The sequence below is a fragment of the Carcharhinus amblyrhynchos genome, chromosome 29, assembly GCF_965287045.1.
Source record: "Carcharhinus amblyrhynchos chromosome 29, sCarAmb.v2.hapA, whole genome shotgun sequence".
Classification (NCBI taxonomy): Eukaryota; Metazoa; Chordata; class Chondrichthyes; order Carcharhiniformes; family Carcharhinidae; genus Carcharhinus; species Carcharhinus amblyrhynchos.
The window spans coordinates 5,363,606-5,626,034 of record NC_137352.1 but is presented as its reverse complement, the minus strand read 5'-3'; the positions used below and the strand labels follow the sequence as shown (position 1 = coordinate 5,626,034).

The window sequence follows — 262,429 nt, the reverse complement described above, 5'->3', positions numbered from 1 at the left end:
CCCGGCTTGGGTCACTGTCCGTGTGGAGTCTGCATGTTCTCCCCGTGTCTGCGTGGGTTTCCTCCGGGTGCTCCAGTTTCCTCCCACATTCCGAAAAGACATGCCGGTGAGATGCATCCACTTACCCTCTTTCCCACAATAACTTATATTTAAATGTACTTAGAAGTCTTAGGATTTGTACCAACCGTCTCAAGAACAGCTTCTTCTCTGCTGCCATCAGATTTTTGAATGGGCCCCCTACCATATAGAGTTGATCTTTCTCTGCACTCTAACTGTGACAGTAACGCTCTATTCTGCACCCTCTCCTTCCCTTCTCCCCTATCTACTCTATGAATGGTATGCTTTGTATAGTTCCCAAGAAACAATCCTTTTCACTGTTTACTAAAACATGTGACAATAATAAATCGAAATAATGCCTTGTGTCCCAAAGTGTTTCACTGGGACACAGTACGATACTAAGTCACACTGGGAAATCTCAGGTCAATGACTAAGAGCGATATCAAAGGGCTACATTTCAAAGGGGTGTCTTAAAGGAGGAAAACAAGTTGGATAAGACAAGGGGCAGAATTCAAGAGCATGGTTCTGAAGACATGGACTCCAGTGGGTTGAGCAACCGTAATCGAGGGGTCAGAATGAAAGGGCTGCAGATATCTCAGAGGTTTGTGGGGCTGGGAGAGAGCACAGAGAAAGGGAAGGATGAGTCCACACAGGGATTTGAAAGACAAGGACAAGAATTTTTAAATCCAGGTGTCACTTGGCCAGGAGTCGATATAGATCAGCGAGTACAGGGCTGACAGGGGAATGGGACATGCACTGAGGGGAAGATGCAGGCAGCAGAGTTTAGGGTGGTCTCAGGTTTATGGCGGGTGGAAAGCAGGAGGCCGGTCGGGGGGATGGGGGGGGCGTCCCATCGGGATTGTCAAGTCTGGAGGTAACAGAGGCACAATGAGGGTGTCAGCAGCAGGTGGGACAAAGGTGAAGTCACTTCATCTACTATCAAATCCTCCTGTTGTCCCCCATCCACCCTCCACCCCCTTCCCATTCCTCCTCTCTCAATCTTGATGCAGATCCAGGTTTCGGAGTGAGCGTGGTTGCAAAATCCCACCCACGGGCTATACCTTGGGCTACATATAGTTATAACTACCCCTCGCCGCAACAGTGCTGTGTTTGAGGTGTTTTGCGGTATCCTAATGGCGATCAAGGGAATAAGGAGATAGTATTTTCAGTGGCTGAATGGGCGAATTAAGGTGATTGGCAAAAGAACCAAGTGTGACAGGAGGGAAAACCTCTTTTTTTAATGCATTAAATGGTTAGGATTTGGAATGTAACAATAGCTTGGCAGATATTCATTCAACAGCAAGCTTCAAAATAGAATTGGATCAATAACTTGTAGAAAAGAAAAATTGCAGGGAAATTGGGAAAGATCAGGGAGAGTGGGACAACTGGTTTGCTCTTTGAAAGAGCCAGCACAGACTTGATGGGCAAATGGCCTCCTTCAGGGCTTTTCTATTCTAATGATTCTGATCTTTCAACCTCCAACTCTTTGTTTTTTTGGGCTGTGGTACATTCGCCAACCTTTGTCTATTTGTGGCCTTGTGGCCTCTCCAGCTCTGACAGAATACTGTGGTATGTGATATCTTCACGAGTGTCTTTATTATCTCGGTGTCTGACCTTCACAGTTCAGCTTATCTACAGTCAGAAAAGCTTCCTCTTTGCTCCACATTCAACTTGATCGCTTAAGCCACTGTAAAATATTCTAACGTGAATCACTGTTAAGTAGGAAACTAACCCAAGGCACTTACAGGAGTTCAGGCAGACATCACTTGACTTCCAGCCAGATTTCAGGAAAGGGGACCAAGATGTTGGTCGGAAAGTAGCCAGGCTCTGTCAACATTGAAAACTTGACCATCGTGAACCAAAACCAAAACTTCAACCAAGACGGACAAAGGAAAATCAAAAAAGTTTGGTTCAATGAAAAGCAGCAAAACAAAATCTGAAAACCAAGTGCCTTTGTTCAAACTAATTTTTGTCCATGTTCATCTTATGAAAGGACATCATTTTGAGCTGTTTGCCTTACCTAACTCACCCATCGCAAATTAAGAGTCCGTTCCTTTCATATATCCTACAGTGCAGAAAGAGACCATTCAGCCCATCCAGTCTGCACTGACCACAATCCCACCCAGGCTCTTTCCCATAACCCCATGTATATACCCTAGCTAGTCCCCCTGACAGTTAGGGACAATTTACCATGGCCAATCTTCCTAATCAGCACATCTTTGAACAGTGGGAGGAAGCCGAGCACCCGGAGGAAACCCACGCAGACCCAGGGAGAATGTGCAAACTCCACACAGATAGTGACCCAAGCCAGGAATCGAACCTGGGTCCCTGGCGCTTTGAGGCAGCATAGCTAACCACTGCCACCATTGCGCCAAAGGAAAATCAAAGAAGTTTAGAGATCATCAGTTTTGTTATTTTACTCTATTTTCAAATTCATCACAAACCCTCCCTTACTTTATAACCTGCTCCAACCCAGATCTCAGAGCACAAACACCAGCCTCTATCACTCCCCAATCTCCATCGCTCGATCACTGACTTGCTGCATCTCCAGCTATCGAGGTACCAAGCTGTAGAATTTCCTCCCCAGCTGCCTTCGCCTTTAAGAGGGCACAGGTTTAAGGTGAGAGGGGCTAAGTTTAGGGGTGACACGTGGAGAAAGTTTTTCACACAGAGGGTGATGGGTGCCGGGAACATGCTGCCAGGGCAGGTGGTGAAAGCAGGCATGATAGCAACGTTCAATGAGTATCTCAGCAGGCATGTGAATAGGAGGCGAACAGAGAGATAGAAGCCATGTATTGGCGCAGGGATGGATGGGCCGAGGGGCCTGTTTGTTCTTTGTAAAATACTCCTTAAATCCACCTCTTTAACCAGGTTTTTTTATCCTCCTTTGGCTTGCTGTCGCAATCTGTCTGCTTGTTCACTATTGTCAAGCACATTGGGATACTCTAGTGCATTAAAGGCGCTATATAAATGCAAATTATTGTTTTGACATTAAATTGTTGGTGTAGTTTCACCCCTTTGCCATAAGAGCATGACTTCACTTCCAAGTCAAGCAGTTAGTTGCACCATCTAGTGGCCTGGTTGACTAATAACAAAAATAATTATTTTATTGCAAACTCATTTTCATAGAATAGAATCCCTAAAGTGCAGAAGGAGGCCATTCAGCCCATCGAGTCTACACCAACCTCAATCCCACCCAGGTCCTTTCCCCATAATCCCATTCATTTACCCTAGCTAGACCCCCTGACATTGAGGGACAATTCACCACGGCCAATCCACCTAACCCAAGCATCTTTGGACTGTGGGAGGAAGCCGGAGCCCCCAGAGGAAACCCATGCAGATACAGGGAGAACATGAAAACTCTATACAGACAGTCACCCAAGTCAGGAATCGAACCCAGGTCCCTGGCGCCGTGAGGCAGCTGTGCTAACCCACTGTGCCACCTTTTCTGCCCAAATTGGAACCAAACTGATATTGAACTCTCATTGCTCCTGCAGTTTTCTTTTATCAGTACCTTCAACGTGCATTGGCATGGAAGATTTTGGGACTGGTACGTTAGCCATGGTGTGTTAGGGCAACACAGTGGTTAGCACCGCTGCTTCCCAGTGCCAGGGACCCGGGTCTGATTCCTGTCTTGGGTGACTGTCTCTGTGGAGTTTGCATGTTCTCCCCGTGTGTGCACGGGTTTCCTCTGGGTGCTCTGGTTTCCTCCCACAGTCCGAAAGTGGTGCTGGTTAGGCTACTTGTGGCCATACTAAATTCTCCCTCAGTGTATCTGAACAGAGTGTGGGGACTAGGGGATTTTCACAGTAACTTCATTACAGTGTTAATGTAAGCCTGCTTGTGACACTAATAAATAAATAATGATACAGTTGCTAGCATTCTCACCTCCAATCAGGAGGTTATGGATTCAAGGGTCACTACAGTTGAGACAAAATGCTGACACTTACAGTGCTGAGGGAATGCGGAACTGTCTTTTGGTTGAGATATTAAACCAAGGCCCCGGGAGGATATGAAAGTTCAACAGCATTATTTCAAAGTTCAGCAGTAGTGTTCCCCTCAGTGTCCCGGGCAATGTGAATCTCTCAATAAATCTCATCATTAAAAATGTGCGGAGTTTACATGTTCTCTCTGTGTCAGCGTGGGTTTCCTCCAGATGCTCCGGTTTCCTCCCACAGTCCAAAGATTTACAGGTTGGGTGCATTGGCTGTGCTAAATTCTCCCTCAGTGTACCCGAACAGATGCCAGAATGTGGCAACTAGGGGATTTTCAGAGTAACTTCATTGCAGTGTTAATGTAAGCCAATTTGTAACTAATAAATAAACTTTAAAAAACTTTAAATAAACTGGTCATTATCACAATGCTGTTTGTGGGAGCTTGCTGTGCATAAATTGGTTGCCACATTTTCCACATCATGACAATAGATACACTTCAAAAGTACTGAGTTGATTGCAAAATGCTTTGAGACATCCCAATGTCACAAAAGGTGTGATAGAAATATAAATGCTTCCTTATCTTTCTATTCCCTCCATCAGTGGGACATTTGAAAGTTAGGTGAGAATGCTGAATGTTGATCAAGTTTATCATCTTTGTGACGGTAAAGAAATTAAGCCAAAAATGCACTCAAGCAGAAGATCATTTTACAACAGTTGACTTTAATGGACAGGTTTGATGGTGGGTTAGTTATGTTACAACTTACGGATCTGCATGTTCTCCATTATTCAACCTCCCTGGTCCCAGCGATGAGCAGACTCTGCTTTCCCTAGGATCTGGAATAGACGGCACGGAGTGGCGGCACGGTAGCAGACTGGTTGGCACCGCTGCTTCACAGCTCCAGGGACCTGGGTTGGATTCCTGGCTTGGGTCACTGTCTGTGTGGAGTTTGCACATTCTCCTCATGTCTGCATGAGTTTCTTCCGGGTGCTCCAGTTTCCTCCCACAGTCTAAAGATGTGCAGGTTAAGTTTGTTTGGCCATGCTAAATTGCCCCTTAGTGCCCTAAGATGTGTGGATTAGTGGGTAAAATATGTTGGGATATGGGGGTAGGGCCTGGGTGGGGTTGTGGTCAGTGCAGACTCAATGGGCTGAATGGCCTCTTTCTGTAGGGTTTCTATGATCTCTTTTTATGATTCTATGACCCTTTCTGCTTCGCTATCTAGTCCTGTGATTGGGTGATCCAGGGCAGAACCACCAAATCCTTTGTTCTCCAAACTCAATAATGGTCACTGATTAAGGCTGAGATAGACAGACTTCCTGTTCCGTCAGGAAGTTGAGGGATATGGGGAATGGGGAGGGACGTGTGGAGTTGAAGCAGACTATTATCCCGTGATGGTATCCAGTTGCAGGTCAGGCTCAGTGGGCTGGCTGGTCCACTCCTGTCCTTCCTAATTCTTATGTTGACCCACTTACAAAATTTCCCAAAATTACAACAGGGAGGCAGATTCATAGTTTAATGAGATGAAATTAATAAATAATAAAATCATATAGAATCCCTACAGTGCAGAAGGAGGCCATTTAGCCCATCAGATCTGCACTGACTCTCTGATAGAGTATCTTACCCAGGCCCTCTCTCCAATTCTAACCCTGTAGGGGCAGCACAGTGGCACAGTGGTTAGCACTGATGCCTCCCAGTGCTAGGGACCTGAGTTCGATTCCCAGCTTGGGTCAATGTCTGGGTGGAGTTTGTACATTTTCCCTGTGTCTGCGTGGGTTTCCTCCAGAGGAAAGACGGGCTAGTTAGCTACATTGACCCAAACAGGCACCATCATGTGGCAACTAGGGGAATTTCACAGTAACTTCATTGCAGTGTTAATGTAAGCCTTACTTGTGACCAATAAACAAACATTAAGTTCTTAAATGTAACCCCACACATTTACTGTGGCCAATCCACCTGACCTGCACATTCACGGACTGGACAATTTGTCCAGTTGGTTTATTTTACAGATAATAAGTGAGCAATTAGAGCAATATTTTGAGTAAAACCACCTTATTCAACTTGAAGAACCAGAACCTAACCCTGTTCCTGTGCAAAAGGTGAAAACACTCGATGAGTAAGCCTTGTGACCAGCTCATGTGAAATAAGGGAGTGATTGTGGGGAAGCTGGTGGCTGGAACAGCCACAGTGTGCACACTCATACAGAAAGTAAAGATGCTCCATCTCCAACAGGCTGATTAGAAATACGGTTCAAAAGGGAAACAGGACAAGTAGTTAAAAAACGGGACAACCCCTGAAAGTACAGGAGAGTTGGCACCCATTCTTGAAGCTGGCCAGCTTCAGGTTTTGCTCTGAGCAGTTTAATTTGGGCTGTTTCAGGACCTGAGCTACTTCCTGTTAGAGCTGGAACACCGTTGCTAACATACATTAATATTGATCGTAGCCATCAGTGGGCTCAGAAAGGCAACTAGTAAACAGAAATTTTGAAAAAAAGATCATCCATGGAGGTTATTTAAAAACAAAGTAATTATGAATGACTGAAGAGAAAGATCAATAATGTAACTCTTGTACCAGCACAGCCCATCACCCTTCAGACAGAGGGTGAGGCGGGTGTCCTGGATTCCTGATGCTGGCCACCATCTTGGCCAGCATGCGATTGCAAAGAGCTGCGTAGGGATTCATGAGGACGACCTGGCTCTTGGCAAACCCATTGCCCAGATCTGCCGCCTGCTTGAAGTCCTGCAGAGCCTCCTGGTCGTGCCCGTGGAGTCGGTGGAGGAGCCCTCGCTGGACCATTGCCAGGCTAGCCGTCCGTCCTGTCCCTCTGCTCAGCTCCACTGCCTTGTTCAGGTCACTCATCGCCCCTGAAATGATCAAGATTAGTGATTGATGAGCCAAGTGTCCCCTGATACATCAGTATTCAGAACGTCAACCATAATAGGAATCATTAGAACATGGAGCACCCAAAGGCATTAGGGTTTGGGTTTTGTCCTTCAAGCCTGCTCCACCATTCATCAAGATTCTTGTAGACCTTCTATCTCAATTCTACCTTCCCTCACATCCTTAATTCCTTCAATGACAAAAGTCGTGCAGATTCTCAACAAAGAAGCATTAACTGACTAAAAAAATTTCTCTTTATCTCAGTCCTAAATGGCTAACCCCTTATTCTGACACGTGAACCTGTGTCTAGATTCCCCAGCCAGGGGAATCTATCCTGTGAAGCCCCTTATATGACCTTCCTTAAGGAAGGAGACCAAAACTGCACACAAGCACTGCAACTGAACAGTACTTACATTGAGGTCTCACCAATGCCTTGTACAATTATAGTACTTCTTTACTCTTATTGTCCAATTGTTTTGTAACAAGTGCTGACGTATCTTTTGCCCACTGTGACGTTAGTGTACCTTTAAGAGATTTTTTTAAAATCATGATCTCTGCAGGTCTTGCAGTCAGTGTTTCTCAACTCACAGCCTTAGGTGATGGCAGTATAGCACCAGTTTGACTGGAGATATCTTTTTTGCTGTTTACACAGGGATTTGTTTATTTTTACTGGGACGGTTATGACTCTGCATTGTTAGGGAAAATCTGGTTGGTAGGTCAGGTGATAGGAGTTTTTCCATTTAGAGCCGCAGTTTGAGTTTTGGAAGGAGCATCAATTTGAAAATAAGTCTCTCTCTCTCCTTGGTTTTGAAAATTCTGCTGGTTAGCTGAAAGCAAGGTCTTGCCTTTCTGAAGGGGGGAAATCAGCTGTTGGTGAATTACCCAGAGTCCCTGGTGTTTTAGGAAGCTGTTCTGATTTCAAACTGTTCTAAGTCTATCCAGAGAACGATAGACTTCATCCAAAGGTCGCAAGTCCAATAACCCGTGAGCTGTGTTCAACCTGTAAAAAGGGCCCTTTGTCTATGGGATTGGTTTGATTGGAACACATAAGATATATTTGTTAAGGCTTATACATTACAAGTGGTTATTTTGTTTCTTGTTTGTAATTGACAAATGTTCTTGCTAATTTTCTTATAAAAATTGTAATTATATTCTTAAATAGCTTTTAGCTCCCTAGTGGATCGTTTGAATCACACCTGAAGTGAAACCTATCAGGCTTATCCCAGCCAAATTCAAGAGGCAAACCTTATGATCCAGGCAGGCTCCATAAAACACCTCGGAATTTCTGACCTGAACCATAACACCATCTAACTGCTGGAAGAATATCGCTGCTTCTTGAAGAAAATCATTCCCTGACTGGGAGCAAACGCAGCGTCCATCAGTGAAAGTGTAAAACCCAACCAAAGAGCCACCAGGGAAGCTGCATAACAGATTTGTACTCATTATATACTGCACTAGCAGGATAATAGAATGAGAAGTCACATTTGGGATTGGTTGCTAACAACAGCACAGGTTTATTGAATAGTTGTTTACTCTACAGAGGCTTAATTTAGACTAAGGCAAAAGCCCACAAAGCAGCTGATGATGTTAAAAACTAATGTTAAAGACTAAACTTCCAAGTCACAGTGCAACAACACAACACCAATCCCAAACATATAATACATTGGGCGGCACAGTGGCATGTGGTCAGCACTGCTACCTCATAGTGCCAGGGACCTGGGTTCGATTCCCGGCTTGGGTCACTGTCTGTGCAGAGTTTGCAAATTCTCCCCGTGTCTGCATGGGTTTCCTCCGGCTGTTCTGGTTTCCTCTCACAGTCTGAAAGATGTGCTGGTTAGATGCACTGACCTGAACAGGTGCCGGAGTGGTGTGACTAGGAGAATTTCACAGTAACTTAATTGCAGTGTTAATGTAAGCCTTACATGTGACTAATAAATAAACCTTAAATATACTTTATAAAATCCCTTGCCCTTAACCCCTTTACTTCTAAGGTCACATAACAAACAACCATTGCATTTTTACATAGTCATCTAAACACACACACACACACACACACGCACACAAAGACAGGGAATGCATTATTACACAGTACTAATAAAGTTGTCATAATCCCTATTGACCACTGACTGTGATTGGAGATGATTTAACCTGAGGATCACCACACCCCAGGCGAGGGGCAAGGTTGAGAAGGCAGAGCCTTCATTAATAACCTCAGCTGGTCCGAGTGTTGAACTTGTTCTGTTGGCGTCTCTCTGCATCACTAACCAGCACCCCCCCACAGCCAGCTCAGCTCACCAAAAGCAGGAATAAAGTCAATAGGAAAGATAATCAGTTGGGCATCTATTCCGCACTGGTTACCCGCACACTTCAGGTTGTTCTTAGCCTTACAGGTATTCTCCGGCTCTTCAGGAGATGTTTCTACTCTGGAAGGCACAACAGTCTGTTTTGCAAAGGAAAGACTTGTAGCTGCAAAGGATTCTTCATCAATCCCAGTTTCTGCTGATTTATCCGGTCACAATATTTGGTGAAACGGATGACAGTTTATCCAGAGGCAGTTACAACCAAAGAGACTTTTATAGTGCAGGAGGAGGCCATTCAGCCCATTGAGTCTACACCAACATTCCGAAAGAGCATCTTACCCAGGCCCACTCCAATCCACCCCTCCGCCTTACCCCCATAAGCCCACACAGTTACTATGACTGATCCACTTAACCTACACATCCTTGCACACTAAGGGCCAATCTAGCATGGCCAATCAACCCAACCCACACATCTTTGGACTGTGGGAGGAAATCGGAGCACCCGGAGGAAACCCACACAGGCATGGGGAGAACATTAAAACTCCACACAGTGACCCAAGGCCAGAATTGAACCCAAGACCTTGGTGCTGTGAGGCAACAGTGCTAACCACTGTGCCGCTCCTGACATACGTGGTATTGGCACATTGATGCATGTGTTGACTTCACACTAACTCATCATCAGTCTATAGGAGATGGGGCCAGTTGCAGGAACCCACTTTTTGCTGATGGTATAGCTGCACGCCAAAACTTGCCATTCATGGAGGAGTGGTATGATGCTGATTTTAAATGTTGGATATCACTCATCTTTAGATATTTATCAAATTCTGGAGCTATGAATTGTGGTCCATTATCACTCACAACTTGCTCCGGTTTCCCAAATCTGGCGAAAATCCCATTCAGCTTTTTGACGCTTTGTTCTGCAGTTGTTGACTTCATTCAGCCAATATCAGGCCATTTGGAGTGTGTATCTATGACAACCATGTACATGTGTCCTTGTAGGGACCTGCAAAGTCTATGTGCAGATGTTGCCAAGGTACTTTAGGCCACTCCTATGGACGTAACGAGGAGAAGAGTGATGCATTCCTTGTCCGCACACATGACTGGCACAGTCCTCCTTTTTCCTTGATCTGGCCATCGAGGCCTGGCCACCAGGAGTAGCTCCTCACAAGTGCTTTCATTCAACCCATCCCAGGATGTCCTTCGTGTAATTGTTCCAATTCTCTTTTGTCACAAGTTTGGAGGAATTCTTACCCTCATTCCTCACAATATCCACCCTGTACCATCGTCAGCTGGAGTTTTCTGGAAATAAATTGCCTTAATTTGGGATGTATTTCCACTGTCCTCCCATTTAACACCAGGTGGGATTTTACTGCCTCGTTCAATCCAAGACTGGAAAATCCCACCCAAGGTCAATGGACATTTCCATGATCCATTCCTCACCCCTTCTGATTCCGTGGCAGGCAGGGCGGTAGAATTCTGGCTACTATTTCCAGCACCTTCCCCATCATGGGGTCATTTTTAGTCTGTCTTTGAACATGAACTGCAGTCACTGGGATGCATTCTATCAGCGAAAAATAGAAGATATTGGAAACACTGTTGGATGGTACATGACCAGCAGACAAAGTTAACTGTAACATTGCACCACCATTGGCTTGTCTTTCTGACTCACAGTACTTGACATCGTAGGAATATACCGATAATATTAAAGATCATCATTGAAGTCTGTTTGTGGCAAGCAATAAATTACCCTTATGTGGCCCTAGAGTTGTTAAGGGACAGTGATCCATCAGCAATGTGAAGCCACAACCATAAAGATATTGGTGAAATTCCTGCATTCCAAAGATAACACTCAATCCCCCTTTTCCAGCTGGGTGTAATTTGATTCAGCACCTGTTAAGGTACACAATGCGAAAGCTATTGGTCTTTCTCGCCCTGATGGCAGTATGTGTGACACCAGCACTTCGACTCTGTGCGGCGAGACATCACGGGTATGTTGCAGTTGGAACTTCAGGTTGAAATGTGCCAACACTTGTGACTGCTTCTTTAACTAACATATTCTTTTCTGCACTCTCGTGTCAATTGTCATGTCCGTTTTGTACATAAGTTATGCAACAGTTTAAGTAGGGTTACTAAGTTTGTAACAAATTTGTAATAATTAGTTAACCCTAAGAATGATCTGAACTGTGTTACACTCGATGGTGAAGCCTCTATCTTTTTAGCTGCCTTGTGTAAGCCCTTGCTATTGATCACATGGCCTAAGTATTGTGCTGATGTTTGAAAGAAGTCACACCCATCTCTCCTGACATGAAGACCATGAAGATGTTTCAATGTGGCTTCTGTGTTAGGCAAGCGCTCCTGTTCATTGGTATCAGAGATTAGTATGTTGTCAAGTTAACATTGTACCCCCTGTAAATCGTGTACGATCTGGTCCATGGACCATTGAAACAGTTAGTGCTGATGTTATCCCGAAATGTAATTTATCATAGTGCAATAGACCTTTATGAGTGATGATGGTAAGCAGGTATTAAGATTCAGCTGCAACATTCATTTACAGGTAGGCCTGCAGTAAATCAATTTTGCTGAACTTCTATCCTCCTGCTGATCCAGCAAGCAAGAGTAATGAGTATTGGTCCGCTGGCCTGATGCCAGCTGGAATTGGCTGACATGCTGTTGATTCTGCTCCAACTTTATAAAGTATCAAAGTTTTTAGTTGGTAATTGCAACTCCGATTTTCTTTCTTTTCCTTCGTTCATAAAGAATGTACCCCCATTCTCGTCGCCAGTATTCTTTTTATCCAGTTATATACTGCACTTGTCGGATAAAAGAACATGAAATAGTAGCACATGGGTTGGGTGCAAATAACAATGCAGATTTATTGAATAGCTGTTAACTCCACAAAGGCTTGATCTGGACTGAGGCAAAGCCCATGAAACAGCTACAAACTAGGCATGTGACCAGACTCAACAAGTGACAGAGCAACCACATAACATCTCCGATTATATAACAGTATAATCCACATATTTCCCTCCCTTTCTCTTTTGGTAGATAACATCTGCTGAGTTGAAGCTGTAGCCCTGAAGGTATCACCTTAAAGCTGGTGGACAAATTTAAGAAAGTTTGCACATTATGACTGGCCTTAAACATTCCTGGGCTAAGGAAGGGAAAGTCATCTCGGGTTCCCTCCTCCAAACTGCCAATGATTCCTGCTGCAATGTAAGTGTGAGTGTAAGGGAAGAATCAGCCTCGGTCGTGGGGTGTCCTCGGTCTGCAGGTTTGGCTGTGATATTGTTCCCCTGTACGTTATTGTAATTACTCATTAAATGAACAGAAATTACCTGTCAGCATCCCTATTTGACAATGTTGATTTCTGTAACTTTGAGATGTAAGCATGGAGCAGATGGAACCATCACTCCATCCCATCTAGATCCAATCATCATACCCATCACTCTTTGACTGGTCTGCCTGTAACTGCACCCATCTATAAGTTTCTCATCAATACCCCTTTCACATTATTAGCTATCCATCACCAAAAGTGTCACCCCATACATTAATTATCACATCCATCCATAAATCCATCACTGTATTTCTATCCATCACTGTACTATTAACCATCCCCACCATCTCTCATATTTGTTGCCTATTTAAGCCATGTTATTCACTGACCCATCCAAAGAGCCACCTATCTGTCACACAACACATCCATGCATTTTTCCCACTATCCCAACTGTTGCCTCAATCAGTAATTTCCCCACTCATCCATCATCCAATAAGACAAGCGCTGTACCCGAGTCAAAGCTATCAGAGGTAATTTGCTACTTTACTAATATGTTTCAGGCCACATTGTGGTTAGCACTGCTGCTTCACAGCGCCAGGTACCCAGGTTCAATTCTTGGCTTGGGTCGGTGTGCAGTGTTTGCACGTTCTCCCCGTGTCTGCGTGGGTTTCCTCCAGGTGCTCTGGTTTCCTCCCACAGTCTGAAAGATGTGCTGGTTAGGTGCACTGATCTGAACAGGCGCCGGAGTGTGGCGACTAGGAGGAATTTCACAGAAAATTCATTGCAGTGTTAATGTAAGCCTTGTGACTAATAAATAAAGTTTACTTTCTCCTCTTGTACCTTACTGGTTACTGACCCTATCCTCCACCTTACCTGTCGTGTCTCCTTTCAGTCGCAGAGTTTGTGCCCGGTTGTTGTAGCCAGATGCTCGTTCAGGAATGATTGCTATGGCCTGAGTGAAAGTTTCCACAGCTGCATCCATGTTCCCAGACTCTGCAAGGGAAATTCCCTGAAGTTCCAAGTCTTTAGCCTTTTTCACTAGAACTGGATCAAACTTGCTATCTAAATATAACAAATTGAGATGGGTTACACAGGCAGAGGTAATATAGCCAATGTTCCAAAATAGTCCCATTTCTCCATTGTTTTACTCTGGCCTGAAACCCTCCATATAAGGAGAACAACGTGTGTGTAAGATATTGAATGAGATTCCTCAGATGTTAACTTATTGGGATGTTGATTCCCTAGACAATGAAACTTGCTGCAGTTCGAATCCCTAGGCATCATCTTACTCCTGGACTTCCATCTCTACAGCCCTCAGAGCTTACTGCACCTCTCCAGTTCTGGCTTCCTGAGCATCTCTGAATCAATCACCCTACCACTGGCAGCCATGACTTCAGCTGCCTAAACCCTGCGGCACAGTGATTAGCAGTGCTGCCTCACAGCACCAGGGAGTCAGGTTCGATTCCAGGCTTGGGTCACTGCCTGTGCGGAGTTGGCATGTTCTCCCGTGTCTGTTTCCTCTGGGTGCTCTGGTTTCCTCCCACAGTCCAAAAGGTGTGCTGATTAAGTGCATTGGCCACACTAAATTCACCCTCGGTGTCCCAAAAGGCGCCAGATTGTAACTTCATTGCAATTAAATGTAAGCTTATATGCGACAGTAATAAATAAATTTGAACTTCAAAACTCCACTTCTCTTTCATGATTTAAGGTGTTCCTTAAAACCTAGTTATCTGATCTAGCTTTTGGTCTGCTACCTAATGCCTTAGTATCTGGTTTGGGTGTCAAATTTTGAATCATCAAATAGAATGCCCGAAGTGCAGAAGGAGGCCATTCAGCCCATCGAGCCTGCATCAACAACAATCCCACCCAGGCCTTAGCCCCGTAACCCCACATATGTACCCTGCTAATTCCCCTGACACTAAGCGTCAATTTAGCATGGACAATCAACCTAACCTGCACCTCTTTGGAGTGTGGGAGGAAACCAGAGCACCTGGAGGAAACCCACATAGACACAGGGAGAACGTGCAAACTGCACACACTCACCCTAGGCTGGAACTGAACACTAAGGAACACATTGTGCCACCATGCCCACACAGATTCTCTGTGAACAGGCTTGGGTTATTTGACTACATTAATGATACAATACACTCTGGTTTCTCTTGATCCTATACCAAGTAGTTTTTGGGTGCTGACTTGCTGAGGTAGAGATCTCCTGGGCACAGAATTTTGCTGGGGTTCCCTGCATGCTGCAAATAACTGTGGTACAGGGTCACCAGATATTGTTTCTCACTGGGACATACATCCCCAAAGTGTTGACTCTTGCTAGGATGGAGGTTCCTTGGCTTTAATGGTCTGTGAGAAATGGGAGCCACAAACATTAACTCTCACTTGGCTATGAGCGCCCCCGGAGTTAGGCCTGACTATATTAATGTTCCACGGTTAGACATCAATTACTGCACTTAAGTGCAAAGTATGTACGATTCCAACAAGAGTCTCAAGCAAACAGAGAACATGTGTCAGTGCCAAACTTGATATTGTCCTCTTCCTAACACACAAACCTGATTTTGTGAAGGGCAACGTGAAGACTCTGAATGAAAATAATTAAATTGAACCGTCACATACCATCATCAGTTAACTCCACCTCCGCTTCTAGCCCAAGGTTGCCAAAGGGATCGTTAGGACTGAAGATAGCCTGGAGCACAGCCTGGTCACTGAGGGTAGCCATATCCCAGGTTACAGTGAGAACTACTCACCGAGGTACAGCCTAGTTGAAATAGCTTCCTCGTCAGACCTGGTGCAGTGGACTTCAGACTGAACAGGCTGTCTCCACATTTAACTCCAACCAATGGGAGTGTGGGGCGGAGGCCAAGGCTCAGAGCACTGACCTGCATTCTCTGATAAACAGCAATGAAGTCAAACACAGAATATCTGGTAACACAAGCTTTGCAGAAACAAAGCATAAACTCTTGAGGCACCAACAAGCAGGAGACTGAAGCAGACATGGTTATGAGGTCCCACATTAGATCCCTGATGTCAATCCATTTCCTCATTACATGACCACCCCTCCCCACCCACCAAAACAGCACTTTTGTGCACAAATCAAATGAAACCAGGACTATAAGTAGTCTAATATGCTAGCTGACACATGTTGGGCAAGTGAACTATGACTACTTGGAAAAGTATTGAAACACCCATCAAACTTTAACAAAAGACATCATAAGGATACAAGAGAAATCTTTTAGGGTAATACAAGTTATATTTAAATCAAATTGACTTTATATTAACATTGGCCACATTTGTAAGTGATGTATAAGCCTCAGCTTCCTTTACCTGGTAGTATTCTCTGCCTTGACCCCAGGGTGGAGCCCAATCTAAGATGACACTCCAGTGTGGTACAGTGAGTGTTTCATTGTCAGAAATACTGTCTTTCAGATGTGACCTCGCCCAGTGTCCTGGCCAACATTTCTCCCTGACCCCACACCACCTAAAACAGTTTAACTTGTCATTAATCGCATCAGATTATGGAATTTTGCTGTGTGCTGGGATTTCCTACATAATAAGTGATTACCTGAAAAAATAAAATTTGTGTAAACTATGTCCATTTCTCAGAGAGAATAGAGCCAACTGGGCCTGTGATAAAGGGCCATCCAGGCTCGAAACATTGGCTCTATTCTCTTTCCACAGATGCCATCAGACCTGCTGAGACTTTCCAGCAATTTCTGTTTTTGTTTCCGATTCCAGCAGCTGCAGTATTTTGCATTTATCCATTTGTCAGAGTTGGGACAATAAAGGTGTAACTTTTTAAAGCAGCAAATTATGAATTGAAATGCACCGCCTGAAAAGGCAATGGAAGCAAATTCAGTAGCAATTTCAAAAGGGAATTGAATATTTGAAGGTTAGAAAATTGCAGAACTCTGGCCAATGGAAAGGGTATTGGGACTAACTGAATACAGACAACAAATGCCATATGGACCGAGTGGGCCCTGTTTCATTCTGATTCTAGTGTAACTTAGATTTACTTCCCGACAAACCAATAGTGATCTTTATAAATGTGCAGTAATCATACTACAACCTGTCAGTATAATTACTAACATTCAGCTCCCGGTGTTCTCAAGTGACAAAGAACAGGTTCCCCAAAGAATGAAGTTTCATCAGACTTTAGGGAATATATTACTGGTAAATGACAAATATCAGGAATATCACAGCAGGCTTCAGTAATCTGAAGATTGTAGAGAAGACTGAAGAACTTTGGATGTTTAAGTCCTTGGAAAGGCTGAGGAGAAACTAGAGAATTTCAGACAGCCAAGAAATAAATTAGCTTCTCTAATATTTTTCACCACATATAGACCCTCTATTAAGCGTCCAACTGGCTGAACAAACCTTGGGAAGGGATATCTCGTCATAATTTTATTCATTTCTGGGACATGGGCATCGCCAGCATTTATTGCCCACCCCTGCTTGCCCGAGGGCAGTTGAGAATCAGTCACATTGTTGTGGGTCGAGGGTCACACGTAGGCCAGACCAGGTAAGGATGGAGGATTTCCTTAAGTACATTAGTGGACTAAATGGGCTTTTTCTGACAATGGTTTCATATTCCAGATATTTTTATTGAATTCAAATCTCACCATCTGCCATGGCTGGATTCGAACCCAGGTCCCCAGAACATTAGCTGAGTTTCTGGATTAATACCATGCGATAATACCACGAGGCCATCACCTACCCTGTCTTACAATGGTGATGAGTTGGTACACCAACACAAAGGGAGAGGTGCAGACCCAATCCCTATCTGATGGTTGAGAATGTTGTACATTCAAAGCATAGAAATAGAGTAACCAGACTTTAAACTATTGAGAACAGAAAGAGAACACATTAAAATAAACCTACAAATTGATAGCCACTACCTGTGATATCACGAGTGAATCAACTCCATCAGCTGGTGAACAGAAAGCATTGCTGCGTGCACTGTTCTTCATTCAACATGGAGCATGTTAGTTACCGCAATTCAATGTAGCTCATGTAAAAAGTAAATTCCACCTTATTGGGAAAATGTACCAAGATGGGTCTCAACATATTCAAGTCTATTAAATATTCACTGCAATCTTGAACGAATGCTCCTTTGTCACAAATTATCTTGCATTTCTGGAACGTCAAAGTTAGATTGCAGAAATGTAGGTAGCGAAGGTTTGTTGCTGAAATGTGAATTACATTACATTTTATAGTGAAGGTCAATCCATCTGGACCCATTCAACTCTTGGCAGGAAAAAAAACCCCATTAATTTGGGCATGTTAAAACCCAATGTTACACAGAACCAACCGTTGTTGCTGTGAGGTTTTTCTTGGTGTTTAATTGCCAGATGAGAGGGACATGATATACTGCATCAACATTAATGCAGGTCATCTCATCAATATTTGCATTTCATTTCCATTGTGTCTTTTGTAGACAAGAAAACACCTTACTCCTCAAACTCAACTTGAACTAGTCACGAACAAGGAATGAGAGTAATTCAGAATGTCTGCTTCTTTCCAGTGAAGGCATGGTTGAGATTAAACATGTTTTTAAAAATGTATCTGTATCTTACCACTCATATCTACCCTACACTTTTATATACATATCTGGAGTATAACTGTTTTCTGACCTATACACACGACCCAGAATCTTCATTGTTTGGATGCGAATTTTGGAGGCATGCTTAATAAGTTTGCAGATGACACCAAAATTGGTGGCATAGTAGACAGTGAAGAATGTTATCTAGGATCACAATGGTATCTTAATCAATTGGCCAGTGGGCTGATGAATGGCAGATGTAGTTCTATTTAGATGAATGCGAGGTGATGTGTTTTGGTAGGATCAAACCAGGGCAGGACTTACTCAGTTAATGGTAGGGTGCTGGGGAGGGTTACAGAACAAAAATATCTAGGGGTACAAGTTCATAACTCCTTGAACGTGGAGTCACAGGTGGACATGGTGGTGAAGATGGCATTTGGTGTGTTTGGTTTCACTGGTCAGAACATTGAATACAGGATTTGTGATGTCTTGTTGAAGTTGTACAAAACATTGGTAAGGCCACACTTGGAATACTGTGCACAGTTCTGGTCACCCTATTATAGAAAGGATATTACTAAACTAGAAAGAGTACAGAAAAGATTTACTAGGATGCTACCGGGACTTGATGGTTTGAGTTATAAGGAGAGGCTGGATAGAATTAGATGCATTTTCCTGGAGCGAAGAGGCTGAGGGGTGATCTTATACAGGGCTATAAAATAATGTGGGGCATAGATAAGGTAGATGGTTAATATCTTTTCCCAAAGGTAGGGGAGTCTAGAACTAGAAGACACAGGTTTAAGGTGAGAGGGGAGAGATACAAAAGGATCCAGAGGGGTATTTTTTCAAGGGTGGTGAGTGTCTGGAACAAGCTGCCAGAGGGAGTAGAAGCGCGTATAATTTTGTCCTTTAAAAGGCACTTAGGCAGTTACATGGGTAAGATTGGGTATAGAGGAATATGGGCCAAACGTGGGCATTTGTGACCAGTTTAGTGGTAAAAAAGTGATAATGATATATTGGACCCAAGAACCTGTTTCCATGCTGGAAACCTCTACCACTCATATTTACCCCAAATTTTTACACATAACATACATAACTGGAGTGTAACTCTTTACTGACCTATGCACACAACCCAGAATCTTCACTGACTCACATGTAGCAAAACCAGATAGGTCAAAGATCTGAGTTCCCCAAAGGTGCTGGTTGCCTGCTCCTATCACAGGCATGGGCACGAGCTATTGCAATTCAACTCAATTCAGCTCCAATGGGGATAATATAGCAACACCAGACTTCATCAGTATGTCTCCATAACAACAGTATCAACAAAGTACCAATGCTCTCCGTGAATGCTCTCATGTGAAAACCAGACATTTCAGTGAGGACATGGGGACCGTCAGCACCAAAGGAACCATGCTATAGTGTAGATGTGAGAAGATGTTTAAAGAAAATGCAAACCCACATGAAATACACAAAATATATTTAAAGTATCTCCAAGGATAAAATGGACATGTTTATTAATTAAACTATCACTTAAATAAAAAAGTGCATAGAAAATGACGCTTAGAAACATTTTTTACAACTATGTACATTTTTTTTACATTCATTCTTTAGCATAGCTTTCAGTTTTTCTTAATTAAAATTTCCTTCATTACCATGATATGGTTTAACACTGATGCACTAATCAATCAGATTGTTAATAATGTTTTTGTAAGAGCAATGTAAAAAATAACAATTTACAGGAACACAAAAAAAGACTGAAAAAATAATTAAAAAAAGGTTTACAATTTGCCTCATCATGAATAAAAATAAAACAAATTTCTCACGCAAGGTTTCTCTGAACCGGAACATTTTACATCTACTACTTCTTCGTGTATTCATCTCAAAGAGACATAAAAATATATTCACATTAACGGAAAAACACACATATAAATATAATTCCGTTCCGGTGGGGTACGGGAGAGAAAAGGCAAGCCTCCTAGTCACAGAGAACAGGGATGTATAGACACAATGTGTACCCGAACTTTTAAAAAATAATTTAAAAAGTATATTCCCCTCCCGCCCCATCTAGTAGTTATATAGTCAGCCGTCCATTCTTGAGACAATAAAAAGAAATTGCAATAGTGTTTAAATATTTAAAAAATTTTGGGAAAGTATCACTAAAGCCTTACGGTCACGGAAAACAATTCAGAAATTGCAGATTCTGCATCTCCCCTCACTGCTATTTCTTTCTGAACTAGGACCCAAAATTATGTACTTTTAAACTAACAAGACATGATGGTTTTACATGATCGCTACAGATTTACCGTAAACATCGTATTGCTTTGAAATGGATGCTAAATAGACGAGAACCAGCCCTTCAAATTAACCCGCTTTTTTTTTTCCAGATGGGATTTTGTATCTCATTGAACAAACTTTATGGTGTATCATTCATTTAAAAAAAAACTTTTCTAGTAAGAAGTTCAGTCATTAGAAAAAGATACATTCATTGTAAAATCACTGTGTCCTACTCTGTTGGGTTGCAAAGGGAACAATGTTAAACCGTTTTAAAAAATACTAAAGTCCCTCCTTGCCACACCTTTGGGTGTTGGAGACTGAATTATTCCATGTGGCTGGCTTGTAATCTTCCACTATGGTAGGGCAGGCTTTTCATCAGTTCCAATCCTGTTGCAGGACAGGACAATGAAGTGCTCCAGTAAAAGGATAAAAAAAAACACACAACAGCATTCCTACAAAGGATAAAATACCAGCCACCCTCTGTAAGTGCATCTCTTGTCACGAATTGCTAATGACAGTCATGGAGTTATCTTGAGCTGCAATCCAAGAGAACAAGCTAGCACTCACTCACTTGTGCAGAGGTGGCACACCAGCTTTGAGGCAAAATGGAGGCGAGACAAAATTTCAACCGTTCCACAAAAACACTTAACAGTATAGAATGAATCTTATGAAATGGTGCAAAAGGACAGCAGCAGCGTAAAAATAGTTTTTTTTTAACTTTGGTGTTTAAAATGAAAATCAAGCCTCGTAGATGCCACCCAGAAGAATGCCCTCGATGTTACTGCAGCTAGTTCTGTCAGATGACACTGGGCTGCAGCAGTACAGCATCACACCTCATGAGAAAGGAATATGAACAACATGTTACTGCAGACATACTTTTGCCAAAGCTAATTTTTCAAATGGCACTGATGTCCTAGAAATAAGCACACCCACTACTGCATAACCACCGCCTCCCTTTCCCTCCCACAGAAACAAACAATGGAGGTGTAGATCACAATGTAGATCATTGCGTAGACCAAAGTGGCTCTTCCACTCATTTGGGTGCAACTGTCCATTAGAAGGTTGCAAGACCTAATACCAAATGTCCTTATTGAACTCTGTCCAGCACTTGGAGTGAGCTATGTGAATATTTCAATTAATTGAGCAACAACCCCAAACTATAGATAGCTGCACAGAGTATACAGTCAACAAAAAGACCCCAAATTAAATAAATAAATTGTAATAAAAAAATATATATATGCACAATGGCAGTATTTTCAATTGTTAATTGGCAGGTCTTTAAACTTCAGGTAAGTTGTCTATAAATCTCAACTTAAAAAACAATAACCTGGCACTTAATTATATACACTGTATGGCGTGGGTTATAATGGTTTAAAAAAGTTTAACTGCCTGTGAAAACCAACACAAAGGAATGCATGGCAGCTTCATACTCAAGGTTCAAACAGCGACATACACAAAAAAAGCGACACCTGTAAACAAAAGCGAACTAGCAACTAGCCGTTTCTTCTGACTTGCCACGCTTCTCTACCCCATATCGCACGCTCAACAAAACCTGCACAGTGGCTTGACTGCTGCAAAAAAAGCATAAAGGATTTCATCGATGGTGCAGAAACAAATGGAGTCAAGTTCCTATCAGCAAGACACCCACTTCCTCTTCTTTCACACCTTCTTGGGGGCCATGTGAGATGGCAAAGCAGACATTACCAGTTCTCAGCACATGAAATCCCACATTACCCGCTGACTAAAGCCTGCGGTTAGTGCCACTAACATCAAACTCTATATTTTGGGGAGTAAGAGTATGGAAAGTTAAAAAAACCCACAAAATGTCTAACAATGGGTGTCAAAAGATGCTGAAGTCCTCCGTTCATATGCCCCAGCTGCCTGACTTGTTGGGTATATACATCTATTCTGTGTCTTGGCTCTGAATTATGAGGATAGTTGGCTAGGAAGGAGGTACAACCTGCAAGAAATTAACTAGAACTCCAATGATTCATTTATTCCTATGAATCAAGACTTTGGTACACATACTCAGGCTGTCACCATCTGGCTCTGCTGTGCTATCATAGTTAGCTATGTTTTAGATTATTTCCTACCTATTCCCAAAAGAACTTCACTCCTTTTTCCATTCTATTTTAAATACAATTATATTCAAGTTTCCTATATGTCCAAATGGATTTCAAACAAATACAAATGATACGTTTTTTTAAAAATTTTTGTTGGAGTTATAGATAGTGAGAGTTAGGGAGAACATTTATAATAACCTTTGTACAGTGTTATAACTCATTAACCACAGTCACTGTGAAATCCCACTCTGGATAAAAAACTACTATTTAAAATCTCTGCAAATTCCTATTGAGTTAAAGACACTTATTACTTATTTCCTTTCAGTGGGAACTTGAGCCTTGGTAAAATCAGACAAGCCCACACCCGTTTCTGAATGTACACAGTACAGCATTATTTTATTTAGCGGCACATGGATGGGGTTTCGGTATAAGTTTGATGAGGGACAAGCCAGTGTTGACTCCTGGGACTCCATCACATTAAGAACTACACTAGATAAATAATGCATTCTAAAAGCATGCCAAAGCCCCCTTGCATCAAAAACCAAATAAACCTTGTACCTCAAAATTGTAGTGCTTAATTTCGGTTTTGGGTCCCTCACAAATCAAAGGTTTATAATTGCAATCAGGGAATCATATGGTTCTGCTCGTGGTTTGTGCATTTTGTTCCACCTGTTTAAATTCTGTAGCCTTTTCAGCAACTTAATTAAGTTTTTTTATATCCTTTCATTGGATGTGGGTGTTGCTGGCAATGCATTTGTTGCCCACTGCTAATTGCTTTAAGGAGGTGGTTGTGAGCCACCTTCTTGAACTGCTGAAGTCCAAATGGTGCAAGTATACCCACAGTGCTGTTCAAGTGGGAATCTGGGGAAGGGAACCAAAAGAATATTAACTCCATACAAATGGGTATCTCAACAATCCATTCAATCCTTTGAATGGAAAACTAGATTTTTTGGGTAGAAGTACGGGCATTGAAGGCAACCTCTTAAGCCCCAATTATATAACATAGCTAAAGGCTATTAATCATCAACAATACTGCTTTAAAAACCTCCTCCTCACTCACATAATTAAAAATGACTTAGCAGCAACTGCTAGTCATTGTACTTATTTAAATTCTTACTGGGACTGCAAACTGATGTTTCATATATTCCTTCAATTATTTAAGAAAATTAATAGAAATCAAAGATTTTATGAATAAAATGTCAATAAAAATTGCTAATCAAATATCTGCCCCTTTTTTTTGAAGTGCCCAGCAATGCAGTTAGAGGGGTGTGAGGAAACACATAAACCAAATTGCCCACTGTTAGTCATGGTTTCTTTTCGATCATGAACTTCACCTGCGGCTGTTTGGTAACACGCAAACTAACTAAAAACGTAATGACCAACCAAGTTCTTCATAGCTGGCTATTGTGCGTTAAACTAGCTAGCGGTCATTAGTACAGCATTTCAGATTCGGTCTTCACGACTGTCAGTGCATACAGAACTAACCCCCTCCCCACCCCACCCACCCCTCCCAATCCAAACCCCCACCCACCCACACCCACTTCCAGTAGAATCCCCATTACCTGAACATTAACACCACACTCGGAAGGTGGGTCTTCCTCGTGCTGTAAGTATGCTGCCCTGGTGATTCCACCACAAACTTGGTGAAGTGCAATGTCCTTCTCAGGTTAACACTGCCCTTTCTTGCACAACAGGTTAATACCTCTCTACGAGCGAAGGTGCCCTCAAGTAACAAGCTGATATCATAGCAGCGAGGAACGTGGTCCCAAAAGGCTGGTGGCAGATGGATGTCATTAAGCAGCAGCAACTGAGTAAAGACAAACCCCATATGAAGAAGAAAAATCCCCAACCCAACTTTTGTCCAGAGGTATGACTAAATAGCAATAATGGACAACTGGGAAACATTCATCCTGACAGTCTTCCATCCATCAGCCTGGCTTGCTGTCAATTATTGCTTAAAGGGGCACTGTCTTTTGCGAGGGGATGTACATAACGGAATGGAAGTGTGGAGAGGGTGGGTAGGCAATACTTGTTTTGTTTAAATGAAGACTGTGCCCCTTTAAATAAAACACAACTTCCCGATCAGCCAAACTGCTTTTTTCAAAAACTCAATACAGTTTGGATAACAGGAGACACATCTGTAATCTGGAGAATGGAATACACAAGATACGGCTAATAATTTGAACAACGGGAGGTATGGAAATACGACTGTAGTCTGAATTACAAGATACACGGCTGTAGTCAGTACAAACACATTAGTTTTAGCGTCAATCTAAATAGCACACAGTGCAAAAATATAAGGGATCAAGATCTTCAAACGTTAATTACTGCCGTAAACCCACTTGAGATGCATTCATTTGGTCAAAACAAACTTGCCCATGTTCCAGGAGTCAGCTATTGTAGCACTTTGTCAATTCAATAGAAATTATTTCCTGATTGATAAAATAAACACTTTCCAGAAAAAGAATTTGCTCTGCCCTTCTGATATGGTGATTAAGTTTTTTTTTTGGAGACCAGTTTTAATTTTCCCCACACTACTGTGTAGAACAGCAGTTAAGTGGTGGGAATGCAGGAAAGATATCCTAGAAGTTACCAGCAGGTGGTTGCTTGATGTGCTGGTGGGCATTCATCTGTTATTTTAGCGGAGGTATTTAACGCCTGCGTTAAAAAGGTGAATTAAGGAACGCCAAAAGGGCACATTAAGCATTTGTACATCACTATCATCCACGGTAACTTCTAGGATCGCCAGTTTTAGATTGAGGTTCATTCATGGTTGAATTCAAAAGTACTTCACTGTGGTCAAATGCCCTGAACTTCATCCCCTGACACTATACGCAGGAAAGAAACTCACAGGAAGATTAAAGCAAGGAAGCTAATACAGATTTAAGTTGAACTCTTGGCTGGATGTTCAACAATATTTGGCCATTTACTCACAAACACGAATATACTTTGAAGGCTTGCAAACAATATTTTGGAAGTGTCCTTGGGCTGGCATGGACAAGATGGGCTGAATGGCCTCCTTCTGTGCTGTAACTTTTCTATGGTTCTAAGTGCATTGCTGTTTGTGTGGATTGAAAAATTCAGATGAAAGACTAAAACTCATTGTACTGACAAAGATTGAAAAGAACAGTGATACGGTGCTGTCAAGCTTGGACTTCAGAAGACTGTGCATTGAGTGCAAGAGAAGGTTGAGACATTTTATCTTTGAGTTTTTCCATGCTCTCTTATTGTCAAGAAATATGAGTATATGGTAGCATTGACTCCCTACCCAGCCTGCTCCCAACTATTAACTAAAAATACACAGGTTTATATCGGTGAAAGGGTCAGTCTGTGATTTTCCCTCCCCATCCCTGCTGTTAGTAAACAGGCACTATTGAAAGCTTAGAGTTTCATTAACACATCATTAGTGCTTTTGCACAACTAGTGCGTTATAAACAGGTAGTGTCTTTGCCAACACCAGCTGTGTGTGTTACCAACAAGGGGTTTTCAGGGATTATTAAACCAAGCATTCATTAGCAGGCTTTCCTACTACTAGAAAGGTCAGTGTGAAGTTTCAGTGTACCCCGGTCACCAGTTCTCTGCCTCTTCCGATATGGTTCTCTTAATTTCACCTCTGAAGAGCCAGTCCACTAACAAGTGCGGTACTACTTTGAAGCAATTAAAAATAAACATTTACAAAAAGGAAATCCAAACAAGTGTCAGGCAGAATTTCTACCCAGTTAGTGTTAATTCTACATTCTGCCATTGTAAATGAGGCTCTTAAGTTTAAAAAGAAATCAAATAGCTTTAAACATAAAATAAAACACGCGATAACTGCCTCCTGGAAAGGGAAGGGAACTTGCCAGATTGAAGTGATTTTATGGGACTACAGACTTTCCCCTACGCTGCTCGGGTACAGCCACGGTTCAGCACATCTTCACTTGAAGCTGCCCTGCTGTTGAGGAGTGGCTGTCACTCCTCAAGAGCAGGTTTGAGGAAAAAAAGGTTTTCTTCACATTTTAAATCACGATTAAAAACGAATTGCTCCCAAGTCAGAAGCCAAATAGCACGAAAGATCAAAACTGCGTGTTCTCTTTGCCTTATCCTGTACACAACTGTGGAAGATACCTGATCTTTCCCTTTCTTTTTGGCCCAGAGGGGAGAGTCTGCTCCAGTAAGTCACCTAATCCAGGCTGAGTTTCAGCTGTTGGTGCTGCCTTGGTACCACAATTGACTGGGAATTTCAGTTGTACTCATTTATTTCACTCAGAACTCCTATCTCCTATATATGCTTGGAGCGGGATGGAAATAGGGCTCTAGCCGACACACACACTGCCTTGCAGTTCTAAAAATGGTTAGCTGCCACAACTGTTAGCGATGTATTTTACCGTGTTGACAACAAAAACCAAGAGATTTATAAATTTGTTTGAATTACATTTTTTGCCATTAATCAGTTGGCATTGACACCATGGGCCAAATGACCCCTCTTCTATGCTGCAATCAGTCTTTAAAACTGCTGCAACAAGACTTTTGTATGTTGCAAACTGCAATGCAATTCCACCACCACTTCCATCCCAGTTTTTTTTTAGTAATCTCATAAAATCATGGCACAGTCACCTCAAGAGGGTTTTTTCCACCAGTTACATCTATTTTTTCCTTAGTTCAGGAACTTCCTGCATTTCTTTGCTCCGCAGTTACAAGGCAGTTTGTTGCTGGCATCTTCGATTGGGAACTTGTAATCATACGTGAGTTCTTCACCGCGGTAGATCTTCCGCACGGCAAAGATGACAATGTGTTTCTGCCCATCCACATTTATCACCCGTGAGTAGCAGTTGGGTTCGCAGGCGTGGTTGATGAAACGCGCTGCATTTCCGTGCATTGTGGCATCCACAACCTCATAATCATCAATACGGAACATGTAACAACCGATCCCCTGTTAGTACAAAAAGGAGGAAACAAAACAGAAGAAGAAAATTAACACATTCACCTAAGTGCAGGTGTTGGGCTCCCCCCCACCTTCCTAAAGACACTGGCTCCTACATGCATGAGTTCCATTGGCATAGCAACCCTCTCTTATCTTACCCAAGTGCGTACCTAGATATGAGTGCCAGAAGTTCTGACACTTGACCAAAAGAAAAATCACAGCTAAGTTTGGCACAACTCCCACACAATGTTCAAACGATGCACTCTGCATTTTGCTCAGAGTGGGATCCTCAATAGATTCTTTTCATCATAGCCCAGGGTCATGATGCCAACTGTAGCAACCCAATTGCTTCAGCCGAACACAAAACCTGCGGCTCTGTATGGCACAGTAAAAGATAAAGTGGCGTTTTAAACAAACCAGTCCACTGGAAATCAAACATATTAGATTAAAGATATAGAGACATTAGAATATATACAAGGATAATGCAAGAGCTGATATAAAAGTATCAGTCTTCAATGTCTGAGTCAACAGACAAAAACCCAAATAACCCAGTGGACAATGAATATCCCCCTCACTTTTCTCTCTAGTACTAAGCTGACAGGCTGGAATTCTTTTCTCCAAAGAAGGGTTGGCTGAGGATCATGATCTCATCGAGGTCTTTAAGAATATGATAAAATAGAGAGGTGTTTCCACTTGCGGGGAGTCCAAAACCAGGCGCCACAAACGCATGGCAGTCATTAATAAATCCAATAGGGAATTAAGGGGAAAACTCTGAGCTGTTTCGTGATTAGATTGTGGAATTTACTAACAGAAGGAGTAGTTGATATGAATTGTAGAGATACATATAATAAGTAGCTGGATATACAGGAACAAAAAGGGAGAAAGGAACAAATTTTGCTGGCAGGGGCATAAGCACCAGCATGGACCAGTTGAGCCAAATGGCCTGTTTCTGGTCTTTAAATTGTATGAAGTTCGAACAAAATAAATGCTATTGCCACTATACCTTTAACACTGCATATCACAGTTAGCTGAGGGAACAAGCCAAAGAAAAATCCAAATGTGAACCAAAAGGTATTGTAAAAGGTGAGGACCAGAACATCTCGAGTAGCTTAACTTACTCAAACGGTAATTAAACAGAGTATTTATGAAAGAAAATGAAATATACAATATAACCTGATCAAACTGACTCACTCAGTTTTGAAAATTATGTTAATCACAGTTTCGGTTCTAATCATCTGGCGTGCCAGGAATCTGTTCCTGATTATTTTACAGATACCTGATTTGATTAACAATATGCATTTCCATTCCAAAATCATAAACCCCCACCACCCCTCCTTACCCCTAGTGACATTAATCTGTTACAATAAGACATCATAAGGCAGACACAGTTTTACTTTCATCCCCATGAAGCAGGCAAAAATCACAGAAGCAAGCAAAAGCGATTCAAGCACGTTTTAAATAAAACTTTATTCAACAAATACAGAAACAAGAGTTTTTTAAAAAATGCATAGCTAGTTGATCTATGGTGTTACTCACAGGTAGTCCAGTGCTGGAGCAATGTGATGCTTAGCCTAAAAATGGTGTTGCTTAACCTAGTATTTCCCCCAAGGTATTTAATCAGCAAGGGCAAGATCTTATCTGTCGTTCATGCCACGCTCCTGCTGCAGCAAGGTCGGAGAATTTGGCAGCCAGCCAAATCTCTCTTCACTGCAGAGGAATGGCAATATACCGCTGGCGTGAATGGGAGTAAGATTCTGACCTTAATTTCAGTGAACAAGCACACTAAGCAGGCACATCTGAGGCCAAGTGGGGCTCACTGCTGGGGTTGGATTCTGTTGGAAGCTGCTTATAAATTCCAATGCTCTTAGCCTTGAGATGAGACCAAGTCATCAAAGCCAGAAAAACAAGGGCGTTGGCTATAACTTTCTTTCTATTCTTTGAAGTATCTTTATTTTGAGCATCATACAAGAAGTGGCAGTCATGCCCCAGTCACAAGGCTTTTATAGCTTCTGGTGTTTCTTACTGAGTTTATATCAACAAAGGCACTATCAGCAAGAAGTCCAGCAGAAAGGTGAACTATATATAAGACATTTTGTACATTAATAGAGGGAATGATTTTGAAGTTTACAAAAGCTCTGGCCTCAGTACACTCAATTGATTATATTTTACCAAAACTCATATGTTTTAAATTCTACGCACTCTACCTTTTACACACAGTGACACAGTGGTTAGCATTGCTGCCTCATAGCATCAGGGACCTGGGTTCGATTCTGCCCTTGGGTGACTGTCTTGTGTGGACTTTGCACGTTCTCCCATGCCTGTGTGGGTTTCCTCCGGGCGCTCTGGTTTCCTCCCACAGTGCAAAGGTATGCAGGTTAGGTGGATTGGCCATGCTAAATTGCCCCTTAGTGTCCCACGATGTATAGGTTAGGGGATTAGTAAAGTAAATGCATGGGGTTACAAGGACAGGGTGGGGGACGGGCAAGGTAGTGTCCAGGACTCAGTACAGACTTGATGGGCCAAATGGCCTCCTTCTGCACTGTATGGATTCTATGGTTCTATGAAGTTCAATCAAAGCCCCATGAATCTTGAAATTGTTATGAGAGTATTTGCAATTGACTGCACTCATGCAGTTAAAACTCTGTTGCAAGGTATTCTGACATACAACAGCCTTAATCTGATCTCTTGGCTGTTTCAGTGACAAAGAACCATATTCAGGAACAATTTGAGCTCAGGGGTAGCAGAAGCAACAAAAGGGTATTCGAAGTAATGCCCAAAACAAATTATAATAATACATTCCATTTAAACTCTTAAGAGAATTAGAAATTGTACAGCAAGTAATCCAACTGGTAAGGTAAAGGCTCTCAAGAATTGCTCAGTTTTTAAATGGGTCACCAGTTCCAAAACCAATTTGTTGATCCAGACACTGCAAATGCTAAACATACAACAAGCAAAAAAAGCACGCACACAAACCAGTTTTTAAAATGATTTGCAATGTTGCTGCAAGTTAAACAACGCAAGCAGATAAGCTGTTTTATGTCGCAAGGAAGCCGGTGTGTTGCCGATGCCATATAGATAGTGTTATTTCAGAAAGGGTTCATTAAACGGCGGAGAAATAACATCAGTGATTCCCACGATGGCTATCCCAGCACCTGTAGTTATTATCTAGCATAAACCTGCACTAGAAACTCACCTTGCTGTCATAATATTTCTCTCGTTTGTCTGTGAGGACAGATCGAATGACATTACCCGAATATTCGATGACCATCTCACCTGCATCAATGTTTCGCTTACAGAAAAGGCCCCGTCCATGGATTGGTGACCTACAGCATTTACAAAGATGGGAAGGGTGGGAAGGAAAAGAAAAAGAACAAATCATTCATTAAGAATATCAAACTCATAGCATCACATCAGTTTTATTCTCAGCTGAGTTGATATTCTACTGCTATTTTAATAAGAACCTCAACCTGCTTGAATGGCTGACAGATTAAATTTTGCAGAAATGCTTTCTCTTACATGTTACTAATACCGTACATTACAACTTCTACCCAAGGACACACTCTACTCTGCCGGCGAACCTGATTACTTCACAATCTAAGTGATATTGTATGGAGTTCAGGTGCTGATCTGATCAGTCTCTCAAGTTTTGCCATCCATAAACTTGAACTCATCCATAATCTGTCTCCATCACCCCAGTGTTCGCTGACCGTCATTGGCACCCGATTAAGTAATGCCTCAATTGTAAAGTCCTCTTATCTGTTTGCGAATTCTCCCTTGGCTATGCTACTAGCTCTGTACTCTCCTCCAGTCCTACAACCCTTTTGAGATATCTGCCCTCCTCCAAATCGGGGGGGAATTTTCCTGTCCCACCTGCCACAGGAATCGTAGCGGACAGAGGGAGGACAATGCAAAGATCTGTTGATCTCAGGTGGGATTTTCCGGTTTCGGGACAAGCACGGCCAGAAAATGCCACTCTGGTCTCTTCACCACATCTAATTTTAATCCCTCCACCACTGACCACCCTGCCTTAACTGTCTAGACCCTAAAGAAGGGAATTCTCTCCTTAAACCTCTTCTCATCACTCTTTCCCTTTAAGACACTCCTAAAAAACCTACCTCTTTGACCAAGCTTTTGCCATTTGCCCTAACACCTGTGGTTCAAAGTCAAATCTTGGAACATTTTACACATTACACATGCTATATAAATGCAAGGTGCTGTTGTTGAGGTTCAACTGTTCCACAGCGGCGACCTGTGCAGGCTGGTCTTCCTCACCTCATGGACCTTTGCTCAGAAGCAGCACGTCAGTTTGCAGGGTTGAATGTATTTATAAAGCAAGTATGGAGATTTTAAAAGGATTTCTTTCTCATGTCAGAATGATTTTGAAAAGATACAACAGTAAATAACTAGCTACAAAGCCCTCATTCAATAAATGGAGGGACTTTATAAGCATGGTGCTTCAACCTGAGGTGAAGAATTTGAATCTTATTGCTTTCCAATTTTTCCTGCCCTATATTGAAGGCAATAACTCAAACTGAAAAACTTATCTATAGGTCCTTGTATATTGAACAACTGTGCACAAGTGGCCATTCCTTGTGTATGTTAGCCTAGTGAAAAATCCCAGGCTATTCAATCATCAGTGCATTGCAGCTGGGTTGAATGCAGTCCTCAGGTGACATTCACGCAAACACTTCCAGCGAGGGTTGCTGAAGAGTAATCAACAGCGGGGACATTGCTTAGAGGCACTATCAGATGGAGGTTACAAGGCAATTACAAATGAGTAAGGCTGTTCAGCCCATTTTGCTTCATCCAATCAGAAAAACCCCATGTTTGCCCAACTGGGGCATTCAATAGTTTCTTGAGTTTCTGCCTCAGTTACTCCACTTGTACATCAGCTTCTGGTGTTTATCAGTTTGTTGTGTCAAGATGCACTTCATGATAGTTTGAACTTCTAGAACCCGTCCCATTCTCTAAATCTAACATCATTTTCCAGAAACATTTTTCCATCTGTCTGCCCCTTGCCTATACCCCTGTAGGATTACCTCAGTTTACTCCTTCCAAAGATTAAAAAGTTCAAATATCTCCAAATCTTTTCTCATACCTCTGACACTAGGGCTCAGCCTCGTAGCTCTCCTCTGAACTGCCTCCAATGTTGAATTCTTCTCTTGTGATTGCTTGACAAAAAACTGGACACAGAACTCATGGTGCAGTCTGATTCACGCACAACACAGTTTGAGTAAGACCTCCTGAGACGTATAACTACTGATTCAGTTAAATATTTCAGCATTTTATTTGCTTTGCTGATTGATGGTCTGTAACAGTTGGACATGTTGAGGGGCCAATCGACTCAGTCCTTAATAGGATAACTTAAAAACTATTTCAAACAAAATTCATGGTGTATGTGTGACAATACAGTGCTTTTATGAGATGTATATGGATTATGTTTCTGTTGTTACTGCAGCAGCATAATTGGTCCTAGTTGCTAGCATGTTTGTTTTAATTTGAGTTAATGTTGTTCTGCTGTTTTAGTGTCTTCCCCTGGGTTTGCAGTGTAGGGTTTGATTAGATTGATTGACAAGTAAGGTCATGTGACTGAGTGGAGCCAAGCTTACGCAGAAAAATCAAGTCAGTTGCTGCTTGGAAGCTGTGGAAAGAAGTCTCTCTCTGAGGTCTGGAGACTGGGAACTGCCAGAGATTATGTTTATTTCTCTGAAGTTCTGCTGCTTGACAATATTCTCTGGAAATTTCTGTCCGGGAATCAGAAGGCAGGTGTCTTTCTGTATCTATCCAGAGGGATTAACAGGCTGGAAACGTAGCAGCCACATGAGTATATCTGTTTTATGCTGATTCTGAAGAGGAATTTATGTCAATGAAGTTACTGCTTAAATTGGAACTGTCGTGATGATATATGTTAAGAATTATACTTTGTCATGTTTAAGTATTTTAATTGGTAGAAGTTATTCTCATTTTTTTTGTTATATTCTAACTGTGCTCTTAAATAAAGTTTAATGTTTTAATGAAAGCTTCCTAGTGGGTCAATCGAATTATGGAGTGAAATACCTTTTGCTTACCATATGGCCAATAAATACCATTTACCAAAGGGATCTTCATCTGACACATTTAGCCTGTCCATGGCTTCCAGCTCATTGATATTAGTCATTACTTTTTTAACTTGTACTTAGGGATAGCAGGCTATTCATGTACTTGTAAGAACGGTGGCACAGTGGTTAGCACTGGTGCTTCACAGCACCAGGGACCTGGGTTCGATTCCCGGCTTGGGTCACAGTTTGTATGGAGTCTGCACATTCTCCCCGTGTCTGCGTGGGTTTCCTCCAGGTGCTCAGGTTTCCTTCCACAGTCCGAAAGACATGTTGGTGAGATGCATTGGCCATGCTAAATTCTCCTTCAGTGTGCCTGAACTGGAGTGTGGCGACTAGCGGATTTTCACAATACCCTCACTGCAGTGTTAATGTAAGCCTACTCGTGACAAATAAATAAACTTTAAAGAAGCAATCATTCAAGATTAACAGTCTCCTGCTCACCACCTATTTCATGTCTTTTGCATCTTTTCAGACTATCTTATTTTTAAAGCTAAAATAATTTCTTATTGCTTTTTAATACATTTGCAACTATGATCTTACTTTAGGTTCCTGCTATAAAAATAAATTCTACAAGTTCCTTTTTCATCCCAATAACCCATTCATCTTTCTCTCTGCAGTTTATTTTTACATACATTTTTGGGATATCGGCATGCTAGCAAGCCCAGAAAAGTTGCAATAGCCGTTCTTCCTCTATATTTTATGGTTAATTAATTTGGTAATCCATTTGGGACCATGCTCATCTTGTCGAACCTGCTTGTCCAGACAGACTGGGGCTAGTACCTAAAAGCTTCCTTATTTAAAACACTCACATTTCCAAAGTTATCTACTGAGTGATCAGGGAAGCAGAATTCCTGTCTTCAAGAAATCAGTATTCCCTAATGTCAGAGTGAAAGGAAAACTAGTGATGGAGCTTTGGATGGAGAGGGGTTAATCAATTTAAAGTTTTTTAATGCTCCTATAACTCATCTCTTTCATGGGACCCTTTGTGTTGTATAACCCTGCCCTTTTATCTCTTGACAATCTATTCTAAATCTAGCCTGGAATCTACTGGCAACTGTTAAGATTTCAAAATTAAATTTATTCTGATAGCTTTGAGTCAGACAATCCCAACAAATATGAGCTTAAAGATCAACACAGCCAACCAGAATACAAACTGGGCTGGTTTTACTCAGGAGGCCCTCCGATAAGCACCTAAACGGATCATCACCACGTTATGCATCTGGAAAGATGATGTCAGGATATACACAGGAACTGGTAATTTATTCATAAAAACAAAATCCACAGATAGGTAACACTGTCCACACAATGATTTGCACCAGTTCAAAGTGCGGACCCAAAGCATCCTTACACAGTACTGCAGAGTTCAGCAATGCCATAAAAGTAGGCACTGATTCATGCAACTGAATTTGTTCAACCACTTTTGTTGTTATTGTGACTCTTATATTTAGCATTTAAGTAACATGTAGTTAAAGGTCATGCCCTTCCAGTGAAGTTTTCCTCCCATGCAGAACCACATCTTTGTGGTCCGTTAAGCCAAGAGTTTGAAGGTCTTATACAAAGCTTCAAAAAATTCACTCAGTATTGATTTCATCTTTCTTTCTGCGGAATATGACATATTTCAGCTTGATGCAAACCCAAAAACACAACAAAATAACTTTGTGAAAAGATGGAACTTCAGAGAGAATGGCAACGCAGGCTGAAAATTCAGAGAGGATCGGGAAACATGATTCTCTCCAGAGAGGTTGCATTCTGAGATTTCCCTTGTCCCCCATTGATGAAGCAGCACACGTCATGTCCACAAAGGATGAGAACCTCATTTAAATGTATTTTAATATATTTACAGGTAAGCCTGCCATATATTACCCCCAGCTGTATTTTCAAATCTCGCTGACGTGACACTCCCGGGGGAAGAGGGCCCTGGCCAGACAATGCCTTGGCAACACCCCCTGGCACAGGTTGGCATTGTGCCAATCTATTCCAGGGTGGGCCCTTGGGGGAGAAGAGAGGGAGAAGACAATGCCAGCGATGACTGTTAGCAGGTGGGAAGAGAGGAGAAAGTGAGAAGGTGATGCTGGTGGTGAATGCAGGAAGTGGGGGTGGGGAGGCGATGGTAGCCTCTGAGACCTCCCTGGTGGGGTGGGGTTAATCCTTTATCTGATCAGGATGCTCCTTTAAAAATGGCAGCCCAATCTCAATGCAGCCAGGCTTTGCAGGCGTGGTTCGGCTCCAAGCCTCAAAATGGTGTTTTGTTCTGACAAAGTGCCATAAGATCTAGAGAGGAAACCTGCCTGTTTCTCTGGAGAGAAACACATCAGTTTTCAGTCAGACCCTGACACTTTGCCATTTTTTTGTTAAGATTCCATCCCATGTAATGGGGGCAAATTTGTTTCCTATTCCTCTGGCAGCCACTGTAACTTATACCCTGTGTAGAAATTACTTTTCTCTTACCGGTAGACACCAACTGCTTCCTTTGAAGTCTTTTTCAAGTGCCTGAATCGCATTGCCATTGGGAGGTCCATGCTGGTTGCCCGTCTACAAGTTCAAAGAGAATAAGAAGTTATTGCAATGCTAACAGTTCACCATGAGACTTTATAGGATATTTATATTACACATAGCAGAAATGCTTTCACACATTATTAGTAGGGCAAGTGATGTGGCATGGCACATTATTATGCAAATGAGCACATATCCATGTTGCATAATAGCTACCCCAGTATCAGCATGTTGAATGCAAGATCTCCAAGGCAATGCCAATGAGTAAATGGAGGCTGCATCAAAACCCTGCCACAATAAATCATTTCTTTAGTTATTGGTTGAGTCCAACTACGAGGCTTAAATTGCGTTTCCATGGATTCTTAACAAATAATCTCATTTCTTCTGTCTTTAAAAAACCAGGGGAAGGTTTAACACTTAAAATATTAATGTTTCTCTTTTTAGGAGCTGATACACTGGCATTTTATTTTGTAATGAACACATGAATAGAAAGCCATTCAGCCCCTAAAGCCTGTCCTGCCATTCAATTTGACGCAGCAGGGCTGTACTTCAACTCATTTAACTATATTAGCTTGCATTCTCTTTATCCTTGCCATTCAAAGCTGATTAATTATGTGACTGCTTAAAAACGTACAAACCTTTGGGTAAAGCGCTACAGGTTTTTGATTGACACGATTGTATGTTTTTACATATTCACAGATTTTGCTTCACATTAACTTATAAAATCTAATATACAACACACACTGCATGTATATTTATGACTATCCAACTCCTGGAGCCCACCGTGCTGATTTAAGCTGCACCTCCTCTTCCTCCTCATCGTTGGGGCAATAGTCTGGTGGCTGCCGATGTTTTGAAGCCAAAAAATTGAACATGTCAAACGCTGACTTCCTGCGTGAATAAGAATAAAGCAATAAAACATGGATCCTTTTTGAAGCATTATCACCTTGAGGTGCTATGTAAATGCACATCCTTCTTTCTGTGTACACAGAAAGAATGCAAGCTAAGAATCACACTGATATTTCTTTCCTATTTTCTTTATCCTTGGTAGTGTCCTAGACCTTGAACCTTGCATTAACAACCTGTCCTGATTCCCCCATGCCAATTCTATAGTTAAGAAAGCACACCAACGGCTGTACTTTCTCAGAAGACTAAGGAAATTTGGCATATCCGCTACATCTCTCAGCAGCATTTACTAATGCACCATAGAAAGCATTCTTTCTGGTTGTATCACAGCTTAGTATGGCTCTTGCTCTGCCCAAGACCACAAGGAACTACAGAAGGTTGTGAACGTAACCCAATCCATCACGCAAACTAGCCCCCCATCCACTGATTCTGTCTACACTTCCCGCTGCCTCGGCAAAGCAGCCAGCACAATTAAGGATCCCGAACATACTCTATTCAATCTTCCTCTGTCGGGTAGAAGACACTGAAGTATGAGGTCATGTACCAACCAACTCAAGAAGGGCTTCTTCCCTTCTGCCATCAGGCTTTTGAACAGACCTACCTTGCATTAAGTTGATCTTTCTCTACTGTAACTGTAACACTATATTCTGCACCCTTTCCTTTCTTGTGAACGGTATGCTTTGTACAGCATGTGAGAAACAATACTTTTCACTGTATACCAACACATGACAATAATAAATCAAATCAAATCCTCACTGTTAAAATCAACATTTAAATGCTGTCCCCAACTCTCTATTGAGCTCAAAATTTCAGTTCACCTCACCTTCCCCATGGTCTCTTCCTCTAGTACACAAACGCAGAATTGACATCACCTAATCACCCCTCTCGAAGTACTTTATCTTCTTTATTTTCTTTGTGGTATCCCTACACTATAGGTTCAGCCTGTCATCTATGGCTTTTGCATTACGAGAAAAAAAATCTGCGTCAAGACTTTCTGGTTGTTGTCTATACGCAAATAAATCATGTTTGCTCTCTCGCTTTGATGAGACAGAAAAATCTAACATTCAGCATGTTACAGGGAAAATGGTAAGTTTTTTTTGTGTATTCACTCATGGGACATGGGTGTCATTGGCTGTCCAGCATTTATTGTTTTTAAAAGTTTATTTATTAGTCACAAGTAGGCTTATGTTAACACTGCAATGACATTATTGTGAAAATCCTCCAGTAGCCACATTCTGGCACCTGTTCGGGTACACTGAAGGAGAATTTAGCATGGCCAATGCACCTAACCAGCATGTCTTTTGGACTGTGGGAGGAAGCCAGAGGAAACTCACGCAGACACGGGGAGAACATGCAGGCTCTGCACAGACAGTGATCCAAGCCAGGAATCAAACTTGGGTCCCTGGCGCTGTGAGGCAGCAGTGCTAACCACTGTGTCACCATGCCATTCTTCCTATCCCTAGCTGCCCTCATTCTAGAGCTGTGGCTCTGGAATCACATGTAGGCCAGACCAGGTCAAGATGGCAAATTTACTTCCCTAAAGGTCATTAGTGAACCAGATTGGCTTCTTAAAATTCATTCATGGGACATGGGCATCTCTGACTGGCCAGCATTTATTACCCTTCCTAGTTGCCCTTGAGAAGGTGGTGGTAAGCTGCCTTCTTGAATCACTGCAGTCCATGTTCTGTAAGTTGATTCACAATCAGTCGACTCTTAAGTCCAGACATTTTTTATTGAATTCAAATTCCACCATTTGCCTTGGAACCCAAGGTATTAGCTGAATTTCTGGATTAATAGTCTAGCGATAATACCACTTGGCCATTGCTTCCCCTGGAAAGCCAGGACAAACAGGATGGGCCAAATGGTCTCCTTCTGTGATTCAGTTGGGAGGCAGGAGTAAATGAGAGGAACAAAATGTTGAGAAGGAAACTTCATTTTGAATTCCAAAAATTTCTTCAAATTAAACCATTGTTATTAACATTAGTCACAACTAAATTAATGCCTGATCACTCAACTGCAACGTGAGGTTACTTTGCTAATTGTTATCAGCTGAGTGTGACAGCTTGAATGTAAGCTTCTACCTTCATATTTTACCTTTGGTGTATTTCGGCCCTTGCTGATCCGTGTGGGTTGATAGGGAGCTCATCCACTTCCTGATGTTTGTGAAACTTGAAGCTGTAATTTTTGCAACGTTTGGCTCCATAGAGTTGTTCGATTAGGAACACCACTGCATCATGAGAAATACCCAGCATTTTCAGTCCATTGATCGCTGAAAATACCAAACAAAATTAAAAATAAACACATGCTTATAAGGTGTAGACAATACTAAATACTTGGATAACAAAAGAATCCTTTAAGCCTGACTGACTGTACTATTGTCTATCTTCATTGTACAAATTCTACTGCAAGGACAGAAAACATCAGTTAGATTATGTATGGACAAACTACATTTGTGGTCCCTCAAATTTAGGAGATTAAGGGGTGATCTAATGGAGGCATTTAAAATACTCAAACGATTTAGTAGGATAGATATTTAATAGGGTACTGCAGCAGTCTGTGCCCAATTGTAGCAAGACCTGGACAATATTCAAGCTTGGGCTGGTAAGTAGCTAGTAACATTCACAAGTATCAGCAATGACCATCTTCAACGAGACAGAATCCAACCGTTTCCCCATGACATTCAATAGCAATACAATTCTGAAATCCCACTATATGCACCCCGAGATTACCACTGACCAGAAACTGAGCTGGATCAAACGTACAAATACTGTTGGTACAAAAACAGTTCAGAAGCTGGGAATTCACACCTGACTCCTCAAAGCCTGTCCACTGTCTACATGTCAGGAATCTGAAAGATTACTTCAGCTTTAACAATACTCAAGAAGCTCAATGCCATCCAGGACAAAGCAGCCCACTTGATCGGACCCCACCCACTACTTCAATGTCCACTCCTTTCACCACCAAAGCACAGAGGCAATAGTGTGAACCATTTACTCGATGCAGCGCAGTAACATCACCAAGGCTCTTGCAATAGCATTTTGTAAATTTGCAACCTCTACTGCCTAGAAGGACAATGACAGCAGATACACGGGAACATTAACATGTACAAATGCCTCTTCAAACCACACACCATCATGGCTTGGGAATATATCACCATTCCTTCACTGTGCCTGAGTCAAAATTCTGAAACTTACTCCCTGACACCACTGTGGGTGTACCTATATCAGACGGGACTGCAGTGGATCAAGAAGGCAGTTCACCACTTCCTTTTCAAGGGCAATTAGGGATGGGCAGTAAAAATGCTAGGCCAGCTAAGAAAAAAAAATCTCCGGTATGAGAGGGTGCGGAACAAGAGGCCTAGCCATAAAATTAGATTTATGCTATTAAAGGTAATGACATAAAGCATTTCATACAGATAGTGGAAATCTGAAATTCCCTCTCCCATAAAGGTGTTGAGAAAATTTCAAATCTGAGATTGATGGTATTTTGTTAAACAAGGGTAGAAAGGGATATGGAACCATAGCAGATAAATGTAGTTAAAATGCAGATCAGCCATAATTTAACTGATTGGTGGACAGGTTCAATAGGCTGAATGGTCTCTTTCCTGTTCTTATATTTGGGAGTGGGCATACACAGCTAGCAGCTGACTCTAAGGAGGCGATTCTCCCAAAAAAGTTTGAAGTGCTGAATTTGTGGGAAAACTTACGTAAATCACAATTGTTTTCTCAGTGGGAATTCACACTCAAATCTCCCACACTTCGTGCAGTGTAAAGTTCACGATTGGGAGTAACGTTAAAAGCTTGGGCGGCGGCAGCGGGGGTGGGGGGGGAAGAGGAGGAGGAGGAGGGAAGAGGTAGGGCCTATTCGTGCCTGAGGCTGACAATTCCGTATCTATCGTCCTCCAATTGCTGGCCAGCTCAGGACTCCTGCAGTGTTGCCCCTCCAGCTCTTCCCACAGCTGATCATGGCTCCCACAAGCATTCCCGGGTCAGCCCCAAGCCCTCTCCCCTCTTGCCCGGAGCGCCCCGATCTCTAGCCAACCCACCACTCCAAGGGAGGCAGATCACAGCTGATCTGCACGGGATGGGAGAATCGCCCCCGAAGTGTGGTTTTGTATTCACGGCTGAACAACAATGAGTGGACAACTCCTGCTGAAGGACAATGAAGTCAAAATGTGAATGAGAGAAAGCAACTGAAACTTAAACAGGGAACACCAAATATATATTTTGTGTATCATGTGAAAATGTTACAATTTCAAATAAAGTACAAAGAAGGGATTGTTAAGCATTAGGAACAAACATTTACAAATACAGGTACACATTTATAGCACAGTATGTATTTAAATCCAAATTCTCACCTATTTTGCTAGTTTAATTTCTCCCAAACCATGCATGGTTTCCAGTGAAGGGATTGGAACCCTGACTCCTGGGGCTTGAATTGCTAGTTTAGATTTTCTTACTCTTTGAGATTTGCCATTTCCATGTGTAAAACCTTTGTTTCCCTACAGCCAACCAGTAGGTGAAATTCCCTTCATAGTAAACAACACTTACCAGAAAATGATATGTGTTTCAGGCGAGCGTTAGACCGAGCTTCCTGTACTTTATCAGTCAGCACCTTCCATCCTTCTATAACAAGAAGTTTACAGCAATAACAATATACTTATGTGGAAAAATTCACAGTTCTCACAATCTAGACAGTTGTGTGCTTCTATTCTAACTCTACACATCCCAAAGCCACCCAAACACCATTAACTCCTAAGGTTTGGGATTATATTTCAAACATGCCCCCATTTTAGAAGACACCATCACATTGAAACTGAAAAAAAGGATTTGGACACCTCTTGTACTTTTCACAACCCCAGGACATATCAAAGTGCTTTAGAAATAATAGATAAAAGCAAATTACTACAGATACTGGAATCTGAAACCAAAAGAGGCCTCAACACGCCGGCAAAGCCCAGCTGCACTTGTTTAAAGAGTACCCCAATCAAAACAAACAATGATTCCCCCCCTCAACTGCAGCCAGAATGCACCCAGCATCTCGAACACAGAATCCTCATTCCACCCAGACAGCACCCACACACATGACACTGCAGTCTCATTCCACACAAACGCACAAGTCAGTAAACTATCCCTACCTTCAATATTATCACACTGGATCTGAAACCCATCATCACTCGTGATCTGGAACAGCAGGCCTTTCTTTGATTTCTTCTCACTCCTGATTTCCTTCCTCTTTTCCTCTTGCTCAAGCAGAGCGAGAAGCGGAGAACTGAAGGAGTCATCATCATCTGAGCTTTTAGATTCTAACAGGAAAGTAGAACATACATGATCAATAACCCTTTACGGGCGAGCTTTGTTTGTACCTTCCAAAATGCACTGTTCTGTGAGCAGGCCCCCATTCAAAGGTTTACTCTCATAATTAGAAAAGTTTGAAGTGCCTATGAAAAATGAGCCAAATAGAACAGGAAGTTCTCGGGATCAATGCTTATGTTAGCTATCTTGATGAAGTAGCATCTGTGGTCCCATTATCCAAGAGCTATGGAGGGGATTGTGGTCAAGTGATTCCCACTAGCAAGTGTCCTGCATAGGATGATGTATTTTTTATTGGGCAAAGTTCTGATATTGTGTGAAAATGAGATCAGAATTGTGGCAGTACTGTGCCTTTTATAACGTATTTTAATCATGTTTCACTGCAGGTTTTTCAAACAGGAGCTGGTATTTTATTGTTGCCGAATTGTCTGAAAGTGGTGTCCTTTAAATGTTGCTGATGCGATATAATGAACGTGTTTATTTTAATCTGGGCTAACACAATCTCCTAAAGTGTTAATGATCCCTTGGGATTGCTGATTGGGGCTTGATTTGGGAATGATTGACAGGTTGGGTGATGCATGGGGGACAGTTTATTTCCACAGAAAAGTCCAAGGCTTTAATTTAATTTAGCTCAGAAGCTGTTTGGATTTGAGACAGAAAGCAGTGTTTCTTGTTTCCCTATCCCTGGAGTTGGAAATTCTGCTGTCTGTGAGTTGCTAGCGAGAAGCTAGTGGAAACAGGCAGGATTTCTTTCTCTCCCTCTCGAAGTGTGCTGCAAGTTCCAGGACTGGAAAGCCTCAGTTTTAATCAAACACCTCAAATGACCAATTCACAGCAGGTGTTAAAAAGCTGCAAAATTCAGCATCGCATGGGCACAACAGTCTTTCTATGTCAAGTCTAGAAGGTAGTGTATGTTTGTAGGGTGTTGTTTGATTTGGAACATCATAGTAAACTGGCTGTTAGGGTTTAACGCGCTTGAAACTTGTAATAGGTAGAAGTTATACAAAATCTTTTTATTGTAATTTAACTGTATTCTTAAATAAACTTTATTTGATAGAAGTTTCTTCATGGATCACTTGAATTATATCTGGAGTGAAACACCTTATGCTCACCCTTGCCAAAATCAAAGTGCAAAACTTGTGGTCTAGGCTAACTTCATAAAACACCTTGAATTTTCTGGCCTGGATCATAACAGAATCAACTGTAAAGTCCCCAAAATGGCTGAATCTCTGGCAAAATTCACTGCTGTTTTATAACAAAAAAAATTTTCATGGGATGTTGATGTCGCTGGTGAGACTGGCATTTATTGTCCATCCCTAATGGTCCAAGGAGATTGTGGTAGGCATTCTATTTCAACTGCTGCAGTTCTTGGGGTAGTCTGCAATTGTTCAGAACACTACCGCTTCACATTTCTGCTGTCAGCATGCGTAATACACTTGAGCAAAAATAATTTATTAACTGAAGAAGGCAAACATTTATCCATGAGACAAAGCATCAAAATATTTGCTTACTTTAGTTAATAAATTACACGGTCAGCAGAGGTCCTTTTACCTGTATTTAAAAAGACTTCATACCATCCTATGTTTTTGGTGGTTGGGCTGAGCATGTTTATGCTCCTATTCCCTAGTGCCCCAAACAATGATACTGTAAATCTAAGTTTTCTTTCTTTCATTTTCAGTCCTCTCTCCTGAAAGTGTCAATTTATTTCTAAGGTAGTTTCAGAGATGTCAGCTGCCCTATAATCCTTCACGTGAGTAAGAGAGTGGCCCTGTCCTCGCATGATGCCTACACAAATCCCACAGTGGTAGGAAGCAACATTGGATGAAGCATTCATATTGCTCCTTGGTTTAGATCAGGGACTGGACCTTACTTAGAATTACACCGAGCCTACAGCACAGAAACAGGTCATTGGCCGAAAGGGTCTAAGAAGTTGATTATGTTCAAAGCCTCACAGTATTTCCTTTCACCCTCATGTACTCAGTTTCTCCATAAATATAATCATAGGAAACACTTTCTTTCTTCCTGAACTGTCAATCTGATCTTATTCAGCTGGGTTATTCAGAGATGCTAATGAGTAATTTTGAATGAGAGTGAGATACTGATGTCACTACTATAGTAGCAATTTCAGTAAATGATTTAAGAGCATTTACAAGACTAATGCTCTGACAATTTCCCTGACATCAGAAATATTATTAATATGCCTTTCTAGTTTACAGTACAACTGTGTCTGAATAGTTTCACAATCAGTTTAATTTATTTTGAACGAGGCTTTATTTTGAGAGTATTGAAATGTACAGAAGTTATGTTTAACCTGAATCAAATAGCAGTAAGGCCACACTCACAGTCACATGTAGTTCTTGTCGCCATATAAGGATATTAAAGCACTAGAGGGTGCACAGGAGATTTACAAGGATGATACCCAAAATGCTTGGATATACATATCAGGAAAGGATTGATAGATAGGGTCTCTTTTCTCTTGCAAAAATGCGGAGATGCCGGTGTTGGATAGGAGTGGGCACAATAAGAAGTCTCACAACACCAGGTTAAATTCCAACAGGTTTTGAATTGCGAGCTTTTGAAGCACTGCTCCTCCATCAGGTGAGTGGAGAGTTCAGTTCACAAGCATGGCATATATGCAAAAAGGCTGAGGCATGACCTAATATAGGTACTTAAAGTTATGAAAGGTTTCAATAAGAGTGGGTTCAGAAAAATATTTCCTCCTGTGGGTGTGATAACTGAAAGCTACCAAAACAAGGTACTCAGCAAGAAATCCAATAGGGAATTGAATGTGGAAATGGTTGAAGCAGGTGGCATAGATATATTTAAGGGGAAGGTAGACAACTATATGAGCGAGAAAGAAATAGATGAACAAAATGGGAAGAAACTCGAATGGCACCTAAACACCAGCTTAGACTGGTTGGGTAGAATGGCTTGTTTTTCTGCCAGATATCCTATTTAACCTATGAAGGGTGATAAAAAAAAGTTTGCAAAACAACTTAAGTTTCCTCCCCAGTTTCCTTCCCTTCACAACTTATTGATTTATAAGGGAGTCCAAGTCAAAGGGAACAATCGGAAAAATGGATTTAAAGCAACAGTAAGACCAGTCATGAACTTATTGAATGGCACAATAGGCTTAAGGGGCTAAATGGTCTAAGTGTCAGCGTCGCAGCTGATACGGTCTTTGGGAACAGGCAAGGCATACTGCTGCCCCAGTGAGTGAATTGAGGTGGACTCCCAAAAACATAACATTTGGCCCCAGTCTGCGCAAGCTGTAGAACTTCCATCGAAGAGGTCAGAAACAATAGTTCCACATTTCTGCAGACTCATTTTAAAACAACGCTTGCTGCTTACCAGTGACAAAGTCATCCTGTCCCTCTGCATTTGATGTTGTTGTGTTCACGGATTCAAACGGCTGCAGCGTTGGCATATGTTCCATTTGACTAAGGAGGGAAAAAACTATTTGCTTTAACTGACAATGTATTTGATGACAATTGACTACTTCAGTAAAATAACTTGAAGTCCTAAAGTTAATTTTAACTGTTTGAGACATTTTATAAATGCACTTTAAACATTTAATAGAGCTAAGCAGCATGTTTATTTCAGTCAAGATAAGCTACATTTTATTCATCACAAGTAGGCTTACATTAACACTGCAATGAAGTTACTGTGTAAATCCCCTAGTCACCACACTCCGGCGCTTGTCCGGGTACACTGAGGGAGGATTTAGCATGGCCAATGCATCTAACCAGCATGTCTTTTGGACTGTGGTAGGAAACCGCAGCACCCGGAGGAAACCCACACAGACACGGGGGAGAACATGCAAACTCCACACAGTCAGTGACCCAAGCCGGGAATCGAACCCAGGTCCCTGGCGCTGTGAGGCAGCAATGCTTACCATTGTACCACCGTGCCACCCAAACACTCCTGGTTTTATTAAGCTGGGTGAATTTTAGCATTGAATGAAAAAGGACCACAGCAACTTGCTCACAAATACAATGCTGCTTGATTCAAGTAGTGGTTAAGCCCTCAACCACTACGTCCCTAAATGGTCGGAAAGCATATCTTAAATTTAGTTGAAATTTCATACAGAACAGAAGAGAAAACTGCAAGCAGTCATTCAAGTTTAAGTGTGAAGGTTATGATAACACGTTAGTGGAAAGACTTACACCATAACCTCTACTCACCTTGGAGACTCGGGATCCCTGTTACCGTCCTCTTGTTGGTGCTCCTCAAGTTCCACTGCGTGTTGCACTGTTGTCCTTATTCGTACTCGAATAGACCTAAAGTTATGTTACACATTATACGCATTTAGTTCAAGGTACAATGTTGTTACCGCATTTGTTTAGTGCATTGCTGATGTGTTAAACAAACATATCAAACTTGCTTCAATGTGCTACTATGCAGTGCATTACAGTCTTGTAAATCATCCGATGCTGCTCCCACTATAGCAGTAGTATCAGGATCTCACCCTCATTCAAAATACAGTCAAACCAACCTAGGCTTAGGATGATAAAATCTCATTATATTGCTTGCTTGTTTTACAGTTCAAGTGGATATTGAGCTTGACTTACCCAGTTCTGAAATCCTAAAGATAACATTAAGGTATATGTGTAAAAGATAACATTTATGAATTGCAAGCTCCATTAAGTACTGTACTACTCCTCCATTTAGAAGGCTCTAACAAAAGCTTTACCCGTTAATTCAAAATTATTTCTTGCTTTAAAAAAGAATGATCAAATAACTTGAAATATTTGTCTTAATGAAGAAAACATGTCACTGAATCGTAGAATCCCTAGTGCAGAAGGAGGCCATTCGGCCCATTGGATCTGCAGCGATAACAATTCCACCCAGGCCCTATTCCCGTAACCCCACATATTTACCCTTCAAATCCCCATGACACTAAGGGGCAATTTAGCATGGCTAATCAACTTACCCCACACATCTTCCAAGTGGAAGGAAACCAGAGCACCCAGAGGAAACCCATGCAGACATGGGGAGAGTGTGCAAACTCCATTCAGGCAGCCACGATTGGAATTAAACCTGGGTCCCTGGCGCTATGAGGCAGCAGTGCTAACCACTGTGCCGCCAAGTAGCAGACAGTAATCTACCACAAACAGCAATGCAATGACAACCAGGGAATATTTTTAAGTGTTGTTGATTGAGGGATAAGTATTAACCAAGGCAATGGAGGCAACTCCCCAGTTCTTCAAAACAGTACCATGGAATCTTTTAGACCCACCCAAGCAGAGCAGACAAAGCCTCAGTTTCATGTCTCATGTAAAAGATGAATGAGTCCAATAAATACTCCCATATGAGACTGACAGTGTGTCAGACCACAAGAAGATCTATGAAGATTTATGAATGATTTATGAAGTCACTCTTAAAGTTAGCTAAATGAGGCATCTTACACATTTGCTCTGAATACTTACTCAGTATTGGAGGACAGGGGGACGTTGGTTGAATCAGACTCCAGGGCAGCTTGATGATCTCCAAAGGATTCAGTCATAATGTGGGCCGTCTTGTGCTTTTTAATGCTTTGTTTGTCCAAAGCAGGTGATGCCCGTTTTATCCTGGGCTTGGCCCTTGGAGAGTCAGAGGACACCACGGTCATTGCACTGACTGGAGACTGGTCCATGGTGGAGGAAAACACAGAGGTCACCGGAACTGGCGAAGCCATGCTGGTGTTTGAAAAAGAAACTGTGCTGCTCACAACACTTGTTGACACTGTTAGTGTGGTGGTTGTCATTTGGCCTCCTGAACTGCAGGCAGCATCTAGTTGGGCAGTTGTTGCTACACCTTTGTTGGACAGAAGCTGAGTTATCTGTTGATGTAGCTGATAGGCCCCATCCTGGTCAGATGAGCTTGGTGCAACTGGTACACTAACTGCTGGGCTGGAAGGTAGCAAGCATATACTTTGAGGTGGTGACAAAGGCCCACTGTTAGGGCTTTGTGGTGGTGCTAGATGTTGGAACATTCCTGCTCCAGGCAATGGCACCGCCTGATCTGAAAGTCCTAAACTCTGTTGACTTGCTTTGATTAACAGATTGCTTATTGAGCCACTGATGTCTGTGCCTAGCAACATGGGAGTAGTTAAGGTTACTGAGCTTTGACCCAGAATATGTCCTGTCACCGCACCCCCAGTTGTTGCTGCTGTTGCTGCTTGCATAGATACAACGTTCAAAACTGACTGACCCGGACCCAATGCTGATACACTTCCAGCTGCCAAATGAGCGTTTTCTGAACCAATGATGTTTGTGGACCCTGTTGCCCCCAGCGTTTGCTGAAGTTGGGGCACAGGCAAAGAAGACTGTTCAAAATACATCACTGCAGATTTGGGCCTTTTGATTATATTAGGAATTGTGCGTTGGGGTCCTGTACTAGCAAGTGTTCCTAAATCCACTAAGCCTGTCTGGTTAGCTATCCCTCCAGGGACTTGCGATGGAGAGAAGTTAATTGAAGTTATATTAGGCACAATTTCTGAAGCTGAACTAGAAGTCTGTTGGTACGAAGGTGCAAGCTTTTTGCCTTTTTTGGAAGGTAGCCTGTTGATTGGTCTTTTCTTAGCTTGGGTTGATCCTGGACTAGAGGTCGTGGCAGTGATGAGCTCTGGCCTCTGACTAGACTCAGAGCTTAAAAGCTGCGGATCCTGAGGTGACTGGACCCCAATGAGGAGGCCAGAGGCAGAGCTAGCACTGTTAGGCTGAAATCCAGATGCAGTGGGTCCTGCAAAGGAATGTAACTGAGGATGTTGCGATAAAGTCAACAACCCTTTACTGCTTGCCATAGTGGCAGAAGTGCATATTGACTGAGAGGCTGGCAAACTTGAATTTAAACCTGTAGCTAATGCCAGGCTACCTCCCATGGAAACATTTTGTGCAAGGACTGTACTGTTTGTCTCTACAACTGTTTGTGCAGGACCCACTGAAGGTGCAAGATTTATCTTTTGAGTAAGACCATTGGGATGCGTCTGGAGAACATACAGTGGGTGTCCATGCTGATTGACAACGATGACATTATCTGTTCCTGGTTTAAGGAGAGGGGTTGCCGGCTGTACTGTAGTGTTGGCAATAGGAGCAGGCCCGGGGCTATCTGCTGGGCTTGTGATGTATTTCTGGCCCTGCGGTGGCACGGAAGAGGAAACAGATGCCGGAATGACAACTGGTGAGCCAGTGCCAACCCCAGTAATGTCCTGGCTGTTGTGCCCCTGCTCCACTTGACTGCAGGTCGGTGTGGTTAACTGGTCGGTGTCCATGTGACTTTGCATGAACTGATCAGATGTCATGTGACTTTCGCCAGATGGTTCCACCACTTGATGTCCTATCAAAGAAACTTCGGCATCATTCACCGTCACTGACTTTTCCCCTGTCACCGTCACCCCCTTCTCTACTGACTCAGCAGCAGGTATATTCAGTACTGACTGATCTTCCGAGGAGGCCAGCTGCGATGTTGAAATGACAGTGAGGCTGCTGTGGCTTTGGTTGGAAACAGTTGGACTGCACGTTGTTAAAACAGAGAGGTCGGACGGCAATTCCAGAGGCAGCTCAAATGGCTCCTCTGCAGGAATGGAGGCTGAGACATCACTTTCCACAGGTTCTGCGCTGGGCAGAGGTTGGGAAAACACTTCAAAGAGACTGCCCATGTCCTTCCCTCTGTTACTAACCAGACCCAGACCCTCACCCAACGTTATGAGTTCAGATGATGATGACTCTGGGCTTTCCCCTAGCGTCTGCATAGACTGAGTGTTCTTAAGGACAAAGTCCATGATATCAGAAGGAAGAATGTTGCCACAGTCGTCACTATTGTTATTGTCAGAGTCATTGGCAGACTTCAACAAGTCTGTGTTAAAACTATCCAGCAAATTCTTGTCTGAAGGTGTACTGGAGTGGCCTCGCCTGGCAGTGTCTAATGAAGTGAGAGAAACCTCCCCTAAGGAGTCTTGGCCCTGAGACTTCACTCTGCTCACTGGAAGGCAGTTATCTAACTTTGAATCATTACCTTTCAGGTCAGAAACTGTTTTGACACCATGTTCATCCTTTTCTACATCATCCACCCCACTGTTGACGGTTCCGTCAAGGTCTAGGTTTTCAGTTCCATTTTCTTTGGCTTTTATCTTGCTGACCTGTGTTGCTTTGCCCACTGTCGTGGCTACACTGGCATCACTCTCTGTGCCATCATCAACACCATCAAGCTGGCTGATTCTGGGTAGGCGACAATCCTCTTCGCCATCAAAGAAATTACATGGCTCGAGCCTTCCCTCTCGATCGGACGTGATGACGGTTCTTGTGAAATTGTAGTAGTATTCCATATCCTCATCAGATGATGTATTTGGATCATCAGCTCCATCTACCTGCCCTTGAGTTGACTGCTCCCCTCTTTTCTTGCCCGAGGGATCTCGGTAGAATGGAAAATCCTCTTCACCGTATGACTTGACACCATAAAAGGGCGTCAACCCGAAAAATGTAGTTGAACGTGCCCGGGCACTGCGGCGGGGGTAGCGCCTTTTGTTTGAATCACTATCCTGGGCTTTGTTCCCCTCACCATCCTCCTGTGAAGTCGGATTTCCACACTGCAGCACATGCTTTTGAAAAAGATTTTTCACCCTTTGCTTGTAGACTTTGTTGCACTTTGGACACCTCAGGACTTCCCGTTCATTCTCTGGACTTTCTGCCATTACAGAAGGCACAACCGAAGAGGACAAGGCCTCGTCACCTCCCTGAGAGCTGCCCGACATGGACGTGGTAACACCTTTGTCATGATCCTCCTCAACCAGGTAGTCGGGTTCTAAACATTTATGAATTCCTTGTTTTCGTGAAGCGTGCGTTTCCTTTTTGCGAATGTCAGCCTGCGCTTTTTCTAACGGGGGTTGGATCCCATCCCCGATGATTGTGGTCAGTGGGTTCTCATTGCCAGATTTGTCCCCAAACCTCTGTTTTGGCTCTTCAGCAGACGGGGCTTTTTTATCTATTTCAACCAGCAAATTGCTGGCCGCCTTAGCATTAACTGTTACATCTACAGTTGAATCAGTACCTGGGCTTCCCTCGTAATGCTTTACTGACTGTGCTTTGCTGTTTCGAGAGAGATCAGCGGAGGACACTTTAGTGCCAGGTCTCTTTTCTGTGCAGTTTGCTCGCAGATGGTCATTTCCTGTGGCTGTGGTGTAGCTGACTCCAGCAGACTGTAACCTTGTTCTGTCAGCATCCTGGCTGACATCATGAAGATTGCTTGTTTTTCCTGTTGGCACAGTGTCCTTGTTTAGCTCAACAGACCTTCTTGAATCCTTTTGATGGAAAGGTAATGCACAGGCTTTAGTTTCTCTGGAGACAGATGTTATAGAGTTGGTGTGTGACCCACTGTTATTAAATGATTCCTTCTGCGAAGGATGTGACACTGTTACTGTAGTATCTGTGTTAGATGTCTGTGCTAATGCTGACGTTGTCACTGAACTATCCGATGCATTTATAGCTGTATTGTTTTCACCTTTCAAAGTACTGCTTCGAGATTGGTTACCAGATGAAGATAGAGAATGTTCTTTTGAACTGTAATGTCCAGCGGACATCAGCATTGACCTGTTGAGTTGGGAGCCTAAAGCATGAGAAACTCCTGTAAGATGTATTGGGGCAGAGTCAATGCTGCTGATTCTTTGTCGGCTAGAAGGACCAGAGTATCCTTGGAGTGAAGTGCCTAGTTTGTCTGAATGAAATGCTTTATGAACAGTCTCACCAGATTGGCTCCCAGAATCCATGCCTGATGATAGACTGTGAGAGGACAACGGAGATGTGTTAATGTTCCCACTTGATCTTACATAAGTTATGCCCATTTGGGAAGGAGAAGCCATTCTGTGCCTGGAATGTTGCGGCGATACAGAAGATGTGCTGTGTCGTCTGGAGATGGTACTGCGCCTTCCCGACGACAGTAGGGCATCAGCAAATGTAACAATCTCGTGCATCACTGGTGTGGGGCTCCCTTAACAAAAAAACAGAAAGATTATTAAATTATGACCATTTCTGGTATCATTCCACATTTCATCACCAGAATGCCAGGCATTAGCAAAATCCAGTATTATTCTATCTATTAATGCAAAGCATCTACATTAGAGGAACAGGAATAGACCATTCAACCCCACCCTACCCCGCCTGTTCCTCCACTCAATTAGACAATGGGTGATTCATTCCATGATTTCATTGACCCAATGTTGTTTCGTATCCCTTAATACCCTGATTTAATAGAAGTTCATCAACATTAGTTTTTTTTAAATTTTCAATTGAGTCCACCTTCCACAACTTTCTTGGAACTTTCACTATCCATTGTGTAAAAGAATGTTCCCTGATTTCACTCCTAAATGGGCTAGCTTTAATTTTAACAATATACTTCTTGTTTCGGATTCTGTCACCATCCACAATAACAACCCCTTTATCATTCTGAACGTTTCAATCTTCTAACCTCAAGGGAATATAATCTGACTTTATGTAACCTATCCCCAAAACATAAGGCCCTGAGCCCCAAATCATTTAGTCAGATATAACATGCATCAAACACAATTACCAGTAAGCTCTTTCCAAATCAGATTTAAGTAATGTGTCTTCATCTCCAACCTCATAAGAGGAATCCTACTACACCACTGCGATGCTCATCTCCACCATTAGCATTGCAAGTAGCCTCTGACTAAGATTGTCAATTTAATACTAAACGCCACTGGCCTGTACACATCAAGAACAGAATGAAACTGCCCAAGTTAATTTAGTTTAGGTCTTTAGATATAACAGAAAAATAAGGCTGTTGTCCGATAAAACTGGGTCGTATCCAAATCCAAGCCAAACTATAAACCCCATAATCTTCAACCTACATTCATAGTGATGGGAAAGACGCTGAGTTATCTTTATAAATTGCTGCAGAATTCATTAAATGATTCCGAATACAGAGAGAAATTAAAACGTGAATGTTAAAAAAAAGTGTCATGCGGCCAAAAGTAGACTTCAACGAATTTCCACACCAACATCTGAAATCTGCAACAAATTCCTTTCAATAAACCCACAAGCTGACCTTTCTATAAATCGTTTGTACAAGTATCAGCAAAGTAAAAAAACAAGTTTACAATCATACTGTAGGATATCAATAAACACAATGTATTTGTATGAAATGCTTCCACTGCTAAAGTTGGTAGCTGCTTTATGATAAACTGGTTGATGCATCTGTTGTAAATGGATTCATACAACCTTGTTAAATATGAGCCATTATTCCCTCACAGCAGAATTTCATGGCCTTAAAAACACTTGAAACTGCAAACATTTATCTCTTTATTGGCCTCTTCCATCGATTACCTTAAAATGTTAATAAATAAATTATAATATCAACAGTGGGTGGAATTTTACAGCCCCTCAAACCGTGGGATCTTCCTGCCCCACTGAAGTCAATGGAGTTTTGAACAACTCAGTGCCTTAAATTCCACCCCATGTGTCAGCTCTATTACCTGGTGATGGAAGGGGTCTTGATCCAGTGCTTGGGGATCGTCGAGATGGAGAAAAATTGGATACTTGAATCCTACTTCCTGACTGCAATCGCGGGGGTATTGGCCCAGGTGTGTGACAGGATGGATGGTGGTCCGCTACTTCCGAGGTGCTTGTATTTTGACTCTCTGCTGTGTCAATTTCTATCAAAGAAAAGACAAATTTCTCATGAGCATTTCCTCAATATGAGATGTCCCATAAAATGATACAGCAAAAGGAGGACCATTTGGTCCATCATGACCATTCTGGCTCTTTGAAAGAGCTATCCAATGAGCTCTGCTCCCTTGGATGTGCAGTTTGACAGAGGAAGGGTGCTTGGGTGTTAAGGAAAGCATCAAAGTTTAAAGCTGTCTCATTACAACTTCAACCTTTTCAGATGTGCAGTAAAAAGATGCAGTTCTCCTTTGATCATATATATGCAAGATCCTGTATAGTCTTGACAAGATGGACATGGAAGGGATGTTTCCTCTTGAGGGCAAGTCCAGAAATAGGGGGTACTGTTTTTAAATTAGGAGTCATCCTTTAGGACAGAGAGGAGAATTTTTTTCTCTCAAAGAAGATTGTGTGACTTTGGGCCTCACTGCTTCAGAATGCAGTGGACACAGGATCAGTGAACATTTTTAAAGCAGAGGTAGATAGGTAAGGGAATCAAAGATTATCGGGGCTGATGGGAATGTGGAATTTGCAACACAAACATATCAGCCATGATCTTATTAAATGGCGCAGCAGACTTAAGGGGCTGAATGGCCTGCTTCTGCTCCTAATTCATAATCTTGAACATAAACAGTGGGTAGTGCACTGAAATGCCCACAGTACCAATCTACGAAAATGTTATTGCACCAGCAGGTTCTAGTTGCCATTTCCAGCAAAATTCCAAAAATTGGGCTGGTGATATGCATTCACTCTCTGGATCTCCAGCTATGATGAGCTATTCTTCGCCATGTACTAAATGATAACAGACCAAGGAGATTGCAGGCTCTGCAGAACCAAGGTGAATACATTGGGACTATCCAAACACTGGGGGAGCAATCTTACCAGCTCATCACGCCAGTCAATTGGTGTAGCGAGCTGGTAAGATTGCGTGACAGAAGAAAAATCAGGTTTGCTCCAGGTTTCTTGCCTCTCACGATCTTATTGGTCCCAGATTTCCGGTGTGATCAGCCTCGGCAATGGACTAGGTGGGGGTGACCTGACCAGACTGAGCCGGCCTCTACTGGTGGGAATCAGATCACACATCAAATCTGGACTAAGTGCCATAAGATTTTATTTGTGGCCTCGCTGAAAAAACAGGTATGAAACTCTCCCATTTTCACACTCATTCTTCAAATTTTTTTGGTAAGAGCGCCCCTTCGGAATTTTGCAGCTCAGAGTACAGAAGATGGTAAATTCTTCCCAACACCTTTACTGCCTCTGTTTTTACACCTAAAAAAAATTCTTTAAATTTAGTATACCATCTTAGGCATCATCAATGACAATGCAAGTGACAAGCTGCACTTTTTATTTACCCACACTGGTGAGCCTTGGAAGAATACACTATGATTCCTCGCTCCCTGCTTTTTAAATGTTGATGAAAGTCATACTCTTCCACAATTCTGAGGCATGCTTGAAGTACGAGAGAATTTCAACAAGAATAAACCAACTCTACATCTTTCTTTAATTATTCAAAATAAATTCAATGGATACAAAAATAGACAAGAAAGTGAACATTCTGAAAGCAGTGCATTTCAGGGGTAGCAAGCATCATTTGGCCCCTCTAACCTGCTCTGCCATTTGATAAGATATTGGCTGATCTGATTAAAGCCTCAACTCTGCTTTCATGTCTACCCCAGAACAAACAGATTTGTTGTTTCCAAAAATTTGTCTAGACTCTTAAGGCTTGGTAAAGACGATGCCCTTGTTTTCCTTAATTGCATACTGCTCCTGTCCATGCAATTTTTTTTTAAACAGATAATTAAGGAGTTCACTTAAGACATTTAGGTTTCTCCCCAGTTATTCCTCTCTAAAACAAACCGCTTAACACCTTAATTAAAAAAGCACACAAATAACCTGACATGAATATTGTACGATAATATTACACAGCATAATTTTCTAGACTTGGATCTCTTTGTGCTAACCATTACCTTTGGTGAGTCAGACATGCAATCTGATCAGTAACTACTGTGTCAAACAACCAAGCTGCATTGCAAATTAGTCTAACATGATTGCTATTTTATTCTCGTTCTTCCTCCCTCACTCTCTCCTCAGGATTTCTGTAGCTAAATCAAGAATCATAAATACAAAATACTTACGCCTACTGCTCCACAGGATAGTACATTGGATCTCACTCTTCAGTAAATTAGTTTGGAAGGTTACTGCAAGTGATATTTCACATTGTGCAATGGGTTTGCTGAGCTTTTACTACAATTGGCAACCAAGAACATGGATATCCTTCCTTCCTTCTCCCCATGTATTGCTTAAAAGCAGACACAAACAAACTGAAGCCTTTCACTTTAATCGGCAATGCTAACTTTAAGCTTGCATTAAGATTTTTGAAGTTGTTGCCATTTTCACATCCATGGTGTTAACTACTTCACAGATATAAAAAGCAAATTTAAAACATGAATTAGTTCATCACTGAGAGGAGGTTTTATGTAGTTGATAGTCTACAAAGAGCAAGCAAGCAGAAATCATTGTCAAACCCTACTGCACAATGGTGTTAGATCAACAAGTTTTTAAATTTATGACTAGCTGGGCATTCCTTGGTTTAAAAGCTCATCCAAAAAAACTAGCAGCACTTACAACAATTAATCTTTTAGTCGTCCAGGAGCAGGACTTAAGTAGCAATTTACTTATTCTCTTATGTAAGTTTAGGAATGTTTCAGGGAGAATGTCCTGCACCTGTTTGCGTACCTGCTGGACTGTTCGGACTATGTGCTATGGTCTTGTTTTCACTGTGTTCTAAAGTGCTGTTTTCTTCTGCTTCCACGGGAGGCGGTCGATGTTCCAAGATCTTGCACGTGTACACACATCGCTTCCTAGCGTCAGTTGTGCTCCAGTACACCCTTGAGCACCTGTCAATTTACATAACGTGACACACAAATTAGCAGAAATACCTGTGAAACAATGTAGTATCAGCCCAGATCAGTGTTAGCAGATCACCAAAATAGAAGCTAACAATTTTAGATTTTTACAACCAGTAGTTGAACGCATTAATTAATGCAGAAATTGAGGTGAAGGGTCAAAGCCCATCCTGCAGGACACCACATAGGTTGAAAGGGGCTGGAGGTTAAACAAGTAGTTGTGATTAATTGCAGAAAGTTTGGCTTCTACACCTCTTACTTCAAAATTTCTTAATACAAATTAGAATAATGCCAATGTCCATAAAAAGCAGGACAAATCCAATCTGTCCAATTACCACCACATCAGCTTCCTCCTAATAATCAGAAAAGTGATGGAAGGTGTTTTTGACAATGCCATCAAGCGGCACTTACACAGCAATAACCTGCTCATCAATACTCAGTGTGGGTTCCATCAGTCCATTAAGCTCCTGAGCTCATTACAGCTTTGGTTGAAACATGGAAATAAAAAGTTGAATTCCAGAGGTGAAGTGTCAATGACTGTCCTTAACATCAAGGAAGCACCTGACCGAATGTGACATCAAGGCACCTCAGGAAAACTGGAGTCAGTGGAAATTAGGGAGGGAAACTTTCCACTGGTTGGAGTCATACCTAGCACGAAGGAAGGTGGCTGTGGTTGTCAGTGATCAATCATCTCAGTCCTGAGATATTACTGCAGGAGTTCCTCAAAGTTGCGTCCTTCAGCTGCTTCATAAATGACCTTCCTTCCATCACAAGCCAAAAGTGAGGGATGTTCGATAATGATGGTCAGCATCTTTCATAAATCCTCATGTACTGAAGAAGTCCATGCCCACATGTAGCAGGATCTGGACAACATTCAAGCTTGGACTGATAAGCAGCAAGTAACATTTACACCATTTAGAGGCACACAAATGCCACCTCCAGTGAGAGAGAATCTAACCATCTCTCCATGACTTCAATGACATTACCATCGCTGATTCCCGCACTATCCATATCCTGGGGGTTACCATTATCCAGAATCTGAACCAGACCAGCGATAATAAATACAATGGCTACAAGAGACTGGAAATTTTGCAGCAGGTAATTCACCTCCTGACTCCCCAAAACCTGTCTACCATCTACAAGACACAAATTGGGGATGTGATGGAACACTCTCCACTTTGCTGGATGAGTGTAACTCCTCAAGGAGGTCAACAACAGCCAGGACAAAGCAGTCTACTTGATCAGTACCCTATCTGTCAACTTAAACTTTCAATCCCCCCACCACCAACACACAATGGCAGCAGTGTCTACTCTATATAGATGCACTGTAGCATTCACCAAGGCTCCTTCAACAATAGCTTCCAAATCTCTCTATCACCTAGAAGGACAAGATCAGCAGATGCATGGGAAAATCATCACCTGCAAGTACCTCTCTAAGCCACACACCATCCTTAATTGGAATTTTATCACTGTACCTTCATATTGCTGCATCAAAATACTTGAACTCCTTTTCTAATAGCACTATGAGTGTACCTACATACAAGGGCTGCAGCGATTTAAAAAGGCAGCTCACCACCACCTTCTCAGGGTAATTAAGGATAGGCAATAAATACCGGTCTAGACAGAAGAATAAAAAAAAACAAACTGGATTGTTAAATTTAAATTGCTACCAGACTGATACTTAGACTGCCGGAACTGCCATATGAGGAGAGAGAATTAAACTCACTGGAGTCAAAAAAATGAGAGGGGAATCTCAAAGGGAGATTCTAACAGGACTAGGCAGAATAGATGCAAGAAGAACATTCCGGATGTTGGGGGTGTCTGGACCAGGGGTCACAGTCTGAGGATAAGAGGTAGACCGTTTCAGCTTGAGATGAAGAAAAACTTCTTCACCTAGAGAGTGGGCAAGCCTGTGGAATTCACTACCACAGAAAGCAGCTGAGGCCAAAACATACATTTTTAAGGAGTCAGATATAGCTCTTGGGGCGAAGGAGGTCAAAGGATATGGGGGAAGGGAAGATCAGGCTATTGAGTTGGATGATCAGTCATGATCATAATGAATGGTGGAGCAGACTCAAAAGGCCGAATAGCCTACTCCTGCTCCTATTTTCTATGTTTCCATTCTACCGTAACTCAGATTTTATAGGGCAGACTGAACATTCCACAGGAAGAGCTAAGGCTTACAGAATTAAGCAGAGTTGAGGGTAATTTGGCAACATTGCTCAGTGGTTAAGACCCCTATTGGGACTGTGCGTCAGAGACTTGGGGATACAATGCAGTAGCACTTAGCACTGACTGTGACCCACTCTTCCAGCATGTACTGCCTCCCAATCATTGTAAGATCACCCACTTGGTAACACTGTATCCGTAGCTGGTAAATGTCCTAATTTTATGAAGAAATATAAATAATGCAAAAATGTTATGCCTCACTAATTAAAGTTTAATAGAATTAATCTCAGTTCAAATGTTTATGTCTTGTTATTGGGATGTTAAATTAGATAAAATTAAAAATCTTAAAGAGGAACAGAAAATGGTCAACATATCCACATAAAACATCAATCTGACTCCATTTTCAAATGCTGTGAACTTCTAATTTTTAATTATAATAATGAACTGATCCTGAAATCAGGAACAGGAGTATCAACAATAGCAAACAGCACAATTTCCGGTCTGCTCAATCACATGCAACCATTTTCACAGCGACAGAATGGAAACTTACTGATAGCCGATAGGAAACAACTTGGCTTCACAGTCAGAGAGATCATTGAGTATCCCCAAACAGTCTATTGTCATAGATCCTAGATTAAAAACAATATTAAAAGAAAACACCTTTATGAAGAAACATTTTAGCTGAAAACATTGTCATTACACCGTAGTGAAGGAACTCAATCCCAGATGCATTCCAGACATTACTGAATCCAATGTAAAAAAACTAAATGAGGCAGATTAAGAGTATGTAAATACCTGAAATTCCCAAGTAGTAACTATGCAGAATGTACAGAATAGGAACAGGTCGTTCAGTCCAACATGTACAAGCCACCCATGCTCATGAAGGATCAAAGCCCACAAGCAGGGTGCCATAGGTTGAGAATGTTCCAGTATGTTCCTGCAAATCCAGGCAGGATAGGGCCTAAAATATACTGCAGGAGTTCACATGTTGCAAGCAGTGGAAGGAGGCTCATGGAAGCACAAACTTTTACCCTGTTAGAATGCACCAGTCAATTAACGCTGCCCACCAATAGGAAAAGCCATGGGTAAACTTGCACAGTGGGAGATAGAGATTCATCAAAGCTGCGTGAACTTCATTTTGAAATGCAATGGGAGTGAATTGTTGTACATTTACAAATGTTATTCAATTAAGTTTAAGTATTTTAAAGTTTTTTAAAAGTTTTTTTAAGCTTTATTTACTAGTGTCACAAGTATGCTTACATTAACACTGCATAAAGTTACTGCGAAAATAGTTGCCACACTCCGGCGCCTGTTCGGGTACACTGAGGGAGAATTTAATATGGTCAATGCACCTAACCAGCTCATCTTTCAGACTGTGGGAGGAAACCAGTGCACCCAGAGGAAACCCATGCAGATTAGGGAGAATTTGTAGACTCCATACAGGCAGTGACCCAAGCTGGGAATCGAACCCAGGTCCACGGTGCTGCCCTGTGAAGAATCTAAGACCACTGCAAGGAGCTCTCTTTTCAACCTGGGCAATCTTGGAGAATAAGTAACACATGACATTGCACCATCAAGTCTCCTCATATAAACTTTTCTACCCACTTAAAAACCTACGCACTTGATCAAATTTTTGATTACCTGTCTTAATATCTCTGCATGTGGAACTGTGTAAAATTTTGTTCGATAATCACTCCTGTGAAGCATGGTTGGATTTTTTTAAACTCTACTAAAGATGTTATATAAACAAAAGCTGTTGTTGTACTCACCAATCATCATGTGGATACTCTCTGGTTCAAGGCCTGTCAGAAACTTCCTTCTTAAAGTGATGTCCTCAAAGTCGACAAAAACCCTTCGTAAAACCTCAAACCCATCCTCAGCAACAGTCTGTAAAAGAACATTACATGGTGCATCAGGACTGATTAAGAACCTGCAAACCCTTCAACATTTACTTCTCCATTTAATGAAGAGGATTTGGAAAAGTTGTACTATAAATTTTGTAACTAGAAAACTAATCACTTAACAGAGTAGCTTCCTACTGTATGTGAAGAAAAACAATATTTCAGAGACACTTTGGTCAGTTTTGTTGACAACTGTATTTTCTTCTGAATTTGTGGCACCGAGCTTTTGAACCTGAATTACCAGTGGGAACTTTAGTTGCTAGTCACAGTAATTGAGAAATAGCTCCAATCTCTTGAACCTACCTCTCCTTTGACTAAATCTTTGTGCCGCTGGCAGTACACCTTCTTGTCATCCAAGAAAACGCAGTTCTTTGCCCGAGCGCACATGAAGTGATAGTTGCTCTGACAGGATGTAAGACAGCAGCCAACTGTAGCCCCAGCCTTCTGACAACATTCACAGCGCTAGGAAAAAAATACAGGATGAATAACCATTACCTATAAAACAGGAAACTTAGATTGCATTATTTATTTCTATAAAGTCAACCCTACCTAGGTAGTTTGTTACGATAAAGTACACCAGAGTATGGTTAATTCAAATTCCGCCTATGTAACAATGTTATATTGCTTTTAACTTCTTCCCCACATCCGGGGACCTGTAGTCCCAGTACCACAACTGACACATTCCTAGTGCTGCTGGGACTGCGGGAGCTGCCAGCTTCAGGGGAAGATTTAAGTCTTCCTTACCACTCGTTAATGAGTCCCAACATGGTTTATTGCTGCAGGGTGGGTTGATATGGAGCGTGTCGGCTCCACGTCAACAGTGTTTCTTGTGGGGAAAGTTTATGTCAAGAATGATTCATATCCAAGAATGAAGTACTATCTGGAATTCAATCATGGGAACATGGATGACTTAACTGGAAGTTAACAAGTTCAGTGTTGTTACTAGCATAGTTAATAGCTATCAATTCTCATTAAGAAAGAATCTACTTGAGACAGAAATATGATACTCTTCTTTATTGCCTCACTTCAAACTGCTCCCACAGCCTGCAGTTGTAACACTAGGCGGAAGCATCAGGTCAATATCTTTCAAAACGCTCTCTCCAGAAATGAATTTTTTTCTGGAATTGAATCTAACCAAGGAGTAAAAGTGAGTTACATGCCAGAACTGGAGTATTTGGTCTGATTATATTAAATAAATACGTTTTTTACTGAATCTATAGTTCAGTAATAATTCTAAATCTATTTCCTCTTACTACTGATCATCAACTGGTGGACAGCATCTTTCGTTCTTTATCCTTCTGTAAGTTGGAATGTTGCTATTAGTACCCAGCCAAATCTCCGTTCACTGGAGCAGAATGGGAAAATCCTGCTGGCGTGAACGGTGGTAACATTTTGGCCTATAACTTTTCAGTCCTGTACTTCAGAAACATGCTTATAGATCCTTTCCTTGTCTAATATTCTTCTCGAGGGGAGGGGGTAGCTGGAACAACGCATAATATTTAAACTGTGATGTAACCAACTTAGGAATCCAACAACATTTTTTTGTTTTAAATTAAATGAATAATACCCAGAACTGAATGTCATTTTTTACAGTCTTTTAAACTGCAGCCCCATCTTTAAACATCTACATATCTGCACCCCCAAGGTTTCCCCCTGTACAGAATCCCAACAGTGCAAAAGGAGGCCATTCGGCCCTTCGAGTCCACACCGACAACAGTCCCACCCAGACCCTCTCCCTGCACCCCCACACATTTACCCTGCTAATCCCTCTAACCTATGCATCCTGGGACACTAAGGGACAATTTAGCATGGCCAATCAACCTTACCCGCACATCTTTGGACTGTACGTTCCTTTCTAAGAGCCTTCATGTGGGGCATTTGTTCTTTCACTATTCATTAACCCAGAATGCATTTCTTCACGTCTCTCTGCATTCAACCCTATCTCTCCAAACTGCTAAACTGCTGAGATCCTCCTTCATTCTTATTTATAACCTGACATGCTCCCTAATATTGTATCGTCAGCAAATTTCTGTATCATTCTTTGTGTACCAAAATCCACAGCATTTATCTGAATCAAAAGTAAGGTTCTAGTATCCACCTCTGGGACACTACACTCAACATTTTAATCTCAAAACACCCATTTAACCCATTCTCACTCCTTACTACTCTCTGTACATGTATCTATCAATGCAGCTAGGTTATTTTCAATATTCCCAAGTCTCTCATGTGGCACTTAACACATGACCTCTAAATTCCTTACACAAAACATCCATTTCATTCCCTGTAGTAATTTATACTTCACTGTACAGGTTATATTTTACAATCTTATTTTTGTTTCCTTCCATATTTCCGCCATTGATATAATAGTGATAATTATGTCAGTGTCAGATTACACAAACGATCAATACGGAAAGCTACTGAAAAATAGCAAAATAAATCATTTTAAAACAAATTTAATGCTTATTATAAGACGCAAACGTATGAAAAATATTAGCAACATAGGAACAGGAATGGGCCATTCAGCCTGTCGATTCTGCTACACCATTCAGCCAGATCATAGCTGGTCTCTGTATCCCTTGATGTCATTAGTCTCCAGAATTCTATCGATTTCAGTCTTGAATATGCCCACTGATTGAGATTCACAGTTGTCTGGGGAAGAGAAGCCCTAAGATTCACCAACCTCCATGTGAAGAAAATCCTTCTCATCTGAGTCTTAAATTACCTCCTCCTTATTCTGGTTTTTAAGTTCATTTTATTAGTGTCACAAGTAGGCTTACAATAACACTGCAATGAAGTAACTGAAAAATCCCCTAGTCACCACACTCTGGCACCTGTTCAGTACACTGAGGGAGAATTTAGCATGGTCACTGCACCTAACTAGCATATCTTTTGAACTATGGTGGGGGGGGGAAACTGAAACATGCGAAGGAAAACCACATAAACAGGGGAGTACATGCAGACTCCACAATGACCCAAGTTGAGAACTGAACTCAGGTCCCTAGCGCTGTGAAGCTAATATGCCACTCTGCCACTGTTCCGCAATACATTCACCAGGCAGGGGAAGCACCTCACCTTACCCTCATAGTATAAATCTCTATTGATTCTCTTTGCTCTCAGCTGACGAAAGGTCATCTAGACTCGAAATGTTGGCTCTATTCTCTCCCCACAGATGCTGTCAGACTTGCTGAGATTCTCCAGCATTTTCTGTTTTTGTTGCAGCTTTGGAATCCATGATACTTTGCTTTTATTTTTGCTTTCACCTTACCTACATAAACAGCACGATGGCACAGTGATTAGCACTGCTGTCTCACAGCGCCAGTGACCTGGATTCGATTCCCAGCTTGGGTCACTGTCAGTATGCAGACTGCACGTTCTCCCTGTGTCTGTGTGGTTTCTTCTGGGGGCTCCAACAGTTCCTCCCACAGTTAGGTGCATTGGCCATGCTAAGTTCTCCCTCAATGTTCCTGATCAGGCACCACATTGTTGCAACTAGGGAATTTTCACTAACTTTGCAGCAACACTGCAGTGTTGATGTAAGCCTACTTGTGACTAACAAATAAACTTTACTTTACATCCACCCTGTCACACCATGTAGGAATGTTCTAAGTTTCAATGAGGTCATCCTCATGCCTTGAAATTCTCACCAATAGAATGGGCTCCACTCATACATCACTGCCACTTATTGATCAGGTTAGACATACTGATTATTTGTATATTCTCTGTACTTCATCCAGAAACAGAGCAGACACTCCCACCCCAGTACTGAAAAAAAACCTCTTTTTCTGTTTTTTTTTTATTCATCCATGGGACATGAGCGTCGCTGGCCGGGCAGCATTTATTGCCCATCCCTAGTTGCTCCTGGAGGGCAGTTGAGAGTCAAGCACGTTGCGGTGGCTCTGGAGTCACATGTAGGCCAGACCAGGTAAGGACAGCAGATTTCCTTCTCCAAAGGACATAAGGGAGCCAGATGGGTTTTTCCAACAATCGACAATGGTTTCATGATCATCAGTAGATTCTTAATTTCAGATTTTTTTTATTGAATTCAAATTCCATCATCTACCGTGGCAGGATTTGAACCCGGCTCCCCAGCTGAGTTTCTGGATGAGTAATCTAGCAATAATACCACTAGGTCATCGCCTCCCCATAACTTTTGGTCAGTTTAGGACTGCGAACCCCAATTGCTTACCAGTTGTTTTCCTCTGATTACAGCCATGTGCACATTCTTCAACGAGCCATCGTCATCCTCAAAGACTTCTGCTGACCACAAGGCACAGTTTATGTGTGTCCACTCATTCTGACCAATGTACAGAAGTCGTCCAGCATCCTAGAAAGATCCAACAATTCTATCAATAACTGGTTTTAAGACAGATTCTATGAAATCATTCAGAAATCTACGCTAATGTCCCCATAGTTAGCAGCTAATGGGTGTACTAAAAAACTTGTTTTCTTCAGCTAGCTTTGGCAAGTCTGTAAACAGACGGTAGTCTGAACAACTTCCAGGATCCAGCAAAAAAGATTTTGCAAATATTTTGCAAAACAATTTCGTAGGTGGCACAGTGGTTAGCACTGCAGCCTCACAGCGCCAGGAATCCGGGTTCAATTCTGGCCTTGTGTCACTGCCTCTGTAGAGTTTGCACATTCTCCCCGTGTCTGCATGGGTTTCCTCTGAATGCAGTGGTTTCCTCCCACAGTCCAAAGATGTGCAAGTTATGTGGATTGGCTGTGCCAATTTGCCCCTTAGCATCCCCAGATGTGTAGGTTAGCTGGATTATCCATGGTACATGTATAGAGTTACGGGGATAGTTTCAAGTTTATATATTAGTGTCACAAGTCGACTTACATTAACACTGCAATGAAGTTACTATGCAAATCCTCTAGTCGCCACACTCCAGCGTCTGTTTGGGTGCACTGAAGGAGAATTTAGCAAGGCCAATGCACCTAACCAGCACGTCTTTCAGACTGTGGGAGGAAACCAAAGCACCCGGAGGAAACCCACACAGACACGGGGAGAACATGCAAGCTCCACACAGACAGTGACCCAAGCCAGGGATCAAACTCAGGTCCCTGGTGCTGAGAGGCAACAGTGCTAACTATTGTGGATAAAGTGTGGGGAAAGGGCCCGGGTAATGTTCTGTCAGAGCGTGTTGTTGCAGATTTGATGTGCCAAATAGCCTCCTTCTGCACTGTAGGGATTCTATGAACACACCCTGCCAACTTACTTTTATTCAAGGAGGAAAATAAATACTTTTTATTTTACCTTTCTTTTTGTTAGTTCTCCCAATTTGGGCAAGTCTGGTGATGCCACATTTATTGGCTGCACCTAGCTAATCTGAGGAGGTGGAGGTAATAGACTTCTGACCCAAATTTCCATTGTCCTCGTGGTGTTGTTAAATGAGATACTGATCCAGTGGCAATGCAGCAACATACATGCAATCAGGATAAAGGGGAATCTAGAGGTGTCATTCTTTGTAGTGGAGGTCACAAAAGAGGGAATATTGTCAATGGCGAGTGCGCAGTGCACCTTTTAGTACATACATTATGCTAGTAATATTAAATCCAGTTTCAGAAATGCCCATCAAGTAAACCGCTTTGTCTTGGAAGGTACTGAACTTCAAGTATTGTTGTGGCTTCATCCATCTAGGAGAACAGCAAGTGTTGGGTTTCACCCTCATGACTTCAGCCCTGTTAATGGTGGGGAAACTCTTGATGGTATAGGTGGTGAGCCACATGCTACAAAATGACCAGTTTCTACCCTTGTTGCCACCATTTGGACATAGCTGGTCCAGTGAGCTTCTGTTGAATGCTAGCCTAATGATGTTGATGGTGGTGGATATGACAATAGTGCTGGTCATTAGCTGGAACTTATATGCCGCAAACAAGGCTGATTGCTTTCTGGATCCAGTTGGAAGGTGCAATAATGAATGGAGCAGCAGTTAGCTGCTTTAGAACTGTGCACTTACAATCATACATACCAATTAACCAGTTTTAATTTACACTCCAAACTAAACAATAGTTTTAACAAAAAAATTGTAAGTAATTCCTGACTTTAAATTGAATGACTAGAGAATCAACTCAGAGCTCGTCCCAACAATACCTGCAAAACATGGAACCTTGCATTTAGACGTGACACTTTAGTTCGCTTCCCATAACAAAGACAGGTGAGACAACATCAAATAAATCAATCACAGTTACAAGCTCTTAAGCCTTGACTGAAAGAATGCTGCTGTTTTTTCACACACACAAAAATTAATAGCAAAACATTTACAACTAGTGTGTTTTAAGGACTGCTTTGGAGATAAATGACAAACAGATACTCACGTTTCTGTTGTCATCTCCATATTTCAGGCAAAGCACACACTGCCTGTTGTCTTCCACATCAGGAGGAGGGTCGATATCAGGACTGTCCTCTCGGCTTCTGTCAGAGCCTTATAAAAAAAGACAAATTGATGTCAATCCGTTATTTGCATTTGTAGCATTGCTCATGAGTAATAGTTACTGTTTCTGACTAACAATTCCAAGAGTTTCACATTAAGTACTGAGCAGTTCTAATTGAACAGAGCAAAACATTCGGATAAAGGGATTGCCTTACAAGAAAAGATTCAACAGGTTGGGCCTGTACCCACTGAAGTTTAGAAGAATGAGAGGCGAGCTCACTGAAACATACAAGATCCTGAATGGACCTGACAGATGCTGGAAAGATGTTTCTGATTATAGGAGACTAAGGCCGCAATGTTACAGCCATTCACACTGGAGGGATTTTCCCATCCTGCTGCACTGAATGGAGATTTTGGCTAGGCGCCAAATTCTCTGAACTTGCTGCAGCGGGATTGTGGTGTGAACAGCCAGTAAGATCGCGCTAGAATGATGGGACACAGTTTAAAGATAAGGGATCTCCCATTTAAAATTTGAGGAGAACTTTCTTCTCTCAAGGAGTCATTAGTCTGTAAAATTTCTCTTCCCCACAGAGCTGTGAAGGTAGGGTCATTTAATATTTTTAAGGCTGAGGCAGATAGATTCTTGATTGACAAGGGAACCAAAAGATATGGGGGGGGGGGGGGGGGAGCGGGAATAGAGGCCACATCCAGATAAGCCATGATCACATCAAATGGCAGAGCAGGCTTGAGGGGCTGAATGGCCTACTCCTAATTCCTATGTTTGGATGTATTGCAGTATTCTGCAGAAATTAATCATAAATGTGCTTCCATGAGGTATAACTGAACACATTTTGCTGGGAGAATAGGTGTTCGGTGTGCACGGGTGTTGGTACATTCTGTTCTGGAATGCAAAAACTGAATCCAGTTCAGTGTGGTGGGACAAAACTCATTTGGAGTGAAAGCTGCAGGGGTTTAATCCAGTTTCCATTGCTGTGGGTTCTTGGAACATGCTAGGATTAAGTTGGTGATCTCACTGAAAAAGGCTGCATGAGTGGTTAGTTTGGGGAATGATAAATCCCCGATTAGCTTCCAGCAGGAGTCAATTCTACACAACAGACTTCAGGAAGGATGTTAAGGCCAGCTCATAGGAGAACGACAATAGAACGAGCAACTCCAAAAGAACCAGGGGGCACTTGAGTTTTGTTTTACGCAGCTCATCTGAAAGGATGGTTGAAGCAGTTTCAATAATAACTTTCAAACATAATAGTAACATGTTTGCAGGGCTATAAGGAGGAACAGGCCGAGTGGGACTAATTGTATAGCTTTTTCAAAGAGCCAGCAGAGATATGATGGGCTGAATGGTCTCCTTCTGTGCTGTAAGGCTACTGGACCAACTGCCTCACCCACCACAGACATCAATTCCTGCAATAGTAAGCACAAGGATTCACAAGCAGAATTGATCAAAGCCACAAGCAAACTGCAACTTCTTGTAGGTGTTTGAGAAATAGAGAGCGAAGAGAAAGAGAATCCCATCACTGTTTTATGACTTACATGCAAAACAATGCAATTTTGTGTATTTCTATCAGAGGAAAGAAATGCTGCTGGAAGGTAGTTATTTCGGAATGAAGTTTAATATTTCCCTATGATTTGGACAGGATTAACAGGTGGGAATTTCCAAATAAAGAAATTATTTGTCTCCAAGCTGTGCTGTTTAGAAGATTTACAGTTACAGTTAAACTTCACGCATTATTCATCAATATTGATGCGCAGCCACATGATGTCAATGTGCTCAATATCCATAAACACCGTCCAAGCCGAGTGTAGAGACAAAGGTTATTCCCAGACTCAAAACAGTGCTGGTTCCAGCACTTACACTAGCTATACTTCTGCCTACAGTATATTTTCCTGCAGATGTGGAATAGAATAACCTCATACATCACAGTGTAAACTTGGAAACAAATTACAGGTGATTTTGTCATTTGAATTGGGTCAGTCATAATCTCACCAATCTACTATTAACAGATTAGTTACACTAGCATGAACAGAACAACTTATTTGCAGCTTTAAGAACATAAGAACATAAGAAATAGGAGCAGGAGTAGGCCATCTAGCCCTTCAAGCCTGCCCCGCCATTCAATAAGATCATGGCTGATCTGTCGTGGCTCAGTTCCACTTTCCCGCCCTCTCCCCATAACCCTTAATCCCCTCTCTTATCAAAAACCCATCAACCCGCGTCTTAAAAATATTTAGCGAGGCAGCCTCCACCACTTCAACGGGCAGAGAATTCCAGAGATTCACCACCCTTTGAGTGAAGAAGTTCCTCCTCAACTCCGTTCTAAACCGCCCCCCCCCCCCCCCCCCCACCCTTATCTTGAGGCTGTGCCCCCTAGTCCTACTGTCTTTTTTGAGCGGGAAGAGTCTCTCCACCTCTATCCTATCCATCCCATTCATCATCTTATACGTCTCAATGAGATCTCCCCCCATTCTTCTAAACTCCAACAAGTACAAATGGTTTTATAATCGGAAACAAACTGAGACTTGGTCATAACCTGCTTAATTTGATTCTGTCTGTAGCTAATGTTACTGACCATGTTGGCTGTTCTTTCAACATTGCTTAGGAAGTGAGTATGCTGAAGACATTAGGACTGATTTTGCAAACACATGTACCCAAATTAAGGCCTCACGGCAAATGTGCACTAGGAAATTATAGGTACAATTCACACAAACGTATGCCCATTGAAATCAACGACACAAAGCTATGAGATTGTTGCAGGATTTCTGATGTCTGCTCAAAGATCAGGCTCCACCCAGGACCTTGCGATTTGAGAAATTAGGAAATTAGTCCTATTGTGCAATCTTCAAGATCTCCATTCACAGTTCTGGCAAAACTTTATTGGACTGAAACATTAACTCTACTTTTCTTCACAGATGCTGCAGATCTGCTCAGTATTTCCAGCCTTTCCTGTTTCTATTTCTAGTTGCAGATCCATCTGAAAAATGCAATACCATATTATACCACTAGATGACTAGCATGTACTACAGATATAGCCCACAGTGTCTTAGTTACGCAACATGGGCAGTATTTAATGCAAAGTCAGTGAGAGCCCAGCGTCAGGGCAGCATCAAGTGCCACTGACACTTAACTAGACAGTGGTGAACTTCTCCAAGATCAAGGACCCAGGGGGCAACTGCCTTGTTTGCTGAGAGCTGCTGATCAGTCAGGGGCTGGCAGCTCTACTGAACGGCAACGCCACTGAGGGGGTGGGAGCTGCTGCTGGTAAGGAGCCCACTCAAAGCTCAGTATCGTCAGTGCATCCCAGGCCCCAGGTGACTGACAGTGAGCAAGTAAGTGACAGGAGAGAAGGTGGACTGGGTGGGGTCAATAGCAAGATAGCTATCAGCCTCTCCCACTCCTGAAGCTGTGTCTCTCAATCAGGTAGTGAGTACCTTTGAATGAGGGAATCCCTGGGAGTCAACAAGCACAAGTATGTTTGTCATGCATCCTACATGATGAGCACACTGTTGGGTTAATGCCAATGGGCGGCACGTTAGCACAGTGGGTGGCATGGTGGTTAGCACTGCTGCTTCATAGCGCCAGGGACCCAGGTTCAATTCCTGGTTTGGGTCACTGTCTGTGTGGAGTTTGCATATTCTCCCGACATCTGCATGGATTTCCTCCGGGTGCTCTGGTTTCCTCCCACAGTCCAAAAGACATGCTGGTTAGGTGCACTGACCAAACAGGCACCGGACTATGGTGACAAAGGGAATTTCATAGTAACTTCATTGTAGTGTTAATGTAAGCCTTACTTGTGACTGATAAAAAAAAACTTTAATGGGGGCAGAATGAGATCCTACAGTGGACGTTAATTTCCCACAGAAGGGCCTCAGTTGGCAACGTAGTGAGGAGACCATCTACATATCTTTCCTTCGTGGACTTAATTGGGGTGGAGGCACCACTCGACCATAAATGCCACTTCTTGCTACCAAACTGAAGGGGGGGGAGGTTTTAAAAATTCCTTTGTGCCTTATAAAAAAATTAGCATTGTATCTCATGAATCCAAAATCACAGCCTTTTAGTTGACAATCTAGCAAAAGATAATATAAGAACATAGAAACAGGAGTAGACTTTTCAAGCCTGTCCCAACACAGCTTATCTGTTTGAGGTCTCAGCTTCACTTCCCCGCCTGTTCCTCCTTAATTCTTGACAACCTTGCCTAACAAAAATTTATCTAACTCAGCCTTGAATAAACTCAGCTTCCACTACCTTTGAGAAATAGAGTTCCGCACACTAAGTGCTCTTTTAAACTATGTCCCCTAGTTTGTCTCCCCCTCAAGAGGAAACATCCTCTGGGTGTTCACCCTATCAAGCCCCCTCAGAATCTTATATGTTTCAATAAGATCATGTGACACAGCTCTGCCTTCAAGAAATGTATTTTTAATCATGTTCTCTTGCGGGGTTGGGGGGGGGGGTTCTTTCGGGTATCATGTTCTCTGGAGTTTGAAAGTATGCTTGTTTTTTTTTGTTTCTGGCACTGTGAGGTTGGTAGTGACATCTTTTACTGCTGCTTACAGGGTTTAAATGGGGTTTTGTTTATTTTTAATCTGGGCCTGGTGCACTCTCTGCAGCTTTATGACCTTTTCGAAGTGTTGTGGGAAGACTGATTGACAGGTCAGGTGACAGTTTTTTTTCTCTCCCAACAGTTCTTTCATTTCCAGTTTTGTTGCTGGTTAGTTAGAAGCTGTTTGGACTAGTCTTTCTTGCCCCTCACTGGAGTGAAAATTCTGCTATTGTTGATTTGCCAGCGAGTAACTAGAGGCAATCATTGCCTCTGTCTCTTAAAGTGGCTTGCTGACTAAAAGCTAAAGGCTAACAGTGACTCTATCTCGAGGTCTGCTGGAAGTTACATGGTTGGGAAGTCGGAGTTCTAATTCTCCACCCAAAGGACTAAGTTGCAGCATTACATGAGCATTCTTATTTTCTATGCTAAATCTGAGACAGGTGTTTATAAGGAGGTTTGTCGTGTTGGAACATCTTTAGTTGTTAACATTTATACAATATCATGGTGGGTTTTTCTTCTTGTTTATAATTGGTAAAGGTTTTTGCTAATTTTCTATGTGTTAACTATATTCTTAATTAAACTTTGTTTGATATAGCTCCCTAGTGAGTCATCTGAATCATACCTGAAGTGAAACATCTTATGCTTACCCACGCCAAATTCAAAGTGCAAAACTTATGGAATAGGCTGACTTCATAAAACACCTGGACATTTCTGACCTGGATTGTAACAATCACCACTCATTTTGCTAAACTCCAATGGGTGTGGGCCTAACATATTTAACGTTACTTCAAAAGGCAACCCCTGAATGGCATCCTTTTATGTTGTAAAACCTTTTGGCCCGGATTTTCTGGCCGTTCATACCCTGCTGTTGCTGTAAGCAAGGGCGGGGGATTTGATGCTCAGCCAAATCTCCGTTCACTGCTGCAGGACCAGAGAATCCTACCAGCAATAACGGCCGGAAAATTCTGGCCTCTGACCCCATATCCCAAGAATGGGTCAAATGAATTTTCTCTGAACTGCTTCTAAAGCTACTGGGGGGGATTTTATGGCCTCCCCAACAGCAGGATCTCTGGTCTCGCTGCTGTTGATGGGATTTCCCATTTACTGCACCCCATGTCACTGGGACACCGGTGGAGTAAGTGCACTGTTGGCCGGAAGAGAGGATTCTGCCAGCATGAACAGCTGGAAAATTCTGGCCATTATATCATTTTTCAAATAAGCTGCACACAACAGTACACCAGGTGCAATCTCACAAAGGGTCTGCATAGATGCAGTAAATCTTCCTTATATTCCATTCCTCTTGCAATAAACACCAACATTCCATTTGCCGTGCTAATCACCTACTGTAACCTGTATACTAACTTTGTGATTCATGTACCAGGACACCCAGATCCCTCTGTACTGCTACAGTGCTTTTCCACTTTTCCTGCCAAAGTGGACAAGTTCACATTCATCCATGTTATATTCCATCTGCCAAATTTTGCCTGCTCATTAACCTGCCAATATCCCTTTACTTCTTCTTGACAGCTTACTTTTCTACCTACCTTGGTGTCATTGACAAATTTAGCTACCACACATTCACTCCATCCGAGTCATGAACTTCGTCCAAGCAGGTAAACCACCTTTTGCCCACTAGCCAGCATCCTCTGTGCTGGGGAGGTTATGCACAGAATGGGCAAAGCTTTGCAAAACACCTTCCTTCTGCCTGAAAGTGTGGCCCTGAGTTACCTGTCACTTCAATCTTCCCCTCCAATTCCACTCTGATCTATGTCTTTATTCCAATGAGTTTGGTAAGAAGTTTGAGGAACAACATCTAAACTTTTCACTCTCACTTTGAATTTGCTTTTATTCCCAACCATTATGCCATATCCCATTTTCTGTCCGACAACTAGGTGTTGACGATTCAGGCAGAGTGCTTGGTATTTCTGGAGATGATGGTGGGGGAAGAAGCGGGTTGTAGGGAATCTCCACCAGAAAACATATCTACTTTTTAAACCTTACTAAACCCTTAGATTTACTCTGTTTCACTTTGCCTGTTTTTTATGACTTCCATTCGACTTTCCTATCCCTCATTCAATACCTCCTTTAGCTGTTCACACAATCATTTTGTTGGCTTTTTACTTCTTTCACCTGTCGGGCCTCCTTAATCTTATGTAAAACTTTTTCTGCTGTTTAGTCATCCACTATTTCCCATAAATACACTTTACAGATCTACTTCTTTGCTTATATGTGTGATTGTTGTGTTTTCGGTCCTTTTCCCTTCTTCTGTTCCTGTTTAAAATTGTAGCTTTCAGTTCCAAGGAAAGGTTTCTGCTCAAAACACTGACTTTTCTGCCCTCCACAAATATTGCCTGGCTCACTGAGTGTCTCCAAAGTTTTCAGCTTTTGCTTTAGATTTCCAGAATCTGAACTTTGCACTCTAACCTGGAAATTCCTGATGTCGACATAAGCTGCCCGAGGTATCCCACTGTCCAGAGCCAAAATCCCTGAACAACACCGAATAGCCCCCTACATGCACTTAAGTCAGAGGAACGGGATGAGGTCATTCAGCCTTTTAAGCTTGTTTCATAATTCATGCAAGATTGTGGTTAATTTATACTTCTCTTCTTTGTCCGCCTTTGTTCCATATCCCTCCATTCCCTTTTCACACAGAGATAAAACAGCACAGTTGTTTGGTTTAATACTTTGATCATACCTGCTGTTATTGCAAGGGGTGGTGGAGGCAGAGGCACTGGCGAATCAGGGTCTCCAGGTCCTTTTGGTTGTGGTGCAGGTATGATCTTCTTTGTGAGTGCTGGCTGTTCAGTGCGAGTGCTCTCCTCCCTCTCTTGCCACTGAGCATAGTTGTGATCTGATGACGGTGGCAACACAGCATTGGGCAGCATTCCACTACTGAAACACAGCAGGATACAGAGAGTAAGAAAATATGCTCCACTGAAGAATTTAACCGAATTCTTCTGTCTGCATGAAGTCATCTGGTTGGGCCATTAAGGTAAGAGTGTCCAGCTGGGAAGGTAGGACAGATAATCAGATACAGGTTGAAAAACAAAAGAAAATCTCAGGGGAGAGACTTTGTTTAAAGTTTATTTATTTGTCATGAGTAGGCCTACATTAATACTGCAAAACAGTTACTGTGAAAATCCCCTAGTCGCCACACTCCGGCACCTGTTTGGGTACACTGAGGGAGAATTCAGCCTGGCTAATACAACTAACTAGCACGTCTTTCAGACTGTGGGAGGAAACCAAAGCACTTGAAGGAAACCCACACAGACACGGGGAGAACGTGCAGACTCCGCACAGGCAGTGACCCAGCTGGGAATCGAACCCAGGTCCCTGGCGCTGTGAGGCAGCAGTGCTAACCACTGTGCCACCGTGTTGCCCCATTTTTGGGGAGAATCCATGTTTACGACCTGTGGAGGACTTATCCCATTTCCTCATTTTCCTTCACTTCATTTTCCCCGAGGTGTGGATTCACTCTGTAGTATAGCTTCACTGACAACTTTCAATACATCACTTTACTGGCCAGGTATATAGATTTCCTCATAATTGGTCCACTCATGCTTATATATGGCCAGATATAGTTCCTGCATCATATATCTGAATTAGGGGGCAAGTCATTCAAGTAGAGGCATTTTGTGGGTTAAGCTACATAATATGGTTTGATTGGCAGCTCTCCTAATCATTTTTGTACAGTGTTAAGTCTGGAAGTCTACACAGAAATAGGAAAGGAAATAGGCCCAAGACTGTGGACAACTGAAAGGCCCACCATTTAAGGTTAATAATGTGCAATAGAGTTCAATGCGTGAAACACAAGTGGCTTTGCATTATTTAAAACTACCTTGAGGGAAGGTAGTTAAGCTTCCAGCTATTGTGAGCATAGTTGCTAATGCTCACTTATCCAATTACGGTTAAATAAATCTGCCAGGCAATTAAAGCCTAAGCCACAGTTTAGTAAAGTGTTTATTCCATTGCCTTCCAAAGTCCAGGGAGATCACAGGAGGATGGGATATAACTCGTAAGCTGAAATACAGCAACAAGGGTTTTCTGTTCCATCACTCAATATGCTGTGAATTTTTTAGATATTGGACAGATAAAGATTACATGGGGCAAGAGCACAACTAAATTACGGCTGGAGATTCTGAAGGGGGATGCTGTTCTGAGAAAAATATTATTTGGCAAAACACAAAAATAGAATGCTCAAGAAATTAGGCCAACATATAAGTTGTTTTTCTCATTACTAACACAATGGAGGTTTGTTATGCTGCAAAGTATTGCTAAATATAGGGATACCCAGAGGCAAGTGTTCTAATGCTCTGATCCGCTCTTCCACTCCAACGAATCATATCCACATTTACAACAGCGATAAAGAACAGCACTGCGTTAAACAACCTTCATGCCAGTGGGTGGGAATTTCCCATCCCACCACAGTGAAAGGAGATTCAGCCGGTTGCCAAATTCCCCAACTTTGCTGCAGTGAGAGCATGGCGTGAACGGTAGATAAGACAACACCTGCAGTCCTTCTGTAAAAAGCATTTTCCATCACGAAACGGAAAGGTAAGAAAATGCTAGAAATTTAAATATTCAGAGGAACAGCAAGAAGTTCCATTTTCCTAAAACTGAGCAAAAGTTTCCAACACAGTAGTGAAATAATGTTTGAAGATTTATCACGGTATTCCACACCATCCAGCGTCTTAGACTGAAATCAGCATTCCTGAACCCAATTCAAATCTGCATTCCTGCCTGCCTCTCATGGACTAGCCAATCTCCTTTGCTGGAATTCTGGAATTCAGAAATGCATTCCTGTCTGAATGAAATTCCAACCTCCATTTCAGTCCTCAGCCTGATGCAGGACTCAGATCAGTTCACAAAATGCCCAATTATGACAACAATTTCCCAGTCTACCCCATATTAAGATACAGGCACGCATTCCTGCCCCAGACAGATTTCAAATAAAAACTGGAAACGCTGGAAAGACTCAGCAGCATCTATGGAGAGAGAAATAGTTAACATTTTGAGTCTGTGTGACTCAATCAGAGCAGACAGATTTCAATTGCCTTCTAGTACCTGGCCCAAATAAGATCCAGTTACGTCATCCCCAGTCCCTGATGTACATAGAATATACAGCACATAAACAGGCCATTCAGCCCAACTAATCAGTGTTGGAGTTAATACATCATATGGGCCTCCTCCCATTCTATCTACATCATCTTAGCCTTTCGGCATATCTTTGTGTCAATTCAGCTCTTAAGTTATTATCCAATAAAGCTTTTGGTAAGTTTACATCCCCATATGCCCAAGTTGGATTTAGATATTGATCCATATTCCGATCAAGATTCAAGTCTGTATTCTTGCCCCAACTGAGAACCCAAACTCTTTTAACAGGTCCAATTGAGATTCTTCTGTCCAGATCTCATGCTCTGTCTCCAAAGGCACAAATACTGAAAACTCCAAAATGTTCGCTAAGGATTATACCTGTAGTCTCAAATCTCTTTATAAAACCAATTCCACACATTTACAATACTCACTTTGGGGTAACCTTGTTGGGCTCCCAGAACTTGGACTCCTTCACACGAAACCATGGGAAGAATCGCTCCATTTGCTAGAGGAAATAAACACAAGTACTGTGAGATGGAAGGCTGTGCCAGAACTCAAATATAAGGCAGTGTCAGAATTATGTGAAGATACGTTATGCTCTTAATTGACACCCCCCCACCATCCCATTTTTCTCCCCTTGTGATCCTGTTTGAGCAGTGCATCATGCAAACAGATAAGAGTGTGTAAATTTCCTGCTCCAGGAACCAAAAAAAATCCAATCATAAATGATACATTTCAACTTTAAAACTTAAAACTTTGAAGGATGGCTGGATCTAATTTTTTTTTAAAGGAAGTGCTGAAATATTCTCGCCAAAAAAATTAAGTCTGAGATGGAACATTTGATTGCTCAGCAACAGAGAGCACGATTTAGTTGCTGTGATTAGCTTTCGACAGTTGTTGCCGGTTGCTAAGAGACAGGATTTTCGCAGCCTGACTGTATCTTACAATTATAATACCACAGCATTAACCTAAACGCGAGAGAAAACAAGGGACACGGCAAACTGCAGATAAACTGTCCCCTTTTTTTCACTTACCCGTATAAAGAACGCCTTGACCATGCTATTGGCTTTTTTGTTTTCAGGCTGCCCTCCATCGCAATTCATTGCTGTTTGGATGATCTTCACAATGTCATCGCTGAACTCCAGCTGAACACACAACAGTAGATAATCAGACATCAAAGCATTTGCCAACAGATAGCATACTTTAATTATATACAGAGAGGAGAGAATGACTCATGCTGCAGAGATTTCATGATGCTGAACTTACAGGTGGCCTAAGATTTTTCCTTGTGGGTTACACCGTAGTCAAAACATATTTCTAGCATATCTAGGTGGGCAAAATAAATGGCAACCTTACCACTGAGTGGTATCTCTCCTGCTCCATCTTCCTCTTTACACCTTCCAGATCAAGAGGTTGCTCATCCTGCTGGTTCACCTCTATAAGAACTGGAGGATCAGGACCTTCTGGTGAGCTGCGAGCTGAGACAGCTTCCTCCGTCTCTGGATCTAAATCAGGTGGTTTGGCTGCCTGGCAAGAGAGAAATTAGGATTCAGCTACATCACTTCTCACACCTCCCATCTGCCTCCTCAACTTTGGGTTTATGAACATTTAAAACCTAGCTAACTAATTCAGGCAATTAAAGTACTCATCCACATTAATAACTGTGAACTCCTCAGCATAATCCAAATTCATAATTCCAATCAAATGCTAGTAAATGATAATAAAAGCAGATATATGGAGTTATTCACATGTCATTCCCCATGTCACTGAATAAGGAACAGAATCGAGGTGTTAAATTCCCCTCTCGTGCTCTTACATTCCAACTCAGACTGCTGCTCTCCAATTACTCATTGCAAAGCGTGCATTTTCTGCAAATCTTCATACCATCAAAACCACCATTTTACTTAGAATCATAGAATCCCTACAGTGCAGGAGGCGGCCATTGGCCCAGTGAGTCTGTACTGACTACAATCCCACCCAGGCCCTATTTCCATAACCCCACATATTTACCCTGCTAATTCCCTTGACACTAAGGGTCAATTTAGCATGGCCAATCAATCTAACCTGCACATCTTTGGACTATGGGAGGAAACCGGAACACCCTGAGGAAACCCACACAGACACGGGGAGAACGTGCAAACTCCAGGCAGTGACCCGAGGCCGAAATTGAACCTGGGTCCCTGGCGCTGTGAGGTAGCAATATGCCATGGTGCCGCTCCAGATTTACTTTTTAGGGAAAAAGAAAGAAGTGAAATCAATTAGCCTTGCGTCACAAACAATGTAATATTTCAATTCCCATGAGGTAGGCAACATAGTTAGATGTTTGAGGAAATCAGTGATGCAGTGTTTTGTGTATATGGCCCAACATTCATAATTACATTCTGTAAACTCCTGATCACTACCAGTAAATTCTGAAACAAACTCAGTGGAGTCAAGGTAATTTCTTCGGGGACAAAGAATCAAACGTTTAATGGTACAACTCGCCTTCCATGCCCTCAGAGCATCCTAGTGACATTCATTTTTGTTGCAACATCACTGTTACAATGTAGTTAATACAAAAATAAAATTGCACAAAACCAACATCTCACAAGCAGTAGTGAGATAAATGACCAGTTAATCAAGGAAGGAATACTGGCTCTGTGCACTCTTAATCGAATTGTGCCATGAACAACTTATATTCATTCGAACAGGCAGACAAGGCCTCAGTTTAACCTTTCATCCAAAACACGACACATTCACCAGTGTAGTCTAAATCACGTGTTCAATTTCTGAAGTGGGTGTTTTGAATACACAAACTTCAACCTCACTAAGCAGGAGTACTACCAAATGACCTAAGCCAACGCTAAGACAGATCAAGAAGGACCTTGGCTTTATTCCCAATCTATGCTAACATCAGCCAGCAGGAGGCTGGGTAATTACTACAAATTGTCTTGGGCATCTCCATAACACAGGAGTAAAAAGAATTCACAGCTGGATTGCTGTCTCTGAATGATATGCAGTCATTTCTGTTGTGAAGTGCATGTGGACCCAGATGCCCTCCACATTAAATATCTACAGGGACTCAATGACTAGATCTGCACCATAAATGGATGCTTGACCTAAAGACAGCATGGTGATGATCGGTGAAATTGTGTACAGCAAATCAGTATCTTCAATGAGAAATTAACAAACTGCAAGATGGGCGGAGGGACAGGACAATCAGACTTCAGATTCTTCGATACACTTTGTTCATTACAAAATAATTTTGCCAAACATCATGAAGCTGGTGAATTGTCCACCACGTTCATTCCATGATGATGTTTTGCACAGAGAACCTCATGACACACACAAAATATGCTTTTGAAAAAATGCCTAAGTTGGGCTTCCTTTTTAAATGAATTATCAAGAAACTTTTTTTTAGCATTCACTCTATCTTGCGCTTAATTTATTCAAATGTTGCACTTTCACTCTATATAAAATATAGGATACATTATGTAATACTCGGTGGGAGAAATACAACAATTTTCTCAAAATATTCTGATGTATTCCTCAAGCAAATGAGGCTGATCTTTTGAATAGCTCACTTGATTCATTTAAGATGATACGTAATTTAGGTGTTAAAATAAAGGAGCCAGTTTTAACAATATAACTGACATTTAACATTATGAATAGCAGTCATTGCATGAAGACCACATGTTTGTATGCCCCAAAATAAATGGGTTGACATTTAACAATGTGAATATAATATAATACATGATGATGGACACATGCCTATATTTCCAACAATATAATATATACCTTCACAATGCTTTGACGCTATGATGAAGCAGCAGCTCACTCACCTGTCTGTAGCGTAACAAGTGACTTGTAGTCCTAGAGTTTAGCAGTGCAGTCAGGACTTGCTTTAAAGAGATTTGAAGTTCCTTGCCTAGTGCCAGCCGCCATTCTGCAGGATGTTGCTCTGTACAATTTATACACGTGTATGCCACACTTTCTGGAAGATTTGACAAGATCTCATACATCTCATCTGAAAGAAGGTAAAAGCAAAAGTGAACATATTATGGCTGGGAAGCCATTATTTTCTGAGTTTGATGCAATGGTCTTTATGAAAACATATTTTTCATGGTAATGATTTTAATCTCTCTCTGTACACAAGAACACAGCAGTGTGAGGGAATGGGTACAATATACTGAAGTTACCCACAGTGCTACAAAGTGGGGGCTTTGCTGCGCTAACTTGAATGGGGTGGCATGGTGGCACAATGCCAGGGAAACGGGTTCAATACCTGGCTTGGGTTATAGTCTGTGTAGAGTTTGCATGTTCTCCATGACTGTGTGGGTTTCCTCTGGGTGCTCCAGTTTCCTCCCACAGTCCAAAGATGTGCAGGTTAGGTGTGCTGGCCATGCTTAATTGCCCCTTCGTGTTGGGAGGACTAGCCAGGGTAAATGCATAGATGGGGTTGTGCGGATAGGGTCTGGGTGGGATTGTAATTGGTGCAGACTCAATGGGCCAAACGGCCTCCTTCTGCCCTGTGGAATTTTATGATCCATGATCGGGCAGTACGAAAGCACAGTGATTAGCACTGCTGCTTCACAGCTCCAGGGACCTGGGTTTGATTCCCAGCTTGGGTCTCTGTCTGTGTGGAGTCTGCACATTCTCCTTGTGTCTGCATGGGTTTCCTCTGGATGCTCCGGTTTCCTCCCACAGTCCAAGGATGTGCGGGTTAGGTTGATTGGCCGTGGTAAATCATCCCTTAGTGTCCTGAGATGTGTAGGTTAGAGGGATTAGTGGGTAAATGTGTGGGAATATGGGGTTGGGACCTGGGTGGGATTGTGGTCGGTGCAGACTCAATGGGCCAGATGCCTCTTTCTGCACTGTAGGTTTTCTATGATCTATGAAGTAGACTCTATTCAATCAGATCCATCATGTATTACAAATGCGAGGCAGGGAAAATCAGCTGGACTGTCACAATGGACAAGTCCCTGAATCTTGTTACACATGGCTTGTGCCTTGGAGGCCTAAGGAGTCGAGGGATGGGAAAGCCACTCACAAAAAAAGGGAAAGTTCTCATTAGAATAATAATGCTGCAGAGCAGAAAGGAATAGGGTGAGGTGGATCACATGCATTGCAAGTTGAATGCAAGCCCAGCATCTATTCAATTCTGACAAGTACTCACTAAACGGGTTCCTGTGCATGTACCATCCACCAATGCCACAGAATTCACTTTTTCAGGCTATAAAATGTGAATGGTCTGTTCATCCAAGGAAGGTTATACTGTCCACTACAATATTGAAATTAACAACCAAATTATTCCAATCTGTTCATCTACAATCAAGGCTGACGGGCTCACGATGAGCATCCAATGGCAAAATCGTTGATGGGTAGAACCACCCTCCCAAAACAAACAAGTGACATCTGTGAAACCTCCCCCCCCCCACCCCGTAATAATCATCATAGCTTCGTAAGCTGAGCTCTGATGAAAATTTGAAACACAACCATTATCTTCTTCGCCTTGAGAGAAAATCAGCTCTAAATATTTGAAGAAGAAATTCTATCCAGGGACAGGAGGTCATTCAGCTCCTCAAGCCTGTTCCAGCATTCACGTAGATCATTGCTGATCTGTATCATAACTCCATCGATCAGTTCTGGATCCATAGTCCTTACCCAACAAGAATAGGCAATGCATTGCACAGAATGAAGAACAGAAAAGTGGACAGAGAGAGTTAGAACCAAGAAACATGCACAAATCTACACTGGGGCATAATCCCATGCAACTAATCCTGATTAAGTATAAATTACATGACTTCTGAATTTAAAAACTTATTCCCTTTGAAAGTGTAATTTTTTTAAAGAGTAAAGAGCTGTTAGACCCCAGCAAAAGCTGACATCTTCAGGATAAGAGTAAAACAAATTGGACAGCAATGAGAAAGCAAGTACGAAATATTTATTTGAAAGATTGTTTATGTTAGAATAAAAATATTAGGGATTGTAACCTTAAACGGGCCAGATTTTAGGCAGGTTAGGGTCACATGAATAACAAGCTAAACAGGAATTCAAGAGGTTTATGATAAGTGGCAGATTATGCATTTATACTTTAGGTAATTAAGCTAGATGGCCTGTACAAACAAAATGAGAACCAAGCAACAACATGTCAGCCAGCATCTCCTTAATGGACTGTCAGATTTCAAATGCAAAACATATCCTGCATTTAAAAATACCTGACAAGCTTTCACACTTTGCATGAACCCAACGATCACATTTTCCACACTGCATCATCTTGCTCTCATAATCGTCATCATCGTAACACTTGTCACACAGCGGGCAGAAGTTACCTAAAAATAAACAACAATTTACATCAACACAGCTGGTGGCCTTTCACAGCGTTCTTGATCACCTCAGCACTGTTGACACATGTTTTGTATATAATTTTATTAAAGTGGGCTGATACTCTACTCCCCAATCTACTTTGATACATACAAATGCAGTACAGCATACATAACAGAGGCTAATCAGCCAGGTGAACAGGTTGCTGCACAAGCCACTGACTGACTGAGGCCAAACACAATAACTACAATGTGGATTTTCATGGGCAAATTTAAAATCCCTAAATAAGCTCCATGTAATTAAATCCAAATTTGATTTATTTATTATACAGGCAAGTCTGTGGACCTGTGAATAGTGCTACACAGTTTCACCATGAACAGGATAGACTTAGTGTTCTCCCGCCATACCCATTCTGCTTTTCTGCTCCTGTAATGCTCGCCACAGTTATCTCCTGATGAACAACAATTCTTATAATAGTGACATTATAATCACATAACAGTTTAACCAATGCACAACACAATAACACAAGCTGATGCCAATTTAATAGAAGTCAACAAAAGCCTCCTAATTGCTCAAATGGTTTAGACAATGAATATCTGCCTTAAGCAATTGGCCCAGGAGGGTCTCAATCCTTACTCTCTGCAGTTAGCTCATTAGACATAGTGGCACAACAAGTGGTTACAACACATCTAGACTAGCAGGGGCCTGGAGGTGTTTTATTTGCTATCCATCCCATCCTAATGTGGACTGCAGCAGTTCAAGAAGGTAGCTCATCACTACCTTCTCAAGGCCAATCAACAATGCCTGCATCCCATGAACAAATAAATAAATCCCCGCCATCCCAACACAAGACTGATTCACTGGGAAGGGTAGGATCAGACATACCCACGATTCCTCTACCCTGCAATAGTCTAGCTAGCTCACAAGGATGTACTTCAGAGGCCATATTAGGATCTGGTCAGACCCTATTTGGAGTACTGCGAGCAGTTTTGGGCCCCGTAAAGGAAGGATTTGCTGGTTTGGAAAGGGTCCAGAGGAGGTTCACAAGAAGGACCCCTGGAATGAAGATTTTGTCGTATGAGGAACGGTTTGAGAACTCTGGGTCTGTACTCGTTGGAATTTAGAAGGATGAGGGGGAATCTTATTGAAACTTATAGGGTACTGAGAGGCCTGGATAAAGTGGACATGGAGAGGATGTTTCCACTCGTAGGGAAAACCTAGAACCAGAGGGCACAACCTCAGGCTGACGGGATGATCCTTTAAAACAGAGATGAAGAGGAATTTCTTCAGCCAAAAAATGGTGAATCTGTGGAACTCTTTGCCGCAGGCTGTGGAGGCCAGGTCATTGAGTGTCTTTAAGACAGAGGTAGATATGTTCTCGATTAATAAGGGGATCAGAGGTTATGGGGAAAAGGCAGGAGAATGGGGATGAAATACACATCAGCCATGATTGAATGGCAGAGCAGACTCAATGGGCCAAGTGGCCTAATTCTGCTCCAATGTCTTATGGTCTTATTGATATCCACATATGGGCAAAGGATAGAAAAATGAACAGCACCCACTGAACCAGACCCCAGAAACGAATCAACAAGGAGGGAAGGAGAAGGGAAGAGTTCATGCCTGCATGGAATTCCATAGCCAATACTTATGCCTCCAATGGAAGACTCTCGCAAACTGCTGGATCTCTTTCTCTGGCAGGTAGAAATTTGAATGCTGAACACCGGTTATGTGAGGATATATCATGTTATGGGTACTATCTGGTATCCATTACGATGTCACCAAGTTTCTCCTGTCATCTGAAAATCAACTTCAGGACTCATATGTCTTATTACACTACTTGTCACCTGCACATTTATCTATATAGCTCATTTTTAATACGAGGTATTTCCTATCCATTTCTTGTGAAATTTTGCGACATTAAAAAAAATTAAAAAACAAAGAGGTAATGTACAGGACTATTTATTGCATTTAATTGGGTATAGCTGGTTTGCATTAACTTGGGATTCACCTGAGTCTTATAAATAGCAACAAGAAGGAAGGGGGGGTTGGAGTTTAGGAATAAATCCTTATCAAGAGTGTTAAAGTTGGATTCCCTTTCTTGCTATTTTTCACCACCAAACTTTCTACCCTGAATGATACAAGAACCAGAATGCCTGTGAACACTGCCCAACAGACTTTCTAACCATATTGTTAAAAAGACCATGATCAGCATTTTACAGTCCTTCACCCCCAGCGGGATATTATAGTTCCACTGAACTGGTGATTTAAATGGCTCACTGCACCCATCAGGAAAGACATGCCATAAAATCTGGGCCCATGGTTCTAACCTGAATGAAAATTAAAGTCAGCCTTAAATTGACAGCCTTGAAAGGGTACAGCTTCACACAGGAACAGAATTATATATTGTGCATTACAAAGTACATCATCCCTATCCTCATGAAATAACATATCATCTGACTTACTGTGAGCAATTATATATTTTTAAAATCTGCACTTCACAGTTTAAGACATTTCCTGAACCCCTTAATTGCTGCCTTGTAATCACTCCTAGGTACCAATTACGCTATGAACAAAATACATCTGTGTACTTACCTTTATCAAAGAGCTTTGCACATTCATGGCATAAAGAAAAATCATGAGACCACTGTGCATCCCAGCCCTTTCCTGGCGTTGTGGCTCCACAACTCTTGCATCGTACACACTTTGTACAGATCTACAGCACAGGAGATCTTCATTAGAATACGTTAAGGTGGCTTCAAGTTAGAACAGGAAATCAAAGACAGTCCAGCCACCACCTTAAAGTAACATAAATAGGCTGATGTTTCAGACGCTAATTTCATCAGATGTCATTCTATCCTGATGAAATATGCAAATCAAAATGTTGGTTCATCTTTCAAATCCTGATCAGCTTGTTGTGCATTTTAAACATTTTCTATTTTCAGTTCAGATTTCTAGTTTTCACATAGGCCTTGCTTCCAGGTAGAAATGCTGATTATTCATTTTTTTAGGCCCAAATTCAATCATTTTCCAGAAGTCAAATGGACAGTTTAAGTATACCCTTTTACCACCTGATAATTTTAAGACTTCTCTGGGACTTGGAGACTCAGTCTGCATCACAGCTGCCCTTGCCACTACCTGCAAGTGTGAATAGTTTGCATCTTCCTCCCTGTAAAACAATCTGGACTTTTAATCTTTAACAGCCGTCACCCAGACATGTTGTCAGGCAAACTTCAGTACAGGTCATTTGACCTCCTTCATTTTATCCAAAATTAAAGGCACAATCTCAAAATGTAACAAAAACCTCATAATTGTAATAAATATATACATATAGTTATATTCACGGTAAATGATGGATGAGGTAGCCTGTCTCTCTTCCTGTGCGCAGTCCAACAATGGAGGACTCTTTCAGAGGGATTAGGCCAATTTTAACTCATTTAAAATCCATTTACTGATTCTCAGCCTCTATCAATAAACAGGCTAGATGTAAAAGATGAAAATACCTGGTTCTTTACCTAAGAAAGACAGGCAGGCATATTCAGAATTAATAAGTTGCTTCACCCTTTTACCTCATTTCTTCAGTGAAAACATCACCTACATTTGCCCCGAATCCCCAAAGCAAATCAGGGGGCTCACCCTGAGTGCTTATTATTGAGAAGCATAGTGCATGAACCAATGTGTTGCTTCACCATGCTGGCGTTGGTGTAGATTTGGTCCTGTCCATGTATTAGGAGGAAACTTATTGACAGTTGCAAAGGAAAATTTGGCCTCAACTTGCTCCTGTATAGACAACCCCTCCAAAGCAGGAACAGCACAATGCCAAATCTGCAAACATGGGAAAAGCATAGCTGAGACCTTTTCCCCTCACAAAGGAACAGGAATGCAGAGATTTAAAGATCTCAATAAGTATTTCTCCACTAGCAGCCTATATTATTCTTACAGTACATATTCTGTAATGAAGTAGTTCAAAAATAGCTGAATTCTGAAAATCTGAAACAAAAACAGAAATACCAGAAATGATGAGCTCAGTTCTGATGAAAGGTCATCAGCTTGAAACGGTAACCATTTCTCTCTCCACAGATACTGTCAGACCGACTAAACAGTTCCTAAATGTTCTGTTTTAACAATTACACTATTATTGATATAACAATGTGTATTTGACTAACATTTTTTGTAATATTGTCCAATAGTCACTTTATTTTATTCAATATGCTGATTTTTTCCATTAGTAGTTCTCCAATGACAGGAAGAATGCTCTTAAAAGGGTGCAGGGGTGATCAACAGAGATGCTATTAGTTTTTTTATTCATTCATGGGACATGGGCGCTGCTGGCTGGCCCGCATATATAAAGGCTGGCACGACGGTTAGCATAGCTGTCTCGCAACACCAGGGACCTTGGTTTGATTCCCATTTGGGTCACTTGCTTGTGAGTTTCTATGTTTTCCCCATGTCGGCGTGGGTTTCCTCCGGACGTTCCAGTTTCCTCCCACAGTCTGAAAGACATGCTGGAAGGGTGGACTGGCCATGCTAAATTCTCCCTCAGTGTATCTGAACAGGCACCGGAGTGCAGTGACTAGGGAATTTTCACAGTAACTTCATTGCAGTGTTAATATAAGCCTACTTGTGACACTAATAAACAATAAAAAAAATTACTGCCCATCCTAGTTACCCGAGGGCAGTTGAGTCAACCACATTGCTCTGGCTCTGGAATCACATGTAGGCCAGATCAGGGAAGAACAGAAGATTCCCTTCCCAATAGGACATTACTGAACCAGATGGGCTTTTTTTGACAGTCGACAATAATTTCAAGGTCATCAGTAGATTTTTAATTCCTGATTTTTTTTATTGAATTCAAATTCAACCATTTGACGTAGCAGGATTCAAATCTGGGTCTCCTGATCATTAGTTGAATTTCTGTATTAGTAATCTACTGATAATACCACCAGGCCATTGCCTCCTTTTAATATGTGGAATTTAAGCATAAGAAAACAAAGCCTTACCCAGACTTTCTTTTTCTTGGTTGGTTTCGTTGGGTAGTTTGGTCCCAGGCACTCTGGGTGATAGCTATTTCGGCACTTGCCACACTCAAGAAGCTGCTGTGGAGAAGAAAATGTTTTAAGAAATTGCCTTTTACTGAAACTATGATGACCAGTCTTCAACAGATCACTGAGATTTTTTTCCCCTTCCTTGGGGAAATTCTCCTGAACACAATTCCAATTTCAATCCTGTCTTAACCTGTACAATGCAGAGTTCACTCTGGAGTTTATCAAAAGTAATTCAAAGAACAGAAAAAGCTTATGTTACACTAAGTCCTTCAGCCTATGAAAGAACAGACAACTAAGCTTAAAGTGCACACCTTTAATCAGAACTGACAGGGGGCAAAAGGATGAACCCTTTAGCAGACTGATCAAAACAAAAAAATGAGGAAAACAGATAAACATGAAGAATCCAACTAAATTACTGTTTTTTAAATAAAATCCATCTGGTGGTGGCAGTGTATTCATGCAGTGCATTTTGGAGCATTAGGATATAAATCATTCCATCATACGCATGTGCCATTCCTCCACACCAGCTCCGGATCCTCAACTGGGCTACAACAGAGGGACAAGGAGCAGGGCAGAAGCACCTCCCCAAGTGAACAGAAAAATCCTAGCACCTGACACCTTTAAATCTCACCTCATTAGCAGCTGCATTACTGACCCCAGCTACATAGATAATTCATTTGTTCCTTCCAAACAGTGGACATTCAAGGCCAGTAAAAAATAAACAGGTAACTTAAAAAGGAAAGAAAATGTATGAATTTTATAAAATAGCATATACTAACTTTGAAAGCCTGCTTTCCTTTCACTGTTAATCTGACAGCTTTAAACACTCCAAAATATGGAGTTGGAAAGAGATGAAAATTCATCTTTACAAAGAAATATAAGCAACAACCAGGAGCAGACAGAAATGACTGTTAGTACTCCCAGAAGTACAGTAACATCAAACTCTAGCGGGAGTTAATCCACTCTGCAGACATATAACTCCTGCTATAAAACTCTCAGGGGAGAGAGAGGAACACAGGTGAAGATCTGAGGTTGGATCTGAAGTTTATTTCTTCCTGCCTTGAGTTTATTGTTTAAATAAGAATTCTATGAAAAACTATCCCCAAGACACGTGTATTTCTCTCTTGCTATTCACTGACATGTACATGGGATTAGAAAAAGGAAAAACGTATGTGGATTACATCAGACAGCAACAAGAATCCTGCCAGCCATATACTTTAGTTGTGGTCAATTCCGCTCATATCACATTATTGTTGGATCAGGCCCAAATATAAATTTTGCACCAGTGTTGAGTGCAAACCCAACTGCCCATCTGAAATATTCATGCACAGCTTACTATCAAGTACCATTACCTTTGAAGATTTATTCTGTCGACAACAGACATGGCAGAACTTGCAGCGTCGACAACACCAGTTCTCCCACTGCTCCTCCAGGGGTCGCTCATTCTCCTCCAGGCAGAAGAGGTGGAAAGGTTCACAGCACACCTGACAGTAAACAAACTGCGAACAAAAATGCAAAGGGAAACAAATTGGCAAACTATACACTCTTGAAAGAGTAATAATTGTTCCCTTGTGTCTGTCAAATTTGTAACGGTGTCACAATCCCTAATGCACACGTGGCCAAATGTATTGTGTATACAAACTCTTATTTCTATCTTCCTATCCCTCAGGGCTACTCATAGACATGTTGGAAATGTTTTGGAGCCAGTCCATTGGCAGTAGGGAAGGTCCTGTATGTCTGATCAGCACATGTGGGGGAAAAAGTTCAAGCCTCATGATTAGTCAGCATCCAAGCAAAATTCACTTTCCACATCACAATTCAGACCATTGCAAAGTGCCCACGAATACCAAACCCTCTCCCAGACAGTAACATCACCAGAAGCTTGTGTGCAGAACTTCAACCACAGAGTTGATCATTTTGCTGCAACAGGATCAACGCAACATGCATTAGGTTTTGAGACGTCACTGATGCTTCATCACAATTTTTTCCTGGTTTTCCAATGCTCCCAGTAACTTCTAGAATCAAATTCTGCTCTTACATTCAAACATGCCTACAAGCTCAATGTGGGGCAGAGTTTAAGTTACTTTATTGAGTAAGCTTTGAACAGAATCCTCTAAATCGCAAAAGTATTGTGCTGTCCTTAAACAAAGGGATTTGTTTCCCCAAATGCAACAAGCAACTTGCTATTAAATGGAGGTCAACCTGATCTTGAGCAAGGGCAAGATCTCAAGAGCAAAACCATACCTCGACATGTCCACTGCTGGCACAGAGGAAGCAGACCACCCTGGGAGTGATGGGTACAGAGGTAAGGATGCTAAGTCCACCCATCTCCCACACATTTTCCACATCGCAGTCCTCCTGTCAAGATCAATAGAACAATATCAGAAGGCAAACAAACAGCAAAATGCAGTTTATCTCAGGGGTGAGTAGCTTCAGTTGCAGCTTGAAGGTATTAACTTATATTTGCTAACTTCAGCAGTCCCTTCTGAGTATCAAATGCACTCAACAGCTTTTTGAATCCGTTGTTTCTTATAGTATATCTACTGGGAATATCACATCATTACAAACAGCCTCTCCAACAGGAGACTATTGTTCATGCTCTGCAGCAGGTTTGATCACACACAAAGCCTAATGTGATGCCATGCGATCAGGAGGAACTAATTTGCAAGTTGAGAAGAACATCATACTTTCAAGTGGATAACATTTTGCAACAGGCAAGGCCTGCTCTTTTCCAATCAGCGAGGACTTTCTTAGAAGGAGGAATTTATCACAATGAGCTACCTTAACTTTGCCAGAAGCATCACAGGGACCTCGGGGTCCTTGTGCATGAGTCGCAAAAACCCAGCTTGCAGGTGCAGCAGGTGGTCAGGAAGGCGAATGGGATGCTGGCCTTCACAGCGAGGGGGATTGAATATAAAAGTAGGGAGGTCTTGCTGCGGCTATATAGGGCATTGGTGAGGCCGCAGCTGGAGTACTGTGTGCAGTTTTGGTCGCCGCACTTACGCAAGGATATTTTGGCCTTGGAGGGAGTGCAGAGGAGGTTTACTAGGCTGATGCTGGAGTTGAGGGGGTTGAGCTATGAGGAGAGGTTGAATAAACTAGGCTTGTACTCGTTAGAGTTTAGAAGAATGAGGGGAGATCTCATTGAGACATATAAGATGATGAATGGGATGGATAGGATAGAGGTGGAGAGACTCTTCCTGCTCAGAAAGGACAGTAGGACTAGGGGGCACAGCCTCAAGATAAAGGGGGGGCGGTTCAGAACGGAGTTGAGGAAGAACTTCTTCACTCAAAGGGTGGTGAATCTCTGGAATTCTCTGCCCGTTGAAGTGGTGGAGGCTGCCTCGCTAAATGTTTTTAAGACGCGGGTTGATGGGTTTTTGATAAGAGAGGGGGTTAAGGGTTATGGGGAGAGGGCGGGAATGTGGAACTGAGCCACGACAGATCAGCCATGGTCTTATTGAATGGCGGGGCAGGCTCGAAGGGCCAGATGGCCTACTCCTGCTCCTATTTCTTATGTTCTTATGTTTATGTTCTTATCAGATAAAATTGCTTTAATGTAAGTTCTGCCAAACGTCCACTGAAGTAACACTGGTGGCTGGTGAGAATATCCAAAAATCTGGTGATTTTATTTTATTTCTTACTTTTGGGACAAATACAGATATGAGTTCACAATGCACCTCCACATCAGCCTTCAGAGAGATAGGTTCAGTTTATGTTAAAGCCTTGGGCTTGGGTAGGCAGCACATGGATGAATAAAAAATTCCTAGAGTCAGTTTGAGAACTAACCTAGCTATGGATCAGAAGTAGTCAGGAAGGAGTGGGAACGAGAGGTAGAATAAAAAAATGAAGAGAATGTCAACTCTTTAAAGTTCCATTAACCCCCTTACAGGAATGGAATGCCAGTGCATAATTGCCTACCTGAATCTGAGAAAAGAATGGTGCTCTAAACGGATGACTAAAAATGGTTTAACTCATTTGCTTTCACTCTGTCCAGCCCTGGCAACATTCTGTGCTCTTTACCTTAGCTTCACAGCAAGGGTTTTCCAGCTTGCCCATGCCGTGTTTTCTGGCGGTGGAGGCAGCTCACCATTGGCCATCGGCGGGATCTTCCAATCACACCAATGTCTACAGCTGTTTGATTGGCGCGCCCGTACCACCGCGGTGAGGTCACCTTCAAAAATCCCACCCAGAGTGCATAAAATAGAACCAGAAGGAAAGCACGGCCTGAAAGTTCTGGCCACTCGTGTCCCGCCACCGCTGCAAGTGTGGACATTGAATTTGGCGCTCAGCCAAAACTCCCATTCACTTCAGCGGGACCAGAGAATCCCACTGATATGAACAGCCAGAAAATTCTGGCCGACATGTCTACCCATGAGGAATGAGAAGTGGTCAGCAGCGGGTGGGAGATAAGTTAAAGATACTTCAATTACAGCCTCCCTTTCTTAGGGCTCATATTTCCTGTAGTTTGTGCAACAAATCAGGAGCCCAAGCATTTATCTTTCTACCTTGAAATCCACTCTGATCCTGTGGACTCCATCTGCCAATGGTTTTTGTTTCCCACAACTGACATTTGTGAATGGGGTGAGCAGGTTCAGAGTACTGGGTTCCAACTTGCTGACAGCAATCACTTTATCCTAAAACCAAGAAACATGAAATCAATAAGGCAATTGTTGAAATGTACTTGTCAAAAATTATACAAACAGGGCCTGTTCATGCAACTCTTTTCCAAAATCAAATTTCTAAATGAGTGTGCAATATTTAGGATTAACTTCCACAAGCATACAACTTCTGTTGCAACGTTGCAACATTATGGGTCACCCTACAAGATATTTTATTGTCCAGCAAATTAAATCAGACCTCTTCATTTTTCTCCCCACTCCTGGTCAATTTTCCCTGTCCTGGCAAGAGATGTGAGACCACCCGCACAGGTTCAGCACCTCAAACCAACTAACTCAAGATGGATTAGGAATTATGCTATCGAGTTTGTCGTCTGCATAGCTCAGTTTTACAATATACAGCACATCTAAGGGAGCAACTATGACATAAACATAATTGTTGGGATGGGTGTGTGGACACTAAGCAAAGAGAACCTATATTTGTAATACTGCACTAGACCCAGGAAGAACCGTACAAAGTTTTTGTTCATAGTTCGGCAGTCAGTAGGTGATTGTTTTAGAATAAATATTGGGATAAAAACTTTCATGGTCATAAGAACAGAATATCCACCTGAATATACATCCTCTAGACAATTCAGACCTGATAACTGTCCGTGCATTATGTTCCACTTGTGCCTATTGTCTACCACAGTAGTTTAGGTGAGGTCAGGAGCTTCAGAGTTGATGAGCTATGGGTATGTAACTTCATATCCTACAAGCGACAAGCTGTTCAGTGCATTTAACCCAGTACCACTGAATGTTAAGACTGGGAACTTTCCTCAAGATTGATGGTGTGTAGCCTATGGCAATTTACTGTTCCAAGTGTCTCTGCTCTACTCACAGGCTGTTCTGCAATAGGATTTAACCAAAGTTAGTTTCAGTTCAGTTATGCGCTCTAAAAAAGGAGAGAAATCCCAGTATTATTTAAATAGATATAATTGCCATATGGTTTTATATTTCCTTTCTCTTCCAATAGATAATGCATAGTCTCCAAATGCTAAATTGTCAGAGGCATGAATTAAACGGGTATGGGGAACTGCAAGCACAAACCCACATAGCGTCAGTAGATGATGCAGTTTTTCACAATGTTCAACAGGGAAGTCGTCAAGCAAAACACTGAATGACTAGTGGCTCTCATGCAAAATAAATAATTAGTGGATCATACTGCTTTTCGAAACTGCAACAGTCTTTAGGACTGAACAGTACCCACCAACTAGGTACACTGCCACTTGTCAGCAGTGTTTATGGCCTGGCATCAGCTCACCACCATTACTTAATCTTATTAGGTAGTGTGCATCTCAGTAATCACAAATCTGTAACCAACATGGTAGAATCCACCTCCATGCATCAGACAAGGCACAAACCCAAGGATAATTGCCATGCCAATACAGAAGGGGAATGATCAGGATTTTATGCCTCAAAGTCAAACTAGCCAACAGCCAGTCGCAGAGGTGGTGGATCAGCGATAGATTTTACTGTGTAATCATTCACATTCCCTGGAAAACTAAACTTTAGACCTCTCGATACCATACCAGTGTTTCTGTACATGGGTGTCCTAATCTCAGTCTCAGTACTGGGGATGACAACAAGCAGAGACTGGGACGGGGTTGGTGAAAATCAGCGCTAGTCCCATCAACTGGTCAGAAAGCATCACTGGCAAAGAACTAGAAAAGCATCACACCTTATCATTCAAGGGATTATGGGCTGCATTAAAGTCTAAAGGGAAAAAGCATTTACTCTTTGTTTAATGAGAGAGGAAACAAAAAGGGGTCTATAAAATGAATATGAGAAATAATTCTGGTACTTACAGTAGCTTTACACCTGGCAAAAGAATAATCGCAGTTTAATAACTCATCTCTCCCTGTCTTCTAGTCTTTTTCCTGTGTCTCACTTATTTACATCCTTCTTTCTTTCTCTCTCCACTCTGCATATCTATCTCAGTTGATATTTCATCACTTCTCTGCCGTTTGTCTTTCTTATTCCTCTGATGTGTCCCTTGTTCTCATCTTTCTTCTGACTCAGTTTTCTTCTCTTAACCTCCTTGCTTTGATTCTGCTCTTTTTCAGTCCTCCCTGAATAAAAACTTCGCATGAAGCAGCCTGGCAGTCTAATGAGGTTTTGTACGAACATGCTGCACCAGTCAAGTGGTAGGACAAGTGTTCATGCCTATCATCTCACACACACACACAGTCCCTGATGTCACCTGAGCCAAGGTGGTGGAGACACTAATCCTAAGGGAAGGTTGGAAGGTCGGAGAGCAAGTCAACCTGAGCCATATTTGCTTGCAGCCTGTCACTGCGGCACTGGTAGGCATCTGTAACAAACCTGTCCTGACAGAAAGATGCATCATAAAAGGAAGAACATTATTTTAAAATTTACGTGTCAATTCTTTGGAATTACCCTGCCCCATTTTTCTTGTTAATTGATTTGTGGGTATAACAAAGAGCAGCCCAGGAATAAGTCTCTTCAACCGTACCAAACCACTGTAGGAAAAACATGTTAGTATTATGTTTACTGATTGGGAAGATGTAAAAGTATTTATAGCACCCTGTTCCTTTAATAATAAACTCAAACCTCAGGAGCTCAGGCAGGAGAGACTGTGGACATATCAGTTATCTCTTACTCATACTGTTACCTTAAATAGACGTGGATTACACAAATGTTTTGGGTGTCCCTGCCTCTGAAACTGGAATGTGCAGAAACCGGACTTGAAAAGCACAATTCAATCCAGAGCATAAATTGCATTCAGTAACTCTGTACCTGACTTCAGAACATTGAATCCCCATCAAATGAACAAGGAGTCACTGAAGGCCTTATGGCACAATCCTTTCCACCACATATATATATTTTTTTTAGGCCATCTCTGTGCCCTGCACCTGAAAAGTCTTCAGCATTTTTCCAGTAATGAAAGAAAGACAAGGTTTAACTCAACAGGAGAATCAGAAGGGCTGGCTTTTCAGTCTGCCAAAATTAATTATATTACAGAATAAATTTTATGAAACCTCTGATAGGCCACTGGGAGAGAATATTGAGAAATTCTAGGCATAGTCTCCATAGTCTCCCACCTGTTATTCAAAGAAAAACCATGATGAGAAACCCTGCAATTTTTTGTTATGCTACTCCAGTGGGCAAGCCTTGGTCCTGGGTGAGCATATTTGTAAAAATAGCCCTTACAAAGAAGTCACCTAACACTGCATTACACTCCAAAGCTGGCCTCAGCTGTCCGCATCGGTATAGGTACTTAATAGCGCAGTACTAAAACATACAGACCCAGTCAGTGCTGTGTCAACTGGCTTCAGCTAGGACATAAGTTGGGAGTGATACAACGTGCCTCACTACTGTCAAGCTACACAAGTGGAAAGAAAATCAATCAGATCTTGGCTGTGATGATCCCTATACTAAAACAGTGAACGACACTCACTGTCTGGGACTAAAATGCACATTTATTAATGTAACAAAGCCTGCCAGCCCAGTGGAACTGTACCTGCATGAGTCAGCAGAGATAATTTCCCTTTCAAAACATAGGTTTCCTACTTGAAACAAAAAAAATCACAACACTGAAACTAGACACTCTTCACTCCCAGATTCTGCAACATGAGATGGGCTAAGGAAGGCACCAGGAAGAGGCCAATGCTTTCCCTCAAGTGTCCACAGAATCACAGAAACTTAACAGCACAGAAAGAGGCCACTTGGCCCATCGAATCTGCACCCACCAAAAAACAAGCCACACAGCCGAATTCCATTTTCCAACATTTGGTCCATAGCCCTGCAGGTTACAGCACTTGACGTGCAAATCCAGACACCATTTAAATGAGTTGATGCCTTTTGCCTCTACCACCCTTTCAGGCAGTGAGTTCCATATAGTAGTTCTTCCCCCCCCCAACATCTCTTCTCTAATCTTTCTATCAATCACTTTAAATCTATCCCCAAGCCACTGACGACTCTGCTGTAGTACTGGGTGAAACTCCAAGGAGAATTAACAACTGGCTTCACATGAAATTATCTATACAGTCATCATTGAACAATACTAATATCTAAGTGTCTTCCTTAGTCAGGGACCTGAGTGTAGCAGGCCTAGAACTTAATTTTTTTAAAAATGGGGTGGAAATGAGAATTTAGAAGGGATATGGGTGGGTAGCTGAATAGGTTTTACAATTTTAGGTTCTTGAGTCAAAATTTTGCAAAACAAGGGCACACTGGAAATGCAGGTGTACAGTTTGGGCATACCTGACTTGTAGACCTGCTAGGTTACGTGTATTAACTTTAACAAACAGAAAATTGTGAGGCCACAAATATGGCACAATATACTCTCAACACATGATACTCTACACTGAAAACTTGAAATTGTGAAATCTAACCAAGGAAAGGTAGAACAGAAGAGACACTTTTAGGCTTGACACGAAGGGAAGTTCTAGGATACCTGTTGTGCAGTTAATCTGACACAGAACAGCACGATAGAAAGAATACCTGATGTCTGCAGCCTACAGAAACATCTTGGGAAAATGCAATCAGAAGATTAAAAACCGTGGCGTGATCCTTAATGTCACCAGAATGATAATTACCCAGGATAACACACATACACCAAAATGTGCTGGAGTTGTCCTTTAAGTAAGGCAGAATTAAAAAGCTAGGATGAAAGTTTAAATCTCACCTTTTCTTTCGGCTTTTTAGTTTTTAACTGAATATTGAAACGAGCAGGGGCTTTCTTCTGCTTGTTCAGCTCTAGTGCTGGGGAAACAAAGATCTTTATTAAGCGACAAACCAAGATGAACCTTTCACTGACAACAGGTTCAAATTGCATGAGGTATTTTTTTTCCCCTAAATGCTTCAAATTCAGTAACATTTGTTACCTAGCAGAAGATACAACAGCCCTTTTTTGGTCTAAAAATGGACAAGGGTTTTGTGGTACCTTTAACAAAAGACATCATGGAGCACTTTTAGTAAAGACAGTGTATAACTGAGTCATAGAGATCAGATGGTCACAGGTTCAACTCCCAGTTTGTGCTGATGTCAGCCAGTGCAGCATTTGGGACTCTACAAATGCTCTCAGTACTCCAGGAAAGGGATGGAAATCACACAATGCTCCTGGCTGTCATTCAGTTACCATCCAGATACAACATGTGATATCAGCTGAAGTCAGGCCTAAGCTGTGATGCCCCCAAGAAGTGAACAGCCTGCCATGATTATCAAATGTGGGAAAGTGCCATTTGGATAGGATGCCAAATTAGTACCTGTAGAATTGTGCACAGGAGGAGGAGAGAGAGAAGAAAACAGACATCATATGTTTCAGGTGGTAGTGTACAAGCTCACTGTACCATTGATAGGTGGTAAGTGCGTATGTACATCTATTTCCTGGTGTGGCAGATGATGGTGTTAAGAAGGTGGGGAGGTAGGAGGTGGAGGTAGAAATAAAGCTAAGAAACCCCACAGCACCATCAAAGGGGACATGAGATGAAGACTGGGAAAAGATTGCCTGCCTGCTCTCTTGGATGTTACTTAAGAACCCCCTAACAAGAGGTAAAGGAAATAAAATAAATAATTGGAAGATGCATCATATATTTCAGGTGCTAGACACTAAACTGGCTGTGAAACAATGCAAACCCAATTCTAAGTTTTACCTTGAACTCAATAAAGTTAAAGCTTAAAGTTTATTTATTAGTCACAAGTAGGCTTACATTAACACTACAATGAAGTTACTGTGAAAATCCCCTAGTCACCACACTCCTGGTGCCTGTTCAGGTACACTGAGGGAGAATTTAGCATGGCCAATGCACATAACCAGCACATCTTTGGACTGTGGGAGGAAACCGGAGCACCCGGAGGAAACCCATGCAGACACAGGGAGAATGTGCAAACTCCACACGGACAGTGACCCAAGCCAGGAATCAAACCTGGGTCTCTGGCACTGTGAGGCCATAGTGTTAACCACTGTGCCATCGTGCTGCCTCTAATAACGGGAGCAGCACAGTTATAGCAATGCAAGATAACCTGGCCCTGGTTTGAGCGAACAAAGTGCTGAAAGTCAGAAAATTTTTGTAATAACCTCAGCTGTGTCCTATAAGGCACTACGCAGTTCCTGCATGGCATGCAAACATTCCTTGAAGCTTAGCAAAAAAGGATGACCACAGGTTGGGTCACCTCATAATAGCATTATTTAAATTAACAATATGCATCACACACACACACACACACACACACCCCCCCCCCCCCCCCCCACCACCACACAGCAAATTCACTGAGTCAAAACACGAAAAGACAGAAGGCACAAAAAAAACAGAGGAAGTATCTTGCTGTCAGACAAATGATGTGGCATGGTGGGGGGATTCTTCAGAGGAAACAGCAAAGAAATGCAGTTTAAACAAATCTTCAATTACAATGCAAAACTTTTAAGGACTTTTCCAGCACTTTTACATCAGAATGGTGCTCTCCAATTCCCATCATAATAGTTCCTGTTTACCTTGTGGAGCGCCTTTATCACTGATAGCAAACCAACTACAACTACTGGAAGGGGAACAAGTGAAAGGGAAGAAAACATTTTGTTGGGATGAAAACCTTGAAATAATGTCGTGCAACATTAACAATTGCATTTATTTCAAATCAGTCCATGCCTTCTTAAAATGATGGACAGAGTAACTTTACACCAAAATGTTACTCTTACTACAGAGCTTAGGCTTACAGCAGTATTGTGTATGATATAGTGCATGTCAAATTTGATTACCTGAATCTGTTTGCGGTGGCTGTTTTTTCTTTGGATCACTCAACCCAGGTTTGACTGATTCTTTCTTTAGTTGCAGAGGTGCTGGCTGCTGAGACAGGCTGGGGTCAGATGGTTGAGGGGTTTGTTTGCTAGGTTTCCGGACAGGTGAAACTATAGCTGCCTGTTGCCGGGCTTCAGAAGGCGGTGAGGAGCTGCCTTCCTCAATCTGCTGGTCACTGTGTTGATGAGGAACCTGGTTTACTTTCTGGGTGTGCTCTTGTCCTTGTGAACCAGTCTGGGGAGAGCTTTTATGGCTGGAATCAGGATGCTGTTTTACTGCTGGCACTTCTTTCTTCTCTTGTACTTTTGTTTTCTTTTCCTTTTTCTTTACTGAGGACCAAAGTTAAAATACATCAGTCAAATAATAAACAGGATACAATCCTCATCAAACTTAATCCAGTTACCTCTTTTCTCTCTCGAAGGCAGTGAGTCCATGACAGAATTCTAAATCACCAAAACATGCCTTTGCCACTTTGCTCAAGTGGCCATTCTTCGGACTGAGTAGGCTACTATATATGGGGGACCTTCAGTCCCAATTATCAACTCTATCCTCATAGAGCTTCCATTAATTTTCAATTTCCAGGTGTGCTCTTCAGACTGTGATAAGGAAACAATGTTTTATTTACCCCAGGGAACATAAGCTGCTAAATCAACGCAGTGTGGGTTCCATATGGCTCAGTACTACAGAGCTCAACCATGAGCATTCAAATGGTCTGTGGATAGGCATATGGATAGCATTGGAATAGTTTAGGTTAGAGGGTCATTAGATTGGTTCCACTGGTTGGCACAACATCGAGGGCCGAAGGGCCTGTACTGCGCTGTAATGTTCTATGTTCTGTGAACCAACAGGGGAGGGGAGGGGGGGTTATCACAAAACTCTTATTGCTACATTCGCATTTTGTACAGGTGCATCAGAAGATCTTTCATTCAATCCAAACACACAAATATCTGTTTAATTTCAAGTGCTTCCTGCGTTAAAAAATATCCACCCCCGCCCAAAGATGCAATACTATGTACAAAGCCACATGGATTAAAATCTAATTGGCTGCAGTTTCTTTTTAAAACCAATGAAGTTTAGGACCTGACAGATATAAAATGGGAAGAATTAACTTCACAGTACCTACTTAAATATTCTTTGCACAACCTCAAACACTAAGAAATTATTTATAAGAAATATAAAATTTTATGGGTACTGGGGAAATCACTAGGTGAACATTAACAGTACCATTTAGCAGGGGACTAGGAGGATAGTGTCTATAATAAGAAGAAAATTACAAAGGAAGGCAGGTTCAGAGGAAACAAAACTGGTTTTTACCTGTCACACAAATATACTTTATCTCTCAGTAAATCTTCATTTTTATAAATCAGCAACAAATAAGATGGCTCCTACCCTATTAGTAAAAATTTCACAGGGCATATTAAACACACATAAAAATTCTGTTTGGGAAAGTTTTTGTTAAAGGCTTGAATACCATAACAACAGTCACTGCTCTTCACAGCAAAGCAGGTAAAGCACTTTGGCAAGTTCGGACAAGTGTTCTAAAAAACTACATGTGTAAGTCTGGATTTTCTATCTAGGTAGCAAGTGCAACTTTGTAAAATTTACAGATTGTGAAGTGCAGAAGCGGAACCAATTGCAAATTAACAAGCGCAGAGCAATGTTAATAGGAATACTGACAGCACTTACCTTTAACTGGTTTCGGAGGAGGTGCTTTAGAAGGCATCCATTGGAGATTCTGACATTTCCGCATCCTTCACGAGAAGATAGCAAGTTGTTACAGGTATAGTAGAAATGGGAAAATAGATTAAAAAGGAATAAAAATTACAGCATGCACATTCCAGTTTCAGGCACTGTACCTTAAACAATTTAACACAATAGTTCCAATGTTGAGATATTTAGCTCAATACAAAATGTCTTAATTGGAAAGACTTCAGAGGAGAACCACTCAGAAAATCAAGAGCACCGTAAACCACATGCACTGACTTCTATGCCCAATTCTCTCAATATCAAGGTTCATATGTAAAAATATACAAAAGACTCACGATATAACATTTTCTAGGAGGGATGACATTTCCAGTGGATCTAAATCCAGCCAGGAATTAGAATAAAAACCCCTTATCTCTACTAAATTGTTAAAGGTCTTACACAAAGTGCACTTAAGAGACTCTAATACTAAGGAGACGCTAATACTCAAGAGGGTCTCTAATATCCAAAAGGACTTGGAGTTTGAATGCCAAGCTCCTCTAGAGTTTAGACTTCATTATCTATCCACAGTTCAAGAAATATACCTGGGGAGTGAAACACAAATCTGGGTGCTTCAGCAGAATACTGCATGATGAAAGCAATGGCGTTTTTTGTGCTAACTGCCCTTCCTTTCATGAAGATATCTAACTCTTGCTGGGATATGGAACCATGGGGACCAGCTGTCCTCTTGTAATTCGTTCAACTAGCCATTCTAACAAGGCTGGACAATTGTTGCCAGAGTATTCAATTTTAAGTAAAGCCTAATCTTGTGCTAAATCAAATGTCCATGTGCATTTTTTTTAACTAAGTTCACTAAATAGAGATCAACAACAGGGATCCCTTTCAGTTCTTACTCCAACCTAGCCCAGTATATCAGCTCAAATTGTAGCATTCTATCTGTTTTCTTCAATTAGATCAGCTGTCCTAACAAACTAGTGATTAAATTTTGAACCTGGCCAGTCTTGGGGCTGCAGCATGAGCTACATTTGTAACCTATAATAAACCAAACTAAATAATTCTCTACCAGTTACTACTGAATTCCCTATCCAATACCAGCACTACATAAATCATGGGGTAAACATTAAGCATGTATGTTAAGATAAACATTAAATGTTAAGATGAACATTAATGCTTAAGATAGACATTCAAGATCCCAGGACACTCTTTGAAGGGCAAGAAATTCTTCTTGCGTTCTTGCCAATATTCATCCCAAAATCAATTCAAAACTGGTCATTCAGCTTATGTGCATTTGTGAAACATGCTGCACACAAAGCAGCTGCTATGTTCATCTACGTTAACAAATGCCTACACTTTGAGAAGTTTTCTTAATGGTGCACTTTCACATGTTGCTCTACGATATGATAAGACACTGTCATAATACAAGCAGGTCAAAAATATAAACAGATTTCTTGTTGTAAAACAGTTGATTATGAAGCTCTACTCACTTGCAGCATTGCTTCTTCACATTTCGACCACCAAACTTGGGTTTGTCCAAGCAGTTTGTACACTGGCCGCAATCATCTGGTACCTGACAGCCTGAACACTGCCCACACCGACGTGACCTCCTCCCTTTCCGAACGATAGGCTCCTGTGGGACCTTGTGCTTGGCGACTGGTTTGATTATTGGTGCGGGTGGTTCAGCATCCTCTGACCCAGCTACAGATGATTTATCTGCAATGCATAGAGAAACAATTTCATATTGGATGTTATCTTAGGTAGGAGAGATTACATTCTAACTCAGTGACATCTAGTGTAGCAAAGCCCTCCACAAATATAAACACATTCCCAGCAACACTCCCAGGAAACATGCATTCTATTTTCCAAAAAGGAATATTAACCATCTAAAGAGAAAGAGCCCCGCTACTTCATGCGACTTTTAAGTCGACAGATCAAATAATACTGAAATAATGTCAGACAAAGAATTCTTAATACATCATGTTTCTAACCCAGTATATTGAAACAAACAGACAGAATTTTGATATCATTGATGCCTTCATGGTTTTAGATTCTTTAGCCCCCATTTTAAAAGTATAATCTAAGATACCAGCTCCGTGTCAATCTAACCCACTATTACACACATGGAAAACCAAAGGTCAAATGTGAACTCCTGCGTTCTTCTTGGGCCTCTATAAGTTCTGATTTTACAAAATTTTACTCTGATATGGATAGCATACCAAAAAATTAATGGACAGAATATTGCAGGGAGCTCTACTTAAAATTCTGGTATGCTCTCCATTGGTGAGGTTCCCTACTAGGCAAGTACTTACATAAAACCAGTCAGAGGAGCAACATTCTCCAGGAAGATATGGCTCCAATAGAAGGGCCATAAATGGGTCATTCCAGTTGGCAAACTGTAAGTGTCTCAATTACTTTCGTCCTACATCAATGGCATAGATGAAAGGAATGACTGTGTTGCAATCAAACTTATTGATGGTACAAAGATAAGTAGGGAAAGCAAGTTATGAGGAAGATACAAAAAGATTCTGCAAAGGGATATAGGTAAGTTAAGTGAGAGAGCAAGAATTGACAAATGAAGTATAACGTGGGAAAATGTGAGGTTGCCCACTTAGGCAGGAATAGAAAATCTGAAGATTATTTAAATTTGAACATTAGACAAAAAGTTAGCATGCAGGTCTAGCAAGTAACTAGGAAGACAAATGCAACATTGGCCTTTATTGCAAAGAGGATGGAGTATTAAAGTAGGAAACATATCAGCATATGAATCAGAACCGGGAACAGTTTTTCAGCTCCTCAAGCCTGCTCCCCCAACTCCATGTTCTCACCTATCCCTGATATCCTTTGAAACCTTTATCAGACAAGAACCTATCTACTTCCGTCTTACACGTGCATTGGAAACAGTTTAGAAAAGCTGCACTCAGCTGACTCCTGGGAAGAAAGGGTTCATCTTTTAATGAATAGTTGAAGAAATTGGACTTACACTCAATGGATTTTAGAAAAGTGGGCAACAACATTCTTTTCTTTTTCTTTCAGGGGATTTTGGTATTATTTGCTGCCCATCCCTAGCTGCCCTCAAACTGAATAGCTTATCAGGTCATTCCAGGGGTAATTATACGTCAACCACATTGCTGTGGGTCTGGAGTCACATGTCGGCCAGACCAAGTGAAGAGGATAGATTTTCTTCCATAAAGGACAAAAGTCAATGTTAGATGTCATGGTCACCACTACAAAGACTAGCTTTATAGTCCACATTTATTATTTGAATTTAAATTTACATGCCATGGTGGGTTTTTTTAAAAATCTATTAGGGCATCAAGGGTTGTGGACAGCAGGCAGGAAAGTGAAGTTAATGCCACAATGAGATCGGCCATGATCTCACTGAGCGGTGGAGTTGATTAAAGTGCCTACATTTGTTCCTATTTCTTATGATCTCATGAACGTTGCACTGTGTAATAATCTTATCCAGTCTTTGTCACCATCACCCTTAATTTACAACATGTTCAGTGGCTGCAATGTACAGGTCAGCCTTGAAGTCTTTTGACTACCAGCCTGATTGGAGCCATCTGATTTTAAAATGCCCACTGCTCATTCCCTATTGGACGAACCTCTACTCGCCTAATAAGGGAGTTTGTATTCTATGAGGCCCACTGGTAGATCTACTGGTGATCCCTCGTGATCATTATTGTGACATTAGTGTACCTTTAAGGGATTTTTTTTAAAATCATGTTCTCTACAGCTCTGACAGCCTCAGCTTTTCTCATTGTTGCTGGGCTGTCTACTAGAAGTCCTTTTATTGCTACTTCAATGGCTTAAATGGGGTTTTGTTTATTTTTACTATGGTCCTAAGGTACTTTCGGGGATTAGTTTTATGACCCTGTTGTTAGGAGGAAAACTGGTTGGCAGATTATGTGTTTTGAACAGTTTTTTTTTCTCCTTCCTGGTGAATTTAAGGTTTCATTTCTGTTTGGCTGCTGGTTTCAGTTTAGTTTAGAAGACAGTGACCATCAGACTGGAAAACAGTGCTTCTCTCTTTCTCCTGGTATTACAGAGTATGCTGTTAGTTGGAAGTAAGGTTCCTGACCTTCCTGGAGTGGAAAATCTGCTATTGGTGATTAACTTGCCTTGAGTCTCTCTCTCCCTGGTATTTTGGAAACTGTTCTGGTTTCAAGCTATACCCAAAGGGCTGCTTGAAGTTACAAGGCTGGGAAGTCGGAGTTTCAATTCTCCGCGTAAAGGACTATGTTTCAGTATCATGTGAGCATTAGTCCTTACTGTGTTAAACCTGTGGAAAGGCTTTTACCTATGGGAAGTTTTGTTTGACTAGAACATTTGTAGATATATTTTTTAAGGATTATGCAATACCATGATTGTTTTTTGTTTGTAATTGACAAAATTTATTGCTTTTTTTTCTATATATGTTAACTGTATTCTTAAATAAACTTTGTTTGATAAAAGCTCCCTAGTGGGTCATTCGAATCAAATCTGAAGTGAACCATATCATGCTTACCCTAGTCAAATTCAAAGTGCAAAACTTATGATCCAGGCAGGTTTCATAAAACACTTTGGGGTTTCTGACCTGAATCATAACATCCCTTTCCCCTAAAGTCCATTTCTTCCCCAACACTCTCACCACAGGAGGGCCTTTTTCATTAATTAGCGATTGACCTGGGGTCAATCGAAGACAGCACTGGATCAGGAGTTGTGAACCAGTCTGGAAACCTTCGTTTCCGAAGGGAGCTTCATAAGGTCACTATCTTCCTGAGGTCTTGCTGCAGTTGGGGTGCCGGTTCCACCTCCTTCTCGGAATCCATGTTATCATCATGCAGAGCAACAGACATAGGGTCAACTTTCAGTCATGGCCTGACGCTGGCAGTGGTCATCCCGATGGCTGGCAGTGAGGCCAACTTGCACAGGTTCCCTTATAAGGCACTTGGACCTTATAAGATATGGGCCCTGTTATTTATGATCCGTTATGATCTCAGAAATCCAACTAAGTCCGTCCCCAAAGTTCCTCACATGGTCTGGATTGCCGGTTTTGAATGGTCTTTCTGTCATTGCGGAATCATAGTTCTCCTTCTGGTTCTCTTGTTGAGACTCCACCCTCCCCACCAGGTTTGGGAACAGTCAGCTTAATCTAGACTGATGCTTCCGTCCCAGTAACAATTCTGCTGGAGCAATTCCTATCTTTGTGTGAGGGATAATCCTATCGTCCAATAAAAGTCACACCAGTTTGGTCTCTATGGATGCTGTGGGTTGCTTCTTCATTCTGAGCTTAAAAGTCTGCATCACACATTTAGCCTGCCCATTCGATGACAGGTGTTAAGATGTTGTCCTAATGTGTTTGATTTCATTGCAAAGCATGAAAGTTATGAAATTCAGTGCTTATAAAGGCAGTGCCATTGTCAGAGATCAGGGCTTCATGTATCCCATGCATGCAGAAACTTTGTCACAATTAAGAACACAAAACCCAAAAAGGGCCCAGCAAAGTCCATATGCACTTGCACCCAAGGCCTATCAAGTCACTCCCATCCACTGCTGATAACAAACACGGGCTCTTAAGCAACGGCAGATGATTCAGTGCATCGAAGTTAGCTATACCAGATCCCAGCACGATACTGTAGGAGGTATTTATAAGCCGTCAGTAACAATGCCTAATGATGTATGTATCCAGGCAGAGGCAATGGTGGGGGGTATTGCCTTGTCTTCTTTAGCAACATTTTATGATCAGTTACTATGATGAGGCATCTCCTGTACAAGTGTTTTTGGACTGTCACATTGTGCCGCGTCATTCAGAGGTGGCCCAAATTCACAGTGCTTTGCTAATTTTTGTAATCTAGTCAGAAATTTGATGAGATTCCCAAGGAGTTTGCCCTTTCAGATTAAAGCAGTATCGCTAGAGTATTATGGAGGGTTTCGGGTCATAATAGCCTTTAATCAAGTGCACCAATTTATTAAAGGTTTTGGAATCAGGGGCATCTGCATAGGTCCAGCTTTTTATTACACTTAAAGTCAGGACCCCACATATCATCAACAGGCCTACTTTCTGTTTCAATATTGTTGGCCCAAAAAAAGTAATACATGCACTCTGCATATTGGGTCCAGTCTTCTTTGTTTGCATCGTCGGCTTAAAGTTTACCAAAAAGAAACAATTTTCTTACAGGGTGATTGCTTGCCTCAAATGTAACATGGTCAGAGGGAAGAAAAAAGAATCACTTTATTCCTCTTTGCAATATAATAATCTTACCAAGGCAAGTCTTCCGTCACCATCGCCCTTTATTGACAACATACTCAAAGCGCTGTTCAGCGGCTACAATGTACATACAGGTCAGCCCTGAAGTCTTTCAAGTGCCAGCCAGCTGGTTTTAAACACCCCCCCCCCCCGACTTCTCTATTGGGAGAGCCTCCACTTGCTAATAGAGGAGTTCGTATTCTACAAGGCCCACTGGGAGATCTACTGACGATCGCCCATGGCTATCGTAACGCATTGGTTCCATTACAACCCCACATATTAAACTATTTAGAAACAGCAAGCTAGGCATAGCTTTGCTTAAGCACTACTGTCTGTGCAGTTGTACGTAAAGTACATATGCAGTTTATAGGACATGCAGGAACATAAAACTCCAAACTTTACATTGTGGCTTCTGAAAAACTCCACCTTAAATTTTAAGGCATGGGTTTGGAAACTTAATTTGGAAATTCCCATCTTCATTATTAGTCAACTGACAAGACATAAGCATACAAAACATCACTACAGATTACAGTGCATTACAAGACAGACTAGATGTGTAACTTGCTTGGTCAGAACTAAACTGAAGCTGGGTTCCAACAACCTATCATCTTTATTACCACAAAGATCATATCAATTACTGAAATGACCCAGAATTTCTATACATACACTTTCTGGCTAATGGCATTTCAGTCTCTTGCATACTAACACGCTAAGCAAGTCCAGGCTTCCTTACATTACAGCTTTTAGTCACAAGAAATTAAAGTTGCCTCAGTTAGAAAATAAAGTTTCGGCATATAGACATGATTCCACAGGCAAAAGGACTTTCTAACTATACATTAAGATCACAGAATCCCTTCAGTACAGAATGAGACCATTCAGTCCATCCAAATCTGTACCAGCCACAATGCCACCCAGGCATTCCCATCACCCCATACATTAACCCTGACACTCGGGTCAATTTAGCATGGCCAATCAACCTAACCCACATATCTTTGGACTGATATGTGCAAATCATTTGTCCTACAACTTCATGTCATGCCACTGTCTATCTCATGCCTGCAATTTGGCAAAGCAACTGAACTGCAGTTGATCACTTCCCCAGGTGGTGCGAAAAACACACAATGTGGCAAACAGCAAGCACAAATTCTGAGATATATCAGGATTTCCCAAAGTTTTCCAGTCATGGAACCCTCTTGATCTCCAAGGGAACTGATGGACCCTTTGAGAAACATTCTTATTATGTTGAAGAGATCATAAAAAATTGATTGTTTTTGTGTGATAGGTACAAACATAGAATATTTTTATTTCTTATATGCATACATTTAGTATAATTAAAACATTCTCTTATTAAACAGAGTACTCAAGTCTTACCTTCTTGTCATTTTAATGGGAGGTATTTCATTATTAGAAGTGCTCCTGGAGAATTGGATTCTCAAATCAGACACACATGCATATTCACACCTCTCATACAAGACACACACACAAATACAAACACACACTCTCACCTCTATCACACATACACAATGCTCCATCTCTCTCAGACACCACCCCCACATACACACGCTCTTTCTCAACTCATACACACATAGAGAAACACACTCAGCTCTGTTATTCCTTTACTCCATGGCCGCTTCCCTTCCCACCCCGTGGCAACTATTGGTCTTGCCCCATGCCACTGTCTATCTCATGCCTCCATCTGTTCATGCCCTTGCCTGAATAATTACTCTACTTCCAGCTTATCCAATCTGAGGCTGGCTTCTCAGTGCATTGGCTGCTCAAAGCACCAATGGGTAGCCAACACAGTGTGAAAAGCACTATTGACTAAACAAGCTAAAAGGACAGTTTTTTTTCCAAATTTACGATGGCCAGAGTACCATGCAAACCATTAATTTTTCCAACAGAACCCCAGGGTTCCACAGAACCTAGTTTGGGAAACGCTGGTATAAACCAAAGATGTGCTGATTAGGTGATTGGCCATGCTAAATTGACTCTAGTGTCTGGGGGGTTAGTGAGGTAAATGTGTGAGGTTAATGTGTGAGGTTACAGGAATAGGACCTGGGTGGGATTGTGATTAGTGCAGACTCGATGGGTCAAATGGCCCTCTTCTGCACTGTAGGGATTCTAAGAAATCATACGTTGTGCTGTCCTTGGACATAGATTTTGACACATTTACGCCCAATCTTCCAGGATCAAAATAAAAGATCCTATCTCAACTTTAGAGCACATGCCTAATCTCTGGGATCAAATAATCGTTACGCTTTCTTTCAAATTCATTCCTAATTAGATAAATATCTAGTAAGGAATAGGTTAGGTGGTTGAAGGGATAGAAACAAAATGATAAATCATGAAATGTAATGGTTTCTGTGCTGTTGCCATCAGGAAATGAAGTTAAAAATGATACTGGGAAGTTGGCCTTTATCTCAAGTGGGTTAGTATATGAAAGTGAAGAGATGATGCTTCAGTGGTGCAGAGCCTTGATCAAAACCCTTTCAGGATGCTTTGTTCAATTTTGAGCACCAAACTTTAGTAAAGATATAAAAACAGAAAATACTGGAAATACCCAGCAGACCTGGCAACGTCTGTGGTGACAGAAAAAGAGTTGGCACTTCAGGTCATTGAGGTTTCATCAGTAATTACAGAACTGCAATTTTAATTCTGTTTCTCAGTTCACAGATACTGCCAAGCCTGATGAGTATTTCCAGCATTTTGTTTCTATTTCAGATTTTTAGCATCTGCAGTATTTTGCATTTCTTTCAGTGACAAGGGCCGAAAGCTTCCGTCCACTTTCATGATCGGATTTTCCAGTGCCGCTGAATGTGAATGAAGTTTTGGCTGGAATGTCAAATTTTCTGTTCTGACTTGCCACCAGAGAATCTCAGCCATGATACTGGCTTTGGAGGGGTACAGGATATATCCATCAGAATTACACCAGAACTGAAATGAGTAAATTATGAGAATAGGGTGCATAAACAAAGGAATTCAATAGTATAACTGAGAGAAACCATTACCTCTGATGGGAAGAACGCAGAAAAAGGGACATAAAAAATTACAGATAAACTATTCATGAGCGAAATTAGGAAACACCTTTTCACATAAAAAAGTTACGGAAATATAGAACTTTCCCCTCACAAGTTGTGGTCCTGGGCGTCAACTGAAACTTCAAATGCTGAAATCCATGGATTTTGTTAGTCAAGGGATATCAAGGAATTTGAAGTTGAGATTTAGATCAAAGAGCCTAAGATCAAAATACACAACAATGGTTTTCAATGTTAAACTGGAACACACTAAAATTGTGCAGCTCTTTGAGTAAATCACTTACATTTAATTCTGTTATCACCCCACGACTATGAAGTAACTTAAGGAATAATCGCCCGTGATGGGGGCAGGGATGGAGAACAGCAGGTTCTGGCTAGGAGGACACAGTAGCATGGGTGAAAATACCCTGCTAGCCCCTATTTGCTATGTGCGACTTTGTGAATACACACACACACACACGTATAGGGTGCTAGATCGGAAAGAAAGGGCTACAGGTAAATTAGAACAAAGCTGTTGCGAGAGAACAACTGTGCTACTGGATGAAGAGTGGTCATCATTAAACCCACATTTGAATAATAAGCCATCACAAAAAAATGTGGTTTGCACAGCATGCTTTTGCTTGTTTTTTGAACATTCTTACTGGTATTTCCAATTTTATTATTTGTTAAGAATATTTTTCAGTTGCCAAACTAAACAACATGAAGAAACATAGCCAACACTAGCAAAAAAGTAATCAATGACTCAGAAGTGCTTGAGCATCAACAGTACAGTAAGGCAGCTCATTTCAACTCCCTTGCTGAGGAATTCAATCCAAACAACTTCTTGCTTGAATAAAGAATTTTTTTTGGATGGATTTTGAGTTTACCAAATGAGAGAAAATTGGAACGTTTTCCGTTTCAGGCAATCAACATCAAAGCACTCTCGGATCAGGTATTGCACAGTTAGATGCAAGGTGAAGTTTCCTTTACTGTTCCAACCAATATACTAGTCACAAACTCTGAAGAATCATATTATACCAACGAGACAATATTAGCCTCACCAACCGTCCCAATGACTTAATCACATTTTACTGGCCTAAAAGAGAAAACCAACAGACACTGATGTGGAGATGCCCCAGCGTTGGACTGGGTTGGGCACTGTATGAAGTCTCACAACACCAGGTTAAAGTCCAACAGGTTTATCTGGTAATCACGAGCTTTTGGAGTGCTGCTCTTTCAACAGGCATTGTTACTGAGGTTTTATTTTTAACCAAGACATACAATTGTGGAAATGTCTCATATCAATCACTGGCATGCTATTGAGCACTTTCATGTCCCCAGTTTTGTATTGTTGAAGCTCAAGTCACTTTTCAGAGATGAGGAGTGTAAATTAGGATTCAGGATCAGATCTGATTCTGGCGTGAAACACAACATGGCAAACAGGAGCAGGAGGAGGCCATTTGACCCTTATGATCATGGCTGATCATCGAACTCAACAGCCCAATCCCACCTTCCCCCCATAACAAAATTCTTTGAATTTTGTTTTCTGCACAATCTCAGCGCTTCACAGTCATGGATTGAAAATTCTGTGCAGTATCAAAGCTGGCTTACAAAATGTTTGGGCACTCTGTAAACCCATCAAACCTCATTTTAAATATTTAGAAGAGCAGGAGTTTTCTCCTTTCCACATTTTAAATATAATCCTTAATTTCCCGGAAACAGTTGTGACATCTGCCTAACTCTCCCAGGCAAGGCTGATATAGCTCCAATCAGGTATTGTAGGCACATTTCTTCCTGGTTGAAACTGTAACAGCAAAGCAATCTCCACTTTGCATATATGCCAGAATTGTAAACAAAACTATCGGTACTTATGAGAGCGCACACTCTGACTCACTTGCCTGGTTTTAGTGTTCAGCACTCTATGCTCTTCATTCTGTACTTGGGCAGTTATTAAGATCAAGAAATAATTAATAATCAAATATAGCAATATCAGCAAATTAAACAATGGCTACCATCATCAGAAACTCACACTGCTGATCAAGCAAAGTCTCTCTCACAAGGTTATGCCACTTCTTCCCAAGTGGGAATAACCAGGGATTTTTTTAAAGCAAAACAAAGCCTTTTGACACTTCAAAAATTGCTCATAATGCAATTAGAACAAAATTTGAGACTTCCTGTAAAAGATTATTAACAATATGTGCTTTCTGTACAATAAGTATGAGCAATACTTGAACGGTTGGATGTTTTCTGGATGAATATCTTCACAGGTTCAATCTAAACCCTGCCCTGGAGATAGTGTGTGGTTAGAGGTCAGTTGGACCACATTTTAGTCACTAAATTCAAACCACAGCTTCAGTTAACATTTCACAGGTCAGATGCGTGCAAATGACACAGGCAGGACAATGAATGTTTCACTCATTGAGGTGCCCTGGATCATTATATCTCATTAACTTTATTTTTACAACTGGTCTGCCAAGTACAATTTAGTAAAAAGTCTGACAACACCAGGTTTTAGTCCAACCGATTTATTTGATAATAGACTCACAAGCTTTCGGGGTTAGTCCCTTCGTCAGGTGAATGGAGAGTTCTGGCCTCAGTCAGAGCATATAAAGCACAGACAGTTTAGAGATTACTGATTAGAATGCGAATCTTTACACCTAACCTGCTGTTCAAAACCTGAAGTGGTTGACAATGTGAGTGGAAGGAGCACTGATCACAGGTTCCACTCACATTGTCAACCACTTCAGGTCTTGAACAGCAGGTTAGGTGTAAAGATTCGCATTCTAATCAGTAATCTCTAAACTGTCTGTGCTTTATATGCTCTGTCTGAGGCCAGAACTCTCCATTCACCTGACGAAGGGGCTAACCCCGAAAGCTTGTGAGTCTATTATCAAATAAATCGGTTGGACTAAAACCTGGTGTTGTCAGACTTTTTACTGTGTTTACACCAGTCCAACGCCGGCATACCCACATCACAAGTACAATTTAGACAGGATACTATCTTACCATTTCATCCAAGCTACAATATCAGTGGTTCATAACTTGACCTTAGTGTTTCTTGGACTGATGTTCCAAGGTAAAACAATCCATCAATTTTCGGTATTGTCCAATTTTTGGACAAGTTTCAGGTCTTAGAATCTGGAGTAAAATGTGCAGTTGAACAGAGGCTTGTCAAAATCTTAAAAACTGGAACCCCCCCCCGGCAAGAAACAGATATCATAATTGCACTCCAGCAGGTAAAATCCCACTTTACCATTTCAGCAAACAGCATTTTAGGTTTGCTTTGCCTACCGTCATTTCCCATTGAAGACAGTATCTTCTCACGCTCTTCCCATGGCAAGGCACTCAGGGTGGGCATGTCATCAGGGAACACAGCCCTTTTCCGACCTAGTGCGACAGCGGCTCGTCTGCAAACGTGTTTTATACGAGGGCCTCGTATTGACGCTTCTGAAGAATCACTTTCTTGACCCTGGGGATACATCAATTTTCACATATAGAAATAAAAAGGCACTTAAATTCCTATGCACTGCATTTCCAGCTTAGTTAGATTAATTACCTATAATAAATAAATGTAGTAGTTACCTTATTCTTGAGAGTCAAACATTGTTCTCATAATGTTCTTTGAACAGCAATCAGGAAACAATAATACATCAGAATGGCAACAGAGTAATTATCCACTCTCAAGTGCAGTGTTCCCAACCTATTATGTCATGGCACACCAATTTTCTTCAACTGACATTCTCTCTAACGAGAAATATCTAAAATATCCTAAAAGCCATCACCTACAAGTTTCCATTAGTTTAAGTAGTTGACAAGGAAAACCTTATTACCAGTTGCATGTCGAATACAATATTCTTGATTGAAAAGGGTGAACAATTTTAAATATTTCCCATTAAGGATTTCAATTGTTTCAGTTTTCATTAAGTCCGTATTTCTTAATGTGAATAGTTCATAAATGAAGGAAACACTGTGAGCAGCATCTCACTGACAACCTTGCTGTAAAACTGGGCATGCCTCTGTGAGTAGGTCTCTTGATCCTGGGAGGAACTGATGACAGGGCAACTCTCAGGTCTACTGGTCCACTGATAGATGCTCCATCTTTTTGTTTCTTTACATTTCTGCAAATTTCAGTTTCCACGTGATCCATCCTGAGTTCTTCAAATTCCTCTTGTTCTTTTAATGACAATGTCTCTAACGATTCAAAAGCAAGTGAACTAAATAAATCACGTACCCAAAGTCTTCCACACTCGTAGAGGGGAAGTAGCATACGAACTTCCATTGTGGTATTTTAAGATGTGTGGAGAGGTTGAGTATGGTTTTGCCAACAGGAAATGCTGATGCCAGCTGGAACATCTCATCTGACCCACTTGCCACTTTTTCCTGCCAAAAGGCAAATTTTGATCTGAAGCTTTCAGGTTTATGTGACAGTCAGGCTGGTCTCATTTTTGCCTGGCATTTTAACATTCAGCTCATTCAGATGGTTGAATATATCCAAAAAATAGGCAAGCTAGTATGCCAAGAATCATCACATATTAAATCTCTGTGTGGCAATTCATGAAGAGCCAAAAACTCAGTGCCTTACAGAGCACGTAAACATGAGCGAGGACCTTTCCCCGAGACAGCCATCACATTTGATTTGTATGAGTAATTCCTGGAACTCAGCTCCCATCTCTTCACACAAAATAGTGAAAAAAATGTAATTTCAAAGGATTTCATCATATTCAACATTTTCACTGTTTGGTCTAATACTGCAGTTAACTTAGATGGCTTCACAACAAGGGCTTCACTGTGCAGGATACAGTGGCTGACCCAGATGGCAGGATTCTGTTCTCTCTCACCTTACTCATGAACTCTTTGATTTTTCATGGAAAGCGTTGCATCGGTGTAGATGCTACTGCACCTGGTCCAGTTAGCATTGCTTTCCTCCAGATAGAAGTCTCTCAACACCAGGTTAAAGTCCAACAGGTTTATTTGGTAGCACAAGCCACAAGCTTTCAGAGAACTGCCCCTTCATCAGGTTCGCAAACAGGGCATATACAGACACAAACTCAATTTACAAGGTAATGATTGGAATGCGAGCCTTTACAGGTAATCAAGTCTTAAATATACAGACAACATGAGTGGAGAGAGGGTTAAACACAGGTTAAAGAGATGTGTATTGCATTGGAGACAAGACACATATCCTTAATCTGTGCTTAACCCTCTCTCCACTCACATCATCTGTACTTTTAAGGCTTGATTACCTGTAAAGACTCGCATTCTAACCATTATCTTGTAAATTGAGTTTGTGTCTACATATGCCCTGTTTGCGAACACATCTCCCACTCACCTGATGAACGGGCAGTTCTCTGAAAGCTTGTGCCTTGTGCTACCAAATAAACCTGTTCGACTTTAAGCTGGTGTTGTGAGACTTCTTACTGTGCTTACCCCACATCACCACATCATTCCTCCACATAAGCAGTTATGCCATGAAAGATTTCCTCTCTGGTCTCATGACCAGCCAATCTGTGCAAAAGAGGAAATTCTCTTTGATAGAATTCCCATCAACATACCTCACACTGGCTTGAGCTGGCTGTGTCTGCTAATATCTGTGGAGTCATCAATCTGCAGGTCAAACTTTCCACTTACTACTAATTTCTCCTGAGGCACCTACTCAATACTGACTGACATTTCGTCAATACGTCAATTGATTGTATTAGCTGAAAGTGGAATTGTGCCAATTTCTTTGGTGGCATCAGCTCCCAATATTACACTCACAATACTTTCAGCAATGTTTTTTGCTTTGATTTATTACTTATTAACTTATCACTTAATGTCACTTATTAACATACACTAAAAAGTATTGTTTCTTGCGCGCTATACAGACAAAGCATACCGTTTATACCGAAGGAAACAAGACAGTACAGAATGTAGTGTTACAGTCATAGCTGTAAAGAATGATAAACTTAATAAGAGGTACGTCCATTCAAAAGTCTGATGGCAGCAGCTAAGAACCTGTTTTTGAGTCAGTTGGTATGTGACCTCAGACCTTTGTATCTTTTTCCTGACGGTAGAAGGTGAAATAGAGAATGTCCGGGGTGCGTGGGGTCCTTAATTATACTGGCTGCTTTGCCGAGACAGCAGGAAGTGTAGACAAAGTCAATGGATTGGAGACTGGTTTGCATGATGGATTGGGCTACATTCACGACCTTACGTAGTTCCTTGCAGTCTTGGGCCATACCAAGTTGTGACAGAATCGGAAATAATGCTTTCTCTGGTGCACCCATAAAAGTTACTGAGGGTCGTAGGTGACATCCAAATTTCCTATATCTTCTGAGAAAGTAGAAGTGTGCAAGACTCTTATTTCGTTACGACCTCAGCCACCAGCTAACTTGCCTCTTGCGCATTATCTGAAACCCACACACATTCCATCATATGTTGATGTTGTTTTAAATTTTGTTCTGTCAGGTGCTTGAAGTTCTGTATATTCTTGCCAGACAGTGAACAGTGTTTTATATTAAAATGGTGCTTCAATTTACTTGGTACCACTGCAGCTTGACAGAAGTTTGAAAGCGTCTCCCTGAAAATTAAGCATTCTGGCACAGGGCAAGGGGCAGCACCAGTCCATGAAAATTCCAAAAACCAATTAAGTGTTGCTGTCCTGTATGTGTATTTTTCCCCCCCAAGGTTCTATTCTTTTGGCCATATCTGAATTAGAGTGAAATTCTTCACTTCTCTTCAAGAACTTAACCATGGTACACTGTGGTCAAACACACTACACTACACAATAAATGCCCTCAAGCATCAACTTACAAGCACAATTTCAGCTCTTTGGCCATGACAAGCAGAATACTAATGTTCCAAAGGTGTACCAGTGCCCAAAGTCCCGTAGCATGGAGTTGCCAAACGTCAGGTGCCTTCTCAGATCTTTGGGGCTTCTTCTCGGGTCTCTTTGGCAACTAGGGCTTCTTCCAAACCCACTTCACTTAAGGACTGGAGCCTGTTTCATGCCTCTGTCTTCTTTCCTTACTGGAAACTTTTTTCTAAACTTCTCCTTGTCCTCTCACAGCCTCAAGATAAGGGGGGCAGTTTAGAACGGAGTTGAGGAGGAACTTCTTCACTCAAAGGGTGGTGAATCTCTGGAATTCTCTGCCCATTGAAGTGGTGGAGGCTGCCTCGCTAAACATATTTAAGACGCGGGTAGATAGGTTTTTGATAGGCAAGAGGATTAAGGGTTATGGGGAGAGGGCGGGAAAGTGGAACTGAGCCACAACAGATCAGCCATGATCTTACTGAATGGCGGGGCAGGCTTGAAGGGCTAGATGGCCTACTCCTGCTCCTATTTCTTATGTTCTTATGTTCTCACCTTTTTTTTAACCTCTCCCCATCTCCCTCATTTCTCCATTTTGATTTGATTGATTATTGTCACATGTATTAGTATACAGTGAAAAGTACTGTTCCTTGTGCACTATACAGACAAAGCATACCATACAGAGGGAAGGAAAGGAGAAAGTGCAAAATGCAGTGTTACAGTCAGAGCTAGAGTATAGAGAAAGGTCAACTTAATGCGAGGTAGGTCCACTCAAAAGTCTGATGGCAGCAAGGAGGTTTTTGAGTTGGCTGGTACGTAACCTCAGACTTTTGTATTCTTTCCCAACGGATGAAGGTGGAAGAAACTATGTCCAGGGTGCATGGGGTCCTTGATAATGCTGGCTGCTTTTCCAAGGCAGCAGAAAGTGTAGAAAGTATAAATGGATGGGAGGCTGGTTTGAGTGATACACTGGGCTTTGTTCATGACCCTTTGTAGTTTAGGGGTTTTTGGGCCCTTTGAGTTTTCACTTTTTGCGCAGATGCATGGCGCCTTCATCTTTAGCTCAATCGGCAAAATCTCCATGGTCTGGAGACCCTCAGGCCTCCTGTGCACGTGTCGGCCAGGAACAAGTTCCACATGCACAGATTTTTATGTTGATTAGGCCCAGGATTGACCAATGTAAAAAATCTAAACAATGCATTTATGGTCCATTCTCAGCTGGCGCATGTCTGGTTTGGATTAACAATGTTTTAAAAAATCCAAACTCTGCACATGCAGCCTTTTCCCAGCTCGTTGGACCACAGAGATGCCAACCACAGACCAGGAGACAAAGATTAGTTTTAGTTTATTGATATGAATTTTGAATCAGTTTGAATCTTATTTCGCAGCACATTTGAGAGTTCTTCATGGCATAACGGTTGGGAACAACTGACTTAGAGCAATAAGGAACAGGCAAGTTCACAACAGCTAGGTGAAGTGTCCATTAGCATAATTATTAAAACACAGCTACACATTTTATACAACTGACACTTGAGAACTGGGCAAATAGCATACTCTAACTGAATTTGCTAAATTCATTAATATGGTTCCCATAAAATATTAATACTTCAGGTTCATATTCAAATTATTTTAATATAAACAAGTGAAGATCTGCTTATTCTTGTATCCGAGTGGAATGACATGTGGTCAATCTCTCTTCAGCAAAGTGGCAGCAATTGGGTCATGGGTAGTTTCTACTGAGTTAATGCTGATCACCACCTAGAAGCTGACTCTGGAGTAACAGTGGCAGCTGGATGGGACTGACAGGCAACGACAGGTATGAAGATAGGAGAAGGGAGAAAGGATGATTTCAAACACACAAAATTAAAGTTACAGTTGAAATCTGCTGTTATTTTAAGGAACAGTTCACTCAAAAAATACTTTGACTATGTTTCTATCAAACCAGTCAATAAAGTAACCATACATTTAACAGAATAAAGGATTCACCCTCTATTATTATCTGGATGTGTGGACAAAGATTTTATTAAAAATCAGAAATGAACTTCATAAAATGCTGCAGTTTTGCTATGCGTCCCATCTGGGAGTAAATATGAATTAATATACTTAACATTGTGTTGAACTGTGCATTTATTCTGTTGACACTGTAAACAAATTTGTATCAACACTGTGATCATTACCAACACCTTTTTTTTATATTTTGGATTTGTCATTTGACTGCAATCAATGCTGTGGTAATAGTCATCAACTAGCTGCCAAGGAGCACATAAGATCAGCCAGGAGAGCTTAATCCTCTGTCAATCTTTCATCCATTAACACTCAGGCAGGAATAAGTTTCGAGGGAACCCCACTAGGGTACTCTGCAGTGATCAGAGTTTAGAAGATTCAATCTGAAAATCATGCTTAAAAAAAACCTACGGGAGTTATGCACACTGGAAACTTAAGAATTTTGTTTAGGAGAATCCCAGCCTATATTTTTCGTTAGTACTGGATTTTTACTGACATTCTTATTCTCCGCTAAATATTTCTGTACAATGCAGCCAAGTCAGTGGATGCCAACAACATCTGCATATATTTATACTGTATTTAACATATTAAACATAACATAGAAAACATCCCAAAGGATTTTTTTTATAATGGTAAAGTGTGAGAAATTTTACACCTAAAAGGATTGAAGAAGCTGATACTAAGTTGTGTTAGAATAGCAGAAGTGACCGAAGCTTAATCATAACACTGGGTTTGCAGGAGGTTTTCAGAAGGTGAAGACTAAAGTGTAGTGTATACTGAGGCTCAGGTAGAGAGTTCCAAGAAGCACTGCCAGAGACTATGATGAAAAATCAATGACCTGAAACATAAACTGTTTTTCTCTCCATAGATACTGCCACATCTGCTGAGCATTTCCAACACCTTTTGCTTTTTAAGCAGCTACCATACTTGTGCTCACAGCGTGCTGTAAACAAGTGGTTAGGAATGCGACATGGTGTGGATATCTTTCTGATTTTCCCCCTTAAATTGTGGAGAAAGTGACTCAATCCCAACTTTTTGCACCTCCAGAAAAGAAAGCAAAAATTTGTTGTCTGGAAAAGATAAGGCTAAACTTTCCAAAAAAGTGAAAGCAAAAGAGAAAATGCTGGAAAATCTCAACAGGGTCTGGCAGCATTTGTAAGGAGAAAAAAGAGCTGACGTTTAAAGGGTCATCTGGACTCGAAATGCGACCCGTTTTCTCTCCTTACAGATGCTACCCAACCTGCTGAGATTTTCCAGCATTTTCTCTTTTGGTTTTAGATCCAGCATCCATAGTAATTCACTTTTTTCCCAAAGGAGCGTATTTGAGCTCCAATTTAGTTCATCACACAGTTCTAACACATCTTATTAATTTTCTCTGCATTTTTATTTAAAGTCTTCTACATGATCAGACAAACTCTTAAGCTACTGTTAAAGTAGTCAACACCATTCTGTTATGAGTGCCACCAGACCAGTCAGTTTCAACTTCCTTTCTGTTCCAAGCTTATAACGGAGAGGGAAGCCATCTGATGCCTTTTCTGTGCCTAACTGTGAAATCTAATCCCATTATTCAGCTCCCAATCCCCCCAAACCCCCTCCCTCCTACTAGCAATGTAATTTTCCTCCAGTTCAAATATTTTTCCATTTTCCCCAAAAAGGCACAGAGGTCTTTGCCTCAAATAATCTGTGACAAAGCATTCCTAGCTCCAACAGTGCTATTTACCTAAATAAATCACTTTGAACTTTTTGTTCTTTTAATAATAATTTTAAGCAAAAAATTATCCCATCACTGAATCCTGAATGAGAGGAAGTAGGTGAGTCCATAGTCACATTGGATCAATCTCTGAAAAAGGAATGGGGACCAAATGGCAACCATCTACTCCTTGAATTTCTTACCTACTGTCTTCAGAAAGTAACATTTTTAATTCTAACTTTTTCAGCATGTAAGCAATGGATCTTACTCTGATTTAAACTATCACTGAATAACAACTTGTATTTATATATTGCCTGGAGTGCAGTAAAATGCACCAGCACTCCATTTTCTGAAATACTGTTACTTCAAAGACAAATAAATGTTCTTTATAAACAAAATTAAATCATAAAAATTACCTGGGATCTTGTTGGATCGGCTATTTTTAATGACTTGCTCTTTTCGATTTTGCAGAGCTGTGCTTTGGCCCTTCTCAGTAGGTTTGCAACTCTTTTATCTGTCGTTGGCATCTTGTCTGCTTGTGCAAGCATATTACTAATAGCGGGTTTAAGAGTACCAGGTGTGAGCATGGCAGTGATGGAAGAATGGGAAGCAGGCTTGTCTTTATTGCCTGTGGAAGCAGCTGAACTGTTTTCAGTGTCACCGGTCACAGGCCCTACCTCTTCAGGTACAAGTCTGCCTTTCTTTGAGTGCTTATTCTTCACATCAGACAATGTTGAGGAAGGACCATCTCCCAGTGTTACTCCGCCTTTATCTACTGAATTCAACTTTTTGGCTCTCCCTGAACCTTTCTTCACTGAAGATGAAGCAGCTACATCCTCTGTAACAGCTCTGTCTTCATCCATTGTCCTGGGAAAGAGGAATAACGACGCAGCAGACTGAACCTCTGTCCCCTTACTCTGAGACTTCTTTTCTTTCTCCTTCCTTGTTTCTCGTTTATTTTCCTTTTCTTTGTCCCTATCTCTGTCTTTCTCAGACCCTTTCTCATTATCTTTCTCTTTGGATAAATCTTCAGTTAACCTGTCTTTGTTTTTTCCTTTGTCCTTTTGGATGCTTGGTGCTAGTGATGGAAACAATGGCGATGTTGGACTGGCCGAGTCCACAGTGAAGCTGTCCCCTGGAGTTGTCTGTCTAGACCCCAGCTTTGTGCGACTTTCTTTATCTTTCACTGTTCCTTCAGTCTGCACCAAACTACCAAGAGGGGGAGTTAAGGCACCAGTTAGGATGGAACTTACAGGAGATGAGGAGGTTACAGCAGTCTGCGGAGTGATTGGCGATAAGTCTGTAGAAATCAGTCGTCCACTTCTGGTTCTCATGGAGTGTGAGGGAGATTTCGGATCAGTGCGGCTTGGAATATGCATCTCTTTCTTCTTCCTTCTGGAAGAATGAGCCTTACCTGAAGCAGAAACCGAAGATCGGCCCACAGTGTGCGACGACACAGTAACAGACTCAAAAATTCTGGAGTGAGCTTCACTAGGAGTGAATCGCGGAGCACGGAGTAGGGGACTTCTTTTATGAGTATCAAACCTAGAGGCAGGGTGAAGCTGAGAGAAAAAGCGAGGTGGTGGGGTGCTGGAGGACGCATGGAACCTAGATGGCAAGCCAACATCTTCAGGAGTCAATGGTGAAGTTATGAAGTTATCGAAGATTGGTTTGCGAATGAGTCCCTCTTTGGCATACTTTGCTGAGGAGAAGTACTGATGCGATTCCGGCCTCAGGTTTTTGAGAGATGTCCATTTAAATGTTGGCTCTCTCAAGATAGACTTCCGTTTCTCCGGAAGAGCTGTTGGTGGTGGAATGAAAGGTATTGTTGGAGGCATCAGCCATGGAGAGTGATCAGACATGTTTGAAGATTGCTGTAAAGGAGGAGGGGGAGAAAGCAAGGGTGGTGGAGGAGATGATGACGACGTTGGCTGAGGTGATGAAGTTGGCAATTTCTTGCTCGCGGTGTTGCTTCTTTCCGTCATTGAGAATCGGTGACCTTTTTTGTCCATGCCACCTGATTCATTGGACTGCGAAGCATTTAAGCAACTGTGCAAGTCTGTGGACTGGCTTGGTACTTCAGGAAGAGTGTGCAGTTCATCAGATGCCTGTGAATCAGTGGAGGTGACACTGGGACTGCTTGACCTTGAAGAATCAGAGGACATTTGTGAAGAATGCTGTGAAACAGCACTGGACTTTTCACTAGACGCGCAAGATATTGTGCTAAACCGACCAGTTGGTGTTGACTCTAGCCGTGGAACCTTGACAGGAGGAACATAACTGTCATCTTCAATGAACCTTTTTGGAGTCTTAATTATCCTTGAGGAAATGGCACTGATTACTGGCATGATGAACTGACGAATGTTTTTCAGCTGAGGTGAAGCCATCCGTTTCTGTGCTCCTTTTTTCGCTCTCTGCAGTAGCTGTTTTGCAATAGTTGCATCAGTTCTTTTTGTGACAGGAACAACTCTGACTGGTTTAGTTATCCTGCGGGGTCTCTGCCTTACATCTGTTTTCACCTCCTTGGTCACTGATGGTTTTGGTGTTGGTGTGACATCTTTTTCCTTACGAAATCGCTTTTGCTTCTTGGGTTGAGGTGAAACAAGCAGTTTTGGAACCGTTTTCAATCGCTCTGAAGACGGCGGCCTCCCTCTCCTCCGTTCAATCTTGCCCCCATTGCTGTTTACCTGTAGTTTAGCTTTCTTTAATTTGGACTGCAAAGGGGACAGTTTAACAGCCCTCAGCTTCTTGATTTTTGTTGCCTGCTGCAATAACGCAGAAGTTTTCTTTTTCACTTTCTTTTCCTTTTCACTTTTTTGTTTTTCTGTTTTCCCATTTGTTGCCTCCTTCTTGTCATGCGAAATATGAAGCTTTGGATTGCTTAACACTGGAGGGCGACCTCTCCTCCTCTCCCCACTGCTTAGTTCTTGCTTCTTTTCCTTTTCGACAGGCTTTAACTCAGGCTTATTTGGAGGGGACAATGCGGAGGATGAATCCGATAAGACATCTGAGCTCTGAGAAGAAAACGTCCTTTGTCTTCCTCGAAGCTTCCTTTGAGGTGATTCAACTAAAAAATAAAGACAAATTTTTATGTTAAAAATGATGAAAACTTAAATCACCACAATATGTTTAATATAAGGCAAATTATCTCCTCATCCACATTAATCACAATAGCACCAACTGAAAAAATGTTAAAACCAGAAAATAGTTTTTATTAAGAATCTATAACAAATCTTATTTTCTTTCTTTCCTGATCCTGATGGACCTGCTGTTTTCCTTTAAGCCGACAGCACAGGACCTTGGGTCGGGTTGAATGGGCTGTACTACTAGATGGGGAATAGTAGGAACAAGGATGAAAAATGTATTGGCTGAAATCCTTCCATCCCACCTGCCACTGGAATTTTAGAGGGCAGGAGTGAACCATGTAAATGTCCATTGAAGTCTGGTGGGAATCTCCAGTTTTCAGGCAAGCGTGGCCAGAGAATCCCACCCATTATCTTTAAAATCACCACAATGCAGAAGATATACATGTCCCTAAAATTTAAAGAATATGTGGTGAAACACCAGCCAAGATGAATAATGAATTGAAAGGACTAAAGCAATTTTAGCAAAAATACTCTTAAACATTACTCTTGGGTGATTAGGGCTCAGCTTAAGTCAACAAATGCAACTATCAGAGCAGCCAAACAGTTAGTGGAAATGATGATTAAGGATATTGGGATAGCAATGGTAAAATCCTTCTCCAGCTGGCTATGTTGAGATTAAGAGGTGGAGGGGGTCATGAGTGACCATGACAGGAGGGACACATTGGTGGCCAGGGAGGGTGTTGGCTTTCAGCTGCAATCTCCATGGTTTTAATGGGCGGCAGATACCTGCTCCTATTGGATCTATATTCAGGTTAAGCACATTTTAAGATTTTATCTTTAAAGACCATCTATTAGGCTGCACTTTGACTGCGTTTTCCTGAACACTGCCCACGCTGGCTGTCTCCAAATAGCCCAATAATGACAGACAGATGACAAGCTCCTTGGCTGCATGTGTAAAATCTTAATGTCTGTTTCTGGCACAGGCCAGGCCAATGCCTACATGTGACTGCCTGGGGATTTCGGGCTCAAATTGTGCAATCTTTTTCTACCTGTCATATTGGAGGCTTTAAGGGGCTGCCAATCAAACTTCTCAGCCTCAATATTTGAACTTCTGAAACATTATGCAAATATGCCATAACCTGGAGCTGTTCTTAGTGCAAAGAAGGTTTGAATGAGGATATTCAAGATAATTAACAGTTTAAAAGAGCAAATGAGAAACTCTTTCCAGTGACAGAGCGATGGTTAACCTATGTTTATAAGATATAGTTCTGCAGACTTGGAGCATAATTCTTGCGTTTGACAGGAAAATTTTCTTGACAAACAATCATCATTAATGGTAAACGCTCTTGTGTGGTGACTAATTACTAAGGTAGTCTTGCAGGAATCTATATTAGGTCTTCTCTTCTTCACCATTCAGATCAACAATTTGGATGAACCCTTGAGCAGGTGAAGAGATTACTATCTGATCTAGAACTAACTTCTCTTCTTCACCATTCAGATCAACAATTTGGATGAACCCTTGACCAGGTGAAAAGATTACTATCTGATCTAGAAATAGGCCCTCCTCTAGCATACAACATTTAGATAGGTACGAATAGTGACCATTATGTTTTTTTCTGTCTTCTACACTCACAAGTTCCTGCATATGTATCACAAGCTTCTATTCCATTCACTCTTCATTATCACCAGCTAGTCCAGCATTTACTGCCCATCTCTAATTGCCCTTGAGCAGGTGGTGTGCTGCTTACAACTGAGTAGCTTGCTGAGCCACTTCAGAGGATAGGTACAAGTCAACCACGTTGTGCATGTTTGGAATCACATGCAGGCCAGACCAGGTAAGGACAGCACATTTCCTCCTGCGAAAAGCATTTGTGAAACAAACAGGTTGTTCCAATAATCCAGTAGTTTCACAAATGTTATTGTTGAGGATTCTCCAGCTGTTCACCCTTCGCAGCCGCCAGGGGGAATGGTGAACTTGGCACACAGCTAAATCTCCAAACACCGCAACAGGACCGGAGAATACCAGCAGCTGCTGACATCAGACAATAGAGCCCTGGATTTTTATTCCAGGTTAATTAATTGAATTTAAATTCCTCCAGTTGCCACAGTGGGATCTGAACTCATGTCTTCAAGCCTCTGGATTACTAGTCCAGTAACACTAATACTATACTACTATCTCCCTACAAGTAGGCTTTGGCTGTAACCAAGTGCTTTACAGCTAATGATCTACTTTTAAAGTTAGGTTACTGATTTAAGGTAGGAAATGCAGCAGCTGATTTGTGCAAATCAAACTCTCATAAACAGCAATGTGATTATGACTTGTTAAATTTTGTTTTGTGTTGTTGAGGTATGAATATTGACTAAGGCACCAGGAAGATCTCGCTTGTTCTTGTGTCATGGGACTTTTTGGATTCACCTGAGGAAACAGATACGGGATCAGTTTAGCTTCTTATCTGAAAGGAGTTCTGCCCTGGATTGTTGGCCTGAATATTCATGCTTAAGTGTCTCGAGTGGGATGTAACCCCAGAAAAGACTCCAAGGCAAGGGGTGAATGGCCAAAACAAAGTCAAAACAATTGTTTTGTATTTGAAGTGGGCATCTTGGTATCATTCACATCAGATTTTTTGAAAGTTTAACATATCAGCATCGCATCACACAGCACAAGTGTAAGTAAGGTGGTAGAAGCATTCCTATTTGTTTCTTGCAAAATCAGTTAGGACTGGCAGTTTCTCCACAACCTCAAAGTGAGCCTCTGGTTTTACAAGAGAATAATAACAGTTACAATTACTGTAATGGTCACAGTATAATCTAGCTAGTTACTAACAATAAACTAAAATCAGTTGACTGCGCATCAGGAACTTAGTAACTTTAGTCAGCTTCTACATTGAACAGTGCAGAAATAAAATTTAAAAGGGTGAAGGTAGAGCTAGTGAAGAGAATTTTGTACACTTTACAGCAGGAAATATTTGTACATTGTCGCACAAGGGAGATTCAATGGTACTTTCAGTTAGTACACTGTGCATCTGAGGTATGAGATTGAATCTAGCCCAAGTAAATTGAAGTAAACCTTTTCCCTCTCTCTAAGGATCTCTTGTGAAATAACATTACACTAAAGTGTGCAAGTTTTGTGTCTTTTTCAGCTGCCTATGTGCACATGTCCCACAAATAAATCTTACAGTCAGATGCAAATCAACTGATAGCATTCTTGCCTCCGAGTCTTGGAGAGTGTCCTGGGACAACTTTGGGAGAGATAAGAACATAAGAAATAGGAGCAGGAGTAGGCCATCTAGCCCTTCGAGCCTGCCCCGCCATTCAATAAGATCATGGCTGACCTGTCGCTGCTCAGTTCCACTTTCCCTGTTGTGGTTCAGTTCCATATTCCCGCCCTCTCCCCATAACCCTTAATCCCCTCTCTTATCAAAAACCCATCAACCCGCGTCTTAAAAATATTTAGCGAGGCAGCCTCCACCACTTCAACGGGCAGAGAATTCCAGAGATTCACCACCCTTTGAGTGAAGAAGTTCCTCCTCAACTCCGTTCTAAACCGCCCCCCCTTTTATCTTGAGGCTGTGCCCCCTAGTCCTACTGTCTTTTTTGAGCGGGAAGAGTCTCTCCACCTCTATCCTATCCATCCCATTCATCATCTTATACGTCTCAATGAGATCTCCCCTCATTCTTCTAAACTCTAACGAGTACAAGCCTAGTTTATTCAGCCTCTCCTCATAGCTAACCCCCTCAACTCCGGTATCAGCCTAGTAAACCTCCTCTGCACTCCCTCCAAGGCCAAAATATCTTTGCGCAGGTGCGGCGCCCAAAACTGCACACAGTACTCCAGCTGCAGCCTCACCAATGCCCTATAAGACACCATTTGGAATTGTTAAAAGTGAACATGAATATGCACTTTTTATAGACAAACTAATTGGAAGTGTCATGCTGTAAAAGAGCTGTTCAGCTGTCAAGGAAATGGCAAAGATGTGCCCAGCTACCAGGTAAATGGTAAAGAGTTGTCCAGTTGTTAAGGAACTGTCCAGCTGTCAAGGAACTGTCCAGCTATCAAGGAATTGTGAAAGCTGCCCAGCGATCATGGAACTATAAAAGAGCTCTGCGGCTTTCATGGCAATGTTAAACATTTCATGCAAATGTTAAAGACAGTCCAACAGTTAAGGAATTGCTCATCTGTCAAGGAACAGGCCAGCTGTCAAGAAAATGTCCAACTTCAAGAACGGTAAAAAAGCTCTCCAGCTGTTAAGAAATTGTCCAGTTGTCAAGAAACTATTTTTAAAACCTGCAAAATAGCTATCCAGCTGTCAACAACCAACTACCTGCCATGGAATTGTCCAGCTGTCATGAAACTATACAGCGGCTATCCGGCTCTCAAGGAGCTGTTCAAATGTCAAGGAACTGTAGAATGCTGTCCAGCTCTCAATGCACTGCAAGAGTTGTCACACCTGTCCAGTGTCACAGCTTTTAAAACATGCCCAGGAAGTGTCAAGAACTGTCCAGGTATCTCGGTGAATTGGCATGAAGAAGGTTAACAGCAAAGCATGGATGCATGAGGTTAACATCAGGGTTTGGGGACAATGGGGATGGGTAGAAGGACATGGCTTGGCATAGGTTTTTTTACTCTTTTGTGGAACATGGGGATCGCTGGCTGGTCAGCATTTATTGCCCATCCCTAGTTGCCCAACAGCAGTTGAGAATCAACCACATTGCTGTGGCTCTGGTGTCACATGTAGACCAGACCAGGTAAGAATGGTAAATTTCCTTCCCTAAAGGGCAGTAGCGAACGAGATGGGTTTTTCCTACAATCACTAATAGTTTCATGGTCATCAGCAGATTCTTAATTCCAGACTTTTTAATACTGAATTCAAGTTCCACCATCTGCCATGGCGGGATTCGAATCCAGGTCCCCAGAACATGAGCTGAGTTTCTGGATTAATAGTCCAGCAATAATATCACTAGGCCATCGCCTCCCACAGGTTAAGGCACATGGAGTGCAAGGGGTGAAGATTGGAGAGATGTTTTTTGTTTTTTTTCATATAGTACTGGAGCACAGGGGCAGACCATGCACCCAGCCGACCTCCACACCCAACAGCCTACGCATCTACTCTGGGGTCATCTGCCCTAACTCTCTTGGCAGCCCCCACTAACACCCACCAACTAAAAATCCGACACAAAGGTGGCCATTTTTAAAGGTCGGGTTCACTGAGCTAGAAATCATCTAAGAAACACAGCCTGGTGGAGAAAATCTGGGCCAGAATTGGGTAGAGGAGCAAAATGATCTGGGGACACAATTACACAAATCACTACAAGCCTTGATGCAGGTCAATAAGGCTGTAACAAGTGAAAACATGCACCAAGATGTATTGCTAGAGACAGAACTCAAGAAAGTAGAGAAGCCAATCTAAACTTGTACTGAACCTTGGTTAGAACACACTTGGACTGCTTCGTACAGCTCTGATTGCCAAATTAAGAAACAGACATAAAGGCACTGGAAAAGGTGCAAAAATGATTTACAACAAAAATACGAGAACCGTAAGATTATACCAACTAGGAAACAATAAGCAGGGTTTGGTCTCTGGCTGGAGAGTGACCCGTGAGGCTTTTAAAATTATGAATGGTTTTGGCAAAATAGGCACAGAACGGGTTTGCACTTATGGGAATGAGCAACCTTACAGGCCATCAATTCACTGAGAAATCATGCAAGGAATCCAGTCAATTTTCACTATCCAGAGAGTTGTGGCAATGTAGAACCTTTTACCCCAGGGAGTGTTTGTGGTGGAATAGATGTAATTAAGCTATACAAGCATGTTAGGGAGAAGAGAATAGTGAGCTATGCTGAAAAGAGTTTGATGAGAAGGATAGGAGGTTATAGGGGAGCATAAAGGCTATATGTTGTAAGTCTTCCTTTCTTCATGCATCTACTAACTTGTTTGTCTAAAGCTAACTGATCTTTGTATTCTGTTGTGAGAGTAATCGAGCTACCAAGAGCACTAAGGATGCATTAGCCAAACATCCGGTTATTGAAATTCAAACACAATAACCTAGCAAATAAACAATACAAACACAAATAGAACTGAACTACACAGACTGATGAAAACTGTGAATCAAAGATTTGAAGATCAATGCACTGCAAGAGTTGTCATACCTGTCCAGTGTCATAGCTTTTAAAACATGCCCAGGAAGTGTTAAGAACTGTCCAGGTGTCTCGGTGAATTGGCATGAAGAAGGTTAACAGCAAAGGGTGGATGCATGAGGTTGACATCAGGATTTGGGGACAATGGGGATGGGTAGAAGGACATGGCTTGGCATAGTTTTTTTATTCTTTCGTGGGACATGGGCATGGTTGTAGCTAGTTGGCCCTCTAACTGTCTACAACTTGTATTTGTATGGCAACTGCAAAGTAGAAAATGACACAAGTCACTTTAGAAATGGAGGGAGAAAAATAGGGAGCTGATGCTGAGTCATGGGGAGAGGATTATGAGAGAAAGTCAATAGGCTGGTCAACAGATTTGAAAAGATTTGAAAACTACAATCTGGCATTCTGAGACTACTTACTGTGCCTACCCCAGTCCAATGCCGGCAACTCCACATAATAGATTTGAGACTGAGCTGCAGTTGGAGAAGCAAAAGGACCAAACTCTCAGTGAAAATACCTGCTATTAATGATGAAAGGAAGGGAGCATGCACCAGAATCAAAATTGAAGAACCAAAGAGCAGGGCAGACCGGCTGCAGGGAAATCTGAAGGCACAGGCCAGAATCTTAAATTCAATGCTCCAGGAAGACCAATACCGATCAGTGAGAAGCAGGGCGAAAAGTCAATGGGACTTAGGGCACAGTAGGATATGAATGGCTGTGTTTTGGACAGGTTAGACTTCATGCAGCATAAAAGACTGAAGGCTAGCAAGGACATCAAAGTTGTAGATGTGACAAAACCATCAATAAACTAACTGACTTTGTGAGCATATGTTTCAGCAGCAGTGGAAAGGCGGTGATGGGAGAGGCAGGCATTGCTGCCCAGGTAGGTGTAAGCAGTCAGGGAGATGAAGTTTGAAGTATAGTTCTGGCTCAAATGGGACACCTGCATTGTCTGCTTCACCTTAAGCAAATGGCCAAGGTGAGAGGAGTCAGTGGCAAGGAAACCAAGTTTAAGATAAAAGGACAAAAATTATAGCATTGCTGCTTCTGATTGATGTTCACTTAGAAGGGATCATGACTCATCCACAACTTAACGTTGCAAAGCCAATCTGAGAACACAAAGATTATCCTGGGAATAGGGAGAGTGACAGGGAGGTACTTGGATATCAATATTCAGAAAAAAACACAAATGCTGCCATTGTGAGGTAGTATGTAGATGAGGAGGTAATGAGATGAAGGGAAAGTTGTTGAGAAAAATGTGTTGTGCAGAAGATAAGTAATCACAGCAAAGACTCAGGCTGTGTTCAAACAAGAGGAACGGAACTACATAAGCACAGTCCCACAAAACAGGGCAACAAGGAGCGTGCATAGCTGAGAATACTAGAGAAAGGTCTCTTGCACCACAGTCATAGTATCACTCACAAAACCATGCACAATTCAGCCATGAACTAGCAATGAAAAAGCCAGAGCCATAGCTAGAATGTGACGAGTTACACAGCTCATCAAGTCTGAAAAATTATGCTTCTCTTTAGGAACACTGAGTTTAAAGCCATTCTCATACTGGGTTCTCTCACCATTCAGAAGCTAACTTTCCAAAGCAAATATATAATTAGCTCTTTAGAAGTTATTCACCTAAAAATACCAATTTAGTGGAAAAGAAAAACTGTACTGTGAACCTAACTGGTTTCAGAGACAACATGAGCACAACAGGTCAAACAGCCTGCTTTCCACAATGTTATTTTAGCACCACTGTTAATCCACTTCAGATTAACATCAACGTCAAAGCCACGCCCATTGCAAAAACTATGCTATGATCTTTGCTTGAGGCAGAGGTTCAGATCCCATTCATCCTCAGCATATAGATTTTTTCCCTAACTCCCTTTTCATTATTTTTGTGATTACCTTAAGTTTGTGCCCTCTTATTACCATTTTGCTGCCCAGTGGGAACAAGCCATCTGTTTGCATTATAAAACTCCATAATCTTATCAAGCCTTAATCTTAAAGAAAAGGAAGGAATTGTGGTTTTGGCTTTAGATGGGAAATATTACCGTTTATTCACTCTCACCACACATCCGCCTGTTCCTAGCATTCTCTGTTTTTACTTTAGCTTTCCAGCATCTACAGCATTTCACCTTTTGTCACCCCTGAATCTTCTCACCTCCAATAAAAAAAGTCCTAGCTTGTCAACTCTCTCTTGATAACTGCATAAATTTACTCTAATGCAGAAAAAGTGCCCAACCTTGATGATCCCAAAACTTCACCAAAAAACTCAACTGGTACAGAAACTGAAATCTAAACAGAAAATGCCAAAAATACTCAGCACAACTGGCAGCATCTGTGGAGAGGGAAAAAAAAGTTTCCATTTCAGGTTAATAGTCTTTTCTTAAAAAGAACAGGCTACTTCCTTTGGGCCTCATAAAAAGACCTCTGTCCTACTGCCAGTTCCTGCCTAACCAAAATTGCCATTTCCTCTCAACATGATTGTCAATTGATTCCCTATCAGAACTGGTCATTTTCTTGCACAATCAAACCAGAAAGCTCTGTAGTGAAGCTTGCCAAATCAGGGCAGAATAGCAACAATGGGCAAAGCAAAAGATTTTCGCCAGATGTTAAACTGGCCCCAGGGAATGCGTATGTAATTTATTTACGAACAATATTTTCCAAATGTCTAATGGTGAAGGGTCGAGCAGTGTTTGAAAATTGCCCACATAAGTCCTCAGGTGTTTATATTTTTATAAACCTTTTTCAATTCCTAAAGCAGAAATTCCTACTATTGTTCTGTTGAATTATCAAAATATGAGCTGGAAGAATTTGCAATTCTTAGTTATTTTTCCACTCTTATGAACAAGAGATTTGAGCACAACATCAGACACAAACATCAAATGCTAAAAACAGAATCATATGAGCTTTAGTGATGGCCTATTAGCACATTCCCCAGTGAAGCATTAAACAATGCAAACTAGAGGGAAGCAATTGAGACATAAACAGGATGTAGAAAAAAAAGTCAGCTCAAATTAGGCTCCTGATTGCTACCTAAAAACATCTGCTGAAAAGTCTGCACATCTGGAAAGCAGATGAGGACAGGTCCACGCTCAGCTTCAATGCACCTTGGTAGGCCAACAACCTATTGTCCAGCCCCCACAATATGAGTAAGCTTCCACCATCTATCAAATTAAACCCAGAGGATGTCAGGCTCTATAGCAATGGACAGAAAACTGAAAAAAACTGGGCATTTTAACTTGAAACCTAGAAATTGGACTTCTGTTTGATGAAATCCAACTTAAAATTTTAGCAAAATATAACCAGTGAAAGATATCTAATGCTGAACATTATCCAATGAATCAGAAAACTGAATAAACAACCGAAGCAACTTGTGAGGAAAGAGTTTAATTTGGAGTATTGTTTTGTATGGATGTGAGACTTGGACCTTACAGAACAAGGGACCAACTTGCTAAATGGTGTTAAAATGTGGTTTTGGAGGAGAATGGATAGAATCAGTTGAACAGAAAAAAGTAACAAAGGATGAAGTGCTGTGGAAAGTGAATAAACAAAATTTGCTGAGTATAATTTGGAACAGATAGTCTAGTAGAGATTATGTCTCAATAATAAACAGACTTGTAAGTGATGTTATAGAGGGGAGATTTCAAGGAAAAAGAGTCAAGGAAGAAAATATCACTGCTGGATGGATTTATTTTAAATTAAGGAAGTTACTGGGAAATGAAAAGGCTGCACAGGATAGAGTGACAAGGAATATAGGACAAGGACCTGTCTTTGAGCAGAGCTCACATGATGATGATGAGAATGGTGATCAATGTTTTTGCGTCTATAGATTACACAGAACAAAAAAGGCAATATTTACCTCTCTGAGGTCTGGAATGGCATCTTGTAGGGCTTCGTACACTGTTGTCATCTGAGCAGAAACCCAAAAACTGTTCATCCTGAAAGACAAATATAGTCAAAATATGAAATTAGGAAAACACACATTTGGACTTCCGAGCAGGAAGAAAGTCTATTTTAAAACAAAAACAGAAAACGCTGGAAAATCTGAGCAGGTCTGACTGCATCTGTGAAGAGAGAATAGAGCCAACATTTTGAGTCTGGATGACCTTTCCTCAGAATGGAAAATCTATTTTAACTTTTGGGCAACAGAGTGGTACAGCTTCATCCTTCCCAGCGGCAAAGAAGCCCCAACATCTTTTAAGTATAGCAAGTCAGCTGCACCAGGGCACCAAACAGGCATCCAGTTCAGTTCGTTGAACTAAACTTTCAATTTGGCTATGGTAGCCACCAGTAAGCTAATTTGCTGTGCAGAGACGGTAAAGAGCTTGCTTTTTATATTACCTTTCACATCCTCAGGACACCCCGAGCTCTTTAGTCATTAAATTGCTTTTATGTGCAGTCAATCTTTTTCTTGGCAAATGTCAAACCCAATTTGCACATAGCAAGATGCCAACTCTGGAAGTACCATGGCTCTACTTCTAAAAATTATTGTTCAAAGATTAGTATGATATAGCTGCAAAATCTTGTTCACTGGAATGACACTCAAATTTTGATTCCTGTCAGTTCTTTCACCAAGCCTGTACTCATTGGCTACCAATTACGTAACTTCTCAAATCTAAAATTATTGCTGAAAGGGGAGCCCTGTGCCAGAGCTTTTCAACTTGCACTCGTCCAGACAAACACAGGAACACCAAATTTCAAGCAGTAACAATGATTTATACTGCAGGAGAACTGGTTGGCAAGTTGACTCTGATTAGCCAAATTACTGCCATGGAGAAAGCAACAGGAAACTATAAGCTCCCCGGTAATTAAATAAGGTGTTAGGCTTGAACATATCCTGTTTGTTTGCAGAGACTGGGTCCCTGCATATGAACATAGAACAGTACAGCACAGTACAGGCCCTTCAGCCCTCGATATTGCGCCGAGCTTTGTCTGAAACCAAGATCAAGCTACTCCGCTCCTTATCATTCTGGTGTGCTCCATGTGCCTATCCATTAACCGCTTGAAAGTTCCTAAAGTGTCCGACTCCACTATCACAGCATGCAGTCCAATCCACACCTCAACAACTCTCTGTGTAAAGAATCTACCTCAGACATCCCTCCTATTTCTCTCACCATGAACTTTATAGTTATGCCCCCTAGTAACAGCTACATCCACCAGAGGAAATAGTCTCTGAATGTCCACTCTATCTATCCCCCTCATCATCTTATAAACCTCTATTAAGTCGCCTCTCATCCTCCTCCGCTCTAAAGAGAAAAGCCCCAGCTCTCTCAATCTTTCCTCAAAAGACCTACTCTCCAAACCAGACAGCATCCTGGTAAATCTCCTCTGCACTCTCTCCAATGCTTCCACATCCTTCTTATAGTGAGGTGACCAGAACTGCACACAATATTCCAAATGCGGTGTCACCAAGGTCCTGTACAGTTGTGGCGTAACACCACGGCTCTTAAACTCTTAACCCATTAATAAACGCTAACACACTAAAGGCCTTCTTCACGGTTCTATCCACTTGAGTGGCAACCTTCAGGGATCTGTGGATATGAACCATAAGATCTCTCTGTTCCTCCACATTCCTCAGAACCCTGCCGTTGACCCTGTAATCTACATTCAAGTTTGTCCTATCAAAATGAATCACCTCGCACTTATCAGGATTAAACTCCATCTGCCACTTTTCGGCCCAGCTCTGTATCCTATCAAAGTCTCTTTGCAGCCTATAACAGCCCTCCACCTCATCCACTACGCCACCAATCTTGGTGTCATCAGCAAACTTACTGACCCACCCTTCAGCCCCCTCTTCCAAGTCATTGATAAAAGTCACAAATAGCAGAAGACCCAGCACTGATCCCTGTGGTACACTGCTGGTAACTGGTCTCCAGTCTGAAAATTTTCCATCCATCACCACCCTCCATCTTCTATGAGATAGCCAGTTATCTATCCAATCAGTCAAATTTCCCTCTATCCCACATCGCCTTATTTTCTTCATGAGCCGTCCATGGGGAACCTTATCAAACGCCTTACTAAAATTCATGTATACGACATCAACTGCTCTACTTTCACCTACACGTTTAGTTACCTCTCAGAGAATTCAATCAAATTTGTGAGGCAAGACTTACCCTTCACGAATCCATGTTGACTATCCCAGATTAAGCTGCATCTTTCTAAATGGTCATAAATCCTATCCCTCAGGACCTTTTCCATTAACTTACCAACCACCGAAGTACTACTAACCGGCCTATAATTAACAGGGTCATTCCTATTTCCTTTCTTGAACACAGGAACAGCATTTCACCATTCTTCAGTCCTCTGGCACTATCCCATTGGACAGTGAGGACTCAAACATCAAAGCCAAAGGCTCTGCAATCTCCTCTCTTGCCTCCCAAAGAATCCTGGGCCCCGAAAGAACCCCCCTCCCCACCCCACCCAAAGAATCCTAGAATATATCCCATCTGGCCCAGGGGACTTCTCGACCCTCAGGTTTTTCAAAATTGCTAATACGTCTTCCCTCAGAACATCTACTTCCAGGCCTATCAGCCTGTATCACACTCTTATCCTCAAAAACATGGCCCCTCTCCTTGGTGAGCACTGAAGAAAATAAATGTCATTTCCAGCAAGTGTAAAGGAGTATGTTAAAAGTTAAACTCATTGGGCGGAACTTTCCTGTACCGCTCACCACGGGAATCACTGCGAGCAGGACACAGATCATGCAAAGATCCGCTGACCTTGGGCAGGATTTTCTGGTTTCGGGGTGAGCGTGACCTTAAATTGGTTGCTAATGTGGCTGTTACAGCACTCAGGGTTGTTCAGCAAGTGTTGTTCAAGCTCAACAACATATTTTACTTTTCAGCAACATTCAAACTTTAAAATCTTATTCATTTTTTTAAAGTCCCATGAGTTCCCAGCACAAGAGGCTGTTTTATTGTTTTTAAAAAGAAAATTGGTTACTTCTAAGCCTAATACGTGATGCTCAGCTAACTAATGTTAGGTAAACTACACAAACTGGACCTGTACATTATAAGCAGCATGCACCATCCAGGAACTGAATCATAAGAACATTGACAGGAGCAGAAGTAGGCCATTTAGCCCTTCAAGCCTTCTCCACAAATTAATAAGATCATGGCTGAATTGATAAGTCTCAACTCCACTTTGCCATCTGTTCCCCATAACCCTGGACTTCCGTGTCTATAAAATCATCTGTCTATGTCTGCCCTGAATAAATTTGATGATCCAGCACCCACTGTTTTTTGGGGAAGAGAATCCCACCACATTCTAATGATCCTTCAAGAAGAAAATACTCATCTCTGTCTTAAAAAGTAGACCACTTAAACTATCCTCTGGTTCCAGTCTCTCGTGTAAATGGAAACATCCCCATCAATACATATTTCAATAGACATGAGTTACATTGTATAAATTTAAAAGATGTGAATTACAGTCCCAGCTCACTCCTCAGCTCTGAGTCACGAGGCCCCAGGTTCCAATTCCACTCCAGACCTTGAGCTCAAAAATCACGGCTCACATTCCAATGCAGTACTGAAGCAGTGCTATATTGTCAATGCGCTGTCTTTTGGGTCAGATATTAAATCCAGGCCCCTATCTGCTTGCTCTGGTGGATGTATAAGATTCCCATTGCATTATTTCTAAGAAGAGTAGCGGAGTTACCTCATTGTCCCGCCCAATATTTACCCTTCAATAAATATCATGAAAAGAACAGATTACCAGTCATTACCATTTGTGGGAGTCTGTTGTGTGCCTATGCCATTGTGTTTCCTATGTTTCAACAATGACTACACTTTAAAAAGTATTTCTTTAGTGATATGGACTTTACAGAAACGTCCAATGGGCATGGGAAATGCTATTTAAATGCAAGTCCTTTTTCTTTTACAACTTTGCCTCTAATTTAACTATCGGTACTTTATTAGATTCTTGCATGCAGTCTTTCAAACTAATTTCAATCAGTCTGATTTTGAGTGATTGGAATGATGTTTCGTCACCTAACAATAATGAAGTCTGTAAGATTGCTAATGATCTGGGACTGTATTTTTAATTGAGGATAAAATGGAGCAAAGAAGAGAATCATGGGAGTCACACGACCTGTTCTGAATTCTGCCCGCGAACAAGCTGGAAGACTTGATTGTTTATGGAGTACAGGTTGTCTTACTGGGAAGCTGGTGGAGATATCCACACCTGTAAACTATGTTGAGAGCAGCCGTGCTGATGGTAAGAGAGACTGGTTCCTGGTGAACGAAGTGTCCACGTAAGGGTCACAGTGAATAAAGTATAACCGTGAAAGGGAATTTTTGATTGTTTAAGTTAAATGGTTGAACTTTTCCGTAGTTTAAATTATAAATCGCCTACTTAAATAATAACACTCCTTTCAAGTAAACCAGTCTTTCATTTGCACCTTCTTCAATTTGGTCTACTGTATTCACTGCTCCTGATGCGGTCTCTTCTACACTGAGGGACTAAAGGCAGACAGGGTAACCGTTTTCAGAAGCCCTTCGCTCAGCCCGCAAGCATGACCCCAACTTCCCTGTTGCTTGCCATTTTAAACCAGGAGAAGGAGTTTAGATTAGTTCAGCAGGGATAGGGGTCTTCAGGACATTGTAAAATAGGAACACAGCATATTATAGCAAAGGAACCAAGACCAAGGGAGTTCAGCCACTTTGAGTTCCAAGGGAGTAAGGCGAGAACTGTACTTTAATGCTAGAACTATTATTAGGTGGGTGGGTGGGGCACTCCCACTCGAGAGGCCAGCAGCACGGCACTGAGCGGGCCACTACACGTGCGTCAATCTGTCAGTGCCAAGACTGGCACGAGCACAGTAGCCCCGCACTACCTGTCTCTCAATCGCCAGCCTTCTCCCTCCGCCCCCTCCCCCAACAGCCTAGTGGTTGGCCCCCTGACCATTCCTGGACCCGCTCATTACATTTAAATTACACTAAATTATAATTATATTAAAATGACCATTTAAATAGTCTTGGTGCCTCCCCGCCAATTTCCAGTGCAGAGCAGTCACCGTTGGAAATCCAGCACTTGGAGATGCTTTTGGGGTGGGAACACATACGCAAATCCCATAAATCAGCCAACACAAAAATCTCCCAGCCTGCTGCACTAATGGGAGAATCGCCCTCGTGGCTGAAAGAGGTGCAGGACTGGCATCTCAACAGACCTGAGTATAAGGTCTTCAGGCAAGACAGGTGAAGGTATAAAAGAGATTAAGAAGTTTTAGGGGACCCTAGCCTTTGTGAGTTGCGGCACAGATTATAAGAGCAGGGAAGTTATGTTGGAGTTGTACAAAACTTTGGTCAAGCCGCTGGAGTACTGTGTGCAGTTCTGGTGGCCTCACTATAGGAAGGATGTGATTGTACTTGAGAGGTGCATTGAGGATTCACCACGATGTCACCTGGGATGAAACATGTGAGCTACAAAGAGAGTCTAGCCAGGCTCGGGTTGTTTTGTTTAGAGCGGAAAAAGGTAAGGGGAGAACTGGTTGAGGTTTATTAGATTATGACGGTATGGACAGGGTGAATAGGAAGTAGCTGTTCTCCTTAGTTGAAGGGTCAATAACGAGAGGCAGAATTTAAGGTGAGGGGCAGGAAGGTTAGAGCGCATTTAAGGAAATATTGTTTCATCCAGAGGGTGATGTAAGTCTGAAATGTATTGCCTGGGTCGTAGTAGAGGTGGGAGACCTCACAACCTTTAAAAATAATGTGATGAGCACTCGAGATGTCATAACAGTCAAGACTATGGGCTAGGTGCTGGAAAATGGGATTAGTGCAGATTTAATGTAGTTTTGTCAATGTAGACTCAATGGGTTGAGGGGCCTATTCTGTACTGTATGATTCTATGATACTGAACTCAATACCTTGGCATTCATGCCCACATGGACTTCCTTGGCCTGTTGCAATGCTCCAGTGAAGCACAACACAAGCTGGAGGAGCAACATCTCATTTCCTGATTAGGCACATTACAGCCCTCAGGACTCAACACTGAGTTCAACAACTTTAGACAGCGACCGTTCTCCTTCATCGTAGCTCCCTTTCTTCATATCCCATACATTTTTGTCTCGAGGCCTCCCTTTCCCCACTTTCACATGCCAGATCATCTGTCTCTACTTTTTAAGTTTGCTACATCTTTGTTACAATCTCTTCCAGCTGCAGTACAATATCAAACATATTTTCCCTCTCCTTTAATTCTGATGAGTGGTTAGATGGACTTGAAAAAATAATTCTGTTTCATCTCCCTACAGATGTTGCCAGACTGCAGAGTTTTTCCAGTATTGTTTTTGTTTCAGATCCCAGCATCTGCAGTATTTTGCTTATTTTAGTGTTTAGTCAATGTTCCTTTTAATTTGCTTAATAATCTTAAAACTTGAAATGTTGCCTGATCCTCCCATTCAGTCACTTGAAGTTCAAATAGCTTCTAAGGCAATAATAGTCTCTAAGAGGATCATAACAATTAAAAAAGATTGGCATTTTTAGTGCTTTCTACAGGATCTCCCAAAGCACTTTGCAATAAATGAGCATGTTTGAAACATAGCCACTATTGTAATATAGGAAACACAGCAGTCAGTTTGACAGTAACTTCTACAAACAACAACGTGACCATGATCAAATAATCTGCTTTAGTGGTACTGGTTGAGGGATAAATATTGAGCACAACACTGGGAAGAACTCCCCTGCTCTTTTTTTTCCACAACAAACAGTGCCAAGGCATCTTTTGCACTCACCTGAGGAACAATGGAACCTCGGATTAATCTCTCATCCAAAAGACTGTCAAGAGTTGCAGCAAGGCTGGGCTACCATCCAAAAGGTTGATGACCCTGTCCAAAATGCTGAGAATTGTGTGTTTGCTAATCAGGCAGAGGATATGCAAAGAATGAGAACACTGGCAAGAATGAAACTGGGGGAAGGAAGATTGAATAGTTAAGAGCTAGGTCAAAAAATTAAGCTGGAGTAGCAGTCAATAAATGACTCATTATTTCAATAAAAATGAGTGGAAATGTGTGGAGGAGAAACAGCATGTCAGGTGTCTTATTGAAACATATAAAAAACATCTCAGTGGAACAATAACAGAATAGTAACACTGAATAAAGAATTTGGATCCTGAAAGAGCATGAAAGGTCATTTATTAAGCAACCACGATTCTTGCATCTTGAGTAAGGGATGCTAGAAGATGCTCCTCAAATAAGCTGGCCGACTCAGAGTTTGTACTCCAGTAGCCCAACCTGATTGAAGTCATGACAGGGGGAGGAGAGAGAAACCTAGGCAATGCAGAGACATGAGAGCTCCTGGTGGAGAGTCCCACCCGCTTCCTGCTGTCTCATTCACCAGCTGAGAATAAAGCTGGTCTATTCCAAGGCCTCTGCTAACATTGTTTTATTGTGCAGTGCAATGAGGTGAGTTTACAGAGTGAAATTATGTCCACTGTACCATTACTGAGATTGCAATCTCTGTGCGAGGAAGTGTGGGCACGAGGCATCCTGTCACTCTATGTTATGCCACCCACTCTACTTTCACCCTTTTTATTTTTGTCTTTATTCTATCACCTCCTTTTCATTAATACTCCATTTGAAGCATCTGCTCTGCTTTCCTAATCAATTTTTATTTGATAAAGAAATTCTTCCCCTTGTTGCCAAAGATGAGAATATTAAGAACGTCCCAGTCAAACATGAAAGATTCCCAGAAAAGATAGCTGTTTCAGGGTCTATTTAAACTGGAGATGCACCTGCAACACAAGAGAATTAACAATGAAAGGAGTACTAAAAGCTCCATTTATTTTCAGGTGAGTTTGTCTTTAAAATAGAGAATTAACAGGTGGGTAAATAAAAGGGAAGCCATAGACAGAATAGTCCCAAATGGAATAAAAACAGAAAATTTGGAAATTCTCAGCAGGCCAGGCAATTTCTGTGCAGCAGTAATGAATGGATGTTGAATGGCACAGTTTTGATGAATGACATGTTTTCCTTCTAGGCCTTTTTCTTATGAGTGAACTCAAAGATCAGGAAGCAATGTATTTGTGGGTAGCAGAATTTTAGTGGATATAGGATTAATAATGTTGACTGGCATCTTACTACAGGTTAGTTTGTGTTTTTAACTACAGTTTTCAGGGTTTGTCTTAGATTTAATATGTAAATAATGTACCACCATTATTTTTGCTACTGATCCGGTTTTCAAGTGTACTCAACAGCTTGTGTGGGACTGGAAGCAAACAGATCTCTTTTTGAAACATGCATCTCCCGTGGGAAATACCCTATTCATTTTGCAAATGTGCAGCAACTTGGGTGAAAAGTAGTCATATTTTCCTTCACCTACTCAAATTCACCCTGTTGTTTTAAATGCTTTTTGTACCAATGATTGTTCTGTATCTATTCCCATTTATGCAACCTCCTGTGAGGGCACTATTTTCTGTTGCTAGCATAATGTACTGATATAGCATACTGCAGTCTGGGAGGTGATGGTGCTATAAATATACAATATAGTTATTAAAATATCATGAGGTTCTCATAGCTTTGTGGGTAAATGGGCACACAGTGGACATAACTGCACTACATGGACTGCAGCAATTCAAGGAAACTCATGGCCACCTTCTCAAGGTCAATGAGAGATGGGCAATAATGAGTGGCCTTGCCAGCAATGCTCACAGCGCATGAGTGAATTAAAAAAAAACTCAGGTTCAATCCAGCCAAGTAAGTTTACAATAATTCATCTTAGCACCTAGTGTAATTGATTAGCCAGTGCTCCATCTCCTAGTTGCTAACCAGTGAGCCTGGCTCAACAGTGAAAGTGTGGATACCGGATTTTACAGCAATGCTAACCAGTATCAAATAATCACTGAATGAGAAGGTTCACATATGAAGACTGCCCTGTCAGCTCTATGTATTAAACATCAGTGGAGTGCTATTCTATCAAACATTTTCAGGAGAAATGAGGTGAAAAATAATGCTTTACAATGAAAAGTCTAACATTGGGTCCGATTTTACCATTTTCATTCTAAGTGCTTAATCTAGGGTCAATCCAGATCCGACTCGGAAATCTGTTCTCAGGTACTCCCAATCGCACTTAGCCTGGAAAAAAATTGAGAGTCTGAATTGTGCTGTGGACAGGGTTCATAGTGCCCGAAACACGGCTGCCCCGATCGACACTTTGAACTGTGCATGCGCACTGAGGAAAAAAATTTGAAAAAAAATGCGTCCCTGTTACATCACTCCCGGGCCACAGAGTAGATAAAGTTACCCGGGAGAGAAAAGTGGGAGCAATAGCCCTCACAGACATCACCCCACCCCCACAACATAAGTATCCCCTTTATTTACCCACTCCCCCGCTATTCAGTCCGATCGCAACCCTCTGCGCTCCCATCTCCCCCCACCGATTACCTGCAGAATGGCAGAGGTCCCCCCCGCCACTTTTTTGTTTAAATTTAATACCGGAAGCAGTTGCTAAGGCACTCGGGTAGAGTTTTTTTTAACCTTTAAAAGTTTACTCACCTCGGGGATTCGACCTCATTGTTCCATGGGAGCACTGAAGAGAGGCAGCGATTTGCGAGTGAACAGCTTGTGGGTGAGTACAGCGATTTTTTAAAGCTAACTTTTTACTTTTTTTTTGTTTAAATTTAATACCAGAAGCAGTTGCTAAGGCACTCGGGCAGAGTTTATTTTACCTTACTACAAATTAGACCGGTCAGGAATCCCGATATTCTACATCGGTAGAGTATCCCAGCCCTCCCCCCTCCTCTAGCCTAAAAAAGAGAACATAAGAACATCAGAAATAGGAGCAGGAGTAGGCCATCTAGCCCTTCGAGCCTGCCCCGCCATTCAATAAGATCATGGCTGATCTGTCGTGGCTCAGTTCCACATTCCCGCCCTCTCCCCATAACCCTTAATCCCCTCGCTTATCAAAAACCTATCCACCCGCGTCTTAAGAATATTTAGCGAGGCAGCCTCCACCACTTCAACGGGCAGAGAATTCCAGAGATTCACCACCCTTTGAGTGAAGAAGTTCCTCCTCAACTCCGTTCTAAACCGCCCCCCCTTTATCTTGAGGCTGTGCCCCCTAGTCCTACTGTCCTTTCTGAGCGGGAAGAGTCTCTCCTCCTCTATCCTATCCATCCCATTCATCATCTTATACATCTCAATGAGATCTCCCCTCATTCTTCTAAACTCTAACGAGTACAAGCCTAGTTTATTCAGCCTCTCCTCATAGCTCAACCCCCTCAACTCCGGCATCAGCCTAGTAAACCTCCTCTGCACTCCCTCCAAGGCCAAAATATCCTTGCGTAAGTGCGGCGACCAAAACTGCACACAGTACTCCAGCTGCGGCCTCACCAATGCCCTATACAGCTGCAGCAAGACCTCTCTACTTCTATATTCAATCCCCCTCGCTATGAAGGCCAGCATCCCATTAGCCTTCTTGACCACCTGCTGCACCTGTAGGCTGGGATTTTGCGACTCATGCACAAGGACCCCGAGGTCCCTCTGCACCGTCGCCTGCTGCAGTTTTTCGCCACGTAAGTAATAGTCCTTCCTACCATTCTTCCTACCAAAGTGGACCACCTCGCACTTGCCAACATTAAATTCCATTTGCCAGTTCCTGGCCCATTCGCCCAGCCTATCTAGATCCTTCTGCAGACTCTCCACACCCTCCCCGCAACTTGCCGTTCTACCAATCTTGGTGTCATCAGCAAATTTCGACACCATACACTCGGTTCCCTCCTCCAGATCATCTATATAAATGGTAAATAGCTGAGGCCCCAGCACCGACCCCTGGGGCGCTCCACTAGTCACCAACTGCCAATCCGAATAGCACCCATTAACCCCCATTCTCTGCCTCCTATTTGACAACCAATCCTCTATCCACACTAACACCCTACCCCCAACTCCATGCCCCCTGACCTTCTGCAATAACCTCTTGTGAGGTACCTTGTCAAACGCCTTCTGAAAATCAAGAAAGACCACATCCACTGGCTCTCCTCTATCCACCGCCCTAGACACATCCTCATAGAACTCCAATAAATTTGTCAGACACGACTTCCCCTTAACGAAACCGTGCTGCGTCTGCTCTATCAAGCAATTCCCCTCAAGATGCCTCGCTATTTCCTCCTTGATGACGGATTCTAACATTTTACCTACAACAGACGTTAAACTAACCGGCCTATAATTCCCTGCCTTTTGCCTGCCACCCTTCTTAAACAACGGCGTAACATTAGCCGTTTTCCAATCTTCCGGCACTTCCCCGGAATCCAGCGACGTCTGGAAAATAACCACCAAGGCATCCACTATAACCTCTGCCATTTCTTTCAGAACCCTCGGATGCATTCCATCCAGTCCTGGGGACTTGTCCACAATCAGTCCCTCCAGTCTGTCGAGCACCACCTCTCTAGTAACAATAATGTCATTCAGGCCCTCCAGTCCTACCACCTTTCCATCGCTAACACCCGGCAAATTATTCACGACCTCCTCCGTGAAGACAGAAACAAAAAAGTTATTCAAGACCTCAGCCACATCCCCATCCCCTACCACCAAGTCCCCCCTCTCATCCTCTAAGGGTCCAACGTTCACCCTAGCCAGCCTCTTCCTTTTTATATATTTATAAAAACTCTTGCTATCCTTTTTTATATTAAGCGCTAGCCCAGCTTCATAGTTTCTCCTACCCTTCTTTATCAACTTCGTCAATCTTTGTTGACATTTAAACCTCTCCCAATCCTCTTCTCGCCCACTACTCTTAGCTACTCTAAACGCCTCTGCTTTTAATTTAACACTTTCCTTCACCTCCTTCGTTATCCACGGCTTATTACCTCTCCTCCTACGGTCCTTTTCAACCATCGGAATAAATTTCTGCTGAGCACCAAGAAAGATCTCCTTAAAGATCCTCCACTGCTCCTCAGCAGACCTACCTCCCAACACGCTCCCCCAGTCAACATTCGCCAATTCTTCTCTCATCCTACCGTACTCCCCTCTGTTCAAACAAAGGACACGTGACCGGGAACCCACTTTCTCCTCCTCCATCTGCACCAGAAACTCCACCATACAATGATCACTCTCCCCAAGAGGATGCTTCACCACAAGGTCCCTAATTCTTCCCACCTCATTACATAACACCAGATCCAAGATAGCTCGCTCCCTCGTCGGCTCCAACACACACTGTTCAAGGAAACTATCCCGGCAGCATTCCAAGAACTCCTCCTCGAGCCACCACGTCCAACATGGGTCGACCAATCAATATGTAGATTGAAATCCCCCATAATTATCGCCGTTCCATTCCTGCACGCCGCACTTATTTGCGTGTTAACAGCCCGCCCCACCTCCAGATCATTATTCGGGGGCCTATAGACAACACCCACCAGCGTCTTCCTCCCTTTGCTGTTCCTAATCTCCACCCACAACGATTCCACATTCTGCTCTTTGGTTCCTATATCATCCCTTGCTACCGCCCTGATGCTATCCTTAATCAGCAGAGCTACGCCTCCCCCTTTTTCCTCCCGCCTATCCTTCCTAAACACTTGATACCCCTGGACATTCAGCTCCCAGTCCCTGTCACCTTGCAGCCACGTCTCTGTAATGGCCACCAGATCATATCCATTTGTGCTGATCTGCGCCACCAGCTCATCCACTTTATTCCGAATGCTTCGTGCATTCAGATAAAGTGCCTTCATCCCAGCCTTCACCTGGACCCTATTTGCCAGAACGCCACCAACCATACTCACGCCCCCTACTCCCTTTATTATGGGGACATCCTCGGCCTCTTCCCTTACCTGGACCCTCTCCTTAACTTTAGCCCCCGTAATGTCACCTACCCTCGCACCACCCCGCCCAATCAGTTTAAAGCCCTGTCTACAGTCCTATTTACACGATTCGCCAGGACTCTGGTCCCAGCACGGTTCAGACCAACCTCATCCCACCCGAACAGGTCCCACCTACCCCAATACTGATGCCAATGCCCCATAAATTCAAACCCATTCCTCCCACACCAATCCCTGAGCCACCCATTCACTTCCTTAATCTTATCAACCTTATGCCTGCCTGCACTCGGTTCAGGCAGTAGCCCAGAGAAAACCACCTTGTCGGTTCTACTTTTTAATTCCATTCCCAGCTTTTCATACTCCCTCCCCAGATCCTCAGTTCACATTTTGCCCACGTCGTTGGCAAGAGAGAGAGAGAGAGGGGCTCTGACAGAGCTGGTAAGTTTGTTTTTGTTTTTGAGTGTGCTGTAAGGGCTTTGGCTCACAGGGCCAAAGAGATAAGGGTGAGGCAAGGTAAGTTATAAGTTTTTTTTTACTTTTTCCTCTGGGTTACTAAAAAGGGGCAAGTATGGGTGTGAGGCCAGTATGTTGTTGCCAGTGCAACACGTGGGAGGTCTTGGAGGCTCCTGGTCTACCAGACATCCACGCCTGTGCTCGGTGTGTGGAGCTGCAGTCCCTACGGAACCAGGTTAAGGAGCTGCAAATGCAGCTCGAGGACCTTCAGCTCATTAGAGAGAGTGAGGAGATAATTGACAGGAGCTATCAGCAAGTAGTCACACCAGGGCAACGGAAAGAAGGCATGTGGGTAACTATTAGGAAGGGGAAACCTCAGGTGATGGAGAGCACGCCAGTGGATGTCCCCCTTCAAAATAAGTACTCCTGCCTGAGTACTACTGGGGGGGACAGCTCATCCGAGGGAGGCAGCAGTGGCCAGGTCTCTGGAGCTGAGCCAGTATGTCAAAAAATTAAAAAAGAGAGCAGAAAGGTAGTATTAATAGGAGACTCCACAGCGAGGGGGGCGGACAGGCGTTTTTGTGGACGTAGACCTGAGTCGCGGATGGTGGTTTGTCTCCCTGGAGCTGGGATCCGGGATGTCTCTGGGCGTGTCCCAGACATCCTGAAAGGGGAGGGTGAGGAACCAGAGGTTGTAGTGCATATAGGTACTGCTGACGTAGGCAAGAAGAGGGAGGCAGTCATGAAAAGGGACTATAGGGAACTGGGTAGGCAGCTGAGAAAGAGGAAAGCGAAGGTAGTAATCTCAGGATTGCTGCCTGTGCCACAGGAGAACGAGGGCAGGAATGGAATGAGGTGGAAGCTGAATGCGTGGCTAAGGGACTGGAGCAGGGGGCAGGGATTTCGGTTCCTAGATCATTGGGACCTCTTTAGGGGCAGGTGTGACCTGTACAGTAAAGACGGGTGGCACTTGAATCCCAGGGGGACTAATATCTTGGTGGGAAGACTGGCTAGGGCTACTGGGGGGACTTTAAACTAGAAAGGATGGGGGGAGGGAATTGTGATCAGGAGACTGGGACCAAGGAGGTTAGCTCTCAGGTAGGGAAGGACTGCAGGCAGTATGAGAGGGAGGTTAGACAGGGGGTGGAGAAGGGAAATGTCCAGACTGAGGGGCTGAAGTGTATCTATTTTAACGCCAGGAGTGTAGTAAATAAGGTAGATGAGCTTAGGGCATGGAATGCTGCTTGGGAATGTGATGTGGTGGCCATTACGGAGACTTGGATGTCTCAGGGACAGGACTGGGTACTTCAGGTGCCAGGATTCAGGTGCTTCAGGAAGGACAGGGAGGGAGGCAAGAGAGGTGGTGGAGTGACACTGTTGATCAGGGACAGTGTCATGGCTGCAGAGGAGGAGGATGCTGTGGAAGGACTATCTACAGAGTCTCTGTGGGTGGAAGTTAGGAACAGCAAAGGGTCGAAAACTTTGCTAGGTGTATTCTATAGGCCGCCCAATAGTGACAGGGAAGTTGAGGTGCAGATAGAGAAACAGATTCTAGAGAGTTGTCGTGATGGGGGACTTCAATTTCCCAAACATCGATTGGAATATCCCAAGGGTAAGGGGTTTGGATGAGGAGGAGTTTGTTAGGTGTGTTCAGGAAGGTTTCCTGACACAGTACGTGGATAAGCCTACGAGATGAGAGGCTGTACTTGATCTGGTACTGGCGAATGAACCAGGACAGGTGACGGATCTCTCGGTAGGAGAGCATCTTGGGAATGGTGATCATAATTCTATCTCCTTCACAATTGCATTGGAACGAGATAGGATCAGGCAGGCTAGGAAGGTGTTTGTCTGGAGTAAGGGGAAATACGAAGACGTCAGGAAGTTAAATGGACAAATAAACTGGAAGGAGACATTCTTGGGGAAAAGTACAGAAGGAAGATGGCGGATATTCCAGGAATGTTTGTCTGGAGCTCTGCACGACAACGCTCCGATGAGACAAGGAGGTTTTGGTAGGTTGCGGGAACCGTGGTGCACGAAGGCTGTGGTGAACCTAGTCAGGAGGAAAAGGAAGGTGTACAAAAGGTTCAGGGAGCTAGGAGATGTTAAGAATCTAGAGGAGTATAAGGATTGCAGAAAGGAGCTTAAAAGGGAAGTTAGGAGAGCCAGAAGGGGTCATGAGAAGGCCTTGGTGGGTAAGATTAAGGAGAATCCCAAGGCCTTCTATAAATATGTGAAAAGTAAAAGGATGAGAAGAGAAGGGATAGGACCTATAAAAGGTGAAGGGGGAAAGGTCTGTGTGGAACCAGAAGAAATAGCAGAGGTGCTTAATGAGTACTTTGCCTCAGTATTCATGGTGGAAACTGATCTGGGAGATTTTGCTACAGGTTTGCAGCAAATGCAAAAGATTGAGTATGTGGATATTAAGGAAGAGGATGTGTTAGAACTTTTGAATTCTATCAAGATAGATAAGTCGCCGGGACCAGATAGGATGTACCCCAGGTTACTGTGGGAGGTGAGGGAGGTGATTGCAGAGCCCCTGGCGATGATCTTTGCGTCGTCAATGGAGACGGGAGAGGTTCCGGAGGATTGCGGATGTGGTTCCTACTTTCAAGAAAGGGAACAGAGATAGCCCGGGAAATTACCGACCGGTGAGTCTGACCTCAGTGGTTGGTAAGCTGATGGAAAGGCTTCTGAGGGACAAGATTTATGAGCATTTGGAGAGGTTTAGCATGATCAGAAATAGTCAGCATGGTTTTGTCAAGGGCAGGTCGTGCCTTACGAGCCTAGATGAGTTCTTCGAAAATGTGACTGAACACATTGATGAAGGAAGAGCAGTGGACGTGGTGTACATGGACTTCAGCAAGGCATTTGATAAGGTCCCCCGTGCAAGACTTCTTGAGAAGGTGAGAGGGCATGGGATCCAAGGGACTTTGGCCTTGTGGATCCAGAACTGGCTTGCCTACAGAAGGCAGAGAGTGGTTGTGGATGGGTCTTTTTCTGCATGGAGGTCAGTCACCAGTGGAGTGCCCCAGGGATCTGTTCTAGGACCCTTGCTGTTTGTCATTTTCATAAATGACCTAGATGAGGAAGTGGAGGGATGGGTTAGTAAGTTTGCCGATGACATGAAGGTCAGTGGTGTTGTGGATGGTCTGGAAGGATGTCAGAAGTTGCAGCAGGACATAAATAGGATGCAAGACTGGGCGGAGAAGTGGCAGATGGACTTCAACGCGGATAAATGTGTAGTGGTCCATTTTGGCAGGACCAATGGGATGAACGAGTACACTATCAAGGGCAGGAGTCTCAGCAGTGTTGAAGAGCAGAAGGATCTCGGGGTCTGGGTCCACAGGACTCTTAAATCAGCCTCGCAGGTGGAGGATGTGGTCAAGAAGGTGTATGGTGTACTGGCCTTCATTAATCGAGGGATTGAGTTTAGGAGTCAGGAGGTAATGCTGCAACTTTATAAGTCCCTTATCAGGCCCCGCTTGGAGTACTGTGCGCAGTTCTGGTCGCCTCACTATAGGAAGGACGTAGAAGCTATTGAAAGGGTACAGAGGAGATTTACAAGGATGTTGCCTGGATTGGGAGGCATGCCTTATGAAGATAGGTTGAGGGAGCTGGGACTCTTCTCCCTGGAGAGACGAAGGTTGAGAGGCGACCTGATAGAGGTTTATAAAATGTTGAGAGGAATAGATAGGGTGGATTCTCAGAGGCTATTTCCCCAGGTTGAAATGGTCGCTACGACAGGACACAGATTTAAGGTGCAGGGAAGCAAGTACAGAGGTGATGTTAAGGGTAAGTTTTTCACTCAGAGGGTGGTGAGTGAACGGAATCAGCTGCCGTCAGTGGTGGTGGAGGCGAACTCGCTGGGGTCTTTTAAAAGACTTCTGGATGAGTATATGGGATTTAATGGGATTGGGGGTTATAGATAGGTCTATGGATTGGTAGGTATTGGTGTGATTGGCGCAACTTGTGGGCCGAAGGGCCTGTTTGTGCTGTAGTGTTCTATGTTCCACACTCCCCTCAAATCCCTCGCCAGAGATTCATCTGCCCCCATGCCAGAGAACGATCAGGCCTCTCACCTCTACCCCCTGCCCCACAACCTAAGAGAGCAATCAGGCCTCCCTCCGTCGTCCTCCCACCAGAGAATGATCAGGCCTCCTCCTCCACCAGAGGTACATCTGACTGCCTCCTCCTCCCTCCCCCCACCTCACCAGAGAATGATCCGGCAGACCTCCCTCCCCCCTCAACCACCAATCTGAGTTAGAGAGCCTTCAGAAGCTCTGAACTTACCTCTTCAGAAGCTGGAGCACCGAAACAGATCTTTGCCGAATATGGACGAGCCAAATTTGGATGCGCAAACACAATGGTAAAGGGAAAAATGCTAGTAAAATTGGGCGGGCAACCAATTAATTCAACTTAAATACATTTAAGTCGCCATTGTGCCCGTTTTGGGCCTTGGTAAAGTGGACATCTGCCTGGACGTGGGGGCAGATCACGTTAATGGCCTCATGCCCGACTTTACAAAGTTTTTGTGCCTCAAAACGGGCACAATGCAATGGTAAAATCAGGCCCATCATCTCCAATTATGAGGCCAAAATTGAATAGATATGTGAATTCTGTTACAATGCTCAGGTGCAAAAAATCTGCATCTCTTTGCCCTGTATTACTTTCTCCATTTCACAGAATCCCTACAGTGCAGATGGAGGCCGTTCAGCCATTCGGCCCATCAAGCCTGTACTGACAACAATTCCTCACATCTCTAGAACTCCATGTATGACATTAAGGGGCAATTTAGCACAGCTAACCAACTTAACCTGCACATCTTTGGAGTGGAGGAAACCCGTGTAGACACAAGGAGAAGGGCAAACTCCACACAATCACCCAAGGCCAGGACTGAACCAGGGTCTCTGGCACTGAGACAGCAGTGCTAACCACTGTACCACCACACCACCTCACTTGCTTTCTACTCACTAATTCGCTCTTTCACTTTGTTTTTCACTCTTAACATTTTCCCCTTTATAGCTGACCCAAGTTTTTGTTAGGCTAGGGTATTAGGTTACAGAATCAAGATGGGTCAGACTGAGTTCAGATCCGCCACAGCCTAACTGAAGAGCATAACAGGATGGAGGGACAGAATGGCCTTCTGTTCTAGCCACGTTTGCAGGTATTGGGTCCTGGTAACCATGTGATTGATAACGCATGAACTGGTAGATGGTTGGCATAGAACTCAGAGTGCTGCATGCAACTGTTTTATATGCAAGAAGCGGACATGTTCACCTTGCTGAATAGATGCTTGATATTCTTTGCCTAGAAAAACATACGGTTAAAAGTCAAGCTTCTGGGATCTTGTTTTACATGGCCTATCCAACATCACAGAAACTTGGTCAAAATAACTTTATTTTGTATTCTGAATATCCAATATTCCATCTCTGAGTCACATATTTGTTTGTGTTTAAGCAGGAAAAGATCCACTCTTGTTGCAAATCAGATATACAATTCCTCTCCTCAATGAAAATGCTTTATTTTTTTTCATGGAATGTGGGCATTGCTGGCAAGTCCAGCATTTGTCGTGCTTTGCTAATATGTTTTTTGTAAAAATATACTTTATTAATATAAAATCTGAAAGACACATTACAAAACATTTCAAATAACAGTAAAATGCAAGATATTTACATTTTCTACAGAGATCAAGATGCATTCTGAGGTGCTTCAGTTCACTAATGAGAACATTACAAACATTTCAAAGTTTTCATTACAGGGAATCGGTCATGTTTCACTCTGAGGTGCTTCGATAAAGTTGCACGCAGTTAGGATTAAGTACACATTGCCCTTCCACAGGGTGGCTTGCCAGGCCGTTTCAAAGGGCAGTTAAGACTCAACCACATTGCTGTGGATCTGGAGTCACATGCAGGCCAGACTGGGTAAGGATTGTAGATTTCCCTCCCTTAAGGACATTATTGAACCAGATGGGTTTTTATGACAATCAATAATAGTTTTGTAGTCTCCATTACTGAAACTAGTTTTTACTAACTACAGATTTAATAACGGAATTTAAATTCCACCAGTTTGAACCCATGTCCTGACAGAATTAGCCTGGATTACAAGTTCAGTGACATTATCACTACACCACCATCGCCCCAAGTGACAAAAGCTGTATTCAACAGAATGTGTTTTTATTTGTAGCAATCTTGTACACAGACACACTGAAAACTGTAATTACACACAAAATATTATGGTCAAGAAGTGCAGAATTATAACAGAAGTGAATTAAGAGATACGTATGAGTTGCAACCACAAATTCAACCCTGAGATTCCATTACAACCAAAGACACTACTGCCTGTATTTGTTTTAAAACACGTTGCATTGCAAATGGATTTCTTCCCCCACCCCCAACTTTCTGTTCTGCAAATATAGAGAGGGTAGTATAATACCATGGCACTGACTAAAAGGTATAGCTGAATTGCAGATGAATATTCTGTTGTTCTTTACAAGAAAAAACAGTAGTCCTAAAATGCCACGTTTCCAGTTTCCCTACTTACAAATGCAAGAAGCTCATGAATTTCTTCCTGTAGCCACATCATCTAAAAAGGTTCCACCTGTCCTAGCCCTGAAACCACAGGTGGGATTTCCCCATCCTGCCCATCACAGGAATCATAGCGGGAAGGACATGGACCATGCAATGGTCTGTAGACCTAGTCTACCAAGATTTTCCAGTCTTGGGCTGAGACACGCATCTTTCTTCAGTTTCTCTATCATCCCTCAAACACTCTCCAAAGGTATTGTGTCCTTGAAACCCATCTTTTGTTACCCTGACCCTATTCCAACCAAACTACTGACCGCCCATTTCTCTTTCAGATGTCCACTTTAGTTAATATTATTAATAGCTCGCTCACTCTTCCAGGTGTCAAAAAACCCTCCTCCACCCCTCTGTTTTTGCAGAGAACCACCTGTTCCTACCTTCCCATGCTTCCTAAAGTCCTTGAACTTGCCTCCCAAATCCACTCCATCTGTCTGGAAAGTTCATGTCTGAACCCCTCAAATCAGGTTTCCATCCGAGCTCAATACTCTAGTGGCCTCCTAAGTCCCAAATGGCATCTTAATAACTGAAACTATAGTAAACTATCCTTCTCAACCTGTTTTCATCCTTTGACATGACTGACATAATCGTCCTCTAAAACCTCGCTCCATATTCCAGCTTGGTGGTACACGCCTGCTTCCATTCCTAACTACTCAACTGTAGCCAGATAATTATGTGCAAGAACTTCTCACTTGCATACCATTACCTCTGCAACGTCTCAATGACCTGTCTACGCCTTCTCGTGTTTCTCAAAAAATTTCCTTTAACAACATAACGCAAAAAATATCAGCTTCCACAAGTATGATGGTGATGCCCAGCTTTACCTTACCAATACGTCTTACCAATACATCTGTAATGGTTTTATTACCTGTCTTAGATCTTACAAGTTGAAGGGCACAAAAAAAACCTCCAATTCGTGGGATTCTCCATTTAACAAAATATGGGCAATACATTTAATGTACTTCTTCCTTTTACAGTGGGTAGCCTCTCCATCAAAACTACTGCCATCTCCTTAAAATCATCCATTCCTACCACTGCCTCAGTTCATCTGTTGATGAAGCCTAATCTATACCTTTGTTTTCTGTAAATAACTATTCAAATGATCTTATGGCCAAACTCCCATTTTCCCTGTAACCTCCTACAATACTTACCTCTCCAGTGTCCTCCATTTTCTAGCCTCTTACACATTTCAGTTTTCAGCACTCCACCACTGACAACAATGCCATCAGCAGCCTAGTACCAACACTCTGGAGTTTCCTCCCAAAACTCTCCACCTCTCGCTCTTCTTTTAAGATGCTCCTTAAAAATTACTTTCAGTAAACCTAATATTTTATTGAGACTTGGTGATAGACATGGACTGATAACACTCCTGTTGGAATGTGTCTTCAGACTTTTTATTACATTAAGGACACTACAGAACATAAATGAAACTGTAGTGGTTTTATTACCTGTCTTAGGATTGTCTTAGTTATGTGTCCGCTATAGAGAGGATCAATAAACAGAGTACGTTTTAGAAACATGGTGGTGAGTTTTATGTGGCATTCAACTTTAAGGTCTTGCTGATTAAAAAAAAATAAACAAATTAAAATGCAAGGTTGGAGGCATATTTTGTAGAACAAGAAAAAATATAACACAGGCATAGCTTTCTAGGCATAAATCCTAAATGTTTCATAGTAACAGGTGCAAGACTCATTGACGAGGCAGATTTGGTTATATGTACACTCTTTAAAAACAGCTGCCTTCATTAATTTGATGAGATGCAAATTCTACTTCTATTCATTTTTCTATCACAATCACTTCACTCCATCCGTTTTTCTTTGCATTTGCAGGATACACTGGCCCTTTGCTGAATGCAGCTTTTTTTGGACGGCATATGTTATCCAATTTGTTTATTTATAAATATTGGAGTTTTAAAATTTTACTGGCAAAACCATCTCTGGCAGAACAAGGCCTCATTCTGCATTGTAGGGATTCTACGATTTATAAGCAAAGGATATATTTTCACTCCTCTTTTGAGGGCACCAACTCATGCTTGGTGGATTTTTTCATCCAATTATTATCTCTGCAGCATGCTAATCCAGTCCCAAAAAGCAATGCATCCAAGCTGGATTCTACTCTTCACCAGATACCCATACTTCCCTGCCACACCTAACATTAACTTGCATTCAGATAGGGCCTTTAACGCAGTAAAGTAACCAAGGCATGTCAATGAAGCATTAGCTGAATATTAACAATACTAAAACATCAGAATAGTAGAAGTAGCTTTTTAAGGAGCATCTTAAAAGGAGCAGAGGTGAAAAGATAAACTCATTGGATTGTTGGAAAAAATCCACCTGGCTCACTAATGTTCTTTAGGAAAGGAAATCTACTGTTCTTACTTTGTCTGGCTACATGTGACTCCAGAGCCACAGCAACATGACTGACTCTCAACTGCTCTTGAAGTTCAACTAGGGATGGGCAATAAATGTTGGCCAGCCCATGACGCCCATGACCCAGAAATGAATTTTTAAAAATGATCGTTACAGGAGTGCTAGATGATTCTTCCCACCACCACCCGCCATCTCCACAAGATTTCTGAAGCCGCCAGTGCTGTACCCAAGACAAACTAATTTAGCACATCCAAATCTATAGGAGTCCGTTGGTACTACTTTAATCTACCAGATGGACGGCATGGTGGCAGAGTGGTTAGCACTGCTGCCTCACAGCGCCAGGGACCCAGGTTAAATCCCGGCTTAGGGTCACTGTGTGGAGTTTGCATGTTCTCCCCATGTCTGACTGGGTTTTCTCCATGTGCTCCAGTTTCCTCCCACAGTCCAAAGATGTGCAAGTTAGGTGGATTGGCCATACTAAATTGACCCTTAGTGTTGGGGGACTAGCTAGGATAAATGTGTAGGAATATGGGGATAGAACCTGAGTGGGATTGTAGTCAGTGCAGACTCAATGGGCCAAATGGTCTTCTTCTGCACTGCAGGATTCTAGGATGACTTGAGGCAAAAAAGCAATGTTCCACAGATACTAGAATTCTGAAATAAAACAGAAAATGCTGAAGGCACTCAGCAGCTCAGGCAGAATCTGCACGGAGAAATATGGTTAAGCTTTCAGGTCTGTAATCTTAGATGGCCAGGAAGGTCCACTCAGGTTATGAACAGTAACTGGCACAAAACAAATTAATTATATAGTATCTGTCCTGCACTGACAGAGCTTATGACTACAGAGACTGATCTTTATCTCTCATATTAAATATTAACATAATGTATTGATTAGAAATATTTGCACACCATCAGTGGTGCAGTTGTAAATGTCTCAAATACTTTGTTGCAGCAGAATCCAGACTAATAGGAGGTGGCATTGTGGCACAGTGGTTAGCACACTACCAGGGCCCTGGGGCTGCAGCGGCAAGCCAAATCTCCGTTCACTGCAGCAGGATGGGAAAATCCCAGTGTCATGAACGATCAGCAAATTCTGGCTTTAGTATCCAAAGATGTGTATATTAGGATTATCGATGGTAAACACACAGGGTTATGTGAACAGGCCTGGGCAAGATGCTCTTTTGGAGACAGTCAATGCAGACTCGATGGGCCGACTGGCCTCCTTCTGCACTGTAGGCCTCACATTATGTACCAGTGGAGCAGAAATAAATTTAAAATTGATATCAGGGTAAAAATACTATAATATTCTGTTTGTTACATTGCTCCCCACTCAAGGTCAGCTGATGGCATTAGGAGACTATTCCCAGTTTCAATCACGAGAAAAGAACACTCACGTTATCCATGGCAAGTTCATGTATGAATTTGCAATATTTTACCAAATAAATAGCAGCTCACTGATGTTGAGCACTGCAGTTCATCACCAGTATTTTATTTCCAACCCTTTAATTTTATTTGCATTAACCATGACATGGTTAAACCATGTTGAAGTAACTGATGACAACTAATTAAGTTCACGTCAGTTACATTTATTTCTTGAATAATGTTTCTTTGGATTTGCTGTGTCTTCTATTTTTGTGAATTTTCTCCTATAGTTCCATAGGTGCCTTGCCCAAATGACCATTCATTGTGACTCAGACCAGATACCATAAGGAGTCTACTTTAGCTCTGGGACAAACAACATCATAACCAAGCTCAGGCTGGATCCCTCCCAACAGCTACAAGCATGCATTTCCTCACTGCAGAAACTTGCTAAAAAGCAAGAGTGTCATTCTGGTTCTGCTCCATCTGACCCAGGACTGTTTAAGCTTAACTTAAAAGCCTCTACTGTTGCACTAGCAGAGAGCAGTTATTACACTGCAGGGTGAGAACTAAACTGGGATTTTAGCAAACTGGTTTCATTAAGAGGACAATCTATTCATGAACAGAATCAAAACTGTGCAATCTACAAAACTGCAGCCAAAAACTGTGATCCTAAAAAACTGCAGTACAGTATTACAATCTCTAATGCGTAATGGGCTAACAGAGGTCCTGTTGATATGAAACAACAGGGGAGTCTTGTACTGTGTAGACTGAACCACTTTGATCTAGTTCTGTGCATGTTTGTTTACATCCTTCAGGAGCTATGTAGTTTGAGTGTACTTAAGCTGAGGAGGGGGTCTGACATATTAGCACTGTTAAGGCAAATAAGATAGAAAACTTCTGGGTAATCAAAGTGATAGTATAGTCCAAGGATACTTTAGGAACTGTATTATTTTTATGATCGTAATTACAAAAATAAAACAACAATAAAAAGGTTCACTTTACCAACAGAACTTGCCAAAAGACTTTACACACCAATGAAGAATTGAGAAACTGATTTTTAGAAATAATACTCTGTTCCTAACCTATAGCTCTCAATTCAAATATTTTAAAAAATGAGCACATCATCATAAGCCATATGTTAGGCTACGAACAGGAAACTTTATGTTTAAAATGGGATCTATTACATGTCAAAGTGCAACCCTCAGAGCAGTAACATACACCTTCAAATTTACCACAGAACATATACTGATCCCCACAGGTTATATAAATTGAAGCTAACCATGCTTCTTGGATTATCTGATCCAATAGCAACATCCTCCAATAAAGCAGTCTTTATCAAGTACATATGTGACATTGGCTGCAGAATGACGTTTTCCCAGGTCACACTAGGTTCAATTGCCTATCAGATGACAAGTACACTCAGCTGACAATATTCACCAACGAGTGATGATTTCTCTCATACCTATAGCTGTGATATGGCACACCCACACATAATTGTGGTAGATGTTGACTGAACAGTTAACGGAGAAGCATATCACGTTTTCACAGGAAAAAAAGCTCAAATATATGCAAATTATTCACTGAATTTTTATTACCCAAGAACATGCATGAAACTTGTGATTTTTCAGGAGCCGACACCAGATGAATTGGTAAAACACCGGATCCAAGCATTCAATTCCCAGTGGCACTCCGGCACTTTAACAAAAAATATCAAGAGTCTAATGATTCAAACACTGAATGATTAATGTTGACACCACCAGCTATCCCAAGCTTTGTTTACTCCGTTTGCTACAGGTTTACTACTGAGGGAAAAAAAACCGATGACCAGTAAATTTAATTTAGAACACACACTATTTTATGCCTTCAATTCAATAAAAACAACATACACCAAATGTGATTAAAAGGCAGGAAATCCAGGTTCAGAGTGTGTCATGAAAAGCAAGATCAAACTCTCTGTACTTTGCAACCACCATTAACAAAGCTTGCAGCTTTGAAATTGTTCCACAGCCTTTAAAAATAACTAATGGATCACACATTCAATTTTTTTTGTGCTAAGTCACTGATGGTGAAATCAGACATTTAAATACTTGGTAGCTCTGCTGCTTTGCGAGTTTAAAGATTGTCACCTATATTTGACTCAAGATTTCTACCCAGCAAAAAAAAAAGCATTATTCAGCCAAAATATCTTTAAAAGCAAGTAAAATATACCCAAGTTCTCATTTCCCCATGATTTATACAGAAAACAAAGCTGTGAAATAACTGGATAATAAATTGTGAACGTTATTGCAGTGATATATGTAAGCAACAAAACTTTCCAGATACCATTAGTGCATAAAAGTGAAATTAATTTTTTTGGCCAAGTTCAGTTTTATGCTTCTCTTCTCCCTCATCCCAGCCAGTTAACTATTGCTCAGAATCAATTTATTATGCCAGGCAGACCCATTTCATCTTTAGACTGTTGCACTTTCACTGCAACATCTCCATAAATACAATTCATCCAGATTTCTGTTCATCCGTAAATCAAGGTTCCTGGCTTTCAAGTTTAACTGATAATGTCCCACTGGGACAAAAGGAAAAAAAGATCAGCCAACATTTATTTTATACCCATAAAACCCAGTAAACCAAAACCATGTGGCTTGTTTTTTTGCATGAAGCATGGAGCAAAGGTAACTAATTAATGGGAATGACGCCTCCTTTCATTTATATATTATTCTTGGCTTATTCACTCCATTGAGGTGGATGGGTTTTCTTTAGCAAAAACTTGAAGAAAGAGTAGGGAGCGATCAGGTCATCAGCACACTAGCCATTAGCCTTACAGGCTTACAGATCATAAAGGAAGAGGTTTACGAGCAGTGTGGTATCTGAAGTGCAAAACTGCAGCCTCTGGCCAAGAAATAGACAACAAACAGCACTGGAACGCAAGAAACCCTAAAGTAATTATTTCAGCACAAAACATCTAAGACTCCAGCAAAATGACTGGAATGCTATATAAAACACACAAATATTGGATAAATATAAGGAGATAAGATTATGTAAAAAGTAAACTGGATAACAAAAAGAACCCATTCACTACAGACAAATGCTTATGTTTAATATAGATACACTCATCAATCCAATTTACTTTTTCCTTTCTTGAAAGGATGTACCTGCCCTCCCCCCCGTGTTTATTTTCTCTTTCACCTCCTTCAAAAAGATCATAAAAAAAAAGGATGACTGCAAATATAATTTGATAAATCGACTTAAATGAAGATTTAGTTGGGTAGAATGTATTGTCTTCCTTCAACAGACTTGAGCCATCTCCGAAACGCAAACAGAGTCCCCCATCTGAGCAATGACAAGCATGTAGCCAACTTCCTCATTCTGTGGTACCCTCTGTCACAGTATTATGTCAAGGCAAGGTGTGAAGAGGAGAAAAGAGAATTACAGTGAACCAGATATGTTGAGCAGATAAGCCTAAAAAACAGCTTATCAGTTTTCTGTAACATAAAGCTCCTTTGTTAACATATATGAAAAGTGAAAGTTACTTTCATGGATATTGTTTAATAAAGACATAGCAAAATGAACTTGACAGAACAAGTACAAATGAAGATAAAATTAACGTGCAAAACAATGCAAAGATACAACTTCCTAGACTTGCACCCCTCCCCAGTATTCTTTCTTTTTGAAGGTATTGGAATTTGATGTGCAACTAGTTTCTCCAACGCAAGTAATTTGCCCTTGTGGACATCCCCAAGTGGGATATTCACCTGTTTATGCATCATAGGACAACCACATCCTCAAACTCACTTTACAGCAGGCGGTCATTGGACAGCAGTCAAGGAAGAACATTAATTTTCCCCCTCTTCAGCCCAGGTGCACCAAGATCTATTTCAAAGTTCCAACTGCTACATTTGCTTTGAGGTCAGCTAATGAAGCACAGCTCATAGTTCAAACTTGAAACTTTGTTTTCATGCTTTAATACCACAACACAGACTTGTATTTTTACAAAGTGCACTTAAACTGGATGCTTGTGGCCATCTGTTTGCCAGATAGAAATACCAAATAGGGATAATCGTAATTATCTGGCATATTTCTGCTCTTGGCATCAGTTGCAGGACAAGCGTAATACATACAGCATGCTAGACACTGTGACTGAAAGTCAAACTCACACATTACATGGCACATTGGGCTTCTTTCTAAATTCTAAGTTAATCTTCGCTTCCAAACAATCTACTGATCTTTGAAGATGGGAAAGTAATCTTTGTAAAACAAAATAGATATTTGGTGAGAAAATTGTGCGCGTGTGTGTTTGTGGGGGGGGGCAGAGCTAAAACACTTCCACTACAGGAGGAAGGAAAACAATATGACAGATACATGAAGAAACACACTGCTACTTAAGAGTTGTCAAGTCTCTTTAAAATTGAAGAGTAGATGACTTGGTTATCTGCTTTATGGAACTTCCCAGCTTAGTCATAGACTATGACTACTTCAAGACAGAAAATACTTCAAAGCTTGCACATCATAGACTTCTTAAACAAAACACAGACTGCAAGTGATCTAGTGAATACAACTCAATGCCAAATATTAAAAAAAATACTTTCCTATGAATGCTTTTAGGAAAATAAGGTCTTGTATTTTTATAGCATCTCATGATGTCACAAAACACTTTACAGCCAAAAAATTATTTTTTTAAAGTTAAATCACTGCTGTAATGTCAGAAATGTTGCAGTCATTTTCCGCACAGCAAGCTCCCACAAGCAGAAAGTGATAATAATGAGACTGTTGATTGATAATGATAATTATTAGTCAGGCCATACAGGGAATTCACTCCAATAATACTGCAATGGGATCTTTGACCTCCAACTGGGAGATAAGTTTAATGCTTCACCCTAAAGTCTTCCACTACCCTATTCCTTCATGCTCCAAGAGCAGTGATACTCGAGATTTTTGTACTCATGTCTCTGAACCAGGACTTGGACCCACAATCTTCTGATGCAAGGGCAAATGCTACCACCTGTGTCACAGCTAAAAGCAATAGTCCCTACAGATTCACAATTGAATTCTGAGCTCTGGACATACAGAAATAGACTGGTCCATGCCATCTTACTGAGTTGAACTACAGTGGTCATATGTTTAGTTTCAGCACTCAAACACAGGATAGAGCAAAAATCCAAATCAGCAAGGGATGCTGTTCCCAATCCAGTGACCTTTGCTAGTCAGTATGTGGATGCAGGCAGGGTCACGTTCAGCTGCAATTTCCTCCACCAAGCTAACAGTTATTCTTCGCACTCATATGAAAAATAATCAGGGGGACAAATTTGAGGCTACCGTACTATAGAATTGCACTTCATTGTCTTCAGCAGGGCAGAGACCATGGAATAGACTGAGTAATCTGAAATGCGCAGCATTAATTAACATCCAACAGAGGAACCACGTTTTACTGTAAAATTCATGTGCCAGTCAAAAGCAAACAAATGTAAATGTACAAATCAGATTTTACAATTCACAGCTGATTGAAAGTCTAGATTGAAAAAACCTGGCACTGCAAAATTTCAAAAGCAAGCAGACAATTGAAACATCAAAGGGCCTGAACACTAAGATACATCTTTATATCAATACATTCTGTACTTGAAAGTGCATATGGTGATGTCAGAGGAGCAGAAAGCATCATGTTTAAAGGGCCACCAAGAAAACAGTGTCTAACATCACAGAAAAGAAACTGGTGGACAAAGGTTGAGAAAAAATAAATATTCAGTCAACATGTACAAGTGATGTGGAAAGATCACTATGATCCTTGCATCTGCCTTAGGCGATGAGCATCACAACCCCTCATTATATTTTAAGCATGTGGTAGTTAAATTTCCGCGTGCTCCATTACAACAAAATTGCAACCCACACCTCCAGGGGCAGGGTTTGTTTTAATTAATTTATGGGATGTTTCAGATGACACAAAGCTAGGTCAGAGGGTGAGCTGGGGGGAGGATGCAGAAACGCTTCAGTGTGATTTGGACAAGTTGAGTGAGTGAGTGAGCAAATGCATGGCAAATGCAGTAACAAGTGGAAAAATGAGGTTATCCACATTGGTAGCAAAAACAGGAAGGCAGATTATTACATGAATTACTATAAAGAAAGGGGGATGTGCAATGAGACCTGGGTGTCCTTGTACACCAGTCGCTGAAGGTAAGCATGCAGGTGCAGCAGGTGATAAAGAAAGCAAGTGGTTGTTGACCTTCATAGTGGGAAGATTCGAGTACAGGAGGAGGGATGTCTTGCTGCAATCATACCGGGGCTTGGTGAGACCACACCTGGAATACTGTGTGCAGTTTTGGTCTCCTTAACTGAGGAAGAATGTTCTTGCTATAGGATGCAGTAAAGGTTTACTGGACTGATTGGTAGGATGGCAGGACTGATGTCTGAGGAGAGATTGAGTCGTTTAGGATTATATGGAGTTCAGAAGAATAAGAGAAATGATCTCATAGAAACCTATAAAATTCTAACAGGATTAGACAGAGTAAATGCAGGAAGGAAATTCCTGATGGTAGGGGAGTGCAGAACCAGGGGTCACAGTCTAAGGATACACGGTAAACTTTTTAGGACTGAGGTGAGGAGAAATTTCTTCATTCAAGAGAGTGTAAGTCTCTGTGAAATTAACTACCACAGAAAGCAGTTGAGGCCAAAACATTGTCTGTTTTCAAGAAGGCAAATATAGCTCTTGGGGCAAAGAGAATCAAAGAATATTGCTGGAGAGTGAGTTCAGGCTGAGTCGGATGATCAGCCATGATTATAATGAATGGCTGAGCAGGCTTGAAGGGCTGAAAGGCTTTTCTATGTTTGTGTAGGGGTATCATTGGTTGGGCCAGCAGTTGATGCCCTTCTTAATTGCCATTGAACTGAGTGGCTTGCTAGGCCATTTCACAGTCAACCACATTGCTTTAGATCTGGAGTCACATATAGGCCAGGCTGAGTGAGAATGACAGACTTCCTTTCCTGAATAGGGGATTAATGAAGCAGAGGAGTTCTTGCTACAGTGGACAATGTTTTCATGGTCATCAATAGACTTTTTAATTCCAGATATTTATTGAATTCGAATGTCATCTGTCATGGTGGGATTCGAACCCAGGTCCTCAGAGCATTACCCTAGATCTCTGTATTATTAGCCCACTGATAAAACTACTCCAAACCGCAATCTGTGTCAGGGCACTGGCCAAGTTGGCCACACCTAAAAAGACAGTGGCTGTGACCAGGCCCACCAACTCCAAGGCACGGTGGCACAGTGATTAGCACTGCTGCCTCACAGCACCAGGGACCTAGGTTCAATTCCAGCCTTGGGTCACTGTCTGTGTGGAGTCTGCACATTCTCCCTGTGTCTGCACGGGCTTCCTCCCACAGTCCAAAGATGTGTGGGCTAGGTTGATTGGCTATGCTGAATTGATCCTAACGTCAAGGGGATTAGCAGCGTAAACACATGGGGTTATGGGGATCAGGCCTGGGTGGGACTGTGTGGGACCTATTTCTTATGCTCTTATGTGTTCGTTCTAGACTCAAATGGGCCGAATGGCCTCCTTCTGCATTGTAGGGATTCTAGAATTCTATTCTAAATAAATATGATATATTTGAGAAATAAAACACAACTACTTTCACTGTCATCACTAGGCTCCAGGTGAGTTTGGGTCGTTTCTTCCATTGACCGGTTAGGCCTGCTCCTTGCTTTCTGTAATAGAACGTGTAAATTATTTTGTTTGCAAGCCTCTAGTGATTTATTATATTTGCATAAGTACAGTATTACTTTTGCACTGGCATTTAATGTTTATTCATTCAGGTACTCCTGCAAAATGTTAACACTTCTTCCAAGCTTGTCAGCTGAGTTCATCATCTCCAACTTGGAATCTTGTCTTCAGCTCTCTGCTGTGGCACAGCACTTTATTTTTATTATTTTTTAATTGATGATAGGCCAGCATTTATCGCTTATCCCTAATTATCCTCAAGGTGATGAAGGTGACCACCTTTTTGAACCACTACAGTCCACATCATGTAGATGTCCCCTCGGTGTTGTTAGGGAAAGAGTTCCAGGATTTTGAGCCAGTGAAGGAGTGGCAATATAGTTCCAAGTCAGGATGGTGCATGGCTTTGAGGCCTTGTCCTGGATTGTTGAAGCTATACCCATCCAGGCAAATGAAGAGTAGAGCAGCACAGTGGCAGGTAAGCATAGTGGTTAGCACTGCTGCCTCTCAGCATCAGGGACCAGGGTTTGAATGCAGGTTTGGGTAACTGTCTGTGCGGAATCCACGTGTTCTCCCCGTGTCTGTGCGAGCTTCTTCTGGCGCACCAGGTTTCCTTCCAATCTAAAGACGTACTGATTAGGTGCATTGGCTATGATAAATTCTCCCTCAGTGTACCCGAACAGGCACCAAAGTCTGCCAATGAGGAGATTTTCACAGTAACTTCACTACAATGTTAATGTAAGCCTACTTGTGACACTAATATTCCATCACACTCCTGACTTGTGCCTTGCAACCAGTGAACCCATAAGAAATAGTAACAGGAATAGATCATTCAGCCTTTTGAGCCTGCTCTATTTATTAAGATCATAGCTGATCTAACTCTAAGTCCACTTTCCTGCCTTATCTCCCTAGCCCTTAATTCGTTCACTGATTAAAAACCTATCAATCTCAGCCTTGAAAACGTTCAGGGATTCAGCTTCCACAGCTTTTGGAGTAAAGAATTCCAAAGATTCATTCAGAAGAGATTCTTTATCAAACCAGTCTTATTCTGCAACCTATGCCTTCTGGTCCTACACACTCCATTGAGTGGCAGCATCCACCCAACATTTACCCTGTCTAATCCCCCAAGAATATGTTTCAACCATATTACCTGGTTTAGGGAATCAGGAGGTATGTTACGTACTGCAGTTGATAGTGGGAATTCAGCAGAGGTAAGAACACAGGTTTTGCCAAGGCCATTCAGCTCCAGGCCTCAATGTAACTTTGGTTTGAACATAGACAAGAACATAAGAAATAGGAGCAGGAGTAGGCCAACTAGCCCTTCAAGCCTGCCCCGCCATTCAATAAGATCATGGCTGATCTGAAGTGGCTCAGTTCCACTTTCCTGCTTTCTCCCCATAACCCTTAATTCCCTTGCCTACCAAAAACCTATCTACCCGCGTCTTAAATATATTTAGCGAGGTAGCCTCCACCACTTCAACGGGCAGAGAATTCCAGAGATTCACCACCCTTTGAGTGAAGAAGTTCCTCCTCAACTCCATTCTAAACTGCCGCCCCCCTTATCTTGAGGCTGTGCCCTCTAGTCCTGCTGTCCTTTGAGCGGGAAGAACCTCTCCACCTCTACCCTATCCATCCCTTTCATCACCTTATACGTCTCAATAAGATCCCCCCTCATCCTTCTAAACTCTAACGAGTACAAGCCCAGTCTATTCAGCAAAAGAGATGAACCTTAGAATGACTAGAGTGCCTATCCTTGGCATCAATAAGCTTGAGCAAAACTGGAATCTATGGGATTGGAGAAAATTGTCTACTAGTTGGAGTTATTCTAAGCACAAAAGATGATGACTGATTGTTGGAAGTCAATCATGTTAGTCCCAGACATCATTGTTGGAGTCCCTCCGGGTGGTGACCTAGGCCCAACCAGCTTTAGCTGCTTCATCAATGACCTTCCCTCCTTCACAAGGTGAGAAGCGAAAATATTTGCTGATGATTGCACATGTGTCAAGTATCGTTTGTGACTCCTCAGATTCTGATGCAGTCGGGGCCATCTTTGGAATTCTTTACTCCATGAAGCTGTGGAGACTAAGTCCCTGAACATTTTCAATGCTGAGATTGATAAGTTTTTAATCAGTGAGGGAATTAAGGGTTAGGGAGATAAGGCAGGAAAGTGGATTTAAGAGTGTTAGATCAGTCATGATCTTAATAAATGGCGAAACAGGCTAGAACGGCTGAATGGTCTATTCCTGTTACTATTTCTTATGGCTAGTCATATCACCTACTTTGGGGAGTCAGGAGGTATGTTACATGCTGCAGAATTTACAGGCTCTCTGACCTGCTCTTATAACCACAATATTTTTTATGGCTGGCCTAGTTCAGTTTCACAGTCAATAGTAATCACCAGGATGTTGATAGTGGGAATTCAGCACTGTTAAGGATACTGAATGTCAAGGGAAGATTGTGTTCTCTTTTATTGGAAATGGTCTTTACCAGCACGATGTTACTTGCCATTTATCAGCCTAAGCCTGGATATTGTCCTGGTCTTGCTCCGTATGGTCCCGACTGCTTCCAAATCTGAGGAGTCACAAACGATACTTGACACCTGTGCAATCATCAGCAAACATGTCCACTTCTGACCTTATGATGGAGGGAAGGTTGTTGATGAAGCAGCTGAAGCTGGTTGGGCCTAGGACACGACCCGGAGGAACTCCAACGGTGACGTCTCAGGATTGAGATGACTGACTTCCAACATCCACAGTCATCTTCCTTTGTGCTTGGAATAACTCCAACCAGTAGAGTATTTTCTCCAATCCCCATAGATTCCAGTTTTGCTCAGGCTTCTTGATGTCAAGGACAGGCACTATAATCATTCTAAGATTCATCTCTTTTGTCCACGTCAAACCAAAGCTATATTGAGGCCTGGAGCTGAATGGACTTGGCAAAGCATTAAGGAGCAGGTTACTACTGAGTAAGCATTGCTTGGTAGCATTATAAACAACACTTTACATGACTTTGCTGATGTTTGAGTAGATCGATAGGGTGGTAAAATGCCGAGTTGGATTTATCCTGCTTTAGGTGGACAGGATATACTGGGTGATATATCACATTGTCAGGTAGATACCCTTGTTTTACTGCAAATGTTTAATTAGCAGTGCAGCTAGTTCCAGAGCAAACGTCTTCGGAGCCAGAATGGTGTCAGGACTCAGGAGCGTTGTAGTATCCAGTGCTTTCAGCCATTTTCATACAGTGGATGAAATTGGCTGAAAATTGACATCTATAATGCTGTGGAGACCTTAGCAGCAGGCCAAGATGGATGATCCACTCAGTCCTCGTGTCTGAAGATGGCTAAAAACGCTTCAGCCTTGTCTTTTGCACTCATGTTGAGGGCCCACTGTCATTGAGGATGGGAACATTTGTGGAGCTTCCACCTCCGTTTAGTTGTTTAATTGTCCACCACTATTCATGACTGGATGTGGCAAGACTTGTAGATCTGATCCACTGGCTCTAGGACCACTTAGCTCTGTCTAGCGCATGCTGCTTCTACTGTTTGGCATGCAAGCAGTCCTGTGTTGAAGTTTCACCAGGCAGAACTTAGATATACCTGGTACTGATCCTGGCACACCCTCCAATACTCTTCATTGTGCCAGTGTGGAGCCCCAGTTCAATGGCAGTGGGGGAGATAGCAAGCCATAGGTTAGACTATGATTGAAAGCAATTCTGCTGATGTCCCACAGTGCCTCACAGATGAATAGTTTTTGAGTTGCAAAATTACTCCCACCCCCTCAGTTGGACAGGGTACACCCAGAGAGGGTGAGGTCTGGGATATTATCCATAAGTTATGATTCCATGAGTATGACTACGCCACGTGGTTGCTTCACAAGTCTGCAGGATAGCTTTTCCAATTCTGGCACAAGCCCCAGGTGATAGTATGTTGATTTGAGGGCCAAGAGAGCTGGAGTTTGCCATCATTTCCAGCACCTAGGTCAATGGCGGATGGTCCATCTGGTTTCATATTATTGACTTTTCTGTCGCAGTGTGACACAACTGAACAAGTTGCTCAGCCACTTCAGAGAGCAGTTAAGAGTCAAACACATTGCCATGGTCTGGAGTCACATGTTGGCCAGACCAGTAAAGATAGCAGATTTCTTTTCCTAAAGGACATTAGCAAACCAGTTGGGTTTTCATGATGGTTTCATGGTCATCGTTACTAAGATTAGCTTTCAAAAAGTTCCAGATTTATTAACTGAATTCAAGTTGCACCAGTTGCCACGGTGGGATTTGAACCTGTGTTCCCAGAGTATATGCCTAGACCTCCGGATTGCTAGGCCATTGACAGCAACACTACATCACTTTCTCCCCATATCCCTCAATTCCCAAGAAATTAAAAATCCGCCTGTCCCAGCTTTAAATGGATTCAATGATGGAGCAGCCACAACCATCTGAAGTAGGGAATTCTAAAGATTCACAACCCTTTAAGTGAAGTAATTTCTCTTCATCTCAGTCCTAAATTATCTGCTCCTTATCCTGACACAGTGCTTTAGATTCCCCAACGAGTGGAAACAAACTATCTGCATCCACCCTATCAAGCCTCTTCAGAATTTTGTAGGTTTAAATGAGATTACCGATTCTTCAAAACTTCATAGAATATAAATCCAGTTTAGTCAGCGTCTAATCATAGGGCAACTTCATCCCAATTTAGTGAACCTTCGCTGCGTTAGTCTTAGTAGTCAAGTTCAGCTACTAAGACTAACACTAACTTGAACTGAAATCACAATGAATCAGACAGAGACGCTCAAAAGAAATAAAACAAATGTTCATAGAATCATAGAAGTCCTATAGTACAGAAAGAGGCCATTCAGCCCATCGAGTGTGCACCGACCTCAATCCCACCCAGGCCCTGCCTCCATATCCCTACATATTTTACCTATTTCACCTGCCTGCAAGTGCAGCAGGTGGTCAGGAAGGCGAATGGGATGCTGGCCTTCATAGCGAGGGGGATTGAATATAAAAGTAGGGAGGTCTTGCTGCAGCTGTATAGGGCATTGGTGAGGCCGCAGCTGGAGTACTGTGTGCAGTTTTGGGCGCCGCACCTGCGCAAGGATATTTTGGCCCTGGAGGGAGTGCAGAGGAGGTTTACTAGGCTGATACCGGAGTTGAGGGGGTTGAGCTATGAGGAGAGGCTGAATAAACTAGGCTTGTACTCGTTAGAGTTTAGAAGAATGAGGGGAGATCTCATTGAGACATATAAGATGATGAATGGGATGGATAGGATAGAGGTGGAAAGACTCTTCCCGCTCAAAAAAGACAGTAGGACTAGGGGGCACAGCCTCAAGATAAAGGGGGGGCGGTTCAGAACGGAGTTGAGGAGGAACTTCTTCACTCAAAGGGTGGTGAATCTCTGGAATTCTCTGCCCGTTGAAGTGGTGGAGGCTGCCTCGCTAAATATTTTTAAGAAGCGGGTTGATGGGTTTTTGATAAGAGAGGGGATTAAGGGTTATGGGGAGAGGGCGGGAAAGTGGAACTGAGCCACGACAGATCAGCCATGATCTTATTGAATGGCGGGGCAGGCTCGAGGGGCCAGATGGCCTACTCCTGCTCCTATTTCTTATGTTCTTATGTTCTTAATCCCTCTAATCTACGCATCTCAGGACACTAAAGGTCAATTTAGCACAGCTAAACAACCCAACCCACACATCTTTGGACTGTGGGAGGAAACTGGAGCACCTGGAGGAAACCCACGCAGACACGAGGAGAATGTACAGAACTCCACACAGACAGTGACTGAAGCTGGGAACCAAACCCAGAACCGTGGAGCTGTGAAGCAGCAGTGCTAACCACTCTGCTACTGCGCTGCCCAATGTTACCCTATCACCCCAAAACATTTGTTTGGGACCAGTCTTCCCAGATAGTCAAGTCACGTTCATAAGTGGCAGGATGAAGTCATTCTATTGCTACTCCAAAATTAATTGTCCAAAGCGTCCATTAATAGTTCCACAACTCAAATTACTGGATGAGTGGATAAATGTGGTACTGAGCCTTGGAGATCATAAAGCTTTAGCGTGTACCTTACGCAAAGGTATTCAACCTCAAGGAAGTTAGGACAATTGTGCATTTGAGAGTGAAAGAGGGGGGAATTCCACCTACAGGAAGGTGCAATCATAGGGCACTGGTCAGGTTAGGGCCACTTCCCACAATCAAATTATATCAGCAGATAAACAGACAGGTACCACTGGACATTTAGAACTATACCCCAATATTAGTCACCACTTTCAGGATAGAAGAACTAAAGGGAAGGCAGCCACATAAACACAAGACATCAGGGACTATGCAATAAAATGTACAGGGTATAAAACATATTACAAAACTCTGATGCAATAATGACAGTTATCCATTTCAGAGCATACCAAAGTGCACGTTGCAATTTCAAAACTTTGCTTAATACCATGACAGTGGACACTTGAAAAACTGCTGCATAACCTCTTATTTACAACTTTAGGAAACCTTTCATCAAACCAATGGCATTTAGATGACAGGAGTGAAGGCATGGTAGCTAAATTTGCAGTTGACACAATGACAAGTAAGAAAGTATGCTGAGAGAGGATATGAAGAGGTTGCAAACAGATATGGATGTGAGTGGGAAAACAAATCTAGTACATGGAGTTTAATGTGGGAAAATGTGCAGTTGTTCACTGTAGTACAAAGAATTAAAAAAAGCAGAATATTACTTAAATGAGAAATGCTGTAGAATTGCAAGGTGCAGGTTAATCAAAGTGCTCCAGTGCATGAGGCACAATAAGTTAGTTTGCAAGTTTGGCAAGTAATTAAGGCAGCTCATGGAATGCCATCCTTTATTACAAGGTGAATTGAACATAAAAGGATCAGTTATACAGGGCATTGGTGAGACCACATCTTGAACAATGCGCAGTTTTGGTTTTCTTATTTTAGGATGTGAATTTGTTGGAGGCAGATTGATACCTGGAAAAAGCGAGATGCCTTATGATGAAATGTTAGACAGACTGGGCTTCATTCCACTGGAACGTGGAAGAGTGAAGGATGATTTGACTGAAGTAAAGAAGATCCAAGATTGTCCTGACAAGGTGAATGTGGAAAGGATATTTCCACCTGTGGGTGAGTCCAGAACCAGGCGGCACTGTTTTTAAATCAGGAATCACCCTTTTAGGATAGAGATGAGATGTTTTCTCAGAGGGTTGTGCAACTTTGGAACTCTGTCTGAAGAAGGTGGTGGAGGCAACATCATTGAATGCTTCTAAGGCAGAGGTAGATTGATTCTTGTTAGATAATGGAATCAAAAGCCATAGGGGTAGAAGGGAATGAAGAATTTGAAACACAAACAGCCATGATCTCATCAAATGGTGGGGCAGGCTTGAAGGGTCAAATGGCCTACTTCTGCTCCTATTTCAAATGGAAACATGTAAAGCTTTTCTCTATAGCTCATTAAAAGTCAATATCGCCAGGCTCAACCAAAAAGCAGCATTCCTGGACTTGAGCGAATTATCGAACGTTCCCCTTTGTATCTCACTGTCCAGTAACCTAATATTGCCACCACTCCACTTTGACCTGTGCTAGAAAGCACATGACCTTAGCAAACAACTATGCATATTAGGCTCTATTGCAAAGTATCCGGTGGCCATGAATTGTTGCAATACTGTCTAGACTCAAATGAAAAGTAGACATTTGACCAAAGTACGTGAAAGCGGGGGAAGGAAGAAAGTTGCGATGTATTTAACAGTCAAGCAGCTGACTAGTACTCTCAATCGAGGTCCAAATGTGAAGAGCAGTCAGTTGGCTGACAGAGGACACAGACATGGTTGGAAGCAAACACTAATGGGTTAAATAAAAGCAAAATACTGCAGATGCTGAAATCTGAAACAAAAGCAGAAAATGCTGGAAAATCTCAGCAGGTCTGACAGCATCTGTGGAGAGAGAATAGAGCCAATGTTTTGAGTCTAGATGATGCTTCATCAGAGGGGTTTAACACTGGGATTCTGAAGTAAACATTTCCAAAAATGTTGCCTGCTTTGGTAGTTTAGCGTATGCAAGTTTAGCAAGGCCTCAAGTGTCAAGAAGTGGGTGGACCACAAAGCATGTCTCAGTGTACAGATTAATTACTCTCACCAGTTCATTTCTGGGTTAGCAAAGTCAGGTGCAAGTTCACTGGCAGAATAAAACATAGTATTGCATTTGGGAACAGTTAGCTTCACTGGAAATTCTGCCTTAGAACTTATGACAATGGATATATCTTAAAGACATGGAGCAATACATGCTATGCCAATGTTGCTTAACATTCCATCTTATTTTTATTTCATAGGATGTGGGCGTTGTCAGCAAATAGCATTTGTTGCTCATCCCTAATCACACTTCAACTAAATATCTTACTCAATAATTTCAGAAAGCGGTTAAGAGTTCACCACACTGCTATAGAATCTGGAGTCGCATGTAGACCAGACCAGGTAAGGATGGCAGCTTTCCTTCTCTAAATGGCATTAGGTAATCAATGATAAATTTATGGTCATTATTACTAAGATTAGTTTTATATATCAGGTTATTAATTGAATTCAAACCTATGTCCCTAGACCCTGGGCCTGTAGTCCAGTGATCTTACCACTACACCATTATCACCATGTTCAAAAACCATGGTAACTGACATTAATCAACAGAAAGCCTGCAATGCAGAAGGATGTCGTTTAGCCCACTGGGTCTGCACTGACTCTCCACAACAGCATCTCCCCACCCGGATACTCCTACGCATTTAGCATGGCCAATCCATCTAACTGGCTCACCTTTGGACTGTGGGTGGAAACCGAAGCATCCGGAGAAAACCCATGCAGACACAGAGAACGTGCAAACTCCACACAGGCAGACAGTCACCAAGGCCAGAAAAGAACCCAGGTCCCTGGCACTGAGGCACCACTGTGTTTCAAAATGAAGTTGAGTTTCCAAAATCAGAAAGAGAAATGAAATTTTAACTCTAAATACGATTGGGGTGTCAAAATGGGATGCTATAAAGGAATCCCTTCAGCTGACTTGCACCTTATGACAGACACCGCTGAATATCTTTAGATCTGTAAAAATAATTCCTGGGTGCAAAGTTTCAATATTCACAGATTCAATCTTATGGTGAAATAAATTCTGTGTCGAACTGCACCAAAGAATAATCTTGGCTATTCCCAAGCACTTTACCCTTTGTTTGGAGGGAGGTGTGCATTCCATGGTCAACAACATAACTAATATTGATGAAGCCATCTAGAATTATATCAATAATTTTGCTGCTGGCCTTCCCTCTCCAATGCACAGTTGCATTTCACGACAAAGGCCCACTCACCAAAATCATACACAGCCAGAATGCATTGACAACAGATCAATAAATTGATCTCCATTTTCAAAGAGTAACAGCAACAGAAGCTTCTGATTGAACCTAATTGAAAAGTATGTCAGCATCAATGTTGGAACAGGAAGTAAATCAATGTTATTTTAAAAATGCATTCTTAAAATGCAAATTGTTTTCAGTGAGAACAACGGTAGTAATTACATGCACCACTTAAATCTTCTTAAATCACAACTTCATTTTTTTAAATGCTAGCCTAGTGTGTCAACTATTCAACATATGATTCAACGTTTGGCTGCACCATAAGGATCCATACATTCCAAGCTTGATTCGAATGTTATCGTAGCAATTTATTTGATCACGGTCAGGGTAGCATAGTTCAGATGGCTTTGATTAGCCTGTATGTTGCTGAGCTACTGAAGGGGGAAAAAAAGGGAGAGAAAAAAAAAATCAGCCTAGATTACAGCTCTTGATGAGTGACTCTGGACATTAGACATGAGCTCAGATATCAGTTGAGAGATTAAAATATATGCACAATGATTTTCAAGCCTTAGAAAAAATTGAAGCATAAATCGTTTCAAATCTGTAATAACTGATCACCTTTGAATGATCTTTGACAATAAGGTTTTAAAAGGACTATCTGAAAATCTGCAGCCAAGGGCTTTGTAAATGCAAAACAATGCACGTAAAGTATTAGTTTTACTTTGAGTTGGTTTAAAAAATAGGCTATTTGACAGCATGTGTGCAAGTTAAGTATTTTTAAAATAATAAACGTAATAGTTCAAAGAACTAGGGGAATCACTTCAATACAAAATAAGGCGGCCCCAGGTGCCATCCCTATTCGATGAAGTGATACCCTGATTCAGGATGAAAAAAATTGACAATTTGTAATTGCTACTGAAAGTGTATGGTGATTGGGTGTGACCATACAAGACGTAACTACAGAATAGATTCAAAGATCATCAGGTAAAGTAATATCAAGCTGGCAAAGCCTTCAGAATCCAATAAACTGCCATACTCCCAAGTACTGCAAGTCAGCTGCATTAACAAAAGTCATTTTTGAAATACGTTCATAATGCCCAACTGCTGATGCACTGGTCTTCATTCAAGCTCGAAATATTGGGAGATTTCCCTCATTCACAAATCTATTGCTTTCGGAATCTAAGTTATTGCAGCTCAAACATAAATAGGGGTTACATCATCAAGAATAGGTTGAGTGATGTAGTAATCTCCCGGCCACTTTAAGGGAAGGTGGTGGGGTAGGCAGATCTGCAGATATGAGGCCCACAAATACAGCAACTAATACAATTACATCAACAGCTATGAAATACATAATTTTGTTTTGATTTACGAAAGCGTTAAAATTCTGTTACTATGGTAGACATGTATCAAAAAACACCCATCAATGCACATTTTGTTTTGCATATTACTGAGTGGTTACACGCATAAGTATGGAAAGGGTTTTTTGATGCTTGCCATTTTGGAAGTGCTATTTCCTAAAGACTATGACTGTCACCAACTACCCACACGATCTGTCACCTTAAAAGGCTGTGGAAGTACTGCACAAGAACTACAGTTAAAAGATCTTATTTCAGAAGCTATACTTCTAAAAAAAGACAGGACCAACGTAGTTATGATAGTCCTGCAGAACAATACTAAATTGCTCAATGCAACTACTTGCTAGAAATAACGTGCTTCTCATATATTGCCATCAGGGGCTATTTTTTTATTAAACCACAAAACTCAAAATTACTCAGTTTCAATAACTTTCTAAGCCAAGTAATAACATTATACCAAAATGAATCATTCAAGCCCTGAAATACTGGACAGAGGGAGGTGAGGGGGTGTGGTTAATGGAAGGTTTGCTGAGAATTTGCCAAATTATTTCTTTTAAAAAACTTTACTCCCTTACAACTCAGAAAAAGAATCATTGACAGTTATTCCCCCACCTTCTCCCTTCAATAAAGTTGCAGAGAAAGATGAATTTCAGCTTGGGGTGGATTACAGCCTTGGGTCTCTTAAATATATATATATAGAATTTTTAAACTGAAGTTGCAAACGATGCATTAAAGGTGAATTAGTAGTAATGGGAGAATTTTTTAAAAAATCCCCCACCTCTTCGAATGAAGTTGCAGAGAAAGATGAATTTCAGTCTTAAGTGCCTTAATAGTTTTACACACATAATATATATGCACATTAAGAACCTGTAAAATGATGAATGTCGATGCAGAGAAAGTAATGGGTGCAATTTTTTTAAAAAATTGCAGAGATGCACAGAAGATGAGGGCAGGAGAGAAGAGTGGGGGGATAAAAAAAATTGAGCAGAATTTGCTGAACATGATGGCGGTCGCTGGAGGAAAGCCCGCCAAACAGGTGATTAGAAATGCAAAGGGAGCTGGGGCTGTAACTCCAGCTCAGGGCAAGAGGAGGAGGAAGGCAGGGGGGTGGGGTTGACGTTTTCTTTTGGATTATATATATTTTTAAATGCACCTTTTTTGAGGAGACGGGGGAAGGGGGGGGTGTGAGGGAGGAAACTTTTCCAAGAGGGAACAGGATTCCCGAGGAGGGAGAGACACAAGATCTTCATTTTTTTTGGTTAGAGAAAAAACTCGACCACCTCCCCTTCTCCGTCCCTGGATGTCAGGATCTGTCAGACAGGCCGGTGCTCCATGCCAGCTCCCCACCGAGCTCAATAAACACTTCACCCCCTCTCTGCATACCCCCCCACCCGCCGCCTCACCTTTCTCACTGCCTTTATTTAATTTTTGGGACAATTTTTTTGTAGGGGGGAAAGGGAGGGGAGATTTACCTCACTGCTGCTGCTTTCTCCGAAGAGGTCGTGGAACTTGTGCAGGTTCTTGCCGATGGCGGCCGAGACGGGCAGGGCGGCGTCGAATCCGTGTTTTAAATCCTTCCTCAAGCTCGGGGTCCGCGACCGTCCCGATTTTTTCCAGGGCCGAGCTGGGAAACGGGTCCGAGCTGTGTGCGCCATTTTAGGGAGTCTGTTTGTGTGTGTGTGTGTGTATGTGTGTGTGAGGGGAGGAGGAGGGGGGAGGAGAGGAAGGCATCCCTCGCCGCCCCGCAACCTGTATAACGCAGCCGCCGCCCCCCTTTGCCGCCGCCGGAGGGTAGGTGCCCTATTCAGGGGTCGGGGCGCCAGGGAGGAGCCGATGGGGGCGTCGCAGGAGCAGGCCACCGGCCCCGCTAACTGAATATCTCAGCCCGGCAGCGCCGGACTCCCGAGCTCGGGGAATTGGGATATTCATGGTCCCGGGGGCGAGGGTGGGCGGGGAAGCTGGCGTGCCGCCCTGAACCGTGGATTGCCAGCCGAAGGATAGGCGCGTTGCTACGAAAGGCAGTATTCATATTCAGCTTCCCGCGTCCCAAAACTAACTGGGAGCAAGCCAGGAAAGCCGAATAATGAAGACTCCATCCGTGGACTTCTCCGATTTAGTTCTGCAATAATCAGCGGCCGGGGCCCAGAAGCCGTTAACCCTGTATCAGCATATTTCAGCAACAGCTTAGTGGTTGTAAATAGGCACACTTACAATATCCATGGGTCGGGCACTAAGCCATATTACGACATCGTTATTTCAACTGAATAACACAGTACTGATATGGTGTCAATAATACTGTATTAGCCACTGTCCAGGGTCCAGAGGGAACTCTGCAATCATAACTCAGCAGCAAAATGCAAGGGTATATAAGAAAATGTTAAGTGCACTTGATAAAAGTGCACAACCATTTATTTATTTAAAAGAATGCAGGCAATAAAGCTTGTTGGAAACACTGCATGTAGCCAACGTGGTGAGGGTCAGATTTTCTCAGCGCTACATTCGCGTGCTTTTTCAATTAAAATGCGATTGAATGGGCAATTTTCTGATATGGGCATTGACGGGGCAAACGTGCCATGTGGAAGTGCAAACATAAGTTCCTTGCTATTAATTGCTAGTCAGTTACAAAGCAGCCCACAGACCCCCACACTCAACACTTGTAGTGTTTGCACCCCAGCTGCCACTGTGCTGTGACGCAACTTAAAATGCATTATGTGCAAGGGGAATGAGAGAGAGATAGGAAGGGAGGGAGAAGTAGAGGGTTGGGTTAACATGCAAATTGGACACACACACACGCAGACGCCTTTAAAGCTGAACACAGGAACAGATGGAAGGGGGGCCCCACTATCAAAAAGCAGTCTGGATGCAATGTCCCAGCAGTGGGAGGGACAGTTTAAAATTTGCCATTGAATGCAAGGTGACCACCTTCTGTTGTCACGAGAAATCTTGGGAGACTTGAATTTAAAAACCATCGTGCCAGCCCCAGTTGATGCCTGGGTAAAGGGGGAGGGGGGCACATGTATTTCTCTCTACAGTAACTTCATTGCGAGCCTACTTGTGACACTAAAATATTTGTAGGATCAAGAGAAATCAGAATAGGCACAAGCAAAGTGCATTTTTTTTTTCGTGGCTCGCCCTCCCTTCTCAAATGCAAAAAGTCTCATTTCAGGACAAATCACTGCTAAACTTTAACCTACTCCAAATCAGGGAACAAACAAAATTCAAAGGTAAGTTGGAAAGGGCAGAGAGGGAGAACTTAAGGAGATTTTCAAACATCCTAAAAAAAATACAGGTAGTGAAATATAGCACCACAAAACCAAAACATTACCCAGGACATAATTTATGACTTGACAACCAGCTGGCACATTAGAAGAATGGAGGTAAGGATTCTTCCTGATCAAAAACACAAAGCTAGAAAAACTCAGCAGATCTGGCAGCATCCATAGGCAGAGAAAACAGTTAATGTTGAGCCTGCATGACCCTTCAGAGCATATTTTGTAGAACATTTTATACAGAACATAATATATTTTGATATTCATGATCAATTTTAATTAACATAACAAATAGAAGTAGGCCATTCAGACCTTTGAGCCCACTCCAACATTCATTGGGAACATGGCCGATCATCTACTTCAACACCACTGTCTTGCATTATCCTGTATCCCTTGATATTCTTAATAGGTAGAAATCCATCAATCTCTATCTGAACCCATTCAAACAATGAACCTCCATTGTCCTGTAGGGAAGAAAATTCCAAAGATTCACCACCCTCAAGTGAAGAAATTCCTCATCTTAGTCCTAAACGATCTGTCTCTATTCTGCAACTGTATCCCCTAGGCCTGGACTCCTCTGGCAGGGGAAATATTATTCTGCATTTACCTTGTTGAAATTTGTAAGAATTTTGTATGTCTGAGATGACTTGTCACTCTTCCAGAGAATAAAGACCCATTCTATTTAATCTTTCCATTTAGGAGAATCCCTCCACCCCAAGAATTTTTACATAGAATCCCTCCATTCCAGGAATTAGTTTGGTCAATCTTCATTACATTCTCACTATGGCAAGTACATCTTTCCTTAGGCAAGACCAAAACTGTCCAGGATGTGGTCTTATCAAGGCTCTATACAATTGCAGTAAGACTGTTTCACTCCTGTACTCAAATCCTACCATCCTGAAAATCCAATGAACCAAAGGGTAGAAAAGGCCTGGACAAGCAATGGCCAGTGAACCATTTCTTTCAGGCGATAGGTACACAATCGTAGCTAGTGAAACTCCCAAAATGTTGTCATACACATCAGGACTCACTCTTCCACCATCCTCCACCCAAACATTTGGCTTTTGCCAAATTTCAGGTAAATTGCAATTTTGAGAAGAAATTTATTTCTAGGAGAAATGTCTGTGCACTAACAGGCAAATGGAAGGCTGATTAAATCCTTCCATAGCAATTAGTTTCAACATATCACATACCTGGTAAAATAAAACCCACTGCACTCCCAAGTGAGAAAGAAAACATGCTGTGGTGTACTGCTTAGTGATTGTCAAACAATCGTCACAAGCCTCAGTAATGTCTTCATGAGCAAGAATGATCAGCAAATGGCAGCAGGTTAAAACTCTCAAGACATTATCAGTTTAGTCCAGACACCATGCCTAGGTTAATACTCCATACAGAATTCAACATGTGTGTCCATATAAGTGTTCCCCCCTCGCACATCATAATCCAGATTTTTGCTGGAAGGTAACAGGAATTTGTCACAGGACATCTTCCTACCAAAGCCATGGGGAGGGAAAGACGACCGATTTTAGCAATCCATCTGTTAGACCTGAAGATAGTCACCACTATAACAGGCCAAAAAAACAAACTTAGGAAAGCATGCATAGGCATATAAAAACCCTGCTAAAAGGAAGCGATTTGGCTTCATTCTCACTATAGTATCTTGTCCTGTGACACTGTACATGTTAAATATTCCAGATGAGAGTTTTGTTACTACTACTAGACAGGTTACAGCAGTATTGAGAATTATCCACTACAAGTGCAGACAGTAGTGAATAGAAAAACTAATTCAGTAAGATCTAGGAGAAACACATGGACATAGGAATTTAAGCATATAGAATGTTTGGAATAAGAAAGTAACAGCAAAAGATGCAAACCATGCATGCCCAGAATATCTAAGAGTGATCCTCATCATCGCACAATGGACAAGCACATGACTGCATTGGGGCAAACAGATCTGATTTTTGATCATCTGTCACTATTGTCAGCTGGATTCGGACAGTGAGCATTACAACTAGGTTTGATGTTTTCAAAATAAAGGCAGTAGTAGAGATGGGTACAATTTTGTCTTTTAAAAAGCATTTAGACAGTTACATAGGTAAGATGGGTATAGAGATACATGGGCCAAACACAGACAATTGGGACTAGCTTAATGGTAAAAATTGGGCGGCATGGATAAGTTCAGCCAAAGGTCCTGTTTCTATGCTCAAAACCTCTATCACTATAAAATGGGGTGTGCGTGCGCAGATTACAGCAAGTCCTGCAGGAAAGTCCATGTGAACATCAGGTCAGTAGTTTAAAAATGTATTTTCCCTCCCTTTCCAATTTAAAGGATCACCTACTGTCAAGCACAGTTGACTAATGGCCCGTTAGAACCAGAGGGCACAACCTTAGGCTAAAGGGACAATCCTTTAAAACAGAGATGAGGAGGAATTTCTTCAGCCAGTGGGTGGTGAATCTGTGGAACTCTTTGCCACAGAAGGCTGTGGAGTCTGCATATGTCTATGTAACTGACACAAATCTAATCAGAGACACAAGGCAGAAATAGATAGGTTCTTGATTAATAATGGGATCAGGCGTTATGGGGAAAAGGTAGGAGAACGGGGATGAGAAAAATATCAGCCATCATTGAATGGTAGAACACACTCACTGGGCTGAGTGGCCTAATTCTGCTCTTATGTCTTATGGTCTAATTGGGTGAAATGTAAGACTCAGGGACAACCACCCCCCCCCCCCCCCCCCCCCCAGAGAGGAGGAGGAGGAAGACAGAGGGAATTCGGGTCAGGGAAATAAACTGACAGTAGAGTTCATATTTCTAATGAGGGCAGTGAGAACAACCCATTAACACAAAGCAAACTTTACTAAGTATTCCGTTACTCATTGGCTTGAATTTAAAAACGAGTATTGCAATGTATTTAGGCATCTCCCACCTGGGTCACATTCATCGGAATCTATTGTATAAAAGAACTTGGCATCAGCAGTGCCTAATAATGCCTGGAGGCAAAGATAATACTCAACCATAAACATACATGGCAATCTGATTAGACTTGTGTCACTTGTATAGACACACATGCTGTATTCTACATGGTGCATTAACCTAACCATGGTGTCTAGACTAAGCTGACAATGGCATCTCTTCCAACTTTCTGTAGCAATAACACACACCATTTACCCAATAAGTTTTTCAATGTACCTTTGCTCAGAGGCCATATGCAACTAGTTATCTTGCTCTGTAACCTCTCATTTTATATCTGAAGATTTTCAAATCAGATTAGTTAGATACCCATATTGCCATGAGAACTTGAGTAGCAGGAGGAAATATTAGTCAGAGAATCACATTCATTTAGAGGTTTATTGTCACCCAAATGGCAGCACCTCCTTTCTTTGTGGTAGACCAAGTATGCTGTTTTGAATACAATTTGAAGAGCAGCACTGAGGAGTTATTCCCCGCCCCGCCCCTTAATGTCTGGCCATTCTTTTAGGCAAAACAATTAAACAAACTGAGGGACAAAGCAAGAAGGGCAGCCCCTTAAAGGGGCTCCGCCCAAGACAAAAACAAAGCAGAAAAAACTTAAAACATCAAGTCAAAAGGTGATTAAAAGGGCCAATAATACACTCCAGTGCCCAACGGGTGAAGACAGCATCAATGGCATCCATGGACACTGCATATTCTCTCTCCAGCCCAATGTCGTGGCCCATACCTTTCCCACAATCAACATCACAAAACAGATGATCCAGTCATAATTAACATGGCAAGGATTGCTGCAATACAGTAGTTTTATATAATAGTCTTCAGTTTACTAGCTCGCCATTCACTCACTCACCAGTCTAAACAATCAAGAGGCAGAGTTTGAGCAATAAATGGTAATCTAAAAACCCAGTTCCAAATACAGATTATAGTGCAATTGTTCAAGCAGAATGTTTCAGTTGGTAAATGTACAAACTCAGGTGGACCTGAGCCTCGTAGACCAGGAAGAGTCATCTTAATACTGCAATAGACGTCACTGCTTTTGTATGTGCGTGGTCTACTGTGGAGGGTTTCTACTCCCCATCATTGTCCAATGTTACTGCATAAAATACACAAGCAATCAAGACTGGCCTAAGATGGCTTAATTTCTGTTACCTCCAGCTGTTGATAACTGTGTCCTGCATGCAAGATTCAAATGAAAACTGCAAGATCAAGGCAAGGTAAGCAGCAAGATCCTGGCAGGGATGAAGAGATATGGAACCAAATTCAGTCAATGACAATGAGGTAGAGATCAGCAGTCTATCTGAACATCGAGGTGGGTTTGGGGGGCCAGAATGGCTCACTCTTGTTGCTACATTTAAAATAAATGCCCTTTAAGTCAGGTACCAGAAGGTACCCATCACCATTAAGTCTGTTTTCTGAATCTCCAAGAGAGCAGAAAAGGGGATGTGTAGTCCCAGGGAGAGAAATGAATCTCCAAGGTTAAAGGAAAGAGCTTGTGTTACAGTAAACAATAAACCAGGGATCAATTATACATTGTGTGAGAGCTTGAGTTAGGATGGCAGTCTGCAATCAAAACTCTGATTATCCAAGGATTTCTGACACAATTATACTTGTTAATCACTGCCCAACCACCACACAATTTATTTAATCAAACAATTGCATTTGAGATCCAGGGATCACTTGATGACACAACTGCAAAAAGCTATGCAGTACAGTGACAACTACTGAAAGACTATATAAACAGTATCTAGAGAATGGCAGTTCATCTAAGTGTGGCCAATAGATTGCCTGGATACTGCTAAAATCGAGAGAGAGCAGCATCTCAGCTTTCTGATAGGATTGTACAGATATTAGGCCACACCCATGCTGCAGAATTCATTTTACAAAACTGTGGCAGTTCGGAGATTAAAGAACCTAGTCAGGCAATTCCATCAAGACTCGATGGTAACCAAGATGGCCAGAGTCTGAATCTCACAGCACAGGAGGCAGCCATTCTGTTCATCACATCTTTGAAAGGGCTTTCCAGTTATTCATATTCCTCTACTCTTTCCTCAGAGTAAATTTCCAGGGCTATCTCCAGAGAAGCTACACAATACTGAAAAAAAAATCAGGGAATATAACTGATGCTTTAGAAATGTAAAAATTCTTCATCTAAATCCATTCCACGTTCAATCTCCCTCGGTGCTCACAACATTCAATCCTCTTGCCGGGAATGGTATGGCTGATCACAACAGATGGGTTGCCTCCCAATTGTCAGTGGGGCAAAGTGTCTTTTTCAATTCATCAGGAAGGCAGGATTTACTTATCTATTTCATAAATCTCACTGATATTCTTGGACCTTGTACCAAGGAAACTGACTTTCCCCTAAATTCTGCTCTCTTCCAAAATTGCCAGAATGAGGTGTTGAAACTCTTCACTCAGCATTTTTGGCAGAATTGTACTAAAAATTCCATCTGATAGATCCCAGTCTCTTCCAGTCTCTCTTCCATCCCCTTTCCTGGTTTTGTTTTACTATTTTCAGTTATTCTATGAACTTTATTACCTTGTTCTCCAACACAGGAATCATCTCTCACACACTACCGCCTTTGAAATAAACTCAACAAACATCCTACAGCACCTCCCCCAAGGTGTCAAAGCTTCAGAATTTCTCATCCCATTTATTTTCCTCTTACAGCCCAGGCTTTTAAAACCCAATCATAATTTTGGAACTTAATTTACCATCTCCGCTATTTTTTTCAAACCATTCACCTTGAGTTTCTGATAAAATTTATGTAATCAGAACAAGTTTAAAATTTATAAAAAATTTATTAGTGTCACAGACAGGCTTACATTAACACTGAAACGAAGTTACTGTGAAAATCCCCTACTCGTCACACTGCGGCACCTGTTCGGGTACACAGAGGAAGAATTTAGCATAGCCAATGTACTTAACCAACACATCTTTCAGACTGTGGGAGGAAACCCGTGCAGACACTGCACGGTGACCCAAGCCAGAAATTGAACCCAGGTCCCTGACGCTGAGAGGCTGCAGTGTTAATCACTGTGCTACCACCAGGTGCTCAGCTTTCCTCCCACAGTCCAAAGATGTACAGGTTAGGTGGATTGGTCATGGTAAATGAGCAGAGTTACAGGATAAGGGTGAAATGCTCTTTTGGAGAATTGGTGCCAACTTGATGGGCCAAATAGCCTCATTCTGCACTGTAGATATTCTGTGTATTCTAATCTATGAAAGACAAATTCAGAAGTGCTCAGCCTCAGGATGCACATGGCTCAGCAAGAGGCAAAATTTCTTCTCTTCTCCACTCCAAACTCTCCCGCAAAAATTCATATAGCTGTGAATAATCCTAGTTCTAACTGGTAGGGCAAAACTAAAAACTGAATCAACAAAATTATGCCTTATTCCTGCCAGTTTCACAGGAGGCAGTTGCAACAATTCTTAGCCATGCACGAGACAGAATTCCTCATTTCCCAATCTGAACAATTCCAAAACAGAGATCCTTACCTGATCTCCAGTTAAACAACGCCCAGCTGAGAGGGTGCAAAGATAATCTGGAGCTCATATCTTCCCTCTCCTAGAACTTCCAAAGAATGACAATTAGACGCATTAAAAAGTACATTTTCCTTCTCACAAGCTAGAGGAATAAAGAAACTTAATTCTGAAACAATGGCATATCATTCACTGGGCTAGATCCTAGCTGAAAGGAAATAATTAAATATTAACACTGTCGATCAGCATGCATTCATTGGTGCAAACTTAGTCTTGTTTAGACATAAATTACAGCATGAATTTAAGAAACAGATAACTGCTCAACTTTCAAGACTCGAGCTGGATTTCAAAATTGATTAGTTGGACAAAGAAAACTTCTCTACACCAGCTAAGGGTTCCATGTGAAACAGGCCAAGGAGTCTCAACAGTCCCGAGCAAATCTGGAACAGAATTACTTGCAGTTTAGCACAAACTCTCAAACTCAAACGAAGGTGGTTTAAGATTCACAACAGTGCAGTATTGGCTGTCATTAGTTAAATAACTCACCTAATGAAGGAGCAACGCTCCAAAAGCTCATGCTACCAAATAAACCTGTTGGACTTTACCATGTTGTGAGATTTCTTACCATGCTTACCCCAATCCAATGCCGGCATCGCCACATCATGGCCATTAGTTAAGTTAGCGCTTAGGCACAACCAGAGGCGAATAAAGTGAAACTTTTCTGAGTCTCATCTGAGTCAGTGGGTTCCAGAAGTTAAGTCATATTTTGGAACAGATATCCTTCATCTCGACGCGCGTAAAATGATTCGCTGAAGTGTAATGCATGAAATAAAAGGCAGTGCCAGAGTGCTCTAATTCCTAATAATGGCTTTATTTAGTTTGAAATATTATTCATTTACAATGGAATGCTGGTCCAACACACGTTAAGGTTCAGACATTATATCCAATCAGACTTCTTCGGCCAATGACCTCACCAATGTAAAACCACATGGCAACTTCTGTGGCCACAAGCGCATTCCTCACAGCATCCTGCAAAACAGAAGACAAAGTAAAACTGGAGGCAGTCATTAGGAATTACAGAGTTACCAACCTGAAGGCTGCTGAAGTGAGGAAAACTTAGGAAGCTTTCAGGTACCCGGAAGGATTGAGTTTTGAGTGCAACAAGGCATGACTTTAACACAGAGGATAAGTGTCTAGGTCAACATTGCTGCATCAAGTGGGTATCAAGTTTCTTGAACACTGATGATCTCCAAATTTGTCCACAGTAAAGAATTCACCCCAATTTGGAACAGGATTCTCATTGACTGTGCTTCCCAACACAAGACCATCCTAAAAGATTTCAATGCAATTCTCAAACTTTGTGCTGTCCATTGTTAATGCCTCAATTCATATGCAAATGAATCCTCCAGCTGGCCCTTCTCAGTAATGTGTAGATCCCAGAATCAGGGGAAACAGCTGTGTGTATAAAAAAACCAAAAGCAAGATTTCCCTCCCTAGAAAACATTTAATTGAATAATGCAATTATTAAATGGGAGGGTGGAAAGGAAAGAGAAAATCAGACCAGTTTGGATTATTCACACAGCATTGGCATCAACAAACAGCTTAGGAAAGAAACCTCAAAATCCTACTCAAACGCTCCTATATTTGTCATTTTTCAATGGCCTTACACAAGGAGGGATCCAAATATCACTATTTATACAGTTCATTTAACCAGTTCTCATTCTGGGACCTGCAGAGTCAGGCGGCAGTAGCAGATGGCACAGTCTATTTACATATGAATGAGAGAGACAACAATGAGAGACTACAAACTCTGAAAAATATCATCTCCTCAAAGAAAAGGAATGTCACTGCAATTTTCTCAGGTTAATCTCAAGTTTGGGGAAAACTATTGATACCAGTCAGAATAACGATGGGAGTCAGGCAGCTTTGAATAATAAAGAGGCTTACATCAGAATGCCTGGGCTGTGAGATTGCATTTCATAAACATTAAACAATTCGGTTTCCATTTCCATTAGTTTGCACAAAAGGTTTTATTTACGTTTCACATAAACAGGGCATCTCTTCATTCATTCTACCTGGAATACATTAATTTGCCGAAAAATTATTGAAATGCAACTAAGTTAACTGCTTAAGACTTTGAAGCAATTTTCTGTACATCCTCACGTGTAGCAACTGGAAAGTCAGAGGTCAGAGTACAAAGAACATTGAGGTATCAGTTACCTCGCCTCACTGTCACTTTAAATGGTAAATGTTCTAGAGACATCAGTAGCCCAGTTTCTAGCAGGAGTCTGTCTGTGCAAGATGACGTGGAGTTGATAAAGCCTTTTTGCTGCCTATTGGGTGGGGATTCAACCCACTCCCCCTGCCCAACACTTTCCAATAGGGATCATTCAACAACAATCAGGAGTACGAATGCTGGCAGATGCCCCCCGCTCTCCAGCCAAGAGGAACTGCTATGCCCTGGCTACCGCTACACTGTAGAGGTCAGCATAACCTAGCGATGAAGGGTTGGAATGTTATATCCAAGTCTGACACTGAATAATGCACCTGGCTACTGAAGACAACAATCTGAATAAAGAATTAGATTACTTTCTAAAAGCAAAAGCTCAAACAAGATGAACATAGTGAGGTGAAATGCATTCCATCTACCCCTCCCCTGCAATAGCATAAAACCCATCACATAGTTCCAAAGAAGAGTCATATCAGATTCAGAATGTTAACTGTTTCACTCTCGTCCAATGTTGCCTGTTTGGTTTCTAATACAAGATTTATATTTGTTTCTATGCTAAATATTCACTTGCTCAGCTACCTGTTGCTCGCAATTCTTAATGTTAGTATTCAAGTTTCTTTAGATCATATTGTAGTTTGGGCCAAAACAAAACTCCCAAGCTATTGGAAGTACATTCATATGCTAACATTAGCACCAGTGAAGAGTAACCCTTCTATTCACACACCTCCAGAACAGACAGGCCTCTCTATCTTGAGCAGATTATCAGGAGTAGGAACCTGCTGAAATGTGAGGTTATTCTAGTGGCCTCATGGCTACCTCTAGTGGCAGGAAGATAGGAGAGAGGAGACTGCCTTTCACTTCTGGATGAGATGTAGTTTGCTGGCTCCAAGAAAAAAAATATTTAATTCTATATTTACAAAATGTATTATTTCACAGGATCGGAACATTGCTGGCAAGGTCAGCATTCGTTTCCTATCCTTTATTGCCCTAGTGGTTTGCTAGGCCAATTCAGAGGGCAGTTAAGTCAGTCACATTGCTACGGCTCTGGAGTCACATGCAGGGCAGAACAGGTAAGAACAGATTTCCTTCCTTAAAGGACACTGGTCAACCAAATAGATTTTTACAATTGATAACAGCTCCATGGTCATCATTACTGAGACCGCTTTCTCAGAAAACTAAGGAGATTTGGCATGTCCACTGCGACTCTCACCAGCTTTTACAGATGCACCATAGAGAGCTTGTATAACAGTTTGGTATGGCTCCTGCTCTGTTCAAGACCACAAGAAACTACAAAGGGTCATGAATGAAGCTCAATCCATCACTCAAACCAGCCTCCCAATCCACTGACACTGTCTACACTTCCCTGCTGCCTTGGAAAAGCAGTCAACATAATCAAGGACCGCATGCACCCAAGACACGCACACTTCCACCGTTTTTGGTCAGGAAAAAAATATAAAAGCCTGAAATCACAGACCAACTGATTCAAAAACAGCTTCTTTCCTGCTGCCATCAAACTTTTGAATGGACCTACCTCTTAAGTTGATCTTTCTCTACACCCTAGCTATGACAATAACACTATATTCTGCATTCTCTCCTTTTCTTCCCTATGAACGGTAAGCTTCCTGTGTCCGTATAGCTTGCAAGAAACAATACTTTTCGCTGTGTACTAATGCACGTTACTATAATAAATCAAGTCATAAAATAAATCAAATAAAACAGCTCCAGGTTTTATTAACTGCATTTCAATTCCAGCAGCTGTTGTGGTGGGATTTGAACCCAAGTTCCCAGGACATTAGCATGGGCCTCTGCATTACTCGTCCAGTGCCATTATCACTATGGCTTCATTGCCAGGAGTGGCATGATGGCACAGTGGTTAGCACTGTTGCCTCACAATGCTATGGAGCTGGGTTGATTTCAGCCTCGAGTGACTGTCTATATGGGGTTTGCATGTTCTCCCCATGTCTGCATGGGTTTCCTCCCACAGTCCAAAGTTGCCAGTTGAGTGGATGATGGTGATGCTAAATCGCCCCTTAGTGTTCCAAGATATGGAGGTTAGATGGATTAGCCATGGTAAATGTGTGGGGTTATGGCAATTGAGGGAGCAGGGTAAAATGCTCTCTCATGAGCTAAATGGCATCCTTCTGCACTGTAGGGATTCTATGACTCGCCTCAAATTGGCCACTTTATAACCAAATGACAAAGAGAAAGGCAGAACAAAGGTTAATTTCCTGTGGCTTTCTGAAGCTCTAAAGGCCGTAAATTAACTTCGCAAAGCAGTTATTGATGGTCAATCTCAAGGAAGTTTTTTCCTGAATGGTACCATATTTATTAGAGAATAGTCATCTGTTAAAAGGCTACAAGGTAATGAACTGCTGGAGGTTACGGACGCTTTCCAGAACCCATTTTGTGTTATCCAACTGGATGAGGTCCAGTCACTGCAACAAAACATGCCTTTTATATTAAATACACACACTGGCCACAAAAAATCTCAACTGTAGATTCCTTCCGCAGTTGAGTATTTCCAGTATTTTCTGTTTTTATTACCTTTACAGTTATTTGTTTGTAATGCCCAGCCCTAAATGATGCCACAAGACCCTTGAAGCTTTCGACGGCCAATGGGATTTCGCCAGGAGTTGGAGGAGTCAGCTCCACGCGAGCATATTTCCAGAAAGTAGCCAGACGCGGCTTAGAGTAATTCACAGCAGCTACAACAAAAAACAGAATTCATAAACATACATACAACAGGAATGTTAAAAATGCAAATTCTTAAATAAACATCATTCATATCAGGTTACTACAGAAAATGCTGGAAACGCTCAGCAGGTGAAGGCATCATGGTGGCAGTGGTTAGCACAGCTACCTCACAGTGCAATGGACCTGGGTTCAATTCCTAATTTGGGTCATTGTCTGTGTGGAGCTTGCACATTCTCCCCGTGTCTGAATGGGTTTCCTCCAGTTTCCTTCCACAGTCCAAAGATGTGCAGGTTAAGTGGATTGGCCATGCTAAGTTGCCCCTTAGTGTTAAGGGAACTAGCTAGGGTAAATGCATGGAGTTATGGGGATAGAGCCCGGGATTGTGGTCAGTGCAGATTTGATGGGCCGAATGGCTTCCTTCTGCATTTAGGGTTCTATGATTTGTGAAGGTGGAGAGTTAACACTTCAGGATAACCGCCCAGCTTTGAAGAAGGATGGCCATTATGAAATATTGACCCTGTTTCTCTCTCCATAGATGCTAGCAGAGTACTTCCAGCATTTTTTGTTTCTATTTCAGATTTCCAGAATATGTAGTATTTTGCTACTGTTGACTGACCCAAAAGATCCCAAAACACACTTGATAATGAACAACTACTGACACACAATACCATCAGGTGAGTGCATTCAATCACACGCTGTATATCCCCGAATGAAGGCATCACTGCTTACTGGGGCACAAGTCCATTGAAAGACAACTTGTTAACTTCAACCAATGGTTTACTCTTAAATTATGTAAAGCAATAGGCTACTCAACCATCAGAATATTACAGTGTATGCTGATGTATTTGTCCACAAATTATTTAATGCAATCTCTCTCTTTCTCCAGATCTTTCCCTTACCCTTTAAGGATGGGAAAACCTTTGCAAATTTTTTTAAATGCAGTGCAGAAAAGGCTCTTTGGCCCATTAAATCTGCACCAACAATAATCACTGCTAAAGGCACGCTAATCCCATTTTCCTGCACTTGTCCCAAATCCTTGAATGTCATGCTATTTCAAGTGCTCATCCAAATATTTTTTGAAGGTTGTAAAATTTCCAGTCTCCACTACCTTCCCAGGCAGTGCATTTCAGATCCCCACCATCCTCAGTGAACTGCTTTTCCCTCAAATCCTACATATAACTGCTGCCCCTTACCCTAAAACTATACATCCCTATGACTGACCCCTCAACCAAAGGGGACAGCTGCTCCCTACTCACCCTATACATAGCCCTCATAAGTTTAGAGAGAAACAGAGGGGTGGGGGGGGGGGGGAGAGAAACAGAGGGGTGGGGGGGGGGAAGAGAAACAGAGGGGTGGGGGGGGGGAAGAGAAACAGAGGGGTGGGGGGGGGGGAAGAGAAACAGAGGGGTGGGGGGGGGGGGAAGAGAAACAGAGGGGTGGGGGGGGGGGGAAGAGAAACAGAGGGGTGGGGGGGGGGAAGAGAAACAGAGGGGTGGGGGGGGGGGAAGAGAAACAGAGGGGTGGGGGGGGGGGGGAAGAGAAACAGAGGGGTGGGGGGGGGGGGAAGAGAAACAGAGGGGTGGGGGGGGGGGGGAAGAGAAACAGAGGGGTGGGGGGGGGGGAAGAGAAACAGAGGGGTGGGGGGGGGGAAGAGAAACAGAGGGGTGGGGGGGGGGGAAGAGAAACAGAGGGGTGGGGGGGGGGGGAAGAGAAACAGAGGGGTGGGGGGGGGGGAAGAGAAACAGAGGGGTGGGGGGGGGGGAAGAGAAACAGAGGGGTGGGGGGGGGGGAAGAGAAACAGAGGGGTGGGGGGGGGGAAGAGAAACAGAGGGGTGGGGGGGGGGGAAGAGAAACAGAGGGGGGGGGGGGGGGAAGAGAAACAGAGGGGGGGGGGGGAAGAGAAACAGAGGGGTGGGGGGGGGGGAAGAGAAACAGAGGGGTGGGGGGGGGGGAAGAGAAACAGAGGGGTGGGGGGGGGGAAGAGAAACAGAGGGGTGGGGGGGGGGAAGAAAAACAGAGGGGTGGGGGGGGGGGAAGAAAAACAGAGGGGTGGGGGGGGGGGAAGAAAAACAGAGGGGTGGGGGGGGGAAGAAAAACAGAGGGGTGGGGGGGGGGGAAAAGAAACAGAGGGGTGGGGGGGGGAAAGAGAAACAGAGGGGTGGGGGGGGGAAAGAGAAACAGAGGGGTGGGGGGGGAAAGAGAAACAGAGGGGTGGGGGGGGGGAAAGAGAAACAGAGGGGTGGGGGGGGGGAAAGAGAAACAGAGGGGTGGGGGGGGGGAAAGAGAAACAGAGGGGTGGGGGGGGGAAAAGAGAAACAGAGGGGTGGGTGGAGGGGGGGAAAGAGAAACAGAGGGGTGGGGGGGGGGGGAAGAGAAACAGAGGGGTGGGGTGGGGGGGGGAAAGAGAAACAGAGGGGTGGGGGGTGTCAGATATCGGGGTGGGTGAGATGGGGGGGTGACCCGGCTCTGCCGCTGTGGCTCCGCCCGGGCCCGGAGCGGCCTGTTCCTCCCTCACCAACCCCAGCTCCCCCCGCGGCCCGCGCATCCCCCTCCCGCTCCCCGGGCCGTTACCCAGGGCGAGCTTGGGGCCCCCGGTCACCACTTTCTGCACCAACCGCCGCGCCGCCGCCGCCATCTTCCCCCAATGTCACCCCCGCCAAGGACCCTGCAGGCAGAGGCGGCCAACTCACTGCCTAACTCCACTGCAGCCAGGGTCCTTTGACGGCGGCACCGCTCGTCAGGCAGCTGCACAGACAGCCCAGAGGCTGAGCAGGTGAGTGAGAGCCAGGTAGAGGCAGCACCTCAACCAGAAGGACAACCTCAACCCAACTCCCTGACAAAGCAGCATAACTACATACATTTAAATAACTTTCAATACAATCCCATAAATTTACATGATTTAGTACTAAATGCATACATTTAAATGATTTTAAATACAACTAAATAAATTTAAATAGCTTTAAATACAATTCTGAATCCTGATTGTGAAAAGGATTCAGGTCAAATTCTTCAAAGCTGAAAAGATTGTGTAACTATTACTTCAGAGGTTAAAATGAAAGTATTATTTTATAAAATGCCACATTGCAGAGGAGGCTATTTGATCTATCAAACCTCTACCAACTTTTTTAAAGAGCCATCCAATTCATCCCACTTCCATCCCATCCTCACTCTTTTCCCCTTATTGGTATTGTTATTTTTTTCAACTACTGATCAGATTTCCTTTTAAAGGTTATTATTAAGCATGTTTCTTTTTAAGATGCAAAAACTGGAAAATTATGATTATGAGCGACATGGACAGGGTGGATAGGGAGCAGCTGTTCCCCTTATTTGAAGGGACATAGGTTCAAGGTGATGGGCAGGAGGTTTAGGGGGGATTTGAGGAAAAACTGTTTTACCGAGAGGGTGGTAACAGTCTGGATTGCACTGCCTGGGGGGGTGGTAGAGGTGGGGTGCCGCACATACTTTAAGAAGTACCAGGATGAGCACTTGGCACATCATAACATTTAGGGCTACGGGCAGATGGGATGATGTGGGAGTTCAGATGTTTCTAATGTGTCAGTATGAATTTGATGGGCCGAATGGCCTCTTCTGCGCTATATGATTCTAAATCCTGATTATAAAATGGATTTGTTTCAATCTCATCAAAGCTGAAAATAATGTGTAATTATTACTTCAGAGGTAAAAATGAAACAATTCTTTTATAAATGCCACAGTGCAGAAGGAAGCCATATTCACAGACTCTGCCCTCTAGAACCTTAGGATAGGTGGCACAGTGGTTAGCACTGCTGCCTCACAGCACCAGGGACCCTGGTTCGATTCCTGGTTTGGGTTGCTGTCTGTGCAGAATCTGCACGTTCTCTCCGTGTCTGCGTGGGTTTCCTCCAGGTGCTCCAGTTTCCTTCCACAGTGCAAAGATGTGCAGATTAGGCGAATTGGCCATGCTAAATTAACCCTACTGTCAAGGGGATTAGTAGTGTAAATATGAGGGTTGCGGGAGTGGGGCCTGGGTGGGATTGTGGTGGGTGCAGACTCAGTGGGCCAAATGGCCTCTTTCTGCACTGTAGGAATTCTATGAGTCAGCTGGCACAGGGGAAAATGGATAAGAAGGCTCAATATGTGGTTGAAAGAACTGTGGTGGCTTTGCTTAACAGGCAATGGCGACAGTTCTGGGGAAGGAAGGAACTAATTGTTATATTGAATCAAGAACAGAAAATGCTGGAAGATCTCAGCAAATCTGACAACATCCGAGCAGAGAGAATAGAGCCAGCATTTTGAGTCTGGATGACCCTTCGTCAGAGCTGTAGCACTGAGATGGACAGAGGGGCTAGAATAACTATCACAGTACTCAACGAGGTAGCCTCAACTGCTTCACTGGGCATGGAATTCCACAGATTCACAACCCTTTGTGTGAAGAAGTTCCTCCTCAACTCAGCCCTAAATCTGCTTCCCATTATTTTGAGGCTATGCCCCCTAGTTCTAGTTTCACCCCCCGCAGTGGAAAATATCCCTGCTTCTATCTTATCTATTCCCTTCATAATCTTATATGTTTCTATAAGATATTCCCTCATTTTTCTGAATTCCAATGAACATAGCCCCAGTCTACTCAGTCTCTCCTCATAAGCCAACCCTCTCAATTCCAGAATCAACCTAGTGAATCTCCTCTGCACCCCCTCCAGTGCCAGTATTTATTTTCTTGAGGAAGGAGAAAAGGCTGTCAAATAGGAGGCAGAGAGTGGGGGTCAATGGGTGCTATTCGGATTGGCGGTTGGTGACTAGTGGAGTGCCCCAAGGATCGGTACTGGGGCCTCAGCTGTTTACCATTTATATAGATGATCTGGAGGAGGGAACCGAGTGTATGGTGTTGAAATTTGCTGATGACACCAAGATTGGTGGAACGGCAAATTGTGCGGAGGGTGTGGAAAGTCTGCAGAAGGATCTAGATAGGCTGGGCGAATGGGCCAGGAACTGGCAAATGGAATTTAATGTTAGCAAGTGTGAAGTTGTCCACTTTCGTAGGAATAATGGTAGGAAGGACTATTACTTACGTGGCGAAAAACTGCAGCAGGCGACAGTGCAGAGGGACCTCGGGGTCCTTGTGCATGAGTCGCGAAAACCCAGCCTGCAGGTGCAGCAGGTGGTCAGGAAGGCGAATGGGATGCTGGCCTTCATAGCGAGGGGGATTGAATATAAAAGTAGGGAGGTCTTGCTGCAACTGTACAGGGCACTGGTGAGGCCGCAGCTGGAGTACTGTGTGCAGTTTTGGTCGCCGCACTTACGCAAGGATATTTTGGCCTTGGAGGGAGTGCAGAGGAGGTTTACTAGGCTGATACTGGAGTTGAGGGGGTTGAACTATGAGGAGAGGCTGAATAAACGAGGCTTGTACTCGTTAGAGTTTAGAAGAATGAGGGGAGATCTCATTGGGACGTATAAGATGATGAATGGGATGGATAGGATAGAGGTGGAGAGGCTCTTCCCGCTCAGAAAGGACAGTAGGACTAGAGGGCACAGCCTCAAGATAAAGGGGGGGGGGGGGCGGTTTAGAACGGAGTTGAGGAGGAACTTCTTCACTCAAAGGGTGGTGAATCTCTGGAATTCTCTGCCCGTTGAAGTGGTGGAGGCTGCCTTGCTAAATATATTTAAGATGCGCGTTGATAGGTTTTTGATAGGCAAGGGGATTAAGGGTTATGGGGAGAGGGCGGGAAAGTGGAACTGAGCCATGACAGATCAGCCATGATCTTATTGAATGGCAGGGCAGGCTCGAAGGGCTAGGTGGCCAACTCCTGCTCCTATTTCAGACCAAAACTGTACATCAATTTTTGGCATGTTATTTGTGTCTTTCATTGTGAAGACCGACACATTTTCTCATTTCCAGTTATTACATCCCCCTTCTCATCCTCTAAAGGACCAATGTTTACTTTCGCCACTCTTTTTCATTTTATATATTTGTAGAAACTTTTGCCATCTGTTTTTATATTCTGAGCTAGTTTACTCTCATAATCCATCTTACCTTTATAGCTTTTCTCGTGGCTTTCTGCTGACCTTTAAAGATTTCCCAATCCTCTATGTTCCCACTAATTTTTGACACTTTGCATGCATTTTCTTTCAATTTGATACACTCCTTTATTTTCTTAGATATCCATGGCTGATTATCTCTTTTTGTACAGTCCTTCCTTATCACTGGTATATACTTTTGCTGAGCACTGTGGAAGATCACTTTGAAAGTCTTCCACTGTTCCTCAGTTGTCCTACCATAAGGTTTTTGCTCCCAGTCTACCTTAGCCAACTCCTCCCTCATCCCTTTATAGTCTCCTTTGTTTAAGCACAAGACACTGGTGTTGGATTTTACCTTCTCACACTCCATTTGTACTTTAAATTCAACCACGCTGAGATCGCTTCTTCCAAGAGGATTCCTAACTGCAAGATCATTAATTATTCCCATCTCATTACACGGGAACAGATTTAGGACAGCTTGCTCCCTTGTTGGTTCCATTACCTACTGTACAAGGAAGCTATCACAGATACATTCTATGAATTCCTCCTCAAGACTGCCTTGGTTTGACCAATTGATATGTAGATTAAAATCCCCCATGATAATTGCTGTACCATTTTTACATGCATCAGCTATTTATTTATTTCTCGCCCCACCGTGATGTAATTATTTGATGGCCTATAGACTACGCCAATCAGTGACTTTTTCTCCTTATTGTTTCTAACTTCCACCCAAATGGATTCAACCTTTTTTTTCCATAGAACCCGTATCATCTCTCACTGATGTCATCCTTAAATATCAGAGCTACATCACCTCCGTTACCTTCCTGTTGGTCCCTCCAAACAGTTTGATACTCCTGAATATTCAATTCCCAGCCTTGACCATCCTGCAACCATGTCTCTGTAATGGCCGCCAAATCATAATTGTTGGCAATGATTTGTGCTGTCAACTCATTAACCTTGTTTCAAATGCTACGAGCATTCAGATGAAGTGCCCTTATGCTAGTTTTTGTACCTTTTTGAATTCTAATACTTCCATTAATAATATCTCCTGAGTCCTTCCTTTTAACTTTTTTCCTGATTTTTGATGTAGTTGGAACCGTCTCTCCGCATTTTGTCATTGCTCCCTTCTTCTTGGACTCCTTGCATAGGTTCCCATCCCCCTGGCATATTAGTTTAAACCCTCCTTAAATGCGCCAGGAATCTGAAACCCTTCCCCGACACCATTTCTTCAGCCATGTATTTATCCAATATATCCTGTCATTTCTACTCTGATTAGCACATTGCACTGATAGTAATCCTGAAATCACTACCTTTGAGGTCCGATTTCTTAACTTTCTTAGCTCCCTGTATTCTATTTTTAGGACCTCATCCCTTTTTTTACCTATGTCGTTTGTACCAACATGTACTACGACCACAAGCTCACCCTCCCCCTTCAGAATGTCCTAAATATCTGTATCGGTCTTCATGGCTAAAAGATAATACAAATCCTGAAATAGTGGAGAACCAAGGATCTAGTGAGAAGAAGGAACTAAAAAAATCCATTTAAGGAAAGAAAGCATCCTTTCTGGGTGTATCACAGCTTGGTATGGCTCTTGCTCTGAACCAAGACCACAATAAGCTGCAAAGGGTTGTGAATGAAGCCCAGTCCATCACTCGAACCAGTCTCCCATCCATTGACTCCATCGACACTTCCTACCGCCTTGCAAAAGAGGCCAGTATAATCAAGGACTCCAAGCACTCCGGACATACTCTCTTCCCTCTTCTTTCATCTGGAAGAAGAGTTCTAGAATAGAAGGATTAGATGGGGTGATTGGTAGGTTGATTAAAAAGGTAGAGGTTTTGGAGGTGGCGAGTGAGCTGAGGAGAAATGGGTTGGGGGAGGAGGAAAAGGTATTTCAGGGAACCAGAGGGGTTTAAGGAGGGGTGGGGAAGGGATATGGGGAGTGAATGAGCGAGAAAATGGAGTTGAAGACATGAATCAGCCATGATCATATTGACAGGCTAAGCAGTCTCAGTGGACTGTGTGTCCTCTCCTGCTCCCATTTCTTGTGTTCTTGTGAAACACCTTCAAAAAAACACGGTGGAGTGGCGATGGGATAACTTTTCCCCTTTTTACTTACCTCTTGGTTGTTCACAGCAAGATGTATGTTTTACAGGAAATATTTTAAATCGTTTGAGTATTGTGACCTTAACGATTGACGGAAACCGACCTTCTGGCATATTTAAATCAAAAGAATAAGCACTTACTGACACAACACCTGAACTGTAGCTGCAGCAACAACCCTTACTCCCTCAAACATGCAAACACTTACACACACAGAAGATGAGTTCTGAAGATGATGCATACACTTAGATAACTAACAGAATAATAGGAAACAAGTCACGTGTTCTTAATGAGTCTTTTAATAATAAGATACAGGCCTAATGGCTTTCCATGGGTACTGCAGCACAGTGGCACAGTGGTTAGCACTGCTGCCTCACAGCGCCAGGGACCTGGGTTTAATTCCCGGCTTGGGTCACTCTCTGTGTGGAGTTTGCAAGTTCTCCCCTTGTCTGTTTGGGTTTCCTCAGGGTGCTCCAGATTCCTCCCACAGTCTGAAAGATGTGCTGGTTAGGTCTGTTGACCTGAACAGGCGCTGAGTAGGGGAATTTCACAGTAACTTCATTGCAGCATGGATTTGTGAAGGGTAAGTCTTGCCTCACAAATTTGATTGAATTCTTTGAGAAGGTAACTAAGTGTGTAGATGAAGATAGAGCAGTTGATGTCATATACATGGATTTTAGTAAAGTGTTTGATAAGATTCCCCAAGGTAGACTCATGAAGAAAGTAAGGAGGTGTGGGATAGAGGGAAATTTGGTCGCTTGGATAAGTAACTGGCCGTCTCATAGAAGACAGAAGGTGGTGGTGGATGGAAAATGTTCAGATTGGAGACCAGTTACCAGCTGTGCACCACAGGGATCAGTGCTGGGTCTTCTGCTATTTGTGATTTTTATCAGTGATTTTAGAGGAGGGGGCTGAAGGGTGGGTCAGTAAATTTGCTGATGACACCAAGATTGGTGGAGTATGGATGAGGTGGAGGGCTGTTGTAGGGTGCTATGAGACATTGATAGGATGCAAAGCTGGGCTGGAAAGTGTCAGATAGAGTTTAACCCTGATAAGTGCGAGGTGATTCATTTTGGTAGGACAAATTTGAATGCGGATTACAGGGTCAACGGCAGGGTTCTGAAGACTGTGGAGGAACGGAGAGATCTTGGGGTCCATATCGACAGGTCTCTTAAGGTTGCCACTCAAGTGGAGCGAGCCATGAAGAAGGCCTATAGTGTGTTGGTGTTTATTAATAGGGGGTTTGAGTTTAAGAGCCGTGGGGTTATGCTGCAACTGTACAGGACCTTGGTGAGACCACATTTGGAATATTGTGTGCAGTTCTGGTCACCTCACTATAAGAAGGATGTGGAAGCATTGGAGAGAGTGCAGAAGACATTTACCAGGATGCTGCCTGGTTTGGAGAGTAGGTCTCATCAGGAAAGGTTGAGAGAGCTGGGGCTTTTCTCTTTTATAGTGGAGGAGGATGAGAGGTGACTTAATAGAGGTTTATAAGGTGATGAGGAGGATAGCATAGACATTCACAGATTTTTTCCTCGGGTGAATGTAGCTGTTACTAGGGGGCATAACTATAAGGTTCATGGTGGGAGATGTAGGAGGGATGTCCGAGGTAGGTTCTTTATTTAGAGAGTGGTTGGGGTGTGGAATGGACTGCCTGCTGTGATAGTGGAGTTGGACACTTTAGGAACTTTCAAGCGGTTATTGGATAGGCACATGGAGCACACCAGAATGATAGGGAGTGGGATAGCTTGATCTTGGTTTCGGACAAAGCTCAGCATAACATCAAGGGCCAAGGGGCCTGTACTGTTCTATAAGCTTATTTGTGACACTTAAAAAAAAATAAACAGTGTAACACTTCCTCGGTAGTACATGGATGTATCAGCCTACACAATGGGCTCAGGTCTCTGGGATAGGATTTGAATCTACACCCAATGTAGTAGAAATTAAGTCATTTTAGTGGGATGCACTGTCACTCCTCTCCGTACATTGGGACAAATCTCAAAGGAGTAAATCAGATTTCTTCCCAATGAGACCAACTCCAATCTACAGGCGTTAAAATGCACAGTCGCTATTTTAATGTTGTTCCTGACTATCTTTAATGTGTATTTATTTTCCACTATAAACATCATTACATAGTTGGTGTACCTAATGAATGGTACACTTCAATGTAGGTAAAGCAAGGGATTTTCCCTCTTGAACAAGTGAATCAATAATTGTAGAAAACTATATCATTTGATAATTATGCCTTTGTCAATCGTGGGTCAAAACATGTCACTGGACAGGCATTTTACCTTCTGTTGGTGGGAGAAGGTGGTTAGGATAGAATCTAGTTTCTGGATAAATCTAGTTCACAGAGACATGCTGCACAAAATGTGGTTTCAAACAAATACTCAGAACAATTTTACAACATAGCACAATTAAAATGTCTATTAGTGCAAATGCTGTCTCCTGTAAGATGTTGAGAAGAAAATGACCCATTTTGGATGGGGAACTTTAGCGTTCACTCAAAAAATGGTTCAAACCTTTGAACTTAACGCAGTATTTATTTATTCTTTACTTTGATACAGTTTACCAAACATCAAAGCTCAGATTGATTACTTGTCTTGTTCTGCAGATTTTTTAAACAGATGCAGCATTATACATCAGCATGGAATACGAAGGTGTGTTTGGAATTTTGTGCTGTTAGCCTCATGTGCCTGTAGAAAGAATCATTTTCACATCCAATCGCTACTAATTATCCAGCTCTGTCCCATTTCAGAATAATCCATTAAATAACTATGAAAAAGCTATGGCAGGACTAAAAGCAAAATATCGCAGATACTGGGCATCAGGAATAAAAATAGAAAGTGCTGGAAAAACTACACAGGTCCAGCAGCAACTGTGGAGAGAGAAAGAGTTCACATTTCGAGTCAAATGTGATTTTTTTTCAGAGCTGAAGGGTGATAGAAATGTGCTGGATTTTATGCTGTTGAAACGTTTACAAAATTATGAGAAGCAGGGATAGTCGGAGTCTCTTTCCCAGGGTAGAAATGTCAATTACTATGGGCAAACAAGTTTAAGGTAAAAGGGGGAAAAGTTTAAAGGAGATATGAAGGGCAGGTTTTTTTTGCACAGAAGGTAGCAAGTGCATGGAATGCGCTGCCAGAGGAGATGGTAAAAGCCGATACAATAGCAACTTTTAAGAGGCATCTTGACAGATACGTGAATAGGCAGGAAACAGAGGGTACAGACCTCGTGGATGCAAAAGGTCTTTAGCTTAGAAAAGTGTCACGTGTTGGCACAGGCTTGGTGGGACGAAGGGCCTGTTCCTGTGCTGTGCTGTTCTTTGCTCCTTGAAAAAGGGAGGCAGTTAGATGGAACAAAAAGATGGGTTAGAGGGCAGGGAGGGATTCAATATTATGGAACAAAAGACAAAGTGAGTGGAAACAGTTATGGTAAAGAAAGAAAATATATGTCCAGAGTAGGTGTCAATAGCAAAATAAAGGTCAGTCTAGACTGAAAGCAAAAGCAAGACACAGAGGAAAAATATAATTTAAAATGGAGTCTGAAGTTGTTGAACTCAGTGTCGAGTCCAGAAGGCTACAACGTGCCAAAGTGGGAGCTGAGTGATGTTTCTCCAGCTTGCATTGGGTTTTACTCTTTCACCCTCCCCCACCCTCTTTACTATCTTTCACCCTCTTAAGATGCCTCTTAAATGTTGCTATTGTATCGGCTTCTACCACCACCTCTGGCAGCACATTCATGCACTTACTAGCTTCTGTGTAAAAAAAAACTTTACCTTTACTGTAGCAAGCCAATGACAGAAATGCGAGCACGAAAGCAAGGTGGTTAACTGAAAGGCAAGCAAGGGGAAGGTCAGGCCTATACTTGAGGATCCATCACTGACATTACGTTTTGTTCTACCCAACCCCACTTTTTCAGCAGCATAAAACCCATCATATTTCTCCCTCTTTTCAGTTCCAAAGAAGCCATATTGGACTCGCAGTGTTATCTCTGTTTCACTCTCCACAGATGCTGCCAGACCTACTGGCTTTTTTCAGCATTTTCTGTTTTCATTTCTCCTGCAAAATCTCCCCTCTTGCAGATCCGGTAGAACTTAAGGACTATCTTGAGAGATCTGTGCCTCACCTTACCCACATTGTTAAAGTCCTAGAGGTGTTCAGCGCCAAGCTAAGAGCATCATGGGGATGATTCCTCGTGTTGGAGGATTAAGGAATGAGGAAGCATTGTTCTTCTCTCCCTATTTGTATTTAACTTGAATTAAAACATGGATTAAAATTGGGAGAGGTACAATGGGTAGTTCATTCAAAATTGCCCATTTTACATTTTGAAATTAACCTCAAACTATTCAAGCTCATTATGTGACATTAAGTGGTGCAATCATCTCCCCACATTTCAAAGAGAGATGGGGTTAATCATTTAAAACCGGTGGAGATGAATTATCAACTACAGAGAACTACCTGATTCAAAATTGCTTATTTTATGCAAATATCTATAGATAAAATTGCTCCCCTGACCCCTTCTGTGCAGTGTTAACTGACCTTGAGTGATAGTTCAATTGGTTATGCTAGTTTCAGACTTTTGGAAAGGAGGCAGAGGTGAGAGAAAACAAAATTACAAAAAAAGTTTCCAACTATCAGCTCCAAAACAGCATAGCTTATGAACGCTGAGCATAGGCAGGGCTGATCTCACCTGCAAAAGACAGTGGGTTTGCCACTCCCAACTGCATCAACTACAGAAATTCATTTGTACTATACCCAGTTGTTCATGCTAGTCAGTCATGTGCTTGGACCACCTCAGTTCAGTTGCAAAGTCGCACACAAATTTATCTTGCAGACTGATAAACTTCATTTTGCAAAATAATAAACCAGCGTAGCATCAAGTGCTTTTTAGCACAACACAGTAACTCCCACCCTAAAGGTGGGAATCATAGGATCTCCACAGTGCAGAAGGAGGCCATTCGGCTCATTATGGTCAGTGCAGACCCAATCCCAACCAGGCCCTATTCCGTAACCCCTCATATTTACATTGCTAATCCCCCTGACACTAAGGGGCAATTTAGCATGGCCAATCAACCTAATCAGCACATCTTTGAACTGTGGGAGGAAACCGGAGCACCTGGAAGAGAATGTGCAAACACCACACAGGTAGTGACCCGAGGCTGGAATTGAACCTGGGTTCCTGGCGCTGTGAGGCAGCAGTGCTAACCACTGTGCCACTATGATGCCCAAAGGGACAAATTCAGGATACAGTTTTACATTAGCTATTTTACTCAAGTTACTTTTCTTGAAGGTGTAGAAACTGTGAAGGAACTTTGAACTGCTCTACATCTGCATCTGGTTACAAAAAAAATCAAATAATTAATAGCAGGTTTCCGGTAAACCTATAGTTTATTAATGAATACAATAAGACTGAAGACTTAGCCCGACATAAGTAGGTCACCCTCTAGTCAGTGCAAAGACTCCCCAGGAAGTCAGATAAGAGTAGAAAGCACACCACATTTAAAAAGCTTGAACCTTTTTCAGCTGTTGCAATTTCAACAATATGCTTGTGGAATGGTTTCCCCAAAGGTAGATGTAGCCTGATGGGTATTCATAACGGCACCAGCAAAGCCTAATGGATAATAAAGACTAATTCTATCAGGTTAAGGACAATGGGAGCAGCAAAGAACAGGCTGTGCAGCTGTGGAATCAGCATGAGAATTCATTGGACAGTGGCTGTTGCTATGCCTTGAACAGGATGTGGTGATGCTGGCGTTGGACTGGAGTGGGCGCAGTAAGAGGTCTCCCAATAGCAGGTTAAAGTCCAACAAGTTGATTTGGAATCACGAGCTTTCGGAGCACTGCTCCGTTGAAGCAGTACTCTGAAAGCTTATGATTCTACATAAACCTGTTGGACTTTAACCTGGTGTTGTGAGACTTCTTACTATGCCTTGAATAGTCAGTGATTGAACACAGACCCCTGTGCGTCATGTTCCTGAGAGAATTACAACCCTTGACTGAGGCACAACTCTTTAGCATTCATGACCAAAAAGACTGATTAGTGCCTGTCCTGTGAATGTGTGACTGGAAGCATGATCAGTGCCAGCAATATCTGCATGAGGAGTAGAGATTCAGAGATATCGACAGCAATAACGCAGGATCAACCATAGCAGAACAGCAAGACCCTGATTCTGGGACTCGGAGACATTGGAACAAAGCCCATCAGGAGGGAATCTGATCGGTTCACCTCATCATGGATATTATTTCCAAGTCCAATGTATGAGTTTGGATATTTTGTGAAGCTTTTGATACCTTCCAGGTATAACAAAGTCCGAGGCCAGTTACTTTGTGTATAACAAAATTTGATGTGTTAAAGTTTTGGAGAAGTTTGATACTTTTGTGGTAACTTGGTAGAGTATAATAAAGGAGTTTTGTTGCACAATAATTCAAGAGTTTGAGTTCTTTGTCCATGGCATCAGTTGATCCAAGTTTGAGGGAAACAAAGAACACAGACAGAAGTTACCAAGGACAGGACATGACAGCTGCAGCTCCTTCCCAGCTGTTAGTTTCAACATCAGCAAGGGTAAGAATAGGCCTTCATAACATATTTCCAGTTAAGGAGATGAGTGGTGCTTAGGTTGGGAGTGATGAGAAGAATAAATAAAGCACAAAGAAAACCATTTTAAAAAAAAAATATTGATCTCCTCTGTACTTTTAATCTTGAATTTTTTTTAATGTACACTGACTTCAATTTATGAATTCTTTCCAAGTACACAGACAAAATATAAACATCTCCTTGCAAGTGCCCCAGTAAACATTCCCAAAGGAACCATGAGTGTTAAGATTTACTGAAGTGCTGGACCTATTCCTCTTTCTCTTTTGATTAATGAAAGCACTGCCCTTCACAGATGCAGGCCCCCCAACTGCCCTCCTGCACCCCCACATGCAGCCTGTTTCCTCAGCCTTTATGGAGAATTAGGATAGCAGAACTTCAAAGTTTAGATACCAATGTAGCCAAGCAAGTTGGGAGTTTAATCCCAGCCCTCAATTCATTGCTATTCAGTGTAAAGCCAAAGCTACAGCAGAGCCAGAGCCCTGAGGACTGCAAGGATGGATAACAAATCAGACAGCTGAGAGGAAGTTTAGCTCATCTCCTTGTACCTCAGACCTTCAAAACAAGCAATTTAATTTGTGAATAAACAGTCTTTAAAAATTTCTTTACACCTGTTCAAGTCTCTTAGCTCCAAAAAGCAGAAATCACAAACATTTCAGTACAAATCAAGAATGTCAATAAAATGTTCTTGGTTCATTTTTTAAAAATACTTGTCATCCATTGTCAGTGTGACACCATGAAAGTATACAGCATAAAGCTCTAAATACAGATGGAAAAGAGATTCATGCCTAGTTAACTAGCTGTTGCTGCAAATTTGAAATACATCGCTTCCATATTATAACTGTGCTATTTCCAGGTGGCTAAGTATGAAATGAGATTGTTCACACTGACAAGATGGTAACAACCACTTCTTAATCCTTCACTAAGCAAAGCGTTCCTCTGCAACTGAAAATAGCAACAAATCAAATGGTCAATTTCTATGCTTCTTCCACCAGCCCCCCCGCACAACAATTAATATCTCTCCATAAATTCCTGTGAGAAAACATGAGGAAAAAAACCATAACCCATTTGAGACACAGGTAAGGAGTATATAGGGCCGAAGGAAAACCCCCAACAATCTTTCTTACACGGTCCACATATAAGGAGAGCACTGCTTTCAAACTCAATGGGGCAGGAGGTCAGTAGTAGGGGCACTGGATTGACAACATGCCAGCACAAGTTTTGTACAAGGAACGATCAGTTCCCAAAGGAGGCAAAATTAAACTGGATGCAAATCGTCTCACTCAAAGGTTCAGTGAACAAGACAGAACCAAAGGCTTTGGATGCCTACCAAAACAAGTAACATTACTCTCTCTCTGCCTCATCAAACTTCACTGGACACCACTCAAGTACCAGTCTACTCAAAAACTTATTTTATTAAAAGAAACTTTTGTTGAAAGTGCTGTTATTTGGTAGCACTCTCACCAAGTTAAAAATCTACAGCTTTTCTCAAAAGACAAAGAACACTAAATACATGAAAATGACTATCACTATTCCTGAAGATTCACTGCTCATAGGTAATTAGTTAAGTTGATGTGCATCTGAAAAAATAAATCAAACAGTGTATCCTCACATTGCCTTAAAATAATTTGCAATTGCTACATGTTACTAGTTTCCATCAACTTGACTGTCCATATCCCTGATATCATACTTTGCATCAACCCCATACAATGTAGGTATCATTTGTTCACCCCAGTTCAAACCTACGCAATGCATATCCAGTATCCATTCTCACCTGCGTCAGGAAAAGCAGGTTAGGAGTGAACCTATGGCTTACACAGAGGTGGTGACTGACAGCACAATCTTTAGGTGGTGTGTGCTGGAGAAGGATAGAGAAAAAGCAAGGATCTGCATAAATCGTTCCCTCACACACGGACAGTGTTTTCAATAAGGGGACCGTATTGAGGTTACAGACACACTTTAACCCTTTGTAGTCCGGTCTTTGCATCTTATAACATATGTTTTTTAAGGCAGCCACAGCCAACACAGAGTGTGAGGTCTTCTGTTTCAACACAGATTTCCAAACTAGAATTCCCAAGGGGATTCCAGGAACTGTGTGAAAGTAATTGGGTTTTTGACTGTCTGGGGTTGGGACTACAGTTTTTGTTGCTACTTGTAAGAATTTTGCACTCTATACCTATTGTTGACTTACACATACATCAGTAAAAATGAAAAACTAACTTTCCTTTAATATTCCTATTTCCTTTAGGTCACTGAGAGAAGTGGGAAAACAGTTTGGGTTTCCTAGGGTGTGGCAATATTTGCAGGAGATGTCTTGGAACACCAATATTTGCAGGGCCTCCCTCACACAACTGGTGTCATGGATAGCACCACAAAAGGGATTCTTAGTGTAGCAGACTTTGCAGAAGCTCCTGTATGCAAGTTTGGACATGCAAGGTTCAATGCTGAGTAAGCGACACAGCAAAGTTGCCCTTTCTTCTGCTCAGGACTCATTGGAGAATAACCATTACAGCAGCAGCGCAGTGCTACTGGTCTTGGCGCATGCATAATAATTAAGGAGATCTTGCGCACCAATGCATTTGCGTGACCATTAGCCACTTCCCACTTTACACAGGCCCTCTGAAGGCCTTCCAGCCAGACAGCTAAATGAACATCAGTGTCCATCCAGTGCCTCCAAAAGATGGTTCTGATGAGTAAGAGAATTAAGCACCCAGGCCTGGGAATGATGCTGTGCTGCAGTAGCTTGCTAATTTCCTTTATCTGCTATTTAAGAAGCGTTCTTAACCCATTTAAAATAAGAATGTTGAGATGCCCGCTAAAACAGCAGAAAAATGGAATTTTACACAAGCACATTAAGTGTTTGTACCTTAAAACTGCACAACACTATTTCAAAGCCACTGAACATTTACCAACTTTTAAAAAAGCACATGGTTGATTGTGAACTTCTCACTCAACGGACTTATTTTACAGCTCTTCTCACATTTCTGACTTTCAGTTAGCCACATCGAAAGGAAAATACTGAATTTGAAGTGCTAATATTGGGAGCTGGCTGCTCAAGAGCAATAATGGGACTGTGCTAGACCAACCTCCTGCACAGGTACAAGAATATCCCATTCCATTGATTGGTAATGAACAGGGGTTGCAATGATGGATTAAGATATGCCGTTACGGTACAGTCCCTGGATGGTTCTGGTACAGCAGGCAGATTTCGGCAGCCGTGACTATCCCGTAACTGTACTCTCCCAGTTGTTGTTTTTGGTGTTTCACTCGTAGGCCTGCCCATTTTGATCCTTCTGTCGTTTTCTTTCTGCCAACCACTGCTGAATTTTTTCTCTCATTTCTGAGTTTGCTTTGATCTGATCCATCGTGAGTGGGCTCCGATTGAATGGGTCGGTTTGGTCACTGAAGCAAAACAGAATAAAGACCAGAAACATTGCAATAAGTGAATTTAAAATACAGGATGGTGAACAACTCAAGTAGTCTCACAACACCAGGTTGAAGTCCAACAGGTTTATTTGGTAGCAAGAGCTTTCGGAGCAGCGCTCCAAAAGCTCGTGCTACCAAATAAACCTGCTGGATTTTAACCTAGTGTTGTGAGACTACTTGCTGTGCCCACTCAGTCCAACGCCGGCATCTCCACATCAAGCAAATTAAATTCACTGCCTCCAATCCTACCATCAGTATTACACTGGAATTAACTTTCCCCCTTTGACCCAAATTCCTTACCTGAGGAGATGCCTAGCTATGGTTGACCTGTCGACTGTCACCCGGGAGGAGGGCAGTATAACGGGATCGGTCATCACTGTGCTCATTATTGGATCCAGGAATTCATCTGGCGCGTCAACAAATGTTTCCTCCTCCTGCTGTTGCAGATCTGCAAGAGACTGATTGGCAAAGTATCAACATTAGCTGTGGTCCAAGATGGCATCTTTTAATGAGGCAAAATACCTAAACCAGCGCACTGTCTAAATATAGCTTCGCTTGGCGCTTCAGACTCTGGAGACACAAAGGAAAGGCTTGCCTTAGATGTTGGCATTTAAATTGACCTTTGAAACCATGAAAAATCCCTCCAAAAACAGGTCTAGACCTATACATCAAATATAAACGTGAACCATTGACGTAGGTATGGATGGTTATTATTCTGAATCCGATGCAAATAGTGGTCCTGTTTTAAACTCCCATACATCCTCACAACACAGCCCAGATCACCTGCTTGATCCCTTGTGCCTGGTTATAAGTTAAACATACACTTGTGGGGTGAAAAATTGGAATAAAGCACGTTATGGCTGGTAATGCAGTCACACCAACCTTAATGAGGCCAGAGAAAGGCTCTTTCATTCACAAGACATTCTGTACCATTGCTGTTGAGTGACAGTAAAGCCAATGAATTAACCATGAAGGTCTTTCAGCCAATGTAGACTGAGAGGCTAGTGACTGGGTAAAATCCCTCGGACTGTGTGTGTAATTCTCACCGTATGTAACTCTATTAAAGCACTGCAGAGAGCAGCATGACCAATGTACATAGTTTTTAAAGAACTTTGGACTTGCATTAAAACATAAAGTAAAGTTAAAGTAAAAGTAAAGTAAAATAAAATTTATTTGTCACAAGTAAGGCTTACATTAACGCTGCAATGAAGTTACGGTGTAATTCCCTTAGTCACAACGCTCAGGCGCCTGTTCGGGTCAATGCACCTAACCAGCCCGTCTTTCAGATTGGGACAGGAAACCGGAGCACCCCGAGAAAACCCACACAGACACGGAGAGAACACACAAACTCCACACAGACAGTGACCCAAGTTGGGAATTGAACCCAGGTCCCTAGCACTGTGAGGCAGCAGTGCTAACCACCGTGCCACCCATACATTATATTCTTAAAATGAACTCAGCATGAATTTTGATCTCAGGGAAAAAATGTGATTGTGATGGAACCTTGCTGCTGTGATGATTGGAAATCCTTTGTAATGTGTTTTTCAGGTTCCATACGAATAAGGTATATTTTTGAAAAGAAAGCCAATGAATGAACCATGACGTACCTTCACTTTATCAGCCAGCTCACTGAAAGCCATGATCATGTTGCCTGGCTTATTGATCTTCTTCAGCACCCGCACAGTCTGTGCAAATAGCATTGGAGAATAGGAGCGTCCGTCCTTTGGCACAGTTGCACAGAAACTCTCCTTCACTCTGGTGGAGGAGTTGAGGAAGAGGTTAGAACTAGAAGCTAAGGCAACTGAATAACTCTTACACGTGTTACTTGGCTTCACTCTCCAATATCAAGGAAGGGGCAGGTAAAGCTTATGGTATTTGCATTCTCATTCAGTAATTAAGAAGAAAAATTGAGGCGTGGAATGCTATGGCAGGCATGTTAAGGCCTTTAACAATGGAAATCCCAATAGAATGAAAACGTCGATTGTAGCAGAATATACTCTTCATGAGGAGGAACTCAATTCCAATCAAGGTCTTAACATTGAATCAAATATGACTCTTTTTCAGTTCTGAAGAATTATATTCAACTCATATCATTAACTGTTTCTCTATCAGTGCTGCCAGACCTGAGTTATTGCAGCACTTTGTTTTTATTTCGGATTTCCAGCATCTGCAGTGTTTTGCTTTTATTCCAATGAAGATCTTGTTTGATGTTAGTCACTCTGCTTTGTTCTTACATGTACTCTTTTAGCTGGTAATACATACATATAGTACTGGCACAGAGTTGGGGGAAGATCAGTTGCGTACTTGCATCTAGCTTTAAATTTCCTCAGTTCATTATCTTTAAATACACTCTACTTTCATTTGAACAGAAACCACTTTTGGCCAAACTTGAAGTAATTGCTACCCAGATAATTTTACATAGCACACAAATTAAGCCCAACAATCACAAAAAATATGCAGAAAGAGACTATAAGAGTGGAAGGGGCATTACTTTATTGTACTTTCCACTGTCTTGCATCTTAATTACATTAACAGCTTTGATGTACACTAAATGGTTCCAGGTTAAGTAACAAGCCACTTACTGTAAATTTTACAGCATTTTTCATTACCAGAATCTGCCTTTCGGTCATTCGTAATCAAGTATCAATCTGGTATATTCCAATTCAGAAGGCAGCATGGTGGCACAGTGGTCAGCACTGCTGCCTCACAGCGTCAGAGACCGGAGTTAGAATCTGGCCTTGGGTGACTGTCTGTATGGAGTCTGCATGTTCTCCCTGTGTCTGCTTGGATTTCCTCCGGGTGCTCCAGTTTCCTCCCACAGTCCAAAGATGTGCAGGTTAGAGGACTGGCCATGATATGTGTGTGGGGTTACAGGGGATGGGATGGGGGATTGGCATGGGTAAGTTTCTCTTTCAGAGAGTTAGTGTAGACTCATAGGGCCCAATTTTATCATTGCGTTGCATCCACTTGGTAAAGTTGGGTGTGAGCCGATTAACGTGATCTGCACTTGCGTCTGCACAGACGCCCACTTTACCAAGGCCCGAAAATGGCCGTGATCCGATTCGCACCTGAAACGGGCGCAAAGGCAATTTAAACGCATTTGCAATTTTACCAACATTTACATAGTGTTCGCCCGTCCAGATTCGGCATGAAACAGACATGCTCGGCAAAGGTCTGCTTTGGGCGTTCCAGCTTCTAAAGAGGTAAGTTCAGATCTTCCAGTGCCTCTCTGACTCAGATCAGTGGTGGGGGGAGGGAGGTTGGTCAGATCATTCTCTGGTCTGGTGAGGTGGGGTGGGGGAGGGAGGAAGGCCCAATCATTCCCTTTTTTTTTGGGGGGGGGATGCAGAAAGAGGGGAGGCCAGATCTTTCCCTGGTGGGGAGAAGGGTGGCCAGAGGGATCTCTGTTGGGGGACGGGGGAAGCAACTGCTGCCATTCTGTGGTGATTGGTGGGGTGGAAAAGGTGCAGGAGTTCCCAATCAGTCTGGGGTGGGGGGGGGGGGGGTGGTGGTGGTGGTGGATAAGGAGGACTGGCGATATCTGTGGGGGCCATTGCTCCCGGGCTGCTTTATCCACTTTTTGCTCCTCCGAGCGATGTGACAGGTGAGTGTTTTTCTATATTTTTTCTGCACATGCACAGTTGAAGGCTCTAATTGGAGCAGCAGCCTTTTGGGTGTGATTCAGACTTGTGATTTTTTTTCCAGGCTAAGTGCTTATGGGGGTGCCTGCGAACAGATTTCCAAGTTGGATCTGAATTGTGCCCAGATTCAGCACTTAGAATGAAAATGGTAAAAATTGGGCCCATCGAATCCCTACAGTGCCGAAGGAGGCCTTTCAGCCCATTAAATCTGCACTAACTCTCTTTGACCAAGCATCCCCTGCTCTATCCCCATAACCCCACACATTTACCATGGCTAATCCCCCTAACCTACATATCGTGGGACACTAAGTTGCAATTTAGCATGGCCAATCCACCTACCTGCACATCTTTGGACTGTGGAATGAAACTGCAGCACCCAGAAGAAACCCACACAGACACGGGGAAAAGGTGCAAACTCCACACAGACAGTACCGGAGGCTGAAATCAAACCTGGGTCCCTGGTGCATGAGGCAACAGCCCTAACTACTGTGCTGTGCCGTGCCACTCAATGGGCTGAACGGCCTCCTTCCATACTGGATGGAATCTTTGGAATCAGGTTCCACCTATTTGCTTCAAGGTACGAATTCTATTTTGTTGAACTGTTGGCACTTACCCCAGGTTCAGATAGATGGTACAAATGTCAGATACCAACTGCTGTGGCTTGAAGTCAAATTCACTGAAATCCTTAACCTTGAGGGCGCCCATTTTAGGCCCGACTAAGTGCTGAAGGAAGTAGTTCAGCATCGAGATGATCCGTTCAGCAAGGATGGGGTGCACACACAATGCCTTGATTTCTGCCAGAGAGAATAAAAGTAGGTAACTAAAACAATCACAGTTTGTTGGTAGCTTTGACACAAAAAAACCTTCCATTTTCCTTCCTTCCCTGAATGTGTTAACTCATGCTGGGGTTGAGTTCCAGGGGTAAAGAGGATTCTTCACCAAATGACCACAGTTCAACTATTGGCAGATAGTTTGGCTGGGGACAACATCACAGCTGAGCTCAGGTCTGTCTTCATGCAACAGCCAGGAGCATTTTACACGCAAGTCAATGAACAGACAGCAGGAACAGAAATTCTTCCCCTCCAGACTTAGGGCACTGAAGCCAGCTGCAACGTTCCAACTGCAACATCCCAACTGTTGCTTTGGATGAATGCAGCTGATTCAACACAATATAAGAACCACATCTTGGACTTCAAGCTTGTGGACATCCTTGCTAGGTAAGAGTAACTAGGAAATTGAAGTTAACATTGATAAATGGAGTTGAGGTACAGATCAGCTGTGATCAGATTGAATGGTGGAGCAGGCTGGAGGGACTGAATGGCCTCCTCCTATTCCTATGTTCAATGCCACATGAAAGATGGATTAATATTATCTGATGTGGTTCATAGTGCAGAATTATAGCGCACACTCTACTCTCATTGCCTTTGCTTCCGTCTGCATCCAGTGAGCACTAATAGCAAGAGCCAAGGATTAAGCATTTAGTCTTGATTTCACATCTAAGCCTTGGAAACGAGACAATTGTTGCACTCAGATTAGATGGGATTGAACCACAAATTTGTATGTTTTAAAATTAAATCACGCTTGCGCTGACTAATACTTGAGGTCATGGGTGTCTTTAGCACGATGAGTGGCTTCCCAATCACACTTCACTTTCTCTCATTGCCCTGCACACAGGAGCTGGGTGTATTGGGGTGTGATATCTCAGCAGCCCAGAACTGCCAGCACAGACATCCCTGGTGCTTGGCTATTAACACCAGACACATGGCACGTGCGATCACACAATGCTCCCAAATTTCAAAATGTTAATTCAGATTCTTAAAATCAGATTTTGGGGGAATTTTCAATATTGCTGCTTGTTTAAAAAGAAATCGGGACCTGACATTCAGGTTATCAAAAATAAACCAGCAATATAGAGAAATATCGGAAAATTCAGCGAGGCAGCACTAGGAGGGATGGGGGTGTTGCGCAGAGACAAGGGTTGGCTAACCTAGGGCACATTAATCTCTGATTCATGTTCCTATTGAACAAGGTTCTGTTCAGGGAAGCACAGCTTCACATAACCTGCCCAGCTCTCTAGAAAGCTCACAATTGTTAAACTTACAGCTTCTTGCTGTTGGTACTTATATAAACATTTATTTTAAAAAATGGGTATCTTTCCATTATTTTTACATATTTACCCCTTTTAATACTTATGGTCTGAGACTTGGCACAGAGGAAGAGGAGCTGCACAACTCTTTCCAGGCTCCTGCCATTGACCACACTGCGCCAACTCACTTCCAAAGTTCCTGGGAAACACCAAAATCTCAGTTTAGGGGAGACTGGGTGATGGGGTGAGGGAATTTGTAATTTGAAGCTACACAGCTCCCTGGGGCTTCTTAGCAATGACAAGTTTTAGTGTTAAAATACTTGAGTCATACCCAGATTCATATTTCAAGCACTTCTTTCCTGCTTTAAGAGGGCTCATTTATTAAGTTATTTTGCTTTTCAATTTGATTGAGTGGTAAAGCACAAGAGGTGATAATTTGGACCACCGTGCCTGTCGGTTCTTTGAACCAGCTCTCTGGTTAATCCCAGTCCCCTGCTCAAGGGGTTTCCAAACTGGGTCGACGAGATTTTGGGGTTACTAGCTCCAAGGTAACAATGTCAGCCACAGAGCTCAGGCTGCGTTTTGGCCCTTTAAATTTTTGTTTCTTGTCTGTCGGTATGTGTGACTTAATCATCTGTTCCTGGAGATCCTATTGCTGCTACAATCACAGCCTGTGAAAAATTGGGTCTTTGATTTTTTACAGGGAAAACCTAATAGTTTTAGAGCACTCCACCACCAACCCCAGTCAAAACACCCTCCCTGCTCAACAACCTCCCTCCCATCTGCCCCTCAGCAAATTTCTAAACTTCCTATAGCACCCGCCAGGGACTTGGGTTCGATTCCCAGCTTGGGCCACTGTCTGTGTGGTCTGCACATTCTCCCCATGTCTATGTGGGTTTCTTGCGGGTGCTCAGGTTTCCTCCCACAGTCCGAAAGACCTACTGGTTAGGTGGATTAGCCATGCTAAATTCTGCCTTAGTGTACCTGAAGGCGCCAGAGTGTGGCAACTAGGGGATTTTCACAGTAACTTCATTGCAGTGTTAATGTTGTGACATGCATAATTAAAATTTAAAACAAACTTTTCACACCAAAATCACAGAGTCTGAGGCACTAAAACGGGGTCAGTGGGAAAGAGTTTAGGAAGCACCGAGCACTGCTCTTTCATCATAAAATCTGCAAATGTTTCAAGTTTCATATCTAGGATTCAAACATGAAAGATGTTACTACTGAAGCGAGGAGTTTGAATCCTACTCCATTACATTGTATTTTGTTCTTCTCAATAGCCTATTAAAAACAAGTCACACCTTACAACCCTGGCTCTATGCTTGTAAACAACAGGAGATTCAGATCCACTTGGTATTTATTAAAGTCCAAATGGCACGACCTTTGAAGCTGCGTCAGATCCTAAAGCTCCACACATTCTTGTTTCTCTTTCATTGCAAATGTACTGACCTGAAGTAAGGAATGATAACGTGCCAATTGTTTCATTGGACATAATGTTATGGAAGCGAGCCAGCTGCCCAAACATCTGAAGATTGCCCTCCTTTTCCCTCCGAGTTTCGGGAGGTAAGTTATCCCAGTCTCCCCGATCCTTCTCAATCTGTTGGATTTTAATCTTGCTCAAATACTGCAAAGATAAACCAAAATAACTTTCAAATGGCAAACTGCATTATCAAATGACGCAATTTTCTGATTTTAGAGTGCTTACAGGGGCAGAAATAAAAAGAGAAAACTAAGTCAGACAGGGTTTCTGTTCCTGACCATCGTTTGGGTCCTCAGCTGGGAAGTGTGGATGTTGGGCTGGGTTCATTTCAATAGTCTGGTGACATGTAAAGTGAAGAATATTTGCAAGCCCATCAGCCTAGGCTGCAAGATGTGTCTCAATAAACTCCATGGCAAGGCCTGCCCTTTTGACCAAACTACTATCAACACTGATACAGACATGTTACTTGCGAACTCTGTTTCAGAGGTTCTGCTAGTCTTTTGGAAATCGAATTCCAGTAATGAATCAGACAAGAAAGGGGAAAAGGTGGGAAACCTCACTGCAGAAAAGCAAATTGCTGCGGATGCTGGAATCTGAAACCAAAAGAGAAAATGCTGGAAAATCTCAGCGGGTTTGGCAGCATCTGTAAGGAGAGAAAAGAGCTGACATTTCAAGTTCTGACGACTTTTTGTCAAAGTCTATCTCTCCTTACAGATGCTGCCAGACCTGCTGGGATTTTCCAGCATTTTCTCTTTTGGTGGAAAACCTCAGCGCCAGGGACCTGGGTTTGATTCCCAGCTTAAGTCATTGTCTGGAGTCTGCACATTCTCCCCTTGTCTGCGTAGATTTCCTCCGGGTGCTCCGGTTTCCTCCCACAGATCAAAAGATTAGCTGCATTGGCCATGCTAAATTCTCCCTCAGTGTACCCGAACAGGCACCGGAGTGGGGCCATTAGGGGATTTTCACAGTAACTTGATTGTAGTGTTAATGTAAGCCTATTTATGACACTAATAAATAAAAGCAACAATTCAATTAAACTGCTCCTTCTGCACATCCACTTGTTTTTTTGAAGGGGAGAAGAGAAGAGTGTACACCAGAGTGATATGAAGAAAGTAATAAATAGGTCTGCATGAGCTACCTGGATAGCTTCATCCAACAGAAAGATGGCATCGTTTATGAGCAGATTGAGAAATCGGAGGAAGAGAGGAGGGTTCATTGCCTCCAAGTTGTCAAACGCATAATCAGCTAGAGTCTGTGAAGACAAGCACAAACAGAAGAAATAATTCAAAATTTCATGTTCAAAAACCATTTAGGCTATTACATCTTAAGGCTGTTGAGAGAGTTGCAATTTACCAGACATTAGATTGTAGATCTGAACTTCAGATTAGGGTTATAGAGTATCTCCATTAAATCCAACAGTATGTCTTTTATCAAGATGAGAGTTATTGGTGTTGGAGAATGGAACACTTTTTCATGTTATGTATCATGTGGCTAAATCTAGCACTTCAAAGTTAGCAGCAGCATAATTACCAGCACAGTAATGCTCATTCTACTCTATCCAACATTATCCCTGTGTCACAATATTAGAAAAGACCACCATGTGATATTTTCTATTTCTCTCACTCTGGGGACAAACTTCAAACAGGTTAGACTCTAAGCCAAGTAGTTTTATCTGAAAGTTAATAGGCAGCTTTCTTTGCATTACCTGGATACAACAGCCATTGCAAAAGGCTAAATATGTATTTTTTCAAGCAGTTTCTATTGTGATTTAAAAGGTACCACCTGCACTTCACATGTAGATTTTGATCCGAAAAGCAAGCAACCAGAATAAATTTAAGTCTGGTGGAACACAATCCCTTACTACAACTGACCAATGTCATTTCCACATGCTCTTCATTCCCTCATTCCCCATTTCATTTATTTTCTACCTGCTACAACTTGACTATGAAGCCTGCAAAATATGAGCAAAGAGGTTAACATGTATTGCACAAGCTAAATATGATTTACTCAACGGCATTCAGTGTTCTGGTATAAAGCTTACAATTACGCTTCAATGTTGGCAATAGAATAAAACCATTCTCGAAGTAGTTCCTAAAACTCAAGTTGATATAATTGAAATATTTTAAATGAGTGAAATTTAAAAAAAAACATATTTAGTGCACAAGGGATAAGACAATATGGTTAAACACACTAAATTAAAATAATACATACCTTGATGCTTTGCCTGTAGTTATCAAATCCCCACATGTATTTTAGGATAGGATACATGGGTCGCCTGTAGTTAAACTTTTGTTCAAACTGATGTGGATCACCTAGTAGCAGATGAAACAGTAACAGCAATCACTTTCAGAATTAAATCAACTTTATTGCTATGCAGGAGTTAATTGACTTGAGTTGAAGTTGCTTAAGACATCAAGCAGGTGGGAAAGTCAGATCTCGCGAACATAGACATACCATCATCATTCAACTATTCATGCAGTGTTGGGTACCAGGAGCATGGCAAACCTGATGTTCACACTCCTGCCAACTCAGCAAAATATCACACAGAAGTGAGAATCTGTACATCTTAATTTGTCTTCATTTCTCTCCTATCCCAGAGTATCCTGTTTTTCAAAAATTAATCCAGCTTTTTTCTACCCAAACCATTCAACATTATGATTGCTTGGGGAGAATTTGAACTTCAGTTCTCCATTTGCCTTTCCCTAGCTTGCCAGCACATTCACATTTTCTATTATCTTGGTATAGTTCAGTAAGAAGTCTCACAACACCAGGTTAAAGTCCAACAGGTTTATTTGGTAGCATGAGCTTTCAGAGCGCTGCTCCTTCATCAGGTGAGTGAGGAGCTGCGCTCCAAAAACTCATGCTACCAAATAAACCTGTTGGACTTTAACCTGGTGTTTTGAGCCTTCTTACTTGCCTATACCAGTCCAACGCCGGCATCTCCACATCTTGGTATAGTTTATATGGTTCTTTGATTTTCCTTTACTGTACCAGATTTACCTTATAAAAAGAGGTCTTCTTTCAGTTATTCCCTTCAACACGGACAAACCAACTTTCCTCTAATCTTTATTACTCAATCCTCAGGTCAGTCTTGTGACTCACCACTGCATTGTCTCTTGATCTTGAATGCTCAATGCCTCAGTGACCAGAATTGCACACTGAATTAATAACTGATCGCACTAATATTAATATAACCTCCCTGCGAGGCTACTTTCACCATGCTTCCCTCGTGTCATATTCGTGATCATCAACTGAAGACAAATAAAAAGCACTGACTCCCAGACCTCTGACAACGATAAATGCTTGGGCATAACCAAATGAGGGCTTTTCTCTTCCAATATCCTGAATGGATTCACTGGACTCCTGCTCAGCAATTTCCCAGTCACAAACTCAGTAAAACGAGAAGCTGAGACATAAATTCACACTCATCGTTCTATGCCAATGCCTCACTACGCTGTATCATCATTTACATTTCAGAATTTTCAGAAGCATTTTAAAAGAAAACAAAAAACTTTGAGATTAGGTGTTTTTCGCTTGCAAATACATTCAAACAATTTGCCCAGCACTCTTTCCTTCATTCTCCCCATTATACCTCACTGGTCCCTCAAACCTCAGTAAAAAGAAAGTTAAATCCTGGCTTATGTGATTTATTCCAATACCAAGTCCTCTATACATTTGTCAATGGTTGTATGTTAGTTTTGGACGTGGATGGCCATTTGTGTTACCTTAGCTCACCTAACCAAATTAATCTTTTGCATTCAACTAGCTCTGATTCCAGAGTTCGTCACAATTAATCCTACTCAAGCACCCATTCCAAGTATTGCTCACACAATATACTTTGTGAAATAGCTCCAAATTTGGGACTGGGTCTCTTCATTTTAACATCAACATTAAAGGAAGTAACAAAATATTCTTTCTGTACTATTTACTTATCTTGTACCTCTTGATCACCCATTAAGGGGAAGTTTCATCTAACCTGGGAAGGAGGAAAGTCACAGCAAATAGTGATTTGTGCAGTTCGGTTTTGCCAAAATTGGATGGTGAATAGTTTCATTATTTAACAAAGGAACAAAAGGATTGGGCCATTTCAAAAACAGAAAACCTTCAATAGAAACTCTTGTTTCTGTCTCTTGGAACATTATTCAATAGCTGGCCCTAAAATTACTTAGTCAGTTACAGGAAACAATAAAAAAAAGATGACTTGATAAAACTAAAAGTCTACCAAGTAAAGAAAGGAAGTAACAGCCAAGAAAATCATTTTCAAACCCAAAACGTTCATTCTTTTGAAGAAGGCAGCTGCATTAAAGTTTTTTGCTACTTTTTAATAAATCATTCAACAGTTTGCTGGCTAGGCCAGCATTTATTGCCCATCCTTAATTGCCTTAGAAGGTGGTGGTGAGCTGCCTTCTTAAACTGCTGCAGTCCATATGGTGTAAGTACATCCACAGTGCTATCAGGGAGGGACTTCCAATATTTTGACCCAGACACAGTGAAAGAACGGCCATATATTTCCAAATTAGGATGGTGAGTGGCTTGAGAGAGGAATTTCCAGATTGTGGTGTTCCTATCTTTCTGTTGCCCTTGCCCTTCAAGTTGTGAGTGGTTGTGCATTTCGAAGGTGCTGCCTGAAGGAGCCTAGATGAGTTCCTGCTGTACATTTGCAGATGGTACATATCTCTGCTACTGTGTGGAGGGAGTGAATATTTGCGGATGGTACATCAATCAAGTGGGCTACTTTGCCCTGAGTCAAGCAAGATTCCTAGCTTCTGAACTACTCTTGTAGCCAGAGTACTTACATGGCTAGTCCAGTCAGGTTTATGGTCGATGGTAACCCCCAGAATTTGACAGTGGGGGATTCAGAGATGGTAATGCCATTGATTGTCAAGGAGTGATAGTTACTTATTACTGCAGTAACATAAAATTGCTTTTTAAAAATGGTCTCAAAAGCGGTTTTTTCTTGCCACTCAAGCCAGCCTTCTTCTGAAAGGGACCAACTCTTGCTTGGGTACAGTATCACATAATCTAGACAGAGTGCATTGGTAGGCTAGGAAGGTGTTGCCTGACTCATACTCAAGCCTAACTCTGTTCTCACATAAGATCTATGCAGATACTTGCTGACAGCAATTCTGTCTGATTTTATCCTCCTCCCAGTTCAGGCGTTACCGAGCTAATTCTAATTGCCTTACTGCTTTCTCAGCAGAGAACATCTCTCTCAGCACAGACCGGATTCGAAACTGGGATTCTGTTGCTTGCATGGCTCAGTTTTCAAAAGAAGTTGCGGCGATGCAGAAAGCAAAGCGTTAACATGTGCATGGTACAGATATTGTCAGAGTAATCTGCATTCACAGAGTGTCACCAGAACTCCCATCCTCCTTCAGCAAATATGATATGAAAGTGCAAATATGAACTATGAGGAGGACAGCTGGCTTTGTAACATTAGTGCAACAGAATCAGCTATGTTCCTTAATACCATCCAAGCATTTCCAATCAGTAATAGATTTAGATTTGACAAGACAGGATGGCTTAAGAAGTTGAGCCAAGATGCTCTTATTTTCCTTCCCTGGTTGGATGGAGGGGAGGGAGCTGAGGGATGTGTGGGAGAGAGAAAAATATTGACGTCAATGGAGGATCAAAGCATATTTAAAAGTATTGTATTTGGCAATCTACAGTACTCTGGCTTACTCTGCACATTCACTTACTCAGGGCCTACAGCCCAGCCCACTCTGCCATCTACCTTCTGAACATTTAAGCATATCTCCCTTGTCTGAATGCACATCTTGCTCCATTAATTCTTGTCCTCCCTGCTCCTTCTCCTGGCCTCCTAGCAGTGACAGTGCACAGAATAGTTAGCGTGCATCAAAATCAAACCGAATTCTCTCTGGGAAGTCAATGGAATTGGTGGGACTGTAACTTTTCCATACCAGCTTTGCTGGAATGTAGAGGTGGAACAGACCATTTGATAAAAATGAATGGTTTACATTGCACACCATTCACAACATCAGATATCCCAAAGTGCTTTGCAGCCAACAGAGAACTTTAGAAGTATAATCACTGTTGTGATTGTGACATTTACCCGACAGTGCTGCTACCTTCCAAACATACCTGTGAATTCAATGTCCACAAACACTTTGATAAGTGCTTCAGCGAGATAGTATGCATGCTGATACGAGCTGAAGACTCGCTGACGGTGGAACATGCTGCTAATCATTGGGTTCTGCACTTGCTCCATGTGCGGCATCACGGCCTCAAGGACTTCAGCCAGCTTTGCTCGCAAGTGAGGGTTCTTCATCCTGGGAGGAAGAAAGCAGCTTTCTGATCAGTCAACAAACATATTTCAGCTTAACCCAGCTATTCAGACTCAAATAGCATAGACAAGTGAAACTGAAAAAAACCTCATAAAATGATGGATCAGCCTTGTCATTGGGCTTATTTGATAACATGCTATCAAACTGACTACTGAAAAATATTTTACTTCAGCCCATGTGTATTTACATAATATGCTAAATTCTTCACTTCAAGCTGTTAAAGCTCCAAAGACTTTTAGACTCTGTATTTTCTGCCTTTCTTCAATTCCCCTCCAGTCCAATCTTACACTTTACTGAAAGCCAAGTGACAACACTGACCAACGTAACAGTTAAAAGGATTAGTGTGTACCTCTGAAATGTTCCAAACTTTACTGCATAAAATGTTATGATTGTGTGTGCTGTTTTGCTCCCACGTTTTATAGCAACATAGTTCGGACAGAGAATTAATACCCATTTCTTTTTACATTTTCCTCACTTAAAGCAGTCGATAACAGCAATATTATTTGTACAGGGGTAATAATTTACACCAACATCCGTTAGTTCACTTCTTGAGTGAAGTGCGACATCTTCCAATTGTTTCAAAATGATTTTTGTGTGACCTGAAAGATAGTGTATGCATAGGTTTCCAATTTTGTTACATGAGTAAGATGGGTATACAGGGATATGGGCCAAATGCGGACAATTGGGACTAGCTTCGGGGTTTAGAAAAAAGGGTGGCATGGACAAGTTGGGTCGAAGGGCCCATTTCCATGCTGTAAACCTCTGACTTGGGAGACCTGGACGATAATGCCAGTGGTCTCTGGCTCCTCAGAAGAGGAACAATGCTCATCTGCTGATCACTTGAAGCAGTGGTCAGCTACCTTGTGGCTGGGGAAGGAATGGGTTGGTAATTGTCTCCTTTCGCGAAACTGAAGAAAATCTGTCAAAACCAAAAATACACGGTAGCAGAACAAACAATATCTGCTGAAAAACATTTACAGGAATGTCTTCAGGCAGTGGCTGATGCAGAACCAGAAGGAGTGGATTAAAAAAAGGGGAAAATGTGCACTGTTTTAGGTTAATCATAGAGAATGTATAAATGAAAAATATTCCTCTTCAAAGAAACACCTCAGCTATGAGGAGTAAATAAGGTTAGAGTTCCTATAATATCAACATAAGTGCAAAAGCTTAAGTGAACTTGTAGAATTTCTAGGAGAAATGTAAATGATTGCTTAAAATTGATGGCATTCACAATTCTCAATTTTAGAGCAGAGCTTCCTCTCTTTCCCTTTAAAGTTTATTTATTAGTGTCATAAGTAAGCTCACATTAACACCGCAATGAAGTTACTGTGAAAATCCCTTAGTCGTCACACTCTGGCATCTGTTCGGGTACACCGAGGGAGAATTCAGCACGGCCAATGCACCTAATTTGCTGATGACACCAAGATTGGGGGAAAGGCAAATTGTGCGGAGGGTGTGGAGAGTCTGCAGAAGGATCTAGATAGGCTGGGCGAATGGGCCAGGAAATGGCAAATGGAATTTAATGTTGGCAAGTGTGAGGTGGTCCACTTTGGTAGGAAGAATGGTAGGAAGGACTATTACTTACGGGGCGAAAAACTGCAGCAGGCGACAGTGCAGAGGGACCTCGGGGTCCTTGTGCATGAGTCGCAAAAACCCAGCTTGCAGGTGCAGCAGGTGGTCAGGAAGGCGAATGGGATGCTGGCCTTCATAGCGAGGGGGATTGAATATAAAAGTAGGGAGGTCTTGCTGCAGCTGTATAGGGCATTGGTGAGGCCGCAGCTGGAGTACTGTGTGCAGTTTTGGGCGCCGCACCTGCGCAAGGATATTTTGGCCCTGGAGGGAGTGCAGAGGAGGTTTACTAGGCTGATACCGGAGTTGAGGGGATTGAGCTATGAGGAGAGGCTGAATAAACTAGGCTTGTACTCGTTAGAGTTTAGAAGAATGAGGGGAGATCTCATTGAGACGTATAAGATGATGAATGGGATGGATAGGATAGAGGTGGAGAGACTCTTCCCGCTCAAAAAAGACAGTAGGACTAGGGGGCACAGCCTCAAGATAAAGGGGAGGCGGTTTAGAACGGAGTTGAGGAGGAACTTCTTCACTCAAAGGGTGGTGAATCTCTGGAATTCTCTGCCCGTTGAAGTGGTGGAGGCTGCCTCGCTAAATATTTTCAAGAAGCGGGTTGATGGGTTCTTGATAAGAGAGGGGATTAAGGGTTATGGGGAGAGGGCGGGAAAGTGGAACTGAGCCACAACAGATCAGCCATGATCTTATTGAATGGCGGGGCAGGCTCGAAGGGCTAGATGGCCTACTCCTGCTCCTATTTCTTATGTTCTTATGTAAACCCACACAGATGCGGGGAGAAGGTGCAGACTCTGCACACACAGTGACCCAAGCCAGGAATCGAACCTGGGTCCCTGGCAACTTAAGGCAGCAGTGCTAACCCCTGTGCCACAATGCTGCTCTCTCATTGCCTTTGCGAGGTGCACCTCAGAGATTTGGGGAAGGTGATACACTCACTGGCCAGAGACAGAGAACGTCAGCATGTGGGTTGCTGTGTGACTTCATAGGAGTCAGTGTTACTGGAATGTAGCAGAAGTGTGGCCATCTCACCACTGAACTTCAAGTGAGCTGAAAATGACAGCTTCCTGACAGGAAGGGATCAGATCCTGCAACTCAATTCATTCTGCATGCTGAATCTTGGTTCATAGAATCACAGAGCGATACAGCACAGGAAGAGATAATAGAACATAGAACGTTACAGCGCAGAACAGGCCCTTCGGCCCTCGATGTTGCGCCGACCAATTAAGAAAAAAGCAATGACCCTCTAATCTAAACCATTCCCTTTCCATCCATAAACCTATCCACGGACCTCTTAAACACCCCCAAACTTGGTGCATCTACAACTGCAGCAGGCAGGGCATTCCATACCCTTACCACCCTCTGGGTAAAGAACCTACCTCTGACATCCATCCTATAACTACCACCCCTTAATTTAAAGCTATGTCCCCTCGTGCTAGCTTTCTCCATCTGAGGAAAAAGGCTATCACTGTCCACCCTGTCTAAACCTCTAATCATCTTGTACGTTTCAATAAGGTCTCCTCTTAGCCGCCTTCTTTCTAACGAAAACAACCTCAAATCCCTCAGCCTCTCCTCATAGGACCTTCCCTCCATACCAGGCAACATCCTGGTAAACCTCCTCTGCACCCTCTCCAATGCTTCCACATCTTTCTTAAAATGTGGGGACCAGAACTGTACACAGTACTCCAAGTGCGGCCGCACCAGAGTTTTGTACAGTTGCAACATGACGTTGCAGCTCCGAAATTCAATCCCCCTAAACGCCAAGACACCGTATGCCTTCCTAACAACCTTATCGACTTGATTTCCAACTTTCAGGGATCTATGCACATATACACCTAGATCCCTCTGTTCGTCAACACTATTCAGAGTCCTACCGTTAGCCCTATACTCTACACTTCTGTTATTCCTGCCAAAGTGAATTACCTCACACTTTTCCGCATTAAACTCCATTTGCCACCTCTCGGCCCAGCTCTGCAACTTGTCCAAGTCTCTCTGTAAACTATGACACCCCTCTTCACTATCTACCACTCCTCCGACTTTGGTGTCATCAGCAAATTTACTAATCCATCCTTCTATACCCTCATCCAGATCATTTATAAAAATTACAAACAGCAGTGGCCCCAAAACAGATCCCTGAGGCACACCACTTGTAACCGAACTCCATGACGAATACTTTCCATCAACCACCACCCTCTGTCTTCTATCAGCTAGCCAATTCCTGATCCAATTAACTAAATCACCCTCAATCCCATACATCTGCATTTTCTGCAGAAGCCTTCCATGGGGAACCTTATCAAACGCCTTACTAAAGTCCATATATACCACGTCAACTGCCTTACCCCCATCCACCTCTTTGGTCACTTTTTCAAAAAACTCAATAAGGTTAGTAAGGCACGACCTACCCTTCACAAAACGATGCTGACTATCTCCAATCAATTCATTACGCTCTAAATAACTATAAATCCTATCCCTAATAATTTTTTCTAATACTTTGCCCACAACAGAAGTAAGACTCACCGGTCTATAATTCCTGGGAAAGTCTCTATTCCCCTTCTTAAACAATGGGACAACATTCGCTATCCTCCAGTCTTCTGGCACTATACCTGTGACCAACGACGGCCTGAAGATCAGAGCCAGAGACTCTGCAATCGCCTCTCTTGCCTCCCATAGAATCCTAGGGTAAATCCCGTCCGGCCCAGGGGACTTATCTATTTTCAAACGCTCAAGAATATCTAGCACATCCTCCTTATCTACTTCAACACTATCCAGTTTACAACCCTGTAACCCAGTGTTCTCCACAACTACATTTACGTCTCCCTGCGTGAATACCGAAGAGAAATATTTGTTCAGTGCCTCTCCAATCTCTTCCGGCTCCACACATAACTTCCCACTGCTGTCTCTGACTGGCCCTAATCTTGCCCTAACCAATCTTCTATTCTTAACATATCTAAAGAAAGCTTTAGGATTCTCCTTAATCCTATCAGCCAAAGTCTTCTCGTATCCTCTTTTAGCTCTTCTTAACTCACTCTTTAGCTCCCTCCTGGCTAATCTATAGCTTTCCAGTGCACTACCTGAACCTTCAAGCCTCCGTTTTCCTTTTAACCAGCGAATCAACTTTTTTTAGTGCACCACGGTTCCCTTACTCGATCATTTCCTCCTTGCCTGACAGGGACATAATTATCAAGGACTTGCAGTAGCTGTTCCTTGAATAAACTCCACATTTCGGACGTTCCCAGCCCCTGTAGTTTCCTAGTCCAACCTATGCTCCCTAATTCTCTCCTAATAGCCTCATAATTACCCTTCCCCCAGCTATAACTACTGCCCCTAGATTCATGCCTATCCCTTTCCATCACTAAGGTGAACGTAACCAAATTGTGGTCACTATCACCAAAATGCTCACCAGCTTCCAAGTCTAACACCTGGTCTGGCTCATTTCCCAGCACCAAATCCAATATAGCCTCACCTCTAGTTGGCCTATATACATACTGAGTCAAAAAACCTTCCTGCACACTTTGTGTAAAAACTGACCCCTCTAATGAGCTAGAGCTATAGCTATTCCAATCAATATTAGTAAAGTTAAAGTCTCCCATAACAATTACCCTATCACTTTCACTCCTGTCCAGGATCGTCTCTGCAATCCTTTCCTCTGCCTCTCTAGACCTTTTAGGAGGTCTATAAAAGACTCCCAACAGGGTGACCTCTCCTCTCCTATTTCTAATCTCAGCCCATACTACCTCAACAGACAAGATCTCATCAAACTTCCTTTCTGTCACTGTGATACAGTCCTTGACTAATAATGCCACTCCTCCCCCCCTTCTACCTCCTTCTCTACTCCGACTGAAGCATTTGAACCCCGGAACCTGCAACAACTATTCCTGTCCCTGCTCTATCCAAGTCTCTGAAATGGCCACAACATCAAAGTTCCAGGTACTGCTCCACGCTGCAAGTTCATCCACCTTATTGTGAATACTCCTCACATTAAAGTATATGCATTTCAAACCATGCTCTACTCCACCCCCACGATGCTGTGCTTTACAGTCCTCATCTAAGACCCCCTTAATCTCATCCCTGCTACTCAGGATCCCACCCCCCCTCTGAATCAGTTTAAACGCCCCTGCATAGCCTTTGCAAATTTCCCCCCCCCAAGATATTGGTTCCCCTCTGATTCAGGTGTAGACCATCTCTCTTGTAGAGGTCCCACCTACCCCAGAATGAGCCCCAATTGTTCAAGAACCTGAACCCCTCCCTCCTGCACCATTCCCTCAGCCACGAGTTCAAACATTCCCTCTCTCTGTTCTTCTCTAAACTATCCCGTGGCACAGGCAAGCGTCCTGAGATAACCACTCTGTCTGATTTGGCCCTAAGTTTCCACCCCAACTCCATAAATTTCTGTTTAATATCCCATTCCCTTATCCTCCCTATGTCATGTGTCCCCACATGAACTATGACTTGGGGCTGACTCCCCTCTCCCTTAAGAGTCTTGAACACCCGCTCTGAGGCATCCCGGACCCCAGCCCCTGGGAGGCAACACACCAGCCCTGAGTCCCGTTCATTACTGTTGACTCTCCTATCTGTCCCCCTAACTACGGAGTCCCCAATCACCAGGCCCAATCTTTTACTTCCCCTACCCACCTGAGCCTTCACAGCAGGCTCACCTCCAGGGCCCTGCTCCCTTTGGCTATCTCCAGTTGATTCTTCCTCAACTGTAGCCTCCAGGACAGAAAACTTATTTTGGAGGGGAACAGCCCTGGGGGATTGTCTCCCCGATTGCTTCATACCCCTCTGCCTAGCAGTTACCCAAGAATCATTTTTAGGAGTGACTATCTCTTTGTAACTCCTGTCAATGTCCGCCTCAACCTCCCGAATTATCCGGAGTTCCTCCAATTCCAGCTCCAGCTCCTTAACACGCTCCTCTAGGAGCTGCAAGTGTACACACTTCCTGCAGGTAAAATCAGCAGGAACACTACTGGTGTCCCTCGCCTCGTACATACCGCAGGAGGTGCAGCGTACTGCCTGAACCGCCATCTCTGATACAATTTCCAGGAGGGAAAAAAAAACTTCCCACACACTTATTATTAGGTTAGAGGTTATTATTAGGTTAATTTGACACATTGCGCCAGTATCAGCTCTTTAGTAGAGTTATCCAGTTAGTTTTTTAAAATTCATTTACGGGATGTGGGCATCCCTGGTTGGGCCAGCATTTACTGCCCATCCTAACTGCCCTCCATTTCAGAGGGCGTTTGAGAATGAACTACGTTGCTGTAGGTCTGGAGTCACATGTAGGCCAGACTAAGTAAGGACAGCAGATTTCTTTCCCTAAAGGGAAATTAATGAACCAGATGGATTTTTATAATTGTCAATGGGTTCATGGTCATCGTTAGACTTTTAATTTCAGATTTTCATTTTTTTTTAAATTGAATTCAAATTTCACCATCTGGCGTGGTGGGATTTGAACCCAGATCTTGCCTGGAGTCTCTGAATTACAAGTCCAGGGACGATGCCACTCCCTCTCTAACCCCTGTCCTTCTCCTTGGCACTGCAGATTTCACAAAATTAATCAACACAGCTCACATAAAACTGCACCAATAATATTTTACTGAGACTCAAGGAGGTGCAACTGAGCAACATAGTTGCTCTTCAAAAGATTTCCATGTAATTCTTGAAAATATATCTGAATCAGGAAGATTTGTCAATTTAAAGATAGTCCAAGCAAGAATCTAGATTGAGAACTGACCTTGGAGTGCAAAGTTACCATCCAAAGCACAGTAACCACCAATAAACCTACTACAGAAAGTTATTTTACTAATTAACCTTACTCAGGAGAAATGGATGAAGATCAATGCAAGGTTTTATAAGATGGTTATGTTTTAAATAGTCTCTTTAATTCAAGTAAAATGGAGTCATGAAAAGGGACTTGCCTTACATTCTTAGTTCTGCCTGACAATAAGCCTGAATAGCTTGGTTACACAGCAAGAAGTCTCACAACACCAGGTTAAAGTCCAGCAGGTTTATTTGGTAGTAAACGCCACTAGCTTTCGGGGTTGGCCCCTTCGTCAGGTGAGTGAGAGTTCTGATCACAAAGACAGAATATAAAGGCACACGCAGTTTAGAGAATACTGATTAGAATGCAAGTCCTCGTGTGTGGATCTGCCTCATGGCGGATGAGGATGGCCTCAACTGGGATCTTGGTTCGTGTCACATTATTTGTAACCCCCATGACTTGCCTGGGCTTGCAACATCTCACTCACTGTCCTGTCTGGAGACAATATACATCTCTTTAATCCATGCTTAATGCTATCTCCACTCACATTGTCTGCACCTTTAAGACTTGATTAGCTGTAAAGACTTGCATTCTAATCAGTATTCTCTAAACTGTGTGTGCCTTTATATGCTATCTTTGTGATCAGAACTCTCCACTCACCTGACGAAGGGGCAAACCCGAAAACTAGTAGCATTTACTACCAAATAAACCTGTTGGACTTTAACCTGGTGTTATGAGACTTCTTACTGTGTTTACCCTCAATCCAATGCCGGCATATCCACATCATAGCCTGGTTACCACAGGATAGGAGGCCCAGGTCAAACCTTACTGAAATTCAAGTGTCAGGTTTAACACCTGAACATAAAGGATAGAGCAACTGGTTTTGTCAGGGGTAGACTTAGATTCTCAGGCAATTAGATTCAGAGGCGCTGGGGGGAGAGAGAGAGAGAGAGAGAGAGGGAGGGAGAGAGAGAGAGGATTAGAGTGAGAGAACAAGCGAAAGAGAGAATATATGGCTGAGAGAGTGCGTGTAAAGATTGATCTTGTGGAAATTTAAAGATTGAGAAGTCACCAGCAGATGCCTTGTCACTGGAAGTCAATTCAATTGTGCTCAGGAGGATTGAGTGGAGGAATTATTAAGAGAACTCTGGAAATCTTGAGTTGATGTAACAGGGAGAGGAAAGCCTGTGGAAATGCAAAGACTTTAAAAACAAGATTACATTTCTGCTGAGAGTCTGGAGTAATGTATAAATGTTGCATAGGGTTATTGCTGAAAAAAAGGATATATTTTCTGTATAGGGTATTAATTGCTTACAAAGTAATGTTTAGTGAATGTTGATTTTAGAGAGTCACAGAATTTACAGCACAGCAAGAGACCCTTCGGTCCATCATGTCTGTACTAGCCATCAATCACCTATCTATTCTAATCCCATTTCTAGCACTTGGTCCAAAGCCTTGTATTAGTTTGCTACAGTGAAAATCTTAAGAAAAACAAACTCTTGTGTTAAGATCTTTTGAGTTGGTCACTGGGAAATCATATCTCTTTTAATTTAAAAGTCACTGGGCTCTTCGAAGATCGTAACAATTGAAAGCTTGTTCTGTCTGCTAGATCGAACAGTATTAGAATAAATTTGGATAGCAACAATCCAAGTTTGACTGGTTAAAGGGATCCTACTTTGGAGCTAAATGGAAAATTTATCCAGTGAAGTTAAAGAACAAATGGTGTATATAAAATAATAATGTTTAATGTAATGGGGATGCTCTTCTGAGGATGATGGGGGGAGTACATTTTTTAGGCAGGTAGAAGCGGTATGGCTCAGCAACTATCCGTGCTATAACTTCTCTAACACTGTCTGTTGCTAATACACACTAAATGGAAAGTGCACCAGCACTAACAATCTAACTTTGGTCAAAGTAACTCCCAATGTAAAACTGCAGCAACATCGAACACCTGCACGGTGCTGGGTGATACAAGACTCGCCACTGAATTCTGAAATTAGTTCCTAGCTGTTACCTCTCTACGTTACCCATGAACACTGTGACAAAGTGTAGCGGCTGCTCGAGGGAATCGCCTGCAGTTTCCAGAACATCATCTGCAAATCTCCGTAGGAAGATGAAAAAATCTCCAAGATTGTCAGCAAAGAATTCTGTGACAAGGAAATAAAAATGAGTCAATGAATCAAAAGGAACCAATACACACAACCAGAATGAAAATAGATTACAATCTCTCACTCAATTAGGTTGAATTGAAGATGCTTTTGCCCATTTAGCCTTCACCCTTTCAGTATGCCACCCCTATCAGCATGCCATTAGTATTTTTAATGCCCATCTCCTAGAGTGGATGTGGATCTCAGTGCAACATTTCATAAGACAGCTTGTCCATTCACAGTGCACAAAATAAACTGTTCGCCAAAGATCATTACTGAAATGGACAGTGCAACTTACCGTGAAATGAATTACAGTAAACAGCCACTCCTCTTCTCCACCCCAGCTGAGATATACTGTTTAATGAAGCGCTGTACTGAAACTGAACCTATGAACTTTGACAAGCAAGCTTTAACCAGCTCAGAATCCACAGGTCCATTACAACTCGGGAAGGCATATGTCAATGCCAGATAAGCAGTGGCTGGGGAGCAGAGGGCAGAGGATAACAATGAGCCTCAAGCAAAATGACAACAACCTTAGAAGAAGGAGCAAGTAATCTGACATGGATGACAAGACTGCTAAGATTGGTTAAAGACGAACATAAGGCACTAACTCCTCCTCATAGCAGCAAGACGCTGAGGCAGTATCAGATGGCGCCCAAGCGTGGTGACTCCTTGCAAGCTGTTCCCAGCATACCTTCTAATCATTTTACTCTTGTACTATGCTTCTAAAACTTCATTCTCTTTTAAACTCCCTAACAATGCTTTAACCTACATCCTAGCTATGACTGTAACACTACATTCTCTCCTTTCCTTCTCTATGTATGGTACGTGTGCTTTACAGACAAAGCAAGAAACAATACTTTTTGCTGTATACTAATACACGTGACAATAATATATCAAATCAGAATCAAAGACAGCTACTTCCAATACCAGATGATTCTACTTTCAGTAAAAAAAGGAAACTAACATTTATTTCTAAACAAAATATTTTTTAGTTGGCTTCCTATGGCAGTGCTCTCACATAGTTTGGGAAAGGGAATTGGAAGTTGTGGAGAAGAAAGCATGTGAAGAAGGACAGCAATAGCTTTGCGGGGAAACAAAGGGCAAAAAGGACAAGAAACAGCCAAAAACAAAAGTGGAGATTGAAAAAAATGCACTTGCATGTTAACGTGAAAATCTTAATGGCACAAGGTGCCACACCCTTAACAGACATATGTGCAGAGATTCCCTTTAGTGTGGCACACACTGACAAAAGATTATTTAATAATGATATAAACAGATGGTTAACAAAACCACAAATAGTTTCACTGGAATGCACTGTCCAAAGGTAAACCCACCCTCTAACACAGGAAAAGAATATTTGGTCCTTCAAGCCTTTTTCATCATTCAACTAGCTCATAAAGTCTAGCATTTCTACAGTGCCCTTCACAACCTCAAGTCATTCCAAAACACTTTGCAACCAATGAGGTACTTCTGAAGTGTAGTCACTCTTACAGAAAAGACAGCATTCAATCTGCACACGGAAAGATTCCACAAATCCACAATGATGACCAAATAATCTGTTTTAGTGATTTGGTTGAAGGATAAATATTGACAAAGATTCGATTTGAACACCATGTGTCTGCCTTGATCCATATTCCCAAAGACCCTTATCCAAAGTGTAATGTTTCTCATGCCTTGAAAATTTTAATTGACCCAGCACTCAGAGCTATCGTCACCAAGATTACCAAATCTCTGTTAACGGCATGCTATATACCTGGGACATGAGAAAGCATGCAGTATTCCAAGTCCAGAAGAGGGAAGGTCACCTCCATGTAGTCTGTTCCTTGATTTCTGAGAGAAAACTGCACCAATATCGTTGTGGTGGAAATCTGCAAATTCATACAGTTCTGCAGCATCTGCGGCTCAGTGGCAACTGCTTTGGTTGATAGATAAACCGTCATTAGCCTTTCAAATTGTTCGCGGAGATTTTCTGCAGCTGGGTTGGAGGATTGCTGCGCCTCCCTCCAGGCAATCTGCAGCCGGTGCAGACTCTGATTCATCTTTATCATTTGATCGTGTAATCTATGAAAGTAAATACAGCATTAGCATCAAAAGACCAACCCTGCAGAGACAGGGTGTTTACAGAGGGACGACAGTCAAGCAGGATGTCAAAGGTGACTGCATGTTAGCCGGAGAGTCTGAGAAGGCAAAGCTATTTTTCCAATACTTGAAGTTAAACACTTGCCTTCCTCCATACACTTATTTAAAAAAAAAATCTTTTTCACTTAATCTCCTTCTCCCCAAGATGATTTCAGTCTTTCTTTAGAAAGTAACTGATGGGAAAGCCTCTTCTTATGTTCCCTGGAGAGGGAGCAGGGAAAAAACTGAAATTGAACTTGAAATTTCCTTAAAACACTGGGGAAGAAAGCAAGATTTTAAAAGGAGAAGTTTATTTATTAGTCACAAGTAAGGCTTACAGTAACACTGCAATGAAGTTACTGTGAAATTCCCCTAGTTGCCACACTCCAGTTCCTGTGTGGGTACACTAAGGTAAAATTTGGCATGGCCAATGCACCTATCCAGCACATCTTTTGGATTGTGGGAAGAAACTGGAGCACCCGGAGGAAACCCATGCAGACACGGGGAGAACGCAATTTCACACAAACAGCGACCCAAGCCGGGAATAGAACCTGGGTTCCTGTCGGCGTGAGGCAGCAATGCTAATCGCTGGGCCACTGTGCAGCCCCTGCAAGGCATTTTATGCAAGGCATCAGAACCTGCATTTCCACCTGTTTTACAAGCTGGTGACTCAAACCTCATACTTATATGTGAATGTTCATTAAACATCAATGTCCATTTTAAAAGCTATGGTTAAAAGAGGTTTTCCTCCATTTTAAACACTGGGATATGAAGAGAAACAAAGGAGTCAGGGAATGGCTGAAGAAACTTTCTTCACGTTGACTATCAGTCACTCAGCCATTGAGGTTCCTGCTCTCACACCTTCCCCACACTTGGTTAAAAAACTTTTACTTATTGCTTTGTCCACAAGAGGCCCTTCAATTCCCCCTAAGAGGAGTTGAGGAGGAACTTCTTCACTCAAAGGGTGGTGAATCTCTGGAATTCTCTGCCCGTTGAAGTGGTGGAGGCTGCCTCGCTAAATATTTTTAAGAAGCGGGTTGATGGGTTTTTGATAAGAGAGGGGATTAAGGGTTATGGGGAGAGGGCGGGAAAGTGGAACTGAGCCACGACAGATCAGCCATGATCTTATTGAATGGCGGGGCAGGCTCGAAGGGCCAGATGGCCTACTCCTGCTCCTATTTCTTATGTTCTTATGTTCTTATAAGCAACGGATTGCCAGGAAGGCCTTTCCCTACTACCTCAGGAGGGGGAAAAAAAACACGAACGGCTGGAGACATAACCCAGTTTCACTTTTAATACACTTTCTGGTCTACAATTCCTTGTTGCGCATTCTTCCATACACACTCTCGGTACCTGTGAAAACCCAGGTGTAAGGCGAATTGAGTCAGGATTAAATTCTCCGTGACCAGATTGTACGTTTGAGCGAAAGATGGTTCCAGTCCCTGAGGTATTGGGATCAAACAGGTCTCCTTGTCTAAACCTAAGGTAAAAGAAACAAAAAATTTTCATAAAAGAAGATTTTTCTTTTTAAAAAAACTCAGAATAAAACACAACCCTCGGCACGGATATAACTGTTCCGTTGTTTACGATATCATGACCTAGGAATTCAATGAGGCAATATCCGTACCACAGACAGTAAAACTCCAATACAGCAGGAAACGTGCATGGATGCATTAAGCCAAGAGCACGTGGCTCACCACATTGGTAAAGATATCCAGACAGGTTATGAGGAGTCACGCCTCCAAGAGTATTAGACGCCTAATGCATCTGATACTATACAGGCTGCTCTGAACAGAGCTTGATACTTATCAGAGTGTGGAGCCAGAACATCAGGTGTTTTTTGCTTCTTGGTTTCACATTAAACCCCATTCCTCCCAATGCAATTGCTGCCTTGACCCACTTCTGGAATTTGCTATTTGACCAATCACTCTTTCATTAACTAAGTGCAGAAAGTTATGCTGATGAATACAGCAGCTATTTGCACACATGACCCTCCAGTGAAATGCATGAGCAGTTATAATGTGTTTTTGGTGACGTTGGTTGAAGGGAGAATTGGTCAGCACACAGAACTGGAGCTCAGTTCAGGATTCATTAACCAATTCATTTCTGTTGCTTTAAAGTAAAGTTTATTTATTAATCACAATTAGTCATAGTTAGGGGAATTTCACAATAACTTCATTGCAGTGTTAATGTAAGCCTTACTTGTGACTAATAAATAAATAAGCTTTAAACAAGTAAGGCTTACATTAACACTGCAATGAAGTTACTGTGAAATTCCCCTAGTCGCCACACTCCAGCACCTGCTTGGGTCAATGCACCTAACCAGCACACTTTTCAGACTGTGGGGGGAAATCGGAGCACCCGAGAAAATGTATACAGACATGGGGAGATCATGCAAACTCCACACAGACAGTGACCCAAGCTGGGAATTGAACTGGGTCCCTGGCACTGTGAAGCGGCAGTGCTAACCACTGTGCCACACGTACAAATATAAAATACAAATTTGCTGCATTAATGACATTGTTCTCCTTTGGGTCACTCAATCTTTCAGATGTCAACACTGGGGGATTCCAGTAGTGTGCCAATGCTCGTATAGGATCCATGGGAATATAACAACATTCTTAGAGGCTTCCCCAAAAGGAGAGAAGTCTGAAAGCCACTGAAACATAGGACTGTAATAGTAAAATCAAGATTCCCACATGCCTTTGACAAAGAGCACAGCGCAAACTCTGAGCATTAGGTGGGGCAGGGCAACTCCACCAGGACACTCATTTATCAGTGTTGGGCCTAGTTTTCACTATCTATTGCAAGTGCATAGACTGTCTGATTTCAGCAGAGGCAACCAGAGGTATCATAACAACGAAAGTAGCGCAGTGCACCAAGAGTTTGTGCAAGATCTCAGATATTAATGTCAACCATCGCCCTGAAAAACTCCTGAACAGCTAAAAACAAAAAGTCATCCATTTACTGCTCAGCTCACACCTTTGATATGCACGTTTCGGCTTTTCCGTTCCTCTTCATTCAGATCTTTCAAACTACAATAAGTCGGGTTGAAGGTCAGCAGCTTAGGAGACTTTGGTTTGCAAAAGGGTTGACAGAGTTTTAGCAAAGCAGCTGCAAGGTTCAGGAAGAAGGCGTCCGATGCATACATTTGGAAGAAGAGCTCGGGCATCTGGTTGGCCCAAATTTTCGTCCGTCCTGAGTTGGCATGGAGGCAGTTTCCGAGCCAGGAAAGGATACAATGTTTGGTATCTGGGGAAAGCTGGATGAGGTTCCGCAGAATCTGATGGATTTTGTCATGCAATTGCGCCATGAACTGCAAAATGAAAGCAAGAACATTATGAACATCCTTCCCGAAGATGAGATTGTGCAACAATAAAATAAAATGCACCTGAAGGGACCTGTAGGAAAGTCAACACATGACTGATGAGGAAGCTGCCTTTGCTCAATTTCATCTTCCAGTTAACTGCAAATTTTTATGTGAATGGAATAACAACAAAAAGATTGGAGACAAAGATTCAGAACTAAAAATACATATATTCAAGTTATGTACATAACAAGTGTGGCATATATAAAACTATATGAATTAAGACATCACTGACTGTATGTTCTTGATAAAGGCGCTGCAATACAGCCTCACCATATCCTTGAGATGTCCCAAAGGACTTTAAAACCAATGGATTATTCAAATTGTCTTACATAGGCAAGTGTGGCAGTGAACTTGAACACAGAAAGAGCAAATAAAAAAGAAGTCTCACAACAGGTTTATTTGGAATCATGAGCTTTCTGAGTATTGCTCCTTCATCAGGTGATGGAGGAGTAGTGTTCCAAAAGCTCATGCTACCAAATAAACCTGATGGACTTTAACCTGGTAGTTGTGAGATTTCTCACTGTGCTCACCCCGGTCAAATAAGAGAGAGGCAGCAATGCTGATTAGGAAACCATGAGAACTCTCGTTCTTTTTCAAATTATGCCTTTTGGCTGTTTGAGCTGGTGGACGGGCCTCAATTTAATCTTCAGTAATGTAGCAGCCCCTCCACACTGAAGTGTCAGCCCAGATTGGAAGCCCATGCATATAATGGGATTTGAACCCATAATCGTCTGGCTTCTAGGCACAAATGCTACCAACTGAAACATAACTTTCCCTTGGACATTAGCTAACATCAAATAAGCAACCTTAAAGCAGCTGCAGAAATTCTCAGCAGGTGGGCAGAGAAATTGAAATATAGTGAAATCAATGGCCAGCCATCAGTACACAGGTAGGATCAAGATGGAACCTGCGCAAGGGGAAATAAAATTGAATCAAAAAACGCTAAAGTATAAAATCACAGCAAATTGAAGAAATGCAGTTAGGGAACAAGAACGCCTCATGTTCAAGGCCAGTTGTTTATAAGTTATCCTATCTTGGCAGTGCCAGGTGCATTAGAATTGATCTCAAAACCCCTGGATTGGGTCAAGAGTGGAAAGAAAAGCACATTTCCCTACGGGTTCCAAGTGTCTGACAGCCGTATTTTATAACTTTGAAAGCTGGACTTAGTTGAAGGAGGAGAAAAACTGGAGGAAATGTTCTTTGATTGATGGAATACTTCTGAACATTTTGTACTGTGCATTCAACTGGGGCCTCCCGCCAGCTGCAGCTACACTGATATCAGTTGAGATCACGGATACAGCCTATCTTTTCAGTATGGGACAGTATCCACCAAACAGACTGGATGGGGAGGACTATTATACAACACCACAGCCCGTCAAAAACCCACCTGGTGAATGTTTGATTCTTGAACTTTGATCTCCTGAGGACTGGACCTTGAAGGATTCAGAAAGTACAAGTGGTTTTCCACAAGTCCTGGAGTTTTCAGCAAACAAGACATGTTCATGACAGTTCCCAGCAGGGTCTGCTGATACAGATTACCATTTTTTGGATCTTTTGGTTCTATATGCTTCAAGAAAACCTGTTGAAGGAAATAAATAGTAATCACTTCATTGGAACTGGAGATTGCAAAAAAAATGTATAGAACTTAAATCTTCAACCTTGTTATGCAAATTCCATTTTTACACGTAAAAAGTAATTAGCAATTTCACAGAAAAATACACACACTAGGAATAGGAATTCCTAAATGCATGGTACAGATAAATGGCCTTAATCTCTACCTCAGAATAGGGTATGGGAATACTATTTTCAAAAATCAGATTTCTGCTCCTGACTGTCAGCCAGTGACCCTGCTGGAATTGCACATGTAAAATCTTCAGAGAAGGTAAAATCATGACCAATGATGATGCGCCAATAGCATTCTGCTTCCCTACAGCCTGAGCAAAGCACTAGCGAACAACTGGCAACAAAGAAATCATTCTCCAATACAAATCAAGCATTTCAAGACAGATAAGAGGGAGGGAAATGCAGGAAAGCCGACTCAGTTACATCTCCAGGGCAGCCGTCTTGTTTGTTTTAATTGTGAGGCATTGATGAATGGTTAACACACTATGGGGTCATTTTCAAACCAGGCTCCTACTACTAAAAAGCACAAAATAAAATTACACTTGAAGTCAGCTGTTATAGAGTCATAGAGGTTTACCGCATAGAAACAGGCCCTTTGGCCCAACTTGTCCGTGCCGCCCTTTTCTTTTAAACCCCTAATCTAATCCCAGTTGTCCTCTTTTGGCCCATATTCCTCTATACCCATCTTATCCATACAACTATCTAAATGCTTTTTAAAAGACACAATTGTACCCGCGTCTACTACTAGCTCTGGCAGATTATTCCAGACACTTCCCATCCTCTGTGTGAAAAAATTGCCCCTCTGAACACTTTTGTATCTCTCCCTTCTCACCTTAAACCTATGCCCTCTAGTTTTAGGCTCCCCTACCTTTGGGAAAAGATATTGACTATCTACGCCCCTCATTATTTTATAGACCTCTATAACGTCACCCCTCAGCCTCTTACGCTCCAGAGAAAAAAAGTCCCAGTCTATCCAGCCTCTCCTTATAACTCAAACCATCAAGTCCCAGTAGCATCCTAGTAAATCTTTTCTGCACTCTTTCTAGTTTAATAATATCTTTTCTATAATATGGTGACCAGAACTGTACACAGTATTCCAAATGTGGCCTTACCAATGTCTTGTACAACTTCAACAAGACGTCCCAGCTCCTATATTCAATGTTCTGACTGACAAAACCAAGCATGCCGAATGCCTTCTTCACCACTCTGTCCACCTGTGACTCCACTTTCAAGGAGCTATCATGATGAACATGTACCCCTGGATCTCTTTGTTCTCTCCCCAATGCCCTACCATTAACTGAGTAAATCCTGCCCTGGTTCAATCTACCAAAATTGAACCAGGGCAGATTACCAAAGCTGTTAGGAGCAAGAGCAGCCACTCTATTGCTCAGATTTTGAGTTTAGGTTTGAAACCATTGTCACCTCGCTAACTTCAACCAGCTTATTTCCGAAGGTTTTACCTACAGTAGTAGTGTAGGTAGGAGTGTTCAACAGCAATACAAGCAGCATAGGATACTGGCAGAAGAAACTAAGAATTTTTCAGTAGAGAAGAAGATCTCACACCACAATGCATGGCTCCCATTGTCTCGTGACGATCTTTCTCAGCAAGGCAGGAGCTCAAGGAATGAAGTAATTGAGGAAGTGTCCCGTTGGAGCAGAGCTGGTTCCAAGATGATCTACTTGGTGACAGGAGATTGAAACCAAGTTGACCCTCAGTTGATCTAAAACCTGATCAAGTTGGCCCTCATTATGCAGCACATCACTGACAACAGTTAAATCAAACTGGGTCAGCAATGGGATTTGAGAGAGTGTAGATCATTCAGGGGCTAGCCCCTGTTCTAGAAAACTCTTCAAGCAAATGACTAACTGGGAAGGGGGTGCATCAGGCGGCTTACAAATGTTCAGTATTAATAAAGGTAGAGTTCAGTTAGGTAAAGTCAAGTAGTCTTCTTAAGGACACTTAACAGTCCTCAAACTTGGTAACCTGTCGAGGCTTTATGGGCTTTGCCAAGTAGAGTGACACCCATGCAAACTGTACTATCAGAAGCTGGGTTTGGATGGATTTCCACACGACAGATACCAAGTTAATCAGGAAGAAAAACTTCAGCAGCTGACCATACAAATTAGAGAAACGTTTAGAAATTTCTTACCTGTGCCAGCTCAGGCTGGCGGGTGACATAAAGGAGAATGTCCAGGTAACTATATAGCATTACGTGACAAAGGTCCAACTCCTTGATGCGTCGCAATAAAATGTCCAGCACTGGAAACATGACTTCACTGAATGTCCGGACTTCTTCATCTGACTTTAAGGTAGCTATCACATCATCCATAAATTCAGTAACATCTTCAAACTCTGTATAAGTAACGGAAATATCACACTATCTATCTCATAGAAGATATAAAATACAGTAAGCGATAAAGGAAAGTAAACGATATATCCAGGCGAGTACGATATGGCCACACTTTTTTTTATTGGCAAAGACATTCTTGGCATTGATAGTAAAACTTTATTTCATACAAAACGTGATTAGCACGTGGAATAACATCAGGATAAGATAGAGGCAACAGTTCTGGATTTATAAAATAACTTGAATTGGTCAATGGGAGAGGAGAGAAACTGTTGCTTCATTTTGTATAGCTGGGGTCAATAGTTTTCCTCATCCTTATCCTACTGTGATCTTTAAAGTATTACTTGGTCAGGTTTAAATGGCATCAAATTGTCAATGTGACAACTAAATTATATTGTAAGCATACGGTTCAAAGAGGAATCTACTCACTCACTTTGGCAATGTAAGTTGTTTGGCTGGAATTCTGTCTAGAACAATTTCAACAAAATGCCACCATTGTTTAGGTCCATGCAAAGTTCAGGTTGCCCAGAGATTCACACTTAGAAACAGAGAAGCTTACAGCAGAACGCAAACTCCTTTTAGAACTAGCCAAAACCAAATCACTACCATGCTTTCTCACATAGACTTACAACTTCCTTAGTCTTAAATATCAAGATTGCAATGGTTGATATATCAACCACTTATTGTTGGATAACAGAATGCTTTGCTACAATCTACTGCATAAAGTAATTTATTACTTACTACGGATTCAAGTAAAATGACCAGTCCTGGAGTACATCATTCAATCATTAGATCACTGCTGATCATGTCAAAAAAAATGCTTCATTGGCTGTGAAGCACCTTGGGACACTGTCCTACAGTTGTGGCAGGCACTGTACTGAAATATCTTACTTCAAAACGCATAAACATAGCCTTTTCCCACTAACACACGCTACATATTTCGGGTTTATTCAGTATGTTGCAAACAAATGTGCAAGTACAAAGGGAAAATGGAATTATTACTTACGTGGTCCACTTACTCCTTCAAGAAGCAGATCAACTACTTGTTCATAGACATTCTGATTGATGTAGATCTCAGGTGTCAGGAGGACAGTGCATGTGTTGGACACAGTCAGGAACTTACAACGAAGTGCATAAGTCAACAGGTTTTCAGGGACCTTTGTAATCTGTTGAGAAAATGTGCTTCATGAATTATAGAAGGAAGTTAAGCTTTCAGAGGCAGCAGGAGAGGATGAAGGTAGAGAACGGACAATGAAATGATCAACTGGAAGATCTATCTGGGCAATGTTAGGACTCTCAGACATGTACATACCTCTTCTTTTACTCTTCGAAAACAAGCAAATAGATATCTAACAACATCCTTCTCTCCAGCATCTCGATCGGCAGACGTATTAATAACATTCCCTGTTGTCATGCAGATCAAGCAAGTCCCAGGTTCTGGAAGCAGCATCCGAGTGAACAAAGCCTATTAAAAGAGAGCCTAAGGTTCATCATCAGTGATTTCATAAGTGCATTCAGAACCCAAGCTGAGTGCACAATTCCAAGTCCAAAATTGTCCCTCATTCATTCCCACTGTTTTGAATTCCCTAACCACAGGTTAAGGAAAAATGCTGATCCAAGTGCATGGTATTGCTCAACACACATGTTAAATATAGTCTGAACAGGTACTGTCAGTAGACAGGCAGCTGAGCTGTATGTGCCAACTAAAGAACATTTTATGCTATAACCAGGACTCCACACGTTGTAGCTTCAAAAATAAAAGCAGACTTGCACGTTTCTGTGCCAGTGTCTAGTTAACCGCTCATTTACTTCAATTAAAAGCATAAGTACAACTTGAAATCAAGTACAAAACAAATGTTTGTTCTTCCATTTTAAGCTTCTCAAAGGCAAATAGGCATGGGCAATCAATACTTGCCTTGCTAGCATAGACCATATCCCATGAATAAATAAAAAGTTTTTAAAAAAATACTTTGTTTTTACATAGTGCCTGCTCTCAGCTCACAAAACATTTCAGAACAAGACTTAAGTCAAATGGATCATAAGGTTCCTGAAACAGATTATGGTGGAACAAAACCTGTTAAAAATTAAACAGTACTTTAGACTTCACCATCACTGGCTTCAGATAAATGCATCAGGTCTCTGATCAGATCACAAAATTGTTCTATTTTGAATTACAATGTGTGAATTTCTCGATTCAAAATCTAAATATGTATAAGCATAAAATGCATTTCAAACAACTTTTTTCTAAAAGGAATTCAATTTTGAGAGGCGCCACGGTACTCCCAGACACAGGATGGCTGCCAATTGTCAAATTATTGATGTGAAAACATAATTTAACAAAACAGAGTTATGAAGCACACATTTATGGAAACTGCAAATTTACATTACAATAAGCTTCTGAGACAGAGTTGAGGGAGAAAAGTAGCTAATCCAACAACTAACTGTGACTTATATAAAAAAAAGGTGGGAAAATAAGTTGCCATTGTCAATCTGCCTCCAAGGAGGGAATCAAGCCCAGACTGACTAGGTACAAAACTTCATCAGCCCTTGGCACTATTGGTCGATTTTGCACTGCAGGAGGCCACAAATTAGCTCTTAGTCCACAAATTAGAACTACATTCTTGGGAGAAACACAGGCTCAGCTAGATATAGAATCAGAAAATGGGTTAAGCACAGGAGGCAGCTATTCAGCCTGGTGTGCCTGTGTTGGCTGTCTCATTTGTCTCCAAAGCCCTGCCCTTCTCTTTTGAAGGTCTCAACTGAATGTGCTCTCTATTGAATCTGCCTCCCTTACAATCTCAGGCAATGCATTTCAGGTCCTAGCCACTTGCCATCAATGCTTTTTTTGCCAATTGTCTTAAATCGGTGTCCTCTGGTTCTCGATCCTTCTGCCAATTGATTGTGGTTTTCCCCATCTACTCTGTCTGGATCCTTCATGAATTTAAACACCTCAAAAATCCTCTTCATCTTTTTTGCTCTGATTCTATGAAGTAGGACCAGGGGATTTCTTCTGTCAGGCACAGTGCAACAACTAGCCGGAGTTTAAAAATACAGAATCAAAAGAAGCGTACACAACTTTCTTAAAGAAAAAAGTAATAAAACTCTGGAAAAGGTTACCAGCAGGGTTGGTAGTAGAAAATAATAGCAAAAAGTAGTAAAGGAACTCGCTGTTGATAAGGGCATATGGTGTATTCATTCCAGAATCTTCGTAAGAAACCGAATGGAAGGTGTGAAAGTATAGGTTAAATACATAAATAAAATTTCACAAAACATTGCCACATTTTCTTTTAGTAATTTGGGTCCTAGGTGAAGTCAACTATTGTAGTGGAGGCCAAGAATCAAACCAGGGACTTTGTTTTGATAAAAAATACATCACTTAATACGGCTGTCTGATAGTCTCTCTCTCTGATTTATAAGGATACACTGCATAGTTTACATTGGGATTTCCCCTTCTAAAACAGACACAACCCATTGGAGAATCTCTCAACCTTGACCATAATCAATATCTTCTTGTAAAATGCTCCTAGCAATAAGAAATTATTTGGTGTCATTAAAGCTAATTCAACAAGCACAAGGTGGATGTGAACCATCAGGATACAATGGGCAGAATTTTACAAGATTTTTTCTGAGTGTCCAGCTAATGTGAAAACAGGAGAGTTGCTGATCTGTTTTTCAGGCAGTTTTCACTCCCAATTTTATGCACCTAGTTTTTGAAAATATGGGCTCGACCACTTCTAGCCGCTAAAGGCAAGGGGTGGGGCCTAATTTGCCAGACAGACTCCTGCAATTGCTACTGAGCATGTACAAAATCAGATGTCTGCACATGCATATTAGCTCCCACTACAGACTGGCTGGTGAATTAAGCCCAGCCCATGGCCTGCAGCAGCTAGAAACAGTCAATACCATTTTCACAATAATTAAGTGCACAAGATTAGGTGTGAAAACCCACCCAAAAAACAGATCAGGAACTTTCCCATTTTCATGCTAGCTGGACACTTAGAACCAATCTTGTAAAATTCTGCCCAATTAATTAGTACTTGAGCAATAATCTATACCTTCCTGTTGTCAACAATTTATCCAGTTGAAGGATTCATGATACTCAAGTGGTTTTCATTTGCCCCAAGTTTCTTGCCGAGGACTTGTTTCTTGCAGGGTTCCACAGGCAATGGGTAAACTCTAATATTCAGTGAGATGCCAGTTGTCATGTGAGTGATTATTAGCAGACTACCTGTCCATGGAAAACTTCAAAGTTAAATCAGATCATGTGCTCAACTGCCTATCCCAGGGGCACAATGGCAAATCGCAGTGTACTGTCATACAAAATTGACAGGCAAAAAAAGGCCAGTCCGTCCACCAAGCCCGCAACACAAAACAAGCCACTCTTCACACAGCCAATATCAATTAATCAGATCCAGATCCTTAGGTGCTAAAGCCTATGCTCTTCTGGATTGTATGGCTTCATATTATATCGCACAGAGTTGGAATTGTTTAGGGTACTGCATACTTAGAGAACAAAACGGAAATTAAAAATATGACTTCCACGCAATGAAAAGAATGTTAACAGTTTGAAAACATTAATACCTGTTCCAGATTGCTCATGTCAAGCCAGTCCTGTCCATCCAGGTCAGTGGTCAAATCCTCCAAGAAGACACAGCGTGGTGGAATCCCATTTCCTCCCTTCAGACTGGGGTCACCTAAAAACACACCATCCAAAGTGCCTCAACATGAATTCATCAACAGTGTAAGTTGAGCGATAGGCCTCAGATAATCTTCTTAGGTGAGCATGAGTGTTACAGTTTACATGGAAAATGAATGAAAGTAAGGAAAAGTAGGAAACAGTGGGTAGCAGGAACAGAATGTGAAACATTGCAGCAAATAACAAAGAAGCGTGCAGGATCTTAAAGGTAGAAGTGCAACAAGAAACAACAACAGATTTCTCAAAACCTTGAGATTGTTCAACTCATTGTAAAGATAAATGAAATGCATTTTAAAGTTTGATTACTGTAGCTCCCCAATCTTCTAAAGAATCTTAAGAATTGCTATTTGAAGAAAAAGTTGAGATTCATTTTGTTCATCTTCGACTATCATGGTAGTCACATGATACAAAGATAGTTGAGCTATTGACTAATCATAGTCACCAATCATTATCAATTAGTCAACAACAGACCAGTCATGAGGTGAATGGTAGAGACCTCTGGCAAAGTCACTAGATTTACCCAAGCATGCTACACTTACCCTGTCATGTCCAATTCTCTTAAAAAAAAGAAACTGTATTCAGACTAAGTCATGAGATTAATTTACTATTCTAATTAAAGGTCAATGACCTTACATATACATAACATTTCTCTCTCCACAGGTGCTGCCTAACTTGCTGAGTGTTTCCAACATTGTGTTTTTATTTTTGACTGACTTATGTACTGATTTCCACGACTGTTTTAACATTCCTGCAGCACAAGACGCTCTTCCCAAATGAGTAATCTCGATGTCTAGTATTATTAAGAATGCATTGCAACGGTCCTGAAGTAGGTGTTGACAGCAATAATCGGCACATTGCCCAGGGACAAGGTGATAAACATAGATATAGAAAAAAAACTAAGTGAACCAATAAGCCAAAATTCGTATCATAAGCTGGAGAATCAAGACAGTGAGGTAGTGGGAGAATTGCCACACAGTGATGCATTTAGTTTGGGCTTTAAGCTCATGAACCTCTCAATCTTCAAAGTACACTGGCCCCAGTTTTGCTTCAGCAACACGAAAGTATTCCCTAACTCTGCTCTAAACAAGGAGTTAGTTTAGCAAGCATTCAAAACAGTGTGAAAAAATGGAAAATATAATTCTGATCGGAGTTAAGGCACACTGAGGGGGAAGAGTAGAAAAGCTTTACTTTGCATTTAACCAACAACATAACTAGACTAAAGCCGTTTGATATTGCCACTGCTGCGTGAAATTGAAATTGTTCCATTCTTCAGAATTAACATCCTCACCTTGAGGACCATAAAATTCATAAGAAAAATAATCCACATGCTAGACACTCACTGTTGTCAAGTGTAATAAGGAAGATGCGCTGAAGCATGTGATTGATGTTGAGTTGTTCACATATTTCCTTTTGAGAGCGAAATGCACGGTTGGCGTCAGTAATCGAGTCATTGTCAATGCTCTCAATACTACTGATGTCTGAATCTTCACTGTCACAAATTTCTTCGGCAGATATTGGACATTCTGAAGAGCAACACACAAAGGACAACATATGCAATCATACAAAGACTCAATGTGCACTGCAAGATAAATGTGCAGGGTTCAAATGACAATTTACACCTTTCCCAAGTTTGTTCCTACACTGGACTGGCTGACTATAGCCTTGGTAAATCAAATTCCTACTCAATTGCTGTGCAGTGATCCCTTCCAGAACATATATATGCAGATGTTGGACAATGGACTTTGCTGTAGTTTCAGCCCAGAAGAGTTACATTCTTTGCCCTTCTACAAGTGCAAATTTGTTTCCCTTTAAAGAAATATTGCCTTTCCTGGCTACCAGTTACAGTATTCAAACTTTAATTCTGCCTAAAGGAATGAAGCTATTGTACAGAGATGGGGCAAGCACTTGAAATGTGGCTGGGTGGTCTCCTACAGCCAAAGATGTCTCATCTATAATTATTTGATCCCACATGGATGGGTTTGCATATGCAAATCATATTTTTTTTTATATAAACCATGAAATTTGAGCTAATTCTAATGGACAGCCAAAAGTACTCAAACCATTAAGTCTGCTTTCTCTGCTGACAAATGCTATCAGAGCTGCTACTTTTTCCCAGTATCCTCTGTTCTTGTTTCAGCTATACATGTTATGTCATGAAATCTCAGTATGATTCTCTACCCAATCCCAACTTACCTGGTCCTTACTGCTCTCACTTGTATCACTTTGCAAAGTATTACTTTCCAAAGTTCTTGTTTGCAAATCTCCTGTACTAATGGCAATTGCTCTCACAATCACCCAGAACAGTGCAGTTGACTGCTCTTTCTGTCATGTCCCATAAGTCTCATTTCTTATCAGACCACAGAATTTTGGGATTTCTTGGCAAATATTCCTCCTGGGCCTAACCAATCCTGAACTCTAATAATAATCAAACAAATAATAGCAGCATTAACTTTCTATAGTCAGTATCCTTCGCCATGTCCTCAAATAATTATTATTTTTTACCATTATACTTCAACAAATACAAAAGATGAGGAACAATACCAAACTCCTAACTAGATCTGAATTTTGGAGCAAGGGGATCGAGAAACAATCCAATCCCTTGATTGCCTTAAGTCTTCTTGCAGCTTTTTTGGATAACTTATTTTCCACAATAACGGTAAATCACCATCTCAAACATCTAACTGCTACTCTTTCAAGAAAAAGCTGAAAATCTTTGTTCTTTATCATAGCTTACTGGAGGAACATTTACAGCTTCTCTTACATCCTTCTACCACATGAAATATGTTTGCTACAAGGCACAAAAAGACTTTGGAAATGCTCTTATCAGGGCAAAAGGGCCTCTCTCCCTTTCTCAGTTGTGTAAATACTTTTCACTCTAGCCACACTTCACCTAAAAGTCCACATGCCACCAGCATGAAAGTTTTCAACTTTACTAGAATGTCACATACCCTCACCTGTCAATAAGCTACAAGAAATATTTGGATTTCTCCAACAAATATAACTTCAGCTTTCAATGGCTGACTTATAAACCAGAGACTAGGTTAGAATTTCACTTTTCCTTAATTTCTTTCATGGAATGTGGGTGTCGCTGGCATTTGTTGTCCTGCCCTAACTGCCTGCAAATTGAGTGGCACGCTACATCATTTCAGAGAGTAGTTAAGAATCAACTACATTGGTGAGTGTCTGTAGTCACATGTAGGTCAGATTGCATTCGTGAACAAGATGGGTTTTTAATGACATTGACAACGGTTCATGGTGACCAACACCGAGATTAGCTTTTCAATTTGAGATTAATGATTGGATTCACACACCCACCCATCCCACCCCCGCCACCCAGGTTGGTCTATCTAAAGCACAGCCTCTTCATCACTATATTGTAAATCACAAAAGATATATCTTCATACTTAAAGGCACACGAGGTTTCACTGAAGAGTTCATCTCATGTTCTCATAGACAATTACAGGTGGACAATAGATGCTTGAAGTTTAAGTTAATTTATTATTGATAGAAATAAGCTCACATTAACACTGCAATTAAGTTACTGTGGAAAATCCCCTAGTCGCCACACTCCAGCGTCTGTTCAGGTACACAGAGGGAGAATTTAGCATGGCCAATGCACCTAACCGGCACATCTTTCTATCTGAGAGAGGAAACTGGAGCACCCGGAGGAAACCGACGCAGACATGGGAGAACGTGCAAACTCCGCACAGTGACCCAAGCCGGGAATCGAACCAAGGCTTCTGGCACTGTGAGACAGCCAGTGCTAACTGCCCACGCTGGGCTTGCCAGTGATGCTCACATCCCAAATTAAATTAGAAAGCGATGAGTTACAGAAACGCTTTTGAACATGAAATGCTATTAACAATAGAGGGTGTACACTTTAGCGTGTCCAAAGGCTCGTCCATCACGATCACATGAAACCACTCAGTTACTGACTCTTCAGCTACTAAATCAATGGCAAAGCTTTCACAATAACCACATGTCCCAACTTTTGTTTCTTTGTCCAAGTTTATGTACACAACAACAGGGGATGTGATAACAGGAATTGTCAACATTAGGAAGTTCAAGTAAAACAATGAAAATGACAATCACTTAATGTGGGAATTGGGGTAGTGCTATTTAATGTCTTTTATCATCAATTTTACATTGAGAACTTGAGCTGATATATGTTTTTCCCATTGTTGAAAGTGTTCTCAAATGTAAAGTTTCATCCTAAACAATTGTAAATAAAGTATCTTCAACCTGACAGTGTTCAGATAAAGGATAACTGATTACGCCACAAACAAGTCAAAATCCTAGTAGTGAAATATATATATTTTTAAATCTAATAATTTTTTTTGGGCTGGTAGCAGTGAAGCTAACCGTGAAAACTACCATGGAACAAATATGTTTACATAAATAAGTGGTTAAGATTTAGAATGCATTACTTGCTAGGATAGGGCAGACAAATTCAATAATAGCTCTCAGAAGAAAACTGGTTAAGTACTTGGAGAAAAACAATTTCTTGGACATGGGGAAAAAGCAGGGGAAGAGGACTAACTGCGCTGTTCTCTGAAAGTGCCAGTACAGATTCAACGGAGCAGAAACCTCCTTCGGTTTTGTGCCTGTTTATGATTTGATGAAAGAGAGAACAGATCTGTGAAAACCACGGTTTAGATTTTAGACTAAAAACAGATTAACAGAAGTTAAACCTCAATGCAGTCCTATTTAGAACACATTGGAACCTCACTAAGTACTAGTATTCACAAGAAACACTTTCACGGTACTTATTTAAACAAGCAAGCTGCTATGCAACCTACTTGCTTCCCGCATTGTTAAAGTTCTATTCCTACTTTATGAATATACTGCACAAAGACTAACTAACAAGACACTGGCGTTAGCAAGGCTTGCTGTCAATGATCTGCTCATTACCGGCACGCAGGCAACCTCAGAAGCTCCGAAACATGCTTACCTGGTGGCTCTGTAGGAAGCTGCTGTTTCTGGACAGAAGCAAATTGTTTGGCATCAGCCACAGAACTGAAGAGAGCTGCAAAGGGGTTGCTGGATATGTTATTGTTGTTCTCCTGGTCAGTCATTTCTCTTCAAAGCCCACTCCATTCAGCTCCAAATCAGGCTGGGAGGAAGACAATACAAAATACAGATGAATCATCCACTTCTGCTAGACAGTGCTGACACTCAAAACTATTTCGACATGTCACAATATGTATGCACAATTGCACAGTAAAACCCTAAATTGGGCAAATGTGCTTTCACTGAAGAGATTCTGACACTAAGTGAAACCCATTACAGGCAATCATGCACACTTCTTTGTTTTGAGTAAACAAGCTTTTGCTTAAACAACCTGCTTCTATCTAATCCATAACCATCTCTACCCACAGACAACAGGGAGCCAAAGGAAATACTCTGGGAGAAGTAGGAAATTCTTGGCCAATTGGTGGTGCTTTCCCCCACCCATCCCCTCAGGCTTCCATTCATTGACACAGGGAACATAAAATCTGCTGTGAAGGAGTGTAATTGGACAGCATTTTAGAAAGTAACACTTTTATAATTTTACATGAAAAATATTATTAATCCATTGAAAAGTGGTAATTCAGTGTGATTTTATTAATAGAGCAGAAAATAGATTTACTGCAACAAAAAGAATTTTCAGTCTAGCCCACCATCTGTGAGTGACCCAATTTTAATTAACTCCAATGATTTTAAGAAACGATACAGAACAAATTATCACATTGTTGTTTGTGGGAGTTTGTGGTGTTCAAATTGGCTGCCACGTTTCCTACATTACAACAGTGACTACACTGTAAATAGTACTTCATTGGCTGCAAAACCCTTCAAAACATCTAACGGTCCTAAAAAGTGATATATAAATGCAAGTCTTTTTTTTCCACCAGCGATCCTTGACGTTACAGTCTGTCCTTTGTGTAAAGGACAGTCACTCTCACCTCACCACTGGAATTCAGCTCTTTTGTTCACGTTTGGACCAAGGCAATAATGGAACAGTAGTCCTGACTGAACTCATACCGAATAAGCTCTACTTGAAGGCGCTGATGATGAAACCTTCCATTATTCTGACTGAAAATAGACCAACGGGATGGTGTCAGACCAGACTGGATTTGTCCTGATTTTTGTGGACAGGATATATTTGGGCAATTTTCTACTTTGTTGGCTGGATGCCAGTGTTGTAGCTGTACTGGAACAACTTGGCTAGGTACTCCAGAACAGGAGCACAAGTTTTCAGCATTATAGGCTGCGTTGTCTCCTGCATTATAAAAATGACTACACATCAAAGCCATTTAATTCTCTATAAAGTGTTTCTAAAGTCTGAAGTCACAAAGTCATATGCCTTTTAAGTCTAGACTCATATAAGTCATTTTAGAAACACGAGTCATTCTTTTCAATAAGAATGCAGAATACCATTGTTACATAAAAACAGTGACATGTAGAAGAAAGTAAAATAGAAAACGCTGGAAATACAGCAGATCTGTAGAGAGAAAGCAGACCATTATGCCATTAACACTACAATTAGTACTCCCTTTGTCTTTATTTCTGTCGATCTTTCCTGAATGTCCACCTATGTCTGGCCATCTATTTTGCTCCAGTTCCCTCTCCAACTATATAATCCAACATATTTTCACTCCTCTTCATGATTTGAAGAGTCGTCGCATAGACTCAAAATATTAACTCTGTTTCTCACTCCACAGGTGCTGCCAGACCTGCTTCGTTTTTCCAGCATTTTCTGTTTTTATTTCAGATTTCCGGCATCCGCAGTTTGTTGCTTGTATTTTAGTGGGCACTGAGAACCTCCTGTAAAGTACTCCCATATGACAATCTCACCACCTCACCCACTCCCAAATAGAAAGATAGAAACTAGAAGCACAAATAGGCCATTCGGCCCTTCGAGCCTGCTCCATCATTCGTTGTTCACTAAATAAGATGTTACTGTCTGTGATATTTTATACTGGTTTCCTCAACCTTTGAACAACACTTGCAAATATTCAAAAACCAACTTTCTAGAAGAACATGAAAACTAAGTTTGAATTTCACGAAGAACGATGAACTGGATTTTTAAAAAATGCAATGTTCTCACCTCTGCCACTAAGAATGTGAATAAAAACTATTTTGATTTACTACTGTCACATGTATTGGTACTCAGTGAAAAGTATCGTTTCTAGCGCACTATACAAAGCATACCGTACGTAGAGAAGGAAACAAGAAAGTGCAGAATGTCGTGTTATAGTTATAGCTAGGGTATAGAGAAAGGTCAATTTAATGCGAGATAGATCCATTCAAAAGCCCAATGGCAGGAGGGAAGAAGCTGTTTTTGAGTCAGTTGGTAGGTGTCCTCAAACTTTTGTATCTTTTGTCCGATGGAAGAAGGTGGAAGACAGTATGTTCGGAGTGCGTGGGATCCTTAATTATGCTAGCAGCTTTTCCGAAGCAGCGGGAGTATAGACAATGTCAACGAGTGGGAGGCTGGTTTTAGTGATGGACTGGGCTTCGCTCGCAACCCTTCATATTTTCTTGTGGTCTTGGACAGAGGAGCCATACTAAGCAGTGATACAACCAGAAAGAATGCTTTCTATGGTGCATTTGTAGAAGTTGGTGAGAGCCATGGCAGACATGCCAAATTGCCTTAGTCTTCTGAGAAAGTAGAGGTGTTGGTGGGCTTTCTTCACTATAGTGTCGGCATGGGGGGGGGACCAGGACAGGTTGTTGGTAATCTCGACATCTAAAAACTTAAAGCCATCGACCATTTCTACTTCGCCCCGGTTGATGTAGACAGGGGCATGTCTTCCCCTACACTTTCCAAAGTCAATGACTATCTCCTTCGCTTGGTTGACATTGAGAACTAATATGTGTACAATAATAAATCAAATCAAAGACTTACTCTTCAAGGAGGAAGCAAACACACAGAAAGACACTCAGATGTTAACCATACTTATGGGATGTTGAAAGCTGGCAGATCAGATACAAACACAGAACCTAGGATTCCACATCAGAAAAGTTTTAAACACCTTCAGGTTAATTTTACAATAATCACTTATAGTCAGGGTTGGAACATTGCATTTTTTAAAAATCCAGTTCATCGTTTTTCATGAAATTCAAACTTAGTTTTTATGTTTTTCTAGAAAGTTGGTTTTTGAATATTTGAATATGTTGCATCAGAAGCACATCTTTTCCAAACTTAGCTTCTAAACATATCTGGTTTCTGAATTATAATGATTCTAACTAAGCTGTTTACTACATTACAGAAGGGTGCAGCTAGTAAAAGAAGCCAGGCTGCCACATGAACTCAGAATAACTTGGTGTGACAATACAAGGCAGCAATGAGAGGTCAGGAGCCCATTAGCACAGCAGGCAATGTTCCAGTTATTCAAAACTGTTTATGTGAACATGCTCAAACTTCAACCTATCACCCTTTGCTCAGAGGCTCTTGGACACAAAACCATTTTTATTGTTTCTTTCAGCCTGTTTGTGAAGGAGTCATAACAGGCCTGAGGTTATGTCCATCAATAATTTGCATTTCTACTGTGCCACTCACATAAAAACAAAGAAAACTGTGGATATTGGGTAAGAAAGGATGTGTGGTTATAGGAAAGATCTTGCAGCAAAGGAGGGACGAAGGCCACCATTTAAAAGTTTCAAGAGATCAGTAATATTTATAAATATCAAATACAATTTGCCTACACCATAGCTACGACGTAACACTACATTCTGCACTCATTCGTTTCCTTCTCTGTGAACAGTACGCTTTGTCTATATAGTGCGCAAGAAACAATATTTTTCACTGTATGCTAACACATATGACAATAATAAATCAAATCAAAAAGACGCTCTTTTGAAGAATCAGTGCAGGCTCAACGGGCTGAGTGGACACCTTCTACACTGTAGGGATTCTATGGCTCATTGAATGGCAATCTCTCAGTAGGTTAAACTGGACCCTCAAACAGAATAGGTTTCCATGTCAGACCCAATGCTGACCTAGAAAAGACTATTTCTCTTAGTTTTATTTGGTCATGGGATCTGTTTTTTTGGGGGGGCGCGGGGAGAGACATGACACACAGTGTGAGTTAACTTTTACTTCATAGGGCTCACAAGCCTATTGTTGGCGGAATGCACACTTCCTTTCACTGGTACAGAAGGCTCTGAGTTGTGTTTGATTTGTCTCTGTGTAATGCAAGCGCCAGGATTTTGATCCATGATGATGAAGGAAACTAAGATACAGTTCCAAGACAGGTTAGTGTATGCCATGGAGGTGTCACTGCAGATCTCAGTGCTGACAACGTCAGAATATTAAACCATGAGGAGATCACAGGTAACTGGATCCTGATCTTATCCCATGTACACAGGCACTGTCAGCAGAGCTGGTTAATGATCTGCAGCAGGTACCCCATGTACTTCTCTCCTTCACCCGTATTGATACCAACCGTAGGATTCATGCTTTGCCCAAGGTGAGATTAACCAACGCAGCAAAGAAAATGGGAGGTCAGGGTTTTATACTTTGCAGTGATTGATTATGCATCATGGACATGGTGTTCTGACATAACATGGAAATCCATTACTGGTCCAAAACATCAAAATGAAATAAATAAATTTCCCATTTGGGTTGAGCAGATCAAACTGGACTGGGCCACAGCTACCTAACTGAAACAATTTCAGTCTTGACTCATCTACTGCTGAAACTATCCTCCATCCCATTAGAAGTTTCAAACTTGGCTTGTACAATGCTCGATTGACTGACTCACCATATCACATTCTCCGTAAACATCACCCCAAAACTTTGCTGTCTCTTTCCAATCCTGACCAAGATCTGTTCTGTCCCATCACCCTTGTTCAGGGCACCAAGATCAAAGTGCAACGACCCCATCATCACTGCAGGTGAGATTAATAAGCTTTGCAAAGAAACAGGAATTAAATCTGGAATATGCCTGGTCTTCACAAATCAGTAATGCACAGATGTGTACATACATCTACTGAATGCGTTGACATGAGCACTTCTGAAATCTAGGTCAGGACCTAGATGTACTTATGGACCATACTAAACATTTATTTGCCCCAATCAACCAGTGAACAGTGATTCACACTACAAAGAGACAAATAAAACACAACTCAGAGCCCAGTGTACCAGTGAACAAAAGCATGCATTCCGCCAACAAAATTTTTGTGTACTGTCTGGGGGTATTCCAAAATCTCCAGGAAGTAAAGGTTAACTCACACTGCTGTGAGTAACTGAGGATAAAAATTTGGGAGATATTTCAAAGAAGTGATTCTTTACCCCCCCCCCATCCATTTTTTCAAATACTTTTGTATATTAATTATAGAAATATTGCAGGTGGGAAAGAGGTTGTAACAATTATCAGATAACAAGAGTGAGACTTAAGGGTGTCCAATGGCTTAGCATGAGAGTAGGATAATGGACTTGAGAGGTGATGTGATTACATCTTGTGGAATAGGTCGAGTCAAAATTAAAATCCCTAAGAACCACAGGTGCAGTACATACATCAAGTTATTCCCATTTCTCCCATACTATACATTACTTTGATAGAAAAGATGGGCAAGTGAGTAACACTCATTCTCTGTCTACACAACACCGTGCAACAAAACACAAAATAGTTATGCTAAACTGCACCCCCCACCCCACCCTTGCCAGGATCAGACTCTGGCACCTATGCTCTCACACTAAATCAGTGCGCTCCAATCTGTTACGTCACTGGCTCTCCCATACCGTATTTGAAGGAATAGCAGGAACAAGTTATAAACCCTTTAACATTTGCAATTAGTCAAATACATCAACACTCAACAGGAATATAGAATCACAAGAATTGCTGGACAAAAAAAAACTAAGGTTCATCCAGTTTGCTTTCTACCATTATGGTAGTCACATGATACAATAGTAGAGTTGTTGAATAATTCTAGTGATCAATCTCTATCAGTTATCAATTAGCCTGTAACAGCCTCAGACAAGACTGAAGTTTACCCTCCTTTCAAGCTCCATCCATACCCTCTGATCTCACTGTTCTATAGTCTTTAGAATCCGACAAACAAAAATCATATCAACTCACAACCTTTTCTTTCCCAGTGTGAACACCTCAGCTATAACTTTCACCAACTTTTACGGATGCACTATAGAAAGCATTCTTTCTGGTTGTATCACAGTTTGGTACGGCTCCTGTTAAGCCCAAGACCGTAAGAAATTACAAAAGGTCGTGAATGTAGCCCAGCCAATCACTCAAACCAGCCTCCCATCCATTGACTCCGTCTACACTTTCCGCTGCCTCAGCAAAGTAGCCAGCATAATTAGGGATCGCACACATTCCAGATATCCTCTTTTCCATCTTTTTCCATCGGGAAAGAGATATAAAAGTCTGAGGTCACGTACCAACCAACTTAAGAGCAGCTTCTTCCACGCTGCCAGACTACCTCACATTACATTGATCTTTCTCTACACCCTAGCTATGACTGTAACACTACATTCTGCACTCTCTTGATTCCTTCTCCACGAACAGTATGCTTTGTCTGTACAGCACACAAGAAACAATACTATTCACTGTATGCTAATACATGTGACAATAATAAAGTAAATCAAAAATATGCTCTATTTACCTTATCACCCGTCATAATCCAATAACCACCCTCTTTCCTCTCGGTTTCTGGTCAATTGTAACCCCCAGGATGTCAACATATTCTGCCTCATTGTCAGCAAGGGTGGTTTAACAAAGCAGGATTCTTGGGGAAGCTTCAGAAAAACTCTTTACCATGTAGTAAAAATCCTCAATCACAATGACCACAAAGGCCTTCAAAAGCCCATTGCAAAGAACTGCCGATTAAAAAAACTGTCGCCTGTTAACACAAACACACATCAGGAGGTCAGTGAGCTGTACTCCTTCAGTCACCAAAAGCCAACCTCACAAACAGGTTGTGGAGATGCCAGCGTTGGACTAGGGTGGGCACAGTAAAAAGTTTCAAAACACAAGGTTAAAGTCCAACAGCTTTATTTGGAATCACGAGCTTTTGGAGTGCTGATCTTTCATCAGGTGACAGTCATTTATTTCAGCACCTTCAACACCTCTTAACCTGGTGTTGTGAGACTTCTGAATGTGACTAACAGGGGAGAGAACAGACAGAAGGAGGCTTAAAGGGAAATCTTCAGACAATATATGTATATTGCACTACATCTAATACAGAAAAAGATTAGGGAAAAAAAGAATTTGCTTCAAAAGTAGCCTGGTGTCCAGCCAATTAGCTCAGAGAGGGAAATAAAGCTGTCGGCAATCCTGGGGCCTACAATATAGTCATGATGTAGAGATGCCGGCGTTGGACTGGGGTAAACACAGTAAGAAGTCTCACAACACTAGGTTAGATTCCAACCAGTTTATTTGATAGTAATCCCACAAGCTTTCGGAAACCGTGTTAATCTTCCACACACCTGACGAAAGAACACTGTTTCCGAAAGCTTGTGGGATTACTATCAAATAAACTGGTTGGAATATAACCTGGTGTTGTGAGACTTCTTACTGTGCCTACAAAATACACAGTAATAGACAGCAGAGAAAACTCTTTAAAAAAAAACTATCCACCAGATTACAACAAAGACACATTAATAAAACAGGATCAACCTCAAGATTGGGAGGAATAGAACAGGAACAACTGACTAGCTGCTGAAATAAATGACTGATGGAAAAGAGACAGTATGAAAGACAGGCCCAGTGATGGGGAAGGCAGGCGGGCCCAGGCATGGGGAAGGCAGGCGGGCCCAGTGATGGGGAACCAGCCCAGACAGCCAGCTGGAAGAACTAGCAGGGGGAGGGGAGTGGGTTTACCCGCTCACTGACAGGAGGAGCCAGCTGGACAGACAGGTGGCCCTGTGCCGATGGTTACCTGCTAATTACTGATTGTTTTGGGGGAGGGGAAACGGCCCCCGCTCGAGCTGCCCTTACCTGAGCTCCGACTGTCCGTCCGTGCGGGAGGCCTGAGCTCCCTGCGTGCGCGCTCCCAGCCCCCAACCGGCGTGCGTGCACGTTTCCACCTTGCGTCAGGCTGGCCTCAAGCCCGCTTCCTGGCTCCTCCCCCTCGCTCGCGCCGCCACCCCGCCCCTCTCCTCGTCCCGCCACACCGTGGCCCCGTCCCTATCCTCGCCCCGCCCCTCTTATCGCCCCGCCCACACCGTTACCAGGCTCCCACTCTTCGCCCCGCCCACACTATTATCCCGCCCCTCTCCTCGCCCCGCCCTGCTGTTTCCCTGACCGTGCCTTGAGCGTCGCCCCGCCCCTTTTCCGTCACGCGCCTGCGCACATCCTCCCCAGGCGGAAACCACCCCCCCCCCCTTACTGAGTCTCCGCCCCCATCAGCTTTACCACAACAGCGCAGACTGAGCTCCCCAAACAGAAAGTTCTGGAAAAGCCCATCAGCAATGAAGGTGGGTCGGAGAATTTTGAGAACAGGTTCCTAGGGATGTTGGGCAGGGAGAGAGGGTGCTTTCAAAATCATGAGCTGTCTGGACTGAGTGAATAATGGGTGACAGGATCAAGAGCACGGGGTTAAAGTCATTGGCAAAAGAAGCCAAAGGCCAATGAGGAAAAAAACCGTCAGATATAGGAGCAGAATTAGGCCACTCGGCCCATCGAGTCTGCCCCACCATTCAGTCATGGCTGATATACTTTTCGTCCCCATTCTCCCACCTTTTCCCTGTAATCTTTGATCCCCTTACCAATAAAGAACCTATTTATCTCTGTTTTAAAGACACTCAATGACCTGGTCTCCACAGCCTTCTGTGGCAAAGAGATCCACAGAATCACCACTCTCTGGCTGAAGAAATTCCTCCTAGTCTCTGTTCTAAAGCATCGTCCCTTTAGCTTGAGGTTGTGCCCTCGGATCCTAGTCTTTCCGACTAATGGAAACATCCTCTCCATGTCCACTCTAACCAGGCCTTTCAGTATTCTGTAAGTTTCAATAGATCCGCCCGCTAAACTCCATCAACTACAGACCCATAGTCCTCAAATGTTTCTCATCCATCAAGCTTTTCATTCTTGTGAATCTCGTCTGGACCCCCTCCAAGGCCAGAACTCTGACTCCTTAGTTCTAGCAGGCTGTGTGGCACCGTGGTAGCATCCCTACCTCTGGACCAGAATCTCCTGGTTTGAGTCCAACACCAAGATTCGTTGGCCACGGTAGGAGCTTTTAATGTGGTTCAACAGGCTAACAATCAGCTCGGAAATCCTTCCATCACTTCCATCACTATTTCTGAAAGGTTAAAAAAAAGCATGTATATGTAGATATGCTAACATGAACAACTTTTTTTAATTCACTCGTGGGACAAGGGCAGCGCTGGCTGGCTAGCATTTATTGCCCATCTCTAGGTGCCTGAAGGTAGTTGAGAGTCAACCAGATTACTATGGCTCTGGAGCCACACATAGGTCAGACCAGAGAAGGACGGCAGAGTTCCTTCCGTAACGGACATTAGTAAACCAGATGGATTTTTTTTGCAATAATTAAGAAAGAACAAAGAAAATTATAGGACAGGAACAGGTCCTTTGGCCCTCCAAGCCTGCACAAACCATGCTGCCCATGTGAGCAAAACCTCCTACTCTTCAGGAGACCATATCCCTCCATTCCCTCCTATTCATGAGTTTGTTGTGTTGTGAATTATGTCACTCCAACTTAAAAAAATTAACATTTGCAGCATTTCAAAGCCTTCCTAGCAGCAATTCCCAGAAATTGATGGTCTTAAAATTAGACTATTTCTTTAAAAAATTCAAATGATCACACATATCCAAGAGAAATCTTTTGAAAGGGCTTCAAGGTCAATGGTTTTGTGGTCATCAGTAGGTTCTTTATTCCAGATTTTTTTTTATTGAATTCAAATATCCACCATCTGCCATGGTGCGATTTGAACCCCGGTCCCCAGAACATTAGATTAAGTCTAGCAATAATACCATTAGGCCATTGTCTCTGTAGCAGTTAGTATACACTTGGCCAATTTGTGTGCCAGGCTCAATAGCAATCAGAGCTTGTCAACTTACTCAAAGTTAAAATTTGTCCTCAAATTATTTGGGAACTCTGTATCTTACTGTCTTTCTTGTATTGGTCGCCTGGTGATGAAGTACAGGACGTCCACAAGTATTCTGGACACCTTCCACAACCTGTGCGCACTTCAGAGTATTGTTATTGATACACAGAATAAAATACTCATTTAATTTCATGTCTTGGGTGTTTATTGTTTCCTTATTGCAATTAGGTTAATTCATTGCAATTGCTTTATTTATTGTCTCAATTTATGTCTGCGTGGTCAAATTACTGACCCATATATTGTGCAATACAGAAGCCATCTTATGTGAATTCTTGATGATTGGGAATATAATTACCAGCAGATATCAGGTGCCAGATAACAGACCCACATCACTGCCAATTGTGTGTTGATAGTTCAGGAAAAATGTGTCAGTCTGGATACCATCTTTTCAGAGACATGGGAGGGAGTTTTCCTGTCCCGCCCGCCACAGAAACTATTTGGCATGTGGTTGGGGGGGTGGGGGGGATGCAAAATGCAAAGGTCTGTTGACCTTGGATGGGATTGTCCGGTTTTGGGGCGAGAATGGCTGGAAAATCCCGATGCTGGTTGATGTGCTGTGTCTTTTACAACCGCAGTGCAGTATTTTATTTTCACAAGTGAGTGTTTTGTCATTTCTGTTCTGTTAATGGACAGTCAGTGAGGGTTGGACAGCTTGGGTGTGTGGGGACCAGTTTGTGTCGCTCTTGTAAAGAACCAGCACAGCTATGATGAGCAGAATGGCCTCCATCTGGGGTGGCATGGTGGCACAGTAGTTGGCACTGCTGCTTCACGGGACCTGGGTTCGATTCCCGGATTGGGTCATTGTGTGGAATTTGCATGTCCTCCCTGTGTCTGCGTGGGTTTCTTCTGGGTGCTCTGGTTTCCTCCCACAGTCCAAATAATGTGCTGGTTAGGTGCAGTGACCCGAACAGGCACTGGAGTGTGGCGACTTGGGGAATTTCACAGTAACTTCATTGCAGTGTTAATGTAAGCCTGACTTGTAACTAATAGATAAACTTTTTTAAAAAATTTGAAATTCCCATAATAATAAAAATGCCAGGGACCAGCAATTTAACATTCTCCTTTCCCATATTTTGGTAGTGGTTTGGCTAACACTGGTCAGTATAATCATATGAGATGTAAAATGATCAATACGCATTGTTGAATAATTTACAGTTTGCATTTGGAGTATTTGGTATCGAAGAATGTTGACCCACTGTTAAAATGACCCAGGATACACACAATGCTGCTCTCCCCACATGATAATCTGGACTTTGCTGGCAGGATTGAAGCTAGACGTCTTGGTGGCACAATAGTTAGTTTAAAGTTTATTTATTAGTGTCACAAGTAGGCTTACATTAACACTGCAATGAAGTTACTGTGAAAATCCCCTAGTTGCCACACTCAGGCACCTGTTCGGGTACACTGAGGGAGAATTTAGCATGGCAAATGCACAAAATCAGCACAGCTTTT

General features: G+C 42.1%; 4 protein-coding genes across 10 annotated transcripts; all 4 read right to left on the bottom strand.

The window, feature by feature from the left end:
- Positions 1–6,180: 6,180 nt before the first annotated feature.
- On the bottom strand, positions 6,181–15,227 carry ttc36 (tetratricopeptide repeat domain 36). Its single transcript, XM_080214786.1, has 3 exons — positions 15,067–15,227; positions 13,318–13,506; positions 6,181–6,854 (listed from the first exon to the last, which is right to left on the bottom strand). Exons 1-3 carry the CDS (start codon positions 15,167–15,169, stop codon positions 6,574–6,576), a joined length of 573 nt encoding a protein of 190 aa, XP_080070912.1. The 5' UTR covers positions 15,170–15,227; the 3' UTR covers positions 6,181–6,573.
- An 8,638-nt stretch (positions 15,228–23,865) lies between these two features.
- Positions 23,866–177,654, bottom strand: kmt2a (lysine (K)-specific methyltransferase 2A). Of its 3 annotated transcripts, none has more exons than XM_080214813.1 (36): positions 177,458–177,654; positions 133,969–134,047; positions 121,301–123,951; positions 113,692–113,869; positions 102,645–102,870; positions 101,143–101,207; positions 99,417–99,785; positions 97,350–97,426; positions 92,549–92,677; positions 90,285–90,398; positions 89,393–89,539; positions 87,996–88,091; positions 85,591–85,711; positions 82,893–83,006; positions 80,517–80,701; positions 78,052–78,222; positions 77,730–77,840; positions 77,127–77,200; positions 74,297–74,493; positions 66,987–67,093; positions 64,855–64,992; positions 60,972–61,130; positions 60,537–60,654; positions 59,318–59,396; positions 56,429–56,589; positions 53,503–53,682; positions 47,465–51,998; positions 46,220–46,315; positions 45,387–45,475; positions 41,861–42,028; positions 41,274–41,348; positions 38,818–38,992; positions 36,601–36,708; positions 35,773–35,856; positions 30,420–30,549; positions 23,866–27,235 (listed from the first exon to the last, which is right to left on the bottom strand). In XM_080214813.1, exons 1-36 carry the CDS (start codon positions 177,638–177,640, stop codon positions 26,960–26,962), a joined length of 11,964 nt encoding a protein of 3,987 aa, XP_080070939.1. In that variant the 5' UTR covers positions 177,641–177,654; the 3' UTR covers positions 23,866–26,959. The 3 variants fall into 3 exon arrangements, with proteins under 3 accessions (XP_080070939.1, XP_080070940.1, XP_080070941.1); XM_080214814.1 differs by having other exon boundaries at positions 87,996–88,088; XM_080214815.1 differs by having other exon boundaries at positions 27,095–27,235; positions 30,500–30,549.
- An 8,905-nt stretch (positions 177,655–186,559) lies between these two features.
- Positions 186,560–193,338, bottom strand: atp5l (ATP synthase, H+ transporting, mitochondrial F0 complex, subunit g). The gene is made up of 3 exons (XM_080214756.1): positions 193,205–193,338; positions 190,484–190,644; positions 186,560–186,738 (listed from the first exon to the last, which is right to left on the bottom strand). Exons 1-3 carry the CDS (start codon positions 193,266–193,268, stop codon positions 186,640–186,642), a joined length of 324 nt encoding a protein of 107 aa, XP_080070882.1. The 5' UTR covers positions 193,269–193,338; the 3' UTR covers positions 186,560–186,639.
- Positions 193,339–205,389: 12,051 nt separating this feature from the next.
- Positions 205,390–260,132, bottom strand: ube4a (ubiquitination factor E4A (UFD2 homolog, yeast)). Of its 5 annotated transcripts, XM_080214865.1 has the most exons (21): positions 258,849–258,894; positions 257,515–257,751; positions 250,862–251,023; positions 247,251–247,433; positions 245,796–245,908; positions 242,527–242,679; positions 242,221–242,380; positions 241,017–241,219; positions 238,631–238,822; positions 236,856–237,189; positions 235,227–235,353; positions 233,509–233,816; positions 231,620–231,752; positions 222,061–222,248; positions 218,170–218,270; positions 217,097–217,210; positions 215,928–216,102; positions 213,003–213,183; positions 210,356–210,503; positions 209,049–209,206; positions 205,390–208,724 (listed from the first exon to the last, which is right to left on the bottom strand). In XM_080214865.1, the coding sequence occupies exons 3-21, from the start codon at positions 250,983–250,985 to the stop codon at positions 208,586–208,588; spliced, it is 3,234 nt and encodes a 1,077-aa protein (XP_080070991.1). In that variant the 5' UTR covers positions 250,986–251,023; positions 257,515–257,751; positions 258,849–258,894; the 3' UTR covers positions 205,390–208,585. The 5 variants fall into 5 exon arrangements, with proteins under 5 accessions (XP_080070991.1, XP_080070992.1, XP_080070990.1 ...); XM_080214866.1 differs by lacking the exons at positions 257,515–257,751; positions 258,849–258,894 and adding an exon at positions 260,026–260,132; XM_080214864.1 differs by lacking the exon at positions 257,515–257,751 and having other exon boundaries at positions 258,849–258,959.
- Between the last annotated feature and the right edge of the window lie 2,297 nt (positions 260,133–262,429).

Excerpts from the sequence above, each read along its gene's own strand:
- ttc36 (XM_080214786.1), bottom strand. The coding sequence starts at position 15,169 with ATGGCTACCCTCAGTGACCAGGCTGTGCTCCAGGCTATCTTCAGTCCT. Across the intron at positions 13,507-15,066 it reads GGTGGAGTTAACTGATGATG|ATAGCAAGTTTGATCCAGTT; the intron begins GTATGTGACGGT and ends TGTTATATTTAG. Across the intron at positions 6,855-13,317 it reads ACTGAAAGGAGACACGACAG|GGGCGATGAGTGACCTGAAC; the intron begins GTAAGGTGGAGG and ends TGATCATTTCAG.
- ube4a (XM_080214866.1), bottom strand. The coding sequence starts at position 250,985 with ATGACTGACCAGGAGAACAACAATAACATATCCAGCAACCCCTTTGCA. Across the intron at positions 241,220-242,220 it reads TGAAGGAGTAAGTGGACCAC|AGTTTGAAGATGTTACTGAA; the intron begins GTAAGTAATAAT and ends TTACTTATACAG. Across the intron at positions 233,817-235,226 it reads TTACACCTGGGTTTTCACAG|ATTACACGATCAAATGATAA; the intron begins GTACCGAGAGTG and ends TTACTTTCATAG.
- kmt2a (XM_080214813.1), bottom strand. The coding sequence starts at position 177,640 with ATGGCGCACACAGCTCGGACCCGTTTCCCAGCTCGGCCCTGGAAAAAA. Across the intron at positions 99,786-101,142 it reads TCCTCCGAAACCAGTTAAAG|TAAAGAAAAAGGAAAAGAAA; the intron begins GTAAGTGCTGTC and ends TTTGGTCCTCAG. Across the intron at positions 88,092-89,392 it reads GACAGAATAAATCTTCAAAG|CAGCTTCTTGAGTGTGGCAA; the intron begins GTAATGGTACTT and ends TCTTCTCCACAG.
- atp5l (XM_080214756.1), bottom strand. The coding sequence starts at position 193,268 with ATGGCGGCGGCGGCGCGGCGGTTGGTGCAGAAAGTGGTGACCGGGGGC. Across the intron at positions 190,645-193,204 it reads GGGCCCCAAGCTCGCCCTGG|CTGCTGTGAATTACTCTAAG; the intron begins GTAACGGCCCGG and ends TTTTTGTTGTAG. Across the intron at positions 186,739-190,483 it reads ACAAACAAATAACTGTAAAG|GATGCTGTGAGGAATGCGCT; the intron begins GTAATAAAAACA and ends TCTGTTTTGCAG.